General features: G+C 44.8%; 13 protein-coding genes, 1 long non-coding RNA gene and 2 pseudogenes across 36 annotated transcripts; 3 read left to right on the top strand and 13 right to left on the bottom strand.

Annotated features, from left to right (window-relative positions):
• The first annotated feature begins 47214 nt into the window (after positions 1-47214).
• Positions 47215-49150, top strand: gadd45gip1 (growth arrest and DNA-damage-inducible, gamma interacting protein 1). The gene is made up of 2 exons (XM_053444151.1): positions 47215-47604; positions 48583-49150. The coding sequence occupies exons 1-2, from the start codon at positions 47216-47218 to the stop codon at positions 48872-48874; spliced, it is 681 nt and encodes a 226-aa protein (XP_053300126.1). The 5' UTR covers position 47215; the 3' UTR covers positions 48875-49150.
• Positions 49151-49278: 128 nt separating this feature from the next.
• Positions 49279-56541, bottom strand: zgc:158403 (tetratricopeptide repeat protein 39A). Of its 3 annotated transcripts, none has more exons than XM_053444148.1 (18): positions 56192-56541; positions 55523-55627; positions 54949-55080; positions 54700-54743; positions 53865-53932; positions 53696-53760; positions 53423-53522; positions 53254-53319; positions 53037-53148; positions 52848-52915; positions 52163-52222; positions 51882-52043; positions 51674-51765; positions 51174-51294; positions 50958-51069; positions 50756-50870; positions 50518-50634; positions 49279-50031 (listed from the first exon to the last, which is right to left on the bottom strand). In XM_053444148.1, the coding sequence occupies exons 1-18, from the start codon at positions 56224-56226 to the stop codon at positions 49923-49925; spliced, it is 1683 nt and encodes a 560-aa protein (XP_053300123.1). In that variant the 5' UTR covers positions 56227-56541; the 3' UTR covers positions 49279-49922. The 3 variants fall into 3 exon arrangements, with proteins under 3 accessions (XP_053300123.1, XP_053300124.1, XP_053300125.1); XM_053444149.1 differs by having other exon boundaries at positions 53040-53148; positions 56192-56540; XM_053444150.1 differs by lacking the exons at positions 55523-55627; positions 56192-56541 and having other exon boundaries at positions 53865-53927; positions 54949-54972.
• Positions 56542-57566: 1025 nt separating this feature from the next.
• Positions 57567-62162, bottom strand: tspan34b (tetraspanin 34b). Its single transcript, XM_053443269.1, has 8 exons — positions 61926-62162; positions 59898-59975; positions 58996-59211; positions 58807-58881; positions 58611-58718; positions 58396-58533; positions 58220-58312; positions 57567-58126 (listed from the first exon to the last, which is right to left on the bottom strand). Exons 2-8 carry the CDS (start codon positions 59952-59954, stop codon positions 58067-58069), a joined length of 747 nt encoding a protein of 248 aa, XP_053299244.1. The 5' UTR covers positions 59955-59975; positions 61926-62162; the 3' UTR covers positions 57567-58066.
• A 1937-nt stretch (positions 62163-64099) lies between these two features.
• znf653 (zinc finger protein 653) lies at positions 64100-70197 on the bottom strand. The gene is made up of 10 exons (XM_053442802.1): positions 69902-70197; positions 68917-68957; positions 68369-68701; positions 67801-68270; positions 67500-67677; positions 67135-67216; positions 66881-66998; positions 66686-66800; positions 66506-66605; positions 64100-66364 (listed from the first exon to the last, which is right to left on the bottom strand). Exons 1-10 carry the CDS (start codon positions 70195-70197, stop codon positions 66187-66189), a joined length of 1911 nt encoding a protein of 636 aa, XP_053298777.1. The 3' UTR covers positions 64100-66186.
• Positions 70198-70247: 50 nt separating this feature from the next.
• On the top strand, positions 70248-72248 carry swsap1 (SWIM-type zinc finger 7 associated protein 1). Its single transcript, XM_053442801.1, has 2 exons — positions 70248-70789; positions 71264-72248. Exons 1-2 carry the CDS (start codon positions 70531-70533, stop codon positions 71842-71844), a joined length of 840 nt encoding a protein of 279 aa, XP_053298776.1. The 5' UTR covers positions 70248-70530; the 3' UTR covers positions 71845-72248.
• Positions 72149-76744, bottom strand: epor (erythropoietin receptor). Of its 2 annotated transcripts, none has more exons than XM_053442799.1 (8): positions 76548-76744; positions 76182-76317; positions 75812-75978; positions 75400-75551; positions 75166-75322; positions 74950-75061; positions 74777-74864; positions 72149-74656 (listed from the first exon to the last, which is right to left on the bottom strand). In XM_053442799.1, exons 1-8 carry the CDS (start codon positions 76648-76650, stop codon positions 73952-73954), a joined length of 1620 nt encoding a protein of 539 aa, XP_053298774.1. In that variant the 5' UTR covers positions 76651-76744; the 3' UTR covers positions 72149-73951. The 2 variants fall into 2 exon arrangements, with proteins under 2 accessions (XP_053298774.1, XP_053298775.1); XM_053442800.1 differs by having other exon boundaries at positions 74950-75037.
• A 1020-nt stretch (positions 76745-77764) lies between these two features.
• rab3db (RAB3D, member RAS oncogene family, b) lies at positions 77765-87771 on the bottom strand. Its single transcript, XM_053442797.1, has 5 exons — positions 87448-87771; positions 83913-84149; positions 80788-80906; positions 80198-80322; positions 77765-80101 (listed from the first exon to the last, which is right to left on the bottom strand). Exons 2-5 carry the CDS (start codon positions 84147-84149, stop codon positions 79914-79916), a joined length of 669 nt encoding a protein of 222 aa, XP_053298772.1. The 5' UTR covers positions 87448-87771; the 3' UTR covers positions 77765-79913.
• Positions 87772-112144: 24373 nt separating this feature from the next.
• LOC128458380 (transmembrane protein 205-like) lies at positions 112145-113598 on the bottom strand (annotated as a pseudogene).
• A 16443-nt stretch (positions 113599-130041) lies between these two features.
• LOC128458374 (NACHT, LRR and PYD domains-containing protein 12-like) lies at positions 130042-265427 on the bottom strand. 19 transcript variants are annotated; one of them, XM_053443181.1, is made up of 15 exons: positions 265314-265427; positions 264664-264866; positions 262581-264435; positions 258019-258192; positions 257310-257483; positions 255098-255271; positions 254550-254723; positions 254000-254173; positions 210578-210751; positions 206773-206946; positions 154544-154717; positions 152348-152521; positions 133876-134049; positions 133323-133496; positions 130042-131381 (listed from the first exon to the last, which is right to left on the bottom strand). In XM_053443181.1, the coding sequence occupies exons 1-15, from the start codon at positions 265367-265369 to the stop codon at positions 131369-131371; spliced, it is 4041 nt and encodes a 1346-aa protein (XP_053299156.1). In that variant the 5' UTR covers positions 265370-265427; the 3' UTR covers positions 130042-131368. The 19 variants fall into 19 exon arrangements, with proteins under 19 accessions (XP_053299156.1, XP_053299157.1, XP_053299169.1 ...); XM_053443182.1 differs by having other exon boundaries at positions 262581-264432; XM_053443194.1 differs by lacking the exons at positions 254000-254173; positions 254550-254723; positions 255098-255271; ... (3 more) ...; positions 264664-264866; positions 265314-265427 and adding exons at positions 211288-211461; positions 213749-215600; positions 215820-216034; ... (3 more) ...; positions 246169-246234; positions 246511-246613.
• Positions 142327-143881, bottom strand: LOC128458376 (transmembrane protein 205). Its single transcript, XM_053443201.1, has 3 exons — positions 143531-143881; positions 143274-143437; positions 142327-143020 (listed from the first exon to the last, which is right to left on the bottom strand). Exons 1-3 carry the CDS (start codon positions 143676-143678, stop codon positions 142718-142720), a joined length of 615 nt encoding a protein of 204 aa, XP_053299176.1. The 5' UTR covers positions 143679-143881; the 3' UTR covers positions 142327-142717.
• Positions 190276-192462, bottom strand: LOC128458378 (transmembrane protein 205). Its single transcript, XM_053443202.1, has 4 exons — positions 192360-192462; positions 191473-191579; positions 191225-191388; positions 190276-190971 (listed from the first exon to the last, which is right to left on the bottom strand). The coding sequence occupies exons 2-4, from the start codon at positions 191570-191572 to the stop codon at positions 190669-190671; spliced, it is 567 nt and encodes a 188-aa protein (XP_053299177.1). The 5' UTR covers positions 191573-191579; positions 192360-192462; the 3' UTR covers positions 190276-190668.
• On the bottom strand, positions 219780-221083 carry LOC128458379 (transmembrane protein 205). The gene is made up of 3 exons (XM_053443204.1): positions 220981-221083; positions 220725-220888; positions 219780-220471 (listed from the first exon to the last, which is right to left on the bottom strand). Exons 1-3 carry the CDS (start codon positions 221078-221080, stop codon positions 220169-220171), a joined length of 567 nt encoding a protein of 188 aa, XP_053299179.1. The 5' UTR covers positions 221081-221083; the 3' UTR covers positions 219780-220168.
• Positions 227962-230186, bottom strand: LOC128458381 (uncharacterized). The gene is made up of 2 exons (XR_008342011.1): positions 230044-230186; positions 227962-228770 (listed from the first exon to the last, which is right to left on the bottom strand). It is a non-coding gene; the product is annotated as an uncharacterized LOC128458381 (long non-coding RNA).
• Positions 265428-269048: 3621 nt separating the features above from the next.
• Positions 269049-271192, bottom strand: LOC128458377 (transmembrane protein 205-like; annotated as a pseudogene).
• Positions 271193-272462: 1270 nt separating this feature from the next.
• On the top strand, positions 272463-274676 carry elof1 (elongation factor 1). 2 transcript variants are annotated; one of them, XM_053443335.1, is made up of 4 exons: positions 272463-272579; positions 273199-273329; positions 273413-273483; positions 273827-274676. In XM_053443335.1, the coding sequence occupies exons 2-4, from the start codon at positions 273214-273216 to the stop codon at positions 273889-273891; spliced, it is 252 nt and encodes an 83-aa protein (XP_053299310.1). In that variant the 5' UTR covers positions 272463-272579; positions 273199-273213; the 3' UTR covers positions 273892-274676. The 2 variants fall into 2 exon arrangements, with proteins under 2 accessions (XP_053299310.1, XP_053299311.1); XM_053443336.1 differs by having other exon boundaries at positions 272529-272787.
• A 1460-nt stretch (positions 274677-276136) lies between these two features.
• On the bottom strand, positions 276137-278251 carry cnn1b (calponin 1, basic, smooth muscle, b). The gene is made up of 6 exons (XM_053444318.1): positions 278132-278251; positions 277977-278043; positions 277044-277181; positions 276750-276866; positions 276526-276672; positions 276137-276410 (listed from the first exon to the last, which is right to left on the bottom strand). The coding sequence occupies exons 1-6, from the start codon at positions 278179-278181 to the stop codon at positions 276168-276170; spliced, it is 762 nt and encodes a 253-aa protein (XP_053300293.1). The 5' UTR covers positions 278182-278251; the 3' UTR covers positions 276137-276167.
• Positions 278252-279937: the final 1686 nt, after the last annotated feature.

The raw sequence follows: 279937 nt of genomic DNA, 5'->3' as shown, positions 1-279937 counted from the left end.
AGGAGGCATGAGGAGCATCAGGAGCATGAGGATCATGAGGATCATGAGGAGCATGAGGAGCATCAGGAGCATCAGGAGCATGAGGATTATCAGGAGCATGAGGAGCATGAGGAGCATCAGGAGCATCAGGAGCATGAGGATTATCAGGAGCATGAGGAGCATGAGGAGCATGAGGAGCATCCGGAGCATCCGGAGCATCAGTGTGCAGCCTCACTGTTCCTCTGATAGATTGCCCCCCCTGGGCCTCCTGTAGTAGTACTGAGTAATGAGCAGGTGTGTCATGCAGGAGAAACCACAGAGTGGAACACGTTGACTTTGGGCTTGAAGTCAAACAGACTCAGGATCCGGTTTGGTTCACACCTGGTAGACGACCACGTGTTCGTGTGGAAGCTCTGAATCTGCCTCTGGTCGGAGGGCGAGTGAAAGTGAGCGAGGAGGAGAGTCTGTGCAGAGAGAGAAGCTGCAGGCGAACACACAGAGAGATCAGATTTCATCCAGATGAATCTGGAAGCTTTGTAATGAAGGGTCGACTGTATATATTTAGAGATGTAGGTCAGACAGACTAAACAACGTGCCCACACAGAGAAGACCTCGAGTGGGCCCACAGCCATCTGAAGCCAGCTGACCTGTGACACACGAGAACAATGGCTTCACCAGCTTCAGGACCCTGAGGTTCTTCTTCTGAAGGACACGACAGATCCTGGAAATTCAACGCTCCTCTACATGGAAACGTTCCGATGAAGAAGCCCAGAGAACCAGTTCCTGAGTTTGCTCCGCGGTTGGATCCTGGCGTCGGTTCAGCTCCGAGCGAGAACAAAGCACATTTCTCAGTCTATTAATAAATCGAGGCTAATGCTGATATTAATGCGCCGATCATAAATTCATGTGTCAATATGTAATAATGCACTCGAGCTTCTTCTTCTGCTGATCCCTCAGCTCCACTTGTTTTAGTCTTAACATAAAAAATGTGCATTGTTATGTAACTTGGAAGTTTGAGATTTATTGTGAAGTATTTTAGAAATAGAGCCGTTTTCAGGCTTGAGCCAAAAATGATATGAAAATGGGGTCTGGACATTTTCCATATTTTGCTATTTCCTCATATTGGTTGCACTTATTTCCAGATGTTTTACCAGTGGGGGGGGGGGGGTGGGGGGGGGTTGCAGGAAAAATAGCGGGAAAATTCCAGAATCAACAGACTCAGATATTTGCTTTCTCACATATTCAGCCTCTCCGGAAGATTTCAGGAAAATGTTCTGTGTTTAGATTTTTAGCCGCCACTTAAAATGAAATAAAACTAAATGTTGTGACTTGTAAAATGTAATTTAAAGTTTTGATAATGAGTCAAAGGGGAGTTTCTGCTTCATGAGGTCACAGGTCACAGCACGTTCATCCACCCTGAACCAAACCACTTTGCAGGTCAAAGGTCGTATCCTTAAAACCAACTCCAGTGTCAACCAGCCGTGACACAACCAGTGGAATTCAACACACTCTCACAACCTGGAGGAGGACGAGTGCGAAGAGAGAAGTGTGTGTGTGTGTGTGTGTCTGTGTGTGTGTGTTTGTGTCTGCACTCAAGGGGCCACACCCTCTCTAAAACACACACACGCCGTCACTTCTCTCCGTCTCATTGTTTCACACAAACACCACATGTGTGTGTGTGTGTGTGTGTGTCACCACAAACACCATATCCTCATCTGCCCCCTGTCACAACCAGCACTCACCACAGACACCACATACTGGTTCCAGTGGGGGAGGACCGGTCGTGACAAAGCCCTCAAACATTCACCGGAGCTGCGCTGGTCTTCTGCTCGTGGCTCGTTCTGGTTCAGACACACTTTGTCCTGGTGGTTTCCAAAATGAGGACCCCCCCCCCCCCCCCCCACCCCCACCCCCCTCCTCCCTTTGCTCTCATATTGTACAAAGTGTTTTGTGTTCCTCTGTATATTCGAGCTCAATTATGTAATTTAGCACCGGAGTGGTGTGTGCTCGGTAGCGATGGCAACAGCACAACATGTCGGCGACCACAGAGCCGCGGCGCCGGAGTCGAGCCAAACACTAATCCATGCCAGAGGTGACATGAGCGCAGGAAGAGTGAGGCGGGTGGAGACAACATGACACACACATGAAGAAATCACACGCACACTCGTAGACAGACGTGTACACACAGACACACACACAGACACACACACACCAGTGTACGACTCTCTCCTCTCACTCCTCGGCTTCCTTTTAGAACACGAGCGCACACACTGGATATCCTCCCATTCTTCTTGGCGGGAGCCTCCCATGGCACTAGCGGTAGGAATCCATTCTCCACGGCTGCCGGGACAGCTGTGCTGATACTGAGTGAGACACCGGCGGTTCGGCCCCAGATAAAAAACTACATGCTACTTAATTCAAATCTCTATCGCCGGCTGCCAAGAGGCACTCGGCTCATCTCGTCTTTGTCTCTGCCGCCACAGACAGGCTCTGGATTTCATTGCGAAAAAACTGTCGTAAATTTGCTGGTGCTGACGCACGGTGCCCCCCCGGTCACGAGCCGACAATAAACACACACAATTTATATGACTGACAAAGACGTTAATCACAGAAACCGTCATAAGCCTCTCATTTAAATGTGTAGTTAGGATGCAAATAATCCACAACATGCTGCCGGTGGTAGAGCGTCACAGACCATAGATAAAAAGCCTGAGATGTGGAACCAGGAGAAGCTCCTGGTTTCAAACTGGTGACACAAACAACGCCACCTTATTAAATGAGCTCCGGTGTCTTTTGATGGCGGCGGGTTTGGTGGAGGGCGGTGCCGTCGCTGGCACCACGCTCCAGATGAATAAGTGAAAGGAACATGGAGTCCTTGGCAGTGTCTGGCATTATGACCTCCTGGTGTCCCGCACGGCTGGTGCACCACAAAACAGCAGCCCGGCCAATCAGGGACTCCGATTTCACCCGGTGTACTCCCTTCCTCTCTCAGTTACACGAGAGCACAATAGATCAGCCCCACCTGTCAATCAAACCGACTATGAGTTCACTCCCGTGTCCGGTGGCCAAGCGGAGAGTGGTCCCCTGGCTGCCACGTCACTGCTCCGCTCACACATCCACACAAGCACCACCTCTGGGGCCGGTCTGGCACCGCCGAGCCACACCGGGGTTGTGTATTACATTTATATACATGTATGATCAAAGTCAGTCCAGGTTGGGAGCAGCTGAAACAAACTCATGATTCAATATCGGAGAAATGCAATATACAGGCAATAAGAGCCTGAGACTTTGAAGTGAAACAGCAGTGAACTGGCTGGAGAAGGGATTTCTGTTCAGAGGTCAAAGGTGAGACAGTCGCCTGGAGACTGGGATCCAGCAGCTCCAGACCAGAGAGACTCACTGCAGGCGAACTGGCATGAAGACTTCTGGCTTCTGTAGGGGCAGCTTTGCATGTGCACGTGTATGCTCGTGCACGTGTATGCTCGTGCACGTGTATGCTCGTGCACGTGTATGCTCGTGCACACACCATGGTGCGTAGGTGTGTGTCCTTATAATTCAGAAAAATCAGATTTTTGGTTCTGTTTATTCAGACTGCGGTTCCATCAGATTTTAATCCTCGGAGCAGCTGTTCCAACTCATTTTCCAGGCCTTGGGAAGAGACACGGGGGGGGGGGGAGGGGGGAGAGGGAGAGAGAGAGCGGGGGGGGGGGGTAATGGCCACCTCACCAAATATGTGTAAAACGCAAAAAAGTTCTAATGCGTCAGTCTCGTCTGCAGGAACAACTGGAGGTGACGTCAGGAAACTATAACACAACGCGTCCCGCTGCAGACAAGTGTGTGCGCCTCCTCCTCACCACGCACGGGCGAGCGAGGCCGTGTGGAGTCACGTGCACGGAGCCGCCTCCTCTCATACGTCTGAGAGCACGAGCACGAACAAGCTCTGGTGCACGAGCGAAGGGGAACGTCTGCACTGCAAGTTACAGTTTGCACGAAGGTCAAATTAATCTGAGTGAATTAATGGAAAAACGGTTCAAAAAGCTGTTTTTTAAATGTTTCTTCTGATCTTCTCTTCTCATTTCCACATCGCGCATGAAACTTATATTTCCCTATTTCCAAAGTGCGACCTACTTTCAACTTAAACACAAACAACAGTTTTATCGTCACATCGTCGACACGAGGCTTCACAACAGGAGAGAAATTCAACTTTTCATGGAGCGTGTGCGTGAAACCAAAGTTCCCTCTCCGCTGCAGCAGGAGATACACCACAAATACACATTCTCTCATGATGGAATATAGATATATATATATATAGAAACACACATACACACACACACCTGATGCTTGACAAATAGGGACTAAAGAGGACTTACCACTAAGGCATTGTTTAGAAGATGAGTAGGGTAATACTTTAGTGTTGAGAGGTGTAAAGAGGCGAGGAGAGCAGGGGTCAGCGTCCGGGGGGGCAGAGGAGGCAGAGGGAAGGAATCAGTTAACAGGTCGCGAGCTGCACAACATACTCAACACATTTCAGATTTCAGATGCAATGACATTAAATTAATAAGAAGAGGGAGAGAGAGAGAATGGGAAAGAATAGGAATGTGTGTGTGTGTGTGTGTGTGTGTTTGTGCTGCGTCATTGTGGCCTGCGATGATCTGAGAGTTCAGGTCTGAAGAAATAAATCAATGAATAAGTAAAATAAATGATGTTGATTATTTAAAATGATGTCAAAGATAATTTGAGGAGGAAAAATGCAACATTCACGTCACAGGGAATTTTTTCTAAATTGAGAAAAATAAGGAACTTTCGTCCATTTTATAAATAAAAACCTCTACAGTTCATAAAACTACACAGAGCTCGATGTGATATTTATCTTTTATTTCTAACACACTGCATCGACTCTACACACACACACACACACACACACACACACTGCTCTCCCTCTGTAATTTGCCTCCATTACGCAGCGTCACTTCCCAGCACGAGGCTTCTCTCCACTGAGGCTTTTATCACAGTTAATAATTCATTCGATTGTTTACAATTGTTTCCATATTCCAGGTCCAAGCTGGAATTTTTAATTATTAACAGCAATTAAATCAACAAAAAGAGACTTCACGTCCAAACAGGGAGCTGTGAGAGAATGCTGCGAGTGTGAGAGGGTGTGTGTGTGTTGGTGTGTGTGTGTGTGTGTGTGTGTGTTGTGCAGAGAAGAGGAAGAGAAGAAACAACTTTCCTCAACGTGCAAATAGCCACACTCCTTGGCCACACACACACACACACACACACACACAGATACAATTGATCAAATAAATAAAATACAGCAGCCTATATTTAATAAGTGTTTCCATCAATTTCCTTCCCAAGCAAAGACAAACTCCAAGTTACCATCTCGTGCACAAGCTTCTGATGCCAGCTTCTTTTAAATTAAAGTTGAATTAACGTGGCTAAATGAAATATACTTACATATGAAGGATGCATAAGAATTTACAGATGCAGTCAAATAAAAAAAGGCCTGTAAGGAGTTTGTATTCTCATCTGTGTGAAACAATCTGTTTCTAGTTTCTCTCCATCTCTCGGTGAGTTTCACCGTCTGAGGAGCCGGAAACAGTTTCTTCAATAAAACTCAGAATTAAGGAAAATAATAAAAAATCTCTTTTCCCTTTCTGGTGCCAGCGAGAGGCCGGTGGTTCGATCCCAGCTGCTAATGTCTGCAAATGGAAAGCAGAGCCGCTGGTGCCCATGCGATGAGCGAGGAACATCCTCTGAGCCTCTGGTGGAGAGCAGAGCTGTCAGAGGAGCACGGCCGGAGCAGAACTCTTTTAATAAAACCACGGCGAGAAATCAGGAGTGAATTACACATCAAACGGGAGCCTGGCAGTCGGCTGTCAGACAAAGCCAATGAGGGATAAACAAGTCTGCTTCATGGGAGCAGGACTCCCAGCAGCTGGGCAGGCCTGTGCCACTGGTTGGCTGGGACCAGGGGAAATACCTTCAGAGTCTCAAGGACCTGGAAGAAAAGAGGCTCACGCTTCTGAAGGGGAAATATTAAAAAGGTAAAAAAAAAAGTCGTCTTTAAAAATATGAGATTTGAGTTTGTTTTGCAGAACACAAGCTGGTGAGAGGAGTCAGGACAAACACCTGATCACAGAGGATGAAGATCCACAGTGAGACTCTTCAGTGCAGATGTGCTGCACAGCTGGAAGATCTGAAAGGTCTCATAACCGTGTTTTACTAACTTCACTATCAATCCCTCAGTCCAACACTAAACGTGTCTTTTTAGGACAAATATTTAACGATTTTTCTGCAACAGAAATATCAACTAAATGTGATGAAGTGTTAATAAAGAACAGAAAATTCAAATAGTTATGACTGAGGAGAAATATTAAAGTTTAAAGTAATATTCATCAGGACTCACACTGAGGAGTCTGTGATAGTTCAACGCCGGATCTGAAGCCGTGGATTCGACTCAAACAACAAAACTAGACTCAGTTAAAAACTACATTTTAAACTATAAACTCTTTATATAACTGTTATTCTACAGCAAGTATCTCAAAAGATCAGCAGGTAAAAATCTTAAAATGTGAAGTGATGACAAGAGTTTAAAATAAGAAGCAATGATTTCACATCCTTCAGAGGAAAAGAGCCGGAGTCTTTTACTTTGTATAAAAATTAACTGAGAAAAATGAGGAGACGAAAAAGGGCGACTAAAAAATATTTAAAGGAATTCAAATAGATATCATATCAGCTCAGTGTAGGCTATAGATACAAATACATAAGTTGAAAATATAAATTCAATCAGAGAGTATCGACATAAAGAAATAGATATGAAGTTATATATACATAAACTATATAATCAGCACAGAGTATAAATGTAAAGATGTGGATATTAAGTTATATACACACGTTCTAAATCAGTAGAGATAAAGATAAAAAGTTATATATGCACAAGCTATAAAGACACTGCAGAGTATGGATATAAATATTTATCTATGAAGTTATATATACACCCGTTATAAAACCAGTAGAAAAATGAATTAATATATATATATATATATATAAAGATTTAGATAAGAAGTTACATATACACACGTTATATAATCTGTATAGATATACAGTTGTATAAACGCACAAGTTATAAAAGCACTGTGGTTTAGATAAAAAGATAAAGATACAAAGTCAAACACACAAGATACAAAATTCAAAAAGATCAACTGGTGCAGCGGAGTAACAAAATGTCAGAAGATGCACGTAGAACTTTACGCACGCTTCCCCACTCACACAAGAACGTACGCGCACAGACGCACACACACTAACACACGCACACACAGACACACACACACACACACACACACACACACACGCTTCCCCGGGTCTCAACGTGCAGAGGCGGCAGCGGCGCGCGCTCCTCCAGCTCCTCTCACGGGCCAACAACTCCCCGCGAGCTCCGACACTCGCGCGCAATCACACACACACACACACACACGCACGCATCTTCCAGCAGAAATATTAAACTCCCCAGTCTGTGTCCTTGCGCGCGCTCTCACTCCCTCTCTCTCTCTCCTCCTCCACGCACGCACGCTCCCCTCCTTCTTTCCTCTCTCTTTTTTTTATATATGTAATTCATCTCGGGAGAAGCGCCATTTTCTCTCCAAAAAAAAAAGAAAAGAAAGAAGAACCCATGTGCGATGGAAATTACGCACGAGAGAAAAAAGTTCCGCGCGACGGCCCGAGCGGAGTCGAGGGGGAAGTTGGAGCCGGAGCCCGGCAGCGCAGCGGGTTCGAGCCCCGGGCAGCGAACACATGGAAACACATGGAAACACACAGAGCGGGGAGCGGAGCCCGGCAGCGGAGGGTTACCTGCGTCAGGCAGTACGGGGAGTACATGTTGACTCAGAGCGGGTTCAGGTCGGAGGGACGCTCGGTATCGTGCTGCATCGCACGCGCTCCTCGTCCTGGTTCTCTCTAGTCCATGCTGCTGCAGCGCACTGTAACCCCGCCTAGAAAGTGAAAGCTTGCACAAACTTTCAGGGAAAAAACTTTGTCTCCCTCCCCTTCTCCTCTCAGGCGCTTCCACCGCGCTCCTCTCTGCGGCGCGCGCGTTCGGGAGGATTTCACAAAAAATAAAAAGAAGCTGCACGTTCATGGAGGAGCATGAAACTCATTTGTCTTCTGCAGAGTGATAAGTCATTTATTAATATTTTTAGGGGAGGGGAAGGAGGATGAAATCTCTGCGGAGGGTTTATTTATCCGCGCTCACTGACCAGATCTAGAAAACACCAGTAACACCAGTAACACCAGTGCGCGTTTTCCCGCATTTGCAGATCTGAGGAAACAACGTAAACGCGTCACCAGCGTCATCGCCTGTTCCGAACCCGGACACGTCTCCTCTGCAGCTCGTGTTCACGTGAACAGTTTCTGATCTGACCGATTAAATACTTCATTAATAATGTGCACGTGTATTAAAAGCACCGGAGTGACGTGTGCAGCTGCAGGAGAACTTCACGTGCAGCTCCTCTCGTGCACTAAAAGCTCCAAGTGCTTCTCTTAACTCTTAGTGTGCAGGCGTTTTGAATGGCTGCACTATCTCACTCTGGAGGCTCTGGAGCTCAGTCTATTTATTTGCTGAACCGTATTTGACCCAGTCTGGAGCCCACAACTGCAGTTTAGAGAAACCAGTGAAGCGAGTCCAAGCCAAACAGTTTCTGCTGCACTCTCACTGGGAAGTAGAAAAACCAGCAAACAGTGGAGACCAACGTGTAATCACAGCCTCGGAGCCGGATCAGAACCCGGCAGCTCGGAGGGAACAGAACCTCTCTCTCTCTCTCTCTCTCGCTCGCTCACAAGCAAACAGCACAGAGCGATAAACATATCACATGAGTGTCATAAAACGAAGCTGCCTGGACCCGGGCCTGTGGTACCGGGGGAACTCGGGTGGGGAGTGGACTCATGGTGAAGAAGCTGGAGGTCCGGGGCCTGACACTGGCGTCCCACAGATTTATGGGGCCTGCTGCCTCGTGCACCACAAAGCTCTGGGCTCCGTGTGGCCAATTAGTGCACAGGGCCGGACGAGCGAGCGAGCCGGGGAGGAGAGGGAGAGAGTGTGCGGTCAGGGGGGGGTGGGGGGGGGGGGGGCACGAGCACCACAAAACCGTGAACCAGCCCTCGCCACCGCACCGGGCTCCGACGCCAGCATTCCTTCCCCTGGATGTGATACATGACTAATATGAAACACACGGGCACGCCCTCTGCATTCAGACAGGTGTCCTGACATCACCACCGGTCTCACGTTCGCCTCCGAGTCTCTAAAAACACCGCAAATGCAAAAAGGTTACCGGGGAGCGGTGAGCCGGGGAATCGAACCTCCCTCCTTTATGGAGTCGACTCGCCTGCATCACACACACACACACACACAAGCGCCCCTCTGCCGCGGCTCCTTAAACCAGCAGCCACACATTTAGTGGTCTGTGTGAGTAAATCTCTCATTAAGCAACACATGGTGGAGCCATATGCTCCGGGTTGTGGGTCTGCTGCGGCGCTGCTTTTTCACACGCTTAAAAATACACATATGTACCAGTCGCTGCAGAGACGTGTGGAGAGGACACCCGTCTCCACTGAAGACTGATGGAGAGACGGAGACGTCCTGTTTGTCTCCGGCTTAACGAGGTCTGCAGAACAGGTTGCTCAAGGATAGGAGCCACTAATGTGCCCGAGACACACACAGACACACACACATAGACACACACACATACACACACGGTATCATACCACAAGCAGGGATGACACCTGATGTTGTCTTTCACCTCCATCGACTCACTGTTGTGACCTTTTATCCATTTTATCCTCTTTACAGACTTTCTGCAGATTGAATTCTTCAGTTTGGACCAAAAACCCTGTTTGGTGAAGTCACTGTGACCTTTGACCTTTCGCCCACCAAACTCTAATCAGCTCCACTTGTGCACAAAGGGGAGAACGTTTGGACCACGTTCGATTCCCGTGAGGCGTTTCTGAGAGATCGTGATCGTGAGAAAGAGACAAAGAAAGAAAATCTGCCACCACTGAGAATATTTCATTTTTTTTTACCAATATAAATTATACAATAAAATACAGCTTGAAGTATAATTCTTCCATCAAGTTCCAACAGTCGCCTTGAATTAAATCAAGATTCACCAAATTTCACAAACTCATAGATATTAGTCCTCATTTATTTATTTTTATCAAGATCCCTGAATTATTATTTGGGAAATTCCTGAAATCATCAAACCATCATCTGCCTCACAATTAAAAAAATCCTGAATTTAAAATCACAGAAATTTGTCCGGTAGCTTTTAAATAATTTTTTAAAATACAAACACACACAAGGATGAAAACACAAACTCCTTCTCAGAGGTAAAAAATATGATCGTGATATTTCAGCCAATTTTTTTTTTATACGTATAAACAGAAACGTATCCAACTGTTATACATTTGTTTTTTTTTTATATTTGTGAACAAGATAAATAGTGAACGGAACATTTAACAGCATAAACATCAGTTTTCATTCTGCTGATGATGAACCAGTTTCTACAGGACTTCAGGTTAACATTTTACCAATTGTGATGTTTCTTATCATTTGTTATAAACCCTAATAATAATAATAATATATATATAATAATATCATCCTGACTTATTTGTATTGATAGTTTTTATGATTTCATTATAGACAGAATTGACTTGATTACATGAGAGGATCATAAATATTTGTTTTCAAGCCTCGAAAAATCCTTCAAATGAGGAAACTTCTCAAACTCGAATTCCGTCTCCGTCCATTCGACTACTTTTGTATTTTTAATCACTTCCACTCGTGCTCCTCATTCACCCGACGCCTTCACACTCGGGAGTTTTAGTTTTATTTTGGACGTAGACGCTCATAACCACTTGATTTGTTTTCCTTCCATCACGACTTATAGTCTTCAGTGATTCGTCAGGCTCCTGTCACATGACCTCCTCCCAGGAGAAAACAACCGACGTCAGCTTCGGCTTCCGGAGCAGAACATCCGCCCTGTTGTCTTTAAGTTCAATTCTATATTTTACAATTATAGTCATGAAATCTGTGTTTTCAGGCGCATGAGTCTGAACAGGGTTGAAGCTACGCAGCCAAAACGCTGGTGTGTGGTCAGAGATGGTTTTATTGGTTTTATAAAGCCGTGGTGGTGTGGACGTAGCCTCACATCCACACTCCATCACTAACTCAACAACTGCCCTGACACCACTTCACAAACACCGAGGTCCCTTCATGTTTCCATTTGCTCCCTCCTCCTCCTCCTCCGTCAGCGGAGCCCTAATGAAGACGGAGGGCGAGGGGAAGCCATGATGCGTTTGCCACAACACTAAGCCCCCCCCGGACCTCCTGGGGAGAGGCTGGAGGTGGACTACCCTCCTGTGGATGTTCTTGAACCCGCTGCCCCCGCAATCCAATCCAGCTCGGGCGACGCTCCTCCCCACCCGCGCTCTGCGAGGAGCCTCCTCCACCAGCCTCCTCCACCAGCCTCCTCCACCAGCCTCCTCCACCAGCCACGCTGCTCCATTACAGACATAATGGTTCAGTTCTGCAGCCGAGACACTCGATACGCTGCAGAGACCCAGATTCTCCCGGAGACTTGGCGAAAAGTCTCAACTCTGGGAAACAAAGAGCCTAGAAAACTGGCTCCCACCTCATTAACAATCACGTTTTCAGTCTTCCACCGACCCCCCCCCCCCCTCCCCCTCCTCCATCACCCTCCCCCCCTCCTCCCCACCTCCTGCTTTTTATTACCGTTTTATATCACGTCGATGGCTGTAAATCCACCGCGCTCGCTGGGTGGATTCTTTTACTTCTTCTAAAAAAGAAAAAGCTTCTCCCTTTCTTCAACTTTTACTTTATTCCTTTTTCATTTTCACACGACTAAGCATGCTGCACATTATCGTTATAATTTTCAGTCCCGTGAGGCCACGGCGCTTCGGCGAAGTTGCAAAGGCCCCTTCCCTCTTTCCCTCTTTCCCTCTTTCCCTCTTTCTCTCTTTCCCTCTTTTCCCTTTTTTCTTAAAATGTGCCTGTGGAAATAATGATTGTAATGGTTTGCAGCTGAGTAGAGGGAGCTGTGAATGACATTATGATTGTGGTACAATTACCAAGAGCATGAAAACAGACTGTCAGTCACAGTAATGAGTAATGACTGAAATAACACATTTAGGACCAACACATGAAGTAATAAGAAGAAAAATAATAATAATAATAGATGCGTACCCTGTATGAATCTGATACTACAAAGCATTCAGGCATCCCAGGACCTCTGGAGGGTTCTTCATTCAAGAGAAAGGTTTCGGTTGCCTGAAATGTAACACAACAGGCATGAATTCATTAGTCCACACTTTCTTTAGGGGTTCATGGAATTTAAACACAAACCAGAGATGAAGGCTGCAAAGCTGTAAAAAGCAGATTTCTCATGTTAGAATCTCTCTAATCCTGCTTCTTTACATATTGACCTATATTTAATAATCATCCTCAAGTCCCACCACCAGAGAAACAGGGTTTTCATTGACATTCTACACACACACACACACACACACACACACACACACACACACACACACACACACACACACAGTGGATGGTGTGCGCTGCCTGCCGGAGCCCATATGCTGCTCAGGCCCGAGGCCCAGCCCTGCCAGTCACCAGCACTTGAATGGGGAGCGACGCGTTTAGCTGCCGAACCCGAACACACAATACTGCTACACAATGGCGTTTCCTGTCCCTGCTGTTTCACCTGCATGGTCACTTTCTGTCGGTGTGCACTGATTCAGCACTAATCATTCACAGACGTTCACGTGCACGCCCTCGCTCATGCACAGGCCGCTCGGCGATGTATTCACTGATAGATGCGGCTAAAGTATTTATTCCAAGTGTTTGTTTCTATTCAGCGGTGGTTCATTTGTATTCTGCAGGACGCACCAGCGGAGACTTGGACTCTGAATGAGCATCCATCCCAGTTCAGCTGTCAGTGGAGGCAGCCAGGCCAACATGGACGGGGGGGGGGGGGGGGGGGGGGGGGGGGGGGAACCACAGGCTGTGGATCTGGATCAGGGGCAGACGAGCTCGCCGGTGGCTAACACCCATTTGAGTACACACTGGTGCAAATTGGTTTTTGCCAGGTCTAAATTTGAACGTGAGTTTTGGAAGACGAGTAAACGTGTTAGACGAAGGTTCAAATCTGACAGATTAATGAAAATAACTCTGAGAGTTCAGGGGAAGAAAGTTTCACTCACGAGAGGAGCAGGAGACTTCTCGACTCTGAGAAGACGAGAGCCAATAATCCTGTTTTCCAGAACTTTACGTTCTGATCTCTCAACATAACTTAAGTAGAAACAAACATGGACCCAAAACAGGAACAAACATCGCTCCTCGCCAGCAGCAACATGTAAAGTTATACTATTTAAACTGGCATGTGAGGTAAACAATTTTCTAGAGGAATTCAAACAGACGTTAAGTTACTTAAGCATTTACATATGCACACAAACACACACACGCACGCACGGGGCGACACGGGATTGTACTTGAACAAATACATGCACAGACACATGCATAAACACACGGCTCTATAATAAGGAGCAGACGAGGGCTAACCGAGTTGTGGCTGGAGACACAGGCTATTCATATCCCTCAGAATGAGAGGCTGCAGCTCGAGTTGTTCTCCTGTGACACGGGGGAGGCTCCACCGAGCGGCTCCTCTCTCTGTGGCCCCGGGGCCCCGCCGCCCGGCCGGCTCATTAACACAACATTAACATTGGGTTTGTCGAGCGCAGCCTCTCGTGCTCACTACACATTTCGCACGGGGCCACATGAAGCGCTCGCTGGGTTAAACAAAGTTAGAGCTCAAGTCATCCAAGTGACTAAGAAAACACCAGCCGTGGCACCGGGCCCCGGGTCCGACCTCGGGCCTGTCACCATTAATATGTTGGGAAACACTGGAGGGAAACCATCTCAAACCATTTGTCCCACTAAATGGTGCCCGTGTCAAGCTGCCTGGGCCTCCTGACGAGCCCGTAAACTGCCTGGTGCACATGAAGGATATATTTTTCTCCAGCTGGTAATCACAGAGCAGCTCGGGCGCTCGCTCTGGTCACCGCTCTCTGACAAGTCGCTCTGGTTCATTTACACTGGGAGATGATTTGCGTCGCTCTGACAGAGGATTTCGGGATCAGGGAAATAAAACGACAAATAAATGAGAGGATGAAAACACGAGTCAGTTATTATTATTATTATTATTATTATTATTACATGTCATTTGTCCAAAGCGACTTACAATTATGACACTCAACATTTATGAGGGGCCATTCAGGGGTTCAGTATCTTGCCAAGGACACTTCGGCATGCAGATGGGGAAGAGTGGGGATTGAACCAGCAACCTTCTTGTTGGAGAACGACCACTCTACCCCCTAGGCCACACCACTCCCAAAGTTAAAGTTTTGAAATGTTGCTCTGTCCTAGTCTTTCTACCTCTGTAGCTCTATCTCCTCCCTCTCCCCTCCTGACTGCTTTTATGGAGCATGGTATCAATTATATATAAATATATATGTATATATATGTGTGTGTGTGTGTGTGTGTGTAGTTCCAGAACCGCAAGTAATTAACACTCGGAGCGCCGTGCAGAGCGATTGAAGTCGGAGGATGTTGACTCTGCTCTGTCAGATTTTATCGACGCCGAGCGGAGAGCGTGGATTCACGACTGCAAACAATCACAACACGGACGAGAGGAAGAGAAACTTCTACAGCAGAAGAAAACATTGGTTCTGCTCGGAGCCAAGTTTCCAACACAGACATTAGAGGGAAAAGATCTAAACCCCTTCTCTCAGCCATGAGTTACGTCTTCGGTATTCAGAGGTTCTGTGAGGACAGGGAGACATCGATCAAATCACAGGGAAAGACTCTGAAGTGTCCATAATCGATTCTTTTGGACGAGTTCAAAGTTGAAAGACGACGAGGAATGTGGGAGGAGTCACAGACGATTGGTCTCTAATGCATTTCTGCAGGGAGCTAACTACACGTGCAGAGTTAGCAACGAGAGCTAACGCTGGTGAACCTGGTGGATTGACAGTAAGAAAGACATTTCCATAAGAGGTCTGTGGAAACCACAACAGGCCTCAAATCTGCTGAAAGGTTTTAATATCACCAGTAAGATGTTATAGACCAGTGTTGGTGCTAAAATCACAAACTGGAGTGTCTCTCAGTTGAGCTCATTCGTCCACCAGGGCCAATCAAATTCAGCTTCCTGTTTCAGGACCGGGACATTTCCCCTCGTTCCAGTTCTGAGGGATTGACTTTACTGACAACTCGCCCATAACCAGTAGAAGAACCTGGTGCTAGATGAGATTCCACTTCTTTTAAAGGCTTGTAAATCAAGGTTAAGAGGAAACCGAGACAATCAGTCGGTCAGTGGGTCGGATCCAATGGGGATGCTCAGATCTTTCATGGCACAGGATGAATCAGAGAAGTGTGTTTATTCCACTGAGCTTCGACTTCCCCTCATTCGTACTAACCCCCCCCCCCGAGCCCTCGAGGGACAGGTCCCTCCTCCCAATCGCTGCTAAACAACCTTCTGATCCGTCCACGTCCTCATCGCCTCCTCCAGCTCAAACACCTTCTGGAGCATCAGAGAAACATAAACCCTGGTCCAGCCCTGTCCGTCCCTCATTCAGTCCAGATCGTCTCCTCGTCCCTCATTCAGTCCAGATCGTCTCCTCGTCCCTCACCTGGTAACGAGCTAACAAACCTGCGCAGATGTGGGACGCACATCAAAGAGAGGGAGGGACAGGGGGAGCTTGTTTGTGGAGGGAAGGAAAATGTGTGTGTGAGGGAATATGAATATGAAAGGAGGGGAGGGGGGGGTGGGGGGGGATTTACGTTGTGTGAGTCCAAGCCAGAGCCACCTCAGGGAGGAACGCTGGGAAAATGTGATATTTTACACCTGCATCTCAGGAGGTGAGAATAAGAGACAGGGAGCGGGGGAGGCAGTAATTAGAGCAGCGTGTGTTTGTGCGTGTGTGTGTGTCTGTGTGTGTGTGTGTGTGTGTGTGTGTGTTATAAAGGATTGCTACATGTTTCTGGGGCTTGCCACTGGTTCTTTTTCTGCATTCAATTTGGTGCGATGCATTCGGTGCCAGATTATTAAAAATGCTAAACCTGGTTTACGAATTCTATAAAAAAACTTGAAAACTTAAACAAATATGCTAATATTGTTCCAGTGATAAATAGCAGGCGAGCTCTGTTTAATGAATAATGCTATTGGCTCTAATTCCTCATTAAGACCCTAAAGACGAGAGTGAGGAGAGAGAACACATGTATTGTTGTTGGGATTCTTTCCCCCCCCCACACCCAAATTAAACTGGGAAGGCAGAAGACGAGATACCGACACCTTCCTAAATTAAGTAGATTCAAATGACTCGGTTACACAGCGGCTGCTCTGTCTGGGGCGTCTGGTGAAACCAATTAGCGTGAGGGCTAAGTCTCGATAGAGTGACAGCGGCCGGGCTGGAGAGGAGATGTGAGAGTTAAGATCGGTCATGTGATCGGTCTGAGCTCCGGGAGAAGAGACTTCCTCTCCCCGTCCTGCAAAGCAAATTAAAGAAGTGTGTCTGTGTTGTGTTGAGGTGCTTTGTCGTTTCCACAGCAAACTAATCCGACCTGTTCCGGGGTCAGATTGTCCTCGGCTTTAATCCACCACACGGTCACTTGAAGAAACTCTGCAGCTGTGCTGGGAACCAGTGGGATGACCTCACTCCTCTGGTTTCTCTTTCACATTTTGAATTGAGAGCTCGACCCCTGCAGCTCTCACCTGCAGGAGAAGTTGTCTCCTGTCACGAGTTCATCACGGAGCGTCGGGGCTGAAGCTACTTTGAGAAGTGAAGCTGAGGAGAGTCGTTCAGGTTCGGGAGAGTTATTCTGATTCAGGCTCGAGACACGAAACATCTGACAGCGAATCAGCTTCATTATTCAAAACACACGGAGGATTGAATGAGAGATTTCTAATGAATCAAGTTATGAGGGAAGCAGAACCTGGTGTTTTCAGACTTCCACTCACAGAGGCAACTAGAAGTCAGGATATCTCCGCATCTGCTGCTTCCATTCCGACCATTCTGTCTTTTTTTTTTAAATCTCCCTCTCGTGAGTCTCCCCAGCTTTATGGACGTGGAATACTAAATCACTGTCATGCCTCTTTAACTATTGCTTTTGTGTCTTTGAAAATTCCCTTGGCCTCCTGAAAAAGACAAATTCCTCTGCAAACAATTCAAGCCAATTGTCGAAATTGAGGCTCTTTCTAAAAGTCTTTGGATCTTCTGTCACATCCCAGCAGCAGAACCCATCTCACTGGTTCTCCCTCTCGGGCCCGATAGCCTCGGTGCTCACGCTGGAACAGTTACAACAGCTTAAAAACAGATCGACCTGACAAAGCTTATATCTGAGCTCACTATCCTAATATTTACACTGTTTGATTGTGGACCAGAGTTTCCATCTTTGAAACCATACGTCCCAGTCCGGCTGCTCAGGCACCACGCGAGCCGGCCCCGCCTGCTCCGGGCCTTATTTATTTTTCCAGGGAAACGTCAAGGCCAGGACAAACATAATAGTATAATATTCTGTATACAGCGAGGGGGTGACATCACTGGCAGCTACAGCCAAGAAGGGAGATCACACACAAGACTGGAAAACCACTTGTCTGATCGTCATGTGGCAGGCGGCGCAGACACACAAAGAAACACACACAAACACTGTGGGACACACACACACACACACACACACACAGGACCTGCCTCTCCACACTGACACATGTGGTGACCATGAAGCAGTTACGCTTGTTATAGGAATTTGGGAGAAAACTTGTCGTTGGTTTTCCCCCGTTTTTCAATGACACTAAGAGAAAATCAATAAGCCCCAGTGCCACAGATATATAGATCATCTCTGGTGTTTGTGTTTCTGAGACGGAGCATAATTCAGCCTCTGGGGGGGGGGGGGGGGGGGGGGGCAGCCAGCTAAATCCTGACACTGATTGACAGATGCCTCCAGTGGATTCTGACTAAACTCACATGCAACTGAAATATTCTGGCACGAATTCACAATATATCCTTTTCCTTTAAAAATAAATTAAAAAAAAGAAGGAGGTGAGTTGCTGCTATAAGTAGGAGAATAACAAGTGGAGATAATCCCATGTGAGGCCTGTCCTGAATTCTGTATCATTTTTACTGATGAGCTTCTTGGGCAGCTGCCATGTCAGCGAGGATGCTCGTAAACAAATAATTATTCATACTAATAATCTTTCATATTCATGTGCAAATAAGTTCCCTTCCTGGTGCCGAGGCAGCTTCAAGGTTGCACGTGGGAGGTTCGCCTAACTATGCCTGACTTGACTCATTTGATGCCAGAAAAAGAAAGAGAATTTATCTAAAGGTCAAGGACGTGGGAGTTATAGATCATAATTCTGCACTGAGCTGTGCTTTTTATTGCTAATTTTAAAAGCTACAAGCTCTGCGATCAAATGCTTGTTCTCACAGGGAACACGTGCAGACACACATCCTATTAAGGGCGAATGTGGATAAAAGTGGAAACAACAGATTTTCTCAGAAGAGCTCAGCCAATTCAATTTCTAAGGAAACTAATGAAATCTCAAATGTTGATGGAATCTTAAAAAGAAAGGCTCAAAGTGACCAGAATAAAATAGAAAGTAAAATCACAGACTTGTACTTTGTGATGTCAAAGGATTTCCCACAATTTTCACAAATCAATCAACTGCGTAATGAGGGAATTGGTCGAAGCCACCGTGCGTAAATTACGCACAAATCAAACAGCCACATATTTTAATTTTGGCACAAACAGGAAGTCCAGTGCTGTTACAAGCTAAATTGTCCTAAATATAAAAAACTAAGTTTGGGTGGGAATCGTTCTCCAGGGGCTGTGACGCATCTCGGAGCTGCTTATAGGCCTGTATCGTTTCTTACGTGGCTATAAATAGTGCAGAGACGGCGCTGAAATGAGAGTCGACCTGTTCTCCATGTGGACAACACGGGAGAAGGCAGAGGGGGCACCGGGCGGTGACCTGAGAGGGCCGGACCCCGATGGGACCAGGGGGTTGGAAATAAAACCTGGCAACGCGTTAAATAGCTATTTAAAAAAAAAGAAACAAGGACTTTGTGTTGTTCCAACAGAGGCAGCGTTTTAAAATGAATATTTATAATTCAACCTTATTGACAAATATCCAGAACATGTGACAGCACAGACACTCAGGTGGGTGGAGGGACTTGGCAAACTCTCTAGTGACTGCTTCCCATTAGCTCCCAGTGGATAACTAACACACACACACACACACACACAGCTCAGCCCCACTACACGTTAAAAGTTATTTCTGTGTATCATTAAAATCTACGTTCAACTGCTCGAATGGATCTGAAAGCTGACGGCAGAAATGAGAAAATTATTGGTTTACACAGCACGTACCATTGTGGTGCGGGGAAATGTGCCAACACTCTCAGAGACCCATTTTCCACTCTGAACAAAGTTCGGCTTCCAAAAAAAAAAAAAAAGAGAGAAAGAAAAGTGAGAGTGAGAGAGAGAGCGGCTCGGTGCCTTGTTCTGGGCCTTATACCGGAAGCAGAGGAGCCCTAACACACGGCCTGGTGCCCGGGGAACATGCCTCTAGGACCGGGTAGTCTCCGCGCAGAATAATCCAACTCGTCCGCTTCTCGTGCTCCTCATGCAAAGTGTTTATGTTCGCGCTCAACTCGTGACTTTTCCATGAAAACCAGTCGGTGTCAAGGTTGTGCGCTCCTGTCAGTGCGCGTGCTCTCTCTCTCTCTTTCTCTCCCCCCCCTCTATCTCTCTCTCCACTCTGTCCCGGTACCGGAAAGTCCGCGGAGGCGCCACCGACACAGTCCCCGTGTGAGCCCGAGTGGCGGAGCAGTAAGTGGCCCTGCGCTCTCCGCTTATTACGCGCTCCCCAGATCAGCTGTTGCTCCTGCAGGAGAGGACGACCACGCGCGCTTTCCCCTCGTGCGTGCTCCGGCTCCGCTCGTGTGAAAAGACGCGGAGTTCCTCCTCGGTCCGCGAGCTGCTCCACCTGCGTAAAGTCTCAGAGAAAAGGGACGGCGCCTCAGACCAATGGCGGGGCAGAGCTGGTTGCGGGTGAGCGCGGGGGGACTTCTGTGCCACGCACGCCGGCGGGACTGCTGCAGCCTGTGCGCCTCAGACACAATAAGGAGAGGGTGGAACGCACGTCTCCCCCGCTGCGAGCCACCGAGCAGCCGAGACCAAGTCCACACGCGCTGGAGGTGAAACCGCGGCGCGCTCCAGTGAGGACGCGCGGTGTCCTGTGGCCGCGGCCGGAGAAGCGGAGCGCGGGGCTGGTGAATTATTAATAACCCGAGCGGTCCACAGTCTGTCGTGTTCAGTGAGTAACCAGGGCGGCAGCTGGGGGTTTAGAGGAATTAAATACGGGCTCAGAGTAAACCGCGGACGCAGGGGATTAATAGCTCTCACCGGCACCAGGGCAGCTCGGGGCCGGCGAGGAGGGCGGGAGGGAGGTTAGGGAGCCGCGGGGGAGGCGGTGGTGGTGGTGGTGGAGGTGGTGGAGGTAGTTTATGATAAACTCAAACAGTTTCTGAGTGTGTGGCATGGGGGGGGGGGAGCAGGCTGTAAAACCTTCATGTTCAAAACACGCAGAGACGCACGGTTGGTCAAACGTGACCTTCAGCTTCATCGCTTCAAAGCAAACTGGATTTACAGGCTCATTATATATATACATTATATTATTTTATTTAAATCAAGTCGTGTTTTCCCACCTCAATGGAAACCATCACCAAAGTGTTACTGGCCTCCTGCTGCACCCAGATGCGTAACTTCCTCTGAGGAACCGCTCAGGTTCAGATATAAATCTCTGACCAGGCTCGAGTTAACTCCAGTAAATCAGAGTGACTGCACAGACCAGTGTGTGAAGCCTGTGGTGGGAATAAAGTGTGTGTGATTCATATCTGCACCTATTCCCCCTGATTTAACGCACCGCAGCTCAACCCCCGGACCACAGGCCCAATAGTTCACATCCATAAACCACCGGGTCCGCGTCCAGGTGAACTGGTGGAGTCGTGAAGAAGCAGAACCACCTCCTGGCGGGTGGAGGCGGCTGCAGGAGAGATTCATTCTCCACAAATATCTAATGAGCTCCGGAAATTCAGATCCAGCCCCAAAAAGCAAAGAGCCTCTGACCTGCTGGTGCAGACGTCACAGCACGAGGAGGAGGATGATGCGCGTGACGACCTGGATCCACCTGCGGCCTGTTCCACGCGCACCGGCTCAACTTCCACGCGTGAGAACGAGACCTGATGAGAAGCTGCTGCAGACAGAGACACGTGGAACATCTCACAGCAGCAGGTTCATGAGTTTCTGCTCCGGAGGTTAAATCATATTTCATTCTTTCCAGGAGAGATGAGCAGAGACATTATTAAAATCCATTTTCAAAACAATGTTGAATACATTTTAGATGTACTTTGAATAGAAAAAGGAAATTATGTAGGAGTCAGGTGATATTTTTCTAATTCGAACCGATACAACCAATTCATTGAAATGTGCAAATTCTATAATTTTATTATGTTTCATATTTGATCAAACTTATCATTTTGCATGTCTTGGCTATAACAGTGAATCAGATTATCATCAAGACAGGAAGTAGATTAATTTATACCTTATTTTAGCTGTTGTGAATTTATGTGAACTTCATTTTTTATTTATCACATTTAATAACTGAACTCATATTTATTTAAGAACCGAAAATTTCTGTTTATCACCCCCCCCCCCACACACACACACACACACACACACACACACACACAGACACACACTTATCTGACAAATATAGATCTTAACAATCAATAGCAATAAATATGATAATCAATATAATACATTATATTTGTATTAACGAAAATTGGCTAATATTAAAACAATTCATAATAATGATAATTATAATAATAAAATTGAATGTGAGATCAAATACCAAAGTCTAATATGGTAAATACTATTATTAAAATATAAATTAAATAAGATCCTTAATTTTAAGGTCTGTGTGTGTGTTTTTGTGTGTGTGTGTGTGTGTGTGTGTGTGTGTGTGTGGCCTGCAGGACAAGGCCTGTGAGTCTGAGCACAATCTTTTCTTAGTGTTTGACTGTTTTTGTTTCTCATGTCATGTTCTTTCTTAATTTAGGTAGAGTGCAAACATATTATATACACACACACACACACACACACACACACACAGAGACAAACACAGACAGACACACACAGTTAACCTGATGTTTGACCTCAACACCTCTGACTCTTCATCCCTGAAACTGTTTTAATAATCAAATGTTTATTTCAGTTTTTTGAGACGAACTCTTTCACTTTATGAAAATATGAATTAAAGGACGAATCGAATTTAAAACCACTGAACGTGTTTTTTATCACGCTGCTCGTTTCCTCCTGGTCCCAGTGGAGCTTCCTCACTGGGCCGCTGCACCAGGATCAGTTCGTTTCACCACTGATCACAGAAACAGGCCTTGAGTCCGACAGCTCCTCCAGAATCTCTCCAGCCCCGTTACGCACGAACCAGTGGAACCAGTCACTGGCTGGTATCACTGCGCTGGTTGATCACTGGGATAAATTCACCTTTTCGTTTGAAAAGTCAAACAGACTCGGGCCTGTTTCCTGTGGAGTCCATACTGGGAATCCCTCTCAGGCTAAACGTGGCCAGTATTCACACCTTTACGCGCACGTGTGACCCGCATGCACGGATCCATACTGGCCCCCACAGCCGCCTGCGCTCCCAGTCCTTTCTGTGGCCTGTCTCCTCTCTATATACCGTCTCTCCCTGGAGGTTTACACAAACTGGGAAACAAAAGTTCCACTAGGCAACGGCCTGTCGAGGAATGCTGACCTTGGCACGGCCAGTGGAACCGGCCCGATTCCCTGCTTTTCTTCTTGGTGTAAATTAAGACGCATTTGACCCGAGCCAACTTCCAGGCGGTGCCAGCGGGGATGGGTGCGCGGGTTGGATCTATAGGCTCCGGCGGCGGGTCTGCACCGAGTGACCCGGGAGAGGAGAGACACTCCAGCGGGATTCAAACACACACGAGCACCGAGTCGCTTCATATGGAGAAGGACACGTGGGAAGTGATGGAAGACGTGATGTTACTCCATCACAAGTTAAAGTACTAACAGCGAAATAAAAGTGTCCTGAATGAACCATGTGTCATGAAGTTATTAATAATCAAATGTCACCCTGTGTGTGTTTGATTTGCAGACATGTTTTACTCTATAAACTGATGTTTAATCTAAAATGATGCATTATTCATATATATCTGCTTATTTCCATATTTTAAAGTCTTTGTCTTCACTTGTTAGATAAATGTAACAGAGAAAAAGAACAAGAGCACAATCTGATGTGTAAAAGAGTTAATATATAAATAATTATTCAAGTTAAGCAGTCGAGTAAATGTTCTTAATGACATTCAACAAGTGAACTCACTAAAAACCACATGACTTTAAAGTTAAGAACTGATTTAGCTGCTTTGCTTTTATTCTTGATTTCAAGAGTAGAAGCTTCAGTGAAAGACAAAAGAGAGAAAGAGTTAAAAACCGGTGAAGTCTGGTTCTGGACTGTGGACGTTACCTCTCATCACAAATCCTTTAAAACATGAAATATACATATTTATATAGAATCAAATAATAAAGAAGGAACACATCCTCAGCAGTTGATGGTAAATATTTTCTACATCGATATCAGAGGGATCGCTTGAATCTGAAAAACTGAGGAACTCAACACCGAGAACAATAACACACACACACACACACACACACACACACACACACACACACACACACACACACTTTATTACTGAGTACTATGTGTACTATTCATGTCTTTGCACCAATGTATCTGCCTTGAATCTGTGTTTATGTATATTATTGAATATATTATTTGCTGCTATTTATGTTTCCTTTTAATGCACTTCTTGAAAAGCTGTTTATTTATATTTTTTTTAGTTTTTAAACCCAACTCCATTCTATTCCATTAAACTTTGCCTAGAAGCACATTAACTATAAACTGTAATTTGTAGGAGTCATCTGGTTCTTTTGTCACAGAATTAGATTTATAATATATATCGTTATATATTTATTTCCTTCTCTTCTAAGTCTAATTTCCAGAAGGCCTCAGGGAAAGTGTTGGCCGTCGATATTAAAATTGATATTTCTATATTTTCCTTTACAGACGCGACTCTTCAAATAAGTTTTGATGTTGAACCAGAGACTGATTCATCTGTGAGTGAATCCCTGAGGGAACAACAAACACAGGTGGAGGCTTAATTCAGCCCGAGTCACAAACTGGACTTAATTACCTGGAGACTCTGGAGGAAACGCGTCGGCTCTTTGAACATCAAGGAGGAAAATCTGTGTTGAACAGGATTAGACTTGAAGTCACTAACTTCAAATATATAAATGTTTACTGAGCCGAGATCAAAGTCTTTCTCTTCTTCATTGATTAGGTTTCGATTATAGATTTGATAGATTTTATAACGTCTCCTCTGATGGACCTGAAGACTCAGATTTACTTTTTCTTTTATTGTTCACCTTCTGAACTGTGATCAATTCTTTATCACAGTGCAATTTTCATATGTACCCATGTGGCTAACACACACACACATACACACACACACACACACACACACACACACACACACACTCCACCTGCAGGCTGAGTGGTGAGATTAACAACACCTGATGGAGAAGGCTGATTGGAGGAGCCTCAGGCCCTGCGAGCTGCTGATTGGCTCAGAGGAGGATCTGGCTAACTGATGCTGAGCAGAGTGTGTGGTTGTGTGTGTGTGTGTGTGTGTCTGTGTGCGTGTGGATCTCTCAGGGTATCCCACACTCCCCTGCCTTATCAGGCGGCTCCACGGCACTGCTAGAGGAGTGCTGCTCTCAGGAGGGCAGGGCTACCAGCTCACTGCTTATCTTCTACCAGCAAGGAGGGTTTATAGGTCTGATTAACTCTGTGTGTGTCTGTGTGTGTGTGTGTGTGTGTGTGTTACGAGGAAAGAAGAGAGAGCGGCAGTGTATTATTGTGCAGTGTACACGATTGTGTTTGTGTGTGCGTGTGTGAGTGTGTGTGGTGGCTGAGTAACGGAGATGTGTGTGAAAGAAAGCTGTTCACTCAGTGCAGTGAGTGAACAACACACACACACACACACACACACACACACACACACACACACACACACACACACACACACGCACACATTGATTGAGCCTAAACTTAATCTAATCTATCCTAATTTAACATTAATCCTAATTTAAATTTTACCCTTAACCTAAAACATGTCTGTATCTTAAAATGTCATGAATGTTAAACAGATTTAGATCCAGACAAGATGAGTAATACCTGGACCACACACACACACACACACACACACACACACACACACACACACACACACACACACAGTAGTTGAGTGTGGAGCATATCAAACCAAACACAGCGTCTCTTCTAAACCACTGAGATGATATTTAAAAACTCCAAAACCTGTCAAATCTAAATAAAACTCAATAAACCGTTTGTCATCATGGCGATTGCAGCACTGGTCCCAGAGCATCACAGATCCCAGAGCAGCTCAGATCCCAGAGCAGCTCATGTCCCAGAGCAGCCCAGTGGAACCAGTCGCTCGGGTTCAGGTCGAAGCCGGCGCCACCAAAGAGTGTCATCATCTGAGGGGCTGCAGGAGTGGAGGGGGCGATTGAGGGGAGAAGGAAGAGTGTGGTCGACCCTCCCCCCCCTTCTAACACTGCCCCCCAACCACCAACCCATCGGGGGGGAGCAGGGCTCTAATCTGTTTTCCTGGCTCTCCATGAAAGAGAGAGGAAGAGCCACCAGAGCCTCGGTCCGCTTAGATCTGCTGCCCCCCCCCCCCCCCCAACCCACCCCAGCTCTCCTATCTCCTGTCTCCTCACTCCTATCTCCTCGATCCTATCTCCTCTCTTTCGTTTTCTCTGCCTCTCTTTCACTCCTGCACCTGGTCCTTTGCTTTACGTGCTCAATCCCCCGGTGGTCACCTCTACGCTAAAAACGTAGAAGTTTTCAAATGCTGCTGTTTTAGTTTGAAAACTCTGAGGCCGTGTTTTAGTCTGGACGAGTAGAACCTGAGACGTTTGGACACGATGACTCACAACCTCTTGCTCTTTGGGTCTTTTCACAACCTCCTCTGATTCGTCACTCGACCCCCTTCCGGAGGAGAACAGTGGGTTTCCCACTCGACTCCACGTGAAGGAAATCAATCACAAGTCTTATTAACTCCTCGTCTTTGCCAACAGCTGCTGTTGAATTCCATATTTTACAATAAAGTGTTTACATGTGGAGGAGACAACATGTTATTACACCGGCAGACGCATGACCTTTGTAAATGTAGAAGTATGGATGAAGCGTGTGTCACTGTGGTGATCCCCTTCTCTAGCGCCACCACCAGGTCAAAATGCTCACGTTCAAAAACTTGCTTTGCTTTTGGCTGTAGATGCATCACGAGTCTTTTATTAATAACTCCGCCTCTTTCTGTCCTCGTCACAGATCTTTGAGGCAGCATGAGATTCTTTAAAGTACAAAATGTTCCGGCCTTTATTCCAATTTTTTTTCCCATACCCCCCCCCCCCCCCCCTCCTTCACTTCCTTCTCTACTTCCTCCCACGCCCTCTTCTTACTGTGCTCCCTCTTTCACACCTCGTGGGGGAGGCAGGGGAGGGAGGGAGGGGGGGTAATCAATTTATGGATCCCTGCCATTCGGTCTGGTCGCCCTCCCCTGTCTCCGTCTGCCTCCGCTTCCCATACTCTTCCATCAATCTTCCCTAGCTCCCTATCCTTCCTCCCTGCTTCCTCTTCCCTTTCCTTTCCTCCTTTCCTCCCTCCCTCCCTCCCTCCTCACCCAGCTGACACCCCCGTTTTTAAGTGGGTGGAGCCTGTTCTGTGGTGCCATTTTCTGTTCGGTGGTACATCCAAGAGCACATGAATATTCATGACTAATCCGCTCTGCGCCCTCCACCCCACCCCCCACAAAACCGCCACCACCCTCGCTCGCCCTGCAGTCGGAGGCAACACTTGGTGGTGGCACATGGCGAGACAGCTGTTGCGAACCACGCCAGGCATCTGTGCGGTGGGAGAGTACGAGGGAACGAGAGCGAGAGAGAGCGGAGCAAGAGAGAAACAGATGAAAAAGGACAGAGAGACGTAGAGACAGAGAGGGCGAGAGAGTGAGACACATCCACAGTGCGAGGGGACAGAGGGGACAGAGGGGACGCTGAGGGATGGGCAGGGGTTCGAGGGGCATGTGGGTAAAGGAAAAGCCAGACAGACAGAAGGAACGGGGCGGCGGCAGGGTCATCTGGGTGAAAGGAAGGGGGACGAGCCAGACGGAGGGAAATGGGCACTGATGGGAGGGTCTGTCTGGGGACGGGCAGGGAGACAGATTGGAAGAAGATGGGAGAGAGGGAGGGGGGGGGGTGGAGGCGGACATATGATCATAAGAGAAAACCTGGCAGGAGACAGCGAGAGGGATGTGACACACCTTGACGAAAGGGAAACACTCATCTTCTTTTATAGAGCATCGGTTCCCAGCCGGAGGACTGGGACCCAACGTGAGGGACCCAACGTGAAGCAGAGGGGACACAACGTGAGGGACCCAACGTGAAGCAGAGGAGACACAACGTGAGGGACCCAACGTGAAGCAGAGGGGACACAACGTGAGGGACCCAACGTGAAGCAGAGGGGACACAACGTGAGGGACCCAACGTGAAGCAGAGGGGACACAACGTGAGGGACCCAACGTGAAGCAGAGGGGACACAACGTGAAGCAGAGGGGACACAACGTGAGGGACCCAACGTGAAGCAGAGGGGACACAACGTGAGGGACACAACGTGAAGCAGAGGGGACACAACGTGAGGGACCCAACGTGAAGCAGAGGGGACACAACGTGAAGCAGAGGGGACACAACGTGAGGGACCCAACGTGAAGCAGAGGGGACACAACGTGAGGGACACAACGTGAAGCAGAGGGGACACAACGTGAGGGACACAACGTGAAGCAGAGGGGACACAACGTGAGGGACACAACGTGAAGCAGAGGGGACACAACGTGAGGGACACAACGTGAAGCAGAGGGGACACAACGTGAGGGACACAACGTGAAGCAGAGGGGACACAACGTGAGGGACCCAACGTGAAGCAGAGGGGACACAACGTGAGGGACACAACCTGAAGCAGAGGGGACACGATGTAGAGCCGTAGCCAAGATGTCTCCGGAGGTCATGACCCCAAGTCACAGGACGAACCTTTCACCAGCTATCGATTCAAGTTAATAAAGTAGAAGTATCTTTAGTAGAAGTTAAACAGCCCAATATAAACACACTAAATATTATAAGCAGCATTAAAAATGTGTAAAAAGAGTCTAATCACATTAATTATTCGTCTCTTTATGTCATTAGATTAACAGAACTGTCACCAAGGACACTGTGCTGCACACTGTGGCTCATGAGATCATTAAAACAGATTTGTCTCTGTTCTTTCTCCTTCATGAAAAGTCAAACACTCGCAGCTCATCAGTTAAAATCTCTCAAATGAAACTCATTGTCTGGAAATCAGCTGATGTCTTCATCTCGAGCTGTCATCAGACAAGTGGAGCTTCATCTTTATTCCAACTACACGTTGTTTTGTGACTGTTGTTTATCTCAGTGACAGAATCTGTCCACATACACACAGACAGACAGACACCTGCCAGAGGACAGAACTGTCTCCTAGTTCCTCAAAGCTCAAACGGAAAGTGGGTCAACAACTTTCCCAGAATGTTCTTACTGCACAAGTTTACAGCTTAATATGGTAAAGAAGTACACACACACACACACACACACACACACACACACACACACACACACACACACACACACACACACATTACACAGTTCATCTGGTTGCATTATGGGAAATGTAGTATCAGTCAGGATAAAATTAACCAGTCCCCAACTTCATGAAAAACTACTTCTTATAATAAGCGATAATAATAAATCAGATCATTCTCAGGCCGATGGAAACATTAAGATCTACAGATCAATAATCTGGTTTCACTTCCAGATCAACATCATCTTAATTAAATAAACGAGTTTAATGGATAAACACTAAACTTCAGTGAGTGATGATCTGAGTGACTCCCTCCTGACGCCCGCCGGCTGTGAGTCGATGCTCGTTTCCCAGCCTGCTCCGCTCTGCCCCCTGCGCCACCCTGCAGACCCCTCAACCCGCCTCCCTGCACCATCTCCAGCATCCCTGCATGGGGCCCCAGTGCTGGCTGCCGTCCCTCCCTCGCCCCCGTCCCCCCCCCCCCGCTCCCACCCAGGCGGAGGGTCTCTCTCTGCCCTACATAGCGGCGAGCGCAGCAGGCTGGCGCAGGGAGGAACCCCCGGGTCCACAAACTGTGTCAGGCCTCGAGACGCCTCTGTGATCGACACCGGGCGCCACACGGGGGGGTGGGGGGGGGGGGGGATGGAGCGACTGCTACCCAGAGACGTGAGTGATTGATGTTGTCAATATGTGAAATCTGGGATAAACGAGCTCTCTGATCCAAACTGTGGATGTTTGTGACGCACGAAGGTCAAAAGCACAAAAGAGAGAAACTGCAGCGATGACAGAGGAAAGTTTTCACATCAGCTCCAAATGAAAACAGTCAGTGAAATATAATATAAAGATAAAAAACACTGAATCTGAACCTGCAGCAGAGAGCGGATCAGAAGAATGAGAGAAATCAGGTGCAGCTTGAAGGAGAAGTGAAACGTGCTCGTCCGTGTTTCTTCAGAAGTGAAACTCGGCCTTGATGTGATTCTGGATCTTTTCCTCTCTGGTGACACAAACAGGTTTTAATTAAAAACTCTCCTCCTCCGGGACGAGTCCTAGATTTCTTTCATGAGTCAATCACTGGAAATTATCTTTTAAATACTGTGTGATAAATAGATATGTCGCTGTCAGCACTTCACTACACAAACACAACAAGGTTTTTAGACAAACGCATCTTGATCTCAACAACTTCAGGTGTGTTGACTCCCCTTCGGCCTCAGGTATCAAACACATCCCGACACTAAAACACTTTCTCTCAGACGCACAATCGCAGACACACACAGAAACCCTCGTGTCCCGGCCAAAGACACACGTTTGTAACTCGAGAGCGAAACAGAGACGGAGGACACAAGGAGAACAGAAGCAGAGACAGACGAGGGAGGGACAGGGTCTATCCTACCATCCACCATGACCTGGCACAGACGTCATAACACAGCTGCCACCTGGGCCCGGGGTCACGCTGCCTCTCCCACGCCATTCCTCCCTCTGCCACGCCACAGTCCTCTTCTGATGGGAGCTATATAATTAAATAAACCACGGTGAGTGAGGGGAGACACTCGGATGGAGTCACCAATCAGGAGCCGCCGGTCACCAGGATGCTGCTGCGGTGTGAGTGATGGAGAGAGTGTGTGTATGTGTGGGTTTATACCATTTGTGTGCTCCGATGTGTGCATGTGTGTGTTGTGTTTGTGTGTGTGTGTGTGTGTGGAGGGGACACAGCCACAGAAATGCCACGGAGCCCTCTCCAAGCAGCTGTGCCTCTTGCCTCGCCGCTTCCAACTGCTCCGGCTGCCATGAGGCGACTCACCGAGCCACCAGCCCTGCACCAAACACACACACACACACACACACACAGGTGCACACCGACACATGTGTGCACGTGTAGGGTCACATCTTTGCAGTATGTATATTCCTAACATTTTTCACGAGTCACATTGTCGGTCAAACCCCATATTTCACGCGGGCTGTGCTCGGTGCTGATAGGAAGGTTCCAGGAGGCCTCGGGCCAAGCTCAGCTGTCAGAGCCAGAGAAGTGACGGCTTCCACCGGACGCTCTACATAGAGGGGCACCGCTGGAAACACAGTGTTTTAATACTTCATCAAATATCAGCTCTATTAGTTTGATAACAACCGGAATAAAAACACAATAAACTCCAGTGATTTAAACTGGAAACACGGCTCTGTGAAATCTGAGCTGTTCTATAAGTGGGTCAGAAACGAATCTGTAGTTTTAATAAATAATTTAGTTCCATGGTTTTGGACAAAATATACAACAAATATATTGTTGAAGATTTATTATATCATATTTATTATTTGCCATTGTGATCATTTACTGAATATAAAGAAGGAAAGCAACGAATAAAAAGGATGTTTTAAAACACAATTAATCTTTAAATTCAATGGGTTCTTCCCTGATGCAGGTTTTGCACTAATTGGCCACAGTAGTGTTTATGTGATGCTTCTAACAAACAAAGAAAACAAACAAACAAACGTGGATGAAAACGTCTCCTGAAGATCTAATTAATTAATCTTTACTCCAAACTACATGTGCTTCTTTGTGTGTTTCCTTATCACGAAATCTCCAGCTACACTCACTGTTAGTCGGCCGTCACAATGTTTCCTTCTGCCTCCAGGTTGTGTACTTTTTATTCTCTGTCTGGGTTTGTTTGTGTTTTTCTTTTCTTTGTGTGTTTTCCTTTGTTCTTGTCTCTAAAACCCCAAAATAACTGACATACGTATAAAAAGCTTTTTCAGGGCCTAGGGTCTTCACCTAAACCTTTATTTATAGTCTAGCTATTTTAATTAATTCATAATGTTTTATTTGAATAAGTTGTGTCTCTGTTCTCATCTGCTGCAGCTTCACTCTCATCTTTCTGCTGTAATGTCTCATTTCTTTTAATTGTTTCCATTGTTTGGCTTCAATCTTTCATTTGACCTTGTGAAGCATCTTGTTACTGTGTTTTGAAACGTTCTGTGTAAATAAAGTTAATATTATCATGAAGCATCCAGAAGCTGGGGGCCAGGACCCTCCTCGTGCACACGCACCGTGCACGCCCCCCCCCCCCCTCGTGGAGTGCATGTGAACCCTCAGAGAGGATCTGTTGTTGATGAACAGAATAAAAACAAGTGAAAGTCACTTTCTGCTGTGGTGTAAACAGAGCGGCCATGTTCACATGAGGACGGCATTACTGTGGATTTTATTTAGTCACGCCTGTTATAGAAAATAAAAAGACACGTCTGAGAGTAAGATCGCTTTTGACTCCTTTGTTTGAATTCTGTGCTCGATCCAATGGAACGGAGGATTTTATCTGATGCATTGTATCTGTTGGATCAACTGGCCGGGCGCTCGCCAACATGTGAGGCCGTCTTTCTGCTTTTGTCTCCGTCTCGCTGTGCACGTTGTGTCTGTGTGTGTCTGTGTGTGTGTCTGTGCACGTTGTGTGTCCTCGCTGCCTCTGTGAACCTGCCGGCCCTCGACTCTCCCTCCTTCAGCCCCGGTGCAGTGGGACCAGTGGACCTGTGTGGTTCATGCACGGTGGAGCTCGGCCTCCTACATGTGTAGGAGCGTACTGTGGGGGGGGGTGGAGGAGGAGGAGGTCAGGGATGGGACCAGTAGGAATCACTGGGCCGGTTGTGGTTTGATATCCTGCTCAATGGGCTGCTCTTGGAGTGGATCCCTGATTTAAAGGATTGTTTAAAAAGCACTAGACGTTTCTCTGGTGTCTCATCCGTCCATCACTCTCCTCCACTCAGGATCCAGGGCCGTATCAGATCTCAGCGGGGCCTGAGAGCTCCGGGGCCCCCTGGTAACGTTGAGATGAAGAGAGCCACCATCCCAGGGCCGGGTCTAGGCAGGGGCAAGAGGGGGCCTGGCCCCCTCAAATAAATGTTGTGCCCCCTCAAACTAAATAGGGTTAGGGTTAGGGTTAGGCACAATGCCCCCTCAAGATTTGTGGCTGCCCCCTCATACATGCCTGTCTAGACCCGGCCCTGCACCATCCTCGTCTTCTCTTCCAGGGCCGTATCAGATCTCAGCGGGGCCCGGTAACGTTGAGATGAAGAGAGCCACCCTCCTCTTCTTCTCTTCCACACTGAGTCACTGAGTCGCTCACTTTACTACATGACAACTTTCCAGCAGAGCAGTTTCACTTCAGGACATTTCTGCCAGCAGAGCGGGGCTCTCCCTCCCTCCCCCCCTTCACCTCTGCAGATAGGCCCCTGTTATGTAACTGCACCAGGACCCCCCCCCCCCCTCCCTCTGCTCACACCACAGGTCAAGAGCTCAAACACTGAATAGCAGAGGATCATTTCCAGTGAAGTGCACTAGAGAAGTGTCAGAGTGGATAAACATGCACCACACGCCTGAATCTGCCGTTTATACATTAACATATAAATTCTCATATGGATGTTTTTTGTACCGACTCTGTGCAAAGTTCTCCTCTGATGAAATCCTCCCACAGTCTGAGTCTGAGTCGGGTTTCTCATCGTCCAGCTTCATTTTTCCACTCATGGCTAAATTTATGCTTCAGAGACAGGATACACTAAAACTCCAGAGTTTACTCCCCCCCCCCCCCCCCCGCGCTCCCGGCGTAATTTGTCTGCCCACTGGTTTCACTTATTAAGTTTCAAAAGGTTTCTGGGCAACGTGGTTTGAGAGGGGGGGTTGGGGGGGGGGGGGAGCCGTGGCATTTCTTTGGCACACCGCTCTGCCCGTCCTGCCCAGAACGAGGAGGTTACCATGGCATCAGCGGGCACCTCATAAAGCAGACCATTGTTGGTTTGGTGTGTGTGTGTGTGTGTGTGTGTGTGTGTGTGTGTGAGCTTGTGTGTGTGTGTGTGTGAGTGTGTGTGTGTTAGCAGCAGTGTTAGCTATGGCCGTGGGGTCTGAAAACTGGGACACACTATATTTGTGGGGTCCTGAAGGGGTGTGAGGACCAAAAGGATGAAACCCACAAGTGTAATGGGTTGTTTGAGGGTTAATCTTTAAATATATGGTTAGTTTGGGTTAGGTTAGATTAGGTTAGGTTAGGTTAGGTTAGGTTAGCGTTAGACATTCAGGTGTGATGGTTGTTAAGTTAAGAGACAAAATGCTCATGCACGGGGAACACAAACCTTCCTCCGTCTTGACAAACTGTGGATTTCTTCTCGACCTACAAGTTTCCCATGAGCCACACACACACACGCACACACACACCCACACACACACACACACACACACACACACACACACCCACACACACACCCACACACACACAGACACACACACACACACACACTAAACCAGTCCGTCTGTCAACACAGAAAGTGAAACTCATCTCATAACTCCCCCCCCCCCCCCCCCCCCCCCCGAAGCACAAAAGCAAAGTTGGCGAATCCGGTTTGATCTTGAGTTTTTCTTTCTGTTCAGTTGTGTGTGGCCAGACTTTCATTCGAGCTCGATCACTGCTGAGAAACCTGCAGTTTAGAGAAGAAGAGATAATTAGAAAACACAATCACAAACAACCTGGGGGGAGGGGGGGGGGGGGGGGGGGGGGGGGGACTGTTTTATATTCTGGCCTCATCAGATCCATTAGCGGAGAGCGGCTCGGCTCTAACGCAGGTTTGTGTTTGGAAGCGTTTCATTTCCAAATTGCCCAAAACACTGAGTTACTATGTGTGAAGATCTGGACACAATTTGTGGTTCTGCTGGAAAAAAGAAAAGGAACATAAAAGAGGAGAAGAAGTGAAAGGAGGGAAGGAAAAGAGCCATTTCCAGTTCGTGGAGGTTCTGGTGTTGACAACAACCTTTGACAGGTGTTTGCTCTCTCCTGCAGCTCAATGGGAGCAATGGGATAGAGCAGAGGAGACAGCCAGAGGCGACACGTTGCGCACTCTGCTGGTGAGAGGGGAGAACTACACACACACACACCAATGCAGGAGAAAAAATAATTTATGTGACGGATAGAATTTGTGATCACATCTTAAAATACGTTCTAAACTAATGTCTAATTAATTCTTGACTTAGTTAATCATGATTAATTAAAGAAGAAATGTTCCTGTTTTTAAATCGTGATATACGGTATTTTTCTATAATTTTATTAAGAAAACTTATGCAGAGTCATAATATCTATGAACAAATTCTGTGAATAAAGAGAGCAAAGTATTTTAATGGTGGATGATCTTACTCGAGTTATTGGCTGGAAACAAATATTCATTTTAAATTAGATAATTTGGTTTGTTGGAATAAAACTAAAACTTATGTGAACATTATTTCTGCATCAGATCCTAAAACATTGAAACTGTCGCTCAGTTAAAACAAGATACACAACGATAAAGAACAGATTATCTGATTCTTCTGTTTGCTAAACACAGGCACCGCAGCTCATTTGTGTAAAATGAATATTCATTCAGACCTGCACCGCCGTCTGGAAATGTTCTGGAGATCCTCCAGAGGAGCTGAACGTGAGAACACAGAACATTTTCAAGAACTTTTCCTGAAGCCGCCTTGTGAAATTTCTGCAAAAGTCACAGCGAGCAAACACACAACAGATGTGAAACTGGAAGAGAACAAAGATCTCAGGATGAAGAAGAGGAGCCGCACAAGATGAAGACCTCGACTTTGGAAGTAAACAATATTGTGAAAGTCAGTTCAAGGATTAATATAGTAAAAGTGTAAAGTAGCATGAAAAAAGTCAAGTAGAAGTACTTCTAAATTATATTTAAGTATGAATGTACTACTTTGCATTATTACTTTTTGTTAAATGTGTGTTAAAATCCTGTCCAACACACACAACACACAGCAACATCGCACAACATTGTAATTGAATGGAAAACTTACAGTGAACCTTATAAACATATTGTATCTCCTTTTTCTTTTAGGTTTCAAAAAGCTTCTTCGTTCACACGGGTTGAAAATCTCCAACCTGAGTAAACGGAATCGAACATGTGAACGCATCGGTCCGCTCCTCCAAGAGAAGGAGGTTCACACGGATTGTGACTTACACATGCAGCCACCTGGAAGACACTTTCTCACGTGCCAAATACATGCCATGTCTGGCTGTGTGTGTGTGTGTGTGTGTGTGTGTGTGTCAGTGTGTGTGTGTGTGTGTGTGTGTGAGACCCTCTGCAGCATGTGGCCCACAGATTAATGCTTTAAATGAGACTCTCCTGATCTGAATGCCTCCTCTGTTTGCTGACGAGGCGCGGGTGAGAACGAGTGGATTTAAAGGGGTTTTGTATCTCCTCCTGTGGGGGGGGGGGGGGGGGGGGGGGCACCCTATTATAAGTGAGCAGCTAGAGGGACCACTTGGTCACAAAGGGTTAAAACCGAGGAGTCGTTTTCTGGCATCATAAGCAGAATTGGCTTCTTCTTTTTTTTGACATGTGGAAAACAGCTCCAAACAGATTTTTAGTTTGAGACAGGTGCCAGCTCTGCCATCTGGTTTCAGTTCTACCTCCCTCCCTGTCTGCTCTCAGCTGATCCCCTCCTCTCTGCTCACTCCATCCATCCCTCTCTCCACCAGTCACACCAGTACGACTCCCCCCAACCACAAGAACGACTCCCTCCCCACCACCAGTCCTACTCCCTCCCCACCACCAGTACGACTCCCTTCCCACCACCAGTACGACTCCCTCCCCAGCACCAGTCCGACTGCCTCCCCACCACCAGTCTGACTCCCTCCCCACCAACGGTACGACTCCCTCCCCAGCACCGGTACGAGTCCCTCCCCACCACCAGTCCGACTCCCTCCCCAGCACAAGTCTGCCTCTCTCCCCACCACCGGTACGACTCGTTCCCCACCACCAGAACGACTCCCTCCCCAGCACCAGTATGACTCCTTCCCCACCACCAGTATGACTCCCTCCCCACCACCAGTACGACTCCCTCCCCACCACCAGTACGACTCCCTTCCAAACACCAGTCCGACTTCCTCCCCTCCACCAGTCCGCCTCCCTCCCCACCACCAGTACGACTCCCTCCCCACCACCAGTACGACTCCCTTCCAAACACCAGTCCGACTTCCTCCCCACCACCAGTCCGACTCCTCCCCACAACCGGTACGACTCCCTCCCCACCACCAGTACGACTCCCTTCCAAACACCAGTCCGACTTCCTCCCCTCCACCAGTCCGACTCCCCCCAGCACCAGTCCGACTCCCCCCCCACCAGTAGCTGACACACACCTTCACTTACCTGGAGTAAATCTACAGAGAAGAGAAATCATATCGAACAGGAATTCACAAACACACTTCGTAGGAACTTTGCAAAAATTAAAAGATGATATACAAATGTAATTAGGAAAAAATTATACATTTAAATTCTGAGATATTGGAATTAGAAAAATTAAATAAAAAAAATCGTTCCAAATAAATAAAACTATTGTATTTTGTAAAGCTCCCATCGTTAAGGAGCAACTGCCAACAATAAACAAATTCATGCAGCTTCAAGTTATTATTTAATATTTATTTAAGAAGTAGAATAAAAACAATAGAGTCAGTTATTAATAATTTGGTCCTGTTTATTTTTGCATTATATTAAATTGATGGGTTTAAATATTTAGATGGTTTTCTTTGTGTTTTAAATAATATATATGTGTGTGTGTGTGTGTGTGTGTGTGTGTTTGTGTGTGTGTATGTGTGTGTGTGTGTGTGTGTGTGTGTGTGTTTGTGTGTGTGTGTCAATGCCCATCAGCCATATGAGGATGGTTGAGGGAATAATAAAGGAATTAAATCAATTAAAATAAAAACCCTGAAACAATATGATATTTTATCTTTCTTTTATTTCTGTACCTATTAATTATTTACACTCTCTTGTGTCTTTTTCTTGATTGTTAAAATAATCAAGGAAATAAAACACAAACTGCTTCACTGGGTTTAAATATAAGACAGAATTAAAGTTGTGTTATGTTTTTCACGAACTGGACAAATATCTAACTCTGTGAAACAGTTCCACGAACACAAGCTTTTATTAATTCACCAAAAGACACAAAATGAAAAGTGTGGAGCCGGTGCAGAGTGTTGAGGTTGTTAAGATCCTGACACACACACAACACACAACACACAACACACAACACACAACACACAACACACAACAACGTGCAGAGTGTTGAGAGGAATCGTCCCAGAGGGCGAGCGGGCTGCAGCTGAACTGTACGTCCACTGATGCCACGGTAAGCTTCTCCTTCTGGAGCGTTCAGATGTCATGATGCACACAGGCCAGCTGTCCCTGCACACACACACACACACACAGACACACACAAACACACACACACACACACAGACACACACACGACCTCTGCACCGCTGATCCTCGTCCCTTCACCTTTTTAAGGGTCTGTCAGGAGAAGCAGAGAGTTGCCAGATGTGGAAACCTCCTGGACTGTGATGTGATGTTCCACGGTACAAACCTGCTCTTGCATTAAACCTGAAGTGTGTGTGCACGTCGTGAAGTGTGTGTGTGCACGTCGTGAAGTGTGTGTGCACGTCGTGAAGTGTGTGTGTGCACGTCGTGAACTCGTGTGTGCACGTGTGCAGCACTCGACTGAGCATTAAGCGGAGAAAGGGAATTTAATTTTAGCGCCAGCGTGTTGCTTTCTTGGACAAGATGCAGCGTCTTGAGCAAAAATATCGCCGATGGAGGCCAAGTAGATGACTTATGAAAATACATAAAAGTGAAAACACATTGTTGGCTCCTCCGTCCGCAGCTTCCCCCCCGAGACGAGGGGCCAAGCCTCATTTAGAGCGCGGCGCCTGGGCCGTCGATCCAGAAATGTGAGGCTCTAACCTGGTGGTTTTCTCTCTGGAACGAGGCCGTCAGGACGGAGGTGAGATCTGAACGAGTGGAAAGAGAAGTAAACAAACCAGGTGACTAATTACACATCAAGCGCACAATGAGGAGCCGGGACATCGATTCTGTGCACGGCTTCAGACTTGCTACACAAGGAGAAGCAGTGCGTGTCTGTGTTGTGAGGAGTTGTGGAGGCCGGAGGGTTTTGTCTCTTATAGGATGCAGGTGCTCTTTTCAAAGGCAGCTCTCCGCCAGCGGCTTGTTGGCGGCGGCTGAATGTGGAGCTCCCACGGTGTTTGTTTGGGTTCTCTTTGTCCGCTCAGTGCTGAAGCCTGCTTGATACCTCGTCCTCTTCTCCACGGTGCTTTAAGTGCACATTTAGTAGAGGACGCTTCTAAAGCTTTTACAGAACGTAAAGCTTGCTCACAGAGTTCAGGTCAGTTTGTCTTTTCACAAGAAGGAAAAGAAACAACGTAAAGAGAAGTTCACGAGCTCCATGAATTCACGTGGGGGTTCAGACATTGTAGCTCGACTTCTTCTGCTCTACAACCTCGTGGATTCAGATCGTAATTCATTCTGAGTTTCACACAACATTCACTCGATGTCTGTGGCTCTGTCGTGTGTGTGTGAACTCGTCAGTGTGTCAGCCGGGTGGTGCCAGGCAGCCCGGCAGCGGCGGCGGTGCCACTCTGTGTGGTCGGAGCACAGTGTGTCCTCTCAGCTGCTGTTTCACATTCACAACTAACTTGACAGCGGCAGCATCCTCGCTCATTCACTGCAGCAGATGGCAGCGAGTTGCTGATCGTGTGTGTGTTTGCCCATTTTCTTACTGGGAGGCAGCTGTGGGAAGCAAAGCTTTGCCCACTGCTGCGTCCGGCTCCGTGGGCCGGCAACACAGACGAGGACAATCGGGATAAAAGAATCTCTAACAATCAAAAAAAAAAGAGGATGCTCCCAGCGTGGGCTTGAGAATAATCTCACATATCACTCTGCATCACCGAGGCTGGGGCCGGTTTCATCGGAGAGTAATCCTTGAGATTATATCCCTGCATGGTGGACAATGAGCATATTGTTGTGATCTTGTTTCTGTAATCCAGCTCAGAACCATATGCAATAGACAGGAACTCTCTCCAGAGCTGCAGCTGGGAACAACAACACAGTCCCATCTTAGCACAGGACTCCATCACAACATATCTCCACTCGAACCCGAGCAGGATTCAGGGAGTTCTCCAGAAACAGGAGCAGAGATCTTCCTCAGATTCAGTGAATGTTCTCTTGTCTCTGCTTCTCCTCACTTTGACTCAGGAGGAGGCTGAAATGGAGCGGCTGCATGTTTGTGCCTGGAAGGGCCACAACATGCAGCAGCAGCTCAAACCTCCTGGAGTCTCACATGAACATGATTTCAATTTTGGTCGTAACCTCCAGTGCACGGAGCGGAGACAGATTAAAAACGAGGACGGGGTGAAGCCATCTGTTTTGCGGTAGAGCGGCAGAGACAGAGGAAGAGATCCGGAGGAGCCGAGCTCGTAAAGAGCCGGCGGACTCGGGCCAACTCGTCCGTCAGTCGGTCGATGGGATGTCATGCTAGCCCGACACGCTAGACAGCCGGGCGGCGCTGCCCGAGGAGGAATCCCACTATTTAATGTGCCTGTGCGACCCAGCTGATTCTCCACCACTCCATCCAGTCTAATGGGCTCGGTTCTGATGAATCACTCCGGGTTTCCTTAATGGAAGAGCCAAACACACGGCTCTAACATTGGGTGACAAGGGCACCTTGGGTTTGCAGATGTTCATGCAGATGACAGATGGCGCCGGCGCAGCTAAGGGAACGGCGGGAAGGATGTCTGCGCCAGGCTGGTGCCACATGTACCCCCCCCCCCCACCCCCCCTTTAAACTCGCGCTCTGTACTGCAGAACCCCCGTCCCCCAAAAACCTCCACAATGAGGAGAGTAGCTGTGTGTAGGTGTCACATGTGTGAACGAGGACGTGACCATGAACAGGCGATGACTCAGCACCCCCCCCCCCCCCCCCCCCCCCCGGCTGTCACAGCAGGTGATCAGGTTCCATCAGGTGGATGCTGGGACGTCACTCCACCTTCTCCATGACCAGGCAGACATTATTAATATCATGATTTAACTGAAAACCACGTCTGCACTTTGTTCACGTGTTCATATGAAAATAAGTTTAACAGCTTCATGATATTAGTTAGAGCTTCTTCTCCCCAGCAACAAACCAGGAGCTTCTGCAGCTGATGATTTGATTGGCTGATTAGATATTTGTTCATTTATAATTCAATCGTTGCTGTAAAACAATCTGGATATTATCTCATCAGAGGATAAACTACAACTGGCTGCCTGCGGCCAATAATAATATCTGTCCCGCCAAATCATTTAGATAATTTATATTTCTCCGTTTTGGACTCCCAATTCTCCCAAGAGCTTTTATTTTGAAAAGTTGTGAAATTGGGTCTGAAGATTGTGTTGAGTAAAATAGCCGACACGCAAAGTTTAAAAGAATAACAGTAGTTCAGTAAATAATTCAAACTTAAATATAAACCACACACGTGAACGACAAGAAAACAAACTCAGATTTATGTGATGAAAAACATCGACTACAGATTCTCCACTGCAGATAAACCAGGTGGGATGAACACAAAGTTTATAAAAATCTCTGCACACAAACAATTAAAAGTGGTTAAAGAGTTTGATGACGACTCACTAATGATGACAGAATAATTCTAAAGCATCAAAAGAGAAGAGAAACACGACATTACAAACGACACTGACTTAGTTTCAGGCAGTTTCCTAAATCACTCAAACTTTACATGAGCCGCACATGTGAGCAATAACAAAGCAAATTCACTTTTTAAGTTTGGTCCCATGTGCTAACACGGAGGAGGTGGGGCCGAGCCTGGGCTGTGATCCTGTTGTTTTTCAGACCTGCCGGCGTTTTCTGTGAATCTGGAGAATTCCTTAGCGCTGTAGTGGAAAATCTATAATAGTGGTTGTGGAAACTAAATGAAACTCCAGAGCTGAGCATGTTTTTGTCATATTGCAGCTCGCCGCCCGGTTAGTGGTCACCGCTGCTGCGATTTGGCAGCGAGGAGCCGGAGGGTTCACACAAACCAACGACATTTGACAACGATCCCAACAGTGACGGCTCTGAAGTGAAGCTCCGAGTCGGAGGAGGACGTTTAGGTCATTTTGTTTCCAGCGAGCAGAACGAGGCGACAGAGAGAGAAACTTCTACGATGTGGAATCATCTCTGACTTCAGGTCCATCGATAAAAAGATCTCATCCCAGCTTCAGCTCTTTGTGCAAACACACGAGGGCACCGGGGGAATCCCAGAGAGCCTCAGCGAAGAGGAGGGGAGATAATTACCTCCATTCATCTTCTGCTGGACCCCGGCTCGGCTTGTGCACACCCCTGTTTGATGAATCTCCCTTTAAATGAACAGCCACCGGTGGTTCGAGAGCCTCCGTCCCACCGTATGCTCCCATTCATCATCCCGTCAGGACCCTGGGCCGGGCCGGGCCCGAGGACGCCCGGAGAGCGCCGAGAAACTACGGGCTCCGTCAGAACCAAACATTTTCGGGGATGTTATCGCGGGTTGTTTACAAATCTGTCTAATTGGGCACATACACAGTTTTCATAAGCCGCAATCTGTTCAATTCCCAAGGCTGTGTGATCGTCTGTAGGAAAAAAGCCTCTGAATGTATCAGGGGCAGAGAGCGGCACAGTTGTTTACTATCGCGGGAATCCAGTGCCATTACCGAGTGGGAACAAATGCCAAGTCCTTCTGTAAACCCAGAGTGTGTGTGAGTGTGTGTGTGTGTGTGTGTGTGTGTGAGTGAGTGTGTGTGTGTGTTTTCTCTTCAGGTGTAAAGATTTGTGATGCAAGACAATTTGGTTGAAACGTTACAGCCGTTATGTGGCAGTGAAATGCGGTGGGAGTCCCGACTCACTGCTGCTCTCTGGTGACTCCACTGCCCCCCCAACCCGTCCCCGCCTCACCCCCCCAACCCGTCCCCGCCTCACCCCCCCCCCCCCCCCCCCCCCCCCCCCCCCCCCCCGCCCAGGTCAATGGATCTCCGGGAGAGGACACAGCCACCCAGGCTTTGAGACGCATCACTAGCTGCGGCCTCCATGTGCTGCATCTATTACCGTAAAATACTCTGGCTATCCTCCTCTGCCCTCACAACACATCAGCCCCACGACCACCACCACCACCACCACCCCCCACCCCCCCGCCGTAAAACCGCTTACGCTGCTAGTTCTGAATTGGGTTGAGGCCAAGTTTAACATTAGTGGGGGTTGGTGGGTGGGGTGGGGGGTGGAGTGTTTAAAAAGCTGCCTGCTGGAGAACTGCAGGAGTGATCCCAGCCCTGACTCCAGCTCCAGTGAGAGGAGCAGCCTCCTCATTACTGGTTTGATGGTCTTTTCTCCCTTCAAACCACAAACTGGGAGAGAAACCAGTAATGCAGCACAGACGCTGGGAGGAAGCTTCACTTATCTACGGGCCATTTATACATCCACGTAGCCAAGCACAGCATTAGTGACTTTATTAATTTCTATGTTCCTGTAGAAGGCAGCCGCTCTGCAGGGACTGGAGGACCCCCCCCCCCCCCCCTCTTCTTCTTCTTCAGACCCTGTCCTCTCTCACTTGGTGCAGCGCTCTTGTCATTACCAGGAAAATGGAGATATTTTTGGGGCTCAGCTCTCTTTTATTTGGATTCCGTCCTCATCCCTTGTTCTGGGGAAACGCTGACAAATCGGGTTCCCGGTGCCAGAATCACAGTAACACCCCCCCCCCCCCCCCCCCCCCCCCCCCCCGTCATTGTTCCCGGCCGACAAAAGAGTGGTTCATTTAGAACTCAATTTATTATGATTTCTGCTCTGTGTCAACAAACAGTAACACTGGCTCGGCAAATCGCTTCACAGTAAATACAAAACCCTGCGTGTGTGTCTGTGTGTGTGTGTGTGTGTGTGTGTGTGTGTGTGTTCTAATACTACAATGGAAACCCCTCGATAACTATAATCCTTTTGATATATGTTAACATGACAAACGAAGTGGAAGTCCCGTGACGCTCCGGAGCGTCCGGAGAGGGAGACGGGTGAAAGCAGATTTCCACATGGCGTCGCCTGCGTAAGAATCTGAGCCCCAGCTGCAGGAGGCCGCACTTGTAAAATCATGAAGTGTGATAACAGGATTAACTGGGTGCAGTGAAGCAAAGGTCACCGACATGAGACCGGAGCCGCGGCAATTTAGACATGAATTTTGCATGTGTTTATTAGGACGTGAAGGCCGTTAAAATGTTATTAGACGGCCCACACGGGGCGGCCAGAGGAGATGATTTCATTTAAAAGGAGAATTTTGAGTAGATTATGAGAGGAAATTAATTTAAAGGTCTTGTTTCACTCAGCTAACAGAGGGCAAAACATGATTAAAGCAAATCTTTTCTTCTTGAAAATGTATTTTAACGATTCACAATTGAAAATCAACATTTTCGGTGAATACGTTATCAACAGAGGAAACAACAATGTCCCGTTCCCACTGTCGTCCTCGATGCAGTGAAAGCAAAGAGACAAATGCAAAAAGCTTCATGTCGAATATCACATAAATCTCACAGAGTCAAACATCCAAAAATGAAAATACTAAAAATAAAAAATCCTGCCGATTGAAGCCGAGAAACTTAAAGATCCCCTCCAGATGTTTTAAGACTCTGTGACTCATCATCTGTGACTGATGTGATTTTTTTCCACGAAAAAAAAGTTGAGTTATGAAATTTGAAAAAAATAAAAAAGCACAAACTTCTTCTCCCTTATTGAAACAATAATAATAATCTGGAAATATGAAAGTGTTATTTATCTGTGTTATTGTAACTGCTGGACGCTTCACTGTGTTTCCACATGAGAATCATATTTGATCATAACTGAGATTTAACACAGAGAAACTTTCCTCCTTCAGCAGATGTTTGTTTACTTATACACATTTATAATTATACAGTGTGAATGTGTTACTTTGGTTTTGCACTTGCATCGTCTAATATATATAGTTTTGATTTTATTTGTGAGTTATTTGACTTTATTAAATGTTCCTCTCTTCTTCTTGTTTAATATTCTTTCCATCTTATTGCTGAGCTGACGTTTCCTCGTCCAACACTTTTTATTGCAACATGTTTTCATTTAAATATGAAGAACCTTTAACTTGATGAGAATAAGCAGAACATGGATGTGACTGGACGAGGACGTTAGAGCTGAACTGGTTCACACCAACACGGAGGTTATGTTTCCACCTGTGTTTCATCAGGATTAATTAAAAGCTACATGACTGATTATCACAGAACCTGGTGGAAGAATTCAGACATGGCTCAGTGAAATAATGGCGTGGCTGTGGATGGAGGTCGAATCTGGAAATCTGTATTTCATATTGTATATTCCGACGTTTATAATAATTCAGGGATCTTGATGCCACCACTGATAGATGTGTGTGAGGGCCTGTTGGGCCTCGTCGGGGGTCGGCTCTCTACCGAGGGTCATTCTGGAGATTTCAATGTGCTCAGGTAACATTTCTCCAGCTCCCGGCTGCACAAAGGAGCCGACACCATGTTTGTATTAAACCTCAATCTGTCGTCAGGAGTCCCCACGACCCTGTGGAGGAGCTCTTTGGTTCGAATCCCACTCAACCTCAAACTGCTGCATTTCAAGGTGCAGTGCATCATCGAGTGCAGCTGTGGAGCTTCACCTCTGACCCCCCCACAGGAGGCCGACGTGTCTGAACCGCTGCCTCTCACATGCAGCACCAGTGGATTTGGATTAACAGGGTTTGAACAGAGTCATAATTCAGGTGAGCATGTTCCACACGTATCAGCACAGCAGCCGTCCCTCCTACTCGCTCAGAAATAGACCTGTCACCTTGCCACCATCCCCTTATCGTCTAACCGCTAACAAGCCTATTTGCCTGTGACTGACGTTGATGCGATCCGTAAAGCCCCGGGCTTGGCACCAGATCGCTCCTAAGCCAAATTAAGCCTCTGTCATGCCCACCCCCTCCTCCAGCCCAGTGCTACCCCTGCCATGGGAACCCTAAATCTTTAATGACGATGGAGAGCTCTGCGCGCTCCCACGACACAAAAAAAAAGCGATGACATCTGTCCCTGGAAGTGCGGCACTCCAGAGCAACCCCATTTGTTCTGTGTCCCCGGCTTGAAAAGAAATTAAACATAAAAAGTTGAGGGAGGGTGGAGGCTGCTGAAGGAGGAAGGAGGAGGCGGAGCTCAGGAGGTTAAAACAAAGATCCTTTTCTTTTCAAAAGGTTTATTTCCCTGCACCAGTGGAGCCTGAGTGTTCAAAGAAGGTGTTAAAAGAGTCTCGGCTCCACCTGCTCTCAACCGCGTCCAAGTTAACGTCCAGTGAAAAACATTTAATCTGAAAAATCACTGGAGCTCTGAAAGTGATTCATTCACCAGGAGAAGTTAATTTCTTATGAAGTTACATAAAATGGAAAAATGTCTGACACCGATACGCCACAAAGAGAGAGGGCACTTTCATTTAGCCTTATTAAAATATACAGAGTACAATAAGACGACTAGTTTGAAAGAAAAATATAAAATGACATAAGTATTGCAGAATTGAATAATTAAATATACATGATTAAATGATTAAAAAACATAATATAATACAGTTTGTAATATCCTATGTTCCTCTCAACTTAAAGTGGATTCGATGATGACACGACTATAGCCAATCTGACTATAAACTAATTTAAGACTTAATTCACGTATGGACGCAGAAATGCGACAAATAATTCATAAAGGATGAGGAAGTGTATAATTAAAGGAATGAATGATTGTGGAAATACAGAAATGATTAAATAAACAAAGAAATAAATAAGCTAACTTGAAATGTTAAAATACAATAATGTATTTATTTTAAAAGAAATGAATGAATATGTGAATAAATAAATACAAAAGTAAATGTTAGTAGAATTGCCTTTTTCATCGCAAACTGATTTTTTTTTTTTTTTTTTTATTAATTTATACTTATCTCATGTTTGTCCTTCATTTCCCACCTCTAAGTATCTTTAATTAATTAAATGTTCATTAGTTTGAACCACTGTCCATCATACTGAGGATTCATGTCTTAATCAATCTTTAGTCGATGAAATGTCACAAAACGAGTGAAACAACTATTAAAACACAAGAGAAACATGTTTCAATTATTTTTCTCTTTGGAGCTAAAGTCCAAACTTTTGTCTTTTAAATATGAAAATGAGAGAAAAGTAGAAAATGGACGATGTTTAGTTTTTTTGATTAAAAAAGCAGATATGAATTGATCAGTTTATCTTTTTTAATTCACGGTGTTTCGTGTCATTTCTTTGAGACTTATCTTTTAATATTTAAAGAACCGAACTTTTAACTTCAGACGTTTCCAGTGCACGTGCAGGACCCGCTGATCTGAACAGGCAGAGCGGAAGACACCTATCACTTCCTGCCCGGGTCCTTCCTTCGGGTGATCAAAGATGGCGGCCTCCGTGTTGTGCAGGAGGACAGCGGTGTTATGTCGGACTTTCCGGGGGATTGCACCGGTTCCTGCGGGCTGTCAGTCCGGGACCGTGCAGCAGACCGCGGCCTACAACCCCAAGCCGCTGCGGCTGAACCTCCGGGACCCGCACATCCCGGACAAGCTCAGCGAGCGGACCCCGGAGTGGCAGAAGACGGCCCGGTACGACGGGAAGCTGTTCGGCCGCTACGGCTCCGTGTCGGGGGTCGACCCCGCGGCGCTGTGGCCGAGCCACGAGCAGCTGGACGGGATCATCGCGGAGGAGAAGCAGTGGCAGCCTCCGCTTGAGGAGATGCTGAGGAGCATCGAGCTGAAGGAGAAGGAGGAGACCGGGAAGCGACTGGCCAAGTAAGTCAGGTCCATGCGGCCATTATCGGACAGGCTAGTTTACCTGCTCCCTCTAATGTCTGACCTCAGGTCGGTTTGCTTCTCTCTCAGATAATAAACGATCATATCTTAATCTCCACTGTTTGTCATATTACAGCAGCAAACAGATAAATATAGACTCATCAGCCAAAGTGTCCGTGTGCAAAGAACCTGAAAGTTCTGTATGAATAAAATTTTTTATAAAATCAAACTTCAACAACTTAACTTAAACACAATGATAGATTATAATATATATAATGAAAAACAGAAAATACAGTGTAACAGATACACATCAGATTGAAATGGAGATGATTTCCCTTTAGTTCCTGCTGTATGTCAACACTGTGTTTGAAACTAAAGTCTAAGAAAACAACTCATCTACTGGGAAGTTAAACACGAGAAAAAGGATCCAATCAAAATGTCCCAACACAAACTAATGACATGCATATGTGTGTGTGAGAGGAAGACAGGTCCAGGTAGTCCATGTTTTCTTTATTCCATCACATTACACATGATTACACAAGCAGTCTGTAGGACTTGGTACATAATATTTCCATTTCTATCTTATTTTGTTATGGATTCTGGTTCTATTCATTTATTTCTTGCTACATTTTCCTTTTACTGAAACTTTCTGTGTGTTGCAGAGTCTGAATGGAATTAATAGTTTACTACTTAATGTGATGATTACATTCGTACCTGTCAAAATGTAGAACATATTCAGGATTCTCTCATGGTAAATGTTTGGTAAAAAAAGTAGCTGAAAAACTTTGTCCAAATAAACTCAAACATCTAAATGATGTTATTATATTAAAAGCTTTAGACAGATTTTGACCGTATGGTGGGACAAGTTGAAAAAGTATAAAGTTATTACTATTCTTCAATCTCTGAACTGAAACATGATCCATCCAACTTCTGCTGAATCATTTCCCTCAGAAACTAAATCTGTTGTTTCCATCTCAGAGAACGAGTCATCGCAGCCAACATGGCCAAGATGCCCAAGATGATCACAGACTGGCGCAGAGAGAAGCGTGAGACCAAGCAGCGGCTGAAGGAGGAGAAGGATCGGCGTGGGAAGCTGCTGAACCAGGCAAGGGAGCGATTCGGCTACGCTCTGGACCCCCGCAGCCCCAAGTTCGTGGAAATGGTCGCGGAGATAGAAGCGGAAGAGAAGAAGCAAAGGAAACTGATGAAGCGCCGACAGAAAGAAGAGCAGGCGGCCGCTCCGGTCTCATCACCGGCTGCCGGGTCGTAGTCTCAGGATCAACTGAGCGTGTTTGATGAGGAAAGAACAACACGGCCGAGAGGGACGTTCGTTAAAGTGAAGAACAGTTTGATCCTTGTTCGGCGTCAGATGATATCACACATCTGATCATCTGATGATATCAGACGTTTGACCTGAATCACACAGAACCTCCTCCATCTTCTTTTCCTCAGTATAAATATGTGTTTGGATTTATTTGCCCTGTTTCGATTCTTGACCGATGTATTTAACTGTCACTGAAATAAATTAATCTCTGTGAAGATTGAATTTTGGTCTAGAAAGTTATTAAGGAATACACATTACAAGATGCACAACACTGTGGATTTAGAGGGAAGTTAGAGGTCAAATGTCAAGGTCACTTTGACCTCACAAAACATTTTCGCCACAACTCAGCAATTAGTACATTAAAATATTTAATTTATTAAATTACTTCAGTCTTCCACATCTCATACAAAGTCATGGACTGTTATTTGATGATTTAAAAACAGACTGAATACATTTGAAAGTTGTTGGGACGTGCAGACGCTGATCCAGATGTTCCAGCTGCTGATGTGACTCAGAACACCGGCTGATGATATTAATCTTTTAACTAATATCTAAATTAGTTTACAGTTGTGTGAGAAATATCATGAACATAACGTATGTCGATGTGATAGAATTATCAGCAGCTTGTGCTAAACAACGTACTTATTATACAATTTATTAGGTCTTGAAATGAAAAACATTTGATATTGAAAGTGACTATCAAATCAATTGTTGATTAAGATTTTAGAGTTCTTAAATTTTCTAGTGTAAACAAAAACATTGACCGTAAAATACAAGCGTTAACTTATCAGAGAAGTTCGAGGTCCCTGGTTTTTAAATGTTGATCTCTGACGCCAGAGCGGACCGGACCGCTCCTCCCGAGGATTCAGTTTATGAAAGTGGGTAAACGTTAAATACTTCAGTATTCACTTCTTGAAAATCGAGGCTGACAGCAGTGAGGGGCGTGGACGAGCTCGTGTGGGAGGAGCCTTTGAAGTCGTGGAGTGAGGTCGTCTCAGAGGTGAGTGTCCGCGTCTTCACCCGGATCCGCCTTGAGTTTGGCCAGAGAGGCGTGGATCCTGAACTGAGTGCGGGACTCCATCGAGTAGTCTTTGTAGTTTTGTCTGCAGAGCAAAGAAGACATGATGAGAAAAGGGTCCAAGGGGATTCTGTACTGTTCATTAACAGGCAGACAGCGACCTCTAGTGGTCTGTACAGGTATGACTAACAGAGGCTCCGTTCAGACGTGGTTTTAAGATCAGTCCTGAGATCTGATCTCAAGTGGACAGCTCTAAAGGAATATACATCCTGAATGTGTCTCCTGTGATTGGCTGTCACTCCACTGCTTTATATGCAAAAGTCAATCAGTCATTTGTTATGACTATCGATGTGTCAGCGTTAGTAAACATGTTAAAACAGGAGCATTGTACATTAAACTGACTTAATGGTGAGAGTCAGACTCTGCTCTGTAACATGTAAACAGGAAGATGTTTGATTTTTTATTCTGAATGTAAACGTACTCATCACTTAATAGAGATATCTATAATATATTTAAATGACATGTCCTGCTGCTGCTCCTCTGATGCAGGACGTCTCTGGGAGAGTCTTACTTTGCCTTGTGCAGCAGCTTGATGGCCTCGTCCCTCCTGCCTTGGTCTATGTAGAGCAGACTCAGCTCCACCACAGTGTTGGGCACCAGGTAGTGGTCGAACCTGATCTTCTTCTCACTGGGCACACACACACACAGGAAGCAGGTAGATCACATGACTCACTTGTAAAGTCAGAACTTTGTACTCAGAGTTGTTGTGTTGTTTACGTCTGGGATATTGTGTGTTCGATGCAGCTCACCTGGAACACACTTTCTTGAAGCTCTCCTCAGCAGCACTCAGTTGACCCTGGTTCTTCCAACACAGACCTTTCAGCAGGTGGATCAGACAGCGGTCGTCCACTGAATACTCGTTTTCTGCAGACGAGAGGAAGCGTTGGTTAAAGGAAGCAGAGAGACGGGGGAGGGGCTTCCTGTGTTGTGGTTCAGGATGTGTTGCATTACCAGGAGACTCCTGCAGGCTGCGCTCTGCCTCCATCAAAGTCTGCAGCAGGCCCTCCGTCAGCTCCTGCCGTTTGCTGATCATACTGAAACCATTCCACATGTACATCATCTCCTGTAACGAAGCAGAAAGTGATGTCGCAAGGCTTTGTGTGTCAAACACAGGTCCCTTTGTGTGTGTGTGTCTGTGTCTGTGTGTGTGTGTGTGTGTAACTTTACCAGCACTGGCACCGGTAGCCTGACTGGGCGCGACGACTTGTAGCGTCTGGCTTTACGAATCGCAAACTTCTCCGTCGGGGGGGACTTCCCCGCGATCTTCTGCTTGAAGGTGGGAACTTGTCTGAAGACAGAGGAAAGAAATGAAGATAAATGTGGACAGACAGTATTTATTAATCAGATTAGAATGTTCCAGGAACTGATACAGATCTTCCTGTCTCTGGGGTTGTGGCCTCCTGGCATCCTCCCATGATGTATGTAAAGTTATTAGTGTCAAAATGAACATGTGACCCGGTTCTGGACCAATCAACGGACGGGAAAGGGTGTGTGATCAGAATAATAAATATGTCCTCTTTGTTCTACCAGGGGTCGGACTAATGATTGTCTCCATATATTGCTGATGATATATTTGATGTTTGTGCGTACTTTTAGATTTACTGAGAAGTTCAGATCAGTTTCCAGCTCGTGTCTCTTTCAGACACAAAGTGAAAAGTGTCATTTACCTGAAGAGTTCCACTTCGTCTTCTCCGAACGGCCTGGACTCGTCGTTGGGCAGCATGCTGAGGTACGCAGCCTTCATGTACACATACATGGCCTGACAGAGGGAAGCACAGGGACAGGGGTCACTCATTGTCTCCAGATGTTCGACAGGAGTCACTCATTGTCTCCAGATGTTGCGACAGGAGTCACAGAGGAACCTCAGCTCCACACCTTGGACCAGCGGCTCTCCTTGCTCAGCAGGTCGGCGTAGAAGTACGCGACCTTCCACGCTCGTTTGTAGGTGAAGCACCACATCAGCTCCCAGTAGCACATGTGGTGGAACTGCTTCCACGTCTGCTGGGCCTTGCAGCCATCTTCGAAGAGCACCACCGCCTGGCAGCAGCGTGAAACAACACCAGGTAGCAGAGTGACATGTGGGACTCAAGATGCTTTTACTCTTACTTTTACTTTTACTTTAAATCCATGTTAGTGACACATTTACTGAAACACACCTCATCAATGTTCCCTTTGATTTCTTCAGTCCTTCCTGCAAAGAAGAGGAATATTGCTCCCTGGACAGAAGAGAGGAAAGAGCACAATGCACACACATATTCAATGTCACTCTTCAATGTGTCACTAGCTGTGTTAAATTCTTATCTAACACAAGAGATCTGCTGCACAACAATTACACGCAAGTTGTGTTTAACCAAGACACAGTGTGCTCTCAGGGAGGGGCTGGTATGTGGGCAGAGGGCGGAGTGGAAACAGGGATCATGAATTCACGAGAGCCTGAGTCAAGCGGAGCGGCCCGGAGAGATAACACAGAGGTGTGCGGCTAAATTCTAGGAAGAAGGTTTCGAGGATTGATGGAGCAGGAGGCACCGTGTGAGTGGAAGGTGGAGCGAGTTACACATGAAGGCAATGAGGGTGCGGAGCTGAACGAGAGAAAGAACTGAGATAGAGAAAGAAAAAAGAAAGAGAAGAGGTTCAAGTGTCGGAGAAAAGAGAACAGAGGTTTGAATGAGGAACAACACAAACCCACAAAAGGAACAACATGTGGTTCTGGTTCATAACAACTTGCATCTTGTTCCTGTAGTTTGGTTTCTAGCAGTTATGATCACATTTACACTGCCTGAGGGTCGGTGTGATGAGATGAGATAGTGAGAGATGCATTTAAATGATTTGATCACGACTCACCTGAGGGTAGAGATGGAGAAACGGTTTCAGCAGCCCTTCAGCTTCGGCCACTTCTCCTTCCCCCGTCCCTGAGAGGATCAGAACATATGATGTAACACGCTACACGAGGATATATGAAGAATAGTGCGTAGAATGTGGTGAATGATGAGTGACAGTTTCTGCACAGGAGGTCTGGAGTCGGTACAGAACTACCTAGGATGAAGGTGAGGAAGGTGTGGTAGCAGAGCAGCAGCAGAGCACACAGCATGGAGCGCAGGTTCATCCCCGTGGCTCCGTCATGCAGCAGGGACAGACCATACTCCTGCAACAGCACCACACGTGTAGAGAACATGCACACGTGTGTATATCATGGACGTGACATGTTCCTTTAATGAGCACGATGAGGAAGAGGAATCTCCATCATTACCTTGTCTCCTGAGAAGCCGGCGAACTTCAGGAGCCTGAGAATCCGTGGAGGAAACAGGGAGAGTGTCTGTGGATGAGGGGGAACCGGGTGAACATCGGTGAACCAACAGGGAATCGAACGTGACGCGTGGTCGACTCGTCGTCTTTAGAGATTAAAGGAGTTTTGTTACCAGGTTGAAAGCCCCGACTCCAAACGATATCCCCCCCGCTAGGTGCAGGTGGCTGGGTCCTTTGAGGCAGTTGTTGGCTTGAATGGATTCGTTTAGTTCTCTGGATGGAGACACACAACACAGGTCAGCATCATGAACCAATACTGTGTGAGTCCTGTTGCCCCCCCCCCCCCCCCGCCCCCTCACACAGCCAGGAATCAAGCCTTTAGTTTGCTCCGTGCACTAACATGGAGGAGGCAGCAGCTTCACATGCTCAGTTCTCTTTTTACTTACTTGTAAATCAAGTAGCTGTTTCGGACTTTGATCCCTCCTTTGATGAAACTCACCATGTCCTCATCCTGCCAAAGACATGAAGTCGAACATTATGATGTTCTGATGAAAAAACAACAACACACGTCGTCATTTGAAGTGAACATCTGGACGGTGGAGTGTGGTGCTGTACCTGCAGGAAGGTGAGAGCAGCTCTTTGGAGTTGACACTCTGCGTAACACACTTCTGCGTGAAGCTGCACTGCAAACACACAAACACACACACACACACGCAGACACGCAGATAATTAACAATCATAGTCACCAAGCAATACATCCTAAACATTCAGATGTTGCAATAACCCGACTTGATCTTCTTCTCTTTTCCTTTCGTCTTCTACCCAATAGTGTCACATTTGATTCAGAAGAAAAATAATGAAGCTTTATCTTAAAACCACATCTGCAGCAGAAGTCATCCTGTCAATCATCTAACAAATAAATCTATCATCTGCTCAAACAGGCATCAAGTGAGGAAAGGGTTTTATTTGTGAATCTCAATGGAAAGAAGAACGAGAAGAAGCCACCCAGCCAATCAATCAATCAACCAATCAATCAATCAATCAACCAACCAACCAACCAACCAATCAACCAATCAATCAATCAATCAACCAACCAATCAACCAATCAATCTTCTTCATTGGCCTTCATTAGCTTTTCCCACCATCGTCCTGCTTATTATCTGCCACACTAGCGCCATCTAGGGACGGTGGTACCAGTCCGTGAACTAATGAATGGATAGTCATGACATTTTCTTCTGATGTTTCCTTTAGCTCGTGTATAAAGTTTATATCTGTGCAGAATGTTAGCGAGCAGACACCATCCAGTTATCATTGACCTTTTGACCTTTCGAGATACTGTAGATTATATTTTAAAAAACTGAAATATCCCCTCAGTCGTGTGGAGCCTACATATCATCCTCGGGTCAATCTTTCTATTGAGAGGATTTTCTGAGACGTCCGAGCCGTTTACCTTCAGTGAGCGAGTCTCCGTCCGACTTGGATTTCCGTCGGAACCTGAAACGTCAAACGATATTTCAGCATCAAACTATAACTCTCATGTCTGTGACACAGGACGAGACACCAGTGTCCAGTGTCTCTATCATCAGCTGCTGCTCACGTGACCACGCAGTCAAATGGCTCGTGTGATTAGAGACCAGCATGGAAATTCATGAGTTATAATAAAAGATGCATGTTTTGAATTCTAATTTGACCTCCTGACCTCTGACAGACCTCCTGGGCACTCTTCATGGTGAGGCCGGCGTTGGTGATGTCATCGTGCTGGAACGTCATCATGGCCTGCATCTCCAGCACCGTGGCGTAGATGAGAGCGTGGTACATGCTGTCGTTCACTCTGCACAGGAAACACACACATGATCAACACCGTGCACATCACACTGGGAGCAAACACACACAGATACTGGGATACCAACACATTTTCCTGCTGGGAGGAGATAAGAGGAAACACCTCGCTGGTTTTATCCTCCTCCACAGTCTCTCTCTCTCTCTCTCTCTCTCTCTCTCTCTCTCTCTCTCCTGAGCACACTGTTTATTCTGCAGAGCTGTCAGCACCTTGGGCGTCAGCTTCAGCAAACACTTAATATCCTGGAGGACTGAAGCTCGACTTCTACCCTCAGCTGACAGGAAGCACACCACTGAAGCACGGAAGCCAAATACTGATGACATCATGCTACAGGGACGCCACAATGACTGGGCAGAATTCAGTGACACCACAGTGTGTAGCAGGAGGGGGAGGGGGGGGGGGGGGGTCAGACCCTGGGGAGGCTCCCTGTTACCTGGGCTTCAGCATCTCCAGGCTCTCGTTGAAGTGGTTGTTGAGGAAGAGGTCCAGAGCCTCCATGCACTCGTCCAGGGACTCCTTCAGGGTCATGGGTGAGGATCTGGAGCAGAGACATGAAGAACAGACGCTTTAAACTGCTAAACACACACATGTACAACAACTATTCACACACACAAGTACGACAACTATTCACACACACTCCCTGCTGTTAAAGTTGTTACTTCATTTGCAACGAAGGTCTCACTGCACCTTGAACAGTATTTAGGTTTAGTTTTGTCTTTCTAACTTTTATTTTAATTTAACTTCCTTCCATTGAACTGGTGGACTCTTTGTTAACTTGCACGTGAGAAATTAAAACTTGAAACTGGAACTAAACTGCAGGATTAATGCGTCTCTGAGTTTTAAATGAATGTCACAGCTGTTTTAATGAAATTAGAGCAAATCCAATTAAGTGTCCTCAGTAGAGTTGTGTTCCTCCTGTGTTGTTGTTGTTGTTGTGAGGAAGACAGTCTCAACATCACTGGAAACATGCAACACAACTGAAACATCAGAGCAGCAACCACCACCAGCAGCCGCTTGAAGTCACCTGCCAGTGGCAACCAGCAGAAAACCAGTTCCCACCGTCCCCTGCTCCTCTGGAGACACAAGTTGTGTGTTTACTCACTTTCCTGCAGCATTTGCACCTTTCTCTCTGGACATGATCACTGCCCGGACACCTGTTCACAGCTCAGCGGCGCGCGGACTCGAACCAGGACTCATCCAGGAGCAACACGTCAGAGAGACACGTCAGAAAGAGACACTACACAAACAGACACTACACAACCGGCCCCGGGACACAAGAGAGGACATCCAGTCTCACGAAGTTCCGTTAAAGTGCAGAGACGCGTCAGAGACTGAAGCTGCTGCTGGAGTGTGAGCGCAATGGAGTCTGACTCCTCCTCTGGGACACCACTCACTGCAACGGACACACAAAGCACACACATCATGCACAGTACTCACACACAGCCCACACTAACACACGTTAACACAAAATACACACATTACACATATTACACTGCCTTTACTCTGAAGAATGGGATCAGGGGCGAAGTGTGATGTGCAGAAGTAGAAGCAATAATAATAATTAGTTATTTTATTAATTATTAATTCAAATTAATAAAAACTATGTAAATGAATTCAAACTAATACTACTTATAACAATAATAACCCGGAAAATGACGTCACACAGCTCTTATCTATCAGCGATACATGAATGTAATAGATGACTATTACTTTTAATATAATATAATATAGCTTTTGTCTATATCAACAGCTACTATCAATGAAAACATTTTATTTTATATATAAATATTATATTCTCTAAACTCAATATCTGTGAATCAACACGTCTCTCACTTCACGTGTGTTTGCACAACAAAGACACCAGGTGGCGCTGCTGTTGTTTTTTTTTTGTAATTTGAACTCGTTTGTCCTCCGGAAACAAATAAAGTTGTTTTGAATTTGATTATATTAAATTAATTGCCAAGACGTTATGATACAAAATCTGTTTTTTTGTTGCATATATAAAAACTTCCAATAATAATAATAATCTAATTAATAATAATAACAGTTTCTGTGCCACTGTCCATCAGGAGACTGGAACCAGCCACATCCCCTCTGCTGATGCATTATGGGTATGTACTGAATAACAAATGACTCAATGTTTATTCACAGTATTAATTATAATCTGTCACATGCATATCAGCCCCTTTCCTTGGGTAAATTTGAGGTCTTGAGTTTGAACTAAAACATCCAATGGGAGTAATAAAATAATAATAATATTAATAATAATAAAATACATATATGTATAAACAGTTCTCCAAATCAAACAAATCATTTTTTATCAAATTAAATAAACGGTAACAATCATCTTGATTCTTCTTCAGATAAACAGTTTGAGTGCTTGTTTGCTTAACACAATGTTTATTTTCACCTTCTCACTCAAACTGTGGGAAATGTCGCACATCTCTATGCAAACCGACACAAGAACTCACACCAGCTTCTACAAATGATCTGCACTTTATTCCAAAATTGTTCACAACACAACTTACATACAAATAATGTGTCACTTCTGTCGTTATCTTACAAGCTGCACTGCGACAACACCTTTCCACAGCGTCGCACACAGTGAATTATAGTTATCATTTAATTAACGGGCAGTGTGTTACCGGTTGTAGCAGCACTGTGCTTCATATAGTGTCGTGTAGAAATAGATTTGTTATATACAGCATGTGTTAGATTTATATGTGGTAAAAAAAATTGATGTTTCTTGCAGAAATGAGATGGGACTGGAACAGATGATGGACAGATGAAGGACAGATGAAGGACAGATGAAGGACAGATGAAGGACAGATGATTGATAGATGATCAACAGATGATTGACAGATGATGGACAGATGATGGACAGATGATGGATGATGTCATTCACTAATCTGATTGCACGTGATCAGACTGAACTGAGAGGTTTTTGCAGGAAAGGGGCGGAGCTCTTCCCTCCCTGTCAGGCGCACAGGGACTTGATCCTGCAGTACAGGATCATGGAGACGACCATGGCACAGATCTGAGGAGACAACACACAAGCGTTGGAGATAATGTGCACAAACAGAGAGACACGGTTTCATTTACAGTCGTTTCATTGTGTTTCTGCTCAAACCTCCAGAACCGCGATCCCCAGGGCCACTCCCACAATAACCAGTGTGTTGCTGTTAATCAGATCCCAGATCTTTTGGAAGCAGCCGGGGTTTATCTGAGGACAATGAAGCACAGAGCGAGTGAGTCTTTCACTCGGGTTTTGTGTGTGTGGTCGTTTCTCTTGTTCCTGGTTCGTACCTTTCCACTGTCGGCGTTCGTCTGGTTACAGGAGGAGGGTGTGTCGGGACAACACTGAGGCGGGAACTGCTGGTCGTGATCCACGTAATACGGAGAACCCACAAAGTCGGAGGAGTTTTGAAATCCACAACACTGCAGCTAGCGTGGAGACACAGAGAGAGTCACGGTTACACAAAGTGAGAGGAGAGTTGTGTAGCTGAAGATCTGACACGCACCCCGGTCATCGTCGTGTTCCACAGGCCGGTGATGTCCTGGTTCTTCCCATAGTCCTTCTTGATGTTCTGAACGGCTGCTGTGCTGAGCTTCTGAAGCAGCTCGTCCGCCTGAAACACAAACACACATCAACACACACATGTTCCCGAGGTCCACAGGTGTCACAACACTCCACCTAACATCCAGAAGGTCACCTACCAAGGGTCTGAACACCAAGATCACCACTGCTCCTGCCACCTCCGCGATGAAGACCAGCAGCACGATGATAAAGAACTGTGGAGAAGATCAGAGAGTCGACCAGTTTAATGGAACCAGATCAAACCCAACATCAAATCAATCAAATCAATCAAATCAAATCAGATTTACTAGGTTTCCTCAGCGACCTACCAGCAGCAGCATGCACTTGCTCTCCTTCATGGCGCCGCAGCAGCCCAGGAAGCCGATGACGAGCAGCAGCGCCCCGATGGCGATCAGCAGGTAGCCCACGTTCAGCACCTGACCGAGCTGCGAGGGCGCGTCCTCAATCTTCCCCAGGAAGCCGAGGACGGAGCCGCTGTCCACCTTCACCCAGATGCCCACGCCCAGGATGGCAGCGCCCGCCAGCTGATGGTGGAGAGGAGGAGAAGCACCGGGGTCAGTGGAGGTCGAGGGGGGTTTTACATGTGAAGGTCACGGGAGCAGGACTTGTAGAAACTCATGTGGACATGCAGGGGACGTGTTTTCATGTTTATGTCCTTTAGATACTTCACAAGGAAGTTATGTTCTCATCTGTTTGTTTGTTTGTAAACAGGATTATGGATTAACTCCTGGACAGATTATCACTAAACATGTTGGAAGGATGCAGAAGGGGTTAATTAAGAACTCATAACATTTTGGTGCAGATTCAGATTATTGGGGAGATAAGACGTTTACAAACATTCAGTAATTAGTTCTTAATTAGTGTCTCGTGAAAGAGGAGGAAGAATATATAAGATTATTCTTTCTGCTCCTTTTAATTCAAGATTTGAGATTTTGTGTTGAGATATTTAATTGTTTTGTTTGGTCAATAAATGGAATAAACTTACATATATATAAATTGTGATTGATTTGATCGATGCATATTTATGGGACTGATATTTATGAGTGTAGTTAAAATGGGGATCTAGTGAATTTAAAGCGGTTTCATGAGGACGCTTCTGAACTTTGCAGAAGTTTCCTTTCTGAATCACACTTTCTTTCCGTGTCCTCTTTTCTTAACACTTGCTTGTGACAACATTTGAAAAAATTTCTCGTCAAACACCGGAACTTACGAAGATGATGCCGTTGAACACGAACATCGTGACCTTGAGGAATTCGAAACATCCCATTTTCACGTCTCGGTCTTGAACCTGCAGCCGGAGACAAAACATGAAAAGGACACGATCAGTCAAACTCCCTGATGATCACCTGCTGCCGTCGTGAATCCTCGTGCTTCTCACTCCGTCAGTCAGGTGACAGACTAACAGTGGGGTTGTCCCTCGCTCGGTCACCGTGACGGGGGGGTGTGGAAGGGGGGTGGGGGGGTGGGGGAAACACCTGCCTCTTTCCCAGCTCCTCACCCTTTAGCCCTTTGAAAGCTTTAATAACTTATCTCCCTCAAACACTCAGCGGACACAGCAGCTTTAATATCCACGTCCACTCCACACGTGTGACCTCACAGGGGCCGAGGCTAACGGCTTTGTTTAGTTTGTCATTGACGGATTGAGTGGAGACGCAAACAACTGCGATAGAGCAGCAAACGATCAGAGGAACAGAACAGGACGGATGTGGAACTGTAGCTTCATCCAAAATTCCAGGATCCTAGAGTAGGAAACTGTCATGGTGGAAGGATTCCGGAGTCGAAGAGCAGTGTGTGAAAGCAACAAAGATACAGTGTGTGTGTATTTGCATGGAAAATTCTGTGGTCAGCCAACTTCTCCATCACAAACGATTCCCTGGTAGAGCCCTCGGGCCTCGTTCTGTTGTGCACAGGTGAACAAGTTAAAACAAAGGTTAAACTCTTATAGATAAGAAGTTACAGTATGTGGAAGATTAATGAGAATGTGTTTGAGTTGTCATTTAAACTTTGGGAGGACGTGAAGTGGCAGAAACGTGATATATGACACATTTAAATATTTAAAAACATATCTAGGACATTCCTCTTGTCTTGTTCTTTCACGTATAAAAGCAGAAGTGTAAAACAAATGGGTTACGTTAGATTATTCCAAAGAACATGTTTCCTGGCTGAGAAGAAATTGAGAACACATCTTGACAACACAACCCAGGAGCTGACGTGTGTTCACACAAATCCACGACATCTCTCTTCATCGACTTGACTCATCAAACACAGGAGCAGAAATAACAGCCTCTCCTCCCACCTCCTCCTTTTACAGCCTCACTGTTCCACTGACACTTCAAGGTTGTCACTTCCAAATGTGTGTGTGTGTGTGTGTGTGTGTGTGTGTGTGTGTGTGTGTGTGTGTGTCTGTGTGTGTGTGCGTGTTGGCCTCCCAGGAGGGGAACAGTGGTCTTTGTGTGCTCTTTGTGCCCATATTGTCATCCCCAGCCACAAAGACAGAGCAGGTTCCCATTGTCCACAGCAACAGGCTGGTCTGAAACCAATACATCCCAGCATATCTGGTTCATATTCATATTCTCCAACATCCTCCTCAAACATGTCTCATTGACCCAGAGAACAGGAAGTGAAGCTGGAAGCTGTTAATCATACATTTAGGATCCTGGAGACACGAGCGGTCGCCTTGACTCCCTCAAACTCCCTCTCTCCCTTCACTCCTCCGAGCGTCTCCCTCCTCCTCCTCCTCCTCCTCCTCCTGGTCAATGATTGCACTCGGACTCTGAGGAGAGAGGCTGGTGATGTATTAACGAGCCCGACTCACATGCAAATCTCAAAAAGCACCCAGTGATGACTGAAAGCACGAGGACTTGTCTTTTTGATCCTGTCCTGCAGCACATGTGAAGAGAAAGGAGCTGCTCTATCTGCAGAGCGACACACTCGACACTGAGCATGTGTGAGATGTGTCAGCGGATCCGTGGTTTGTATTCGTGGGTGTTAGATCGACGCTGCTCTCTCCCTGAACGTCCAGCTTCCATCTCAAAACACAGGCACAGGCAAATCTCAAAGGACGCCATTGAGGGGAATAATTGCAGGCAGGTCTCAGGAGACAAAGGATCATTGTTGGAAGGATCCTGCCTGCGTTGGTACGGCTCTTAGAAAAGAACCAGACATCTCACAGGAAGAAGAAGAAGAAGAAGAAGCAACAGAACAAGTTAAGAACCCAGTGAGATGATGTTGAGCTCACCTTCCACAGGAGAAATCTCAGGTTCCAGAGTCTGAACCTTCACGGAGGTGATGGAGGCGGCAGACGGACGGTGGGAGAACAGGAGCACAGGAGTGTGTTGTTCTTCTGTCCTCGGAGAATGACCCACAATGTGCTGTGTGTGTGTCTGTGTGACACTTCCTGTGCCTCGATCACTCCAACGAGCCTCTTGGTGACTTTCTGATCTGCTTTCTGATGTTATTTCAAGAGTCAGGTCTGGTTATAAGTACTGGGGGGTGGGGGGGGAGGAGGGAGCAGGTGGGCGTCTCTGAATCGGCTGAGTAATAACACACATCACCATGGAGTCAGGCTGCTAGCCTCCTGAGGGAGGGAGGGAGGAGAGAGAGAGAGAGAGAGAACTCACCTGTAAGCCTCCGCTTTGCTAATAGGAAATATGAAAAATTAATCAATCTGTATTTACAGCAAAATCTCAAAGCTACAGGTTATTTTTCCTCCACAGCATCATGTAGAAAGTTGTGTATAGATATGAGAAACACAACAATGGCCAAGTTGGTGAAAAAGTAGTAAACATGACTAAAGCAATAAAAGAAACAGTACATGTATAAAATAAATAAAAGCAAATGCAATATTTCTAGATGCTCTATCTCTATGGGTATTTCATTTTCTCTGGGGTTCCACAGGGATCAGTGTTAGGACCACTGATAAATGAACCCAATAAAGCATAAATTTATATTTTTTTAACATTAGTAATGGATGACATCACATTCCAGCCCTCCCTTCATCCACCCATCATCTTTACCACTTCTCCTTGGCGGGTGTAGAGGTGTGGTTCACCAGCGTATCACAGGGACGACGCACAAAGACACACAACCGTTCACACTCACGTCACCCTGATGCCACACAGAAAGACCTGGATTCAAACCAAGAACCTTCCTCTTTTATTAATTGCTATTTTCCAAAAATAATTTAAACCTGCAGGTGAATCATCAAATTCTCCTGCCGAGGGCGATAAGAAATACAGAATATACAAAAAACATAAAAGGTCAGGAGCCTCAGGATTAATTTGGACTCTGACCCGAGCTTTTAAAAAAAATATTAATGACACAACTGTGGCAGTTTCTGTCGCTTTGAAAAACAAACACATTAGTGATTCTGTCACTGAACCAAGAGGAACCAGTGGAGCTTTACTGGCACAGTGTGTTTCTCTACAGGAAACACAGCGAGACAAAGGGACGTGTTTGCCTTGCTGGTGTGTGAAGCTTCTGGTTTGCACAAACCACAGCCGAGTGTGGACTCATATCATTACCATAACAAACAAGACTCCAGCTCATTTCAATGTGTCCTTGCAGAGCTGCACACGTTACTCTGATAGTGCTTTGTTTGACCTCTTTACCTTTTCTATTCTATTCTTTTTAACCCCTTTTATTGTGTTTGGAAATGTTCTGAACTTTCTGATTATAGATTTCTTTTCATTTTGTCTCAGTTCAACACCTTGAATCTGCCAAATGAAATGTGCTTTATGAATAAATCTGTCAGACATTTACATTTACTATTTGTTTGACAGTCTTTTCTCACCAATAGTGTAAATATTGCAGTTCTGTTGATGTTCTCTGAGGTTTCTACAGTTACATTTTCCCTCTGAAGCTTCTCCTCACTCTAGTCGACCTTGTTAATCCCAACGAGGCAAATTGTGATTCATGAATATGAGTTTACTCTGAGTGTCACAACCCTGAGGGGGACGGATGGCCGACAGAGTGAGAATAGATGATTTACTGTAGAATAATCTAAAGATCACTCACTACATCACAATAGAGATGTGACATTTTGAAGAAGCTGTTAAGAACAGCTGTAGAATTAGTGTGTGTGAGGGAAATGTATAAATAATTAAAACATTAAACCTTTAAAATACCAAACTTAGCTCTTTATCATGAATTAGCTGCAAACTAAAGGATTGACACAAGCAGAAAGCAGCACTCAGCTGAGTGACCTGTTCTCTGAAGTCATTCAGTGACGAGGTGTCACGACGCTGCTTCTCAGGCCTTTTCTTACTTCCTACACCCCCCCCCCCCACACACACTTAATCACCAGCTCGCACAAACACAGAGGAGAGCATGATGTAAGAGACTTTGCATATTAAAACGCCCTCGTGTCACACAAACAGAAATCAGAGGAAAAAAAGACAGAATGCAAATGAGTCATTTTCATATATTTTAGTGATTCATCAGGGTGAGTGAGTTTAGTGAGGAGCTGACAGACGGGACACAAGAGGTGAATCTTCCTGAGAGATGATCACATGAAAGTTACAGGATTCATCTCCTGCTCCTGTGACTCAGGCCCGAGATGCAAGATGGAGAAACATGTCCCACACAACAGATGCTCACATTTGAGTGACTGAAATGAAAGAGCCGACATCTGTGTCACTACGAGCACAAGTGTGTGTGTTAAATGTATTCAACACACACACACACACACACACGGTGAGTAGTGAGATCTTCACCCACTAATAATCTGTCATCGTGTATTAAAGGTTCGAGCATTCATATTTAAATCAAGCTTTATCGCTAAAGGACCATTCTACTGGTTTTCAAGGTCTACGATTGTTTTTTCCTTAAACGGAAATAATATTCACTGTTAAACGTTAAATCATCTTGGAATCAGTGGATGATGATTTCAGACAGAGGTAGAAAAGAGACGGTTCCTCATCCAAGCTGGTGACCATCGATTCTACTGAGGTGTTCACGGTCCTGTCAAGATGTCATCAGTCCGTCCTTCTGTCTGTCAATTCAGAGTCTCAACCAAACATGTCTTCAGACTGTGGGACGAAGCTGGAGAAAAGCCACGTTAACACGGGAAGAACATACAATCAGCCAGCCAAGTCATATCAGCTCCACACGCAGCTGAAACTGTGTTTTACCAAAAGGCCACAAGAAGGGTAAAGCAGCAAGTCCCAGGCAAAAAGCCTCATGTGTAAACGTGGGAACAAATAAACTGTTTAAATAATCCTGTATCGCAGCTGAGAGCTTCTAGTGTTTAAAGTCTGATAAAGGAAATATGTCAGATTAGAATGTTGCTTTGTTCCAACGTGACTTCGCTCCACGTTAGTGTCATGGAAAGAAAATGGCTTCATAAGGAGGATTTAAACCGTTAACCATCGTGTTTAAAGAACGTAATGCCACCTCCGATAAGATCAGGCTTTGTTGTCCAGGAAGGAGCAGGGCAGAGTAGCTCATGCTGCCAAACTGATATCAGACCAGCTCCATAAAAACAGTAACTAACTTTTAAACGGTGGATGTGTCGGTAAACCCACAACAACGTAGAAATTGCCAATGCCCTTTAACTGGTTAGCCAGCCATGCTAACGTCTTTAGCTTGCGTTGTAGCATGCTAATGTCTGTAGCAAACAAACACCCGATTGAATTCTTTCCTTAAATCTTTAGATTTTTTAGTTTCGGTAAAAGGTGCAAAAAAAATTAGCCCAAACTGTTTCTAACTGGATCATCATGCGTGTGCACAGAGAAGCATTCGGTTGTTAGTGTCAGTTCACTCAAACAATACATGTGAACAGCTGTATCAGTGTAGATAAAGACCACAGGGTCAGTAACACTTGTAATTGATTCTCCACGTTGTGTTGTCCTCTGGTCTCCGGTGGTCTTTCTTTCAGAAGGGGGTCATGTGACGGGAGCCTGACGAATCAGCGAAGGCCACGTTGTGACCGTAAAGATCCAATCAGCAACCGGCTGTGAGCGTCCACGTCATCGTTTCCAAACTGGTTCTGACGTCAAGACTTTTAAAATCAAAACGGTACCAGCAGAGTTTCCTCTTCACAGAAGTGTGGACGCCGGGCGTATCCTCAGCAGAGTTAAATCCTTTTCAAAATAAAATCTGCAGCAGAGTTAACGTCTTTTCAAATTAAAATCTGCGGCTTCTGCCTCAACACAGTCGTTCCCGTCAGGATGAAGAGAAACCCAACGCTTGACCGAGCTGCCGAGCCCAGTCACGGTTGAGTAACTCAGATTGGATGATCATTATTCAGGAAAGAGCTTCAGATGGTCAGTTATCAACAGTGGATTAAGATTTTAATCTCTCTTGCTGTTTCCTGCACAGCAGTCCGAGCGGCTCGTCCACTGTCTTGTGTGTCCACGGGCGATTCCTGGACGTCCTGGACTAGAGACACAACACAACCATGAGGAACGCGTCTGTCCTCACTGGGAGTCGTCCTTCAGCTCGTGAGGGGAGAACCTGTTCCTGCTCAGCTCCTTGTCAGCGGCGCCTGCTCCAGCGCCTCAGGTGGCCTGCTTGTCAGGGTGGCTCTTCAGCTTGTGGAACTTGACACTGTCCAGCTTCTCGAACCTCTTGTCACAGAACTCACAGGTGAAGTTGTAGTGAGCCTCTGGAGTGTGTTTCTTCATGTGCCAGTTCAGGGACGCACGCTGGCGACACTGGTATCCGCAGATCTCACATCTGACAGGTGGCGAGGGTGAGGAGACGAGATGGAAGGAACAGAGAAGATCGACGTGATTATGAGCAATATATTTATAGATGTTTGACATTTGTCCAAAATCCTGGTTCTGGTCAGTGCATCAATAAAACTGTTGTACTCACTGAAGCGGCGTTTCTCCCGTGTGCGTGCGCCGGTGAACCTCCAGGTGATTCTTTCTCTTAAAGGATTTCCCACACGTCTCACAGATAAAGTCTCTCACCCCTGTTCAAAAAGATCCAGTTACACTCGGGAGGTTTGTAAAGAAGCGTTTACAGATTCTGAGATTTGAACGGCCGGCCCACCTGAGTGGATGATCATGTGGCGATGCAGGTGGTTGGACAGGTAGAACTTCTTCCCACAGCCTGGATGAGGGCAAACCTTGGTCCTCCCCTTCCTGTGCACCAGGTTCACGTGATTCTACAGCGAGTGAAACAAAAGGATGATTTGAATCTTCAGCTACACAAACTGACACAGGAAGCAGGAAGTGGAGCTGGTACCTGGAAGCTGCTGATGGCCACGTAGACCTGACTGCAGCCCTCGTACGGGCAGTGGAACATCTTGAGCATCCCGTCGGCCTCGATGACCGGGCCTCGTCTGTTCCTCTTTGACCGGACGCTGCAAAGACAAAGACACCGTGAAGCTCACTGGGACAAGAAGACAACAACTGCAGTCGTCCTCGTCCCTCACATCCTCAATCTACCAGAGTCAAGCTGCTCTGGATTCCACTGTGTAGAGTGTACACATCACAAACCTGCTCAGATTCCTCTGACGCTCTCTGTCACCACTGAGTTCCAGAGCGTCCGCCGGCTGCAGCAGCTGTTTGTCACTCAGACCTGAAGAAGAACCGTGGAAACAAATATGACATTACAATATGCAGATATCGTCTGTCTCTACAATGTCCCCTGACTTATGAACTGATGGCTTTTTACTGTAATTAACAACATCACATTAAGTCAAAGGGAGCCGGGGACAGAGTCTATGAATACAGGATTCTTACACAGTGAGGAAGTAGAAGTAGACCCGTGTACTAGACAGGTACTTTCACCTGGAGACATTACATTTAGAAGGGAGACATGACATTCACAGCCTAGCGCCCTGCCCCCAGGTGTAGCGCACCTGTCATGGAGTCCTCGTCCTCTGCTGTGGTGAGTTTTGAGTCACAGGAGCACACCTGGTTGTAAGTGACGCCCCCGATGACCGTGCAGGTGACCTCCTCCACGGTTCCTCCGCCCATGCTGAGCTGGATGCCCTCTGACGCCAGGGCCTCGTAGCTGGGCCCAGTGATTATAATTAACTGGGGGGGGGGGTTGACAAATAAAAAAAGGGAAAAACCATTTAAACTTTTTGAAGGAAGTAGAAGCACATTCCAGAGCGTTCACCTCGTCGACCTCTCTCTGCTAAACACTGAATCACAGACCTGGGAGCCGTCCAGAGCCGTCCTCTGGTCGGGGACCTCACAGCTGGTCACCAGAGGGTGGGGGGGGAACAGGTCACTCTGCTCCTGGACCTGCACGGAAGGACCTGATTGGACGGACAGCTCCACAGGGCTGCTCAAGCCCTGAGACATCACAGAGTCCTCGTCCGTCTTCTCCGGTTTATAATTATGTGGTACAGTCCTGATCTCTTCTTCTATGAGTTTCTCTCCTTCCTCTCCGTCTCTGCTTTGCCTCAGATCCTCGGCCTCCTCTTCTGAGGAGATCGAGACAAACTCTGCAGGGGGGGACCCCGGCTGTTCCTCCATCTCCATCTCCCACACAGGCTGTTCCATCAGTGGGACATCCTTGGAAGACGCCTCGAGTCTGGGCTGGTGGTTCAGAGAATCAGTCTCTTCGGTCGGGCACATGTATGTTTGTTGTTCCTCAGAAACATCCTCGTTTTCTCCCACATCTAAAGAAAACAGTGACAATAATGTGTTGATCATATAGAAACAACAACAACAACAACAACACATTAATGAGACAAAGAATAAAGTTTTCATTCTGCACCTTTGAACAGTTTGAGAGTCTCTTTTCTTCTCCTCCTGCTCACTGCGCATTTAGCCGAGGGCGACTCTGTTCTCGTCGTGTTCTCCTCCTCCTCCTCGTTCACCTCCTCCTCCTCGTTCACCTCCTCCTCGTGCTCAGAGTCACTTGCCTCCCTCGGTGGTGAGAACAGGTACTGCACAAAGGAGTGGTTGGCGTCACACTGCCAGACGGCGGCGGTGGAGAAGTTGGGCTGCAGCTCCAGAGTCTTGAGCTGTGGCTCGTGAGGGCAGGAGTGGGAGTGCTCCTGGTACCAGCACACCAGGCTCTGCAGGCTCGACACACAGTGCTTCCTGCCTGGGGAACAGGGGGAGGGCACACAGGAGTGAGGAACAGCACGAGGAACTGAACCAATCAGAAGATCCATACGTTAGATTGCAAATCCCTGGTTGATGTTTGATGGACAAACGTTAGAGGAACAGAGACGAGTCAAAGAAAAGCAAAGGACTGATTGATTGATTCAGTCAAACAACCCCCCCCACACACACACATCTATGAGTGGCTCCACTCACCTTTCTTTTGTTTCACTGAGACTTCTGGAACAATCTTCTTCCTGAAAGTCAGAATCACTGTTTAAAAAGAGTCGAGTAGAAGAAGAGAAGAAGAAGAGAAGCTGCAGCTCGATGCCACTGATAAAACAAAGAGCTGGAAACATGGTGTCACCTGCAGCAGCAGTGATTGACTCTCTCTCTCCTTCCCTCTCCCTTCTCTTTCTCTCTCCCTCCCTCTCTCTCTCTCTCCTTTTCCCTCTCTGTACATCCTCTCTCTCTCACCCTCTCTCTCTCTCCCTCTTTGTACATCCTCTCTCAGCCCCCTCTCTCTGTCTCCCTCTCTCTCTCCCTCCCTCTTTGTACATCCTCTCTCAGCCCCCTCTCTCTGTCTCCCTCTCTCTCTCCCTCCCTCTCTCTCCTTCTCCCTCTATGAACATCCTCTCTCTCTCTCCCTCTCACTCCCTCTTTGTACATCCTCTCTCTCTCATCTTCTCCCTCTCTGTACATCCTCTCTCTCTCATCTTCTCCCTCTCTGTACATCCTCTCTCTCTCTCACTCCCTCTTTGTACATCCTCTCTCACCCCCTCCCCTCCTTTCTTTCTTTCTCTCCCTTTCTCTGTCTGTCTCCCCCCTCTCTCTCTCTCTCTCTCTCTCTCTTTACATCCTCTCTCCCCCTCTCCACCTCCCTCTCTTCCTCTCTCTCCCTCCCTCCCTCCTCTCCTCTCCTCTCCCTTACCCCTCTCTCTCTTCTCTCCCTCTCTCTGTCTGTCTCCATCTCTTTACATCCTCTCTCCCCCTCTCCACCTCCCTCTCTTCCTCTCTCTCTCTCTCTCCCTCTCTCCCTCCCTCCCTCCCTCCTCTCCTCTCCCTTACCCCTCTCTCTCTTCTCTCCCTCTCTCTGTCTGTCTCCATCTCTTTACATCCTCTCTCCCCCTCTCCACCTCCCTCTCTTCCTCTCTCTCTCCCTCCCTCTCCCTGTCACGGTGTGTGTGCACGCGGCTCGTACCCGCGGTGTGTCTCCTGGTACTTGTCCCCACACGTGGAGTCGAGCAGGATCAGATACTCCGCCAGCCCCGCGTCACTGAGTCGGGTCCGCCTGCGGAGCTCGCTCCACAGCTTGTGGGACTCCCCCAGATAAACCCTCCGGACGTCGTACTTCTTCCGGGACTCGAGGCGCCTCTGGGCCCGGTCCGTGTCCGTGAGCCGGGGCCTTCCTCTGCAGCGCCGCAGGGCACATTCCCCCGGGTCCCCGGCTCGGTCGGTGTCCAGAGGAACCTCCGGCTCCGTCAGGTTGAGCGCCATCTTGGCCACAACAGCTGATGTTGTGATCTAGCCGGAAGTTGTACGAGACATCACCGGAAGTAGTGGTAATGGCGAGTTTCTTCCCACGGCACGGACCCGTCAACTTTATATACTTTATATATATTTATACATAAACTATATATATATCTAATGTATAACACTAAACTTGATATACTTTGCGGGCTGACAACCAGAAAGGAACGTTTAATAGACACCTGTTTTCCACCCGGACCCCAGCAGGCCGAACACCAACGTGCCACATGTAAACAAAGCGGGGAAGTTGAGTGAAAGCCTCGTTATCAGAGATGTGGTTATTTAACACGTGTTGTTAACATGACGGACATTTTAAACCTGGTGTTCAGGACCTTTGCTTCACCCGCGGAGCTCCGGGCGTCTCCTCCTGCACCGGTTCCCCGCAGCAGCGCCCTCCTGCTCGGGGAGAACAGCCTCAGCCGCTCGGTGCTGCTGCTCGCGGCCGTGACCGCCGCCTCCCACCCGGGGCTGAGGGTGGTGTTCTTCACCCGGACCCTGATCCGGAGCCTCCCGGCGTCTCTGCAGAAACTCGTCCCGAGTCCAGAGAGTCTGAAGGTACGAGACGAGACCACCTCCATCATAAGAGCAACAACAACAGCTCTATGAACCATGCACAATGCATAAAGATCCAGAGAACAGGAGGCTGTCATCAGTGGTGACATGTTGTGTTGAGCTGTAAATGACTCAGGTTATGAATAATGTATTTATTCATTCTTAACAAATCATTTAGCAGTGTTTAGACAGTGAAGTGCGATTGAAGAGCAGAGCTGAAACAATCTGTTGATCTATTTGGATAATCGATATTTTGATTGTTATTTTATCTGCAAAACTACAAAAATATTTAAGGTTCACAGCTTCTGAAATGTGATAATTCATTTACTTTCAATTATATGATAGCAAACTCAGAGATATTGATAATTTCTTCACCGTTTAATGACATTTAATAGAGTAACAATCATTTTATAATATAAATACACCTGCTCCAGTTTGGACAGTTTTTCTAGCTTCACAAAAATTGTTATTGTACTGTAAATTTTTTGCTTTTTAAAGAAAATCCAGTTCTGCTACCCCCGGACGATGGAGGAGCTGCTGCAGCAGGTGGCCGCGCTGCACGAGTCCCCCAGCACGGCTCCTCCCTCCCTGATCATCGTGGACGGGCTGGAGGGCTTCCTGCTCGGCTCCGGAGGTGGCAGCCACAGAGAGCTCCACCCGGGGGGGCAGTCGTGTGCGGCTCACCTGTCTGCGCTGCTGTGTGACACCGCCGCCTTTCTCTCACGTGTCCTGGAGCAGCGGTCCTCAGGCGCCGGCCCCTGTCGCGTCATCGCCTCTTTCCAGTCGGAGGTCGACGCTGGACCAGCGAGCAGGGAGCCGTCTGCTTCAGATCCCATCCTCGACATCCTCGATCGCTACTTCCAGGTGCGCTGCACTCTGGACCCGGACGGAGGATATGAAGCGGCAGCAGCTGGACTGCAGCAGGTGTGGCACGTTTACCTTTCAGGCCGAGGCATCACAGAGGCCTCGTGTTCTAAAGACTGTGGGGACGGGCCCGCTGTGGCCCGGGAGTGGAAGCTGTTGCTTTTTCCCAATGGTTTGATGGAGTTCAAGGTGGTTTGAAATATCTGTGTCAAGAACTTGAGCAGTTGGGTGATATTAGACATTTGTATTTGTTGACTCAGAGGTGGTTTCTGCTCGGAGCAAAGGCGAATTTTCAGCATTCAAGCAGCTTTCCAGTGACAGTGAGACATGTTAAAGTTTAACAGGCCTTGGTCTCGGTTCATCTTCATGTGTTTTCATTTATTTCATGAAGCATTTCTCAACATTTCTGACTGTTATTTCTCATCGGGTTCAATGTAATATAATTTCATGTCATGTATGTGCTGTTCAACCTTTGGGTTATAATTTAAATGAACCACAATGGTTTGTAGATGTAAAATGTTTAATGAGTTAAACTTTGAAATCATACACAGAGTTAAAATGTCAAAAACATACTGTAAATTCAAATAAACATATATTTTATATATAGTATCAATGTTTGTTCCCTTAATCAACGCTACTCAAGTCCAGTCTGGTTGGAAACCATTGATTTACAAATTGAACTAAACTGGGTGATGATATCACAGTTGAAGTAGTTTACACATCAGAAAAATAAACAACGTCACGGCCGAGAGGAAAAAACTTGAAATGTTTGAGGATTGAAAAGATTGAAGGAACCAGTAGTTAGTAAATACAAATTTAAGATTCTAAAATTTCAATTAAAAACGCACTGTTTTCCTTTTGAGACTGAAAAAAATAACCTCCCCCTCTAAAAATATACTGGCTGTCCCATATTAGTAAGATTTCAAATAGTAAAAAAAATAAAAAGATAATCATATTAAATAATCATGATTTTTCTGTCCAAAGACATGCAGATTAATTAAAGACTCTAAATTGACTTTATGTGTGAGTGGTTTGTTTCTCTGTCGACACGTTGATAAACTGAAGAACTGTCCAAGGTGGGAGAACGAGGAAAGATGGAGGAACTGCTGCTGTGAACAACTTAGAAGAGAGTTGGTTCAAACCTTTAGTTGTCAGTTAGTTACTTGTTCGTCACACTACTTTTATTTTTTTTACAACATTTAAGTCAGAAATGTGTAGAAATATATTCATATACTTTAAGAGCAGATACAATTTCAGCAACTAAATATTCTCCAAAGCCACAAAAGCAAAGAAGCATAAAAAAACAACACAGGAATGAATAAATCTGAAACATCACGTGAGCTTTACTCTTTAGACGGCAGTGTTGATTTTAATTAGGTTTAAATTCCATCTACAGTTTCCTGAGAAGGAATATTAAAACTTTCCTGCACAGCCTACAGTAGAAATAGTTTTTTATTTGCTCAGGAATATGTTTTTATGGGAATAACAACAACTTAAGATTTTGATCACTCTCTGATACAACTGTGATAAAATACAAAAACAAAACTTAATATTATTTACAAATACAGTTTTATCAGTTTTGGAAATGAGACTGACTCTGTAGCTGCCGGGTTCAAGTGAAAGCGATTTAGATTTGAGGCTGAAAGTTATTGTCAACAAATCACATGAATAAAGTAAAACTCAATATTTGGGCTTTCTGTATTTTGCAACTTCCCGAAGCTACGTTAAGTTTTTATTAACAGAAACGTATTAGGAACCACAGGATGGATTAGATTAACTAGTTTATATTTATTATATTTTTATGTTCATACTAATTTCTGTTTCATATTAACTTGTGTATTTAAGTGTATTATATGATAAATTGCTTCAATATTAAGTATAAATGTTATATATATTGTTTATCATGCGTAAATATATTATTAGATGAATTTTAAACTTATTTAGACAAATTGGAGGAGAGCGGAACAGGGAACTGTTGACAAAATAAAAAAATGAGAAGGGGCAGAAAACGGTTCAGCCCGTATTGTTAACAATAACCAAAAGCTTTTTGGTTATATAAGCTTAAAAAAATTATACCAAACTTATCTCAAACATGAATATTTCCTCGCAGAAGCCACAGCTGCCATTTCCATGTAATGGTGTTGTCCTCTACAGATCGGGGATGACTTGGCAAAAGTAGAAATGTACATCCAGTGGACACGGAGTCCTTCAGCTGTGAGTCCACTCCGTGTTCCAGTCCGAGACAGAACCCTGGATTCTCCTTTTAACAGTTGACGTGAGGCTATGTGGTTTGAGTCTCTTTGGTTCAGCCCTCACCGAGCACGGGCTGATGCCGCGGCAGGAACGGCCTCCTGCTCGAGGGGATCTCATTATTAAACCCGTTGGCGTAGATAACCACTTTCCCGATACTGTCCGTTCTGCTCATGGGGCTGTAATCCATGGAGACCCCGGAATCGGCCACTGCCATGTAGGTGTACCCCGGGCCCTTGGGGTTCCAGGGGTGGTTTGGGTACTCGAAGCTGGACTGGGACGAAAGAGCCCCGGAGCTCTGCTGCACTGACCCCAGGTCAGAGTGGGATTCACACAGCGCAGTGTTCCTGGAGGCAAAGAGCACCTCGAGGGGTGAGGTCTCCTCTAGAATATCATCCAGGGGCTCGGCCTCGCTGTGGTTGTGGTTACTGAGAGTGACGTATGTGTCCTGAGACTCCAGCAGAGAGGACTGGGAGACGGGCATGGGCTGCTGGTGGAGGGCACGTAGCCGCTCCATCAGCCAGTGGTCAGGTGGCGTTGCTCTCCTCTCTAACGTCTCCCTCTCATCCGGCCACTTCACGTCCACCTGCTCCTTCCGGTCTGCGGGTGGAGCTCTGGAGACTTTGGGAGGCAGAGGAGGAGAGGGCAGCGCCGGGGAGAAACTGAGCTCCGACAGCACCTCCAGGGCCGAGGGGCGTTCCTCTGAGCAGAAGAACGCTGGAGCCAACCTCAAGCCTCCGTTGCTGTGGCCTAACCACTCCTGTTCACCAACATGAGGATCGAGTTAGAGTGAGAGATCACTGAGACTCTGCAGCTTGCTCACAGTAGCACTTAGCTCGACCTCACAGATCTACTCATGTGCCTGAAGTCTGATTCTCACCTGGAAGTCTCCACCGTAAACTGTGAACAGATCCTGGAACTTGCCCTCAGGACTCGGGATAGTCGGCCAAATCTTCTTTGTAAGAAACCTGCAAAAAACACAATCCTCAGATGAAGCCATGTGTTCATGTGGTGGGAACATCTGAAAGGTGAACGTGTCTGTGTTTGACCGACCTGCGGTGGGACCGGAGGACGGTGAGGGACAGCACAACGAGGATGAAGGAGATGATGAGAGTCAGGGACATGATGAGCGGGTCGAATTCTGCAGGAGCCACAGAATTAAACACTGAACAAAGTAAGAAAAACAAACTAAACCAACGTGACCGAGATGTTTCAGAAGTCACCTCCACAGCAGAGACCATGTGACACATCCTTGTTTTGAGTTCTCACCTCCCGGCAGTGTTTCTATGAACACCGGCTCACTCCAGGAACTCCAGTAGCCGTTGTAGCTGAGCTCATCCAGCTTCACGCGGACTCGCACCTCGTACTTTGTCCCCGGCTGCAGGTTCCTCAGGATCAGCTCGGAACTCGCTTTCACCTCCTCCACCTGCAAGAGAGTCCTCAACTCATCAGGGGAGTCCAGGATTCAACCTCTAACGCATCAGGGGATTGGATGAACCCTACCTCCCCCGGCTGGCCGTCCGCTGGGGCGTAGCGGACCTCGTAATTCATGGCGTCGTTCATGTACTTGAAGGGAACCGGCAGCCAGGTGACCCTCAGCTGACCCGGGTTCCCCGTGTGGTTCACCGTCACGTTGGCAGGAGGGTCGAGAAGAACTGTAGAGAGACAAGAGGGAGGAAACAGAACATGATTCAATAACATGACACGTCTGTGTGTTGTTTAAATCTACAACGAGTCAACGTTTGGCCACACGAGGCAGCAGAAACCAGCTGGAGGTCTTGTTGTCAGTTGTGTGTCAGACCAGCAGCTGCTACAGTAGTCATGTGATATATTGTCAATATGGAAATATTGATTATAGCAGCTTCAGATAAAGTTTCTCTGAATGTAACATGTGAACATTCAGATCCTTTCTTACAGACGAGCTCGATGTAGAGGCTGCGGTTGTGGATCAGCTTCGTCTCCCGGTGGACTTGAATGTCCATCATCACAAAGATCTGGGTTTGATTCATGTGGCAGACGAACAGCATCTTCCCGTCGGCTGCAGGGACGGCTCTCAGCGGGCACCGGCTACTGTTTTCATTTCTGTTTTCAGGACAGACACAAACACTGGGGCTTCAAATTTGAGAAATCACCAAGAAATCGAACCTGTCACTAATCTGGGTGGATCGAGTTCTTCTGTAGCTTAAAACAATGTTTAATCCTTAAAGTAATTCTCTAACCACACTGTTCTTTTAACTTTGAATAGTGTTGTGTTGATATTGTTGTACACAACGGTTGTGACTCACTGGTACGTGTACGTGAAGGAGTACTGATCCACAGAACCGGCCCTTTCCTCGTCTTCCTCCCAGAAGCACGTGAGGTCGTTCCTGCCTTCAGCAAAGCACTTGGGGTTCACTGGCTCTTCCTTCAGCATCATATCCACTAAGAGGGGGGGGGGGGGCGACAAGTGTAAGAGCCCGTGTGAGGCGTCAGATCATCACGATCAACCAGAAGCTTTTCTAATGACACTAAATACATAAAAAACAGCTCTGACGACACAATGGAAACAACTCTTTCTTTTTCTCTTTTAAACGGTTCATCACACTCTACACAATAGATCCACTTGTTCTACTTAAAATCTACTCTAATATTTCATAAAACCGTTACTGTACCTTTCGTGTGGAAGTCCCGCGCGTCCTGGCTGAAGGAAGCGGCTCGCACCGCGCAGAGAAGCACGCAGAGCGCCAACACTCGGCTCAGGTGCTCACATGTCATCCTTTTGTCTTCTGTGTGGACATAAACACTTTGTCCCTCTGTTGTCCGCCTGCATCACTGAAGAATAACTTCCACAGACGCGTCTGTCGCAGCTCTCGCCGGGGGGGGGGGGGGGGGGGGGGCTTGTTTTTGGTTGGATAGCGCAGCGCGGTTACGCGTCTGTTCTGGAGCGATAAGACGAGTCGAGCTGAGCTGTTTACTTTCTCCCAAAGTTAGTGTGTGTTTGTGTGTGTGTGTGTGTGGGGGGGACTTACACAACTTTTCAATGTCTGGATGATGGGCGTGAATCACGTGCTCGTTGATGTTTACTACTTGTAGTGACGGAGGGATGTGAGCCAAGCCGACCTGTGCCGTGCGTAAAAGCGCAGGAATGATAATATAGATCACGTAAATCGTGGCGTTTATGGATCGAAGGAAGTAAAAAGAACATTGTTATCTATTCGTTTGAAAGGAAACGTCAGTGGAGCTGATGTGTTCAGATGAATCCTCAGCTCTTCGCTGGCTCCAGGCCAGTTTAATCCCTGCATGTGTGGAAGTATCTGTGGCCGCAGAGTTTCACACACCTACAGACCTAAACGGTTTCTTATCTCCTCGCTGCACCACCATGTTTTCTTCGTTCAGCAGCATTATCAGAGCTGCAGACGACCCTGTGTCTTCACCCATGATAAGTCGCATGAGGGGGTGTAGCCGCCCATCCCCTGAGCCCTGAAGCTTCTACTTGAAGGAGCGAGAAGACGCTGTGGTCCCAGTGAAGAGATGCAAAGAGAAGATGTTCTGCATTCACGTGATGACAATGACTTCTCAGAAGCAGCTTTGTGACGTTCACCCCTTCAGACGCAAGTGAACAACACATCTTCAGAGGGCTTGTGCAGAGGCCCAGAGCCGGAGAGGTAGCTGTGTGGTAACAGGAAGAAGAGGATGAGGAAATCTGCATTGTTGTGGGGGACAATGGCAGAGTGTGGTTTCTCTGGTTCTTCAGATAAAAGCTGGAAAGTGCCCCGGCCTGATGTTTTGGGGTTGGAGGTTGATTTCAAGGTCATAAATTACACTTCAGAGGCTGAAGGACCAACACAGCCTCACACCGCAGAGAAGAAGCATCTGAAAACAGTTCCTCTCCCTTTTGTAATGAATATACTCTTTATTTTCATACACACATTTACACATGTTCCATTTCATTTAGTTTATTTTTCACAAGGCTTCCATCTGACGCTTTCAGAACTCAGATACAGGAGTCAAAGATATTATCTCCCGTCGTTTAGAAAGTTACCATTCACATGAAAATACCATACACTTCAGACAGAGGGAGAGGAAACACACTGAGCAGCTCTGATGCTACAGACCTGTCTGTACAACAGCAGAGTCGTATGTTGTGAAACTGTCCCAGACACTGTTCACCCTCTGATTCTATCGGAACACATATGACAGCACAGTGCTTCTGCAGAGATGTGGTGTCAGCCGGTGGAAACGTCTCCACCTCGGTGCAGAGGAGACGATGGAAGCAGCTTTCTGAGATCTGTTAAATCTATAGAGTTCTCTCTGCAGCACACACACACACAGATGGGACAGATACAGGACCACAGGCTAACACATAGCGGGGGGGGGGGGCAACGGGGGCCAACGGGCTCTGGCACGGCCACATGAGGCTGCTATCACGGCGAGAGGCTGTGGTTGATACCAACTGACAGTTACTGGTCAGCAACGGGGCCGGTGATGGTCAAACGGCTCCAAACGTGATAATTAATGGTCAGAATTAAAACGTTATGCAGGTTTGTAGGTTTTTCTATCTTTCCTGATTTGTGTTGCAATTCAAATTTCAATTGCATGAATCTGGAGCCAGGTTTCAACAAAGTGTGAACCACTGGGGAATTCACATAAAGCCTTACTTTGGTTACTTTAATGAAAAGATGATTGATTTGACAGTAATTGGATATAAAGACATTAAAGGGAATAATTTGTGAATCCTCAAGTGATTGCGCATTGTGTGTGTTTGCCATGTCAACTTTTTTTCCGTGCAGCAGCAGCAAGGGGAACTGTGTGTTTGTGTGTGTGTGTGTTTGTGTGCGTGTGCAAGACAAAGTGGCACAAGGGGAGGACGTGCCCATCACCCCACGCCACCGATACCTCCTGTGCCGTCAGAATTAAACGACTTCCTCACACAAACTGAGTCAGGTCCCTGCGTGAGAAGAGAGGTTCTAAAAGCTTCGATAAGCTTCATGATGACTTCCTGTCGAGCTCCTTTATCACCAGGAGCTCCATCTACCATCTTTAAAATGACGGACCAGCAGATAAATACTCAGAATCTCACACCACAGGAATTATCTATAGCGGAGGAAGAGGCGACGTGAATTTACATTCTTCACTTTCATTTGAGTCAGGATTTTTGTTTTTTGCAGAGCAGGAAACACGATTGTATCTTTTACATTTAACAGAATCTGATTTCTTTTTAAAAGACGTAATTCAACCTTTAGGCGAATATTCGCTTTCTTGCAAAGAGTCAAACAGGAAGAGTGAGCGGTCGGTTAGCTTAGCTTAGCACAAAGACTGAAGACAGGTGTAAACTGTTAGCGTGGCTCTTTCCAAAGTTAGGGTGAGGGTACAATCTTTAAGTTATGTCTCAATTGTTTATCTGAACAAAGTCTTTGTGCTAAGATAAGACAAGATAAGATAAGAACGTTTACATTTAACAAGAAAAAAGTAAAACATGTTTTTTAAGAACTTAAGGTTGAGACCTCAGCTGCTTTCAGAGTAAATGTGAGAAGCTCCAGAGTTTCTGAGGACTTTCTCCATCTGGGTCGCCTCGTGTGAAGTCTGCAGAAACTTAGGAGGAGTTCACAGAGAGCGAGTGTGTGTGTGTGTGTGTGGGGGGGGAATGATGATGCAACGGACTCAAAAAACAAAAAGAAAACAAATATGTCAGGATGAGAAATCGGAGCCGAACACGTAGAAGACAAAAAGTTGTTTTTTTGTTTACTTTCACTAGTGGTTAGGGTTCAAGTATGATTCTTTATACTCGAGTGAGTGTGTGTGTGTGTGTGTGTGTGTGTGTGTGTGTGTGTGTGTGTGTGTTGTGTGGATGTTTGATTGTGTGATTAAGAGCCAACTGTCCTTTGGTCTGTGCTGTGATGTTGGGGGGGGGGGGGGGGGCAAAGCAGAGAGAAGACACAGGAAGAGGTGGGACACGTTCCACGGTTGAGGCACAGAGAAGGAGTTGATCTTCACGTAGGAGCATCAGTGTGTGTGTTTGTGTGTGTGTGTGTGTGTGTCTAGCAGGCACAGCCCCCACTGCTCTCTGAAGGCAAGTCTTTGAGGCCCTGGTTCTTGTGGTTGGACACGAGGCCGGCGTCTCCGTCCATGCTCTCGTTCATCTTCTCACAGATGACGTCCACCAGCCGCTCGAACACCTGCTTCACGTTGATGTTGTCCTTGGCGCTGGCCTCGAAGAAGTGGAAGCCTGAAGTCGAGCAGCGGAGAAGAAGTGGTTCAGTCACTAGATTCACGGGTAACAGGTGGAAACATAGCCATGGGGGGGGGGGGGGGGGGTTCTCACCCAGCTCCTCTGCTAGTCGCTGGCTGTCCTCTGTGGGAACCAGTCTGTTGTCCTCCAGGTCACACTTGTTACCAACAAGAATCACCTGAGCATTGTCCCAAGAGTAGGTTTTGATCTGTGTCGCCCTGCAGAGGTCACACACACACACACAGACACACACAGACACACACAGGTGTATGTTCTCCATTATTAAACAGCAGTAAATACATGATCTGTGAATCTGATTCGTAGAACCAACAAATAAGAGACGACCCTAGGTTTAAGGATTTCTCAGAGTTGCTTTGTGAAAACTGCAGAACATCAGATCCTTGTTGAAAACTCTCAAGAATATCACAAAGTATATTAAAGTATTTTTTACTCCAAATCACCCAAATGTGTTACTTCATACATGTGCTGCAGGTTGGGTGAGATCTGTAGAAATTAACCTTTTGCAAATTGGAAAATAAAATGTGTGGGAACAAATAAGTTAAAAATTCAATAAATGAGCAATAAATAAACGACCACACGATGGCGCAATCCAAACAAAAGAGAGATGACCCCCCCCCGGATCCTGGTGTTGATGTGAAACTGTGGAAACACGACCGACTCACCAATCCTGCACCGCGTTGAAGGAGTCCTGGTTAGAGATGTCATACATGAGCAAGAAGCCCATGGCTCCTCGGTAGTAAGCTGTGGTGATGGTGCGGTAACGCTCCTGGCCCGCTGTGTCCTGCATTCACACACACAGACACACACAGACACACACACAGGGCAGTTGTTGTGTTAGGTTCTTGTCTCCATTTGTTTGTTCGTCTGTAAATTAGCAGGATTGTGCAAAACCTACGGCCCACATGTGAAAGGATGTGATATGAAAAGGCTCAACATGTTTAGAGGACAGATATTCATGAGTGTCATTTGGTGCAGATCCTAATTGAAATCCAGATCTGTGTGTCTTCATAAGAGGAGTGTTGGGTCTTTCTAGTTTAATGTTCAGCTTTAATCCACAAGGTGGCAGCATTGTTCAAACCATGGCCTCTCGATGCAATATTGAGCTGTCATCGTTTAAATTGAAGGATTTTATATGAGTGTTAAATGTTAATACACATTTTAAAGATGAGACATTTTAAACAGTGAACCATAAAAGCATAAATAGCAAATAACACCCAGACTGAATTGAGAGAATATATCAAAACTGTACAACTCAGAGACACTAGAAAAAGAACAAGACTTTCTGTTTCCCCTTTTTCTTTTCCTTATATTCATTTTCTCTACAATTCTTTGACACATGAACTCTTTTCTTACCTACATATCATATCCTATTCTTCAATATTTGTTTATCCACTTGACTCTTTATGTAACTGCACCGTCACTTGAGGTGGATATCTTTCTGCGTTGAGCACATATTTGCACAATGTTTAAATACACACACATCTGTAAATAAAGTTGTTTAAGAGAGACATTATTTCAGTCTACTCAGACGGACGTTTCAGAGCGAACTCGTTGTGTAAGACAGGAGTGGACAGTGTGACTCCTCCATGTCCTCCTGTCCCTCGCCCCCGTCAACACCCTCCACCAGCAGATGACATTTAGATATGAGCTCCTGCCACAAATCGCTCCTCATCAGCCGGGACCTCTGGCTTCCATCAATAACCCGGCTGCGAGGAGAATCACACAGATAACAGACGGGCGAGCGTGACGCAGGCGGAGGGAAGCTGCGGCGTTGGAACCAGCAGCCTCAGCCGGTGACCTGCTTATCAGGAAGCATCTTCTAATTAAACCGAGGCTGTGTTTGATTTCACAGGGGGGGGGGGACGCTGGAAACACAAAGATCAGGGCAGTCAGGGTCCTTCATTTGCATCGTGTGTGTGTGTGTGTGTCTGTGTGTGTGTGTGTGTTTATCTGATGTTTTCCTCACAGTGAAGAGGGAGTGGGGGGGTGGGGGGGGGGGGGGGGGGGGGGTTGTCCAGGTAACCAGAGGCCATTGAAGGTTATGAATTTTCCATTACAGCCTGGACCGCTCAGGGTGATCGGCCTAAATGATCCGTCTCACTTTACAGCACAGACACAGAGTCAGGGCGGGGGGGGCTGCACACTTAATCATCCGATTCTCCCACAATGCAACAGTCACAATCTGCTTCCTGTCTCGGCTGCTATTGTTTCTGTAGAGTGTGAAATATTCCAGGTTCCGTCTTTATCTCCTCCAGGAAGAGATGATCACATATTTGACATTTAACCAGATGGAGAATTATCAGAGGCTCCTGGGATCGACCCCCCCCCTCCCCCCCCCCCCCATGTGTTTATGTATGATAATCGACAGGGTTTAATTCAGATGTGTGCACGGCCACATCTTTAAACATGCGTCCCCTGTGTTTACGTTAGCCGCCGACACGAAGCAGGAGATTCACAACAGCACAGACGAGTGGTCAGGATGAGACGTGGAGAACATCTGCTGCAGGAGTCACACGTTTCTGTTCACATCACTGAAAGATCTCCTGACATCTTCATCGGTGTCTTCTCTGTGCACGCTCCTGAGATATGATGTCTCATGTCAGAAATGTCGTGATCGGTGGAATCTCCTGTCGTTTGATCACATGAGCTCAATCTGAGATTATCCAGAATTATTACTGGGTCTCTGACAGGAGAGAGAGAGAGTGTAGAGCGTCTCACTCGGACATGTGTGTTCTCAGCTTTGCCATTCACACACATTCACACACAGCATCTATGAGCAACACGTCCTCATCACTCACAGCTGAATGTGGGGTTCAGCTTCTTGCCCAAGGACACTTCAGCAAGTTGAAGGTGGGCGGGGGATCGGACCGTCAACCTTCTGGTAAGTTGACAACCCATCAGGCAACATGTGAGTGATGGTTTAGGTTTTATTGAAGCCGTCCACAATGAATGGAAGTCAATGCAAAGTCCACAGAAGAATCGCTGTGTAAACCTGTGTGTGTGTTTGCACAAGATTAACAAAGATATTTCCATGACACAAAAGCCGGGATGTAAACAGCGAGTACACAATACGTGCACACGGGGAGAACACACAGAGTTCTGTGTGATGAGCCGGGGCCATGTGGCGTCTCATCAGGCTCGGGACAGAACCGTCCACGATCACCTCGGGAGAAAACGTGGATTCTAAAGGTTGATTATTAACGTCACGCACACCGAGACATGTCCCTCTGCTCCCACACCCAGTAAACACACTGCTCCACCAGCTCCACCAGCTCCACCAGCACCACCAGCTCCACCAGCACGTCGTCATCCCGGCTCTGTGAGATGGTGACAGGGAACTTCCTCTGCTTCCTGACCCGAGGGAAACAACACGTCTCCCGGTCATCAGCAGTCGAGTCCAGAACCAACACACACACACACGTCCAGCCGACACACAACTTACAGCCATTACACAACGAGCATGTCTTCCATCAGAGACACGTTGGCGGAGGTAGCAGAGAGAGAGAGAGAGAGAGAGTGTGTGTTTTGGTGTGTGCTGCTGTGCTGCAGCTGCTGATTCACCTCAGCCACCGTGTGTGGATCACACAGTCACTCACAGGTTGTTGGTTCAAATGACTCATCTGTTTGAACAGCCTCAACAATATCAATAGGATTTGTATCGGGGGATGTGAGGCGTGGGTGTGACGGCTTGTTTGTCCTGTGATCTGTCCGGGATGAACCCCCCTCCCCCCCCCCCGACCCTCAAACCCGGGACCCGATCCAAACCCCCTTCTCCTCCTCCACTCACCCAGATCTGGAGCTTGATCCTCTTGTCGTTGCGGAACACGGTCTTGACCTTGAAGTCGATTCCCACGGTGCTGACGAAGGCCGAGGTGAAGGAGTCGTCGGCGTAGCGGAACAGGAAGGAGGTTTTCCCCACGCTGCTGTTGCCGATGATCAGCAGCTTGAACATGTAGTCGAAGTTCTGGTCGGCCGCGTCCTTCTGAGCGGGCGGCGGCTGCGTCCGCGAGTCATTGGACGCCATCTGGAGAGAGAGAGGGAATAACATCAAGATCTAAATATCATTGATACCTGCGTTTACTCTGGTTTAGACTCTGTTCTGGTCTCATGGCTCTTAAGCTGCTAAAAACCAAAAGATGATTTTAAAAACTAAACCAGGAGATGATGGACACGTTGGAGTCGAGAGGTTCAACAGAACTTTTCTGTTTCCTGTGGATTTGTAGAAATATTGATTAATTTATAACTGTGGAGGATTTTGTTCCTCAATTTATCATTTCAGCTTCAATCAGCCAAACTCAGATTAGAAAACTACACAAGTCACAAAGTGTGGAACTGATGAATCTGCCATTGAATCAAAGAAGTTAATTAAAGTGAAAACGACGACATAAAGTTTAGAGCAGCTAACGAGGCAATTCAATTAAAGGAGGCGACACCAGCTGCTTCACTGGGACCAGTCAGGGAAATCTCTCCTGAGGGCAGGTAGGAGATTACCTGTCATTAAACCTTTTAGTGTCACTCGTCCACACAGTGGGAGGAGAGAGGGTGAATGGTAGAGTCTATACGTCTAAACGTGAACACACACAGACACACAGACACACACACATGCACACACACACGATCCACTGTCCTCGGGGGGGGTACAGCTCCGCTCAGCCCTGCCTCTTTCTGGAGAATCTCAGCTGCCAGAAAGAACCATTAGTGGCCGAGGCGGTCAGTTCACTCAGCTTTTAACTGGGTAGATGGAGGATAGAGATATCAAGAGGAGAGGAGGAGGAAGAGGAGGAGGAGGAGAGGACACAGGGAGGAGAGGAGGAGAGGAGAGGACGAGAGGACACAGGGAGGAGAGGAGAGGAGATAAGAGGAGGAGGAAGAGGAGGAGAGGAGGAGGAGAGGACACAGGGAGGAGAGGAGAGGAGATAAGAGGAGGAGGAAGAGGAGGAGAGGAGGAGAGGACACAGGGAGGAGAGGAGGAGAGGACACAGAGAGGAGAGGAAAGGAGAGAAGATGAGGAGGAAGAGGGGGAGAGGAGAGGAGAGGAGGAGGAGGAGGAGGAGGAGGAGGAGACACAGGGAGGAGAGGAGAGGAGGAGGAGGAGACACAGGGAGGAGAGGAGAGGACACAGGGAGGAGAGGAGGAGGAGGAGGAGGAGAGGAGGAGAGGGGACAGAGGGAGGAGAGGAGGAGGAGAGCACACAGGGAGGAGAGGAGGAGGAGGAGGAGAGGAGGAGAGGAGAGGACACAGGGAGGAGAGGAGAGGACACAGGGAGGAGAGGAGGAGGAGGAGGAGGAGAGGAGGAGAGGAGGAGAGGGGACAGAGGGAGGAGAGGAGAGGGGGAAGAATGGAGCAAATGTCTCATGTGGACAGAGACAGTTTTCATGTCTAAACTAAACACGGTGGATTCAGCCTAGAAAAGACTTTTCACAGACATCAAGTAGATTCAGAGTCTTCACTCATGGACACAACTGATCAGAGGATTTTGTTATTTGTCTCTTTCTCTCTGTAAGAATAAAATGGAGTTGACTTCCAAAGATATTCAGTCCTTTCCATCTAATCACGTTCGGCTGCTTTCAGAAGTCAGTGAACCTCAGATGATCTCCTGATGTTCTCCAGAGGACCTGTGTGACTCAGGGGCTCCAGACCTTCTCTGGACTTCTCCCAGTAAAGTCTCTGTATAACATCTGTACGAGTCCAACATGAGAACACAGCTTAACGTCTCTCTCTCACCCCCCTATGGAAGGAAACAGGTTTTCCACATGTTGGTCGATGTTGTAATGAAACTGCTGCTTTAAGACACTTCTCTCTTATAGAACTTTACGTCACTGTTCAGTCTGTAGGTTCACAAACTATTAACACAATCTGTTCTCAGGCCGTTACACAACTTCTCTAATCTCTCCAGACATTTCCAGTGAAACCACATGATGCCCGTTCTGTGTCGGGGTCTCCCTGGTACAGTTGTGTGTATTTAAAGTGGACGCACCCCCGGTAAAGTGATATTATTCTCCCAGTCCTCAGCCTTTAATCCGGAGATAAACCCAGTCACATGCTGGTGGTGTTCACTGTGCAGCTCAGGACGTTTCAGGCCAAAGACAAAAGTCCTGAGACGTTTCTTAAACTTCCCTTTTTCTGAACGTGTGATGTCAAAGAGAAGATTTACATTGTGTTTGTTGTGTTGCTCAACTCTGTGGTGTTGAGTTCCCTCTTGAGTACAAACTGAGGTGAAATATAAAGCAACACAACAACCGCCTGCACTTTATGAACCTCTTCCCCTCACGTGCTGAAGAAGAGAGATCCTCTTCATCACCCTGAGCAGCTGTGGTGGACGTGATGTCCCTCATCAACAGCCCGAGTCATCTCAGGACGTCCTCCGTGTCCCGTGGGAGATGAGCTGAGACTGGCAGCTGCTTTATGGCACAGGGCATTTTCATCTCCAGTAAAACAAACAGGTGAGTACGGGCCTGACGACGCCCCCCCCCCCAGCTGCCACTGTTTACTGAAGCCAGGATCCTGACCCACGGCAGATAACCACTATTGATCCACCGGCAGCTGCCACATCTGTTGTCTCATTAGAGGAAGAGAAGAGACACAAACATGGACAACCAGTGGTAGCCTGGGAACAGGGGTGGATCCAGGGGGGGGGGTCATACCACATTTACAGGTTAAACCCACAAGAAAAAGGTGATAAACTATTTTTCCTTTGCTGTTTTAATGAATTACAATGTTCACCTGGATGTCACGTTTCCATCACTGCTGATTAAAACCTGTCACTTCACTGAGGAGTGAATCCTGATGGTTTCTATTCCCATTACAGACAAAAGCCAGAAGTTAGTGGGTTTAACCAAATTAGCGACAAAAAACAGGTTGTCTGGTTTTTTTAACGAAGGTCAACGGCAAATAAATAAACAGTTAACTCCTTTTCTATCGCCACTAAGGGAGAAAGCGTTAAAAACAATAAATACAACAACTTCTTAAGACACAAAGTACTCGATGAGGCAACAATCTTCAAGACATATTCAATGATGTGCTCACAACTAAAAGACACAACAGAAAACTACAGGACCGACATGTGCACCTGACTGAGTCAGAGATATGTAAATTGTGGCACCTCCCTGGCCCCCCGGGTTCAGCAAAGATCCTAGATCCGCCCCTGCTCAGACATGAGTTTTACATCACGTTCTTTACAAAACACAGACAAAGTGGAGAGAATCGAACCAAACCTCAGCTGAGAGGAGGATGAACCTGGAGCAGTCAGAGCATCAGCTCGTTGTGATCCAGAGACACGAAGGAGAAGTGAGAGGCAGAAACAAGACGAAGCTCAAACTTACAACAACTCAGCTTCAGGAGGAAGAAACAGGAACAGCTCGAATCCTCAGATTCTTCAGATCCTCCTCGATGCTTCAGATGCTTCAGATCAATCCTGGAATCTCCTGAACGATCTGAACAACCTGCAGCTCCGGCAGCAGGCGACGCTCCTTCCTCCTCGGCTAGTGCCACCTTTTTCCTTTTCCTCCCCCGGCGTGTGTGTGTGTGTGTGTGTGTGTGTGTGTTTGTGTGTGTTGGACTGGAACAGCTCCCGGATCTCTCCCGTGTGTGTATTTGTGTATGTGTGAGTGTGTGTGTGCCTCACACTGCAGAGGCTGGAGAAGGGGCGTGCACTGTGCTCTGCGTGTGCACGTGAGCGCGCGGGCACCACACTGACGCACACACCCTGAGGAAACAACACAGCTTTTTCAACAAATACTTTAAGTGTGTGTGCTATTAGGTCATTTATAATAATGAGGATTGTATACACATACTTTACAATATTTTATCATTATCTTAAGATTGGGCCAAAATTTACATCAAGATAAAATAGTTAATATCAGTTGATTTGGTTAAATATCACAATTAATGTCATACTAGTAATATTTCTAAGTTTAAAGACTAAAGTCATTGAGGAAATAAAAACACAGGAGCCAACACATTCATTAAAAATTATAGATAAACAAAGAAACGATTCTGATATCTTTATACATTTGTAAAATAAAACATTTTCACTGATCAGAAAACTTTGGAGATATTTAATAACTTCTCCCCATATTTTAAAAAGATGTTATATCGCTATTAAATCACTATTGGGACTTTAATGTAGACGTGATAACAGCAAATCGTTTTCCTTGTTTTTTTATGATGAGGATAACAAGAATATGAATATGAAGCGGTTGATAACCACTAACCAAAGTAGTGTGTGTGTGTCTGTGTGTGTGTATGTGTGTGTGTGTGTGTGTGTGTGTGTGTGTGTGTGTGTGTGTGTGTGTGTGTGTGTGTGTGTGCGTGTCTGTGTGTGTGTGTCTGTGTGTGTGTGTGTGTGTGTGTGTGGTGACTGTATGAATCACTCTGAGCAGCCTCTGTCTGTTGATGGATTGCACTTCCTGTCAGGATCTGGTGTTTTCACCCTGAATCCATCACTGAGATCAGACTCTTGCATCTTAGGTCCACATGAGACGTGATTGAGTAAAGCTGCTTGTTATCATTAATAATATATAAAGTCATATTACTGCTGGGATGCTCTGCACTATCAATGCAGATCCAACCAACTGGGCCCTGCACCAGTGGCTGCATCGACGTGTTTTCTTTCACACAAACGTGCACGCTCTTTTCTTTGTGTTGCTCAGGAATGAGGGAGGAAGCTGGAACTCAACAAATCCCAGACACTTCCTTTTCTGTCCTGACTTCCTGGTGTGCTCTTGAGGAACTTTGAAACAGCTTTTCTTTCTGCTCGTTGACTGATTTACTCGTTGCTAAATGCAGATGTTTGATATTTTTTTGACAAGCTGTGTCTTGTTTTTTAATAATTAATATGGAATAAATTTCTCATGCCGTGAGGAGATGAGTGGATAAACCTGTTCTGTGGTTAAACAAGGTTTGTTTCCCGGCTCCACTTCAACAGATGATATTATTTTTAAAGCCTGATCCCAGCTGAGGAGGCAGCATGAGTTGCATTGGGAACCAACCTCATCCCTTCTCTTCCAGTCCCTGAATTTTATATTGAAATGAGTCCATTGTGTGAGCAGCTTGAAATAAAGATTATTAGATTTGAAACAACCGCTGGGGGGCGCTAACACGTCACAGAAACAACATAAAGACAGAGAGAGAGAGAGAGAGAGAGAGAGAGAGAGAGAGAGAGAGATTAAACTTTAACCTTAATGTAACCAAACACTAAACTGAAGCTGAAACTACTGATTTCTGCTCCTTTTCATTCAGGATCAGAGGTTTTGTGTTTTGCATTCAAATGGTTTTGTTTGGTGAATGAATGAAATCAACTGAATGTTTATATTGAGACATATTGATCAGATGTAGAAATTCATTACGAGCACAAGCTTTTCCTTATAAGTATAAAGTATATTCCAATAATGTGTTTGATGGAATTCTAATGGATCCTTTGGACGACGTTTTGTTCACACTTTGTGTTTGGTCACATGACACCAGCCTGGTGCACAGATCCATGAAGAGATGATGGTCTCACTCTGCTGCAGAGGAAGTGGACCTCAGAGCTTCAACATCATAAATTATTTCCCAGCATGCTGCTGTTCCCAGAGGCTGCTACAGTCTCCCCCTGGTGGTTGTTCTGAGGTGGTGGTCGAGAACGTACAACAAGAATCTTCATCTACGTTTGTATGAAACGTCCTCGGGTCAGTTTTCTATTAAATACGGTAAAATGTCTATTAATCAGTTTCCTCAGAGACTTAAATATGCTCTGCTCTTTGTCAACTCTTCTTCATACTGTAAATGCCTCATTCACTTTTCTTCTGCTTGTCTCCATTATGTCAAACTGGTGATTTTGTTATTTTACCTGCACCAAGGACGAGATGTTTCCACCAGTTTGTTTGAAGAGGAAAGAAAAGCTGAGTCATGATTCCAGTGAAGTCGGTGGAAGGATGTTTATTGAGCATTAAAGCAGAGACAAGTAGAAACACAACTTTTCTCTCTGAGATGTTTTTCTTCTCGTTACATCTGGTTTGTCACAGAGGAAATGATCCATGTGTTTGACTCATAGACTGAATATAAAGGCTTTGACTGGGATGTGCTGCTGTTATACTGCAGCGCCACCTGTGGGTCAAAAGTAGAAAAGCCACCACCGCTCTGCACCTGATGCAGAAATGAAAACGTCCCATTTTTAAGTCCAGAGTTTTGATCTTTTGTGTCTAAGACAAAACTCTGATTTTAAACTCAAAGTGATTTCAATGTGTTTAACTTTGTGTTGAACTAAATCAATTTGTGACGTGAATCCAGGAACTTTAAGATCATAAACAAACATATACACAGAATGTGGTTCTACACACTTGGAGACACACTGAGGGACAAAGGTGGACAATAATAAAGACAAACTTAAACACACTGTATGTGACTCTTTATAGAAGGTATATATATTCTGCTTGTGTTGTGTCATTTCAATAAACACAAACTTCATGTGAATAAACACAATCGGGGCAGAAGGTTGCTGGTTTGAATCCGGTTCAGATGGGGTCTTCCTGTGTGGAGTCTGCATGTTCTCCCCGTGTTTTCTCCAGGTGCTCCGGCTTCATCTCACAAACACATGCAGATTAGGGGTTGTGTAGATTGGAGACTACACACAAGCTGCTGCTGCTTCAGCCTCTGGATCCTCAGGACACAGCTCAGCCTCCGTCCACACACACTGTCCTCTTCACACTCACCTTCAGTCAAACCACCTCCACCTGTTGAGAGAAGAAGACATCAGTGTCACAGAGACTCACTTCATCAGCTGTGAGTCAGTGATGCAGCTCATCCAGTAGAAAGAGCAGCAGGGACTTCAGTCCTGTTCAGAGGTGGAGCAGCTTCCTCTCTGCTTCATGTTCACGTGTTGGAATGAACACGCTAAGAGCTCAGTGTGTGTCCTCTGCATGTCAAAGTGCAGAGTGGACACCTGAGAGGTGGATTTACTGCTGTTACAGGTGAAGCCATGTTTCACTGTGTGTTGATGAACATCTGGTTCTGACAAACTGGGACCAGAGGAGACAGATGGACCTCAGCAGAGGTTCTGCTCTGTATAAAGAGCTCCTGGTTACCATGTGATGAGGAGAGGCCTCAGTCCCACTGATCTCAGAGCTGTGACAAAGATCCACCTGATCAGTTCTTCACTGATGAAGTGAGAGAACAAACTGTCTCAGATCAGATGAAGACGACACCGTCTCTGTCCCTCGTGTGAGGCTGTCAGCTGTGGTCCAGCTTCACTTCCTGTTCACATGAAAACAACAACAACTGTCGTCTTCACGTCAACTCAATCACATGATCCCAAGCAGCTTGGGGCTCGTCTGATTGGCCGACTGTTGTCTCTCTGTGTCTCTGTCCAATCCTGACGTCTGTCCTCATTGTCCTCTCACAGCTTCACTGAGGAAACACTGAGGCCTGAACTATGAAGACACTTCAACATGTCCAGGAGATCTTTCTGAGATCAGCTCAACTGAACCTGACAGACACAGTCAGGCTTAGTGGTCACATGACGCTGGTTATCAACTCGTTAAGTTAAATCAGGTTTTCCTCATCGAGATCTGAGCGTGCACATAAAAGGGGCGGGGTTTACTGAGTATGATCAATCACAGACATGGACAGTTTGACTGACAGCAGAGCTTCATATTTCACAACTAGGATCAAACTGTTCTATAATAAAAATCAGAGGAGAAAAAACACATGATCCAGAATAAAAGAAACTCAGTCACAGCTGCTAAATGCAGAAAGAACAGCTGGTAAAACATCTGGATCGTGTCAATGTGTAAGTTACAGCGCCCCCTGGTGGCATCTGTTAAAAATATATTACATGACCACGACATAATAACGTGTGAACGAGATAAATAACTACTAACAAGACGAGTGGAAGAGAAGAAGACACACACTGTCTCACTGTCTCTGAGGACACACACTGTCTCACTGTCTCTGAGGACACACACTAACTCTGAGGACACACACTGTCTCACTGTCACTGAGGACAAATACTGACTCTGAGGACACACACTGTCACACTGACTCTGAAGACACACACTGTCTCACTGACTCTGAGGATATACACTGTTTCACTGACTCTGAAGACACACACTGTCTCACTGTCTCTAAGGAAACACACTGACTCTCAAGACGCACACTGTCTCACTGACTTTGAGGACACAAACTGTCTTTGAGGACACACACTGTCTCAAAGTGAGTGAACTGACCTCAAAGTCTCCAGACGACACGTTGGACTCTGCTTTAGATCAAGCAGCTCTTTCACTCCTGAGTCCTGCAGGTCGTTGTCACTCAGATCCAGTTCTCTCAGATGAGAGGGGTTTGACCTCAGAGCTGAAGCCAGAGAAGAACAGCTGATCTCTGACAGAAAGCAGTTCAACAACCTGGATAAAGAATAAAACTGTAAATTAAACTTAGTTCATGTGTGAACATAACAGACACATATTCATGTCTCACTGACTCATAACATGGAAGATAAATATGAAATCAGACATGTTGGACTAAAAACGAGTCCTGATTCAGTACAAATAGATTATTTGGACCCGGTCTCTGTCCTGCAGATCAGTTTAGGAAATCCAGAACTAAACTCAGTGTTTTAACAAGTAGCTGAATATTAAAATGTCACAGATTAATTAATGAATTAAATCAAGTTATGTATGAAGAGGAATTATGTTAAATTAGAATTAAACGAGATAAATTGTGTATAAATGCTGTTTTATAGATATGAGATCTACAAAAGTCAGTCAGTGAACTGACCTCAGTTTCTCCAGTCGACAGGTTGGACTCTGTAGAAAACCACACAGCTCCTTCAATCCTGAGTCCTGAAGCCTGTTGTGTCTCAGATCCAGTTCTCTCAGATGAGAGGGGTTTGACCTCAGAGCTGAAGCCAGAAAAGAACAGCTGATGTCTGACAGACTGCACCTCCACAACCTGGATAAAGAATAAAACTGTAAATTAAATTGAGTTCATGTGTGAAAATAAAGGATTTGACTAAACATCACTGTCTCTGTTTTCAGACCTGAAGTCTGAGTCAAGTTGTTCTGGACATTTTCTGGAACTTTTCCTGCAGCCTCCTAATAAAGTTTCTGAGTGAGTCCATGTGAGAATAGAGCAGGTGAATGTCCAGAGGATTCACAGAGAGTGAGTGGACGTGTTGATGAGGTTTCTAACACGTGACGGACGTGAAACTGGAAGAACACAAACATCTCAGGATGAAGAAGAGGAGCCGTACACGTAGAAGACGAAGACGTCAACTTGGAAACACAAGGAGATTCCAGATCTTCTGGTGATGAGGGCCGACGCCGGTGTGGATGAGCTGTAAACAACAACACTGATCTTTCCACAGCAGGATTAATATGTCACGTCCGGCCTCCTGCTGCTCTACAGGCTCCGCTTCCTGCTGCTCTACCCGTTCTTCATATGTGAAAGACAAACTCTAGAAAAATGTCCAGACACTATTTTACAGAGTTCATGACTGAAAACAGCTTGAAAGTCCTAAAGTCCTCGGGGCTCAGTTGTTTGTAATATGTAACTTTATCAGTAGATGTCTCTAAATATCTTACTGGACATGTTCAGGAGTCGTACACGTGGACAAGTGGACTACGTTCACATGTACGACACCTGGAGACGTCACTAACTCCTTCACAGTGAACCTGTAACTTAACATAACTGAATGTAACCATGTTTATCATGGAGATATGTGTTTTGGCTCCGCCCCTCATCTGAATGTTCCCACATGTTCCTGTTGCTGTGAACGAGTCGGACCCAGACAATCTCCTGCTGCTGCTTCAGCTCCAGAAAATGTCCGACCCACTTGTCAGAACATGTTCCACAGTTGACGTGTGAAAGGGTGAACAGTTCTATGATCATGTTTTCTTGAAGTGGTGATGATCTGAGCAGCAGTTTGACCAGTTGAAAGTGGTGCAGGGAACCGAGGAACACGTGTGTACAGGGCGGGACAGAGATCTAGTGGTGAAGAGATAAAGGCATGGACGACCCCGTGTAAGTCCTGAAACCAGAGGAAGGGTTTCATGTTGGAAATGAACCCAAAGTTGAAGAAACAGGGCTGAAGAACTTGGTCCTAAAAATAAAAGACATCAAATATAATCAACTTGGACTCTGGACCCTGATCCCAGTCCCAGAACACCAACGCAGCACGCTGTCATGTGGTCAGTCCACAGGACCACCGGGACAAGTCCTGGTTAGCTTCCACAGAAACATTACATGTACATATTGTCCTGCATTAGATTGTTTCTCTGTCAGTGAAACTTCAGTCACATTGAGCCTGACTCGGTCCTCAGCGCTCATTCTACAAACATCTCTCAGTATCAGTGTTCAGTGTTCAGTGTTCGGAACACATGTTCTGACCTTTGACCTTAAAGCTCCAGTGTGGAAGATTCAGGTGAAAGGATCCATTGTTAGAAACTGAAGACAAAAGAATCTGAGAGATGTTTTCACTAGTTTCATTTGAATTTAACCAATTGTTGTTTTCTTTACTTTAAAATGAGACATTTAGATTTATATACTTTTTATTGACATACTTTATATTGAAATACTTCATATTGAAATACTTTAGAATTAAATACTTTATATTTAAATACTTTAGATATAAATACTTTATATTTACATCATGGCGGGTCCTCTACAGAGGCAGCCATGTTTTCTACAGTAGCCCAGACTGGCCAAACTAAACCTTTTGAGTTTCTATGACAATAGATTATTTGGACCCGGTCTCTGTCCTACAGATCAGTTTAGGAAATCCAGAACTAAACTCTGTGTTTTAACAAGTAGCTGAATATTAAAATGTCACAGATTAATTAATGAATGGAATCAAGTTATGTATGAAGAGGACTTATGTTAAATTAGAATAAAGTGAGATAAATTGTGTATAAATGCTGTTTTATAGATATGAGATCTACAAAAGTCAGTCAGTGAACTGACCACAGTTTCTCCAGTCGACAGGTTGGACTCTGTAGAAAACCACACAGCTCCTTCACTGCTGAGTCCTGCAGGATGTTGTCACTCAGATTCAGTTCTCTCAGATGAGAGGGGTTTGACCTCAGAGCTGAAGCCAGAGAAGAACAGCTGATCTCTGACAGACTGCAGTTCCACAACCTGGATAAAGAATAAAACTTTTAATTAAACTGAGTTTATGTGTGAAAATAACAGACACATATTCATGTCAGCACAGACTCATAACATGGAAGATAAATATGAAATCAGACATGTTGGACTAAAGACGAGTCCTGATTCAGTACAAATAGATTATTTGGACCCGGTCTCTGTCCTACAGATCAGTTTAGGAAATCCAGAACTAAACTCAGTGTTTTAACAAGTAGCTGAATATTTAAAATGTCACAGATTAATTAATGAATGGATTGAGTTTTTGTATGAAGAGGAATTATGTTAAATTAGAATAAAGTGAGATAAATTGTGTATAAATGCTGTTTTATAGATATGAGATCTACAAAAGTCAGTCAGCAAACTGACCACAGAGTCTCCAGTCGACAGGTTGGACTCTGTAGAAAACCACACAGCTCCTTCACTGCTGAGTCCTGCAGGAAGTTGTGACTCAGATCCAGGTCTCTCAGATGAGAGGGGTTTGACCTCAGAGCTGAAGCCAGAGAAGAACAGCTGATCTCTGACAGACTGCAGCTCTTCAACCTGGATAAAGAATAAAACTGTAAATTAAATTGAGTTCATGTGTGAAAATAAAGGACTTTGACTAAACATCACTGTCTCTGTTTTCAGACCTGAAGTCTGAGTCAAGTTGTTCTGGACATTTTCTGGAACTTTTCCTGCAGCCTCCTAATAAAGTTTCTGAGTGAGTCCATGTGAGAATAGAGCAGGTGAATGTCCAGAGGATTCACAGAGAGCGAGTGGACGTGTTGAGGACACAAACACGTGAGACGGACGTGAAACTTGAAGAACACAAATATCTCAGGATGAAGAAGAAGAGCCGTACATGTAGAAGACAAAGACGTCAACTTGGAAACACGAGGAGATTCCAGATCTTCTGGTGATGAGGGCGGACGCCGGTGTGGATGAGCTGTAAACAACAACACTGATCTTTCCACAGCAGGATTTATACGACATGTCCGGCCTCCTGCTGCTCTACAGGCTCCGCCTCCTGCTGCTCTACCCGTTCTTCATATGTGAAAGACAAACTCCAGAAAAATGTCCAGACACTATTTTACAGAGTTCATGACTGAAAACAGTTCAAAAGTCCTTGTGTCCTCGGGGTTCAGTTGTTTGTAATATGTAACTTCACCACTAGATGTCTCTAAATATCTTTCTGGACATGTTCAGGAGTCGTACACGTGAACAAATGGACTACGTTCACATGTACGACACCTGGAGACGTCACTAACTCCTTCACATTGAACCTGTAACTTAACATAACTTAACGTAACCATGGTTATCATGGAGATATATGTTTTGGCTCCGCCCCTCTTCTGAATGTTCCCACATGTTCCTGTTGCTGTGTACGAGTCAGACCCGGACAATCTCCTGCTGCTGCCTCAGCTCCAGAAAATGTCCGACTCACTTGTCAGAACATGTTCCACAGTTGACGTGTGAAAGGGTGAGCAGTTCTATGATCATGTTTTCTTGAAGTGGAGATGATCTGAGCAGCAGTTTGACCAGTTGAAAGTGGTGCAGGGAGCCTGAGGAACACGTGTGTACAGGGCGGGACAGAGATCTAGTGGTGAAGAGATAAAGGCATGGACGACCCCGTGTAAGTCCTGAAACCAGAGGAAGGGTTTCATGTTGGAAATGAACCCAAAGTGGAAGAAACAGGGCTGAAGAACTTGGTCCTAAAAATAAAAGACATCAAATATAATCAACTTGGACTCTGGACCCTGAGCCCAGTCCCAGAACACCAACGCAGCATGCTGTCATGTGGTCAGTCCACAGGACCACCGGGACAAGTCCTGGTTAGCTTCCACAGAAACATTACATGTACACATGGTCCAGCATTGGATTGTTTCTCTGTCAGTAAAACTTCAGTCACATTGAGCCTGACTCGGTCCTCAATGCTCATTCTACAAACATCTCTCAGCTCAGTGTCAGTGTTCAGTGTTAGGAACACGTGTTCTGACCTTTGACCTTAAAGCTCCAGTGTGGAAGATTCAGGTGAAAGGATCCATTGTTAGAAACTGAAGACAAAAGAATCCTAGAGATGTTTTCACTAGTTTCATTTTAATTTAACCAATTGTTGTTTTCTTTACTTTAAAATGAGACATTTAGATTTATATACTTTTTATTGACATACTTTATATTGAAATACTTCATATTGAAATACTTTAGAATTAAATACTTTATATTTAAATACTTTATATTTAAATACTTTAGATATAAATAATTTAGATATAAATACTATATATTTAAATACTTTAGATATAAATAATTTAGATATAAATACTTTATATTTACATCATGGCGGGTCCTCTACAGAGGCAGCCATGTTTTCTACAGTAGCCCAGACTGGCCAAACTAAACCTTTTGAGTTTCTTATGACAATAGATTATTTGGACCCAGTCTCTGTCCTGCAGATCAGTTTAGGAAATCCAGAACTAAACTCTGTGTTTTAACAAGTCGCTGAATATTAAAATGTCACAGATTAATTAATGAATGGAATCAAGTTATGTATGAAGAGGAATTATGTTAAATTAGAATAAAGTGAGATACATTGTGTATAAATGCTGTTTTATAGATATGAAGTCTACAAAAGTCAGTCAGTGAACTGACCTCAGAGTCTCCAGTCGACAGGTTGGACTCTGTAGAAAACCACACAGCTCCTTCACTCCTGAGTCCGGCAGGATGTTGTCTCTCAGATCCAGTTCTCTCAGATGAGAGGGGTTTGACCTCAGAGCTGAAGCCAGAGAAGACCAGCTGATCTCTGACAGACTGCAGCTCTTCAACCTGGATTAAGAATAAAACTTAACTGTAAATTAAACTGAGTTTATGTGTGAAAATAACAGACACATATTCATGTCAGCACAGATTCATAACATGGAAGATAAATATGAAATCAGACATGTTGGACTAAAGACGAGTCCTGATTCAGTACAAATAGATTATTTGGACCCGGTCTCTGTCCTAGAGATCAGTTTAGGAAATCCAGAACTAAACTTTGTGTTTTAACAAGTAGCTGAATATTAAAATGTCACAGATTAATTAATGAATGGATTGAAGTTATGTATGAAGAGGAATTATGTTAAATTAGAATAAAGTGAGATAAATTGTGTATAAATGCTGTCTTATAGATATGAGATCTACAAAAGTCAGTCAGTGAACTGACCTCAAAGTCTCCAGTCGACAGGTTGGACTCTGTAGAAAACCACACAGCTCCTTCACTGCTGAGTCCTGCAGGTTGTTGTCACTCAGATTCAGCTCTCTCAAATGAGAGGGGTTTGACCTCAGAGCTGAAGCCAGAGAAGAACAGCTGATCTCTGACAGTCTGCAGCTCCACAACCTGGATAAAGAATAAAACTGTAAATTAAACTGAGTTCATGTGTGAAAATAAAGGACTTTGACTAAACATCACTGTCTCTGTTTTCAGACCTGAAGTCTGAGTCAAGTTGTTCTGGACATTTTTTGGAACTTTTCCTGCAGCCTCTTAATAAAGTTTCTGAGTGAGTCCATGTGAGAATAGAGCAGGTGAATGTCCAGAGGATTCACAGAGAGCGAGTGGACGTGTTGAGGACACAAACACGTGAGACAGACGTGAAACTGGAAGAACACAAATATCTCAGGATGAAGAAGAGGAGCCGTACATGTAGAAGACGAAGACGTCAAGTTGGAAACACGAGGAGATTCCAGATCTTCTGGTGATGAGTCGTACAAGTGAACAAGTGGACTACGTTCACATGTACGACACCTGGAGACGTCACTAACTCCTTCACAGTGAACCTGTAAATTAACATAACTTAACGTAACCATGGTTATCATGGAGATATGTGTTTTGGCTCCGCCCCTCGTCTGAATGTTCCCACATGTTCCTGTTGCTGTGAACGAGTCGGATCCGGACAATCTCCTGCTGCTGCTTCAGCTCCAGAAAATGTCCGACCCACTTGTCAGAACATGTTCCACAGTTGACGTGTGAAAGGCTGAGCAGTTCTATGATCATGTTCTCTTGAAGTGGTGATGATCTGAGCAGCAGTTTGACCAGTTGAAAGTGGTGCAGGGAGCCTGAGGAACACTTGTGTACTGGGCGGGACAGAGATCTAGTGGTGAAGAGATAAAGGCATGGACGACCCCGTGTAAGTCCTGAAACCAGAGGAAGGGTTTCATGTTGGAAATGAACCCAAAGTGGAAGAAACAGGGCTGAAGAACTTGGTCCTAAAAATAAAAGACATCAAATATAATCAACTTGGACTCTGGACCCTGAGCCCAGTCCCAGAACACCAACGCAGCACGCTGTCATGTGGTCAGTCCACAGGACCACCGGGACAAGTCCTGGTTAGCTTCCACAGAAACATTACATGTACATATTGTCCTGCATTGGATTGTTTCTCTGTCAGTAAAACTTCAGTCACATTGAGCCTGACTCGGTCCTCAACGCTCATTCTACAAACATCTCTTAGCTCAGTATCAGTGTTCAGTGTTAGGAACACATGTTCTGACCTTTGACCTTAAAGCTCCAGTGTGGAAGATTCAGGTGAAAGGATCCATTGTTAGAAACTGAAGACAAAATAATCCTAGAGATGTCTTCACTAGTTTCATCTGAATTGAACCAATTGTTGTTTTCTTTACTTTAAAATGAGACATTTAGATTTATATACTTTTTATTGACATACTTTATATTGAAATACTTCATATATAAATACTTTAGAATTAAATACTTTTGATATAAATACTTTATATTTACATCATGGCGGGTCCTCTATCGAGGCAGCCATGTTTTCTACAGTAGCCCAGACTAGCCAAACTAAACCTTTTGAGTTTCCATGACAATAGATTATTTGGACCCGGTCTCTGTCCTGCAGATCAGTTTAGGAAATCCAGAACTAAACTCAGTGTTTTAACAAGTAGCTGAATATTAAAATGTCACAGATTAATTAATTAATGGATTGAAGTTATGTATGAAGAGGAATTATGTTAAATTAGAATAAAGTGAGATAAATTGTTTATAGATGCTGTTTTATAGATATGAGATCTACAAAAGTCAGTCAGTGAACTGACCTCAGTTTCTCCAGTCGACAGGTTGGACTCTGTAGAAAACCACACAGCTCCTTCACTGCTGAGTCCTGCAGGTTGTTGTCTCTCAGATCCAGTTCTCTCAGATGAGAGGGGTTTGACCTCAGAGCTGAAGCCAGAGAAGAACAGCTGATCTCTGACAGACTGCAGTCCTCCAAACTGGATAAAGAAATATGAATATTAGAATGTGTCCTCCTGTTGTTGTGGATCGTCATCATGTCAACACAGACTCTCAACATGCTGCTGACCTCAGTCCAGTCTGTGACCTGAAGTTAAATATCAGATCAGACATGTTGGACCATTGTTTCATTCATCAGCTTCTTCTCTGTGTGTTGGTCACTGAGCAGGTTTGTGTAATTAAACACTGTTTAAAGTAGGGATGGCTCCTGACAGTCACTTCATGTTTGTTTCTATACTTATCAACTGTCCAACGTGTTTCAATAAGAATGTGTCTTATTTTGAAAAGCTGAGGACGAGTGCTCGACCTCAGTCCACATGTTATTTACTGACACTTTCTTAGTGATCAGGAGCAGGTGAGTGCAGGTGAATGGAGTTGATGAGGTGGACGTGACTGACAGGCTGGGTGAGTGACAGATGACTGAGGGACAGTGAGCAGAGCAGAACTGAGACAATTTAAATAAATAATGAGCCAATAAGAAAGAAAGTGTGAAAAGCGAAGAAGGATTTAAGGACCTCAGAGCCTCCAGTCGACAGTTTGGACTCTCCAGTCCAGAACACAGCAGCTTCACTTCTGAATCCTGCAGCTCGTTGTTACTCAGATCCAATTCTCTCAGATGTGAGGGGTCTGACTTCAGAGCTGAGGCCACGACTTCACAGTGAGTCTCTGAGAGTTCACAACCCCAGAGTCTGTAATTAAAGAAAATTTCAAATCTTTGAGAATTAAATCAGAAAACACAACATTCATACAAAACGTGATAATGTGACCCTCACCCTGGTAAATCCCCTTTTTGTTAAAAACTCCTCAAGAGAATCCTTTCAGATTTGGTTCAAGCGTTCATTCAAACTAACAGAGGGACTCATTAGATTCAGGTGGTCAGAGGTCAAAGGTCAAGGTCACCGAACATTATCATGGCCTCTTGAACATGATATCTCAAGTCTGTCTTTAGGGGATTTCTTCACATTTTGACTCAAAGATAAACTGATTAGATTTCAGTGGTCAAAGGTCAAAGGTCAAAGTGACCTCATATTATTGTGAGGTCAACATGTCAGGAACCTGGAGGGACGGACACTGCACTGGTTGGTGGTGGAGGACAAACACAGGGTGGGAATCTAGTTTGACAAGAAAGAACAATAAACTATATTTCCTGCTTCTTCAGTTTAAAGGAACCGTCAGTGATTCTCATCCAAACACTGATTCAGTGATCGTCTCCTCACTCTGTGCTAGCTGTTTGATCATATATATACACAGCACTGTGAAAAAGTTTTAGGCAGGTGTGAAAAAATGCTGTAAACTAAGAATGCTTTCAAAAATGGAAGTGTTAACGGTTTATTTTCATCAATTAACAAAATGCAGTGAATGAACAGAAGAGAAATCTAAATCAAATCATTATTTGGTGTGACCACCCTTTGCCTTCAAAACAGCATCAATTCTTATAGGTAGACTTGCACACAGTATTTTGAAGGAACTCGGCTGGTAGGTTGCTCCAAACATCTTGGAGAACTAACCACAGATGTTCTGTGGATGTAGGCTTCCTCAAATCCTTCGGTCTCTTCATGCAATCCCAGACAGACTGGATGATGTTGAGATCAGGGCTCTGTGGGGCCATACAATCACTTCAAGGACTTCTTGTTCTTCTTTACGCTGAAGATAGTTCTTAATGACATTGGCTGTATGTTTGGGGTCGTTGTCCTGCTGCAGAATACATTTGGTGCCAATCATACGCCTCCCTGATGGTATTGCATGATGGATAAGTATCTGCCTGTATTTCTCAGCATTGAGGATACCATTAATCCTGACCAAATCTCCAACTCCATTTGTAGAAATGCAGCCCCAAACTTGCAAGGAACCTCCACCATGCTTCATTGTTGCCTGCAGACACTCATTATTATACTTATCTCCAGCCCTTAGGCGAAGAAACTGCCTTCTTCTACAGCCAAATATTTCAACTTTTGACTCATCAGTCCAGAGCACCTGCTGCCATTTGTCTGCACCCCAGTTCCTATGTTGTCGTGCATAGTTGAGTCGCTTGGCCTTGTTTCCATGTCGGAGGTTTGGCTTTTTGGCTGCAACTCTTCCATGAAGACCACTTCTGATCAGACTTCTCCGGACAGTAGACGGGTGTACATGGGTCCCACTGCTCTCTGCCAGTTCTGAGCTGATGGCACTGCTGGACATCTTCTGATTTCGAAGGGAAATAAGCTTGATGTATTTTTCATCTGCTGCACTAAGTTTCCTTGGCCGTTTCTTTGTGCTTCTTCAAAAGAGCTTGAACAGCACATCTGGAAACCCCAGTCTGCTTTGAACTCTTTGTCTGGGAGAGACCTTGCTGATGCAGTATAACGACCTTGTGTCTTGTTGCTGTGCTCAGTCTTGCCATGGTGTACGACCTGTGACATCAAACTGTCTTTCACAACCTTCACATTGGAAGCAGAGTTTGTTCCTCACCCAGTGTTAAGCCTCCTACACAGCTGTTTCTGTTTCAGTTAATGACTGAGTTTCAACCTTCATGTGAAACTGATGATCATTAGCACCAGTTTGTTTAATTGGTTGATCATACATCTGACTATAATCCTACAAAATCCCTGACTTTGTGCAAGTGTACCTATAAGAATTGATGCTGGTTTGAAGGCAAAGGGTAGTAACACCAAATATTGATTTGATTTAGATTTTTCTTTTGTTCGCTCACTTTTCATTTTGTAAATTGATAAAAATAAACAATTATTATTTATATTTTTCAAAGCATTCTTAGTCAACAGCATTTTTTCACACCTGCCTAAAACTTTTGCACAGCACTGCATATATATATATATCCAATCAACCTAACTCTGATATCCATGTCCTTGAGAATGTACATGTATACACACACACACACACACACACACACACACACACACACACACACACACACACACACACACACACACACACACACACACACACACACACACACACACACACACACACACACACACACACACACACACACAGATTGTATTTGAAGAACGACTCATCTCCACTGATTGAACATGTTATTGATCATGTCTGGACTCACACAGCCTTACTGCAGTTCCTCACAGCTGGGATCAGTCTCAGTCGACCCTGGTCTGTTGTGTTGAACTTCTCCAGGTCCAACTCATCCAGAACCTCCTCTGACATCTGCAGCATGTAGGCCAGAGCTGAGCAGTGGATCTCAGAGAGTTCCTCCTGTGATCTGTTCTCTGACGTCAGAAACTGTTTCATCTGCTGATGAACTGTGTGGTCGTTCATCTCAGTCAGACAGTGGAAGATGTTGATGCTTCTGTCAGGAGAAATGTCATCACTCTCCATCTTCTTCAGGTTGTTGATGACTCTCTGGATGATCTTTGGATTGTTCTCTGTTCGACCCAGCAGGCCTCCTAAGACTCTCTGGATGATCTTTGGATTGTTCCCTGTCCGACCCAGCAGGCCTCCTAAGACTCTCTTGTTGGACTTCAGACTGAGGCCGTGAAGGAAGCGAACAAACAGGTCCAGATGACCATTTGTACTGGTGAGGGATTTCTTCAGGGTTCTCTTCAGGAGGTCATCAAGGGAGAAGGTACTGTCTGTGTTCCCATTAGCTCCCAAGAAGTTGATGAGTTCTTCTGTGTTCCTCTCGGTGTAACAGTGGAACATGTAGACTGCAGCCAGAAACTCCTGAACGCTCAGATGAACAAAGCAGTAGACTGATTTCTGGAAGATCACACACTCTCTTCTGAAGATCTCAGTACAAACTCCTGAGTACACCGAGGCCTCTGTGACATTAAGACCACACTGCTCCAGGTCTTCTTGGTAGAACATGATGTTTCCTTCCTCCAGATGTTTAAGTGCCAGCCTCCCCAGCTTCAGGAGAACGTCCCTGTCAGCCTCCGTCAGCTGCTGTGGACTCGTCTCATGTCCCTCACCGTACTTCTCATTCTTCCTCTTTGTCTGAACCAGCAGGAAGTGTGAGTACAGGTCAGTCAGGGTCTTGGGCAGCTCTCCTCTCTGGTCTGTGGTCAACATGTGCTCCAGAACTGTAGCACTAATCCAGCAGAAGACTGGGATTTGACACATGATGTGGAGGCTCCTGGACGTCTTGATGTGTGAGATGATTCTGCTGCACAGCTCTTCATCACTGAACCTCCTCCTGAAGTACTCCTCCTTCTGGGCCTCAGTGAAGCCTCGTACTTCTGTGACCCTGTCGACACATGCAGGAGGGATCAGATTGGCCGCCGCAGGTCTGGAGGTTATCCAGACGAGAGCCGAGGGAAGCAGATTCCCCTGGATGAGGTTTGTCAGCAGCACGTTGACTGATGACCTCTGTGTGACCTCAGACACAAGCCCCCTGTGGTTGAAGTCCAGAGAAGGTCTGCTTTCATCCAGGCCGTCAAAGATGAACAAAGGTTTACAGACAGCGAGCGTCTCTGCAGTGAGCTTCTGTAACGCTGGATGGAAAACATGGAGCAGCGTGAGAAGACTGTGCTGCTGGTCCTTCACCAGGTTCAGCTCCCTGAACGAAAGCACAGCCAGCAGACCCACATCCTGGTTCTCTAAACCCTCTGCCCAGTCCAGAGTGAACTTCTGCACCAAGAAGGTTTTTCCAACGCCAGCGACGCCGTTGGTCAGGACGACTCTGATGCTGCTCTGCTGGTCAGTGGAGGCTTTAAAGATGTCCTGGACCTTGATGGGAATGTCGTGGAGGATCTTCTTCTTGGAAGCCGTCTCAAGCTGCCTCACCTCATGTTGAGTATTAACCTCATCACTCTGTCCCTCTGTGATGTAGAGCTCAGTGTAGATCCTGTTGAGGAGGGTTCTACTTCCTGTGTCATCACTTCCTTCAGTCACATGTTCACATCTCCTCCTCACACTGAGCTTATGTTCATCTGAAACCTCCTGCAGACCACGATCTGCTGAAAGACAAGAAACAATGTGAGAGACAGAGAATCTGAGAATCTGCTGATTGTTTTCATCAGATTCAGAAAAACTACAGAAAATAAAAGCTTTTTAACTTTGTGCTTTTCTAACGATGTTAAATGTTGATGCTGTATGAAGGAACAAAATAAAACCACATGTGCTGTTGTCAGAAGTGAAGACATCAGCAGACACATGTACAGTGCTGCTCTGACCGGCTCTCTGACCTCCAGCTCCTGGTTTGGATCTTTGTCCACACTGGGGACAGGAGGATTCTCCTGAAGAACCAGACTGGTCCCAGTATGAGGTGATGCACTGTCTGCAGAACAAGTGTCCACAGCTGGTGGAGACTAGATCCTTCAGGACGTCCTGACACGAAGCACAGCAGGAGGACTGCTCCTCCTCAGAAACATGACTCCTCTTCCTCTCCCTGTGAAGACATTTCCTGATAACTCCGGGCAGGCACGTGCACAGACATTTTTGGGGGCAGGTGCTCAAACCCCCAAAAAAGGGCACCCATCGCCAAAATTATTTATGAATATTAATAATAATAAATAAATAAAAAACAGAGTAGGATATTTTCAACTTATATATTTATTTTTGTTTTCACAAACTAAGTCAAATTATCAATTGAATAAATAAATGAATAACATGCAAAAACAGACAAAACAAGGCCAACTGTCCATTTGAAGCATTAGCAGCATGACACTAATAATATACCCCAATATACCTCACCAGACTGTCATGTAGCTCAACTTAAGACCTACCTTTCATTTAAATAATTACGATTTTAAATGAAACAAAACTAGTGAACTTGTCTAATTTGTAGTACAGTAAAACTGCCTTTAAATTCTCTGCCTGCCCGTATCTCTATCCCTCTCTCTCTTCATTAAACATGACGACCTTTAGTAACCAGCTGGACAAGGCTTTGAAACCCCTGATTTCGTGAATTTTTTTTGTTTGTTTATCTTTTAGGAAACGTAGGACCAATTGCGACGTTTTCAGCGGCGCTAATGTTGTGGTACATTTATCACCAAAGGATAGCACAAACACCGTCATTACCTGTTTGTCTGATGCTGCGGGTCAGAGAAGAAGCTGCCGCAGCCGTTTGGCGATCAGCTCTGCATGAGCAGAGTAATTTTTATTCAAAAATATTTATGAATATATACAAATTTTTATATATTCATAAATATTCATAAATATATCCGTGCATAAAACGTGCACAGATGGACCACCACAGACATGTTCAGAGGACTGATGTTTACCAGTGTTTGGAATTTGGTGCAGATCCAAATCAAAATGAGTCTCTAGTGGATTTCAAAGTGGTTTCATAAGGAGCGTGTTGGTTCTTGGTGGAGGTCTGAGCTCTTTGAGTGATTCTGAGAGATTAGTCACCAACTTCAATGAAGCTGTGTCCTAATGCAGGGGCCACACTAGAGGAAACTAGATCCTCTTCAGAGCAGGTCCCAGTAGAAACAGTCTCTTACTCTGTGGGTGAGGGTCCAGGTTCATTACTGAAGTCTGGAGGATATCCTTTGGACATGTCACTCTTCAGAGACAGACAGCTGGACCCTGGAGACTCTGCTCTCAGTCTGTGGTCCTGACCTCTGCAAACACAAACATGTTTTATTCAGAACACATCATTCACTGGTTCATTCTGTGAGGATTCAGTTTGGAGCTTCACATGTTTGTAGCAGGTCTCTTACTTTGTGTGTGAGGGTCCAGGTTCTTTGCTGAAGTCTGGAGGATATCCTTTGGACTGGTCACTCTTCAGAGACAGACAGCTGGACCCTGGAGACTCTGCTCTCAGTCTGTGGTCCTGACCTCTGCAAACACAAACATGTTTTTATTCAGAACACATCATTCACTGGTTCATTCTCTGAGGATTCAGTTTGGAGCTTCACATGTTTGTAGCAGGTCTCTTACTTTGTGTGTGAGGGTCCAACTTGCTCTGAAGTGTCCTCGTCCATGTTGCACCAGCTGCGGCTCAGTTGTGGTTCAGGCCACGCTGCTCTTCTAGATATTCAAGGTCTGGTCTATTTCCTTCTGGTTCTGCGCTCAGTTTACAGCAGAACACAGTGAAATGATCTTTCACACCAGTTTCAATGTTTATCTGTTGAAAACGTCACAAAAATATTTGCAACACATCCTGTAGCCTACCCATTTCCAAATAAAAGCACTTCAGCATTTCTGTCGACTGAATCAATTCATTTATTTTTTTAATGTTTTATTGTGAAATAGATGCAGGGCTTCATAGTTAGTAGGGGAGATCAGGGTAATGTGAGACAGACCAGAGAAATCAAGGGGGTAAAGTGATCCACTTACTTTTTCCACTTTAAAACTACCTTAACAACACATGTTGTAATAGTTAAAATCCCGACAGCTAGATTGACAACTACTAATATCGGACTAGTAACAGAAGCATGGGGATTGGTCAATTAAGCACATTTATGATTATTATGATTCATGTGATCTCTTGCACACCCTAGCTTGCCTGCACATTGTTTCTCTGTCCAGTTGGCAGGGACAGGGATATTGTTTTTCTCTGCGTATTCAAATGCCAGTTCACGGCACTTAACTGGAGCAAGGCCATGGAACTGGTCAGCTAGTTGTTTCAAGTGTTTGGCTCCTCCTCCATCTCATCTGTGAATATTCTCTTTGCCTCAGCTACTGCACCCCAGGCTACTGATTTTACTTTCCCTTTCTCTTTTTTCTTTATGAATCTTTTGAGGGTTGTCTTATCAATATTTCTATCCCTTCCAGCTTTTTTTAAGGACTTCTTTCCTTGCATGACCTCAGCGGCTGCACTCTCCATCTCTGTGAGGGGTGCTTGGCCCCAGGTTGTCTTCCTGTTGTAGTTTCTTGGCATGATGGCTTTTCTACAATGTTTATGACATTAAAAATAAAGCATATATAATGTCATATTACACTAAAACATGTTTAAGACTAAACTTAACTTGTGCTTCATGTCTCACTTTACCCCACAGTCACCGTTTTAGAAAAAACAACATCTCTTAGCATTTCAGGCTAATCTTCAGCTAGCATCAATCACATGGTTTTATATGATGGAAGTTCACCAACATGTATGATTTAAGTTTTTCTACCTGATTCAATTTGTTTTGACACAACAGTTGATTAAGTTCAAAGCAAGAAAATTTACTTTTACATGCAAAAAAAAACATTTTTGTGAAAAAACATACTTTCCACAGCACCAGCACCAACTTCTCCTTCATGGCAAGGGGGGAATGGGAGGGGCTTGAAAACATAATGGTCACATGACCACGAATGTGTACCGTTGCGTACAGGGGGTGTCTCACATTACCCGATGTCCCACATTAACCAAATACCAGTACTACTGGTATTTGTTTGAGTAACCAGGACTTCTTATATACAAGGAAATACAGTGATCACATCAGACATCAGAAACCTCAGGAAGGCTGTAATTACAAAGTAAAAAACTTCAGGTCTCTCTCTCTCTCTCTCTCTCTCTCTCTCTCTCTCTCTCTCTCTCTCTCTCTCTCTCCTGACAGGTGACCATAGGAAGCCTCAATCACTCACTTGATTTATAGATTTATAGGTGGACTATTGTACAAGTACAACAATAAAGGTCCCTTTCATATAATATTGGTTTATGTCATTTGTTAATCCACCAATAAACCTGCATAGCCATAACAAACTTTGAATAACACTCAAACCAATAAACTAAATTAAAATGAATCAATACAAGCTTGTAAAAGTTCATGTGACCTTCAACCCCCGGCCACTAAGAGAAGGAAACTCAACATCTAGAATCATGTTCACGTCATAGAGGCTGGAAATGAATTACAGAACTTTATAGACAGTAACACTGAGAGCACATCAGTCAGCAGCTTGAAGCAGCACTCTGTGTCTCCACTCAGTTCTATGGCTTTGTGCCCAAATGAAGGTCAAACAAACAAGCTCTTCAACTTTATATTCACTTTAAAACTCACACAAAACCAGTATCAAGTTATATGTGTGTGTGTGTGTGTGTGTGTGTACACACACCTCAGCCAGTGAGTCCAGAGCTTTACTGGGATCCACAGTGAAGACTCTCGACTGGTTGGGGACCACTGCTGTAACGTATTCACTCTGTTAATTAGTCCTTTGAAATCTCTTTGATCCAGACCTGCTGTTCACATCTGTCTCTGGGATCCAGTGAAAAACACTGACTGTAAAATAATATGAATGAATAATATAAATGTTGCTGAACACTCACCAGCCTCAGACTTCACGTCTCCTCCGTCTGCTCGTTGAAGTTAGAACAAGTCTGAACACTTTCACTTTCACTGGAGGCTCCTCCCCCTCCTCCTTCGCTCTGCAGTTACTTGAAATCACATGACTCTGAGTGTGTGTGTGTGTTTGTGTGCTGCTGTGTAACAGTATGTGTCCAGTAATCTTTCTATTGTACCTCAGCTGTCTCTGTCCCTCTCTCTCCCTTTCCAGAAATGTACTCTCCAGCTCCATCAGCCGGCCATGTGTCCAGTGGTGACACACGCACACAAACACAGACACACACGACAGACAACAGACACGTGTTTTCCTCACACCTCAGCCAGTGAGTCTAGATCTTTACTGGGATCCACAGTGAAGACTCTGGACTGGTTGGTGATGTCAGGCTTGTTGGTTAAGGTGACCAGTCGTCCTCTTTTTCCCGGACATGTCCTCTTTTCGAGACCTAAAAAATGCGTCCGGCAGGGCTTCCAAAGAAGTCCGGTATTTTGCCTCGTCGCAAAAAAAATATTAATAATTTTTTTTTTTTTTTTTGCCTCGTCGCATATTTGTGTTTCTGGGTCTTTCACATAGCCTACTAGTTATTTCGGCCTTCCAAGTTCTGGACATGGTACCACCCTTACGTTCCACCTTCTTGCGCGAGCTGACTGTAGAGAGAGTCTGTCATTGGGCGACCGATCTCAGGGTTGCCAGAGCCACGATAATTATCCTCCAAATACGACTATTTTGATCCTTTGGAACGTTACTTTGCCATTTCCAATCTGGCAACATTGAGCACCTTGCCGCTTCCACTCCGTGCGCTGTTTACAACGCACCATGGTCTGGTGCATTTTACAATGCGGCATGCTATACACTACACCTCCACCTCCACCCCCCCCCCCGCGACAAAGTGTCCACTTTTTTACAAACTCAAATCTGGTCACCCTAGTGTTGGTTTATCCTAAATATGAGAAGATGAGCCGAGCTCGGTTTGTTCAATCAAGTATTTATTTAGAAAGCATAAAAGGTAACAATCAGCAAAGCAATGGGCATCCAACAAGTCGCATCAGAACACGAGACCCATCAGAACGCATCAAACAGCCGGCGCCTGTCAATTTTATAACAGTAGATCTTGGTTCTTCCTCCTCAGGCGTAGCTCCTCCTTCTTGGCTTTGGAATAAGGAAGTGACAAGTCTCAAAATGTTCATCTCTTGACCAGCCTTGACACAGCTGATGGCATGTGGGCCAACGGTGTTGACAATTGGAGAAAATATTATTGTGTTCTTGCTATATCAAAACAATGTTCTGTTTGTACAGACATTCAAAACAATTTAACCAAAACAACGAAACAGCATTGTGACGCAGACACATTCTAATTTTCAAGATTAAACACTTGGAAGGAAAAGGTTATTATTAATCATTTGCGTGAAGGCCTTATCTGGCTCAAACTACTTCTATATTTATTCATTTAGAGTTGAGTTAGACACAGAATATAGGTAAAATATTGAAATCCTGACAGTGACCACTGCTGTAACGTATGATTGTGAAAACACGTTGTGTTATTAAACACTTGATGAACAGATGAAGATAAAAAGTGAAACTGTGAGTTAACTCTGTTAATTAGTCCTTTGAAGGCTCTTTGTTCCAGACCTGCTGTTCACATCTGTCTCTGGGATCCGATCACATGACGTCTGTCACCAGGTGTGAACTGACAAACTTAGAGTCATGTGATCAGCAGACGGATGTTAACAGCAGGTGTGAGAGTGAGACAGTGAAACTTTCAGAAAGTTGTGTTCACACTCACCTGCTCACTTTCCTTCCTTCTGCTCATCCAGGTGAAAATGGAGTCTGACCGCTCCCTGTCCTCATGCTCCTTCTCCCTGTTGAACCAGTTCACTCTTGAAATCACCCAGTTCAAAGTCCAGCTCATACCCATGAAGATGAACTAGTTCACAGTTCATGTTTTATTGTGACGTTATGATGTAGATAACAAACTTAGGATCATGTATTCAGTTAATAATGGACGGTGTCAGTTTGCAGAGACCTTCAAGACCAGTACCAGTGTAGGTGTGTGTTTGAGATGGATATTACTGGGTTTGAATGGTTTCACCGTCAAACCAAAGGACTGATTCAGCTCTGCTGTTACAAAGCAAGTTTCAGGAAATCAGTCCTTCTCTTCACGATGAGCTCACATCTGTCAGCGCAACATCTGTGATCCCTGCCTTCATCCATTAGAGCAGAGACTGAAGCTGTGCCTCGCTCACCCTGCAGCCGGCCAGCAGACACACTGCTCTCTGCATACGAGCCTGATTCTCCGGTGCATCACTGGTAATTAAATTAAAAAATGTTCCTATTCCAAATCCAGGCCCAGTGTCTGCTGGGTCTGGGTTCGCTCACCGTCCTGGTTCTGTCCAGACCAATCTGTCCGAGGGATCCAGGGTTTGGTTTCAGGGCTTTAAAGACCCAGAGGAAACCAAACAGGAAGGAGATTATCAGTGGAAGCAGAATAAAACAGAGCATGTGTTTAATCTCACAATCACAGTGACAAAATCACAAAAACAAATTTCCTCTGCAACGTCATGAAACACAGGATCTATCAAGTGAAATGAAGTTAGTAAAGTTCTTGAGTATAAACACCACCCCCTGCTGGGGATGCAAGGACACTCCACATCCTGCACTAGGTGTTGATTAGAGGTTAGATCTTGAGTCAATGAGTCAAACATTAAAAAGAAAAAGAACATCCGGTTTTATGAGACAGGATTAATTAGATAATGACAAACAAAATGAAATTGTAATTAACAAAGACCTCCTCACTCATCATGTTTGATTTATCATATAAAAAATACTGAGATGACTCCAGAAAAAAGATCATTTTCACATGCTGAAATCTGCTTCTTCCTCTAGATGGTGGATAGCTTCAGAGCTGTGTAGATCAAGTTGACGGTGGTGCAGAGGAACCCGATCAGGGCGCAGAGGCTGGACAGCCCGTGGTACCGGAGGAACGTGCTCCTGGACGCCTTTTACTTCGGGTCCTGCTCTTTGAGTTTGGCGTACGCTGCTTTCAGGCTGCCCCGGCCGATCTGGTTCCCCAGGCCGTGCTCCGTCTCCACCTGCCTCATCTGGAACATGACCTCTGTGACCTTCGGACCAAACCAGCGGGCGTTCAGACCCGCCGTGACAGTTACCACAGAGAACAGAACCATCTGCAAGACCACAAAGAATGAGGCAGTTAACTGCAAGGTAACGAAATGATGATCTGCCTTTTAATGTTTTAAATACATCATCAGATATGAACGTCCCTCACAACTTTGTCTACAAGTTGTCTTTCACTACAGCAGGAGATTCTTCACTCCAGAGCCGCTCCAGAGAACATCTAGAGTTCGGTGCCTGACTGAAAGCAGCTCTAGAGGTCTGACATTCACCGTGTGTGTGTATCATAGGTGTGACGCTCTACCTGCACGGTGTGGTGCCAGTCCAGCAGCTCTCTGGGGTGGAACACAGCGTATACAGCCAGGCTGAGGAAGCTTCTCCCCAGCAGGAAGTGGAAGTACACAGGAAACAGTTTGCTCTGCACCAGGCCGAAGGTGTGCAGCGTCACCTGCCGCACCAACGTGAACCCTGCAGGGTCGAGATCAAGAGACGGGTCAGAAACCTGATGATGAAATGACACCGGGCTCAGGGAGGGGGGGGTCATCGTACCTGCGATGAAGGTGACCCACACCTGCATGCCCCAGGAGAAGGAGAGCAGGAGGAGGTGCAGCACTTTGATCAGGTCGGTCGGCTCCCCCTCTATAGCCATCGTGTCACTGGGCACACAAAACACACAAAACACACACTTTATCAACATTCAGTCTCTACTTCCTTATGTGTCTAGCCTGACGTTGTCAGACTCACAATTCCAGTCAGAATGTGAGTCTGAGACCGCTCCATTGGGCTGTGATTATGGGGCGTGTTTTAACTGACCAGGAAATAAAATTCCTCTTCACTCAATTGGATAGACCTACAACCAATCAGAGCAACATAGTATGTGACGTATGTTAATATGTTAAGCGACTCATTAATCAGTTATTTACTAACGCCGGGTTCGGCACAAAAGACGCTTCAGTGCAGCGTCAAGCCTTAAATAACAGCTGGCTCCCATCCACTCCCATGTTAAACCTTTGTGCCGGTCACACCGGAGGCTGAAGCACCGCGCTGCACCAAGGCTGCCTCGCGCCGTGCAGAGATCGTTTCAGCGTCGAGTCTATTTTTTGCGCTTGACGCGAGCGTATCGCACCAGGAAACACACTGAAAAATGATTTTAAACTATATTGATGACATATTTTATATGATATAAATGATCAAATATGCATCCCATACTTTGAAGTCCCCTTCTGTTGTCCTGGAGTTTTTAATTTGACCAATGACATTATTAAATGTCCCCCTCTGCCCATCCACTACAGCCACACAAGCAGTGATACAGATAAAAAGAGAGGGGGGGGCTACGTATTCTCCACATAGGCTTGAGAGGAGAATACGTAATTTACCCCCGACACCCGACATTTAACGGAGCAAACAGCGAAGTTCTTCAACATGGATGACATTAAATTAATAATTGAAGTGGAGAAGTACAGTGAGTTGTATGATCCTCGGAACATGTTGTATAAAGACAACACCAAGAAAGACACATGTTGGGACGCTGTTACTTAATGTTGGAGCAACAAGTAAGTATATAATTTTAATCTACTGGATCAACGGGTGATATTATTAGCGCTGCCCGGAGGTTCAGCGTCGCTTCAGTGTCCGGTGTGAACAGCCAAGCGCCGGGGCGATAGGGATTAGCGCGGTGCTTTGGCGTCGCCTCCACGTTCTGTGTTCCTCTTTCAAAATGAATGCGCTGTCGATGTCTTCTAAAACAGACTCAATGGCAGCATCTACACATCTCAGCTCGCCAGCGGCAGGCATGTTTGTTGAAAACGAATTCAACCCAAGGGCACTTTGATGACGTGGTTGATTACGTTACCGTTGATCATCTGTCCATCATCGTATAAAGCCCGCCCTGACAATCTGATTGGCCCGGTCGGGCATAATTTCTCCTCAACGGAGCGACTCCAGACCGAACTTCCCGACCTCAAATGTTGTGGGCGGGGCTAAGTTCGTCTGGCATCCAGGCTAAAAAACACAGGAACCAACACATTCATTAAAAATTATAGATAAACAAAGAAACAATTCTGATGTCAACACTAATTTATCTTTATACGTTTGTAAAATAAAACATTTTCACGTGCTCAGAAAACTTTGTAGATATTCAATAACTTCTCCCCATATTTTAAAAAGATGTTATATAGATATTAATTCACTATTGGGACTTTAATGTAGACGTGATAACAGCTAATTGTTTTCCTTGTTTTTTATGATGATGATAACAAGAATATGAATATGAAGTTGATAACCACTAACCAAAGCAGTGTGTGTGTGTGTGTGTGTGTGTGGTTACTGTATGAATCACTCTGAGCAGCCTCTATCTTTTGATTGATTGCACTTCCTGTCAGGATCTGATGTTTTCACCCTGAATCCATCACTGAGATCAGACTCTTGCATCTTAGGTCCACATGAGACGTGATGGAGTAAAGCTGCTTGTTATCATTAATAATATATAAAGTCATCATATTACTGCTGGGCTGCTCTGCACTATCACTGCAGCTCCAAACAACTGGGCCCTGCACCAGTGGCTGCACTGAAGTGTTTTCTGACACACAAACGTGCACGCTCTTTTCTTTGTGTTGCTCAGGAATGAGGGAGGAAGCTGGAACTCAACAAATCCCAGACACTTCCTTTTCTGTCCTTACTTCCTGGTGTTGTGCTCTTGAGGAACTTTGAAACAGCTTTTCTTTCTGCTCGTTGACTGATTTACTCGTTGCTAAATGCAGATGTTTGATATTTTTTTGACAAGCTGTGTCATGGATTTTAATAATTAATATGGAATCACTTTCTCATGCCGTGAGGAGATGAGTGGATAAACCTGTTCTGTGGTTAAACAAGGTTTGTTTCCTGTCTCCACTGCAACAGATGCTATTATTTTTAAGGCCTGATCCCAGTGGAGGAGGCAGCATGAGTTGCATTGGGAACAAACTTCATCCCTTCTCTTCCAGTCCCTGAATTTTATATTGAAATGAGTTCATTGTGTGAGCATCTTGAAATAAAGATGAATAGATTTGAAACAACCGCTGGGGGGCGCTAACACGTCACAGAAACAACATGAGAGAGAGAGAGAGAGAGAGAGAGAGAGAGAGAGAGGTGTTAAATTTTAACCTTAAAGTAACCAAACACTAAACTGAAGCTGAAACTACTGATTTCTGCTCCTTTACATTCAGGATCAGAGGTTTTGTGTTTTGCATTTAAATGGTTTTGTTTGGTGAATGAATGAAATCAACTGATAAAGAATGTTTATATTGAGACATATTGATCAGATGTAGAAATTCATTACGAGCACAAGCTTTTCCTTATAAGTATAAAGTATATTCCATAAATGTGTTTGATGGAATTCTAACGGATCCTTTGGACGACGTGTTGTTCACACTTTGTGTTTGGTCACATGACACCAGCCTGGTGCACAGCTCCATGAAGAGATGATGGTCTCACTCTGCTGCAGAGGAAGTGGACCTCAGAGCTTCAACATCTGCTGGACAGATGTTAGAGCAGCGTGTTCATGAACATGGCGTCACAGTCACATGTTACACTGACACACGTGTGTTGAGGATCATCACAAAGTCACATGATGACCTCTCCACACAGTGAGAACTGGAGCCTGTCAGGAACTGACTCTGTCAAACATTTCTTATCCTGAAGTCACAAAGAACTGAGACGGGCTTGAACAGGAAGTGACATCATCATGTTGAGACAAGTGTCTCCACAAAATAACACAAACTGTTCAACAGAACAGGCCCAAAATGTCCACTGTCTTCAGGACATCATCTCTCAGACACTTTCTGTCCCTTGTCTCTACTGGGAACCTCCCATCATCAATTATTTCCCAGCATGCAGCTGTTCCCAGAGGCCTGCTACAGTCTCCCCCTGGTGGTTGTTCTGAGGTGGTGGTTGAGAACGTTTTTCTTCTGCTTGTTTCCATTATGTCAAACTGGTGATTTTGTTCTTTTACCTGCACCAAGGACGAGATGTTTCCACCAGTTGGTTTGAAGAGGAAAGAAAAGCTGAGTCATGATTCCAGTGAAGTCGGTGGAAGGATGTTTATTGAACATTAAAGCAGAGACAAGTAGAAACAGAACTTTTCTCTCTGAGATGTTTTTCTTCTCGTTACATCTGGTTTGTGTCGTCGCCAGGCTTTTAAACTTGAACTCGCCTCCGGCGATTGGACAAGCGTGTTTGTTGATCCAGGATTTGAGAAGGAATAATTAGACACTTATACATGAAGTTCTGGAAATTGAACATTTATTGTATTCACTGAAATACTTACAGAGAGTCTCTGGGGTTCTGCCGGACACGTCACCAGGTTCAGTGGATCATGTCGAGAAGAAGCCCCGTTCAATCCTAAGTCCACAGTATATATAATCAGACACAGGGTGGGCACAGAGGCGGTTCTTTTTCTTTGAGGGAATTCATCTGGCCAGTTATTGGCCAGATGTATACTGTTTCCTCAAAGTGCAGTTTTTTGCAAGCACATCACTTTCAACTGACCAGGTGTCCCACCACTGTGGCCTTGGCAAACAGGGAGCCTGCCACAGTGGAGAGACCCAGCAGATAATACTTTTCCGGAGGATTTCATATCTTTTTCTCACCATATTTCATGAAGCACCTTATTGTATTAGTTCTGGCACGTCCTCTCTCTTTTCTGAGCATCCGTGCTTTCATTATTTCAAATCTCAAGATGAATTTCCATCACACACTTTTCTCCGAATTGTATTTTGGGTCAGATTGACATCCAGGTTGACACCTGCTCTTTCTGTGGTCGTGCTCTGGGCCTGACCCTGCGTCTGAGTCAAAAAGATTATACATCATTCTAACTAAAAGTAACTGTTGTAGCATTATTGATTATATGGATTATACAGCTAATATTTGTTCACAGGATATAGGTAAAATATAATCACAAGATACAGAGAAACATAGATATCTCAACAATCCCTCTGTTGACATGTGTTAATCACATGTCACTAAAATCAGGGTAAGGCTCCCAGCATTTCATTGGGCTATTGCATGAAGTATTAAGTTTAGGGGTTCTAACGACTGTTCTACTGCTCCTGTGAGAGATATTGTGTCGGGAAAGTCAAAACCGTGTCCTGTAAGGGTCCATACATCACCATTTGGGGCTATGTGACTAATCATAATTGAGCATCAACTTATTGGGGAAGTCCGAAAGCAGGGGTCAGAACGACTGAGGGGACAGTCTGTAACGCAAGAGCAAAGGCATGGTCAATATCTGGTAAGTTGTCACCATCTGGGCAGAAATCATAAGAAACGCAGTCCCTCATCTCCTCAGAGTGAGCTAGCAGAGGCAGTTGTAATGCACGTTCAGTGTCATTCTTTTGTATCGCAGAGTCTATGACACGGATGCACAGGGCTCGAATGCAGGGAACACAACAACATCCGCAGATGGCGGACAGGGCTGTGAACACTGCGACAGATAGTATGAAGGCCGAGACCAGTTTAGACCATTTGCCAAAGAAGTTAGACATAAAATCATCCCATGGTTTCACGCCAGAGTGTTCCTTCATTTCCACAGAGAGTGAACGCAGTCCATGGAGTGCTTTAGATAAGGTACCGTCTGGGGCTGTGTTGTTAGGGATGAACGTACAACATTGTGCACCTATCATAGCACATACACCCCCTCTCTCTGCTAAAAGGAAATCAACTGCTACACGATTTTTAAATGACATCAAGGAGGTGGCAGACAGCTGTTCGTGTACCGCTGATACTGCGTCTCTGGTGAAATTTGACAAGCGTTGGATGTTATAGTGGAGATAGTTGATTCGGTCGACATTTTTGATGGGAGTAACTGGGAACATAGCACTAATGATAGGCATGCTCTCAAATCCTGCTGCAATGTTATCTGCCAGTTTATACTCATCTGGGACCCCCCGGGGAATTCCTATAGCATCCATATACACCGGACTACTGGAAAAAGCATCAACTGATCTGCGTGCCCTAGGGTGTAAGTCGGCTGCTTGGGATAACGCGGCTTGAACTTCATTGGATGCTTGAATTACAGAGATTGGTGATACAAAGGAAACCAACGCGCATGTGCCGAACCAATTCGGAGGAAGCCAGCCGAACACTTTCTTCCCTCCGCAATACCACCAGACATCAGAGCGGGCCACAGTAAGAGACAGTGCTGTGGTGTTGCTGGTGAGATTGAGCATGGTGTGACAGTGAGTAGGGTTAAGGTGTCCCATTAAACGTGCTGGGTGGCTTTCCTTGGAGCGGGTTATACAGGTGAAATTAACCCCTTTGTCTAGTCGATTACTGAAGAATGGTGGTGTGGCATTTTGTGGGGTCATGGGATACCAGTCGTCATACTGTTTGCATCTGGGTGAGGGAACATGTTTCCCCATTATGTTCAATAGACAGTGTATGTCAGGAGTGCCTTCAGATACATGTTCTGTGGTACTTATACTGGTGTATTCGAATGGTGTGGGAACCATATGCAACACAGGTCGGGGGCCGGAACACACAACACAATCAGAAAAAGGGGAAGATCTAGCAGCTTCCTGGGCTAGCAACAGCCAAGTATTGGACATGTGATACCCTGTCTCTGAACCAAGAACGTTATCATAGGTCAGATCATCTGTGACGAAGGCCAGGACACCGCTTCCTTGGGGCACGGGTTCAATGAAAGGTGAGAAAGAGGTCGTGTTAGAGGGAGTGGACGCATCTGGCCAAGTCTGTTCTATCATGAGTTCCACTGAGGGATAACCTTTGACGTAAGCCGTTAGGGACAGATAGAGGGAGGAGTACTTTTCCCCGCGACACTTCCAACTTGAGCAAGTTTGTTGTGTGATTTGGGAGATGTTTTGTTTTGTTAGATCGACTGTAAGTAACAGATATGATCCCCCCTCCTCTTGGGGTTGGATCACTCCCCGAGCTAGTCCCACCAGGTTTTTTATTTTTTTACAAAACCAGGCCGAAGGCCTTGGCTCCCAGTCTGTGCCAGAATATGCGACCGTGTAATCCCATCCTTTCATTGAGACTGGATTTACATAATATTGTGCGTATCTGTAAGTGGGACAATCGAAATGCCGTCTATTTGAAATGTGATGCGTGCATTACCTTCTACCGTAAGACATATGGGTTCATTCTTAGATGTGGTGCCGGGTCTAGAACAGGTTTTTACCGTTGGTGCGGTGGAGCCAGAGCGCTTGCTCCGAGAGTGATGTTCTGGTTTGTGATATTGCCGAGTAGGATTGGTCAGGAAAGGGGTGGTGGGGGTGATATGAGAGGCGGCAGTTGGAGTCGTGGGGGACGTGGTGGAGCTTGAGTTTAGTTTCTTTTCGAACCATAGCAGAGGAAATACAATCACTAAAGTGATAATGGTCAAAAACAGTACTGTCCCCCTAAACCCACATAACCCAGGGTGTCTGAAAGGATGCCAAGGTCTTTGTCTTGGTTCCATTTTTCCTTATATTTTATTAAAACACATGCAGAGAAAATTAAACAGAAGAAACAAAATTAAACTTAACACTATCGATTCTGTTAAATGATTTAAAATGAATAGAAAAATTTAACACAAAAGGTAAAAATAAAACTAATACTGTGGACTCTGTTAAATGATTAAAATGAATAGTAAAATAGGAAATCAAAGTTAAAACTCCGGCGTCGGTTCACAGGTCCCGCCGAGAAGATCTTTATCAGTGTATGAGAGGAGGTGTGGTGTAGCTCTGAGAGGTTACTAGCACTTCAGGCTGTATCAGTTATAGTGTGTCCCAAGGTCTGTGTGCGTACTTGGGAAACTGGAGCGCTTTATCAGTGTGTGAGAGGGGGTGTGGTGTAGCTCTGAGAGGTTACTAGCACTTCAGGCTGTATCAGTAGTGTGCCTGGGGGAAGTGGCAGAGACCCAGCAGAACGCATCAGCACATCAGAACGCATCAAACAGCCGGTGTCTGTAAGATTTTATAACAGTAGGTCTTGGTTCTTCCTCCTCGAAAGTGCGCACGCGTAGTCCATCCTCTTGGCATTTGGAATAAGGAAGTGAACAGGAGACACTCTCAAGGCCTTGACACAGCTGATGCCATGAGGGCCAAACTGTTGTTGTTGGAGAAAGGGTATTATTGTGTTCCTGCTATATCGGCTAAAATGTTCTGTTTGTACAGAAATTCGAAACAACTAAGCCAAAACAACGAAACAGAACTCTGACCCACATACATTCTAATTTCAAGATGACACAGTAGGAAGGAAAAGGTTATTTAGTTATGATTTGTATAAAGGCCTAATATCTGGCTCAAACTGCTCATGCTTCCACCCCCCCTTTAGTTGCAAATAGTTTCAGTCAGACCCCCACTATATAGAATTAATCAACCCTAACAATCCCTCTTTTCACACCATTTAATGGTGTGAACCACTTACTGGGGAGTTCATGTACCCCTCAACCGTCATCCCATCCAGTGCAAACCCGTCCTCATACATCATCATCATCGTCGCATCGTCATCTCCATCGTCCTCAGCTTCCTCAGCTTCAGCTCCACAGCATCCTTCATCAGAGCCGTGGCGATCTATTCAGCAATTTCAGAGTCTACATCCTTGTTGTGTCATGGTGCGTAGAGGTGGAGAGGGCACTGGTCACCCAGCCAACAGGGGCAGTTTGGAAAAAAAAAAAAATATTTTAAGAACTTCCTATAGCAGTGCACACACATAACCCTCTCCTGCCAGTAGCAGATCCAGGGCCATTCGTTTATATGTGACCACACAGGGTACAGGAGCAAGCTGTTCAGATATCAGCTTCTGTCAGATCTGCTCCAGGAACAAAATTGTCAAGAATTGTCAGTGAGGCTTTTTTAATTTTAAGAGTCAGTGATCTGGATCTCAGCCTTGTAAAGATCCTTTCGTGGAATTGATACTCGCCTACAGGCCAGGTGTTTAAGCTTGCACTGTACAAGCCAGGCGCAGGGCGTGGTCGGTCAGGGTGGAGGAGGTGGAGTTGACACCGGATGGGAGTGGGTTGTGGAGACATGGAGCCCAGATCCCAGAGATTGAAAGGAAAACAAACTGAAAAGTGATTAATATGCTGCAGTGCGTAACTGAGTTTACAGTAAATTATATAAGCTTATATTTGAAAAGGAAAATAAACAAATAATCAAAACGAGACATACAGGTAGACCCATCTTTTTTGGTCAACAATTTCTTTACAATTTTGAGGAGTAATAGCCAAATAAGTGGACATTAAAAAATAAAAGATTCAAAAAGTGGCAGAAAAGCGACAGAAATCTTTGGCATTTCATGAAATATTAAATGATTAACAAGCTGAATTTCAATAAGCAGCAAATTTAACAGCATTTGAGTATTTGTGTTCAAACCATTTTCCAAAAGTCATCGACTGCTTCATTACATCATAATTCAGAAGCTTTGACGTCAAACTGCCCTGTGGTAAAACAGGCATCACATACAAAGGACAAATGTGTGAGACAGCTGAAACAAAACAAAACAAAATTAATAAAAGTCATTCTGCCACACTTTCCTTTATGATAAAATAAAAACAAAAAGTAGAGCTTAACAACCTCTTTCAAATTAAGAGCATTGGATGTTAAGATTATTGGTGAAACAAAAACAACAAAAATAAATTCCCTTCTTCTGGTTCTTTAAAAGTTAAAGTGTTGCAAAGTAATTAAAATATAATTATTGATATGGTATTCAATCAAGTGTGTAAACAAGGGGGCTCGTACTATGGTTTGTGCTTTTCATTTAAGATGAAACACGCTATGAGTTAAAGTGTTTAAGACATCTGTCGCTTTAATTGGAATAAGATTTATTCTTCTTTCAATGGTGAAACATATTTATTTTTAGGTCGCAAGAGTCTAACAATAATTACATGGAGGGTGAATCAAACTCCTATTTTAAAGGCCAACTGTAAATAGCAGACATGGGAGTAAGTCACTCATGTGCAAGTCACAAGCAAGTCTCAAGTCATAACCTTCAAGTCTCAAGCAAGTCCAAGTCACTGTGGTTAGAATCAAGCAAGTCACAAGTCAAGTCATTGCTCAGGTCAAGCAAGTCACAAGTCAAGTCATACAAAAATCATATTATCTAACCCAGTTTCTACATTTAAAAATCAGTCAAGAGAGTGGTTCACAATCACAAGTTGTTTTATTTCAACATTAACAATCATAATGTCTACACATTAACAATAACTCAAACTATTGAGCAGCCTGCTTACAATTGCCCAACTTACTGAACTGCTTGCGTCCACCTTCAGGAGGGTCACGCAATTTCTCAATGGCCTGTTAAGGCATCTGTCTAAGGTGCTTCTCATTAACATTTCTGTGAACAAAAAAGTATTGTATCATCAACTAAATGGAACATAAAATTAAAATAAATATATCAAAATAAATAAATAAATATTGCCTGAAATGTAAACATTACTGAAATGAAAAAACATTACATCAAACCATGAAAACGTATTCACCATTCCTCCCAGGTGTCAGGCTCCAAATAACAGGGACAGCAGTGGTTGTGTAAGTGGCGTTGCATAAATAAGGTTATTTCATTTTTTTGCACACTTAATAATCAATATTTTAATAATAAATCTTAGGTTAAAATGTAGATAGTGTAAATATGAACAGGACGAAATAACAAGAATAGCATGTGGCATACCAAAGCCATTATGTGAATAGTTTGAAAATGTTTTTTTTGATCATTACCTCCAACCTATGAACAGAATCAATTAGAACCTCTAGGTGGCTCGCTGTATACGAGAACAGATCAAGTCATCAGTCAATCTCCCTACATGTTGTAGAATATTATTTGCAATACATCGACTTACAATGCATTGCATTTGCAAAAAATTAAATTTGAGAGTACTTTGTCACTCAGTTGTGAACGATGGGGTCGCATTATCACCCCACCATGGCTGAACACACGTTCAACAGGTGCACTTGATGCAGGGACTGCCATGACCCTTACCGCCACCTTGAACAAAGAGGGGAGGGTGCGCCTGTTCATGGCCCAAAACTGAAGGCAGCTCTGTCCATCACAAATGTCGAGGTAGTGGTTCAACTGAATTTGGGGAGTGGAATTTGAACTCATCTTCATATTTTTGCGGTATGCTGAGAACAGCCCAGTCTGACGCTCTGGCTCTGACGGTGTAATTGGCTCATCGGTGATTGGACTGGTCGTGGTCATGGTCATGCCAGCATCTCTGAGAATCAAGCCTGATAAACAAGCAAAAACAATAGTCACAAAATATTTCTATAACAATTTCAATTTTGTCCACTTCATTAACATAAATGTGGGAGGGAAAATATTAGGAACACTTTTCAATATATTATTCTCTCCAGTATACCACTATCACCCACTACAACCTCAATAATAACTATAAAGTAGAATTATCACCTTTCTGACAATGTAAACAAAAACTGAAGTGCTCAGTGTGTATATATCAACATACTAAACATTCCTTTTACAGACTATTTCTTCTTAGGTCTGACATTTAAATTGGATTAATACGGAAAAAATAACATACTTTTTATCATCACAGACACATCCTCCTTGACGTTTTCAGGGGCCAAAACATCATGGGCCAACCACATGGTGCCGAATGAAGGATCCAGCAAAGCAGCTTTTAGGTATAGAGGGTCAGAGAACGGCAAGGTTGCTCCATCACTCTGGTCATCTGCCATCCTCACATGTACAAAGATCCCTCTGAATCTTCTTTGGAGTGATTCTTGCAGGCTACGGATCAAACCACCCATGTAGTGCACTCTCTCTTTTTGATTTTCCAAGTGATGATTAAGAGAAAGGATGCAGGGTACCACAGCACTTATAGTGACAATTTTTTCTCCTTGTGTGAGATCCGTGGCTTCTCCAAAGGGTTGAAGAACATCCACCAGTTCCCTTATCTGACTCCACTCTCTAGCTGTGAATACTGTCTCTTTGTGTCCCGCATCTTCAAGAACTGCAGACAGTTTCAGTTGGTCACAGTTAAGCACTGATTTCAGTTGCCTAAGTGTGGAATTCCAGCGTGTGGTTACAGAGGCAGGGATTCCACGCTGTCCAAACTCCATCTCAAATTTGTCTTTGAAAGTGGTGCTCGTGTGGAGCAAAGAGCTCAACCTTGAAGCTTTGGAGAGAGCTGCACTGATTATTTTAGTGTCTTTAAGGCCATCACCTATAGTCAATTGAAGGGTATGTGCAAAACATTGAAGTCTTGTCTGGGACTTTGCACTCAATACATTCTCAAACCTCTCCTGCTCTTCCACTGTCAGGTTGTTCCAAATGTTGAAATCATCATGGTCGTCATCTTCATCTTCCTGTCCAGGAAAACATGTACTGAACGCCTTTTTCATGTTTGCAGCGTTGTCACAGATGATGTGGTCGACCTTTTTCTTCATTTGATATTCTTCACATATTTGCTCAAATTCTTCACAAATTCTTTCCCCTGTATGGGAACCTCTGAAGCGGTTGCATGCGAGCAACTGAGATTTTAACTGAAAACTGTCATCTTCGATGTTGATCCAATGTCCTGTGACTCCAAGAAAGCCTCTCATCCTGCGGTCTGACCATATGTCTACAGTCACTGACACATTATCTGCCTTTGCTAGTTCATTTTTTAGCTTACTTTGTCTATCTCCCACCAGACTGTCAATCTTTGAAGTAATTGTTCTTCGACTGACTGGAGAGTACTTGTTGTCCACTATTGACAAAAACTGATGAAAGCTTTGATGTTCAACGATGGACAATGGCATGTTGCAATTTATTATGAGGTCCGACAGTATTGAGTGTGTAATGGCTTTCTGCTGGGGATGGTTGCAGTTGTATAGTGGCACACTCCTTGATTCGATGAATTGGTTGATTGAAGGCTGTTTAAGATCCAAAGTATCTTTGGTATGGATGTACTCTTCATATCTGTAGACAGTAAAAAGAAAAGAGGAATATATTTAAACATTATGATTCATATATTATTCATTGCATAGTAAATCATTAGTTTAGTTCTATGAATGCAAGAATCGAATAAGATTACTTGTTATCCTGGAACTGCTGACCATATAGCTAGGACTCAATCAGTCAATTGGCTCTTTTAAAATGCACTGAAATGTTCATACATTTAAACAAAATCTGTTAATATGCAATGTGGGATGCAGTTTTTATAGGGCTTATGACAAGTCAAATTAAAATGTGAGTTAAATTTCCCGAGAGAAATATTGACTTTAGGATAAATGTATAATATTCATATATATATATATATATATATATATATATTCTCCACTCCTCTTTCTTTCTTTACACTGTAAGGTAATAATGTGTTAATAACTTCATCTGCTTGTATTACATATTAAAAAATAAATAAATGTAAGAGTGAAAAGGCTTTAAATAAGACAGAAAATAAAATAGAGCCTCAAATCTATCAAACCAAATTCCCTTAAATTCCCTGGCATACAGGATTTTCAATATCAGTGTTACACAACCATCAATCAAACACATAGAAATACACTCTCTTCACTCATAGTTTTTCTCAAACTCTCGCTCTCACACACACACGCGCACACACACACACACTCACTCACTCAGTCACTCAGTCACTCAGTCACACACTCACACACTCACACACACACACACACACACACACACACACACACACACACACACACACTCGCTCTCTCTCTCTCTCTCTCTCAAAAACTTGAAGTGACACGTTAATCTGCAGTGGCAATCCGCGAGTCGCGGCCGTTAATCAGCGTGCATAAATATGCACTGACTTGCTCGTAATGTTAGCTTAATAAACTACTGTGTTGGAATTCATGTTAGCAACCGTTACCTTTCTAGTTAACGTCTGACCCATTTGACCAGCCAATAAGTTAGCTAGACACTTTTACTGCGCATTTTATTGAGAAGACATTAGGTTATAGATAGCCTTCTAGCCACGGTCAATTTAAGATATGTAGGCCTAAGTGTTAGCAAACGTTAGCTTTGTAACAGCCGTACAGCTAGCTAAAAGACACAGTCACGTAGCTTACCTTTTTTTGTGGGTTTTGTAGTGACGGATGAAGTTGGATGTGGTGGCGATCGTGTCACTGATTATTGAGCTGCAGACCTTGCATACCGCTGTCCTCTTTTTCTTATTCTCATCGACAATGTAATCTTTGAACCCAAATTTAATTATTTTTGGTCTTGCCGCCTCCATGACTGCTGCTCCTGTGTTGACCTGCTCACGCAGCGGCAGTTTGTCCGTGCAGCGCGCGATCACCCGAGATGCGTACATTCATTGCACTGTAAAATCACCCGATCATTTTTCAAAATAAAATAATAAATATATAGGCTAAATATATAAATAAAACATAATTTCTAACTTAATCTAACTTTTAAAAAGTCGAGTCATTTCGAGTCATCTGTCTCAAGTCTAAGTCAAGTCTCAAGTCATGAAGACCAAGTCTAAGTCAAGTCGAGTCTTTTATCAGTGTAATTCAAGCAAGTCTCAAGTCCTCAAATTTGCGACTCGAGTCTGACTCGAGTCAAGTCATGTGACTCGAGTCCCCCATGTCTGGTAAATAGATTAAACATGTCTTGATTATTTAATCTTAAATGGATGATTTGAATGTAGAATTAAAGCAACTGCAGGTGAAACCAAAAAATTGCTCATACAGAAAGCACATGAATGATTTTCAGCTCTAAGAAATACAAGTAAATAGCAAAGCATTTCAACAAACAAAGAGTAGAGATAGATTTCCCCTTCTCATCAAACCTGAGCAGAGCAAAGCAAGATCAGCTCTGTCTAGCTTCACGGGGCTCATTGCATCAGAGAATCAAGTTCTCCATACTACAAAACAAAAACAATTATCATCTTCATTGTCACAAAACCATAGTTGAGGGTGACACTTTTGTAAAGATGTAAAATGGCTAAAAAATAATACAAAACAGAGAAAGAAAAATTAAAAAAAAACAAAAAACATTGCACATTAACTGTACCTAGAGATGGAGTTTTAAAGGGAACATTAATGTGATTTGGTTAATCACTCATCCTTGAAGTTATATTCCGAATCAAATAATAAATTGTATTAAACTGGTGTATCCTATTATCCCTGCTGTGTCAGTTAAAAAATGAGAATAAGCTATTTAATTATTGGATTTTGTGTAATAATTTGGAGGCCAAAAGCTTTTCTCCGTTCCTCTAATGGATTGGATATATTGGAAAAATCCAAAATAACAAATTGGTACCAAAAGTGTAAATTTAACAATGTCTTTTGGAGTTTTTTACTTCTGAATGAAGCAATAGTAAAAACAAACAAACAGACAAACAAATATCCAAGCCTCCTTATGATCTCAACGCCAGTTGCAAGCTGTAAAGCTTGTGGCCTTTCCCAGATGGCTTTCCGACTCTCAAACACTCTTATCTCCCTCCTTTCATCCTGTGCACTTACAAAAACGTTCTATTCCCACTTCTCTTCCCCTATTTTCTTTGCCACTCAAGTTTTACATTCTATTATTCATCTCAGAGCAAGATATTACTGAATTGAAACATCTCACTCCTATAGATCTTTCTTATTCCTAAACATAGCTTTATCTTTCTCGTCCTTAGTTCATCTCTCAAACCTTCAGTCAACATTCTTTTACTTTCTTTGGCAAATCCTTTACACGTTTACCCTCACATCCATACATACAACATACATCAAATGGCAGGCGTATATCGCCTCTAGTCTAGTTTTTGTATTATTTCTGTCTTTCCTCTGTCAGTCAGTCGGTTTTCTCTCAGTCTCAGTCAGTTTTTTTCTGTGTCTCAGTCAGTCGTTTCCCTCTCTGTCTCTGTCAGCAAGCTGACCTTGACTCTTTTTCCTCTCCTCCTCTCTCGTTTTCACAGACACACTTTTTCATTCACACTAGTTCTTTCAGAAAGAACTCCCTATATTATATAATCAATATTAATTTATAATTATTATATTAGTAATTCTTTCCCTTTTAGTACCGACAGCCTATGTGTTATTGGGGGAATTGTGTGTGTTTTTTTTTTTTTAAATGACTGGGATCATCCATCCCTGTTTAATCCACCTGTGTAATTTTCTCTGTTCCTCTTTTCTGGCTTTGTCACGATCCACAGAGTGTTCTATGGCTTTTAAAATGACCGCCTCTATTTTATTACAGCAGGTCGACATTTTATTTTCTTTCAAAAGGGCCAAATGAATCACCTCCTGGAATGTTGCATTAGTAGTCGTCATTTTGTTTGTTTCTTTAACTACTTTTTTCACAATTTTTATCAAATACTGTTGGCAGAACTTAGATGTGGAGGACGCATTGCCATGTATACTTGGTCAGAACAGGAAGCTTCTACTACAGAAATAGTTTCAGTAGCGCCTGTTCTCTGGGTGTTTAACACAACCAAAATACACACTTTTCCACAATCTATTAATATTCTGCCAATATCTATTCCAACCCTCAATACCCTTTCAGAACTGTGACTCAAAACACTCTTTGTGTTCGTAATTACCTTGATGTCACAGGAAACCACCCCACACTTTTCCCCTTTAATCCCAGACTAGGAAATCCCTGATTCCCTTTTTCACTTCATATCTGACTCCGGACACAGATATGAGTGTGGCCCCTGGCCATAGGATCCCAAATCCTTTAAATTATAGTGCGTGCTCCATGCACCACTTTATCAGTGTTCCATACACTTCTCAATGTGGCTCCTGGCCATAGGATCCCAAATCCTTTAAATTATAGTGCGTGCTCCATGCACCACTTTATCAGTGTTCCGTACACTTCTCAGTGTGGCCCCTGGCCATAGGATCCCAAATCCTTTCAATAAATGTAAATGGTTTCAAACCATAGGGTCCCAGACCCTTACAATTTCCTTCACTCCACTCTTAATATACTTACATCTCGTATTTCTCTCTGCTCACAGTTAATTTAGTTATTTTTTCCAATCACAGCCGTTTTAGTTATAAAAAGGTCGCTGCTCACCTGTTTTATGTTGACCGGTCTTTCACTGTGAACAACGAGATCCTCGAGATGTCCTCTTATCGTCAATACGATCTGTCCTTTTTTCCTTCACTGGATCACGTCGGGGTCACCAATTTTGTCGTCGCCAGGCTTTTAAACTTGAACTCGCCTCCGGCGATTGGACAAGCGTGTTTGTTGATCCAGGATTTGAGAAGGAATAATTAGACACTTATACATGAAGTTCTGGAAATTGAACATTTATTGTATTCACTGAAATACTTACAGAGAGTCTCTGGGGTTCTGCCGGACACGTCACCAGGTTCACTGGATCATGTCGAGAAGAAGCCCCGTTCAATCCTAAGTCCACAGTATATATAATCAGACACAGGGTGGGCACAGAGGCGGTTCTTTTTCTTTGAGGGAATTCATCTGGCCAGTTATTGGCCAGATGTATACTGTTTCCTCAAAGTGCAGTTTTTTGCAAGCACATCACTTTCAACTGACCAGGTGTCCCACCACTGTGGCCTTGGCAAACAGGGAGCCTGCCACAGTGGAGAGACCCAGCAGATAATACTTTTCCGGAGGATTTCATATCTTTTTCTCACCATATTTCATGAAGCACCTTATTGTATTAGTTCTGGCACGTCCTCTCTCTTTTCTGAGCATCCGTGCTTTCATTATTTCAAATCTCAAGATGAATTTCCATCACACACTTTTCTCCGAATTGTATTTTGGGTCAGATTGACATTCAGGTTGACACCTGCTCTTTCTGTGGTCGTGCTCTGGGCCTGACCCTGCGTCTGAGTCAAAAAGATTATACATCATTCTAACTAAAAGTAACTGTTGTAGCATTATTGATTATATGGATTATACAGCTAATATTTGTTCACAGGATATAGGTAAAATATAATCACAAGATACAGAGAAACATAGATATCTCAACATTTGTCACAGAGGAAATGATCCATGTGTTTGACTCATAGACTGACTATAAAGGCTTTGACTGGGATGTGCTGCTGTTATACTGCAGCGCCACCTGTGGGTCAAAAGTAGAAAAGCCACCACCGCTCTGCAGCTGATGCAGAAATGAAAACGTCCAATTTTTAAGTCCAGAGTTTTGATCTTTTGTGTCAAAGACAAAACTCTGATTTTAAACTCAACGTGATTTCAAGGTGTTTAACTTTGTGTTGAAATAAATCAATTTGTGACGTGAATCCAGGAACTTTAAGATCATAAACAAACATATACACAGAATGTGGTTCTACACACATGGAGACACACTGAGGGACAAAGGTGGACAATAATAAAGACAAACTTAAACACACTGTATGTGACTCTTTATAGAGGGTTTATATATTCTGCTTGTGTTGTGTCATTTCAATAAACACAAACTTCATGTGAATAAACACAATCGGGGCAATGAGGTTGCTGGTTTGAATCCGGTTCAGATGGGGTCTTCCTGTGTGGAGTCTGCATGTTGTCCCCGTGTTTTCTCCAGGTGCTCCGGCTTCATCTCACAAACACATGCAGATTAGGGGTTGTGTAGATTGGAGACTACACACAAGCTGCTGCTGCTTCAGCCTCTGGATCCTCAGGACACAGCTCAGCCTCCGTCCACACACACTGTCCTCTTCACACTGTCCTCTTCACACTGTCCTCCACTAAGACAACCACCTGTTGAGAGAAGAAGACATCAGTGTCACAGAGACTCACTTCATCAGCTGTGAGTCAGTGATGCAGCTCATCCAGTAGAAAGAGCAGCAGGGACTTCAGTCCTGTTCAGAGGTGGAGCAGCTTTCTCTCTGCTTCATGTTCACGTGTTGGAATGAACACGCTAAGAGCTCAGTGTGTGACCTCTGCATGTCAAAGTGCAGAGTGGACACCTGAGAGGTGGATTTACTGCTGTTACAGGTGAAGCCATGTTTCACTGTGTGTTGATGAACATCTGCTTCTGACAAACTGGGACCAGAGGAGACAGATGGACCTCAGCAGAGGTTCTGCTCTGTATAAAGAGCTCCTGGTTACCATGTGATGAGGAGAGGCTTCAGTCCCACTGATCTCAGAGCTGTGATAAAGATCCACCTGATCAGTTCTTCACTGATGAAGTGAGAGGACAAACTGTCTCAGATCAGATGAAGACGACACCGTCTCTGTCCCTCGTGTGAGGCTGTCAGCTGTGGTCCAGCTTCACTTCCTGTTCACATGAAAACAACAACAACTGTCGTCTTCACGTCAACTCAATCACATGATCCCAAGCAGCTTGTGGCTCGTCTGATTGGCCGACTGTTGTCTCTCTGTGTCTCTGTCCAATCCTGACGTCTGTCCTCATTGTCCTCTCACAGCTTCACTGAGGAAACACTGAGGCCTGAACTATGAAGACACTTCAACATGTCCAGGAGATCTTTCTGAGATCAGCTCAACTGAACCTGACAGACACAGTCAGGCTAAGTGGTCACATGACGCTGGTTATCAACTCGTTAAGTTAACTCAGGTTTTCCTCATCGAGATCTGAGCGTGCACATAAAAGGGGCGGGGTTTACTGAGTATGACCAATCACAGACATGGATAGTTTGACTGACAGGAGAGCCTCATATTTCACAACTAGGATCAAACTTTTCTATAATAAAAATCAGAAGAGAACAAACACATGATCCAGAATAAAAGAAACTCAGTCACAGCTGCTAAATGCAGGAAGAACAGCTGGTAAAACATCTGGATCGTGTCAATGTGTAAGTTACAGCGCCCCCTGGTGGCATCTGGTAAAAATATATTACAGGACCACGAAATAATAATGTGTGAACGAGATAAATAACTGTTGTTTACTAACAAGACGAGTGGAAGAGAAGAAGACACACACTGTCTCACTGTCTCTAAGGACATACACTGACTCACTGTCTCTGAGGACATACACTGAGTCACTGTCCCTGAGGACACACACACTGTCTCTGAGGACACACCCTGTGTCACTGACTCTGAGGACAAACACTATCTCTGAGGACACACACTGTCTCACTGTCTCACTGTCTCTGATGACACACACTGTCCCTCTGACTGTGAGGACACACACTGACTCACTGTCGCTGAGGACACACTCACTCTCTCTGAGGACACACACTGTCTCACTGACTCTGAAGACACACAGTGTGTCACTGTCTCTGAGGACACACACTGTCTCACTGTCTCTGAGGACACACACTAACTCTGAGGACACACACTGTCTCACTGTCACTGAGGACAAACACTGTCTCTGAGGACACACACTGTCTCACTGATTCTGAGGACACACACTGTCTCACTGACTTTGAAGATACATACTGTCTCACTGACTCTGAGGACACACACTGTCTCACTGACCCTGAGGACACACACTGTCTCACTGACTCTGAAGACACACACTGTCTCACTGTCTCTTAGGACACACACTATCTCTGAAGACACACACTGTCTCACTGTCTCTGAGGATACACACTGTCTCACTGACTCTGAAGACACACACTGTTTTATTGTCTCTAAGGACACACATTGACTCTCAAGACGCACACTGTATCACTGACTCTGAGGACACTAACTGTCTTTGAGGACACACACCTTCTCAAAGTGAGTGAGTGAACTGACCTCACAGTCTCCAGTCGACAGGTTGAACTCTGCTGTAGATCAAGCAGCTCCTTCACTCCTGAGTCCTGCAGCCTGTTCCAGCTCAGATCCAGTTCTCTCAGATGAGAGGGGTTTGACCTCAGAGCTGAAGCCAGAGAAGAACAGCTGATCTCTGACAGACTGCAGAGCCTCAACCTGGATAAAGAATAAAACTTAACTGTAAATTAAACTGAGTTCATGTGTGAACATAACAGACACATATTCATGTCTCACTGACTCATAACATGGAAGATAAATATGAAATCAGACATGTTGGACTAAAAACGAGTCCTGATTCAGTACAAATAGATTATTTGGACCCGGTCTCTGTCCTGCAGATCAGTTTAGGAAATCCAGAACTAAACTCAGTGTTTTAACGAGAAGCTGAATATTAAAAATTTCACAGATTAATTAATGAATGGAATCAAGTTATGTATGAAGAGGAATTATGTAAAATTAGAATTAAACGAGATAAATTGTGTATAAATGCTGTTTTATAGATATGAGATCTACAAAAGTCAGTCAGTGAACTGACCTCAGAATCTTCAGTCGACAGGTTGGACTCTGTAGAAAACCACACAGCTCCTTCACTCCTGAGTCCTGCAGGTAGTTGTCACTCAGATCCAGTTCTCTCAGATGAGAGGGGTTTGACCTCAGAGCTGAAGCCAGAGAAGAACAGCTGATCTCTGACAGACTGCAGCTCTTCAACCTGGATAAAGAATAAAACGTAACTATAAATTAAACTGAGTTCGTGTGTGAAAATAACAGACACATATTCATGTCTCACTGACTCATAACATGGAAGATAAATATGAAATCAGACATGTTGGACTAAAAACGAGTCCTGATTCAGTACAAATAGATTATTTGGACCCGGTCTCTGTCCTGCAGATCAGTTTAGGAAATCCAGAACTAAACTCAGTGTTTTAACAAGTAGCTGAATGTTAAAATGTCACAGATTAATTAATGAATTAAATCAAGTTATGTATGAAGAGGAATTATGTTACGTTATAATGAAATTAGATAAATTGTGTATAAATGCTGTTTTATAGATATGAGATCTACAAAAGTCAGTCAGTGAACTGACCACAGAGTCTCCAGTCGACAGGTTGGACTCTGTAGAAAACCAAACAGCTTCACTGCTGAGTCCTGCAGGTAGTTGTTACTCAGATTCAGTTTTCTCAGATGAGAGGGGTTTGACCTCAGAGCTGAAGCCAGAGAAGAACAGCTGATCTCTGACAGTCTGCACCACTTCAACCTGGAAAAAGAAATATGAATATTAGAATGTGTCCTCCTGTTGTTGTGGGTCATCATCATGTCAACACAGACTCTCAACATGCTGCTGACCTCAGTCCAGTCTGTGACCTGAAGATAAATATCAGATCAGACATGTTGGACGATTGTTTCATTCATCAGCTTCTTCTCTGTGTGTTGGTCACTGAGCAGGTTTGTGTAATTAAACACTGTTTAAAGTAGGAATGGCTCCTGACAGTCACTTCCTGTTTGTTTCTATACTTATCAACTGTCCAACGTGTTTCAATAAGAATGTGTCTTATTTTGAAAACCTGAGGAGGACGAGTGCTCGGCCTCTGTCCACATGTTATTTACTGACACTTTCTTAGTGATCAGGAGCAGGTGAGTGCAGGTGAATGGAGTTGATGAGGTGGACGTGACTGACAGGCTGGGTGAGTGACAGATGACTGAGGGACAGTGAGCAGAGCAGAACTGAGACAATTTAAATAAATAATGACCCAATAAGAAAGAAAGTCTGAAAAGTGAAGAAGGATTTAAGGACCTCAGAGTCTCCAGTCGACAGTTTGGACTCTCCAGTCCAGAACACAGCAGCTTCACTCCTGAATCCTGCAGCTCGTTGTTACTCAGATCCAGTTCTCTCAGATGTGAGGGGTCTGACTTCAGAGCTGAGGCCACGACTTCACAGTGAGTCTCTGAGAGTTCACAACGACTGAGTCTGTAATTAAAGAAAATATCAAATCTGTGAGAATTAAATCAGAAAACACAACATTCATACAAAACGTGATCATGTGACCCTCACCCTGGTAAATCCCTTTTTTGTTAAAAACTCCTCAAGAGAATCCTTTCAGATTTGATTCAAGCGTTCATTCAGACTAACAGAGGAACTCATTAGATTCAGGTGGTCAGAGGTCAAAGGTCAAGGTCACAGAACATGTTCATGGCCTCTTGAACATGATATCTCAAGTCTGTCTTCAGGGGATTTCTTCACATTTTGACTCAAAGATAAACTAATTAGATTTCATTGGTCAAAGGTCAAAGGTCACAGTGACCTCATATTATTGTGAGGTCAACATGTCAGGAACCTGGAGGGACGGACACTGCACTGGTTGGTGGTGGAGGACAAACACAGGGTGGGAATTCTATTTTGACGAGAAAGAACAATAAACTATATTTCCTGCTTCTTCAGTTTAAAGGAACCGTCAGTGATTCTCATCCAAACACTGAGACAGTGATCGTCTCCTCACACTGTGCTAGCTGTTTGATTAGATATATCAAACAGATATATATATGTATCTATCTTTATATATATATATAGATAGATACAGTATATACAACAACCTCCCTTGGACCCCACATGGTCGTTTGTCGGAACCATCAAACTCCAGCACAGTGATCACATTGGATTTCACTCTCCACATCTGATCTAGTTGTTCTCATATGTACATGAGAACAATGAGAATGTTTACATGATAATAATACCTTTATTATACACACGCACACTCTCCAATCAAACTAACTCTGATCTCCATGTCCTTGAGAATGTACATGTATACAAACACACACATACACACACACACACACACACACACTGAGTGTATTTGAAGAACGACTCATCTCCACTGATTGAACATGTTATTGATCATGTCTGGACTCACCGAGCCTTCCTGCAGTTCCTCACAGCTGGGATCAGTCTCCATCGACCCTGGTCTGATGTGTTGAACGTCTTCAGGTCCAACTCATCCAGAACCTCCTCTGACATCTGCAGCATGTAGGCCAGAGCTGAGCAGTGGATCTCAGAGAGTTTCTCCTCTGATCTGTTCTCTGACATCAGGAACTGTTTCATCTGCTGATGAACTGAGTGGTCGTTCATCTCAGTCAGACAGTGGAAGATGTTGATGCTTCTGTCAGGAGAAATGTTATCACTCTTCATCTCCTTCAGGTTCTTGATGACTCTCTGAATGATCTCTGGATTGTTCTCTGTCCGATCCAGCAGCCACCTTGAGATTCTCTGGATGATCTTTGGATTGTTCTCTGTCCGACCCAGCAGGCCTCCTAAGACTCTCTGGTTGGACTCCAGACTGAGGCCGTGAAGGAAGCGAACAAACAGGTCCAGATGACCATTTGTACTGGTGAGGGATTTCTTCAGGGTTCTCTTCAGGAGGTCATCCAGGGACAAGGTATTGACTGTGTAACAATTTGTTCCCAAGAAGTTGTTGATTTCTTCTGTGTTCCTCGTGGTGTAACAGTGGAACATGTAGACTGCAGCCAGAAACTCCTGAACGCTCAGATGAACAAAGCAGTAGACTGATTTCTGGAAGATCTCACACTCTCTTCTGAAGATCTCAGTACAAACTCCTGAGTACACCGAGGCCTCTGTGACATTAAGACCACACCGCTCCAGGTCTTCTTGGTAGAACATGATGTTTCCTTCCTCCAGATGTTTAAGTGCCAGCCTCCCCAGCTTCAGGAGAACGTCCCTGTCAGCCTCCGTCAGCTGCTGTGGAGTCGTCTCATGTCCCTCACCGTACTTGTTGTTCTTCCTCTTTGTCTGAACCAGCAGGAAGTGTGAGTACAGGTCAGTCAGGGTCTTGGGCAGCTCTCCTCTCTGGTCTGTGGTCAACATGTGCTCCAGAACTGTAGCACTGATCCAGCAGAAGACTGGGATTTGACACATGATGTGGAGGCTCCTGGACGTCTTGATGTGTGAGATGATTCTGCTGCACAGCTCTTCATCACTGAACCTCCTCCTGAAGTACTCCTCCTTCTGGGCCTCAGTGAAGCCTCGTACTTCTGTGACCCTGTCAACACATGCAGGAGGGATCTGATTGGCCGCTGCAGGTCTGGAGGTTATCCAGACGAGAGCCGAGGGAAGCAGATTCCCCCGGATGAGGTTTGTCAGCAGCACGTTGACTGATGACCTCTGTGTGACCTCAGACACAAGCTCCCTGTGGTTGAAGTCCAGAGAAGGTCTGCTTTCATCCAGGCCGTCAAAGATGAACAAAGGTTTACAGACAGCGAGCGTCTCTGCCGTGAGCTTCTGTAACGCTGGATGGAAAACATGGAGCAGCGTGAGAAGACTGTGCTGCTGGTCCTTCACCAGGTTCAGCTCCCTGAACGAAAGCACAGCCAGCAGACCCACATCCTGGTTCTCTAAACCCTCTGCCCAGTCCAGAGTGAACTTCTGCACCGAGAAGGTTTTTCCAACGCCAGCGACTCCGTTGGTCAGGACGACTCTGATGCTGCTCTGCTGGTCAGTGGAGGCTTTAAAGATGTCCTGGACCTTGATGGGAGTGTCGTGGAGGATCTTCATCTTGGAAGCCGTCTCAAGCTGCCTCACCTCATGTTGAGTATTAACCTCTTCACTCTGTCCCTCTGTGATGTAGAGCTCAGTGTAGATCCTGTTGAGGAGGGTTCTACTTCCTGTTTCATCACTTCCTTCAGTCACATGTTCACATCTCCTCCTCACACTGAGCTTATGTTTATCTGAAACCTCCTGCAGACCACGATCTGCTGAAAGACAAGAAACAATGTGAGAGACAGAGAATCTGAGAATCTGCTGATTGTTTTCATCAGATACAGAAAAACTACAGAAAATAAAAGCTTTTTAACTTTGTGCTTTTCTAACGATGTTAAATGTTGATGCTGTATGAAGGAACAAAATAAAACCACATGTGCTGTTGTTAGAAGTGAAGACATCAGCAGACACATGTACAGTGCTGCTCTGACCGGCTGTCTGACCTCCAGCTCCTCTTCTGGATCTTTGTCCACACTGGGGACAGGAGGAGTCTCCTGAAGAACCAGACTGGTCCCAGTATGAGGTGATGCACTGTCTGCAGAACCAGTGTCCACAGGTGGTCGAGACTGGATCCTTCAGGACGTCCTGACACGAAGCACAGCAGGACGACTGCTCCTCCTCAGAAACATGACTCCTCTTCCTCTCCCTGTGAAGACATGTCCTGATAACTCACATGTCACAGTCACAGGTTGTCATCACTTCTGTCAAGGAGGTTTTGTTTTCACCCAGTATGTTTGTGTGTTGGTTGGTTCGTTAGTGGGATTATAAAAAACAACAGATTACCAGTAAACTTGGTGGAAGCTTGTGGTCTGTGAACCAGGTCAAGGGGGGGGGGGGGGGGGGGGCTCTTTGACAGACATGTTCAGAGGACTGATGTTTACCAGTGTGTGGAATTTGGTGCAGATCCAAATCCAAATGAGTCTCTAGTGGATTTCAAAGTGGTTTCATAAGGAGCGTGTTGGTTCTTGGTGGAGGTCTGAGCTCTTTGAGTGATTCTGAGAGATTAGTCACCAACTTCAATGAAGCTGTGTCCTAATGCAGGGGCCACACTAGAGGAAACTAGATCCTCTTCAGAGCAGGTCCCAGTAGAAACAGTCTCTTACTCTGTGTGTGAGGGTCCAGGTTCTTTACTGAAGAATGGAGGAAATCCTTTGGACATGTCACTCTTCAGAGACAGACAGCTGGACCCTGGAGACTCTGCTCTCAGTCTGTGGTCCTGACCTCTGCAAACACAAACATGTTTTTATTCAGAACACATCATTCACTGGTTCATTCTGTGAGGATTCAGTTTGGAGCTTCACATGTTTGCAGCAGGTCTCTTACTTTGTGTGTGAGGGTCCAACTTTCTCTGAAGTGTCCTCGTCCATGTTGCACCGGCTGCGGCTCAGTTGTGGTTCAGGCCACGCTGCTCTTCTAGATATTCAAGGTCTGGTCTATCTCCTTCTGGTTCTGCGCTCAGTTTACAGCAGAACACAGTGAAATGATCTTTCACACCAGTTTCAATGTTTATCTGTTGAAAACGTCACAAACATATTTGCAACACATCCTGTAGCCTACCCCTTTCCAAATAAAAGCACTCCAGCGTTTCTGTCGACTGATTCAATTCATTTATTTTTTAAATGTTTTATTGTGAAAAAGATGCAGGGCTTCATAGTTAGTAGGGGAGATCGGGGTAATGTGAGACAGACCAGAGAAATCAAGGGGGTAAAGTGGTCCACTTACTTTTTCCACTTTAAAACTACCTTAACAACACATGTTGTAATAGTTAAAATCCTGACAGCTAGATTGACAACCACTAATATCGGACTAGTAACAGAATCATGGGGATTGGTCAATTAAGCACATTTATGATTATTATGATTCATGTGATCTCTTGCACACCCTAGCTTACCGGCACATTGTTTCTCTGTCCAATTGGCAGGGACAGGTTCATTGTTTTTCTCTGTGTATTCAAATTCCAGTTCACGGCTCTTAACTGGAGCAATGCCATGGAACTGGTCAGCTAGTTGTTTCAAGTGTTTGGCTCCTCCTCCATCTCATCTGTGAATATTCTCTTTGCCTCAGCTACTGCACCCCAGGCTACTGATTTTACTTCCCCTTTCTCTTTTTTCTTTATGAATCTTTTGAGGGTTGTCTTATCAATATTTCTATCCCTTCCAGCTTTTCTTAAGGACTTCTTTCCTTGCATGACCTCAGCGGCTGCACTCTCCATCTCTGCGAGGGGTGCTTGGCCCCAGGTTGTCTTCCTGGTGTATAGTTTCTTGGCATGATGGCTTTTCTACAATGTTTATGACATTAAATATAAAACATATATAATGTAATATAACACTAGAATATGTTTAAGACTAAACTTAACTTGTGCTTCATGTCTCACTTTACCCCACAGCCACCGTTTTAGAAAAAACAACATCTCTTAGCAATTCAGGCTAATCTTCATCTAGCATCAATCACATGGTTTTATATGTTGGAAGTTCACCAACATGTATGATATAAGTTTTTCTACCTGATTCAATTTGTTTTGACACAACAGTTGATAAGTTCAAAGCAAGAAATTTTACTTTTACAAGCAAAAAACAAATTTTTGTAAAAAACCATACTTTCCACAGCACCAGCACCAACTTCTCCTTCATGGCAAGGGGGGAATGGGAGGGGCTTGAAAACATAATGGTCACATGACCACGAATGTGTACCGTTGCGTACAGGGGGTGTCTCACATTACCCGATGTCCCACATTAACCCGCTCTCCCCTACTACTGGTATTTGTTTGAGTAACCAGGACTTCTTATATACAAGGAAATACAGTGATCACATCAGAAACCTCAGGTGACTCTCTCTCTCTCTCTCTCTCTCTCTCTCTCTCTCTCTCTCTCTCTCTCTCTCTCATGTCTTTCCTGACAGGTGACCATAGGAAGCCTCAATCACTCACTAGATTTATATATTTATAGGTGGACTATTGTACAACAATAAAGGTCCCTTGTCATTTGTTAATCCACCAATAAACCTGCATAGCCATAAAAAAACTTTGAATAACACTCAAACCAATAAACTAAATTAAAATGAATCAATACAAGCTTGTAAAAGTTCATGTGACCTTCAACCCCCGGCCACTAAGAGAAGGAAACTATTCTTCATCTAGTATCATGTTCACGTCATAGAGGCTGGAAATGAATTACAGAACTTTATAGACAGTAACACTGAGAGCACATCAGTCAGCAGCTTGAAGCAGCACTCTGTATCTCCACTCAGTTCTATGGCTTTGTGCCCAAATGAAGGTCAAACACAAGCTCTTCAACTTTATATTCACTTTAAAACTCACACAAAACCAGTATCAAGTTGAGTATGTGTGTGTGTCTCTGTGTGTGTGTGTGTGTGTGTGTGTGTGTGTGTGTACTCACACCTCAGCTAATGAGTCCAAAGCTTTACTGGGATCCAGTGAAGACTCTCCACTGGTTGGTGACCACTGCTGTAACGTACGATTGTGAAAACATGTTGTGTTATTAAACACTTGAACAGATTAAGATAAAAAGTCAAGCTGTGAGTTAACTCTGTTAATTAGTCCTTTGAAGGCTCTTTGTTCCAGACCTGCTGTTCACAACTGTCTCTGGGATCCGATCACATGACGTCTGTCACCAGGTGTGAACTGACAAACTTAGTCATGTGATCAGCAGACGGATGTTAACAGCAGGTGTGAGAGTGAGACAGTGAAACTTTCAGAAAGTTGTGTTCACACTCACCTGCTCACTTTCCTTCCTTCTGCTCGTCAGGGTGAAAATGGAGTCTGACCGCTCCCTGTCCTCATGCTCCTTCTCCCCGTTGAATTAGTTCACTCTTGAAAATAACCGGTTCAAAGTCCAGTTCATACCCATAAAGATGAACTGGTTCACAGTTCATGTTTTATTGTGACGTTATGATGTAGATAATAAACTTAGGATCCTGTATTCAGTTAATAATGGACGGTGTCAGTTTGCAGAGACCTTCAAGACCAGTACCAGTGTAGGTGTGTGTTTGAGATGGATATTACTGGGTTTGAATGGTTTCACCGTCAAACCATAGGACTGATTCAGCTCTGCTGTTACAAAGCAAGTTTCAGGAAATCAGTCCTTCTCTTCACGATGAGCTCACATCTGTCAGCGTAACATCTGTGATCCCTGCCTTCATCCATTAGTGCAGAGACTGAAGCTGTGCCTCGCTCACCCTGCAGCCGGCCAGCAGACACACTGTTCTCTGCATACGAGGCTGATTCTCCGGTGCATCACTGGTAATTAAATTAAAAAATGTTCCTATTCCAAATCCAGGCCCAGTGTCTGCTGGGTCTGGGTTCGCTCACCGTCCTGGTTCTGTCCAGACCGATCTGTCCGAGGGAGCCAGGGTTTGGTTTCAGTGCATTAAAGACCCAGAGGAAACCAAACAGGAAGGAGATTATCAGTGGAGGCAGAATAAAACAGAGCATGTGTTTAATCTCACAATCAGTGACAAATTCACATAAACAAATTTCCTCTGCAACGTCATGAAACACAGGATCTATCAAGTGAAATGAAGTTAGTAAAGTTCCTGAGTGTAAACACCCCCCCCTGCTGGGGATGCAAGGACACTCCACATACTGCACTAGGTGTTGATTAGAGGTTAGAGCTTGAGTCAATGAGTCAAACATTTAAAAGAAAAAGTACATCCGGTTTTATGAGACAGGATTAATTAGATACTGACGAACAAAATGAAATTGTAATCATCAAAGGCCTCCTCACTCATCCTGTTTGATTTATCATATAAAAAATACTGAGATGACTCCAGAAAAAAGATAATTTTCACATGCTGAAATCTGCTTCTTCTTCTAGATGGTGGATAGCTTCAGAGCTGTGTAGATCAAGTTGACGCTGGTGCAGAGGAACCCGATCAGGGCGCAGAGGCTGGACAGCCCGTGGTACCGGAGGAACGTGCTCCTGGACGCTCGGTACTTCGGGTCCTGCTCTTTGAGTTTGGCGTACGCTGCTTTCAGGCTGCCGCGGCCGATCTGGTTCCCCAGGCCATGCTCCGTCTCCACCTGCCTCATCTGGAACATGACCTCTGTGACCTTCGGACCGAACCAGCGGGCGTTCAGACCCGCCGTGACAGGCACCACAGAGAACAGAACCATCTACGAGACCACAAAGGATGAGGCAGTTAACTGCAAGGTAACGAAATGATGATTTCCCTTTTAATTATGTTTAAAATACATCATCAGATATGAATGTCCACGCACAACTTTGTCTACAAGTTGTCTTTCACCACAGCAGGAGATTCTTCACTCCAGAGCTGCTCCAGAGAACATCTAGAGTTCGGTGCATGACTGAAAGCAGCTCTAGAGATCTGACATTCACTGTGTGTGTATCATAGGTGTGACGCTCTACCTGCACGGTGTGGTGCCAGTCCAGCAGCTCTCTGGGGTGGAGCACAGCGTACACAGCCAGGCTGAGGAAGCTGCTCCCCAGCAGGAAGTGGAAGTACACAGGAAACAGTTTGCTCTGCACCAGGCGGAAGGTGTGCAGCGTCACCTGCCGCACCAACGTGAACCCTGCAGGGTCGAGATCAAGAGACGGGTCAGAAACCTGATGATGAAACGACACCGGGCTCAGGGAGGGGGGGGGGGGGGGGGGGGTCATCGTACCTGCGATGAAGGTGACCCACACCTGCATGCCCCAGGAGAAGGAGAGCAGGAGGAGGTGCAGCACTTTGATCAGGTCGGTCGGCTCCCCCTCTGTAGCCATCGTGTCACTGAGCACACAAAACACACAAAACACACACTTTATCAACATTCAGTCTCTACTTCCTTATGTGTCTAGCCTGACGTTGTCAGACTCACAATTCTAGTCAGAATGTGAGTCTGAGACCGCTCCATTGGGCTGTGATTATGGGGCGTGTTTCAACTGACCAGGAAATAAAATTCCTCTTCGCTCAATTGGATAGACCTACAACCAATCAGAGCAACGTAGTATGTGACGTATGTTAAGCAACGCATTGTGAGATCTATTTCGACCTCCCTCAGACCGTCACCACGGTCTTAACACGAATGATGTCCTCATCTCCCTATCCTCGAGACCAAATATCAACAATGTCACGTGAGTGACCTTAAGGGGGCTGGGGTCACCGCCCATAAAGCTCCCCGGTGAGCGCGGCCGCCTCCTCTTTTCTTCACTCGCCTCATCCGAGACCGACAGGTAAGTGATATATTTTGGGACTCCACTTTTATCAATCCGACACTTTTGTGATGGCGCCTTGTGTCCCTGAGGATTGTTTGTGGTTTTCCCCTTCTCTAATAGCGAGGCAGAGGGTTACACTGCATGTGTTGAGCTCTGCTCTTTGCTTCAGGCAGCTTAATTGGCTGCACCTGGTACTAACTACTCTTGTTCACAGCTTTGGGTAAGTGTTGTTTATCTCGTGCTGTTTGTGTCCATACAGAGTTTGCTCTCTTACAGGAGTGAGTAGAAAAGTTGGGAAGCTTAACCAATAAATAATCTATCCCTAAAAACTGATTTAGATCGGGGGGTGCCCCCCCCCTCCTCACCCCGTAACTCGCTGTCCTCAGTGAGTGGGGTTTCTCAAACTCCCCCTCGTGCGTTCGCGCACAGTGAGTGGAGGTGAGTTTTAAGCCAACCTTTTCACGTTTATTTGCCTTTCAAAAATGAATAAATAAACCGTGTTTGAGGCCAGGTAGTTTCCCCTTTTCACCTCTGTGCGCAGCAGGTGGGATTGTTTACCTGTGTTCTCTGTATAAAATACAGTTGGGTCTTAGTTATCACCCTTTGTAGGTGCTATTTTTTGTTTCCCTTAAAGCCCTGTTCGCAGTGGCTGGGATTTTGTTCTCTCTCCACCCGCCCACCCCCCTTGTTTTCTGCCATTGCAGGCATACAGTGGGCATTTTCAGGTGAATTAGTTATTTCACCCCTTCCTTCGTTTTATGTGATATTGGCCAGCTGTGATTAGCCTGTTTATTAGATCCCCTTTATCAGCTATCCGTAGCTGCTGGGCGCTATTGTTTATCTATTTATTCTTAAAACACAAAAGTGACACAGAAATGTCCTCACATTTGTGTCGTTATTGCCGGGGTATCATGGGATGATATTGAGAACCCCTGTGTGGCAGCAGTGGAACTGCCTGTGGAGGAGCGTGTTAAAAGAGCCAGATGGGTGGAGCAGTCTGTTCGTGCTGGGGCCGTGCAGCCTCTACCAGTCAAACTAAATGAAAGGGGACACACCTCAAGGAAAGCCCCCCGAAAACGTAGGCATGAGCACACCCCTGTTTGCAGGCGGGACTCAGGAAAGACACAGGCTCCAAAACCTTCACAGAACCCAGCTGGTCAGCATGATGACACTCAGCTGCAAATCCTAGCGGCCATACGTGGTCTGTCAGAGAGGTTGGGTAGAGTTGAGGTCCAGTACCCGGCCACAACAGCTAGGGCATCGAGGCATGGGCAGTCCTCCCCGGACAGGTTACCCTCCTATCAGGAGGAGAATGTGGTTCACCCTGACATTCTCTCTCTCTATGCTCAAAGTTCCCTTTTTGAAAGGGATGGGCAGTCTGAGGGTGCTGCTGGGCTAAAACAGCCTAAATCCACACAATGTGAGGGGGCGTCCAACCTCAGCAACATGGGTGACAGTGAGCCTTCACCCATGGACGTCATCTCAAAGGTTTCAAGTGCGGCAAAAATTGTGGGGCTCAATGTTCCAACTGAGGCCCCTGCTCCAGTGGATGGGATTTGGGCCGGCATCACTCAGACCCAGCAATCAGTTACTGTACCTGTGGCTGGTGACTATTTGCACATGCTCAGGAAAGCATGGAACATTCCAAGTGGGGCACCTCAGTTCAATGCAGGTTGCCGGAGACCACGGGGTCAGATCTTAGAATCTATCGAAAGAGGAGAGTGAGGCCAATTCAGAGGTGGCTGAATGCCTTCAAGCTCGACCCGAAGCTGGACAGACACGTGAAACTTCGTGTGACACGCACATGTCTCCAAGCCTTACGCCCATGGGCAGACCGGGTGCTCCTGCTCCAAGGAGTCCCCCTCGGGAACATTCCATCGAGGAGGACAGTGGTGACGACAGATGCTTCCCTCACAGGTTGGGGAGCAGTCTGGGAAGGCAGAATGGTGCGTGGCCCGTGGATACCCCCTTGGGGTGGCGAACACATCAATGTTCTGGAGTTGAGAGCGGTTCACCTTGCTCTGAAGGCTCTCCTTTCCTCCATCCATGGCAGGCATGTCTTGATAAGAACAGACAACACTTCAACTGTGTATCATATAAATCACCAAGGAGGCACAAGGTCCCTGCGTTGCCTCCAGGTGGCACAGAAACTCCTGTTTTGGGCCTTTCAGCATCTGGCTTCACTCAAAGCAATCTTTATCCCAGGGATTGTAAATCGAGCAGCAGACCTCCTGTCCAGGACTGGTCCTCTCCCAGGAGAATGGAGGCTTCATCCAGAGGTTGTATCCCTCCTATGGAGTCGGTTTGGCACGGCTCAGGCCGATCTATTCGCATCAGCAGAGACAACCCACTGCAGGATGTGGTTCTCTCTGAAAAGCCAGGGAGGTCCCCTAGGCCTAGATGCACTATCTCAAGAATGGCCGGAAGGGTTGTTGTACGCTTTTCCTCCATTCCCTCTGATTCCCCAGGTACTCAACCGGGTTGCCTCGGGCCACTACGAGGTGCTGTTAATAGCCCCCAGGTGGCCAGGGAAGCATTGGTTCCCAACGCTCCTTCGCCTGGTTCACGGTCAACCATGGGCCCTGCCAGTCAGGGCAGACCTCCTCTCACAAGCAGAAGGTCAGATATGGCACCCCAGAGCAGACATCCTGCAGCTTTGGGCTTGGCCCCTTCTCAGTACCTCTCTCAAAGGTTAGATGAGGCTGTCCTGAGGACCATAAACAATGCCCGGGCTCCCTCCACTCGGGCTAACTATGGCCATAAATTGAGTGTGTTTTCTACATGGTGTCGCAACAGACAGGAAAATCCAGCCACTTGTCCTATTGAGCTGATTCTCTGTTTCCTTCAGTCACTTTTGGACTGTAACAGGGCGCCTAGCACCATTGAAGTATACACTGCCGCAATCTCTTTCTTCCATGAGACAGTGGGAGATGTTACAGTTGGTAGACATCCTCTAGTGTCTCAGTTCATTAAAGGAGCACACCGCCTGCGACCAAGCAGGGCTCCCAGGGCTCCATCGTGGCAACTCCCCTTGGTATTACGGTCCCTGATGCAGTCTCCCTTTGAACCCATAGGGCAATCCAGCCTTAAGTTTCTATCTTACAAAACAGCTTTCCTCCTGGCTATATGCTCTGCCAAAAGGGTGAGTGAATTGCATGCTCTGTCTATAAGTGACGATTGTCTAAGATGGAGGGCAGGTGAATCAGGTGTGTCCCTCTGGCCAAACCCCTCGTTTTTGCCTAAGGTCATAAACCATCAGACGGTAAATCAGGTGATCGAGATCAGCACTTTTCAACCTGATCCGGCTCTACTACAGGAGGAAGCCGGCCTGCCTATGTTGTGCCCAGTAAGGGCACTGATGGCTTATATTGCACGCACAAAGTCTCTGAGGGGCTCATACTCTCAGTTATTTGTCTGTTTTGGGGGTAAAAAAGTCGGCCACCCTGTGTCTAAACAGTGTTTGTCCCATTGGATCGTTAATACTATCGCTGAGGCCTATTCTGGACAGAACATACCAGTCCCAGATTCCTTGGTAGCTCATTCCACCAGGAGTATGGCCACTTCCTGGACTGCTTTAAAGGGGGTCCCTCTTTCAGAAATATGTGCAGCAGCAACATGGAGTGCTCCCTGCACATTCTCTAGATTCTACAGGGTCAACGTGGCTTCCCCCACACCATTGGCTTCCGCAGTGCTGCTCTCAGCTGCTGGGCGAGGATGTGAGGCAGTAGAGTCCTCTGTTCTTCGCGACCCTGATGATACTAGTCATCCGTGTTAAGACCGTGGTGACGGTCTGAGGGAGGTCGAAATAGATCGTAAGTTATGACCATAACTAGGGATCTATGAGACCGACCGATGACCGTCACCCTCTTTTGTCACTCAGAACGGGCTGAGGCGTTCAGACAAGGAGGAGGCGGCTGCGCTCACCGTGGAGCTTTATGGGCGGTGAGCCCAGCCCCCTTAAGGTCACTCACGTGACATTGTTGATATTTGGTCTCGAGGATAGGGAGATGAGGACATCATTCGTGTTAAGACCGTGGTGACGGTCATCGGTCGGTCTCATAGATCCATAGTTATGGTCATAACTTACGTTATTTACTAACGCCGAGTTCACACCGGACGCAGAAGCGACGCTGAAGCGATGCTTCAGCGACGGTCATCGGTCGGTCTCATTGCCTGTCTCCACTGCAACAGATGATATTATTTTTAAAGCCTGATCCCAGCGGAGGAGGCAGCATGAGTTACATTGGGAACAAACCTCATCCCTTCTCTTCCAGTCCCTGAATTTTATATTGAAATGAGTCCATTGTGTGAGCAGCTTGAAATAAAGATGATTAGATTTGAATCAACCGCTGGGGGGCGCTAACACGTCACAGAAACAACATGAGAGAGAGCGAGAGAGAGGAAGAGAGAGAGGTAGAGAGGTAGAGAGAGAGGTAGAGAGAGATTTGTTACATTTTAACCTTAATGTAACCAAACACTAAACTGAAGCTGAAACTACTGATTTCTGCTCCTTTTCATTCAGGATCAGAGGTTTTGTGTTTTGCATTCAAATGGTTTTGTTTGGTGAATGAATGAAATCAACTGATAAAGAATGTTTGTATTGAGACATATTGATCAGATGTAGAAATTCATTATGAGCACCAGCTTTTCCTTATAAGTATAAAGTATATTCCAGATGACGTGTTGTTCACACTTTGTGTTTGGTCACATGACACCAGCCTGGTGCACAGCTCCATGAAGAGATGTTGGTCTCACTCTGCTGCAGAGGAAGTGGACCTCAGAGCTTCAACATCTGCTGGACAGATGTTAGAGCAGCGTGTTCATGAACATGGCGTCACAGTCACATGTTACACTGACACACGTGTGTTGAGGATCATCACAAAGTCACATGATGACCTCTCCACACAGTGAGAACTGGAGCCTGTCAGGAACTGACTCTGTCAAACATTTCTGATCCTGAAGACACAAAGAACTGAGACGGGCTTGAACAGGAAGTGACATCATCATGTTGAGACAAGTGTCTCCACAAAATAAGACAAACTGCTCAACAAAACAGGCCCAACATGTCCATTTTTTCTCACTGTGTGGAGAGGTCATCATGTGACTTTGTGATGATCCTCAACACGTGTGTCAGTCTTCAGGACATCATCTCTCAGACACTTTCTGTCTATTGTCTCTGTTGGGAACCTCCCATCATAAATTATTTCCCAGCATGCTGCTGTTCCCAGAGGCTGCTACAGTCTCCCCCTGGTGGTTGTTCTGAGGTGGTGGTCGAGAACGAGCAACAAGAATCTTCATCTAAGTTTGTATAAAACGTCCTCAGGTCAGTTTTCTATTAAATATGGTAAAATGTTAATTAATCAGTTTCCTCAGAGACTGAAAGATGCTCTGCTCTTCATCAACTCTTCTTCATACTGTAAATGCCTCATTCACTTTTCTTCTGCTTGTCTCCATTATGTCAAACTGGTGATTTTGTTCTTTTACCTGCACCAAGGACGAGATGTTTCCACCAGTTGGTTTGAAGAGGAAAGAAAAGCTGAGTCATGATTCCAGTGAAGTCGGTGGAAGGATGTTTATTGAGCATTAAAGCAGAGACAAGTAGAAACAGAACTTTTCTCTCTGAGTTGTTTTTCTTCTCGTTACATCTGGTTGGTCACAGAGGAAATGATCCATGTGTTTGACTCATAGACTGAATATAAAGGCTTTGACTGGGATGTGCTGCTGTTATACTGCAGCGCCACATGTGGGTCAAAAGTAGAAAAGCCACCACCGCTCTGCACCTGATGCAGAAATGAAAACGTCCCATTTTTAAGTCCAGAGTTTTGATCTTTTGTGTCAAAGACAAAACTCTGATTTTAAACTCAAAGTGATTTCAATGTGTTGAACTTTGTGTTGAACTAAATCAATTTGTGACGTGAATCCAGGAACTTTAAGATCATAAACAAACATATACACAGAATGTGGTTCTACACACATGGAGACATACTGAGGGACAAAGGTGGACAATAATAAAGACAAACTTAAACACACTGTATGTGACTCTTTATAGAGGGTTTATATATTCTGCTTGTGTTGTTTCATTTCAATAAACACAAACTTCATGTGAATAAACACGATCGGGGGAAAGAAGGTTTTTGGTTTGAATCCGGTTCAGATGGGGTCTTCCTGTGTGGAGTCTGCATGTTCTCCCCGTGTTTTCTCCAGGTGCTCCGGCTTCATCTCACAAACACATGCAGATTAGGGGTTGTGTAGATTGGAGACTACACACAAGCTGCTGTTGCTTCAGCCTCTGGATCCTCAGGACACAGCTCAGCCTCCGTCCACACACACTGTCCTTTTCACACTGTCCTCTTCACACTCAGCTCCACCTGTTGAGAGAAGAAGACATCAGTGTCACAGAGACTCACTTCATCAGCTGTGAGTCAGTGATGCAGCTCATCCAGTAGAAAGAGCAGCAGGGACTTCAGTCCTGTTCAGAGGTGGAGTAGCTTCCTCTCTGCTTCATGTTCACGTGTTGGAATGAACACGCTAAGAGCTCAGTGTGTGTCCTCTGCATGTCAAAGTGCAGAGTGGACACCTGAGAGGTGGATTTACTGCTGTTACAGGTGAAGCCATGTTTCACTGTGTGTTGATGAACATCTGCTTCTGACAAACTGGGACCAGAGGAGACAGATGGACCTCAGCAGAGGTTCTGCTCTGTATAAAGAGCTCCTGGTTACCATGTGATGAGGAGAGGCTTCAGTCCCACTGATCTCAGAGCTATGACAAAGATCCACCTGATCAGTTCTTCACTGATGAAGTGAGAGGACAAACTGTCTCAGATCAGATGAAGACGACACCGTCTCTGTCCCTCGTGTGAGGCTGTCAGCTGTGGTCCAGCTTGTGTAAGTTACAGCGCCCCCTGGTGGCATCTGGTGAAAATATATTACGTGACCACGACATAATAACGTGTGAATGAGATAAATAACTCGAGGCCACAAGATCTGAATCTGTTGTTTACTAACAAGACGAGTGGAAGACAAGAAGACACACTGTCTCACTGTCTCTGAGGACACTCACTGTCTCACTGTCTCTGAGGACACACACTGTCTCACTGTCTCTGAGGACACACACTGTCTCCCTGTCTCTGAGGACACACACTGTCTCACTGTCTCTGAGGACACACACTGTCTCACTGACTCTGAGGACACACACACTGTCTCCCTGTCTCTGAGGACACACACTGTCTCACTGTCTCTGAGGACACACACTGTCTCACTGTCTCCTAGGACACACACTGTCTCACTGTCTCTGAGGACACTCACATGGACCTGTCTCCAGGAAGCTGAGGTCATCTGGTGTTTTGGGGACAGGATGAGTCTGGAGACATTGAGATGTTCTGGGTGAGTTAGAGATCAACTGAACCAACCAGACGTTGATTTAAACTTCCCTTATCCGTCCCTTTAAGGAGAGTGTGCACCACACAACAGTGGAGAGTCACTGTGGTCAGTGGGCGGAGCTTCTATACGGGTTGATCTCCAACTTAACCTGGAGCAGGTTAGCTGTCATCAGAAGTTACCATGGTGATTGACCTGGTTAAGAAGTGGACGAGCTTCGTAGAACTGAAAAAACTAAACCTGAAGTTAACCTGATAACCACAAATCCTGCTCGGTAGCACAGACCCTGGATCTGTGATACTGACTGTGTTTAGTAACATACTGATGAAAGCAGCGTGGACTGACTCCAACCATCTACTGACCTCAGAGTCTCCAGTCGACAGGTTGAACTCTGCTGTAGATCAAGCAGCTCCTTCACTCCTGAGTCCTGCAGGTCGTTGATCCTCAGATCCAGTTTTCTCAGATGAGAGGGGTTTGACCTCAGAGCTGAAGCCAGAGAAGAACAGCTGATCTCTGACAGAAAGCAGTTCAACAACCTGGATAAAGAATAAAACTGTAAATTAAACTTAGTTCATGTGTGAACATAACAGACACATATTCATGTCTCACTGACTCATAACATGGAAGATAAATATGAAATCAGACATGTTGGACTAAAAACGAGTCCTGATTCAGTACAAATAGATTATTTGGACCCGGTCTCTGTCCTGCAGATCAGTTTAGGAAATCCAGAACTAAACTCAGTGTTTTAACAAGTAGCTGAATATTAAAATGTCACAAATTAATTAATGAATTAAATCAAGTTATGTATGAAGAGGAATTATGTTAAATTAGAATTAAACGAGATAAATTGTGTATAAATGCTGTTTTATAGATATGAGATCTACAAAAGTCAGTCAGTGAACTGACCTCAGTTTCTCCAGTCGACAGGTTGGACTCTGTAGAAAACCACACAGCTCCTTCACTCCTGAGTCCTGAAGCCTGTTGTGTCTCAGATCCAGTTCTCTCAGATGAGAGGGGTTTGACCTCAGAGCTGAAGCCAGAGAAGAACAGCTGATGTCTGACAGACTGCACCTCCACAACCTGGATAAAGAATAAAACTGTAAATTAAATTGAGTTCATGTGTGAAAATAAAGGATTTGACTAAACATCACTGTCTCTGTTTTCAGACCTGAAGTCTGATTCAAGTTGTTCTGGACATTTTCTGGAACTTTTCCTGCAGCCTCCTAATAAAGTTTCTGAGTGAGTCCATGTGAGAATAGAGCAGGTGAATGTCCTGAGGATTCACAGAGAGCGAGTGGACGTGTTGAGGACACAAACACGTGAGACGGACGTGAAACTGGAAGGACACAAATATCTCAGGATGAAGAAGAGGAGCCGTACATGTAGAAGACGAAGACGTCAACTTGGAAACACGAGGAGATTCCAGATCTTCTGGTGATGAGGGCGGACGCCGGTGTGGATGAACTGTAAACAACAACACTGATCTTTCCACAGCAGGATTAATACGTCATGTCCGGCCTCCTGCTGCTCTACAGGCTCCGCCTCCTGCTGCTCTGCCCGTTCTTCATATGTGAAAGTTAAACTCCAGAAAATGTCCAGACACTATTTTACAGAGTTCATGACTGAAAACAGCTTGAAAGTCCTCGTGTCCTCGGGGTTCAGGTGTTTGTAATATGTAACTTCACCACTAGATTTCTCTAAATATCTTGCTGGACATGTTCAGGAGTCGTACAAGTGAACAAGTGGACTACGTTCACATGTACGACACCTGGAGACGTCACTAACTCCTTCACATTGAACCTGTAAATTAACATAACTTAACGTAACCATGGTTATCATGGAGATATGTGTTTTGGCTCCGCCCCTCTTCTGAATGTTCCCACATGTTCCTGTTGCTGTGAACGAGTCGGACCCGGACAATCTCCTGCTGCTGCTTCAGCTCCAGAAAATGTCCGACCCACTTGTCAGAACATGTTTCAGAGTTCATGTGTGAAAGAGCAAGCAGTTCTATGATCATGTTTTCTTGAAGTGGAGATGATCTGAGCAGCAGTTTGACCAGTTGAAAGTGGTGCAGGGAGCCTGAGGAACACGTGTGTACTGGGCGGGACAGAGATCTAGTGGTGAAAAGATAAAGACATGGACGACCCCGTGTAGGTCCTGAAACCAGAGGAAGGGTTTCATGTTGGAAATGAACCCAAAGTGGAAGAAACAGGGCTGAAGAACTTGGTCCTAAAAATAAAAGACATCAAATATAATCAACTTGGACTCTGGACCCTGAGCCCAGTCCCAGAACACCAACGCAGCACGCTGTCATGTGGTCAGTCCACAGGACCACCGGGACAAGTCCTGGTTAGCTTCCACAGAAACATCACATGTACACATTGTCCAGCATTGGATTGTTTCTCTGTCAGTAAAACTTCAGTCACATTGAGCCTGACTCGGTCTTCAGCACTCATTCTACAAACATCTCTCAGCTCAGTGTCAGTGTTCACTGTTAGGAACACATGTTCTGACCTTTGACCTTAAAGCTCCAGTGTGGAAGATTCAGGTGAAAGAATCCATTGATAGAAACTGAAGACAAAAGAATCCTAGAGATGTCTTCACTGGTTTCATCTGAATTGAACCAATTGTTGTTTTCTTTACTTTAAAATGAGACATTTAGATTTATATACTTTTTATTGACATACTTTATATTGAAATATTTCATATATAAATACTTTAGAATTAAATACTTTATATTTAAATACTTTATATATAAATACTTTAGATATAAATACTTTATATTTACATCATGGCGGGTCCTCTACAGAGGCAGCCATGTTTTCTACAGTAGCCCAGACTGGCCAAACTAAACCTTTTGAGTTTCTACGACAATAGATTATTTGGACCCAGTCTCTGTCCTGCAGATCAGCTTAGGAAATCCAGAACTAAACTTCGTGTGTTAACAAGTAGCTGAAAATTAAAATGTCACAGATTAATTAATGAATGGATTGAAGTTATGTATGAAGAGGAATTATGTTAAATTAGAATTAAATGAGATAAATTGTGTATAAATGCTGTTTTATAGATATGAGGTCTACAAAAGTCAGTCAGTGAACTGACCTCAGAGTCTTCAGTCGACAGGTTGGACTCTGTAGAAAACCACACAGCTCCTTCACTGCTGAGTCCTGCAGCTTGTTGTCACTCAGATCCAGTTCTCTCAGATGAGAGGGGTTTGACCTCAGAGCTGAAGCCAGAGAAGAACAGCTGATCTCTGACAGACTGCAGTTCTCCAACCTGGATTAAGAATAAAACGTAACTATAAATTAAACTGAGTTTATGTGTGAAAATAACAGAGACATATTCACGTGAGCACAGACTCATAACATGGAAGATAAATTTGAAATCAGACATGTTGGACTAAAAACGAGTCCTGATTCAGTACAAATAGATTATTTGGACCAGGTCTCTGTCCTGCAGATCAGTTTAGGAAATCCAGAACTAAACTCAGTGTTTTAACAAGTAGCTGAATATTTAAAATGTCACAGATTAATTAATGAATGGAATCAAGTAATGTATGAAGAGGAATTATGTTAAATTATAATGAAACAAGATACATTGTGTATAAATGCTGTTTTATAGATATGAGATCTACAAAAGTCAGTCAGTGAACTGACCTCAGTTTCTCCAGTCGACAGGTTGGACTCTGTAGAAAACCACACAGCTCCTTCACTCCTGAGTCCTGCAGGATGTTTCTACTCAGATCCAGTTCTCTCAGATGAGAGGGGTTTGACCTCAGAGCTGAAGCCAGAGAAGAACAGTTGATCTCTGACAGTGTGCAGCGAATCAACCTGGATAAAGAAATATGAATATTAGAATGTGTCCTCCTGTTGTTGTGGATCGTCATCATGTCAACACAGACTCTCAACATGCTGCTGACCTCAGTCCAGTCTGTGACCTGAAGATAAATATCAGGTCAGACATGTTGGACCATTGTTTCATTCATCAGCTTCTTATCTGTGTGTTGGTCACTGAGCAGGTTTGTGTAATTAAACACTGTTTAAAGTAGGGATGGCTCCTGACTGTCACTTCCTGTTTGTTTCTATACTTATCAACTGTCCAACGTGTTTCAATAAGAATGTGTCTTATTTTGAAAACCTGAGGAGGGCGAGTGCTCGGCCTCAGTCCACATGTTATTTACTGACACTTTCTTAGTGATCAGGAGCAGGTGAGTGCAGGTGAATGGAGTTGATGAGGTGGACGTGACTGACAGGCTGGGTGAGTGACAGATGACTGAGGGACAGTGAGCAGAGCAGAACTGAGACAATTTAAATAAATAATGACCCATTGAGAATGAAAGTCTGAAAAGTGAAGAAGGATTTAAGGACCTCAGAGTCTCCAGTCGACAGTTTGGACTCTCCAGTCCAGAACACAGCATCACTCCTGAATCCTGCAGCTCGTTGTTACTCAGATCCAGTTCTCTCAGATGTGAGGGGTCTGACTTCAGAGCTGAGGCCACGACTTCACAGTGAGTCTCTGAGAGTCGACAACCACTGAGTCTGTAATTAAAGAAAATATCAAATCTGTGAGAATTAAATCAGAAAACACAAAATTCATACAAAACGTGATCATGTGACCCTCACCCTGGTAAATCCACTTTTTGTTAAAAACTCCTCAAGAGAATCCTTTCAGATTTGGTTCAAGCGTTCATTCAAACTAACAGAGGGACTCATTAGATTCAGGTGGTCAGAGGTCAAAGGTCAAGGTCACAGAACATGTTCATGGCCTCTTGAACATGATATCTCAAGTCTGTCTATAGGGGATTTCTTCACATTTTGACTAAAAGATAAACTAATTAGATTTCAGTGGTCAAAGGTCAAAGGTCACAGTGACCTCATATTATTTTGAGGTCAACATGTCAGGAACCTGGAGGGACGGACACTGCACAGGTTGGCGGTGGAGGACAAACACAGGGTGGTAATTCTATTTTGACAAGAAAGAACAATAAACTATATTTCCTGCTTCTTCAGTTTAAAGGAACCGTCAGTGATTCTCATCCAAACACGGATTCAGTGATCGTCTCCTCACTCTGTGCTGTTTGCTCAGATATATACAGTACTTTGCAAAAGTTTTAGGCAGGTGTGAAAAAATGCTGTAAACTAAGAATGCTTTCAAAAATGGAAGTGTTAACGGTTTATTTTCATCAATTAACTAAATGCAGTGAATGAACAGAAGAGAAATCTAAATCAAATCAATATTTGTTGTGACCATCCTTTGCCTTCAAAACAGCATCAATTCTTATAGGTAGACTTGCACACAGTTTTTGAAGGAACTCGGCTGGTAGGTTGTTCCAAACATCCTGGAGAACTAACCACAGATGTTCTGTGGATGTAGGCTTCCTCAAATCCTTCTGTCTCTTCATGTAATCCCAGGCAGACTGGATGATGTTGAGATCAGGGCTCTGTGGGGCCATACAATCACTTCAAGGACTTCTTGTTCTTCTTTACGCTGAAGATAGTTCTTAATGACATTGGCTGTATGTTTGGGGTCGTTGTCCTGCTGCAGAATACATTTGGTGCCAATCATACGCCTCCCTGATGGTATTGCATGATGGATAAGTATCTGCCTGTATTTCTCAGCATTGAGGATACCATTAATCCTGACCAAATCTCCAACTCCATTTGCAGAAATGCAGCCCCAAACTTGCAAGGAACCTCCACCATGCTTCACTGTTGCCTGCAGACACTCATTATTATACTGATCTCCAGCCCTTAGGCGAAGAAACTGCCTTCTTCTACAGCCAAATACTTCAACTTTTGACTCATCAGTCCAGAGCACCTGCTGCCATTTGTCTGCACCCCAGTTCCAATGTTGTCGTGCATAGTTGAGTCGCTTGGCCTTGTTTCCATGTCGGAGGTTTGGGTTTTTGGCTGCAACTCTTCCATGAAGACCACTTCTGATCAGACTTCTCCGGACAGTAGACGGGTGTACATGGGTCCCACTGCTCTCTGCCAGTTCTGAGCTGATGGCACTGCTGGACATCTTCTGATTTCGAAGGGAAATAAGCTTGATGTATTTTTTTCATCTGCTGCACTAAGTTTCCTTGGCCGACCACAGCGTCTATGATCCTCAACGTTGCCCGTTTCTTTGTGCTTCTTCAAAAGAGCTTGAACAGCACATCTGGAAACCCCAGTCTGCTTTGAACTCTTTGTCTGGGAGAGACCTTGCTGATGCAGTAGAACGACCTTGTGTCTTGTTGCTGTGCTCAGTCTTGCCATGGTGTATGACCTGTGACATCAAACTTTCTTTCACAACCTCACATTGGAAGCAGAGTTTGTTCCTCACCCAGTGTTAAGCCTCCTACACAGCTGTTTCTGTTTCAGTTAATGACAATGTTTCAACCTACTTGTGAAACTGATGATCATTAGCACCAGTTTGTTTAATTGGTTGATCATACACCTGATTATAATCCTACAAAATCCCTGACTTTGTGCAAGTGTATCTATAAGAATTGATGCTGGTTTGAAGGCAAAGGGTAGTAACACCAAATATTGATTTGATTTAGATTTTTCTTTTGTTCGCTCACTTTGCATTTTGTAAATTGATAAAAATAAACAATTATTATTTATATTTTTCAAAGCATTCTTAGTTAACAGCATTTTTTCACACCTGCCTTAAACTTTTGCACAGCACTGCATATTTATATATATATATATATATATATATATATATATAGATATATATCCAATCAACCTAACTCTGATCTCCATGTCCTTGAGAATGTACATGTATACACACACACACACACACTGAGTGTATTTGAAGAACGACTCATCTCCACTGATTGAACATGTTATTGATCATGTCTGGACTCACTCAGCCTTCCTGCAGTTCCTCACAGCTGGGATCAGTCTCCGTCGACCCTGGTCTGATGTGTTGAACTTCTCCAGGTCCAACTCATCCAGAACCTCCTCTGACATCTGCAGCATGTAGGCCAGAGCTGAGCAGTGGATCTCAGAGAGTTTCTCCTTTGATCTGTTCTTTGACGTCAGGAACTGTTTCATCTGCTGATGAACTGAGTGGTCGTTCATCTCAGTCAGACAGTGGAAGATGTTGATGCTTCTGTCAGGAGAAATTTCATCACTCTTCATCTCCTTCAGGTTCTTGATGACTCTCTGAATGATCTCTGGATTGTTCCCTGTCCGATCCAGCAGCCACCTTGAGACTCTCTGGATGATATCTGGATTGTTCTCTGTCCGACCCAGCAGGCCTCCTAAGACTCTCTTGTTGGACTTCAGACTGAGGCCGTGAAGGAAGCGAACAAACAGGTCCAGATGACCATTTGTACTGGTGAGGGATTTCTTCAAGGTTCTCTTCAGGAGGTCATCCAGGGACAAGGTACTGTCTGTGTAACAATTTGTTCCCAAGAAGTTGTTGAGTTCTTCTCTGTTCCTCTTGGTGTAACAGTGGAACATGTAGACTGCAGCCAGAAACTCCTGAACGCTCAGATGAACAAAGCAGTAGACTGATTTCTGGAAGATCTCACACTCTCTTCTGAAGATCTCAGTACAAACTCCTGAGTACACCGAGGCCTCTGTGACATTAAGACCACACCGCTCCAGGTCTTCTTGGTAGAACATGATGTTTCCTTCCTCCAGATGTTTAAGTGCCAGCCTCCCCAGCTTCAGGAGAACGTCCCTGTCAGCCTCCGTCAGCTGCTGTGGAGTCGTCTCATGTCCCTCACCGTACTTGTTGTTCTTCCTCTTTGTCTGAACCAGCAGGAAGTGTGAGTACAGGTCAGTCAGGGTCTTGGGCAGCTCTCCTCTCTGGTCTGTGGTCAACATGTGCTCCAGAACTGTAGCACTGATCCAGCAGAAGACTGGGATTTGACACATGATGTGGAGGCTCCTGGACGTCTTGATGTGTGAGATGATTCTGCTGCACAGCTCTTCATCCCTGAATCTCCTCCTGAAGTACTCCTCCTTCTGGGCGTCAGTGAAGCCTCGTACTTCTGTGACCCTGTCAACACATGAAGAAGGGATCTGATTGGCTGCCGCAGGTCTGGAGGTTATCCAGACGAGAGCCGAGGGAAGCAGATTCCCCCGGATGAGGTTTGTCAGCAGCACGTTGACTGATGACCTCTGTGTGACCTCAGACACAAGCTCCCTGTGGTTGAAGTCCAGAGAAGGTCTGCTTTCATCCAGGCCGTCAAAGATGAACAAAGGTTTACAGACAGCGAGCGTCTCTGCAGTGAGCTTCTGTAACGCTGGATGGAAAACATGGAGCAGCGTGAGAAGACTGTGCTGCTGGTCCTTCACCAGGTTCAGCTCCCTGAACGAAAGCACAGCCAGCAGACCCACATCCTGGTTCTCTAAACCCTCTGCCCAGTCCAGAGTGAACTTCTGCACCAAGAAGGTTTTTCCAACGCCAGCGACTCCGTTGGTCAGGACGACTCTGATGCTGCTCTGCTGGTCAGTGGAGGCTTTAAAGATGTCGTGGACCTTGATGGGAGTGTCCTGGAGGATCTTCATCTTGGAAGCCGTCTCAAGCTGCCTCACCTCATGTTGAGTATTAACCTCTTCACTCTGTCCCTCTGTGATGTAGAGCTCAGTGTAGATCCTGTTGAGGAGGGTTCTACTTTTTGTTTCATCAGCTCCTTCAGTCACATGTTCACATCTCCTCCTCACACTGAGCTTATGTTCATCTGAAACCTCCTGCAGACCACGATCTGCTGAAAGACAAGAAACAATGTGAGAGACAGAGAATCTGAGAATCTGCTGATTGTTTTCATCAGATACAGAAAAACTACAGAAAATAAAAGCTTTTTAACTTTGTGCTTTTCTAACGATGTTAAATGTTGATGCTGTATGAAGGAACAAAATTAAACATGTGCTGTTGTCAGAAGTGAAGACATCAGCAGACACATGTACAGTGCTGCTCTGACCGGCTGTCTGACCTCCAGCTCCTGGTTTGGATCTTTGTCCACACTGGGGACAGGAGGAGTCTCCTGAAGAACCAGACTGGTCCCAGTATGAGGTGATGCACTGTCTGCAGAACCAGTGTCCACAGCTGGTGGAGACTGGATCCTTCAGGACGTCCTGACACGAAGCACAGCAGGACGACTGCTCCTCCTCAGAAACATGACTCCTCTTCCTCTCCCTGTGAAGACACGTCCTGATAACTCACATGTCACAGTCACAGGTTGTCATCACTTCTGTCAAGGAGGTTTTGTTTTCACCCAGTATGTTTGTGTGTTGGTTGGTTGTTAGTGGGATTATAAAAAACAACAGATTACCAGTAAACTTGGTGGAAGCTTGTGGTCTGTGAACCAGATCGGGGGGGGGGGGGGGGGGGGGGGGGTCCTCTTTGACAGACATGTTCAGAGGACTGATGTTTACCAGTGTGTGGAATTTGGTGCAGATCCAAATCAAAATGAGGCTCTAGTGGATTTCAAAGTGGTTTCATAAGGAGCGTGTTGGTTCTTGGTGGAGGTCTGAGCTCTTTGAGTGATTCTGAGAGATTAGTCACCAACTTCAATGAAGCTGTGTCCTAATGCAGGGGCCACACTAGAGGAAACTAGATCCTCTTCAGAGCAGGTCACAGTAGAAACAGGCTCTTACTCTGTGTGTGAGGGTCCAGGTTCATTACTGAAGAGTAGAGGAGGTTTCATGGACCAGTCACTCTTCAGAGACAGACAGCTGGACCCTGGAGACTCTGCTGTCAGTCTGTGGTCCTGACCTCTGGAAACACAAACATGTTTTATTCAGAACACATCATTCACTGGTTCATTCACTGGTAGCAGGTCTCTTACTCTGTGTGTGAAGGTCCAGGTTCTTTACTGAAGTTTACATCAGGATGTCCCATGGACCAGTCACTCTTCAGAGACAGACAGCTGGACCCTGGAGACTCTGCTCTGTCCTCTTCCTTCTCATAAACACTCATCTTCATTCTGAAACTAAAAATACTGTGAGCTCAAAGGAACCAGGACAAACAAGTTTGTGTCTGCTCAAGAAAACACACACACACACACTCACACACAAAAAACACACACCCTCACACACACTCATCTCTGCAAACACAAACATGTTTTTATTCAGAACACATCATTCACTGGTTCATTCTGTGAGGATTCAGTTTGGAGCTTCACATGTTTGTAGCAGGTCTCTTACTTTGTGGTTGAGGGTCCAACTTGCTCTGAAATGTCCTCGTCCATGTTGCACCGGCTGCGGCTCAGTTGTGGTTCAGGCCACGCTGCTCTTCTAGATATTCAAGGTCTGGTCTATTTCCTTCTGGTTCTGCGCTCAGTTTACAGCAGAACACAGTGAAATGATCTTTCACACCAGTTTCAATGTTTCTGTTGAAAACATCACAAAAATATTTGCAACACATCCTGTAGCCTACCCCTTTCCAAATAAAAGCACTCCAGCTTTTCTGTCGACTGAATCAATTCATTTATTTTTTAAATGTTTTATTGTGAAAAAGATGCAGGGCTTCATTGTTAGTAGGGGAGAGCGTGGTAATATGAGACAGACCAGAGAAATCAAGGGGGTAAAGTGGTCCACTTACTTTTTCCACTTTAAAACTACCTTAACAACACATGTTGTAATAGTTAAAATCCTGACAGCTAGAATGACAACCACTAATATCGGACTAGTAACAGAATCATGGGGATTGGTCAATTAAGCAAATTTATGATTATTATGATTCATGTGATCTCTTGCACACCCTAGCTTACCGGCACATTGTTTCTCTGTCCAATTGGCAGGGACAGGGATATTGTTTTTCTCTGTGTATTCAAATGCCAGTTCACGGCTCTTAACTTGAGCAAGGCCATGGAACTGGTCAGCTAGTTGTTTCAAGTGTTTGGCTCCTCCTCCATCTCATCTGTGAATATTCTCTTTACCTCAGCTACTGCACCCCAGGCTACTGATTTTACTTCCCCTTTCTCCTTTTTCTTTATGAATCTTTTGAGGGTTGTCTTATCAATATTTCTATCCCTTCCAGCTTTTCTTAAGAACTTCTTTCCTTGCATGACCTCAGCGGCTGCACTCTCCCTCTCTGTGAGGGCTGTGTGGCCCCAGGTTGTCTTCCTGGTGTATAGTTTCTTGGCATGATGGCTTTTCTACAATGTTTATGACATTAAATATAAAACATATATAATGTAATATAACACTAGAATATGTTTAAGACTAAACTTAACTTGTGCTTCATGTCTCACTTTATCCCACAGTCACCGTTTTAGAAAAAACAACATCTCTTAGCAATTCAGGCTAATCTTCAGCTAGCATCAATCACATGGTTTTATATGTTGGAAGTTCACCAACATGTATGATATAAGTTTTTCTACCTGATTCAATTTGTTTTGACACAACAGTTGATTAAGTTCAAAGCAAGAAAATTTACTTTTACATGCAAAAAACACATTTTTGTGAAAAAACATACTTTCCACAGCACCAGCACCAACTTCTCCTTCATGGCAAGGGGGGAATGGGAGGGGCTTGAAAACATAATGGTCACATGACCACGAATGTGTACAGGGGGTGTCTCACATTACCCGATGTCCCACATTAACCCACTCTCCCCTACTACTGGTATTTGTTTGAGTAACCAGGACTTCTTATATACAAGGAAATACAGTGATCACATCAGAAACCTCAGGTGACAACAGAAATATGAAGCTAAAATAAGAAGGCGATGGATGAAGGTGGATGGACGGACGATGAAGGAGTGCCTGTGTCCCCCCCCCCCCCCTTCTGTCTCTCACAGCTGATGATGAGACGCTCATTGAAATGAAACAAGCTGCCGCTGACTTTCTCTTCTTCCTATGAACTTCCTTTCCACCCAGTGATCTACTTTCACTTGCTCTCTCTCTCTCTCTCTCTCTCTCTCTCTCTCTCTCTCTCTCTCTCTCTCTCATGTCTTTCCTGACAGGTGACCATAGGAAGCCTCAATCACTCACTAGATTTATAGATTTATAGGTGGACTATTGTACAACAATAAAGGTCCCTTGTCATTTGTTAATCCACCAATAAACCTGCATAGCCATAAAAAAACTTTGAATAACACTCAAACCAATAAACTAAATTAAAATGAATCAATACCAGCTTGTAAAAGTTCATGTGACCTTCAACCCCCGGCCACTAAGAGAAGGAAACTCAACATCTAGAATCATGTTCACGTCATAGAGGCTGGAAATGAATTACAGAACTTTATAGACAGTTAACCTGAGAGCACATCAGTCAGCAGCTTGAAGCAGCACTCTGTATCTCCACTCAGTTCTATGGCTTTGTGCCCAAATGAAGGTCAAACAAACAAGCTCTTCAACTTTATATTCACTTTAAAACTCACACAAAACCAGTATGAAGTTGAGTATGTGTGTGTGTGTGTGTCTCTCTGTGTGTGTGTGTGTGTGTGTGTGTGTGTGTGTGTGTGTGTTTGTGTGTACTCACACCTCAGCCAATGAGTCCAAAGCTTTACTGGGATCCAGTGAAGACTCTCCACTGGTTGGTGACCACTGCTGTAACGTACGATTGTGAAAACACGTTGTGTTATTAAACAATTGAACAGATGAAGATATATCGTGAAACTCTGAGTTAACTCTGTTAATTAGTCCTTTGAAGTCTCTTTGATCCAGACCTGCTGTTCACATCTGTCTCTGGGAACCGATCACATGACGTCTGTCACCAGGTGTGAACTGACAAACTTAGAGTCATGTGATCAGCAGACGGATGTTAACAGCAGGTTTGAGAGTGAGACAGTGAAACTTTCAGAAAGTTGTGTTCACACTCACCTGCTCACTTTCCTTCCTTCTGCTCGTCCAGGTGAAAATGGAGTCTGACCGCTCCCTGTCCTCATGCTCCTTCTCCCCGTTGAACCAGTTCACTCTTGAAATCACCCAGTTCAAAGTCCAGTTCATACCCATGAAGATGAACTGGTTCACAGTTCATGTTTTATTGTGATGTTATGATGTAGATAACAAAGTTAGGATCATGTATTCAGTTAATAATGGACGGTGTCAGTTTGCAGAGACCTTCAAGACCAGTACCAGTGTAGGTGTGTGTTTGAGATGGATATTACTGGGTTTGAATGGTTTCACCGTCAAACCAAAGGACTGATTCAGCTCTGCTGTTACAAAGCAAGTTTCAGGAAATCAGTCCTTCTCTTCACGATGAGCTCACATCTGTCAGCGTAACATCTGTGATCCCTGCCTTCATCCATTAGTGCAGAGACTGAAGCTGTGCCTCGCTCACCCTGCAGCCGGCCAGCAGACACACTGCTCTCTGCATACGAGGCTGATTCTCCGGTGCATCACTGGTAATTAAATTAAAAATTGTTCCTATTCCAAATCCAGGCCCAGTGTCTTTTGGGTCTGGGTTCGCTCACCGTCCTGGTTCTGTCCAGACCAATCTGTCCGAGGGATCCAGGGTTTGGTTTCAGGGCTTTAAAGACCCAGAGGAAACCAAACAGGAAGGAGATAATCAGTGGAAGCAGAATAAAACAGAGCATGTGTTTAATCTCACAATCAGTGACAAATTCACAAAAACAAATTTCCTCTGCAACGTCATGAAACACAGGATATAACACGTGAAATGAAGTTAGTAAAGTTCCTGAGTGTAAACACCACCCCCTGCTGGGGATGCAAGGACACTCCACATACTGCACTAGGTGTTGATTAGAGGTTAGATCTTGAGTCAATGAGTCAAACATTAAAAAGAAGAAGAACATCCGGTTTTATGAGACAGGATTAATTAGATAATGACAAACAAAATGAAATTGTAATTAACAAAGACCTCCTCACTCATCATGTTTGATTTATCATATAAAAAATACTGAGATGACTCCAGAAAAAAGATCATTTTCACATGCTGAAATCTGCTTCTTCCTCTAGATGGTGGATAGCTTCAGAGCCGTGTAGATCAAGTTGACGGTGGTGCAGTGGAACCCGATCAGGGCGCAGAGGCTGGACAGCCCGTGGTACCGGAGGAACGTGCTCCTGGACGCTCGGTACTTCGGGTCCTGCTCTTTGAGTTTGGCGTACGCTGCTCTCAGGCTGCCCCGGCCGATCTGGTTCCCCAGGCCGTGCTCCGTCTCCACCTGCCTCATCTGGAACATGACCTCTGTGACCTTCGGACCGAACCAGCGGGCGTTCAGACCCGCCGTGACAGGCACCACAGAGAACAGAACCATCTGCAAGACCACAAAGGATGAGGTAGTTAACTGCAAGGTAACGTAAAGATGATTTCCCTTTTAATAATGTTTAAAATCCATCATCAGATATTAACGTCCATGCACAACTTTGTCTACAAGTTGTCTTTCACCACAGCAGGAGAACATCTAGAGTTCGGTGCATGACTGAAAGCAGCTCTAGAGATGTCACATTCACTGTGTGTGTGTATCATAGGTGTGACGCTCTACCTGCACGGTGTGGTGCCAGTCCAGCACCTCTCTGGGGTGGAACACAGCGTACACAGCCAGGCTGAGGAGGCTGCTCCCCAGCAGGAAGTGGAAGTACACAGGAAACAGTTTGCACCGGACGCTGAAGCGATGCCGAAGCGACACTTCAGCGCAGCGCCAAGCCTTAAATAACCATCCACTCCCATGTTAAACCTTTGTGCCGGTCACACCGGAGGCTGAAGTCCCCTTCTGTTGTCCTGGAGTTTTAATTTGACCAATGACATTATTAAATGTCCCCCTCTGCCCATCCACTAAGGCCACACAAGCAGTGATACAGATAAAAAGAGAGAGAGAGGGGGGGCTACGTATTCTCCACATAGGTTTGAGTGGAGAATACGTAATTTACCCCCGACACCCGACATTTAACGGAGCAAACAGCGAAGTTCTTCAACATGGATGACATTAAATTACTAATTGAATTGGAGAAGTACAGTGAGTTGTGTGATCCTCGGAACATGTTGTATAAAGACAACACCAAGGAGGACACATGTTGGGACGCTGTTGCTTAATGTTGGAGCAACAAGTAAGTATATGCTTTTAATCTACTGGATCAACGGGTGATATTATTAGCGCTGCCCGGCGGTTCAGCGTCGCTTCAGTGTCCGGTGTGAACAGCCAAGCTCCGGGGCGATAGGGATTAGCGCGGTGCTTTGGCGTCGCCTCCACGTTCTGTGTTCCTCTTTCAAAATGAATGCGCTGTCGATGTCTTCTAAAACAGACTCAATGGCAGCATCTACACATCTCAGCTCTCCAGCGGTGGGCATGTTTGTTGAAAACGAATTCAACCCGAGGGCACTTTGATGACGTGGTTGATTACGTTACCGTTGATCATCTGTCCATCATCGTATAAAGCCCGCCCTGACAATCTGATTGGCCCGGTCGGGCATAATTTCTCCTCAACGGAGCGACTCCAGACCGAACTTCCCGACCTCAAATGTTGTGGGCGGGGCTAAGTTCGTCTGGCATCCAGGCTAAAAAACACAGGAACCAACACATTCATTAAAAATTATAGATAAACAAATAAACAATTCTGATGTCAACACTAATTTATCTTTATACGTTTGTAAAATAAAACATTTTCACGTGCTCAGAAAACTTTGTAGATATTCAATAACTTCTCCCCATATTTTAAAAAGATGTTATATAGATATTAAATCACTATTGGGACTTTAATGTAGACGTGATAACAGCTAATTGTTTTCCTTGTTTTTTATGATGATGATAACAAGAATATGAATATGAAGCGGTTGATAACCACTAACCAAAGCAGTGTGTGTGTGTGTGTGTGTGTGTGTGTGTGTGTGTTAGTGTGTGTGTGTGTGTGGTGACTGTATGAATCACTCTGAGCAGCCTCTATCTTTTGATTGATTGCACTTCCTGTCAGGATCTGATGTTTTCACCCTGAATCCATCACTGAGATCAGACTCTTGCATCTTAGGTCCACATGAGACGTGATGGAGTAAAGCTGCTTGTTATCATTAATAATATATAAAGTCATCATATTACTGCTGGGCTGCTCTGCACTATCACTGCAGCTCCAAACAACTGGGCCCTGCACCAGTGGCTGCACTGAAGTGTTTTCTGACACACAAACGTGCACGCTCTTTTCTTTGTGTTGCTCAGGAATGAGGGAGGAAGCTGGAACTCAACAAATCCCAGGCACTTCCTTTTCTGTCCTTACTTCCTGGTGTTGTGCTCTTGAGGAACTTTGAAACAGCTTTTCTTCCTGCTCGTTGAATGATTTACTCGTTGCTAAATGCAGATGTTTGATATTTTTTTGACAAGCTGTGTCATGGATTTTAATAATTAATATGGAATCACTTTCTCATGCCGTGAGGAGATGAGTGGATAAACCTGTTCTGTGGTTAAACAAGGTTTGTTTCCTGTCTCCACTGCAACAGATGCTATTATTTTTAAGGCCTGATCCCAGTGGAGGAGGCAGCATGAGTTGCATTGGGAACAAACCTCATCCCTTCTCTTCCAGTCCCTGAATTTTATATTGAAATGAGTTCATTGTGTGAGCATCTTGAAATAAAGATGAATAGATTTGAAACAACCGCTGGGGGGCGCTAACACGTCACAGAAACAACATGAGAGAGAGAGAGAGAGAGAGAGAGAGAGAGAGAGAGAGAGAGAGAGAGAGAGAGAGAGAGAGGTGTTAAATTTTAACCTTAATGTAACCAAACACTAAACTGAATCTGAAACTACTGATTTCTGCTCCTTTACATTCAGGATCAGAGGTTTTGTGTTTTGCATTTAAATGGTTTTGTTTGGTGAATGAATGAAATCAACTGATAAAGAATGTTTGTATTGAGACATATTGATCAGATGTAGAAATTCATTACGAGCACAAGCTTTTCCTTATAAGTATAAAGTATATTCCATAAATGTGTTTGATGGAATTCTAACAGATCCTTTGGACGACGTGTTGTTCACACTTTGTGTTTGGTCACATGACACCAGCCTGGTGCACAGCTCCATGAAGAGATGATGGTCTCACTCTGCTGCAGAGGAAGTGGACCTCAGAGCTTCAACATCTGCTGGACAGATGTTAGAGCAGCGTGTTCATGAACATGGCGTCACAGTCACATGTTACACTGACACACGTGTGTTGAGGATCATCACAAAGTCACATGATGACCTCTCCACACAGTGAGAACTGGAGCCTGTCAGGAACTGACTCTGTCAAACATTTCTTATCCTGAAGTCTCAAAGAACTGAGACGGGCTTGAACAGGAAGTGACATCATCATGTTGAGACAAGTGTCTCCACAAAATAACACAAACTGTTCAACAGAACAGGCCCAAAATGTCCACTGTCTTCAGGACATCATCTCTCAGACACTTTCTGTCCCTTGTCTCTACTGGGAACCTCCCATCATCAATTATTTCCCAGCATGCAGCTGTTCCCAGAGGCCTGCTACAGTCTCCCCCTGGTGGTTGTTCTGAGGTGGTGGTTGAGAACGTTTTTCTTCTGCTTGTTTCCATTATGTCAAACTGGTGATTTTGTTCTTTTACCTGCACCAAGGACGAGATGTTTCCACCAGTTGGTTTGAAGAGGAAAGAAAAGCTGAGTCATGATTCCAGTGAAGTCGGTGGAAGGATGTTTATTGAACATTAAAGCAGAGACAAGTAGAAACAGAACTTTTCTCTCTGAGATGTTTTTCTTCTCGTTACATCTGGTTTGTGTCGTCGCCAGGCTTTTAAACTTGAACTCGCCTCCGGCGATTGGACAAGCGTGTTTGTTGATCCAGGATTTGAGAAGGAATAATTAGACACTTATACATGAAGTTCTGGAAATTGAACATTTATTGTATTCACTGAAATACTTACAGAGAGTCTCTGGGGTTCTGCCGGACACGTCACCAGGTTCAGTGGATCATGTCGAGAAGAAGCCCCGTTCAATCCTAAGTCCACAGTATATATAATCAGACACAGGGTGGGCACAGAGGCGGTTCTTTTTCTTTGAGGGAATTCATCTGGCCAGTTATTGGCCAGATGTATACTGTTTCCTCAAAGTGCAGTTTTTTGCAAGCACATCACTTTCAACTGACCAGGTGTCCCACCACTGTGGCCTTGGCAAACAGGGAGCCTGCCACAGTGGAGAGACCCAGCAAATAATACTTTTCCGGAGGATTTCATATCTTTTTCTCACCATATTTCATGAAGCACCTTATTGTATTAGTTCTGGCACGTCCTCTCTCTTTTCTGAGCATCCGTGCTTTCATTATTTCAAATCTCAAGATGAATTTCCATCACACACTTTTCTCCGAATTGTATTTTGGGTCAGATTGACATTCAGGTTGACACCTGCTCTTTCTGTGGTCGTGCTCTGGGCCTGACCCTGCGTCTGAGTCAAAAAGATTATACATCATTCTAACTAAAAGTAACTGTTGTAGCATTATTGATTATATGGATTATACAGCTAATATTTGTTCACAGGATATAGGTAAAATATAATCACAAGATACAGAGAAACATAGATATCTCAACAATCCCTCTGTTGACATGTGTTATTCACATGTCACTAAAATCAGGGTAAGGCTCCCAGCATTTCATCGGGCTATTGCATGAAGTATTAAGTTTAGGGGTTCTAACGACTGTTCTACTGCTCCTGTGAGAGATATTGTGTCGGGAAAGTCAAAACCGTGTCCTGTAAGGGTCCATACATCACCATTTGGGGCTATGTGACTAATCATAATTGAGCATCAACTTATTGGGGAAGTCCGAAAGCAGGGGTCAGAACGACTCAGGGGACAGTCTGTAACGCAAGAGCAAAGGCATGGTCAATATCTGGTAAGTTGTCACCATCTGGGCAGAAATCATAAGAAACGCAGTCCCTCATCTCCTCAGAGTGAGCTAGCAGAGGCAGTTGTAATGCACGTTCAGTGTCATTCTTTTGTATCGCAGAGTCTATGACACGGATGCACAGGGCTCGAATGCAGGGAACACAACAACATCCGCAGATGGCGAACAGGGCTGTGAACACTGCGACAGATAGTATGAAGGCCGAGACCAGTTTAGACCATTTGCCAAAGAAGTTAGACATAAAATCATCCCATGGTTTCACACCAGAGTGTTCCTTCATTTCCACAGAGAGTGAACGCAGTCCATGGAGTGCTTTAGATAAGGTACCGTCTGGGGCTGTGTTGTTAGGGATGAACGTACAACATTGTGCACCTATCATAGCACATACACCCCCTCTCTCTGCTAAAAGGAAATCAACTGCTACACGATTTTGAAATGACATCAAGGAGGTGGCAGACAGCTGTTCGTGTACCGCTGATACTGCGTCTCTGGTGAAATTTGACAAGCGTTGGATGTTATAGTGGAGATAGTTGATTCGGTCGACATTTTTGATGGGAGTAACTGGGAACATAGCACTAATGATAGGCATGCTCTCAAATCCTGCTGCAATGTTATCTGCCAGTTTATACTCATCTGGGACCCCCCGGGGAATTCCTATAGCATCCATATACACCGGACTACTGGAAAAAGCATCAACTGATCTGCGTGCCCTAGGGTGTAAGTCGGCTGCTTGGGATAACGCGGCTTGAACTTCATTGGATGCTTGAATTACAGAGATTGGTGATACAAAGGAAACCAACGCGCATGTGCCGAACCAATTCGGAGGAAGCCAGCCGAACACTTTCTTCCCTCCGCAATACCACCAGACATCAGAGCGGGCCACAGTAAGAGACAGTGCTGTGGTGTTGCTGGTGAGATTGAGCATGGTGTGACAGTGAGTAGGGTTAAGGTGTCCCATTAAACGTGCTGGGTGGCTTTCCTTAGAGCGGGTTATACAGGTGAAATTAACCCCTTTGTCTAGTCGATTACTGAAGAATGGTGGTGTGGCATTTTGTGGGGTCATGGGATACCAGTCGTCATACTGTTTGCATCTGGGTGAGGGAACATGTTTCCCCATTATGTTCAATAGACAGTGTATGTCAGGAGTGCCTTCAGATACATGTTCTGTGGTACTTATACTGGTGTATTCGAATGGTGTGGGAACCATATGCAACACAGGTCGGGGGCCGGAACACACAACACAATCAGAAAAAGAGGAAGATCTAGCAGCTTCCTGGGCTAGCAACAGCCAAGTATTGGACATGTGATACCCTGTCTCTGAACCAAGAACGTTATCATAGGTCAGATCATCTGTGACGAAGGCCAGGACACCGCTTCCTTGGGGCACGGGTTCAATGAAAGGTGAGAAAGAGGTCGTGTTAGAGGGAGTGGACGCATCTGGCCAAGTCTGTTCTATCATGAGTTCCACTGAGGGATAACCTTTGACGTAAGCCGTTAGGGACAGATAGAGGGAGGAGTACTTTTCCCCGCGACACTTCCAACTTGAGCAAGTTTGTTGTGTGATTTGGGAGATGTTTTGTTTTGTTAGATCGACTGTAAGTAACAGATATGATCCCCCCTCCTCTTGGGGTTGGATCACTCCCCGAGCTAGTCCCACCAGGTTTTTTATTTTTTTACAAAACCAGGCCGAAGGCCTTGGCTCCCAGTCTGTGCCAGAATATGCGACCGTGTAATCCCATCCTTTCATTGAGACTGGATTTACATAATATTGTGCGTATCTGTAAGTGGGACAATCGAAATGCCGTCTATTTGAAATGTGATGCGTGCATTACCTTCTACCGTAAGACATATGGGTTCATTCTTAGATGTGGTGCCGGGTCTAGAACAGGTTTTTACCTTTGGTGCGGTGGAGCCAGAGCGCTTGCTCCGAGAGTGATGTTCTGGTTTGTGATATTGCCGAGTAGGATTGGTCAGGAAAGGGGTGGTGGGGGTGATATGAGAGGCGGCAGTTGGAGTCGTGGGGGACGTGGTGGAGCTTGAGTTTAGTTTCTTTTCGAACCATAGCAGAGGAAATACAATCACTAAAGTGATAATGGTCAAAAACAGTACTGTCCCCCTAAACCCACATAACCCAGGGTGTCTGAAAGGATGCCAAGGTCTTTGTCTTGGTTCCATTTTTCCTTATATTTTATTAAAACACATGCAGAGAAAATTAAACAGAAGAAACAAAATTAAACTTAACACTATCGATTCTGTTAAATGATTTAAAATGAATAGAAAAATTTAACACAAAAGGTAAAAATAAAACTAATACTGTGGACTCTGTTAAATGATTAAAATGAATAGTAAAATAGGAAATCAAAGTTAAAACTCCGGCGTCGGTTCACAGGTCCCGCCGAGAAGATCTTTATCAGTGTATGAGAGGAGGTGTGGTGTAGCTCTGAGAGGTTACTAGCACTTCAGGCTGTATCAGTTATAGTGTGTCCCAAGGTCTGTGTGCGTACTTGGGAAACTGGAGCGCTTTATCAGTGTGTGAGAGGGGGTGTGGTGTAGCTCTGAGAGGTTACTAGCACTTCAGGCTGTATCAGTAGTGTGCCTGGGGGAAGTGGCAGAGACCCAGCAGAACGCATCAGCACATCAGAACGCATCAAACAGCCGGTGTCTGTAAGATTTTATAACAGTAGGTCTTGGTTCTTCCTCCTCGAAAGTGCGCACGCGTAGTCCATCCTCTTGGCATTTGGAATAAGGAAGTGAACAGTAGACACTCTCAAGGCCTTGACACAGCTGATGCCATGAGGGCCAAACTGTTGTTGTTGGAGAAAGGGTATTATTGTGTTCCTGCTATATCGGCTAAAATGTTCTGTTTGTACAGAAATTCGAAACAACTAAGCCAAAACAACGAAACAGAACTGTGACCCACATACATTCTAATTTCAAGATGACACAGTAGGAAGGAAAAGGTTATTTAGTTATGATTTGTATAAAGGCCTAATATCTGGCTCAAACTGCTCATGCTTCCACCCCCCCTTTAGTTGCAAATAGTTTCAGTCAGACCCCCACTATATAGAATTAATCAACCCTAACAATCCCTCTTTTCACACCATTTAATGGTGTGAACCACTTACTGGGGAGTTCATGTACCCCTCAACCGTCATCCCATCCAGTGCAAACTCGTCCTCATACATCATCATCATCGTCGCATCGTCATCTCCATCGTCCTCAGCTTCCTCAGCTTCAGCTCCACAGCATCCTTCATCAGAGCCGTGGCGATCTATTCAGCAATTTCAGAGTCTACATCCTTGTTGTGTCATGGTGCGTAGAGGTGGAGAGGGCACTGGTCACCCAGCCACCAGGGGCAGTTTGGAAAAAAAAAAAAATATTTTAAGAACTTCCTATAGCAGTGCACACACATAACCCTCTCCTGCCAGTAGCAGATCCAGGGCCATTCGTTTATATGTGACAACACAGGTTACAGGAGCAAGCTGTTCAGATATCAGCTTCTGTCAGATCTGCTCCAGGAACAAAATTGTCAAGAATTGTCAGTGAGGCTTTTTTAATTTTAAGAGTCAGTGATCTGGATCTCAGCCTTGTAAAGATCCTTTCGTGGAATTGATACTCGCCTACAGGCCAGGTGTTTAAGCTTGCACTGTACAAGCCAGGCGCAGGGCGTGGTCGGTCAGGGTGGAGGAGGTGGAGTTGACACCGGATGGGAGTGGGTTGTGGAGACATGGAGCCCAGATCCCAGAGATTGAAAGGAAAACAAACTGAAAAGTGATTAATATGCTGCAGTGCGTAACTGAGTTTACAGTAAATTATATAAGCTTATATTTGAAAAGGAAAATAAACAAATAATCAAAACGAGACATACAGGTAGACCCATCTTTTTTGGTCAACAATTTCTTTACAATTTTGAGGAGTAATAGCCAAATAAGTGGACATTAAAAAATAAAAGATTCAAAAAGTGGCAGAAAAGCGACAGAAATCTTTGGCATTTCATGAAATATTAAATGATTAACAAGCTGAATTTCAATAAGCAGCAAATTTAACAGCATTTGAGTATTTGTGTTCAAACCATTTTCCAAAAGTCATCGACTGCTTCATTACATCATAATTCAGAAGCTTTGACGTCAAACTGCCCTGTGGTAAAACAGGCATCACATACAAAGGACAAATGTGTGAGACAGCTGAAACAAAACAAAACAAAATTAATAAAAGTCATTCTGCCACACTTTCCTTTATGATAAAATAAAAACAAAAAGTAGAGCTTAACAACCTCTTTCAAATTAAGAGCATTGGATGTTAAGATTATTGGTGAAACAAAAACAACAAAAATAAATTCCCTTCTTCTGGTTCTTTAAAAGTTAAAGTGTTGCAAAGTAATTAAAATATAATTATTGATATGGTATTCAATCAAGTGTGTAAACAAGGGGGCTCGTACTATGGTTTGTGCTTTTCATTTAAGATGAAACACGCTATGAGTTAAAGTGTTTAAGACATCTGTCGCTTTAATTGGAATAAGATTTATACTTCTTTCAATGGTGAAACATATTTATTTTTAGGTCGCAAGAGTCTAACAATAATTACATGGAGGGTGAATCAAACTCCTATTTTAAAGGCCAACTGTAAATAGATTAAACATGTCTTGATTATTTAATCTTAAATGGATGATTTGAATGTAGAATTAAAGCAACTGCAGGTGAAACCAAAAAATTGCTCATACAGAAAGCACATGAATGATTTTCAGCTCTAAGAAATACAAGTAAACAGAACAGCATTTCAACAAACAAAGAGTAGAGATAGATTTCCCCTTCTCATCAAACCTGAGCAGAGCAAAGCAAGATCAGCTCTGTCTAGCTTCACGGGGCTCATTGCATCAGAGAATCAAGTTCTCCATACTACAAAACAAAAACAATTATCATCTTCATTGTCACAAAACCATAGTTGAGGGTGACACTTTTGTAAAGATGTAAAATGGCTAAAAAATAATACAAAACAGAGAAAGAAAAATTAAAAAAAAACAAAAAACATTGCACATTAACTGTACCTAGAGATGGAGTTTTAAAGGGAACATTAATGTGATTTGGTTAATCACTCATCCTTGAAGTTATATTCCGAATCAAATAATAAATTGTATTAAACTGGTGTATCCTATTATCCCTGCTGTGTCAGTTAAAAAATGAGAATAAGCTATTTAATTATTGGATTTTGTGTAATAATTTGGAGGCCAAAAGCTTTTCTCCGTTCCTCTAATGGATTGGATATATTGGAAAAATCCAAAATAACAAATTGGTACCAAAAGTGTAAATTTAACAATGTCTTTTGGAGTTTTTTACTTCTGAATGAAGCAATAGTAAAAACAAACAAACAGACAAACAAATATCCAAGCCTCCTTATGATCTCAACGCCAGTTGCAAGCTGTAAAGCTTGTGGCCTTTCCCAGATGGCTTTCCGACTCTCAAACACTCTTATCTCCCTCCTTTCATCCTGTGCACTTACAAAAACGTTCTATTCCCACTTCTCTTCCCCTATTTTCTTTGCCACTCAAGTTTTACATTCTATTATTCATCTCAGAGCAAGATATTACTGAATTGAAACATCTCACTCCTATAGATCTTTCTTATTCCTAAACATAGCTTTATCTTTCTCGTCCTTAGTTCATCTCTCAAACCTTCAGTCAACATTCTTTTACTTTCTTTGGCAAATCCTTTACACGTTTACCCTCACATCCATACATACAACATACATCAAATGGCAGGCGTATATCGCCTCTAGTCTAGTTTTTGTATTATTTCTGTCTTTCCTCTGTCAGTCAGTCGGTTTTCTCTCAGTCTCAGTCAGTTTTTTTCTGTGTCTCAGTCCGTTGTTTCCCTCTCTGTCTCAGTCAGCAAGCTGACCTTGACTCTTTTTCCTCTCCTCCTCTCTCGTTTTCACAGACACACTTTTTCATTCACACTAGTTCTTTCAGAAAGAACTCCCTATATTATATAATCAATATTAATTTATAATTATTATATTAGTAATTCTTTCCCTTTTAGTACCGACAGCCTATGTGTTATTGGGGGAATTGTGTGTTTTTTTTTTTTTAAATGACTGGGATCATCCATCCCTGTTTAATCCACCTGTGTAATTTTCTCTGTTCCTCTTTTCTGGCTTTGTCACGATCCACAGAGTGTTCTATGGCTTTTAAAATGACCGCCTCTATTTTATTACAGCAGGTCGACATTTTATTTTCTTTCAAAAGGGCCAAATGAATCACCTCCTGGAATGTTGCATTAGTAGTCGTCATTTTGTTTGTTTCTTTAACTACTTTTTTCACAATTTTTATCAAATACTGTTGGCAGAACTTAGATGTGGAGGACGCATTGCCATATGCACTTGGTCAGAACAGGAAGCTTCTACTACAGAAATAGTTTCAGTAGCGCCTGTTCTCTGGGTGTTTAACACAACCAAAATACACACTTTTCCACAATCTATTAATATTCTGCCAATATCTATTCCAACCCTCAATACCCTTTCAGAACTGTGACTCAAAACACTCTTTGTGTTCGTAATTACCTTGATGTCACAGGAAACCACCCCACACTTTTCCCCTTTAATCCCAGACTAGGAAATCCCTGATTCCCTTTTTCACTTCATATCTGACTCCGGACACAGATATGAGTGTGGCCCCTGGCCATAGGATCCCAGATCCTTTAAATTATAGTGCGTGCTCCGTGCACCACTTTATCAGTGTTCCATACACTTCTCAATGTGGCTCCTGGCCATAGGATCCCAAATCCTTTAAATTATAGTGCGTGCTCCATGCACCACTTTATCAGTGTTCCGTACACTTCTCAATGTGGCTCCTGGCCATAGGATCCCAAATCCTTTCAATAAATGTAAATGGTTTCAAACCATAGGGTCCCAGACCCTTACAATTTCCTTCACTCCACTCTTAATATACTTACATCTCGTATTTCTCTTTGCTCACAGTTAATTTAGTTATTTTTTCCAATCACAGCCGTTTTAGTTATAAAAAGGTCGCTGCTCACCTGTTTTATGTTGACCGCGGTCTTTCACTGTGAACAACGAGATCCTCGAGATGTCCTCTTATCGTCAATACGATCTGTCCTTTTTTCCTTCACTGGATCACGTCGGGGTCACCAATTTTGTCGTCGCCAGGCTTTTAAACTTGAACTCGCCTCCGGCGATTGGACAAGCGTGTTTGTTGATCCAGGATTTGAGAAGGAATAATTAGACACTTATACATGAAGTTCTGGAAATTGAACATTTATTGTATTCACTGAAATACTTACAGAGAGTCTCTGGGGTTCTGCCGGACACGTCACCAGGTTCAGTGGATCATGTCGAGAAGAAGCCCCGTTCAATCCTAAGTCCACAGTATATATAATCAGACACAGGGTGGGCACAGAGGCGGTTCTTTTTCTTTGAGGGAATTCATCTGGCCAGTTATTGGCCAGATGTATACTGTTTCCTCAAAGTGCAGTTTTTTGCAAGCACATCACTTTCAACTGACCAGGTGTCCCACCACTGTGGCCTTGGCAAACAGGGAGCCTGCCACAGTGGAGAGACCCAGCAGATAATACTTTTCCGGAGGATTTCATATCTTTTTCTCACCATATTTCATGAAGCACCTTATTGTATTAGTTCTGGCACGTCCTCTCTCTTTTCTGAGCATCCGTGCTTTCATTATTTCAAATCTCAAGATGAATTTCCATCACACACTTTTCTCCGAATTGTATTTTGGGTCAGATTGACATTCAGGTTGACACCTGCTCTTTCTGTGGTCGTGCTCTGGGCCTGACCCTGCGTCTGAGTCAAAAAGATTATACATCATTCTAACTAAAAGTAACTGTTGTAGCATTATTGATTATATGGATTATACAGCTAATATTTGTTCACAGGATATAGGTAAAATATAATCACAAGATACAGAGAAACATAGATATCTCAACATTTGTCACAGAGGAAATGATCCATGTGTTTGACTCATAGACTGAATATAAAGGCTTTGACTGGGATGTGCTGCTGTTATACTGCAGCGCCACCTGTGGGTCAAAAGTAGAAAAGCCACCACCGCTCTGCACCTGATGCAGAAATGAAAACGTCCCATTTTTAAGTCCAGAGTTTTGATCTTTTGTGTCAAAGACAAAACTCTGATTTTAAACTCAACGTGATTTCAAGGTGTTTAACTTTGTGTTGAACTAAATCAATTTGTGACGTGAATACAGGAACTTTAAGATCATAAACAAACATATACACAGAATGTGGTTCTACACACATGGAGACACACTGAGGGACAAAGGTGGACAATAATAAAGACAAACTTAAACACACTGTATGTGACTCTTTATAGAGGGTTTATATATTCTGCTTGTGTTGTGTCATTTCAATAAACACAAACTTCATGTGAATAAACATAATCGGGACAAGAAGGTTGCTGGTTTGAATCCGGTTCAGATGGGGTCTTCCTGTGTGGAGTCTGCATGTTCTCCCCGTGTTTTCTCCAGGTGCTCCGGCTTCATCTCACAAACACATGCAGATTAGGGGTTGTGTAGATTGGAGACTACACACAAGCTGCTGCTGCTTCAGCCTCTGGATCCTCAGGACACAGCTCAGCCTCCGTCCACACACACTGTCCTCTTCACACTGTCCTCTTCACACTGTCCTCCACTAAGACAACCACCTGTTGAGAGGAGAAGACATCAATGTCACAGAGACTCACTTCATCAGCTGTGAGTCAGTGATGCAGCTCATCCAGTAGAAAGAGCAGCAGGGACTTCAGTCCTGTTCAGAGGTGGAGCAGCTTCCTCTCTGCTTCATGTTCACGTGTTGGAATGAACACGCTAAGAGCTCAGTGTGTGACCTCTGCATGTCAAAGTGCAGAGTGGACACCTGAGAGGTGGATTTACTGCTGTTACAGGTGAAGCCATGTTTCACTGTGTGTTGATGAACATCTGCTTCTGACAAACTGGGACCAGAGGAGACAGATGGACCTCAGCAGAGGTTCTGCTCTGTATAAAGAGCTCCTGGTTACCATGTGATGAGGAGAGGCTTCAGTCCCACTGATCTCAGAGCTGTGATAAAGATCCACCTGATCAGTTCTTCACTGATGAAGTGAGAGGACAAACTGTCTCAGATCAGATGAAGACGACACCGTCTCTGTCCCTCGTGTGAGGCTGTCAGCTGTGGTCCAGCTTCACTTCCTGTTCACATGAAAACAACAACAACTGTCGTCTTCACGTCAACTCAATCACATGATCCCAAGCAGCGTGTGGCTCGTCTGATTGGCCGACTGTTGTCTCTCTGTGTCTCTGTCCAATCCTGACGTCTGTCCTCATTGTCCTCTCACAGCTTCACTGAGGAAACACTGAGGCCTGAACTATGAAGACACTTCAACATGTCCAGGAGATCTTTCTGAGATCAGCTCAACTGAACCTGACAGACACAGTCAGGCTAAGTGGTCACATGACGCTGGTTATCAACTCGTTAAGTTAACTCAGGTTTTCCTCATCGAGATCTGAGCGTGCACATAAAAGGGGCGGGGTTTACTGAGTATGACCAATCACAGACATGGATAGTTTGACTGACAGCAGAGCCTCATATTTCACAACTAGGATCAAACTTTTCTATAATAAAAATCAGAAGAGAACAAACACATGATCCAGAATAAAAGAAACTCAGTCACAGCTGCTAAATGCAGGAAGAACAGCTGGTAAAACATCTGGATCGTGTCAATGTGTAAGTTACAGCGCCCCCTGGTGGCATCTGGTAAAAATATATTACAGGACCACGACATAATAACGTGTGAACGAGATAAATAACTGTTGTTTACTAACAAGACGAGTGGAAGAGAAGAAGACACACACTGTCTCACTGTCTCTAAGGACATACACTGACTCACTGTCTCTGAGGACATACACTGAGTCACTGTCCCTGAGGACACACACACTGTCTCTGAGGACACACCCTGTGTCACTGACTCTGAGGACAAACACTATCTCTGAGGACACACACTGTCTCACTGTCTCTGATGACACACACTGTCCCACTGACTGTGAGGACACACACTGACTCACTGTCGCTGAGGACACACTCACTCTCTCTGAGGACACACACTGTCTCACTGACTCTGAAGACACACAGTGTGTCACTGTCTCTGAGGACACACACTGTCTCACTGTCTCTGAGGACACACACTAACTCTGAGGACACACACTGTCTCACTGTCACTGAGGACAAACACTGTCTCTGAGGACACACACTGTCTCACTGATTCTGAGGACACACACTGTCTCACTGACTTTGAAGATACATACTGTCTCACTGACTCTGAGGACACACACTGTCTCACTGACCCTGAGGACACACACTGTCTCACTGACTCTGAAGACACACACTGTCTCACTGTCTCTTAGGACACACACTATCTCTGAAGACACACACTGTCTCACTGTCTCTGAGGATACACACTGTCTCACTGACTCTGAAGACACACACTGTTTTATTGTCTCTAAGGACACACATTGACTCTCAAGACGCACACTGTATCACTGACTCTGAGGACACTAACTGTCTATGAGGACACACACCTTCTCAAAGTGAGTGAGTGAACTGACCTCACAGTCTCCAGTCGACAGGTTGAACTCTGCTGTAGATCAAGCAGCTCCTTCACTCCTGAGTCCTGCAGCCTGTTCCAGCTCAGATCCAGTTCTCTCAGATGAGAGGGGTTTGACCTCAGAGCTGAAGCCAGAGAAGAACAGCTGATCTCTGACAGACTGCAGAGCCTCAACCTGGATAAAGAATAAAACTTAACTGTAAATTAAACTGAGTTCATGTGTGAACATAACAGACACATAGTCATGTCTCACTGACTCATAACATGGAAGATAAATATGAAATCAGACATGTTGGACTAAAAACGAGTCCTGATTCAGTACAAATAGATTATTTGGACCCGGTCTCTGTCCTGCAGATCAGTTTAGGAAATCCAGAACTAAACTCAGTGTTTTAACGAGAAGCTGAATATTTAAAATTTCACAGATTAATTAATGAATGGAATCAAGTTATGTATGAAGAGGAATTATGTAAAATTAGAATTAAACGAGATAAATTGTGTATAAATGCTGTTTTATAGATATGAGATCTACAAAAGTCAGTCAGTGAACTGACCTCAGAATCTTCAGTCGACAGGTTGGACTCTGTAGAAAACCACACAGCTCCTTCACTCCTGAGTCCTGCAGGTAGTTGTCAGTCAGATCCAGTTCTCTCAGATGAGAGGGGTTTGACCTCAGAGCTGAAGCCAGAGAAGAACAGCTGATCTCTGACAGACTGCAGCTCTTCAACCTGGATAAAGAATAAAACGTAACTATAAATTAAACTGAGTTCATGTGTGAAAATAACAGACACATATTCATGTCTCACTGACTCATAACATGGAAGATAAATATGAAATCAGACATGTTGGACTAAAAACGAGTCCTGATTCAGTACAAATAGATTATTTGGACCCGGTCTCTGTCCTGCAGATCAGTTTAGGAAATCCAGAACTAAACTCAGTGTTTTAACAAGTAGCTGAATGTTAAAATGTCACAGATTAATTAATGAATTAAATCAAGTTATGTATGAAGAGGAATTATGTTACGTTATAATGAAATTAGATAAATTGTGTATAAATGCTGTTTTATAGATATGAGATCTACAAAAGTCAGTCAGTGAACTGACCACAGTTTCTCCAGTCGACAGGTTGGACTCTGTAGAAAACCAAACAGCTTCACTGCTGAGTCCTGCAGGTAGTTGTTACTCAGATTCAGTTTTCTCAGATGAGAGGGGTTTGACCTCAGAGCTGAAGCCAGAGAAGAACAGCTGATCTCTGACAGACTGCACCACTTCAACCTGGAAAAAGAAATATGAATATTAGAATGTGTCCTCCTGTTGTTGTGGGTCATCATCATGTCAACACAGACTCTCAACATGCTGCTGACCTCAGTCCAGTCTGTGACCTGAAGATAAATATCAGGTCAGACATGTTGGACGATTGTTTCATTCATCAGCTTCTTCTCTGTGTGTTGGTCACTGAGCAGGTTTGTGTAATTAAACACTGTTTAAAGTAGGAATGGCTCCTGACAGTCACTTCCTGTTTGTTTCTATACTTATCAACTGTCCAACGTGTTTCAATAAGAATGTGTCTTATTTTGAAAACCTGAGGAGGACGAGTGCTCGGCCTCTGTCCACATGTTATTTACTGACACTTTCTTAGTGATCAGGAGCAGGTGAGTGCAGGTGAATGGAGTTGATGAGGTGGACGTGACTGACAGGCTGGGTGAGTGACAGATGACTGAGGGACAGTGAGCAGAGCAGAACTGAGACAATTTAAATAAATAATGACCCAATAAGAAAGAAAGTCTGAAAAGTGAAGAAGGATTTAAGGACCTCAGAGTCTCCAGTCGACAGTTTGGACTCTCCAGTCCAGAACACAGCAGCTTCACTCCTGAATCCTGCAGCTCGTTGTTACTCAGATCCAGTTCTCTCAGATGTGAGGGGTCTGACTTCAGAGCTGAGGACACGACTTCACAGTGAGTCTCTGAGAGTTCACAACCACTGAGTCTGTAATTAAAGAAAATATCAAATCTGTGAGAATTAAATCAGAAAACACAACATTCATACAAAACGTGATCATGTGACCCTCACCCTGGTAAATCCCTTTTTTGTTAAAAACTCCTCAAGAGAATCCTTTCAGATTTGATTCAAGCGTTCATTCAGACTAACAGAGGAACTCATTAGATTCAGGTGGTCAGAGGTCAAAGGTCAAGGTCACAGAACATGTTCATGGCCTCTTGAACATGATATCTCAAGTCTGTCTTCAGGGGATTTCTTCACATTTTGACTCAAAGATAAACTAATTAGATTTCATTGGTCAAAGGTCAAAGGTCACAGTGACCTCATATTATTGTGAGGTCAACATGTCAGGAACCTGGAGGGACGGACACTGCACTGGTTGGTGGTGGAGGGCAAACGCAGGGTGGGAATTCTATTTTGACGAGAAAGAACAATAAACTATATTTCCTGCTTCTTCAGTTTAAAGGAACCGTCAGTGATTCTCATCCAAACACTGAGACAGTGATCGTCTCCTCACACTGTGCTAGCTGTTTGATTAGATATATCAAACAGATATATATATGTATCTATCTTTATATATATATATAGATAGATACAGTATTTACAACAACCTCCCTTGGACCCCACATGGTCGTATGTCTGAACCCTCAAACTCCAGCACAGTGATCACATTGGATTTCACTCTCCACATCTGATCTAGTTGTTCTCATATGTACATGAGAACAATGAGAATGTTTACATGATAATAATACCTTTATTATACACACGCACACTCTCCAATCAAACTAACTCTGATCTCCATGTCCTTGAGAATGTACATGTATACAAACACACACATACACACACACACACACACACACACTGAGTGTATTTGAAGAACGACTCATCTCCACTGATTGAACATGTTATTGATCATGTCTGGACTCACCGAGCCTTCCTGCAGTTCCTCACAGCTGGGATCAGTCTCCATCGACCCTGATCTGATGTGTTGAACGTCTTCAGGTCCAACTCATCCAGAACCTCCTCTGACATCTGCAGCATGTAGGCTAGAGCTGAGCAGTGGATCTCAGAGAGTTTCTCCTTCGATCTGTTCCCTGACGTCAGGAACTGTTTCATCTGCTGATGAACTGAGTGGTCGTTCATCTCAGTCAGACAGTGGAAGATGTTGATGCTTCTGTCAGGAGAAATGTTATCACTCTTCATCTCCTTCAGGTTCTTGATGACTCTCTGAATGATCTCTGGATTGTTCTCTGTCCGATCCAGCAGCCACCTTGAGATTCTCTGGATGATCTTTGGATTGTTCTCTGTCCGACCCAGCAGGCCTCCTAAGACTCTCTGGTTGGACTCCAGACTGAGGCCGTGAAGGAAGCGAACAAACAGGTCCAGATGACCATTTGTACTGGTGAGGGATTTCTTCAGGGTTCTCTTCAGGAGGTCATCCAGGGACAAGGTATTGACTGTGTAACAATTTGTTCCCAAGAAGTTGTTGATTTCTTCTGTGTTCCTCGTGGTGTAACAGTGGAACATGTAGACTGCAGCCAGAAACTCCTGAACGCTCAGATGAACAAAGCAGTAGACTGATCTCTGGAAGATCACACACTCTCTTCTGAAGATCTCAGTACAAACTCCTGAGTACACTGAGGCCTCTGTGACATTAAGACCACACTGCTCCAGGTCTTCTTGGTAGAACATGATGTTTCCTTCCTCCAGATGTTTAAGTGCCAGCCTCCCCAGCTTCAGGAGAACGTCCCTGTCAGTCCTCTTCATCCTCTGTGGAGTCGTCTCATGTCCCTCACCGTACTTGTTGTTCTTCCTCTTTGTCTGAACCAGCAGGAAGTGTGAGTACAGGTCAGTCAGGGTCTTGGGCAGCTCTCCTCTCTGGTCTGTGGTCAACATGTGCTCCAGAACTGTAGCACTGATCCAGCAGAAGACTGGGATTTGACACATGATGTGGAGGCTCCTGGACGTCTTGATGTGTGAGATGATTCTGCTGCACAGCTCTTCATCACTGAATCTCCTCCTGAAGTACTCCTCCTTCTGGGCGTCAGTGAAGCCTCGTACTTCTGTGACCCTGTCAACACATGCAGGAGGGATCTGATTGGCCGCCGCAGGTCTGGAGGTTATCCAGACGAGAGCCGAGGGAAGCAGATTCCCCCGGATGAGGTTTGTCAGCAGCACGTTGACTGATGACCTCTGTGTGACCTCAGACACAAGCTCCCTGTGGTTGAAGTCCAGAGAAGGTCTGCTTTCATCCAGGCCGTCAAAGATGAACAAAGGTTTACAGACAGCGAGCGTCTCTGCCGTGAGCTTCTGTAACGCTGGATGGAAAACATGGAGCAGCGTGAGAAGACTGTGCTGCTGGTCCTTCACCAGGTTCAGCTCCCTGAACGAAAGCACAGCCAGCAGACCCACATCCTGGTTCTCTAAACCCTCTGCCCAGTCCAGAGTGAACTTCTGCACCGAGAAGGTTTTTCCAACGCCAGCGACGCCGTTGGTCAGGACGACTCTGATGCTGCTCTGCTGGTCAGTGGAGGCTTTAAAGATGTCGTGGACCTTGATGGGAGTGTCCTGGAGGATCTTCTTCTTGGAAGCCGTCTCAAGCTGCCTCACCTCATGTTGAGTATTAACCTCTTCACTCTGTCCCGCTGTGATGTAGAGCTCAGTGTAGATCCTGTTGAGGAGGGTTCTACTTCCTGTTTCATCACTTCCTTCAGTCACATGTTCACATCTCCTCCTCACACTGAGCTTATGTTCATCTGAAACCTCCTGCAGACCACGATCTGCTGAAAGACAAGAAACAATGTGAGAGACAGAGAATCTGAGAATCTGCTGATTGTTTTCATCAGATACAGAAAAACTACAGAAAATAAAAGCTTTTTAACTTTGTGCTTTTCTAACGATGTTAAATGTTGATGCTGTATGAAGGAACAAAATAAAACCACATGTGCTGTTGTCAGAAGTGAAGACATCAGCAGACACATGTACAGTGCTGCTCTGACCGGCTGTCTGACCTCCAGCTCCTGTTCTGGATCTTTGTCCACACTGGGGACATGAGGATTCTCCTGAAGAACCAGACTGGTCCCAGTATGAGATGATGCACTGTCTGCAGAACCAGTGTCCACAGCTGGTGGAGACTGGATCCTTCAGGACGTCCTGACACGAAGCACAGCAGGACGACTGCTCCTCCTCAGAAACATGACTCCTCTTCCTCTCCCTGTGAAGACATGTCCTGATAACTCACATGTCACAGTCACAGGTTGTCATTACTTCTGTCAAGGAGGTTTTGTTTTCACCCAGTATGTTTGTGTGTTGGTTGGTTCGTTAGTGGGATTATAAAAAACAACAGATTACCAGTAAACTTGGTGGAAGCTTGTGGTCTGTGAACCAGATCGGGGGGGGGGGGGGGGGGGGGGGGGGGGGTCCTCTTTGACAGACATGTTCAGAGGACTGATGTTTACCAGTGTGTGGAATTTGGTGCAGATCCAAATCAAAATGAGTCTCTAGTGGATTTCAAAGTGGCTTCATAAGGAGCGTGTTGGTTCTTGGTGGAGGTCTGAGCTCTTTGAGTGATTCTGAGAGATTAGTCACCAACTTCAATGAAGCTGTGTCCTAATGCAGGGGCCACACTAGAGGAAACTAGATCCTCTTCAGAGCAGGTCCCAGTAGAAACAGTCTCTTACTTTGTGTGTGAGGGTCCAGGTTCTTTACTGAAGACTGGAGGAGGATACATGGACCAGTCACTCTTCAGAGACAGACAGCTGGACCCTGGAGACTCTGCTCTCAGTCTGTGGTCCTGACCTCTGCAAACACAAACATGTTTTTATTCAGAACACATTAATCACTGGTTCATTCACTGAGGATTCAGTTTGGATCTTTTCATGTTTGTAGCAGGTCTCTTACTTTGTGTGTGAGGGTCCAGGTTCATTACTGAAGACTGGAGGAGGATACATGGACCAGTCACTCTTCAGAGACAGACAGATGGACCCTGGAGACTCTGCTCTCAGTCTGTGGTCCTGACCTCTGCAAACACAAACATGTTTTTATTCAGAACACATCATTCACTGGTTCATTCTGTGAGGATTCAGTTTGGAGCTTCACATGTTTGTAGCAGGTCTCTTACTTTGTGTGTGAGGGTCCAGGTTCATTACTGAAGACTGGAGGAGGATACATGGACCAGTCACTCTTCAGAGACAGACAGCTGGACCCTGGAGACTCTGCTCTCAGTCTGTGGTCCTGACCTCTGCAAACACAAACATGTTTTTATTCAGAACACATCATTCACTGGTTCATTCTGTGAGGATTCAGTTTGGAGCTTCACATGTTTGTAGCAGGTCTCTTACTTTGTGTGTGAGGGTCCAACTTGCTCTGAAGTGTCCTCGTCCATGTTGCACCGGCTGCGGCTCAGTTGTGGTTCAGGCCACGCTGCTCTTCTAGATATTCAAGGTCTGGTCTATTTCCTTCTGGTTCTGCGCTCAGTTTACAGAAGAACACAGTGAAATGATCTTTCACACCAGTTTCAATGTTTATCTGTTGAAAACGTCACACAAATATTTGCAACACATCCTGTAGCCGACCCCTTTCCAAATAAAAGCACTCCAGCTTTTCTGTCGACTGAATCAATTCATTTATTTTTTTAATGTTTTATTGTGAAATAGATGCAGGGCTTCATAGTTAGTAGGGGAGATCGGGGTAATGTGAGACAGACCAGAGAAATCAAGGGGGTAAAGTGATCCACTTACTTTTTCCACTTTAAAACTACCATAACAACACGTGTTGTAATAGTTAAAATCCTGACAGCTAGAATGACAACCACTAATATCGGACTAGTAACAGATCATGGGGATTGGTCAATTAAGCACATTTATGATTATTATGATTCATGTGATCTCTTGCACACCCTAGCTTACCGGCACATTGTTTCTCTGTTCAATTGCCAGGGACAGGGATATTGTTTTTCTCTGTGTATTCAAATCCCAGTTCACGGCAGTTAACTGGAGCAAGGCCATGGAACTGGTCAGCTAGTTGTTTCAAGTGTTTGGCTCCTCCTCCATCTCATCTGTGAATATTCTCTTTGCCTCAGCTACTGCACCCCAGGCTACTGATTTTACTTCCCCTTTCTCTTTTTTCTTTATGAATCTTTTGAGGGTTGTCTTATCAATATTTCTATCCCTTCCAGCTTTTCTTAAGGACTTCTTTCCTTGCATGACCTCAGCGGCTGCACTCTCCATCTCTGCGAGGGGTGCTTGGCCCCAGGTTGTCTTCCTGGTGTATAGTTTCTTGGCATGATGGCTTTTCTACAATGTTTATGACATTAAATATAAAACATATATAATGTAATATAACACTAGAATATGTTTAAGACTAAACTTAACTTGTGCTTCATGTTTCACTTTACCCCACAGTTACCGTTTTAGAAAAAACAACATCTCTTAGCAATTCAGGCTAATCTTCAGCTAGCATCAATCACATGGTTTTATATGTTGGAAGTTCACCAACATGTATGATATAAGTTTTTTTACCTGATTCAATTTGTTTTGACACAACAGTTGATTAAGTTCAAAGCAAGAAAATTTACTTTTACATGCAAAAAACACATTTTTGTGAAAAAACATACTTTCCACAGCACCAGCACCAACTTCTCCTTCATGGCAAGGGGGGAATGGGAGGGGCTTGAAAACATAATGGTCACATGACCACGAATGTGTACCGTTGCGTACAGGGGGTGTCTCACATTACCCGATGTCCCACATTAACCCACTCTCCCCTACTACTGGTATTTGTTTGAGTAACCAGGACTTCTTATATACAAGGAAATACAGTGATCACATCAGAAACCTCAGGTGACTCTCTCTCTCTCTCTCTCTCTCTCTCTCTCTCTCTCTCTCTCTCTCTCTCTCTCTCTCTCATGTCTTTCCTGACAGGTGACCATAGGAAGCCTCAATCACTCACTAGATTTATAGATTTATAGGTGGACTATTGTACAACAATAAAGGTCCCTTGTCATTTGTTAATCCACCAATAAACCTGCATAGCCATAAAAAAACTTTGAATAACACTCAAACCAATAAACTAAATTAAAATGAATCAATACAAGCTTGTAAAAGTTCATGTGACCTTCAACCCCCGGCCACTAAGAGAAGGAAACTCAACATCTAGTATCATGTTCACGTCATAGAGGCTGGAAATGAATTACAGAACTTTATAGACAGTAACACTGATCAGTCAGCAGCTTGAAGCAGCTCTCTGTGTCTCCACTCAGTTCTATGGCTTTGTGCCCAAATGAAGGTCAAACAAACAAGCTCTTCAACTTTATATTCACTTTAAAACTCACACAAAACCAGTATGAAGTTATATGTGTGTGTGTGTGTGTCTCTGTGTGTGTGTGTGTGTGTGTGTGTGTGTGTGTGTGTGTGTGTGTGCTTGTACTCACACCTCAGCCAATGAGTCCAGAGCTTTACTGGGATCCAGTGAAGACTCTCCACTGGTTGGTGACCACTGCTGTAACGTATGATTGTGAAAACACGTTGTGTTATTAAACACTTGATGAACAGATGAAGATAAAAAGTGAAAATCTGAGTTAACTCTGTTAATTAGTCCTTTGAAGGCTCTTTGATCCAGACCTGCTGTTCACATCTGTCTCTGGGATCCGATCACATGACGTCTTTCACCAGGTGTGAACTGACAAACTTAGAGTCATGTGATCAGCAGACGGATGTTAACAGCAGGTGTGAGAGTGAGACAGTGAAACATTCAGAAAGTTGTGTTCACACTCACCTGCTGACTTTCCTTCCTTCTGCTCGTCCAGGTGAAAATGGAGTCTGACCGCTCCCTGTCCTCATGCTCCTTCTCCCTGTTGAACCAGTTCACTCTTGAAAATAACCGGTTCAAAGTCCAGTTCATACCCATAAAGATTAACTGGTTCACAGTTCATGTTTTATTGTGATGTTATGATGTAGATAACAAACTTAGGATCATGTTTTCAGTTAATAATGGACGGTGTCAGTTTGCAGAGACCTTCAATACCAGTACCAGTGTAGGTGTGTGTTTGAGATGGATATTACTGGGTTTGAATGGTTTCACCGTCAAACCAAAGGACTGATTCAGCTCTGCTGTTACAAAGCAAGTTTCAGGAAATCAGTCCTTCTCTTCACGATGAGCTCACATCTGTCAGCGTAACATCTGTGATCCCTGCCTTCATCCATTAGAGCAGAGACTGAAGCTGTGCCTCGCTCACCCTGCAGCCGGCCAGCAGACACACTGCTCTCTGCATACCAGCCTGATTCTCCGGTGCATCACTGGTAATTAAATTAAAAATGTTCCTATTCCAAATCCAGGCCCAGTGTCTGCTGGGCCTGGGTTCGCTCACCGTCCTGGTTCTGTCCAGACCGATCTGTCCGAGGGAGCCAGGGTTTGGTTTCAGGGCATTAAAGACCCAGAGGAAACCAAACAGGAAGGAGATTATCAGTGGAGGCAGAATAAAACAGAGCATGTGTTTAATCTCACAATCACAGTGACAAATTCACATAAACAAATTTCCTCTGCAAGGTCATGAAACACAGGATTGAACAAGTGAAATGAAGTTAGTAAAGTTCTTGAGTGTAAACACCACCCCCTGCTGGGGATGCAAGAACACTCCACATACTGCACTAGGTGTTGATTAGAGGTTAGATCTTGAGTCAATGAGTCAAACATTGAAAAGAAGAAGAACATCCGGTTTTATGAGACAGGATTAATTAGATAGTGACGAACAAAATTAAATTGTAATTAACAAAGGCCTCCTCACTCATCATGTTTGATTTATCATATGAAAAATACTGAGATGACTCCAGAAAAAAGATAATTTTCACATGCTGAAATCTGCTTCTTCCTCTAGATGGTGGATAGCTTCAGAGCCGTGTAGATCAAGTTGACGGTGGTGCAGAGGAACCCGATCAGGGCGCAGAGGCTGGACAGCCCGTGGTACCGGAGGAACGTGCTCCTGGACGCTCGGTACTTCGGGTCCTGCTCTTTGAGTTTGGCGTACGCTGCTTTCAGGCTGCCCCGGCCGATCTGGTTCCCCAGGCCGTGCTCCGTCTCCACCTGCCTCATCTGGAACATGACCTCTGTGACCTTCGGACCGAACCAGCGGGCGTTCAGACCCGCCGTGATAGGCACCACAGAGAACAGAACCATCTGCAAGACCACAAAGGATGAGGTAGTTAACTGCAAGGTAACGTAAAGATGATTTCCCTTTTAATAATGTTTAAAATACATCATCAGATATTAACGTCCATGCACAACTTTGTCTACAAGTTGTCTTTCACCACAGCAGGAGATTCTTCACTCCAGAGCCGCTCCAGAGAACATCTAGAGTTCGGTGCATGTCTGAAAGCAGCTCTAGAGATCTGACATTCACTGTGTGTGTATCATAGGTGTGACGCTCTACCTGCACGGTGTGGTGCCAGTCCAGCAGCTCTCTGGGGTGGAACACAGCGTACACAGCCAGGCTGAGGAAGCTGCTCCCCAGCAGGAAGTGGAAGTACACAGGAAACAGTTTGCTCTGCACCAGGCCGAAGGTGTGCAGCGTCACCTGCCGCACCAACGTGAACCCTGCAGGGTCGAGATCAAGAGACGGGTCAGAAACCTGATGATGAAACGACACCGGGCTCAGGGAGGGGGGGGGGGTCATCGTACCTGCGATGAAGGTGACCCACACCTGCATGCCCCAGGAGAAGGAGAGCAGGAGGAGGTGCAGCACTTTGATCAGGTCGGTCGGCTCCCCCTCTGTAGCCATCGTGTCACTGGGCACACAAAACACACACTTTATCAACATTCAGTCTCTACTTCCTTATGTGTCTAGCCTGACGTTGTCAGACTCACAATTCCAGTCAGAATGTGAGTCTGAGACCGCTCCATTGTGCTGTGATTATGGGGCGTGTTTCAACTGACCAGGAAATAAAGTTCCTCTTCACTCAATTGGATAGACCTACAACCAATCAGAGCAACGTAGTATGTGACGTATGTTAAGCAACGCATTGTGAGTTATTTACTAACGCCGGGTTCACACCGGAGGCTGAAGCACCGCACTGCCTCAAGGCTGCCTCGCACCGTGCAGAGATCGTTAACGGAGCAAACAGCGAAGTTCTTCAACATGGATGACATTAAATTAATAATTGAAGTGGAGAAGTACAGTGAGTTGTATGATCCTCGGAACATGTTGTATAAAGACAACACCAAGGAGGACACATGTTGGGACGCTGTTGCTTAATGTTGGAGCAACAAGTAAGTATATGCTTTTAATCTACTGGATCAACGGGTGATATTATTAGCGCTGCCCGGCGGTTCAGCGTCGCTTCAGTGTCCGGTGTGAACAGCCAAGCGCCGGGGCGATAGGGATTAGCGCGGTGCTTTGGCGTCGCCTCCACGTTCTGTGTTCCTCTTTCAAAATGAATGCGCTGTCGATGTCTTCTAAAACAGACTCAATGGCAGCATCTACACATCTCAGCTCGCCAGCGGCAGGCATGTTAGTTGAAAATGAATTCAACCCGAGGGCACTTTGATGACGTGGTTGATTACGTTACCGTTGATCATCTGTCCATCATCGTATAAAGCCCGCCCTGACAATCTGATTGGCCCGGTCGGGCATAATTTCTCCCCAACGGAGCGACTCCAGACCGAACCGCCCGACCTCAAATGTTGTGGGCGGGGCTAAGTTCGTCTGGCATCCAGGCTAAAAAACACAGGAACCAACACATTCATTAAAAATTATAGATAAACAAAGAAACAATTCTGATGTCAACACTAATTTATCTTTATAAGTTTGTAAAATAAAAAATGTTCACGTGCTCAGAAAACTTTGTAGATATTCAATAACTTCTCCCCATATTTTAAAAAGTTGTTATATAGATATTAAATCACTATTGGGACTTTAATGTAGACGTGATAACAGCTAATTGTTTTCCTTGCTCTTTATAATGATGATAACAAGAATATGAATATGAAGCGGTTGATAACCACTAACCAAAGCAGTGTGTGTGTGTGTGTGTGTGTGTGTGTGTGTGTGTGTGTGTGTGTGTGTGTGTGTGGTCACTGTATGAATCACTCTGAGCAGCCTCTGTCTTTTGATCGATTGCACTTCCTGTCAGGATCTGGTGTTTTCACCCTGAATCCATCACTGAGATCAGACTCTTGCATCTTAGGGCCACATGAGACGTGATGGAGTAAAACTGCTTGAGCCTCATTAATAATATAATAAGTCATATTACTGCTGGGCTTTTCTGCACTATCCCTGCAGCTCTAAACAACTGGGCCCTGCACCAGTGGCTGCACTGACGTGTTTTCTGACACACAAACGTGCACGCTCTTTTCTTTGTGTGGCTCAGAAATGAGAGAGGAAGCTGGAACTCAACAAATCCCAGACACTTCCTTCTCTGTCCTTACTTCCTGGTGTTGTGCTCTTGAGGAACTTTGAAACAGCTTTTCTTCCGGCTCGTTCCGATTTACTCGTTGCTAAATGCAGATCTTTGATATTTTTTTGACAAGCTGTGTCATGGATTTTAATAATTAATATGGAATCACTTTCTCATGCCGTGAGGAGATGAGTGGATAAACCTGTTCCGTGGTTAAACAAGGTTTGTTTTCCTGGCTCCACTGCAACAGATGATATTCTTTTTAAAGCCTGATCCCAGCTGAGGAGGCAGCATGAGTTGCATTGGGAACCAACCTCATCCCTTCTCTTCCAGTCCCTGAATTTTATATTTGAATCAACCGCTGGGGGGCGCTAACACGTCACAGAAACAACATGAGAGAGATTTTGATTTTTCACAAGCACTTTATTTACATTTTTCTCATTTTACAAAACACTTTCCTGCAACATTAATCAAATAAATAGACAAAAGTGCTGCTGTTAAAAAACCTTAGTCTGTTAAAAAGTGTGTAGAGGACAGCTCATTGTTGGTGACGGTGCAGAGGATGTCATTAAAACACCAAATTCTTTTAAAAGACTCGAGATCAGATATCATTGGGTAAAAACTGAACTCGAGTCTGAGTCTGGCCCGGAGGTTTACCCCCCACACCGCCGCCGCTTCCTGCCCGTCTCTGTTCTCTACCCTGTTCTTTCTACTAATGTAAATGGACATCTTGGCCTCACCTGAGAGGTGGTTCAGGAGCTGCCACTTATCTTTATCTGTTTTGTTGTAGGCAGCTCCCATGATAAAAACCTTCTCAGTAAAAGTGACGTTAAAATCACTAAAAACCGCAGTTAAAAGAGCGAAGAAACTTGTCAGTCTCTTGCACTCAGTAAAAACGTGATAAATCGTCTCACGCATGTCGCAGAATGGACACTTGTTAAGAACGGTGGGATTAAGAATATAAATAAAAGCGTTGGAAGCGACGGCGCCGTGTAAAATTCTCCACTGGAGGTCGCCTGTTCTTTTCTTGAGGGGAGGTTTGTATAAAATCCTCCACTGCGGGCAGGGTCCATGCTCCCCCCACCTCCGTGACCACACAGTGGGGGGTCTGTTGCTCAGTCCGGTCTGGTGGATGCTTTTCACACAGTTTCTGTACAGCGTCTCTTTATCCGCTCTGTGAATTGTTAGTTTGTGTGTGTTTATTTCAGTTAGTAGGGGGCCGGTCTTTTCTCCCAGGCCTGGGCTCAGGATAATTTCTGGGTAGGGGTCTGCAGCCTCTGGTGTGGTCTCCCCCCTCTGGTAGGCCCTCAGGAGGTCTTTCTCACGCATGGAGAGCCTCTGGGTCCAGAGCTCCAGGATCCTCTGGGCCATCCGGGAAGACTGCAGCCCCAGCAGGGAGCCCAGGGCCTGGGCGTTGTTGAGTGCCGGCCCCACTGCATCCACCAGCTGCTGTAAGGTCACCGTTCCAGACCGGGTCAGCGCCGCCATAAGGCCGGGTGTTGTTGTGCCGCTGACGTCCAGTCTGGCTCCATTCACGAGTGGTTCTCTCAACAACCAGTACAGAGAGGCTGCTTTTTGACACCTTGTTTTGTTAAAAAGGGCCCATGATTTAAAAACACCTTGATAAAAAGGAGGCAACCCACTTAATTTTAATAATTTAGAATCTGTTAAAAACAGAGCATCATCCAACCCCAGGTTATTGGCACGCCTAAGGATGCTGCTGGCCACATCTCTCCAGACCAGATCTGCTGGACCTGTGAGGTACTTTTTAATGAACTGGAGTCTAAAAGTTGCAGTCCGGCTGGCCAGGTGGACGAGGCCCTGTCCCCCCTCCTCCCTGGCTAAAAACAGCACCCCCTGTGGCACCCAGTGTAGACCCCCCCAGAAAAAATCCACCATTTTCTTTTGTACATTGGAAAGCAAGCCAGGGGGGGGTTCCACACACATCAGGTGGTGCCACAGTTGGGATGCCACAAGATTATTTAAAACCAGTACCCTCCCTCTAAGAGACATTTTTGGGAGCAGCCATTTCCATTTTAACAGTTTGTTTTCTATTTTTTCTGTTACGTTCTCCCAGTTCTTCTTATGTATATCATCGTTTCCTAAAAACACCCCGAGGTACTTTACGCCCTCCCTCTTCCATTTCAGGTTTTGGGGGAGAACTGGGAGACCTCCAGGCCACTCCCCGACCGCGAGGGCTTCGCTTTTTTTCCAATTGACCCTCGCGGCTGATGCCATGCTAAAATCATTTAAGATTTTGACTAAAACATCTACATCCGTCTGGTCTTTAATAAAAACAATAAGATCGTCGGCGTAAGCTGATAAAATCATGTTGCCACTAAAACCAGGATAAAACACACCTTGAATGCTAGAACGTATTCTGCGGAGGAGAGGTTCCAAGGAGAGTGCGTAGAGCATCCCCGACAGAGCACAGCCCTGCCTGACACCTCTACCCACCCTGAAAGGAGCACTCAGACTGCCGTTGATCTTTAACACGCTCTCAACGTCACGGTACAGCACCTTGATCTTAGCTATGAAGCCAGCGCTGAACCCAAACTTCCCCATTACTTTCCACAGGAAGCTGTGTTCAACGCGGTCAAAAGCTTTTTCTTGGTCTAGGGAAATCAAGCCTATATCTACATCTAATAAACTGGAGACATCCAAAAGGTCTCGAATGAGGTGGACATTGTCCACCATGGACCTGCCGGGCACGCAGTAGGTCTGGTCCCTGTGAATGACCTGCTCCATAGCCTTCCCCAGCCTGGAGGCCAGTGCTTTGGACAGAAGTTTGTAATCCACACAGAGCAATGACACAGGGCGCCAGTTCTTGATGTCCTGCAGGTTCCCCTTTTTCGGTAGCAGTGTGAGGACCGCCCTCCTGCAGATCACTTGCTCGTCAGAATTTAACACTGGTGTCTCTCGATCCTCCTCCTCTGGTGCGTCAGAATACTCAATGTATCCGCATTCGTCTTCATCATCTTCCTCTTCTTGATTTGCATTTTCTACAACTGTTTCCGGCATCCTTTTCATTCGCTTAGACTCTGCTTTTGGCTGCAAGTCCAAGGGTAAGTGATCACACGGTAGTAACAAGTTGCGATGTAAGGTTCTTGATCTTCCTCTTCCCTGCTCAGGCTTGACTTCATAGACTGGAATGTCTTCACCAACCTGGCGGATCACAACATGGATGTTCTCTTCCCAATGATTACGAAGCTTTCCAGTGCCTCCTCTAGGTGTCATATTTCTAACAAGGACACGATCACCACCATGCAACACAGAGCTTCTCACTTTTCCATCATAATGTCTCTTACTTCTCTCTGTTGACTTCTTTGCATTCTCTTGCACTATGCCATATGCCTCCTGCATTTCTCGTTTCCATTTCTCCATGTATGTTCGATGGTCTGCTTTCCCTGTCTCAGAGGTGATGCCAAACAGGAGATCAATAGGTAACCTTGGTGACCTTCCAAAGAGAAGGTAAAAAGGGGAGAAACCTGTTACCTCACATCGTGTGCAGTTATATGCATAGACCAGCTTGTTCAAAGAGTCTTTCCAGTTTGTCTTCTGTTTAGTGGTCAGTGTCTTTAGCATTTGTAGCAATGTTCGGTTGAATCGCTCGACTTGCCAATTTCCTTGAGGGTGATAAGGTGTCGTTCGTGATCCTAATACACCACAGTTCTTTTTCAGCTGGGCGAAGAGCTGGTTCTCAAATTCGCCACCTTGATCGTGGTGTATCCGTGTCGGCAGTCCAAACTTCAGGGCGTAATCATTGAAAATACGATCCGCAACTGTTTTGGCAGACTTTGAGGTGGTTGCGTAAGCCTGTGCAAAACGAGTGAAGTGATCAATGATAGTAGTAGTAGTAGATTTTATATGGACATGGACATGACAATGTCATTGGACGAACCAGATGCATTGTTTACAGTGTATTAGCATAAATGCTAGTTTACAACACCTGTCCACAGGAGGCTTTTTGAAAACAACAAAAGAAACTGAACAAGACAGAAACAAGATCAAATACTGATAAAAAACTGAAAGAGTAAAAATGCAGTATACAGTAGAGTACAGAGCAGCAATATAATGAGTTGAATATATATATATAGGCTACGTAGAGAACAAAGGCAGCATGATCAAACAATAACCAGTTGTAAATTATTTGTGTGAGCACTGTTGATTTGATTTGAGCCGTTGTTTTAGTTCTCTGTTAAAAGTGTTGCTGTTAGTCTCTAGTTTTAGACTAGTGGGCAAGAGGTTCCATAGTTTTGCCCCCTTTGCAGAGAAGACAGACTGACCGAAAGATGTCCTGTGCATGGGAACAAGACAATCACCATTGATGGAGGCTCGTGTATTTGCCCGACGAGAGCTCTGACGTCTGATGGCCAATTCAGACAACAGTGGTGACACATGGTTATTTACACACTTGAAAAACAATTGAAGATGACTAAAATTAATAAAGTTATCAAAGGTGAAAAGGTTGTGTTTTTTTAGAATGCCGCAGTGATGCCATCTCATGGGTTTCCGGTCCATGACTTTTATTGTCTGTTTGTATATTGAGAAGATAGGTTTTAATGCAGTAGAAGAAGCTTGTGACCATGATGTGATACAGTATGACAAATGAGAAAATATCATAGCGTGCATAAATAATTTGGCCGTTTGACATGACAAGTCCCTTCTTATGAAACGGAAACAGTTTAGATTTAGTTTTGCCTTTTTTGCAACATACTTAATTTGCGTAACAAATTTTAAATTCTGATCCAGGATGATGCCCAGATATTTTACTTCATTTACTGATTCAATTAATTCATTTTTGATCCGTACCTCGAAAACATCGGTGATAGGCCTATTACGGATGGAGAAGCACATAGAGACGGTTTTCTTCACATTAATGGTCAACTGAGACAGCTCAAGCCATTTTGAAATGCTGAGTAATGCTTGTGTCAGGTGCTCACCTGCTAAGCTGGGTGTTTTACTGGACACATGGATAACAGTGTCATCAGCATACATTTGACAGTTGGACCCCGGACAGCAGTTTGGTAGGTCATTGATATACATAGAAAACAACAGTGGACCAAGTACAGACCCTTGCGGTACACCCATGCTGTTGGCACGCAGATGGGACCTGACCCCATTGACCCTGACACATTGCTCTCTCCCCTCCAGGTAAGATGCAAACCACTGCAGAGCTTCTGATGACATTTTGAACGATTTTAACTTGTTCATTAGAGTACTGTGGTTTACCGTGTCAAAGGCCTTTTTTAGGTCTAGGAACACTGCCCCAACAACATTTCCTTTATCCATTGAAGCTTTTATGTTTTCAAGCAAATAACAATTAGCTGTTTCAGTTGAGTATTTCTGTCTAAACCCAAACTGCTGTGGATGAAGCAGCTGGTTATACTCTAGATGTTCCATTAGTTGCTCAGCTATAATTTTCTCCAGAACCTTTGAGACAACAGGGAGGATAGCAATAGGCCTATAATTACTCGCTATGTCCTTGTCTCCTGATTTATAAACAGGGGTAATTATTGCAGTTTTCCAGCTTTCTGGGAATATTTTGGTTTGTATAGACAGGTTAACTAAGTAAGTGATTGGCTCTAACAAGTAGCTCTGATGTTTCTTGATTAATGCAGCATGAAGATTATGAATATCTTTTGACTTGGAGTTACTCATGTTTGTGATCACCTTTTCAACTTTATCATGAGATACCAATTTAATATAAAAGGAGTCAGAATGAGCATTGTCAAATTCTTTGGTAGATGATTCCGTAGCTTTAAAATTACTCGCCAGCTCTTGTACAGACTCAATAAAAAAGCTATTAAAAACATTTGCAATGGACTCATTACTATGGATAAGAGTATCACCTACTTTCAGACTGGTTATTTTGGGGTGTTTATGCTTGCTGGAGTTGGTTAGTTTGTTTATATGTTGCCACAGTTTTGAACTATTACCATTGGCCTCTTCAATGAGTTTGGAGAAGTAATTGGTCTTGGCCTTTCGTAATTCAGACACTACTTTGTTCCTCAGGCCTGTAAAGACAAGGTGGTCAGTGTTGTGTTTTGTTATTAAAGACCTTTTAAGAGCAAGATCTCGCTTTTTAATGATCTGAAGGATAACACTGTTGACCCATGGAAGAGATAATTTCTTGGGTCTGCTTTTCCAGGTTTGTGTGAATTTATCAATTAGATCACAAAGGGTTGAGACAAAGTTGTTGGCACTGTGGTTTAGATCTTGCTCTTTAATTACCTTTTCCCAATTAATTTCACTCAAGTCATGTTCAAAGTCACCAACTTTTGACTTGGGAATTGCAGTTGTTAGAATTAGATTTTCTGTTTTGTTGTGGTGTACTAGGCGTTTTTTTGTTAGCTTTCGTACCATCAGTGTCATATTATGATCTGAAAGGCCAGTTATTAGATTATATGTTTTTGTAACCCTCTCTGGCCTGTTTGTAAAAATCATATCAATAAGGGTTTCACTTTTCCTAGTGATTTGAGTAGCTCTACTGATCAGCTGTTTGTATTTAAATTTCTCCATTGTTGATTTTAGTTTTGATTTACCACTTTTATCCAGCCAGTTGATGTTAAAATCCCCAAACAACATACATTCATGACAGTTATCGACAACAGAGAGAAGATTCTTCAGTTCATTGTAGACATTTGCATCATGTGATGGCGGATTATAAAGTACAACGATATTAAATTTCATTTTAGGGGATAGCATTACATTCAATCCCAGGCACTCTAAATTCAGGTCCAGTTTAAGCTCTACACATTTAAAATGTTCCCTAATATAAATTAAAACACCCCCTCCCCTTCCCTTGGCCCTATCTCTCCTATGGCATGTGTATCCTGATATGTCAATTAGGTCAGTAGGAACATTAGGATTTAACCAGCTCTCAGAAAGGCACAAAAAGTCCAAATTAGAGTCATTAAGTACATTCCGGATCTGGTCTATTTTAGGCAGTATGCTTCTGATATTGATATGTCCTCCCAATATACCTTTAGGTTTACCTTCAGAATTCCAGATGATTTTGGCATGATTCACAGTTTGAAAAAGTCTTAACTGCCGTTGTTTCTGGACTGCGTGATTAGTGAAGTGTTTTATGGCCCTTTCGGGCGTCCGTCTTTGTTGACATTCATCAGCTGTCACAAACAGTTCACCGAGAGAATGACAGTCTATTGCTTGAGCACCACACGAATCAACACCAGGCGCCGAACTCACCCGAATGTTAGTGCCGCTGGTGGTCCCGGGCTGGCCAAGTACCATTGCCGATGATGAAGCAGCAAAAAGTGCGGGATTATACAACTCCGCGCTTCCATCCGAGCCCGTATATTACCAATATATACTCATATCCACCTTGACACTTGTCCAAGTGAAGAAAATCTATCGAAACAAGTTCAAATGGTTGTGTTGTGACGATATTGGTAAGGGGTGCCCGTGTTTCTTTGCATGGTGTCTTTTGTTTCAGGCAAGTACAAGTCCTTGCCACATAATGCTCAATTTCTTTTTGCATGTAAGGCCAAAAGAATCTATCTCTGATCAGTGATGTTGTTCGATCAATGCCTTGATGGCCCATCTCATCATGCAACTCTTTAAGTACAGTGGTCTTATACTTCTCAGGTAATACCAGCTGGGTTTTGTTTGTTGTCTTCCTGCGGAGAATTCCTTCTTCATCAATATGAAGTCTTTCCCATCCACGCAGTAGACACTTGCTTTGTACACTGAAGCTGTTAAGTCCATGTCCTGTTGGTCTCTGATCCCTCAACTTGCACTGCATTACTGGACCAATGTTCTTGTCGTCTTGCTGTGCTTGACGAATCTCAGCCCCTGAGAATGGTTTGTGCCTCTCTTCACTCACTGCTGTACATTGGAGAGAGGTAAATACTGGACAGACCCATGGTGAACTGGAGTCTTGAGTCTCAACAGCTTGGGTTGTCGCTGCCACACAATCTGATGCCAACTCTTCAGTACACTGTCCCATTATCATCTCGATATTTACAGGCATTCTTGACAGACTGTCAGTATCCACATTTTCTTTTCCTGGCCGATATCGAATGGTAAAATGGAAATCTGCAAGCTCTGCTACCCATCTGCATCCAGTTGCGTTTAGCTTGGCACTTGACAGGACATAAGTGAGCGGATTATTATCGCTAAACACAGTGAAAGTAGGTGCATAATACAGGTAATCTCTGAATTTTTCTGTAACTGCCCATTTTAAAGCAAGAAATTCAAGTTTTCCTGAGTGGAGATGGTAATTCCGTTCAGAGGCTGTCAGTGTTCGGGAACCGTAGGCTATCACACGGAGTTTATCATCCTGTTGTTGGTATAAAACTGCCCCGAGCCCTTGGTTGGAGGCATCGGTATGGAGGATAAATGGCAGTGAAAAGTCTGGAAATCCGAGAACTGGTGGTTCAACAAAACAGTCTAAAAGTCGTTCCAATATGCGTTGATGCTCTTCAGTCCACACAATTGGTTTGTTTGATGGCACTCCTTTACTTGGTAATGGGATCGGGGAATCCTCCTCAAGGTAGGTAAGGTAAGGTGGTTTTTTCCCTCCAGGTAGCTGCGTAACTGCAAGCCTGGTGCGATTGCCCTAATCACTGCATCAACTATTTCTATTTCAGGAAAACCCTTGTTGATGCCTTGCTCGATTTGGTGTGCTAAACTAGAGAAGGTCAGTTTGTCCTTTTGCCCTGGCTCACCAACCTGACCTGATATTTTGAATTCTCTACTCCACTGTAAGGAGACACGAGGTTGTGGGGTCTGTTGAGCTGAGTCATGTTCTTGTTTAGCACTATTACCTTCCCCACTCACTGGCTTTTTGGCTCCAACGTTTTGAGTTGATCTCTCCTGTTGTGATAATGCTAATGCCAATTGTAGTTTCTCGATCTCTTTTTGCAACCGTTCTCCTTCTGAAGGCTGAACGACTTGCTCTTGTGCTATATTTATATTTTTTGCCTCTGAGGCTGCCTTTTCTAGTGCAGCATTTTGTTCAGCCTGTTGCAGCTCGATAATTTTATCTCTCAAAATCAGTAGCTCTGCCATCCCCTCATCCTCAAGTTTATCCAACTCTTCTCTATCTAAATGATTTGTTACATGTAAAATGAGAGAGGAACGATTTTTACCAGATACCTCTTCAAATACTGAACCAGCAATAGTTAGGAAATCACAAACTTCAATCAACGACTCTCTTGTCAATGTGTACAGAGCACCACCAACTTCTATCTTCAAGTTCTCTCGCTCTGAAGGATCCATCTCAGTCTCTGATCCGTGGACAATGTCGATGTGATGTGGACCTTTCTCCTTGCAGAGTAGACAACGCAGTTCTCCTGGCACCAGTGGTTGACCTCAGATTACATGCAAGTCTCTCTACGCAGTTGTTGATCCACCACACGCTTTCGTCCACCTTGGCTGAAGATGTGAGGGGTTAAATGATGATTGGGGACCTCTATCCAGGACAGCTGGCCCTCATCACATTTATCCCAGCGGTGCCTCCAAATGTTGTGCCCTGAAAAGGGGAGTTGTTAATCAAATGACTCGGACACGGTGTTTCCTCTGCGTCAGCGTGTTCAAGAATGACTTATAATTTACAGAAGCAATTTACAGTTACAACAGTTTTTTTGAATATAAAATACTAAATAGTTCCATACATTTTCTTTCCATTCACTTAAATAGACAGGTAACAATAAATTGAAATGGCTTATTAATCCTTAAACATGAACATAACTTATTGATAATAAACAAAAATATCTTAATCCTTATTATTTACACCCATAAACATAGTTAACATTAACAACACACAAACACATCAGCAACATCATACTTTCTGTTTGTGTGTCTGGCTAAAATAAACATGGTTACCATGCACACAACATCTGTTGCACTCATGCTACCCAAATGCTGCTACCTGTCTGCCACTGGAAGAGCGGAGCTACATACACGTGTTAACTAACTGAACAAACACACATTCAACAATCAAAAATAAATCCTATCTTGTAACAAAACAGCTTAATAACATATTCACAGAACATAAACACTCATTTCCTACCTGAAAAGGGGAGTTGTTAATCAAATGACTCGGACACGGTGTTTCCTCTGCGTCAGCGTGTTCAAGAATGACACCGTGCCCAGAGCTCCCCTAATCCGGCCTCTGCAGGTATATCCAATCGATCAGCAGATCGATCAATCAGGCTATACTAATCGAGTGCAGATTAACTATTCTCTATCACACACTTGACAAAACTAAAACGGCACCATCTGCATTTTAACTATCTACCACAGACACACGTGTGTTGAGGATCATCACAAAGTCACATGATGACCTCTCCACACAGTGAGAACTTGAGCCTGTCAGGAACTGACTCTGTCAAACATTTCTTATCCTGAAGTCTCAAAGAACTGAGACGGGCTTGAACAGGAAGTGACATCATCATGTTGAGACAAGTGTCTCCACAAAATAACACAAACTGATCAACACAACAGGCCCAACATGTCCACTGTCTTCAGGACATCATCTCTCAGACACTTTCTGTCCCTTGTCTCTGCTGGGAACCTCCCATCATCAATTATTTCCCAGCATGCTGCTGTTCCCAGAGGCCTGCTATTGTCTTCCCCTGGTGGTTGTTCTGAGGTGGTGGTCCAGAACATACAACAAGAATCTTCACCTACGTTTGTATAAAACGTCCTCGTGTCAGTTTTCTATTAAATATGGTAAAATGTTTATTAAACAGTTTCCTCAGAGACTTAAAGATGCTCTGCTCTTCATCGACTCTTCTTCATACTGTAAATGTCTCATTCACTTTTCTTCTGCTTGTTTCCATTATGTCAAACTGGTGATTTTGTTCTTTTACCTGCACCAAGGACGAGATGTTTCCACCAGTTTGTTTGAAGAGGAAATAAAAGCTGAGTCATGATTCCAGTGAAGTCGGTGGAAGGATGTTTATTGAGCATTAAAGCAGAGACAAGTAGAAACAGAACTTTTCTCTCTGAGATGTTTTTCTTCTCGTTCCATCTGGTTGGTCACAGAGGAAATGATCCATGTGTTTGACTCATAGACTGACTATAAAGGCTTTGACTGGGATGTAATGCTGTTATACTGCAGCGCCACCTGTGGGTCGAAAGTATAAAAGCCACCACCGCTCTGCACCTGATGCAGAAATGAAAACGTCCCACTTTTAAATCCAGAGTTTTGATCTTTTGTGTCAAAGACAAAACTCTGATTTTAAACTCAAAGTGATTTCAATGTGTTTAACTTTGTGTTGAACTAAATCAATTTGTGACGTGAATCCAGGAACTTTAAGATCATAAACAAACATATACACAGAATGTGGTTCTACACACATGGAGACACACTGAGGGACAAAGGTGGACAATAATAAAGACAAACTTAAACACACTGTATGTGACTCTTTATAGAGGGTTTATATATTCTGCTTGTGTTGTTTCATTTCAATAAACACAAACTTCATGTGAATAAACACAATCAGAGCAGGAAGGTTGCTGGTTTGAATCCGGTTCAGATGGGGTCTTCCTGTGTGGAGTCTGCATGTTCTCCCCGTGTTTTCTCCAAGTGCTCCGGCTTCATCTCACAAACACATGCAGATTAGGGGTTGTGTAGATTGGAGACTACACACAAGCTGCTGCTGCTTCAGCCTCTGGATCCTCAGGACACAGCTCAGCCTCCGTCCACACACACTGTCCTCTTCACACTGTCCTCTTCACACTGTCCTCCACACAGACTCCCCCTCCCACCTGTTGAGAGAAGAAGACATCAGTGTCACAGAGACTCACTTCATCAGCTGTGAGTCAGTGATGCAGCTCATCCAGTAGAAAGAGCAGCAGGGACTTCAGTCCTGTTCAGAGGTGGAGCAGCTTCCTCTCTGCTTCATGTTCACGTGTTGGAATGAACACGCTAAGAGCTCAGTGTGTGTCCTCTGCATGTCAAAGTGCAGAGTGGACACCTGAGAGGTGGATTTACTGCTGTTACAGGTGAAGCCATGTTTCACTGTGTGTTGATGAACATCTGCTTCTGACAAACTGGGACCAGACGAGACAGATGGACCTCAGCAGAGGTTCTGCTCTGTATAAAGAGCTCCTGGTTACCATGTGATGAGGAGAGGCTTCAGTCCCACTGATCTCAGAGCTGTGACAAAGATCCACCTGATCAGTTCTTCACTGATGAAGTGAGAGGACAAACTGTCTCAGATCAGATGAAGACGACACCGTCTCTGTCCCTCGTGTGAGGCTGTCAGCTGTGGTCCAGCTTGTGTAAGTTACAGCGCCCCCTGGTGGCATCTGGTGAAAATATATTACGTGACCACGACATAATAACGTGTGAACGAGATAAATAACTCGAGGCCACGAGATCTGAATCTGTTGTTTACTAACAAGACGAGTGGAAGACAAGAAGACACACACTGTCTCACTGTCTCTGAGGACACTCACTGTCTCTGAGGACACACACTGTCTCACTGTCTCTGAGGACACACACTGTCTCACTGTCTCTGAGGACACCCACTGTCTCACTGTCTCTGAGGACACACACTGTCTCACTGTCTCTGAGGACACACAGTGTCTCACTGTCTCCTAGGACACACACTGTCTCACTGTCTCTGAGGACACACACATGGACCTGTCTCCAGGAAGCTGATCTGGTCATCTGGTGTTTTGGGGACAGGATGAGTCTGGAGACATTGAGATGTTCTGGGTGAGTTAGAGATCAACTGAACCAACCAGACGTTGATTTAAACTTCTCTTATCCGTCCCTTTAAGGAGAGTGAGCACCACACAACAGTGTAGAGTCACTGTGGTCAGTGGGCGGAGCTTCTATACTGGTTGATCTCCAACTTAACCTGGAGCAGGTTAGCTGTCATCAGAAGTTACCATGGTGATTGACATGGTTAAGAAGTGGACGAGCTTCGTAGAACTGAAAAAACTAAACCTGAAGTTAACCTGATAACCACAAATCCTGCTTGGTAGCACAGACCCTGGATCTGTGATACTGACTGTGTTTAGTAACATACTGATGAAAGCAGCGTGGACTGACTCCAACCATCTACTGACCTCAGAGTCTCCAGCCGACAGGTTGGATCAAGCAGCTTCTTCACTCCTGAGTCCTGCAGGTTGTTGAACCTCAGATCCAGTTTTCTCAGATGAGAGGGGTTTGACCTCAGAGCTGAAGCCAGAGAAGAACAGCTGATCTCTGACAGACTGCAGTTCAACAACCTGGATGAAGAATAAAACTGTAAATTAAACTTAGTTCATGTGTGAACATAACAGACACATATTCATGTCTCACTGACTCATAACATGGAAGATAAATATGAAATCAGACATGTTGGACTAAAAACGAGTCTTGATTCAGTACAAATAGATTATTTGGACCCGGTCTCTGTCCTGCAGATCAGTTTAGGAAATCCAGAACTAAACTCAGTGTTTTAACAAGTAGCTGAATATTAAAATGTCACAGATTAATTAATGAATTAAATCAAGTTATGTATGAAGAGGAATTATGTTAAATTAGAATTAAACGAGATAAATTGTGTATAAATGCTGTTTTATAGATATGAGATCTACAAAAGTCAGTCAGTGAACTGACCTCAGAGTCTCCAGTCGACAGGTTGGACTCTGTAGAAAACCACACAGCTCCTTCACTCCTGAGTCCTGCAGGTTGTTTTTACTCAGATCCAGTTCTCTCAGATGAGAGGGGTTTGACCTCAGAGCTGAAGCCAGAGAAGAACAGCTGATCTCTGACAGACTGCACCTCCACAACCTGGATAAAGAATAAAACTGTAAATTAAATTGAGTTCATGTGTGAAAATAAAGGATTTGACTAAACATCACTGTCTCTGTTTTCAGACCTGAAGTCTGATTCAAGTTGTTCTGGACATTTTCTGGAACTCTACCTGCAGCCTCTTAATAAAGTTTCTGAGTGAGTCCATGTGAGAATAGAGCAGGTGAATGTCCAGAGGATTCACAGAGAGCGAGTGGACGTGTTGAGGACACAAACACGTGAGACGGACGTGAAACTGGAAGAACACAGGTATCTCAGGATGAAGAAGAGGAGCCGTAGAGGAGATTCCAGATCTTCTGGTGATGAGGGCGGACGCCGGTGTGGATGAGCTGTAAACAACAACACTGATCTTTCCACAGCAGGATTAATACGTCATGTCCGGCCTCCTGCTGCTCTACAGGCTTCGCCTCCTGCTGCTCTACCCGTTCTTCATATGTGAAAGTTAAACTCCAGAAAATGTCCAGACACTATTTTACAGAGTTCATGACTGAAAACAGCTTGAAAGTCCTCGTGTCCTCTGGGTTCAGTTGTTTATAATATGTTACTTCACCACTAGATGTCTCTAAATATCTTGCTGGACATGTTCAGTAGTCGTACACGTGAACAAGTGGACTACGTTCACATGTACGACACCTGGAGACGTCACTAACTCCTTCACATTGAACCTGTAACTTAACATGACTTAACGTAACCATGGTTATCATGGAGATATATGTTTTGGCTCCGCCCCTCTTCTGAATGTTCCCACATGTTCCTGTTGCTGTGAACGAGTCGGACCCGGACAATCTCCTGCTGCTGCTTCAGCTCCAGAAAATGTCCGACCCACTTGTCAGAACATGCTCCACAGTTGATGTGTGAAAGGGCGAGCAGTTCTATGATCATGTTTTCTTGAAGTGGAGATGATCTGAGCAGCAGTTGGACCAGTTGAAAGTGGTGCAGGGAGCCTGAGGAACACGTGTGTACTGGGTGGGACAGAGATCTAGTGGTGAAGAGATAAAGGCATGGACGACCCCGTGTAGGTCCTGAAACCAGAGGAAGGGTTTCATGTTGGAAATGAACCCAAAGTGGAAGAATCAGGGCTGAAGAACTTGGTCCTAAAAATAAAAGACATCAAATATAATCAACTTGGACTCTGGACCCTGAGCCCAGTCCCAGAACACCAACGCAGCACGCCGTCATGTGATCAGTCCACAGGACCACCAGGACAAGTCCTGGTGAGCTTCCACAGAAACATTACATGGACACATGGTCCAGCATTGGATTGTTTCTCTGTCAGTAAAACTTCAGTCACATTGAGCCTGACTCGGTCTTCAGCACTCATTCTACAAACATCTCTCAGCTCAGTGTCAGTGTTCACTGTTAGGAACACATGTTCTGACCTTTGACCTTAAAGCTCCAGTGTGGAAGATTCAGGTGAAAGGATCCATTGTTAGAAACTGAAGACAAAAGAATCCAAGAGATGTCTTCACTGGTTTCATCTGAATTGAACCAATTGTTGTTTTCTTTACTTTAAAATTAGACATTTAGATTTATATACTTTTTATTGACATACTTTATATTGAAATACTTCATATATAAATACTTTAGAATTAAATACTTTATATTGAAATACAGTGCCTTGCATAAGTATTCACCCCCCTTGGACTTTTTCCCATTATGTACTGTTACTAACTGGAATTCAAATAGACTTAAATAAACTTTTTCCCGTTTGATCAACAAAACATGCATAGTACTTTGGAGGTGCAAAATAAATTTTATTGTGACACAAACAATAATGAGAACAAAAAAGTTGACATCTGTTGGGTGCATAAGTATTCACCCCCCTGTGTCAATACTTGGTAGAACCCCCTTTCGCTGCAATTACAGCTGCAAGTCTTTTGGGGTATGTCTCTACCAGCTTTGCACATCTAGAGATGGAAAGGTTTGTCCATTCTTCTTGGCAAAAAAGATGAAGCTCAGTCAGATTGGATGGAGACCGTCTGTGAACCGCAATCTTCAAGTCTTGCCATAGATTCTCTATTGGATTGAGGTCTGGGCTTTGACTGGGCCATTTTAAGACATTAACATTCTTTAATCCAAACCATTCCTTTGTAGCTCTGGCTGTATGTTTAGGGTCATTGTCCTGCTGGAAGATGAACCTCCGCCCCAGTCTCAAGTCTTTTGCAGACTGCATCAGATTTTCTTCAAGGATTTCCCTGTATTTGGCTCCATCCATCTTTCCCTCTATTCTGACCAGTTTCCCTGTACCTGCTGAAGAGAAGCATCCCCACAGCATGATGCTACCACCACCATGTTTCACCGTTGGGATGGTGTGCTCAGGGTGATGGGCAGTGTTGGGTTTTCGCCACACATAGCGTTTTGCATTGAGGCCAAAAAGTTCAATTTTGGTCTCATCTGACCAGAGCACCTTCTTCCACATGTTTGCTGTGTCTCCCACATGGCTTCTGGCAAACTCCAAACGGGATTTTTTATGGATACCTTTCAACAATGGCTTTCTTCTTGCCACTCTTCCATAAAGGCCAGATTTGTGGAGTAGACGACTAATAGTTGTCCTGTGGACAGATTCTCCCACCTCAGCTGTGGATCTCTGCAACTCCTCCAGAGTAACCATGGGCCTCCTGGTTGCTTCTCTGATTCATTTTCTCCTTGTCCGACTCTTCAGTTTGGGTGGACGGCCTCCTCTTGGTAGGTTTGCGGTTGTGCCATATTCTTTCCATTTTCTTATGATGGATTTTATGGTGCTCAGAGAGATGTTCAAAGCTCTGGATATTTTTTTATAACCTAACCCTGCTTCATATTTCTCCACAACTTTATCCCTGACCTGTTTGGTGAGCTCCTTGGTCTTCATGATGCTGTTTGTTCAGTAATGATCTCCAACAAACTCTGAGTCCGTCACAGAACAGGTGTATTTATACTGAGATTAAATTGCAGACAGGTGGACCCTATTTACTAATTATGTGACTTGCAAATGTGACTTGTGAATGCAATTGGTCGCACCAGATCTTTGTTAGGGGTTTCACAGTAAAGGGGGTGAATACATATGCACTCAACACTTTTCAGATTTTTATTTGTAAATAATTGTGAAATCCATGTGATATTTCCCCCCACTTCCAAATGATGCACTATTTTGTGTTGGTCCATTACATAAACTCACGATGAAATAAATTTTAATCTGTGGTTGTACCATGACAAAATGTAGAAAAGTCCAAAGGGGGTGAATACTTATGCAAGGCACTGTACTTCATATATAAATACTTTAGAATTAAATACTTTTGATATAAATACTTTATATTTACATCATGGCGGGTCCTCTACAGAGGCAGCCATCTTTTCTACAGTAGCCCAGACTGGCCAAACTAAACCTTTTGAGTTTCCATGACAATAGATTATTTGGACCCGGTCTCTGTCCTGCAGATCAGTTTAGGAAATCCAGAACTAAACTCCGTGTTTTAACAAGTAGCTGAATATTAAAATGTCACAGATTAATTAATGAATGGATTCAAGTTATGTATGAAGAGGAATTATGTTAAATTAGAATGAAATGAGATAAATTGTGTATAAATGCTGTTTTATAGATATGAGATCTACAAAAGTCAGTCAGTGAACTGACCTCAGAGTCTTCAGTCGACAGGTTGGACTCTGTAGAAAACCACACAGCTCCTTCACTGCTGAGTCCTGCAGGTTGTTGTGACTCAGATCCAGTTCTCTCAGATGAGAGGGGTTTGACCTCAGAGCTGAAGCCAGAGAAGAACAGCTGATCTCTGACAGACTGCAGTGATCCAACCTGGATAAAGAAATATGAATATTAGAATGTGTCCTCCTGTTGTTGTGGATCGTCATCATGTCAACACAGACTCTCAACATGCTGCTGACCTCAGTCCAGTCTGTGACCTGAAGATAAATATCAGATCAGACATGTTGGACCATTGTTTCATTCATCAGCTTCTTCTCTGTGTGTTGGTCACTGAGCAGGTTTGTGTATTAAACACTGTTTAAAGTAGGGATGGCTCCTGACAGTCACTTCATGTTTGTTTCTATACTTATCAACTGTCCAACGTGTTTCAATAAGAATGTGTCTTATTTTGAAAACCTGAGGAGGACGAGTGCTCGGCCTCAGTCCACATGTTATTTACTGACACTTTCTTAGTGATCAGGAGCAGGTGAGTGCAGGTGAATGGAGTTGATGAGGTGGACGTGACTGACAGGCTGGGTGAGTGACAGGTGACTGAGGGACAGTGAGCAGAGCAGAACTGAGACAATTTAAATAAATAATGACCCAATAAGAAAGAAAGTCTGAAAAGTGAAGAAGGATTTAAGGACCTCAGAGCCTCCAGTCGACAGTTTGGACTCTCCAGTCCAGAACACAGCAGCTTCACTCCTGAATCCTGCAGGTTGTTCCTACTCAGATCCAGTTCTCTCAGATGTGAGGGGTCTGACTTCAGAGCTGAGGCCACGACTTCACAGTGAGTCTCTGAGAGTCGACAACCACCGAGTCTGTAATTAAAGAAAATATCAAATCTGTGAGAATTAAATCAGAAAACACAACATTCATACAAAACGTGATCATGTGACCCTCACCCTGGTAAATCCACTTTTTGTTAAAAACTCCTCAAGAGAATCCTTTCAGATTTGGTTCAAGCGTTCATTCAAACTAACAGAGGGACTCATTAGATTCAGGTGGTCAGAGGTCAAAGGTCAAGGTCACAGAACATGTTCATGGCCTCTTGAACATGATACCTCAAGACTGTCTATAGGGGATTTCTTCACATTTTGACTCCAAGATAAACTGATTAGATTGCAGTGGTCAAAGGTCAAAGGTCACAGTGACCTCATATTATTTTGAGGTCAACATGTCAGGAACCTGGAGGGACGGACACTGCACTGGTTGGTGGTGGAGGACAAACACAGGGTGGTAATTCTATTTTGACAAGAAAGAACAATAAACTATATTTCCTGCTTCTTCAGTGATTCTCATCCAAAACACGGATTCAGTGATCATCTCCTCACTCTGTGCTAGCTGTTTGCTCATATATATACAGCACTGTGCAAAAGTTTTAGGCAGGTGTGAAAAAATGCTGTAAACTAAGAATGCTTTCAAAAATGGAAGTGTTAATGGTTTATTTTCATCAATTAACAAAATGCAGTGAATGAACAGAAGAGAAATCTAAATCAAATCAATATTTGGTGTGACCACTCTTTGCCTTCAAAACAGCATCAATTCTTATAGGTAGACTTGCAAACAGTTTTTGAAGGAACTCGGCTGGTAGGTTGTTCCAAACATCTTGGAGAACTAACCACAGATGTTCTGTGGATGTAGGCTTCCTCAAATCCTTCGGTCTCTTCATGTAATCCCAGACTGGATGATGTTGAGATCAGGGCTCTGTGGGGCCATACCATCACTTCAAGGACTTCTTGTTCTTCTTTACGCTGAAGATAGTTCTTAATGACATTGGCTGTATGTTTTTGGTCGTTGTCCTGCTGCAGAATACATTTGGTGCCAATCATACGCCTCCCTGATGGTATTGCATGATGGATAAGTATCTGCCTGTATTTCTCAGCATTGAGGATACTATTAATCCTGACCGAATCTCCAACTCCATTTGCAGAAATGCAGCACCAAACTTGCAAGGAACCTCCACCATGCTTCACTGTTGCCTGCAGACACTCATTATTATACTACTCTCCAGCCCTTCGGTGAACAAACTGCCTTCTTCTAGAGCCAAATACTTCAACTTTTGACTCATCAGTCCAGAGCACCTGCTGCCATTTGTCTGCACCCCAGTTCCAATGTTGTCGTGCATAGTTGAGTCACTTGGCCTTGTTTCCATGTCGGAGGTTTGGCTTTTTGGCTGCAACTTGTCCATGACGACCACTTCTGATCAGACTTCTCCGGACAGTAGACGGGTGTACATGGGTCCCACTGCTCTCTGCCAGTTCTGAGCTGATGGCACTGCTGGACATCTTCTGATTTCGAAGGGAAATAAGCTTGATGTATTTTTCATCTGCTGCACTAAGTTTCCTTGCCCGTTTCTTTGTGCTTCTTCAAAAGAGCTTGAACAGCACATCTGGAAACCCCAGTCTGCTTTGAACTCTTTGTCTGGGAGATACCTTGCTGATGCAGTATAACGACCTTGTGTCTTGTTGCTGTGCTCAGTCTTGCCATGGTGTATGACCTGTGACATCAAACTTTCTTTCACAACCTCACATTGGAAGCAGAGTTTGTTCCTCACCCAGTGTTAAGCCTCCTACACAGCTGTTTCTGTTTCAGTTAATGACTGTTTCAACCTACATGTGAAACTGATGATCATTAGCACCAGTTTGTTTAATTGGTTGATCATACACCTGACTATAATCCTACAAAATCCCTGACTTTGTGCAAGTGTACCTATAAGAATTGATGCTGGTTTGAAGGCAAAGGGTAGTAACACCAAATATTGATTTGATTTAGATTTTTCTTTTGTTCGCTCACTTTGCATTTTGTAAATTGATAAAAATAAACAATTATTATTTATATTTTTCATGGCATTCTTAGTTAACAGCATTTTTTCACACCTGCCTAAAACTTTTGCACAGCACTGCATTTTTATATATATATATAGATATATATCTATCTATATATATATAGATAGATATATATCTATATATATCCAATCAACCTAACTCTGATCTCCATGTCCTTGAGAATGTACATGTATACACACACACGCACACACACTGAGTGTATTTGAAGAACGACTCATCTCCACTGATTGAACATGTTATTGATCATGTCTGGACTCACTGAGCCTTCCTGCAGTTCCTCACAGCTGGGATCAGTCTCCATCGACCCTGGTTTGATGTGTCGAACTTCTTCAGGTCCAACTCATCCAGAACCTCCTCTGACATCTGCAGCATGTAGGCCAGAGCTGAGCAGTGGATCTCAGAGAGTTTCTCCTCTGATCTGTTCTCTGACGTCAGGAACTGTTTCATCTGCTGATGAACTGTGTGGTCGTTCATCTCAGTCAGACAGTGGAAGATGTTGATGCTTCTGTCAGGAGAAATGTCATCACTCTTCATCTTCTTCAGGTTGTTGATGATTCTCTTGATGATCTTTGGATTGTTCCCTCTCCGATCCAGCAGGCCTCCTAAGACTCTCTGGATGATCTTTGGATTGTTCCCTGTCCGACCCAGCAGGCCTCCTAAGACTCTCTGGTTGGACTTCAGACTGAGGCCGTGAAGGAAGCGAACAAACAGGTCCAGATGACCATTTGTACTGGTGAGGGATTTCTCCATGGTTCTCTTCAGGAGGTCATCCAGGGACAAGGTATTGACTGTGTAACAATTTGTTCCCAAGAAGTGGTTGAGTTCTCCTGTGTTCCTCTCGGTGTAACAGTGGAACATGTAGACTGCAGCCAGAAACTCCTGAACGCTCAGATGAACAAAGCAGTAGACTGATTTCTGGAAGATCACACACTCTCTTCTGAAGATCTCAGTACAAACTCCTGAGTACACCGAGGCCTCTGTGACATTAAGACCACACCGCTCCAGGTCTTCTTGGTAGAACATGATGTTCCCTTTCCTCAGATGTTTAAGTGCCAGCCTCCCCAGCTTCAGGAGAACGTCCCTGTCAGCCTCCGTCAGCTGCTGTGGAGTCGTCTCATGTCCCTCACCGTACTTGTTGTTCTTCCTCTTTGTCTGAACCAGCAGGAAGTGTGAGTACAGGTCAGTCAGGGTCTTGGGCAGCTCTCCTCTCTGGTCTGTGGTCAACATGTGCTCCAGAACTGTAGCACTGATCCAGCAGAAGACTGGGATTTGACACATGATGTGGAGGCTCCTGGACGTCTTGATGTGTGAGATGATTCTGCTGCACAGCTCTTCATCACTGAATCTCCTCCTGAAGTACTCCTCCTTCTGGGCCTCAGTGAAGCCTCGTACTTCTGTGACCCTGTCGACACATGAAGGAGGGATCTGATTGGCCGCCGCAGGTCTGGAGGTTATCCAGACGAGAGCCGAGGGAAGCAGATTCCCCCGGATGAGGTTTGTCAGCAGCACGTTGACTGATGACCTCTGTGTGACCTCAGACACAAGCTCCCTGTGGTTGAAGTCCAGAGAAGGTCTGCTTTCATCCAGGCCGTCAAAGATGAACAAAGGTTTACAGACAGCGAGCGTCTCTGCCGTGAGCTTCTGTAACGCTGGATGGAAAACATGGAGCAGCGTGAGAAGACTGTGCTGCTGGTCCTTCACCAGGTTCAGCTCCCTGAACGAAAGCACAGCCAGCAGACCCACATCCTGGTTCTCTAAACCCTCTGCCCAGTCCAGAGTGAACTTCTGCGCCGAGAAGGTTTTTCCAACGCCAGCGACGCCGTTGGTCAGGACGACTCTGATGCTGCTCTGCTGGTCAGTGGAGGCTTTAAAGATGTCGTGGACCTTGATGGGAGTGTCGTGGAGGATCTTCTTCTTGGAAGCCGTCTCAAGCTGCCTCACCTCATGTTGAGTATTAACCTCTTCACTCTGTCCCTCTGTGATGTAGAGCTCAGTGTAGATCCTGTTGAGGAGGGTTCTACTTCCTGTTTCATCAGCTCCTTCAGTCACATGTTCACATCTCCTCCTCACACTGAGCTTATGTTCATCTGAAACCTCCTGCAGACCACGATCTGCTGAAAGACAAGAAACAATGTGAGAGACAGAGAATCTGAGAATCTGCTGATTGTTTTCATCAGATACAGAAAAACTACAGAAAATAAAAGCTTTTTAACTTTGTGCTTTTCTAACGATGTTAAATGTTGATGCTGTATGAAGGAACAAAATAAAACCACATGTGCTGATGTCAGAAGTGAAGACATCAGCAGACACATGTACAGTGCTGCTCTGACCGGCTGTCTGACCTCCAGCTCCTGTTCTGGATCTTTGTCCACACTGAGGACAGGAGGATTCTCCTGAAGAACCAGACTGGTCCCAGTATGAGGTGATGCACTGTCTGCAGAACCAGTGTCCACAGCTGGTGGAGACTGGATCCTTCAGGACGTCCTGACACGAAGCACAGCAGGACGACTGCTCCTCCTCAGAAACATGACTCCTCTTCCTCTCCCTGTGAAGACATGTCCTGATTACTCACATATCACAGTCACAGGTTGTCATCACTTCTGTCAAGGAGGTTTTGTTTTCACCCAGTATGTTTGTGTGTTGGTTGGTTCGTTAGTGGGATTATAAAAAACAACAGATTACCAGTAAACTTGGTGGAAGGTTGTGGTCTGTGAACCAGATCGGGGGGGGGGGGGGGGGGTCCTCTTTCACAGACATGTTCAGAGGACTGATGTTTACCAGTGTGTAGAATTTGGTGCAGATCCAAATCCAAATGAGTCTCTAGTGGATTTCAAATGGTTTCATAAGGAGCGTGTTGGTTCTTGGTGGAGGTCTGAGCTCTTTGAGTGATTCTGAGAGATTAGTCACCAACTTCAATGAAGCTGTGTCCTAATGCAGGGGCCACACTAGAGGAAACTAGATCCTCTTCAGAGCAGGTCACAGTAGAAACAGTCTCTTACTCTGTGTGTGAGGGTCCAGGTTCTTTACTGAAGTCTGGAGGAATTTCTTTGGACCAGTCACTCTTCAGAGACAGACAACTGGACCCTGGAGACTCTGCTCTCAGTCTGTGGTCCTGACCTCTGCAAACACAAACATGTTTTTATTCAGAACACATCATTCACTGGTTCATTCTCTGAGGATTCAGTTTGGAGCTTTTCATGTTTGTAGCAGGTCTCTTACTTTGTGTGTGAGGGTCCAGGTTCATTACTGAAGACTGGAGGATGATTCATGGACCAGTCACTCTTCAGAGACAGACAGCTGGACCCTGGAGACTCTGCTCTCAGTCTGTGGTCCTGACCTCTGCAAACACAAACATGTTTTTATTCAGAACACATCATTCACTGGTTCATTCTGTGAGGATTCAGTTTGGAGCTTCACATGTTTGTAGCAGGTCTCTTACTTTGTGTGTGAGGGTCCAACTTGCTCTGAAGTGTCCTCGTCCATGTTGCACCGGCTGCGGCTCAGTTGTGGTTCAGGCCACGCTGCTCTTCTAGATATTCAAGATCTGGTCTATTTCCTTCTGGTTCTGCGCTCAGTTTACAGCAGAACACAGTGAAATGATCTTTCACACCAGTTTCAATGTTTATCTGTTGAAAACGTCACAAAAATATTTGCAACACATCCTGTAGCCGACCCCTTTCCAAATAAAAGCACTCCAGCGTTTCTGTCGACTGAATCAATTCATTTATTTTTTAAATGTTTTATTGTGAAATAGATGCAGGGCTTCATAGTTAGTAGGGGAGATCGGGGTAATGTGAGACAGACCAGAGAAATCAAGGGGGTAAAGTGATCCACTTACTTTTTCCACTTTAAAACTACCATAACAACACATGTTGTGATAGTTAAAATCCCGACACCTAGATTGATAACCACTAATATCGGACTAGTAACAGAATCATGGGGATTGGTCAATTAAGCACATTTATGATTATTATGATTCATGTGATCTCTGTCCAATTGGCAGGGACAGGGATATTGTTTTTCTCTGCGTATTCAAATTCCAGTTCACGGCACTTAACTGGAGCAAGGCCATGGAACTGGTCAGCTAGTTGTTTCCAGTGTTTGGCTCCTCCTCCATCTCATCTGTGAATATTCTCTTTACCTCAGCTACTGCACCCCCGGCTACTGATTCTACTTCCCCTTTCTCTTTTTTCTTTATGAATCTTTTGAGGGTTGTTTTTCAATATTTCTATCCCTTCCAGCTTTTCATAAGGACTTCTTTCCTTGCATGACCTCAGCGGCTGCACTCTCCATCTCTTCAAGGGGTGTTTGGCCCCAGGTTGTCTTCCTGGTGTTTAGTTTCTTGGCATGATGGCTTTTCTACAATGTTTATGACATTAAAAATAAAACATATATAATGTAATATAACACTAAAATATGTTTAAGACTAAACTTAACTTGTGCTTCATGGTGGGGTAAAGTGAGACACTGTCCCACTTTACCCCACAGCATTTGAAGCACTTTACCCCGAAGCCACAATTTTAGAAAAAACAACATCTCTTAGCAATTCAGGCTAATCTTCAGCTAGCATCTATCACATGGTTTTATATGTTGGAAGTTCATCAACATGTATGATATAAGTTTTTCTACCTGATTCAATTTGTTTTGACACAACAGTTGATTAAGTTCAAAGCAAGAAAATTTATTTTTACATGCAAAAAACAGATTTTTGACAGGTGACCATCGGAAGCCTCAATCACTCACTTGATTTATAGATTTATAGGTGGACTATTGTTCAAGTACAACAATAAAGGTCCCTTTCATATAATATTGGTTTATGTCATTTGTTAATCCACCAATAAACCTGCATAGCCATAAACAAACTTTGAATAACACTCAAACCAATAAACTAAATTAAAATGAATCAATACAAGCTTGTAAAAGTTCATGTGACCTTCAACCCCCGGCCACTAAGAGAAGGAAACTCAACATCTAGTATCATGTTCACGTCATAAAGGCTGGAAATGAATTACAGAACTTTATAGACAGTAACACTGAGAGCACATCAGTCAGCAGCTTGAAGCAGCACTCTGTGTCTCCACTCAGTTCTATGGCTTTGTGCCCAAATGAAGGTCAAACACAAGCTCTTCAACTTTATATTCACTTTAAAACTCACACAAAACCAGTATCAAGTTATATGTTTGTGTGGGTGTGTGTGTGTGTGTGTGTGTGTGTGTACCTGGCTCTGCAGGTGGATGTTCCTCACACCTCAGCCAATGAGTCCAGAGCTTCACTGGGATCCACAGTGAAGACTCTGGACTGGTTGGTGACCACTGCTGTAAGGTATGATTGTGAAAACACGTTGTGTTATTAAACAATTGAACAGATGAAGATATATCGTGAAACTCTGAGTTAACTCTGTTAATTAGTCCTTTGAAGTCTCTTTGATCCAGACCTGCTGTTCACATCTGTCTCTGGGAACCGATCACATGACGTCTGTCACCAGGTGTGAACTGACAAACTTAGAGTCATGTGATCAGCAGACGGATGTTAACAGCAGGTTTGAGAGTGAGACAGTAAAACTTTCAGAAAGTTGTGTTCACACTCACCTGCTCACTTTCCTTCCTTCTGCTCGTCCAGGTGAAAATGGAGTCTGACCGCTCCCTGTCCTCATGCTCCTTCTCCCTGTTGAACCAGTTCACTCTTGAAATCACCCAGTTCAAAGTCCAGTTCATACCCATGAAGATGAACTGGTTCACAGTTCATGTTTATTGTGATGTTATGATGTAGATAACAAACTTAGGATCCTGTATTCAGTTAATAATGGACGGTGTCAGTTTGCAGAGACCTTCAAGACCAGTACCAGTGTAGGTGTGTGTTTGAGATGGATATTACTGGGTTTGAATGGTTTCACCGTCAAACCAAAGGACTGATTCAGCTCTGCTGTTACAAAGCAAGTTTCAGGAAATCAGTCCTTCTCTTCACGATGAGCTCACATCTGTCAGCGCAACATCTGTGATCCCTGCCTTAATCCATTAGTGCAGAGACTGAAGCTGTGCCTCGCTCACCCTGCAGCCGGCCAGCAGACACACTGCTCTCTGCATACGAGCCTGATTCTCCGGTGCATCACTGGTAATTAAATTAAAAAATGTTCCTATTCCAAATCCAGGCCCAGTGTCTGCTGGGCCTGGGTTCGCTCACCGTCCTGGTTCTGTCCAGACCGATGTGTCCGAGGGAGCCAGGGTTTGGTTTCAGGGCTTTAAAGACCCAGAGGAAACCAAACAGGAAGGAGATTATCAGTGGAGGCAGAATAAAACAGAGCATGTGTTTAATCTCACAATCAGTGACAAATTCACAAAAACAAATTTCCTCTGCAATGTCATGAAACACAGGATTGAACAAGTGAAATGAAGTTAGTAAAGTTCCTGAGTGTAAACACCACCCCCTGCTGGGGATGCAAGGACACTCCACATCCTGCACTAGGTGTTGATTAGAGGTTAGATCTTGAGTCAATGAGTCAAACATTAAAAAGAAAAAGCACATCCGGTTTTAAGAGACAGGATTAATTAGATAATGACGAACAAAATTTAATTGTAATTAACAGACCTCCTCACTCATCAGGTTTGATTTATCATATGAAAAATACTGAGATGACTCCAGAAAAAAGATAATTTTCACATGCTTAAATCTTCTTTTTCCTCTAGATGGTGGATAGCTTCAGAGCCGTGTAGATCAAGTTGACGCTGGTGCAGAGGAACCCGATCAGGGCGCAGAGGCTGGACAGCCCGTGGTACCGGAGGAACGTGCTCCTGGACGCTCGGTACTTCGGGTCCTGCTCTTTGAGTTTGGCGTACGCTGCTTTCAGGCTGCCCCGGCCGATCTGGTTCCCCAGGCCGTGCTCCGTCTCCACCTGCCTCATCTGGAACATGACCTCTGTGACCTTCGGACCGAACCAGCGGGCGTTCAGACCCGCTGTGACAGGCACCACAGAGAACAGAACCATCTGCAAGACCACAAAGGATGAGGTAGTTAACTGCAAGGTAACGTAAAGATGATTTCCCTTTTAATAATGTTTAAAATACATCATCAGATATTAACGTCCATGCACAACTTTGTCTACAAGTTGTCTTTCACCACAGCAGGAGATTCTTCACTCCAGAGCCGCTCCAGAGAACATCTAGAGTTCGCTGCATGTCTGAAAGCAGCTCTAGAGATCTGACATTCACTGTGTGTGTATCATAGGTGTGACGCTCTACCTGCACGGTGTGGTGCCAGTCCAGCAGCTCTCTGGGGTGGAACAGGGCGTACACAGCCAGGCTGAGGAAGCTGCTCCCCAGCAGGAAGTGGAAGTACACAGGAAACAGTTTGCTCTGCACCAGGCCGAAGGTGTGCAGCGTCACCTGCCGCACCAACGTGAACCCTGCAGGGTCGAGATCAAGAGACGGGTCAGAAACCTGATGATGAAATGACACCAGGCCCAGGGAGGGGGGGGGGGGGGGGGGGTCATCGTACCTGCGATGAAGGTGACCCACACCTGCATGCCCCAGGAGAAGGAGAGCAGGAGGAGGTGCAGCACTTTGATCAGGTCGGTCGGCTCCCCCTCTATAGCCATCGTATCACTGGGCACACAAAACACACAAAACACACACTTTATCAACATTCAGTCTCCACTTCCTTATGTGTCTAGCCTGACGTTGTCAGACTCACAATTCCAGTCAGAATGTGAGTCTGAGACCGCTCCATTGGGCTGTGATTATGGGGCGTGTTTTAACTGACCAGGAAATAAAATTCCTCTTCACTCAATTGGATAGACCTACAACCAGTGGCGGCTCCTGACAAATTTCTCAGGGGGGGCAATTGTTGCGATGATGGCTAAGATCCACGGTACAATCAGATTGTTTTCTGCTTACCTCATCGAACAGCTAAATGGCAACATCAGACATCGACTGCATGTTCTATATGATTTTTTTGATACAGCTAAATCAAGTTCATAGTGAATGTTAACATGCTTTTGGCTGATGAATGAACTATCCCACTGTGGTCATCTAACGGTACATTTTCATCTACCATTTTGCCTCCTTAAATACCTCGGAAAGTTAAAAGAGACTGCTTTACAATAAATCACAATACTCTTTCTCCATCTGATAACATTTATTTTAAGTGCAGCAGTTGTGTTCTGATTTAACAAAAAAATGGATGTTAGCATAGCCTAGTAATTATAATATTTACAGTTCTCATCACACAACTTGATGACAGCATATATAAAAACTAGTGGCATAGCCTACTCATTGCAATATTTACAGTATTCCTAAAACAAGAATGATCCAAGGTGATAATCAAAACATTGGGTGCTATTTAACAAGAATTTACCCATAAGACACATGTACATTACAAAGCAAACAAAAAAATTGGCTAATGATATGCAATTAATACAGCTATTTCCAATTCAACATTTGAGTAGTGCAACAACACAACAACATTAAAACAACATTTCTCACTTGTATTGAAATTTTGCTCGTCTCTCTTTCAAAGCAGCAAAGTGATCAATGACCCTCTCATTAAAATCAGGCATGTTCCTGACTAGTTCCCTCTCCATGGAAAGCATGGCCAGAGCATTGAGACGATCCTGTCCCATTGAGTTTCGCAGGAATGTCTTGAATCTCTTTAAGGTCGAGAAACACCTCTCAGCTTCAGCAGTTGTCATGGGAGTGGTTATGAGGATGTTCAACAGAGCCACAGTCTCAGATAGGGTCTCGTGGAGGTTGTTCCTCTGTAGAACCTGGTAGAGTGCCAATGCACCACTGCAGCCCTTGAAATCTGGACTCTCGTAGATAAGGGACAGTTCAGTCTTGAGCTTTGCCTTATTCAGCATGGGGTATGCCTTGGCAGTGGTGTTCAGAGCCTCATCAGGGAACACATGGCAGTACTGCTCAAACAGGTCTCCTTGTAGCAGCGTTGCACTCACAAGGTGGCTTGTGAAAGAGAACCTCTCGTTTGCATGGCCCAAGATGGTGTCACAGACCTGTCAAAATAAAGAGAGTATATCACAAATTGGAAGTACACTATGAGTTAAAAACACTGCCACCATCCATCCTTGAATGTAACTGTAAATACAGAAGGGGTGATTTTTTAACACTAGGTTCCAGAGGCCTTAAAAAGGAGGTCTGCATGACTTTAGAATACAATACAGTAAGGTATGCAATGAAGTGAAGTGAGAGAAAAATAGAACAAAAAAAGAAAATAAACAAACAAAACTACAAAATCATCTACCTCCTTAGACAGCCTCTGCTTGTCTTGCTCTCCCAAGGCCCTCCTTTCTCCTGTAGTTCCTGCTGCTACTTGCTGCTGCTCTGGAGATGAGCTCTGGTCCCTGAAACAGACAGACAAGGAGAGTGTGTGTTAGTATATGAACGTATACAGTATGTCAATGCAATTACCTACAGTTCCTGTCTTAGAAAACCAGTAATAATAGTATGTTTTGTCCTGTTTTAAGATATCCTATACGAGCCATTACAGAGCCTATATTAAAAGGCAGTTAGGAAAAAGACAAATAATATAGTTTCCCTGAATATGAAACGCTGCCATCAGGCAGAAGAATGTGTATTAAGATGCAAATCAAATCGCTTAAAATGATCATTTGTTCTGGCCTCCATTAAGCTGATGCAATAGAACGTGCAATAGAATAATGTGCAATAAATAGGTAAGTACTTAACTTTAGCACTCATACTTTAGCACCTGCACCTTATTCCCAAGTTCTAGTGCAATAGTTATAGTTAATAGTTTTTAATGAATCAATCATTCACTGTGCCCAAGACAAATTTCCCCATGGTGACAATAAAGTGTAACTTATCTTACCGTATGGCTTGAACACTGCTTGTGAAGCTCTGCAGAGCACGTTTGATGAAGACTGCATAAATGTCCTTCTTCTGCAGCTGTTGGTACATAATGTCAACGTGAGGCATGATTTGATGAAATAGATGCAGGAAAAACTTGAAGTCATCGTCCTGCAGCATCCTCAGGTAGCCAGATGCCTCCCTCACTGTGGTGCAGTCAAATGAGCCGTCTGTGCTGATGGCTTCAAAACACTCTATGAGGTCATCTAGGTTCTCATAGACTGTGTTCACGACCCTGCTGTTGAAGTTCCATCTTGTGGCCGATGCTCTTGGCAGCCTCCGTGCAACAACCTGGTCGAGGATGGTGGTGCGTTTGGGTGACCGACTAAAAAAGCTAGAAATGCCATTCAGATCCGAGAAAAAAACCCTCACTGCTGGGACCTGAGAAGTGGCTTGCTGCATGATCAAATTCAGCTGGTGTGCATAGCAATGTAAATAATGTGCATTTTTGTAATGCTCTCGCACTTTTTGCTGCACACCAGCCTTCTCTCCTCTCATCACATTGGCCCCGTCATATGCTTGCGCGATGAGTTTACCCCTCTCTTCCTCGGTGAATAGACTGTTCAGTCTCTCCATAATAGCAGTGGCAATCGAGTCAGCCGTTGAAGACGAGAGGGGGACAAACTCAAAAAAACGCTCTTGAACAGCATGGCTCCCATCAATGTATCGCAATACCATGACCATCTGAGTCTGAGTCGAGACGTCCGTTGTTTCGTCAGCTTGTATCGCAACGAAGCTGGCCGACTTCACCTCCTCCGTAATGCGTGCCCTAATGACAGCTGCCATGCAGTCGAGCAGCTCATTTTGGACGGTCTTGGATGTGCCTTTAAAGACGGTGGCCGTTTTTAAATGCTCCTCAAAAACTTCATCTAGGGATGCAATTAACTGTACCAATCCTCGAAAAATTCCGGGGTTGCTGGATCCCTCGCTCTCGTCTCGGCCTCGCAAGGCCAACTCGAATACACCGCAGAACTTAACACCGTCGATCAGGCGGCCCAGAATGTGGCGATTTTTTCCCACCTCATCATTGTGCCGACGCAGTGCTAGCCTGTAGCCATCGTCCAACTGCGTAGCAATGTTGACGCTCCCAAACGCTGACAGTTTTAAGCAGCTGTCAATGTGGATCCTCGATGTTTCATGCTTTTTTATTTTTTCGGACAGATGATGCATATCTTTGAAACCTGTTGTAGTCCAAGGTGTTTCCGTGGTGCAGCCATCAGGGTGGATGAGGACGCAGGGGTAGCAGAAGAGTCCGTTGGCTAGCTCGCATCCTGCTAGCCAGTTTTTCCTCTCGTACCAGCACCGCGAAAATCCCCTGGTGTACGACTTGCCTCCTTTCTTTGATATTTGTTTTATATTTAAATTTGGTCGGGGTGGTCCTAATTGTTTAACAGCCAATTTTTCCTGATTGCTTCGACGACTAAATGGTAATTCTCTAAATGAAATGATGGAGTTGCTCTGAGCTGTAATATTCGCCATTAAGACGATCGTGAATGTGACTGCGGCGGCAGCAAAGCACCACGTGACGTTCACTGTAGTGTACGTATGATATGACGGAATCACGTTAGTGCAAGCACTCCCGGAACCCATAGAGAATGCATTGCAGGGCTTGCAGTTTGAAAAAAAAAGCTTTTACATGAAAGTCAATGAGAGCGCTGGGGGCGATTTCCAGCCAGGCTGAAATCGCCCATAGCGCTCGGTTGGTATGAAACACAACTGCTCAGAGGAAAACAGGCTATCTTAATTTTTTACAAAATGTATTGGTTAGCATCATTATCACTAAAAAATATATACGTATGATATATTATTAAAAAAAAATATTAGGCATATTATCTTTTTTTTTTTTTTTTTTTTTTTTTTTGACTCAAGGAGGGCGGCGCCCTATCGCCCTCTATTGGCCGGCCGCCCCTGCCTACAACCAATCAGAGCAACATAGTATGTGACGTATGTTAAGCGACTCATTAATCAGTTATTTACTAACGCCGGGTTCACACCGGACGCAGAAGCGCAGCGTCAAGCCTTAAATAACAGCTGGCTCCCAACCACTCCCATGTTAAACCTTTGTGCCGGTCACATCGGAGGCTGAAGCACCGCGGTGCACCAAGGCTGCCTCGAGCCGTGCAGAGATCGTTTCGGCGTCGAGTCTATTTTTTGCGCTTGACGCGGGCGTATCGCACCAGGAAACACACTGAAAAACGATCTTAAACTATATTGATGACATATTTTATATGATATAAATGATCAAATATACATCCCATACTTTGAAGTCCCCTTCTGTTGTCCTGGAGTTTTTAATTTGACCAATGACATTATTAAATGTCCCCCTCTGCCCATCCACTACAGCCACACAAGCAGTGATACAGATAAAAAGAGAGGGGGGGGGGGCTACGTATTCTCCACATAGGCTTGAGTGGAGAATACGTAATTTACCCCCGACACCCGACATTTAACGGAACAAACAGCGAAGCTCTTCAACATGGATGACATTAAATTAATAATTTAATAAATAAAGTGGAGAAGTGCAGTGAGTTGTATGATCCTCGGAACATTTTGTATAAAGACAACACCAAGGAGGACACATGTTGGGACGCTGTTGCTTAATGTTGGAGCAACAAGTAAGTATATGCTTTTAATCTACTGGATCAACGGGTGATATTATTAGCGCGGCGTGTGTGTGTGTGTGTGTGTGCGTGGTCACTGTATGAATCACTCTGAGCAGCCTCTGTCTGTTGATCGATTGCACTTCCTGTCAGGATCTGATGTTTTCACCCTGAATCCATCACTGAGATCAGACTCTTGCATCTTAGGTCCACATGAGACGTGATTGAGTAAAACTGCTTGAGCCTCATAAATAATATAGAAAGTCATATTACTGCTGGGCTGCTCTGCACCATCACTTCAGCTCCAAACAACTGGGCCCTGCACCAGTGGCTGCACTGACGTGTTTTCTTTCACACAAACGTGCACGCTCTTTTCTTTGTGTTGCTCAGGAATGAGGGAGGAAGCTGGAACTCAACAAATCCCAGACACTTCCTTTTCTGTCCTTACTTCCTGGTGTTGTGCTCTTGAGGAACTTTGAAACAGCTTTTCTTCCTGCTCGTTGACTGATTTACTCGTTGCTAAATGCAGATGTTTGATATTTTTTTGACAAGCTGTGTCATGGATTTTAATAATTAATATGGAATCACTTTCTCATGCACGTGAGGAGATGAGTGGATAAACCTGTTCTTTGGTTAAACAAGGTTTGTTTCCTGTCTCCACTGCAACAGATGATATTATTTTTAAAGCCTGATCCCAGCGGAGGAGGCAGCATGAGTTGCATTGGGAACCAACCTCATCCCTTCTCTTCCAGTCCCTGAATTTTATATTGAAATGAGTCCATTGTGTGAGCAGCTTGAAATAAAGATTATTAGATTTGAATCAACCGCTGGGGGGCGCTAACACGTCACAGAAACAACATGAGAGAGAGAGAGAGAGAGAGAGAGAGAGAGAGAGAGAGAGAGAGAGGTAGAGAGAGAGAGAGAGAGAGAGAGAGAGAGAGAGAGAGAGAGGTTAAACTTTAGCCTTAATGTAACCAAACACTAAACTGAAGCTGAAACTACTGATTTCTGCTCCTTTTCATTCAGGATCAGAGGTTTTGTGTTTTAGATTTAAATGGTTTTGTTTGGTGAATGAATGAAATCAACTGATAAAGAATGTTTATATTGAGACATATTGATCAGATAAAGAAATTCATTACGAGCACAAGCTTTTCCTTATAAGTATAAAGTATATTCCAGATGACGTGTTGTTCACACTTTGTGTTTGGTCACATGACACCAGCCTGGTGCACAGCTCCATGAAGAGATGATGGTCTCACTCTGCTGCAGAGGAAGTGGACCTCAGAGCTTCAACATCTGCTGGACAGATGTTAGAGCAGCGTGTTCATGAACATGGCGTCACAGTCACATGTTACACTGACACACGTGTGTTGAGGATCATCACAAAGTCACATGATGACCTCTCCACACAGTGAGAACTGGAGCCTGTCAGGAACTGACTGTCAAACATTTCTTATCCTGAAGTCACAAAGAACTGAGACGGGCTTGAACAGGAAGTGAAACCATCATGTTGAGACAAGTGTCTCCACAAAATAACACAAACTGTTCAACACAACAGGCCCAAAATGTCCACTGTCTTCAGGACATCATCTCTCTGACACTTTCTGTCCCTTGTCTCTACTGGGAACCTCCCATCATAATTTATTTCCCAGCATGCTGCTTTTCCCAGAGGCCTGCTACAGTCTCCCCCTGGTGGTTGTTCTGAGGTGGTGGTCGAGAACGTACAACAAGAATCTTCATCTATGTTTGTATAAAACGTCCTCGGGTCAGTTTTCTATTAAATATGGTAAAATATTTATTAAACAGTTTCCTCAGAGACTTAAAGCTGCTCTGCTCTTCATCGACTCTTCTTCATACTGTAAATGTCTCATTCACTTTTCTTCAGCTTGTTTCCATTATGTCAAACTGGTGATTTTGTTCTTTTACCTGCACCAAGGACGAGATGTTTCCACCAGTTGGTTTGAAGAGGAAAGAAAAGCTGAGTCATGATTCCAGTGAAGTCGGTGGAAGGATGTTTATTGAGCATTAAAGCAGAGACAAGTAGAAACAGAACTTTTCTCTCTGAGATGTTTTTCTTCTCGTTACATCTGGTTTGTCACAGAGGAAATGATCCATGTGTTTGACTCATAGACTGAATATAAAGGCTTTGACTGGGATGTGCTGCTGTTATACTGCAGCGCCACCTTTCGGTCGAAAGTAGAAAAGCCACCACCGCTCTGCACCTGATGCAGAAATGAAAACGTCCCATTTTTAAGTCCAGAGTTTTGATCTTTTGTGTCAAAGACAAAACTCTGATTTTAAACTCAAAGTGATTTCAATGTGTTGAACTTTGTGTTGAACTAAATCAATTTGTGACGTGAATCCAGGAACTTTAAGATCATAAACAAACATATACACAGAATGTGGTTCTACACACATGGAGACACACTGAGGGACAAAGGTGGACAATAATAAAGACAAACTTAAACACACTATATGTGACTCTTTATAGAGGGTTTATATATACTGCTTGTGTTGTGTCATTTCAATAAACACAAACTTCATGTGAATAAACACAATCGGGGCAGGAAGGTTGCTGGTTTGAATCCGGTTCAGATGGGGTCTTCCTGTGTGGAGTCTGCATGTTCTCCCCGTGTTTTCTCCAGGTGCTCCGGCTTCATCTCACAAACACATGCAGATTAGGGGTTGTGTAGATTGGAGACTACACACAAGCTGCTGCTGCTTCAGCCTCTGGATCCTCAGGACACAGCTCAGCCTCCGTCCACACACACTGTCCTCTTCACACTGTCCTCTTCACACTCACCTCCACCTGTTGAGAGAAGAAGACATCAGTGTCACAGAGACTCACTTCATCAGCTGTGAGTCAGTGATGCAGCTCATCCAGTAGAAAGAGCAGCAGGGACTTCAGTCCTGTTCAGAGGTGGAGCAGCTTCCTCTCTGCTTCATGTTCACGTGTTGGAATGAACACGCTAAGAGCTCAGTGTGTGTCCTCTGCATGTCCAAGTGCAGAGTGGACACCTGAGAGGTGGATTTACTGCTGTTACAGGTGAAGCCATGTTTCACTGTGTGTTGATGAACATCTGGTTCTGACAAACTGGGACCAGAGGAGACAGATGGACCTCAGCAGAGGTTCTGCTCTGTATAAAGAGCTCCTGGTTACCATGTGATGAGGAGAGGCTTCAGTCCCACTGATCTCAGAGCTGTGACAAAGATCCACCTGATCAGTTCTTCACTGATGAAGTGAGAGGACAAAGTGTCTCAGATCAGATGAAGACGACACCGTCTCTGTCCCTCGTGTGAGGCTGTCAGCTGTGGTCCAGCTTGTGTAAGTTACAGCGCCCCCTGGTGGCATCTGGTGAAAATATATTACGTGACCACGACATAATAACGTGTGAACGAGATAAATAACTCGAGGCCACGAGATCTGAATCTGTTGTTTACTAACAAGACGAGTGGAAGACAAGAAGACACACACTGTCTCACTGTCTCTGAGGACACTCACTGTCTCACTGTCTCTGAGGACACACACTGTCTCACTGTCTCTGAGGACACACACACTGTCTCCCTGTCTCTGAGGACACACACTGTCTCACTGTCTCCTAGGACACACACTGTCTCACTGTCTCTGAGGACACACACATGGACCTGTCTCCAGGAAGCTGACTGAGGTCATCTGGTGTTTTGGGGACAGGATGAGTCTGGAGACATTGAGAGGTTCTGGGTGAGTTAGAGATCAACTGAACCAACCAGACGTTGATTTAAACTTCCCTTATCCGTCCCTTTAAGGAGAGTGTGCACCACACAACAGTGTAGAGTCACTGTGGTCAGTGGGCGGAGCTTCTATACTGGTTGATCTCCAACTTAACCTGGAGCAGGTTAGCTGTCATCAGAAGTTACCATGGTGATTGACCTGGTTAAGAAGTGGACGAGCTTCGTAGAACTGAAAAAACTAAACCTGAAGTTAACCTGATAACCACAAATCCTGCTTGGTAGCACAGACCCTGGATCTGTGATACTGACTGTGTTTAGTAACATACTGATGAAAGCAGCGTGGACTGACTCCAACCATCTACTGACCTCACAGACTCCAGTCGACAGGTTGGACTCTGCTGTAGATCAAGCAGCTCCTTCACTCCTGAGTCCTGCAGGTTGTTGCTCCTCAGATCCAGTTTTCTCAGATGAGAGGGGTTTGACCTCAAAGCTGAAGCCAGACAAGAACAGCTGATGTCTGTCAGTCTGCAGTTAAACAACCTGGATAAAGAATAAAACTGTAAATTAAACTTAGTTCATGTGTGAACATAACAGACACATATTCATGTCTCACTGACTCATAACATGGAAGATAAATATGAAATCAGACATGTTGGACTAAAAACGAGTCCTGATTCAGTACAAATAGATTATTTGGACCCGGTCTCTGTCCTGCAGATCAGTTTAGGAAATCCAGAACTAAACTCCGTGTTTTAACAAGTAGCTGAATATTTAAAATGTCACAGATTAATTAATGAATGGATTGTAATTATGTATGAAGAGGAATTATGTTAAATTAGAATAAAGTGAGATAAATTGTGTATAAATGCTGTTTTATAGATATGAGATCTACAAAAGTCAGTCAGCGAACTGACCTTAGAGTCTCCAGTCGACAGGTTGGACTCTGTAGAAAACCACACAGCTCCTTCACTCCTGAGTCCTGCAGGTTGTTGAAGCTCAGATTCAGTTCTCTCAGATGAGAAGGGTTTGACCTCAGAGCTGAAGCCAGAGAAGAACAGCTGATGTCTGACAGACTGCACCTCCACAACCTGGATAAAGAATAAAACTGAAATTAAATTGAGTTCATGTGTGAAAATAAAGGATTTGACTAAACATCACTGTCTCTGTTTTCAGACCTGAAGTCTGATTCAAGTTGTTCTGGACATTTTCTGGAACTTTTCCTGCAGCCTCCTAATAAAGTTTCTGAGTGAGTCCATGTGAGAATAGAGCAGGTGAATGTCCTGAGGATTCACAGAGAGTGAGTGGTTGTGTTGAGGACACAAACACGTGAAACGGACGTGAAACTGGAAGGACACTAATATCTCAGGATGAAGAAGAGGAGCCGTACATGTAGAAGACGAAGACGTCAACTTGGAAACACGAGGTGATTCCAGATCTTCTGGTGATGAGGGCGGACGCCGGTGTGGATGAGCTGTAAACAACAACACTGATCTTTCCACAGCAGGATTTACACGACATGTCCGGCCTCCTGCTGCTCTACAGGCTCCGCCTCCTGCTGCTCTACCCGTTCTTCATATGTGAAAGTTAAACTCCAGAAAATGTCCAGACACTATTTTACAGAGTTCATGACTGAAAACAGCTTGAAAGTCTTCGTGTCCTCAGGGTTCAGTTGTTTGTAATATGTAACTTCACCACTAGATGTCTCTAAATATCTTGCTGGACATGTTCAGGAGTCGTACACGTGAACAAGTGGACTACGTTCACATGTACGACACCTGGAGACGTCACTAACTCCTTCACATTGAACCTGTAAATTAACATAACTTAACGTAACCATGGTTATCATGGAGATATGTGTTTTGGCTCCGCCCCTCTTCTGAATGTTCCCACATGTTCCTGTTGCTGTGAACGAGTCGGACCCGGACAATCTCCTGCTGCTGCTTCAGCTCCAGAAAATGTCCGACCCACTTGTCAGAACATGTTTCAGAGTTCATGTGTGAAAGAGCAAGCAGTTCTATGATCATGTTCTCTTGAAGTGGAGATGATCTGAGCAGCAGTTGGACCAGTTGAAAGTGGTGCAGGGAGCCTGAGGAACACGTGTGTACTGGGCGGGACAGAGATCTAGTGGTGAAGAGATAAAGGCATGGACGACCCCGTGTGAGTCCTGAAACCAGAGGAAGGGTTTCATGTTGGAAATGAACCCAAAGTGGAAGAAACAGGCCTGAAGAACTTGGTCCTAAAAATAAAAGACATCAAATATAATCAACTTGGACTCTGGACCCTGAGCCCAGTCCCAGAACACCAACGCAGCACGCTGTCATGTGGTCAGTCCACAGGACCACCGGGACAAGTCCTGGTTAGCTTCCACAGAAACATTACATGTACACATGGTCCAGCATTGGATTGTTTCTCTGTCAGTAAAACTTCAGTCACATTGAGCCTGACTCGGTCCTCAGCGCTCATTCTCCAAACATCTCTCAGCTCAGTGTCAGTGTTCACTGTTAGGAACACATGTTCTGACCTTTGACCTTAAAGCTCCAGTGTGGAAGATTCAGGTGAAAGGATCCATTGTTAGAAACTGAAGACAAAAGAATCCTAGAGATGTTTTCACTAGTTTCATTTGAATTGAACCAATTGTTGTTTTCTTTACTTTAAAATTAGACATTTAGATTTATATACTTTTTATTGACATACTTTATATTGAAATACTTCATATATAAATAATTTAGAATTAAATACTTTATATTTAAATACTTTATATTGAAATACTTTAGATATAAATACTTTTGATATAAATACTTTATATTTACATCATGGCGGGTCCTCTATCGAGGCAGCCATCTTTTCTACAGTAGCCCAGACTGGCCAAACTAAACCTTTTGAGTTTCCATGACAATAGATTATTTGGACCCGGTCTCTGTTCTGCAGATCAGTTTAGGAAATCCAGAACTAAACTCAGTGTTTTAACAAGTAGCTGAATATTAAAATGTCACAGATTAATTAATGAATGGATTCAAGTTATTTATGAAGAGGAATTATGTTTAATTATAATTAAATGAGATAAATTGTGTATAAATGCTGTTTTATAGATATGAGATCTACAAAAGTCAGTCAGTGAACTGACCTCAGAGTCTCCAGTCGACAGGTTGGACTCTGTAGAAAACCACACAGCTCCTTCAATGCTGAGTCCTGCAGGTTGTTGAAGCTCAGATCCAGTTCTCTCAGATGAGAGGGGTTTGACCTCAGAGCTGAAGCCAGAGAAGAACAGCTGATCTCTGACAGACTGCAGTGATCCAACCTGGATAAAGAAATATGAATATTAGAATGTGTCCTCCTGTTGTTGTGGATCGTCATCATGTCAACACAGACTCTCAACATGCTGCTGACCTCAGTCCAATCTGTGACCTGAAGATAAATATCAGATCAGACATGTTGGACCATTGTTTCATTCATCAGCTTCTTATCTGTGTGTTGGTCACTGAGCAGGTTTGTGTAATTAAACACTGTTTAAAGTAGGGATGGCTCCTGACAGTCACTTCATGTTTGTTTCTATACTTATCAACTGTCCAACGTGTTTCAATAAGAATGTGTCTTATTCTGTGACTGACAGGCTGGGTGAGTGACAGATGACTGAGGGACAGTGAGCAGAGCAGAACTGAGACAATTTAAATAAATAATGACCCAATAAGAAAGAAAGTGTGAAAAGTGAAGAAGGATTTAAGGACCTCAGAGTCTCCAGTCCACAGTTTGGACTCTCCAGTCCAGAACACAGCAGCTTCACTCCTGAATCCTGCAGCTCGTTGTCACTCAGATCCAGTTCTCTCAGATGTGAGGGGTCTGACTTCAGAGCTGAGGCCACGACTTCACAGTGAGTCTCTGAGAGTCGACAACCACCGAGTCTGTAATTAAAGAAAATATCAAATCTGTGAGAATTAAATCAGAAAACACAACATTCATACAAAACGTGATCATGTGACCCTCACCCTGGTAAATCCCCTTTTTGTTAAAAACTCCTCAAGAGAATCCTTTCAGATTTGGTTCAAGCGTTCATTCAAACTAACAGAGGGACTCATTAGATTCAGGTGGTCAGAGGTCAAAGGTCAAGGTCACAGAACATGTTCATGGCCTCTTGAACATGATATCTCAAGTCTGTCTTTAGGGGATTTCTTCACATTTTGACTCCAAGATAAACTGATTAGATTGCAGTGGTCAAAGGTCAAAGGTCACAGTGACCTCATATTATTTTGAGGTCAACATGTCAGGAACCTGGAGGGACGGACACTGCACAGGTTGGCGGTGGAGGACAAATGCAGGGTGGTAATTCTATTTTGACAAGAAAGAACAATAAACTATATTTCCTGCTTCTTCAGTTTAAAGGAACCGTCAGTGATTCTCATCCAAACACTGATTCAGTGATCGTCTCCTCACTCTGTGCTGTTTGCTCAGATATATACAGTACTGTGCAAAAGATTTAGGCAGGTGTGAAAAAATGCTGTAAACTAAGAATGCTTTCAAAAATGGAAGTGTTAATGGTTTATTTTCATCAATTAACAAAATGCAGTGAATGAACAGAAGAGAAATTTAAATCAAATCAATATTTGGTGTGACCACCCTTTGCCTTCAAAACAGCATCAATTCTTATAGGCAGACTTGCACACAGTTTTTGAAGGAACTCGGCTGGTAGTTTGTTCCAAACATCTTGGAGAACTAACCACAGATGTTCTGTGGATGTAGGCTTCCTCAAATCCTTCTGTCTCTTCTTGTGATCCCAGACAGACTGGATGATGTTGAGATCAGGGCTCTGTGGGGACATACCATCACTTCAAGGACTTCTTGTTCTTCTTTACGCTGAAGATAGTTCTTAATGACATTGGCTGTATGTTTGGGGTCGTTATCCTGCTGCAGAATACATTTGGTGCCAATCATACGCCTCCCTGATGGTATTGCATGATGGATAAATATCTGCCTGTATTTCTCAGCATTGAGGATACCATTAATCCTGACCGAATCTCCAACTCCATTTGCAGAAATGCAGCCCCAAACTTGCAAGGAACCTCCACCATGCTTCACTGTTGCCTGCAGACACTCATTATTATACTGCTCTCCAGCCCTTCGGTGAACAAACTGCCTTCTTCTACAGACAAATATTTCAACTTTTGACTCTTCAGTCCAGAGCACCTGCTGCCATTTGTCTGCACCCCAGTTCCTATGTTGTCGTGCATAGTTGAGTCACTTGGCCTTGTTTCCGTATCGGAGGTTTGGAGTTTTGGTTGCAACTCTTCCATGACCACTTCTGATCAGACTTCTCTGGACAGTAGATGGGTGTACATGGGTCCCACTGCTCTCTGCCAGTTCTGAGCTGATGGCACTGCTGGACATATTCTGATTTCGAAGGGAAATAAGCTTGATGTATTTTTCATCTGCTGCACTAAGTTTCCTTGGCCAACCACAGCGTCTATGATCCTCAACGTTGCCCGTTTCTTTGTGCTTCTTCAAAAGAGCTTGAACAGCACATCTGGAAACCCCAGTCTGCTTTGAACTCTTTGTCTGGGAGAGACCTTGCTGATGCAGTATAATGACCTTGTGTCTTGTTGCTGTGCTCAGTCTTGCCATGGTGTATGACCTGTGACATCAAACTTTCTTTTCACAACCTCACATTGGTAGCAGAGTTTGTTCCTCACCCAGTTTGAAGCCTCCTACACAGCTGTTTCTGTTTCAGTTAATGACTATGTTTCAACCTACATGTGAAACTGATGATCATTAGCACCAGTTTGTTTAATTGGTTGATCATACACCTGACTATAATCCTACAAAATCCCTGACTTTGTGCAAGTGTACCTATAAGAATTGATTCTAGTTTGAAGGCAAAGGGTAGTAACACCAAATATTGATTTGATTTAGATTTTTATTTTGTTCGCTCACTTTGCATTTTGTAAATTGATAAAAATAAACAATTATTATTTATATTTTTCAAAGCTTTCTTAGTTAACAGCATTTTTTCAAACCTGCCTAAAACTTTTGAACAGCACTGCATATATGTATATATTAGGGTGCATCAAAAAACAGAGTTTCAGCATATTGATCTGTCTGGGTGCTCAAAGTGTTATCATCCATGCAAAAACAATAACTGCAAAATATTTTTGCGATACGTGGTGATCTAGAGGTGGAACGGCACATAGCCGTATCTTCGTCTCGAGTAGCCAAAAATCCGGGCGCTCGTATCTATGTATTTTGACCAAAATTTGTTACAGACATTTCATTAAGACCACAAGGAACCATATCAACTTGTGATAAAATGGGCATAATATTTTCCCTTTAAGTAGAAATTATGGGTATCGACACTTTACTGGAGTATTTATTTTTCAGACGACTTTTTACTCCTACCCCTTACATTTACTTGCAAATATCTGGACTTTCTACTCCTTACATTTTAAAAATAGCCTCATAACTCTTATTTCATTTTGGCTTGTTTTCATTCCACAAATGATTTTTGAAGAGAGAAAATCTTTGGAATACAATGAAGGGGAAGAGTTTAGAGAATACTAAGATCCTGTTTCTATCAAATCAGAGTCTGACATTGAGTTTGAAGAAGAGGATGAGATTGACCAACAGCCAGCTACGTAAAAAGTTAATCTGCAGCCATTCCCAAATCGAGGCTATCAGCAGCCAAAATGTGGATGTCAAAAAATCATGAAATTGCATGACTACCAATGTATGAGGATGCCACCAGGGCCGACACGGATAGCAGTGACTCATGTGCAGGTCATCAAACCTTCTTACGAACTTTTCATTACGTAATCATTCAACAGAATCCTTGTGAGATGCAGAAACTGGCAGAGAACTTTTACGTTAATGTTCAGGAATGTGGGAGCAGAGGTGATTTTTACAATTTATCACTTTACGTAGTCCTGGGTCCAGGGGACCCTAACACCACATATATAATATAAATGTGTAGTGGGGGTCGACAGTGTACAGTCACTGAAAATATGTTCTTTTATATGTTCATCACAGAAAATGAGTCCAGGCCAGGAGTCTCAGGTTAAAAAAAAATGTATCACATAATTTTTCTTTTAGCAAACTTTGAAAACGAGTCCCACAGTCCCGAACAACATACAAGGGTAAAACAAAAGTGTAAAACAGGCAACAGCGTAGCACAGTGGGGCGGAGCCCCAGGCTGGATTAGTAGAGTTGTAACACCACCAACACCTGCATAAGGCTCCAGCTCTCACAAGATGACGCCACCACCGTTAGGCTCCCGCCCGAGCAGCCGCAGCCTGGTCTTTGGTCTGGGTGCCAGCATCACCCATACAGATGCCATCATCACTGGCGCCAAGCTGCCAAGTGGTCGCCAGATTTTGCGGTGCATGATGTACAACTGTGACGCACAACTGCATGCCAAGCGACCAGGTTTGAACGGGGCCTTGTCACGGTTTGAGGCGGCCAAGGTCGTTTTGGAGCAGGTGCGGCCATTTTATGGGAAGGCCAATATCCCAATGGTGATCGTCGAGCATGCGACAAGATGGTGGCACTTCTCGATGCTAACAACAAGTTGCGGCACATTCCGCAGGCCAGGCGCTCCAGTGAGGCTACAGCTCGACTGGTGGATGCAATGGAGCACAGGCTGGACTCCACATTCCCGCTCTGGTCTCAAAACGCTGAGCAGCTTATCCGCAATCAGGAGGACATCGATTTCCTGGCCAGCATGAAGGGTGACAGAGTGGCCACATTTGGAACGTTTGATGCCAAAATGCAATCCAAGGTGAAGCGGCAACAGCAGTGCGAAGCAGCCCAGCAGGCATACCTAGCCAAAGAGCAGCAGGAGATGACTGCGACATACAGCATGGCGGTGTTGGAAAGCGACAGTGATGAGGATTGCAACGCCGATGAAACAGCTGCTCCACCGGCGGAGAACACACCCACCCGCAAGTGTAAGAAGACTGGCACCACAGCTTTCATTCCATCAGACATCCTCAGCCGGCCGAGTCTCGTGTCACTTGCTACACGGTTGAAGATCACACCAATGCAGCAGGCTGCCTTCACCCGCGGCCTGATCGAGGGGTCAGGTGGCAATTTGGCAAAGGTCTCCACATCCTACGCAACAGCAGACCGAGCGCGCCGCCACACTCTACAGGCCATCAGTGAGGACCAGCACGAGCAGTGGACACCACCTCCCATTTGCACCCTGCATTGGGACAGCAAGTTGACGCCGATGCTCACCAATCCGCACCAGTCGGAGGAGCGTCTGACAGTGGTGATCGGAGATGCGGAGCGGCTCAAACTGCTTGGTGTGCCAGCATACATGAAGGGAACTAACGAGCCTTGCGGAATGATCATCGCCCGGCTGACATGCAAGCTGCTGCAGGAGTGGTGCTGCACCGATCAGGTTGTCAACATGGCATTTGACACCACCGCGTCAAACACTGGCCATCTCACAGCAGCCTGCATTGCTATCCAGCTCTCACTGGGTCGACCACTGCTCTGGTCCGGGTGCTGGCACCACATAGGGGAGGTGCTCCTCAGCCACATTTTCACCGACCTCAAGGTTGAGACGTCCCGCTCGCCAGATGTTACATTGTTTACACGGCTCCGGTACAACTGGGACCTGGTGCCACATAAGGACAGCAGCCCATTGTCCCGCTACATTCCTGAAGAGGCCGAACCACCGTTCCTGGGCAAGTTGCGTGCTGAACTCATTGCATGCACTGCAGGAGTGCTTGACTACAAGCGAGGCGACTACCGCGAGTTCGTTCAGCTGTGTCTTGTGTATCTGGGTGCAGCACACACTCCAGTTACCTTCCAGCGGCCAGGAGCACTTCACAAGGCGCGGTGGATGGCCAAGCTGCTCTACATTCTCAAGCTGGCCTTGATGGAGCAGCACATTGCGTTGCTTCCTCAGGGGACCATCACAACGTGGCAGCAGGTGCGGAAGATTCAGACCTTTGCCAACTTCATTACGCACATCTACGCAAAGTGGTGGCTGACCTGTCACTCGGCCGTAGATGCCGCATGGAATGACCTCACACTTTACCACCACCTGTACGCGTACAAGTCTGTTGACGAACGCATTGCAGAATCAGCGATCAAGGCACTGGAGAGGCACCTATGGTACCTGACAGGCGAGATGCTGCCCCTGGCACTCTTCAGCACCAAGGTGCCAGTTGGCGAGCGGCGCGCACTTGCAGATGCCATCTTGGAGCACATGCCGGCTGACCTCCCCATGCGAGCCCCACAGCTTCGCTTTGGCACTGGCTTTGGCAAGCCAAAGTTCCCAACCCTCTCACCGACCACCAGCTTGGCTGACCTCGCCAACCCAGACTGCTGGTTCGGCATGCACCTGCTGCACATCGATCCAGTCTTTCTCTCACTGGATGTAGAGGATTGGGCTGCCAGTGAAGCATTCCAGATGGGTGCTGTGAATGTACGTGCCATCAATGTTGTAAATGACTGTGCCGAGCGTGGCGTAAAACTCACATCAGAAGGAGCACCTGCAGAATTTGCTGCAGGCAGTTGAGCATGACCGCTGTAAACAGCCAAATCTACACCACTGCAAGCGCAAGCTAGACCAGGACTAGTACTCAATATCAATGTTGTTCTTTTTGTTCTTAAATAAATAAATGTTGTTCTATTGAAAATAAATGTTCTCAAAAACAATTTCACGTTTTTTTAAATGCCTAGGAAAACACCCAAAACGGCCCATTTATATATTTTTCACATGCTGTGTTCTACCTCTAAATCTCAATGAATTTTCCCAAAACTTTGCATAAGTCATTTTTATCTGTGTCCGAACATGCAGCCCCAGACAGATTGATATTTTGAGATTTAATTTTAGCATTGCAATTTGATGCACCCTAGTATACAGTGCCTTGCATAAGTATTCACCCCCTTTGGACTTTTCTACATTTTGTCATGGTATAACCACAGATTAAAATTTATTTCATCGTGAGTTTATGTAATAGACCAACACAAAATAGTGCATCATTTGGAAGTGGGGGGAAATATTACATGGATTTCACAATTATTTACAAATAAAAATCTGAAAAGTGTTGAGTGCATATGTATTCACCCCCTTTACTGTGAAACCCCTAACAAAGATCTGGTGCGACCAATTGCATTCACAAGTCACATTTGCAAGTCAAATAATTAGTAAATAGGGTCCACCTGTCTGCAATTTAATCTCAGTATAAATACACCTGTTCTGTGACGGACTCAGAGTTTGTTGGAGATCATTACTGAACAAACAGCATCATGAAGACCAAGGAGCTCACCAAACAGGTCAGGGAGAAAGTTGTGGAGAAATATGAAGCAGGGTTAGGTTATAAAAAAATATCCAGAGCTTTGAACATCTCTCTGAGCACCATAAAATCCAATATAAGAAAATGGAAAGAATATGGCACAACCGCAAACCTACCAAGAGGAGGCCGTCCACCCAAACTGAAGAGTCGGACAAGGAGAAAATTAATCAGAGAAGCAACCAGGAGGCCCATGGTTACTCTGGAGGAGTTGTAGAGATCCACAGCTGAGGTGGGAGAATCTGTCCACAGGACAACTATTAGTCGTCTACTCCACAAATCTGGCCTTTATGGAAGAGTGGCAAGAAGAAAGCTATTGTTGAAAGGGATCCATAAAAAATCCCGTTTGGAGTTTGCCAGAAGCCATGTGGGAGACACAGCAAACATGTGGAAGAAGGTGCTCTGGTCAGATGAGACCAAAATTGAACTTTTTGGCCTCAATGCAAAACGCTATGTGTGGCGAAAACCCAACACTGCCCATCACCCTGAGCACACCATCCCAACAGTGAAACATGGTGGTGGTAGCATCATGCTGTGGGGATGCAACTCTTCAGCAGGTACAGGGAAACTGGTCAGAATAGAGGGAAAGATGGATGGAGCCAAATACAGGGAAATCCTTGAAGAAAATCTGATGCAGTCTGCAAAAGACTTGAGACTGGGGCGGAGGTTCATCTTCCAGCAGGACAATGACCCTAAACATACAGCCAGAGCTACAAAGGAATGGTTTGGATTAAAGAATGTTAATGTCTTAAAATGGCCCAGTCAAAGCCCAGACCTCAATCCAATAGAGAATCTCTGGCAAGACTTGAATATTGCGGTTCACAGACGGTCTCCATCCAATCTGACTGAGCTTCATCTTTTTTGCCAAGAAGAATGGACAAACCTTTCCATCTCTAGATGTGCAAAGCTGGTAGAGACATACCCCAAAAGACTTGCAGCTGTAATTGCAGCGAAAGGGGGTTCTACCAAGTATTGACACAGGGGGGTGAATACTTATGCACCCAACAGATGTCAACTTATTTGTTCTCAATATTGTTTGTGTCACAATAAAATTTATTTTGCACCTCCAAAGTACTATGCATGTTTTGTTGATCAAACGGGAAAAAGTTTATTTAAGTCTATTTGAATTCCAGTTAGTAACAGTACATAATGGGAAAAAGTCCAAGGGGGGTGAATACTTATGCAAGGCACTGTATATATATATATATACAGTTTACAAAATAATCTCCCTTGCTCCCCACATGGTCGTATGTCTGAATCCTCAAACTCCAGCACAGTGATCACATTGGATTTCACTCTCCACATCTGATCTAGTTGTTCTCATATGTACATGAGAACAATGAGAATGTTTATGTACATAATAATAATAACTTTATTATACACACGCACACTCTCCAATCAAACTAACTCTGATCTCCATGTCCTTGAGAATGTACATGTATACACACACACACATACACACATGTGAATTTCCCTCGGGATTAATAAAGTATCCATATATCTATCTATCTATCTACACACACACACACTGAGTGTATTTGAAGAACGACTCATCTCCACTGATTGAACATGTTATTGATCATGTCTGGACTCACCGAGCCTTCCTGCAGTTCCTCACAGCTGGGATCAGTCTCCATCGACCCTGGACTGATGTGTTGAACTGCTCCAGGTCCAACTCATCCAGAACTTCCTCTGACATCTGCAGCATGTAGGCCAGAGCTGAGCAGTGGATCTCAGAAAGTTTCTCCTTTGATCTGTTCTCTGACGTCAGGAACTGTTTCATCTGCTGATGAACTGAGTGGTCCTTCATCTCAGTCAGACAGTGGAAGATGTTGATGCTTCTGTCAGGAGAAATGTTATCACTCTTCATCTCCTTCAGGTTCTTGATGATTCTCTGAATGATCTCTGGATTGTTCCCTGTCCAACCCAGCAGGCCTCCTAAGATTCTCTGGATGATATCTGGATTGTTCTCTGTCCGACCCAGCAGGCCTCCTAAGACTCTCTGGTTGGACTCCAGACTGAGGCCGTGAAGGAAGCGAACAAACAGGTCCAGATGACCATTTGTACTGGTGAGGGATTTCTTCAGGGTTCTCTTCAGGAGGTCATCCAGGGACAAGGTATTGACTGTGTAACAATTTGTTCCCAAGAAGTTGTTGAGTTCTTTTCTGTTCCTCTTGGTGTAACAGTGGAACATGTAGACTGCAGCCAGAAACTCCTGAACGCTCAGATGAACAAAGCAGTAGACTGATTTCTGGAAGATCACACACTCTCTTCTGAAGATCTCAGTACAAACTCCTGAGTACACCGAGGCCTCTGTGACATTAAGACCACACTGCTCCAGGTCTTCTTGGTAGAACATGATGTTTCCTTCCTCCAGATGTTTAAGTGCCAGCCTCCCCAGCTTCAGGAGAACGTCCCTGTCAGCCTCCGTCAGCTGCTGTGGAGTCGTCTCATGTCCCTCACCGTACTTGTTGTTCTTCCTCTTTGTCTGAACCAGCAGGAAGTGTGAGTACAGGTCAGTCAGGGTCTTGGGCAGCTCTCCTCTCTGGTCTGTGGTCAACATGTGCTCCAGAACTGTAGCACTGATCCAGCAGAAGACTGGGATTTGACACATGATGTGGAGGCTCCTGGACGTCTTGATGTGTGAGATGATTCTGCTGCACAGCTCTTCATCCCTGAATCTCCTCCTGAAGTACTCCTCCTTCTGGGCCTCAGTGAAGCCTCGTACTTCTGTGACCCTGTCAACACATGAAGAAGGGATCTGATTGGCTGCCGCAGGTCTGGAGGTTATCCAGACGAGAGCCGAGGGAAGCAGATTCCCCCGGATGAGGTTTGTCAGCAGCACGTTGACTGATGACCTCTGTGTGACCTCAGACACAAGCTCCCTGTGGTTGAAGTCCAGAGAAGGTCTGCTTTCATCCAGGCCGTCAAAGATGAACAAAGGTTTACAGACAGCGAGCGTCTCTGCAGTGAGCTTCTGTAACGCTGGATGGAAAACATGGAGCAGCGTGAGAAGACTGTGCTGCTGGTCCTTCACCAGGTTCAGCTCCCTGAACGAAAGCACAGCCAGCAGACCCACATCCTGGTTCTCTAAACCCTCTGCCCAGTCCAGAGTGAACTTCTGCACCGAGAAGGTTTTTCCAACGCCAGCGACGCCGTTGGTCAGGACGACTCTGATGCTGCTCTGCTGGTCAGTGTAGGCTTTAAAGATGTCGTGGACCTTGATGGGAGTGTCCTGGAGGATCTTCATCTTGGAAGCCGTCTCAAGCTGCCTCACCTCATGTTGAGTATTAACCTCTTCACTCTGTCCCTCTGTGATGTGGAGCTCAGTGTAGATCCTGTTGAGGAGGGTTCTACTTCCTGTTTCATCACTTCCTTCAGTCACATGTTCACATCTCCTCCTCACACTGAGCCTATGTTCATCTGAAACCTCCTGCAGACCACGATCTGCTGAAAGACAAGAAACAATGTGAGAGACAGAGAATCTGAGAATCTGCTGATTGTTTTCATCAGATACAGAAAAACTACAGAAAATAAAAGCTTTTTAACTTTGTGCTTTTCTAACGATGTTAAATGTTGATGCTGTATGAAGGAACAAAATAAAACCACATGTGCTGTTGTCAGAAGTGAAGACATCAGCAGACACATGTACAGTGCTGCTCTGACCGGCTGTCTGACCTCCAGCTCCTGTTCTGGATCTTTGTCCACACTGGGGACATAAGGAGTCTCCTGAAGAACCAGACTGGTCCCAGTATGAGGTGATGCACTGTCTGCAGAACCAGTGTCCACAGCTGGTGGAGACTAGATCTTTCAGGACGTCCTGACACGAAGCACAGCAGGACGTCTGCTCCTCCTCAGAAACATGACTCCTCTTCCTCTCCCTGTGAAGACATGTCCTGATAACTCACATGTCACAGTCACAGGTTGTCATCACTTCTGTCAAGGAGGTTTTGTTTTCACCCAGTATGTTTGTGTGTTGGTTGGTTCGTTAGTGGGATTATAAAAAACAACAGATTACCAGTAAACTTGGTGGAAGCTTGTGGTCGGAGGGGGGGGGGGGGTTCAAATTGGTCTCTAGTGGATTTCAAAGTGGTTTCATAAGGAGCGTGTTAGTTCTTGGTGGAGGTCTGAGCTCTTTGAGTGATTCTGAGAGATTAGTCACCAACTTCAATGAAGCTGTATCCTAATGCAGGGGCCACACTAGAGGAAACTAGATCCTCTTCAGAGCAGGTCCCAATAGAAACAGTCTCTTACTCTGTGTGTGAGGGTCCAGGTTCTTTACTGAAGTTTGGAGGGTCTAATCTGGACTGGTCACTCTTCAGAGACAGACAGCTGGACCCTGGAGACTCTGCTCTCAGTCTCTGGTCCTGACGTCTGCAAACACAAACATGTTTTTATTCAGAACACATCATTCACTGGTTCATTCTGTGAGGATTCAGTTTGGAGGTTCACATGTTTGTAGCAGGTCTCTTACTTTGTGTGTGAGGGTCCAACTTGCTCTGAAATGTCCTCGTCCATGTTGCACCGGCTGCGGCTCAGTTGTGGTTCAGGCCACGCTGCTCTTCTAGATATTCAAGGTCTGGTCTATTTCCTTCTGGTTCTTTGCTCAGTTTACAGCAGAACACAGTGAAATGATCTTTCACACCAGTTTCAATGTTTATCTGTTTAAAACGTCAAAAAAATATTTGCAACACATCCTGTAGCCGACCCCTTTCCAAATAAAAGCACTCCAGCATTTCTGTCGACTGAATCAATTCATTTATTTTTTAAATGTTTTATCTTTAAATAGATGCAGGGCTTCATAGTTAGTAGGGGAGATCGGGGTAATGTGAGACAGACCAGAGAAATCAAGGGGGTAAAGTGATCCACTTAGTATTTCCACTTTAAAACTACCTTAACAACACATGGTGTAATAGTTAAAATCCTGACAGCTAGATTGACAATCACAAATATCGGACTAGTAACAGAATCATGGGGATTGGTCAATTAGGCACATTTATGATTATTATGATTCATGTGATCTCTTGCACACCCTAGCTTACCTGCACATTGTTTCTCTGTCCAATTGGCAGGGAAAGGGATATTGTTTTTCTCTGCGTATTCAAATTCCAGTTCACGGCACTTAACTGGATCAAGGCCATGGAACTGGTCAGCTAGTTGTTTCAAGTGTTTGGCTCCTCCTCCATCTCATCTGTGAATATTCTCTTTACCTCAGCTACTGCACCCCAGGCTACTGATTTTACACCCCCTTTCTCTTTTTTCTTTATGAATCTTTTGATGGTTGTCTTATCAATATTTCTCTCCCTTCCAGCTTTTCTTAAGAACTTCTTTCCTTGCATGACCTCAGCGGCTGCACTCTCCATCTCTGCGAGGGGTGTTTGGCTCCAGGTTGTCTTCCTGGTGTATAGTTTCTTGGCATGATGGCTTTTCTACAATGTTTATGACATTAAAAATAAAACATATGTAATGTAATATTACACTAAAATATGTTAAAGACTAAACTTAACTTGCGCGTCATGTCTCACTTTACCCCGAAGCCACCGTTTTAGAAAAAACAACATCTCTTAGCAATTCAGGCTAATCTTTAGCTAGCATCAATCACATCGTTTTATATGTTGGACGTTCATCAACATGTATGATATAAGTTTTTCTACCTGAATCAATTTGTTTTGACACAACAGTTGATTAAGTTCAAAGCAAGAAAATTTACTTTAACATGCAAAAAACACATTTTTGTGAAAAACCATACTTTCCACAGCACCAGCACCAACTTCTCCTTCATGGCAAGGGGGGAATGGGAGGGGCTTGAAAACATAATGGTCACATGACCACGAATGTGTACCGTTGCGTACAGGGGGTTCCTCACATTACCCGATGTCCCACATTAACTCGCTCTCCCCTACTACTGGTATTTGTTTGAGTAACCAGGACTTCTTATATACAAGAAGTTATGTGTGTGTGTGTGTGTGTGTGTGTGTGTTTGTGTGTGTGTGTGCGTGTGTTTGTGTGTGTGTGTGTGTGTGTGTCCTCACACCACAGCCAGTCTGAACACTTTCACTTTCACTTGAGGCTCCTCCTCCGCTCTGCAGTTACTGGAAATCACATTACTCTGAGTGTGTGTGTGTGTGTGTGTGTCTCTGTGTGTGTGTGTGTGTGTGTGTGTCTCTGTGTGTGTGCGTGTGTGTGTGTGTGTGTGTGTACTCACACCTCAGCCAATGAGTCCAGAGCTTTACTGGGATCCAGTGAAGACTCTCCACTGGTTGGTGACCACTGCTGTAACGTATGATTGTGAAAACAAGTTGTGTTATTAAACACTTGATGAACAAATGAAGATAAAAAGTGAAACTGTGAGTTAACTCTGTTAATTAGTCCTTTGAAGGCTCTTTGATCCAGACCTGCTGTTCACATCTGTCTCTGGGATCCGATCACATGACGTCTGTCACCAGGTGTGAACTGACAAACTTAGAGTCATGTGATCAGCAGACGGATGTTAACAGCAGGTGTGAGAGTGACACAGTGAAACTTTCAGAAAGTTGTGTTCACACTCACCTGCTCACTTTCCTTCCTTCTGCTCATCCAGGTGAAAATGGAGTCCGACCGCTCCCTGTCCTCGTGCTCCTTCTCCCTGTTGAACCAGTTCACTCTTGAAATCACCCAGTTCAAAGTCCAGCTCATACCCATGAAGATGAACTGGTTCACAGTTCATGTTTTATTGTGACGTTATGATGTAGATAACAAACTTAGGATCATGTATTCAGTTAATAATGGACGGTGTCAGTTTGCAGAGACCTTCAAGACCAGTACCAGTGTAGGTGTGTGTTTGAGATGGATATTACTGGGTTTGAATGGTTTCACCGTCAAACCAAAGGACTGATTCAGCTCTGCTGCTACAAAGCAAGTTTCAGGAAATCAGTCCTTCTCTTCACGATGAGCTCACATCTGTCAGAGTAACATCTGTGATCCCTGCCTTCATCCATAAGTGCAGAGACTGAAGCTGTGCCTCGCTCACCCTGCAGCCGGCCAGCAGACACACTGCTCTCTGCATGCGAGGCTGATTCTCCGGTGCATCACTGGTAATTAAATTAAAAAATGTTCCTATTCCAAATCCAGGCCCAGTGTCTGCTGGGCCTGGGTTCGCTCACCGTCCTGGTTCTGTCCAGACCGATCTGTTCGAGGGAGCCAGGGTTTGGTTTCAGGGCTTTAAAGACCCAGAGGAAACCAAACAGGAAGGAGATTATCAGTGGAAGCAGAATAAAACAGAGCATGTGTTTAATCTCACAATCACAGTTCACAGAAAAAGAACATCCGGTTTTATGAGACAGGATCAATTAGATAATGATGAACAGAATGAAATTGTAATTATCAAAGGCACAGAAAAATACTGAGATGACTCCAGAAAAAAGATAATTTTCACATGCTGAAATCTGCTTCTTCCTCTAGATGGTGGATAGCTTCAGAGCCGTGTAGATCAAGTTGACGGTGGTGCAGAGGAACCCGATCAGGGCGCAGAGGCTGGACAGCCCGTGGTACCGGAGGAACGTGCTCCTGGACGCTCGGTACTTCGGGTCCTGCTCTTTGAGTTTGGCGTACGCTGCTCTCAGGCTGCCGCGGCCGATCTGGTTCCCCAGGCCGTGCTCCGTCTCCACCTGCCTCATCTGGAACATGACCTCTGTGACCTTCGGACCGAACCAGCGGGCGTTCAGACCCGCCGTGACAGGCACCACAGAGAACAGAACCATCTGCAAGACCACAAAGGATGAGGTAGTTAACTGCAAGGTAACGTAATGATGATCTGCCTTTTAAAACTGAGATTAAAATACATCATCAGATATGAAGGTCCCTCAGAACTTTGTTTACAAGTTGTCTTTCACCACAGCAGGAGATTCTTCACTCCAGAGCCGCTCCAGAGAACATCTAGAGTTCGGTGCATGACTGAAAGCAGCTCTAGAGATCTGACATTCACCGTGTGTGTGTATCATAGGAGTGACGCTCTACCTGCACGGTGTGGTGCCAGTCCAGCAGCTCTCTGGGTGAACACTGGAAACAGTTTACTCTGCACCAGCATAAGGACACTGAAATATATTAATATAAATTAATAATAATAAATTAATAAATGTGGAAATAAGTTTAAGACATTGATTCATTTAATTCTGCATTTATTTCCACATTTATTTATTTATTTCCACATTTATTTATTTATTTCCACATTTATTCCAACTTTTATTTTTCGATTTCAGTGTCCTTATGCTAATGAGAAAGGCGGGCCTAACCTCAGTCTCGAGCAGGATTGGTCAACTGAGCTACACACACACACCCCCTGCGCTCCGCCACATACTCGCTCAGAGACACGGGCAGTGACTGAGACTTGAGCTCTTCACCGTGAAACAGACGGTCAGTGACTCTGTGGAACAGTGGAAACACAGAGCTTCTCTGGTCACATCTGCTCAGAGATCAGCTGCTTCATGATCAGAGCAGAAGCTGCAGGTGGTTTGTACCGAGCTGGAGTTTCTGTTTCCTCCTTCTCCTCTCGGCTCGCTCCTTGTGCTCAGTAGAACACGTGACGCTCACAGTCAGGACTACCGACACCTAAATCATCCCAATAAAAATAACCGTCCGCTGACTTTAACCAGCAGCCACAGGAGGACACATGAAGCTCCACACGTCCATTAGAAGCACGTTCACCAACTTAACTCATGAAAACACCGCTCGAGCTTCCGCCTTGTTGATGTGAGGGATGTTTACATGTACCTGTTGTTGGGTGTGTGCGCGTTGTAATGATCACCAGCGACAAACAAAAGCACTTCGAGTGGAGCTGGTGACGCGTGTGTGTTCTTCAATGCTCCCTGTGTCTCCTATGAAGAGGAGCGTCGGATTTGTAAAGCCTGGTATTACGTTTAAAGCGTTTATTCTGTGTTCGGACTATCACCAGATGACATGGGCGTTACCTTAAAGCACATCTGGTGATATACAGCTGACAAAGCAAAGAACGAGACATTTATCTAACGCGCGATGCAAATTTCAGCGACTCGGTGGCGTAGTGAGATCGTCATCAGGCTAGAAGCTTATAGTGTTTCAGCTTGTTGTTACGAATCCCGTTCAAGGTTTTTTTACTATTTTTTTTTTTTTTTACCATTTAAATGCTTATTGCGGTCTCAACGTGATGCTGACACGGACACATGAACTCGTGAAGGGTTTTTGTAGGATTTTTATTTCAGCAAGACCTTCAGTAGATCACCGCACTTCACACACAGGCGCTTTGTGAAAATGACGAATCTGCCACCGGCTCTGAAAAACAGCCTCAACATCTGGAATGTCGCCAGAAGCCATGCCCGCCAGTTAAACTGGAACACCGGCCCCCCGGAGGGACCGGCCAGCCCCTCGCCGGGCAGCGGGTCCCTGTCGCTCCGGTACCGGAGGAGCCTCGGGGCCCCCGCCCCAGCGCTCGTAGCCGCATCAGGACCGGGCGGAGCCGGGTCACTCCGCTTCGGACAGGCTCTCACCGTGTGTCCCTCCTCTCCGCACCCGAAACACTTCATCACCGATGAAGTGGCGAAAATCACGTAGTCATAATCATCTACTTTAACATGGAAGCGGAGGTTGAGCTCCTCGTTCCGGTTGTTAAGTATCATGTAGAGCTGTCTGCGGTGGGACACTACGTGCTTCAGTAACGGAGACTTACATCAAGACAACAACTTCCTTATCGGGGACGCTACCTTCCCATGTCTGGACAGCTCTCTGCTGAGGAACTCATCGGTGATGAACGGAGGGACATTGGACAGGACCACCTTGGTAGCGGGTTGGGACAAAGGCAGTACCTGTACAAAACAGCCGTTCACGGTGATACCTGTCTCGACCACAGAGTGCACCTTCTCCACGCGGTCCAAAAACACGACCACGGCGCTGTTCATCCGGGCCGCTGACACCACACAGCTGTGACCGACCTTCTCCCCCACAGCGAGACCGATGCTCTCCACGCTGCAGGGGAAACTCACACAAATCTTAACCCCGTGTTTACGTGTAAGTGATTTAAAATTCCCACTGGCCATGACGGCCATCGCTACACCAGCAAGACGCTGGTGAGGGGAACAACACCCAGAGAGAGACCCAAACCACCAGAAAATAAACTACTGTGACTCTAATGTGATATGTGATTCAAAAAATATAACATTGACTACAAATAAAGAGAAAATAAGAACGAAAAACGCACTCGCTCCGACACTCACTCACGCAACAAACTCCCAGCATGCACCGAGAGAGAGAGAGAGTAGTGTTAAACTTGAACCTTAATGTAACCAAACACTAAACTGAAGCTGAAACTACTGATTTCTGCTCCTTTACATTCAGGATCAGAGGTTTTGTGTTTTGCATTTAAATGGTTTTGTTTGGTGAATGAATGAAATCAACTGATAAAGAATGTTTATATTGAGACATATTGATCAGATGTAGAAACTCATTACGAGCACAAGCTTTTCCTTATAAGTATAAAGTATATTCCATAAATGTGTTTGATGGAATTCTAACGGATCCTTTGGACGACGTGTTGTTCACACATTGTGTTTGGTCACATGACACCAGCCTGGTGCACAGCTCCATGAAGAGATGATGGTCTCACTCTGCTGCAGAGGAAGTGGACCTTAGAGCTTCAACATCTGCTGGACAGATGTTAGAGCAGCATGTTCATGAACATGGCATCACAGTCACATGTTACACGGACACACGTGTGTTGAGGATCATCACAAAGTCACATGATGACCTCTCCACACAGTGAGAACTTGAGCCTGTCAGGAACTGACTCTGTCAAACATTTCTTATCCTGAAGTCACAAAGAACTGAGACGGACTTGAACAGGAAGTGAAACCATCATGTTGAGACAAGTGTCTCCACAAAATAACACAAACTGTTCAACACAACAGGTCCAACATGTCCACTGTCTTCAGGACATCATCTCTCAGACACTTTCTGTCCCTTGTCTTTGCTGGGAACCTCCTATCATCAATTATATCCCAGCATGCTGCTGTTCCAAGAGGCCTGCTACAGTCTCCCCCTGGTGGTTGTTCTGAGGTGGTGGTCGAGAACGTACAACAAGACTCTTCACTTTTCTTCTGCTTGTTTCCATTATGTCAAACTGGTGATTTTGTTCTTTTACCTGCACCAAGGACGAGATGTTTCCACCAGTTTGTTTGAAGAGGAAAGAAAAGCTGAGTCATGATTCCAGTGAAGTCGGTGGAAGGATGTTTATTGAGCATTAAAGCAGAGACAAGTAGAAACACAACTTTTCTCTCTGAGATGTTTTTCTTCTCGTTACATCTGGTTGGTCACAGAGGAAATGATCCATGTGTTTGACTCATAGACTGAATATAAAGGCTTTGACTGGGATGTGCTGCTGTTATACTGCAGCGCCACCTGTGGGTCAAAAGTAGAAAAGCCACCACCGCTCTGCACCTGATGCAGAAATGAAAACGTCCCATTTTTAAGTCCAGAGTTTTGATCTTTTGTGTCAAAGACAAAACTCTGATTTTAAACTTAAAGTGATTTCAATGTGTTGAACTTTGTGTTGAACTAAATCAATTTGTGACGTGAATCCAGGAACTTTAAGATCATAAACAAACATATACACAGAATCTGGTTCTACACACATGGAGACATACTGAGGGACAAAGGTGGACAATAATAAAGACAAACTTAAACACACTGTATGTGACTCTTTATAGAGGGTATATATATTCTGCTTGTGTTGTTTCATTTCAATAAACACAAACTTCATGTGAATAAACACAATCAGAGCAGGGAGGTTGCTGGTTTGAATCCGGTTCAGATGGGGTCTTCCTGTGTGGAGTCTGCATGTTCTCCCCGTGTTTTCTCCAGGTGCTCCGGCTTCATCTCACAAACACATGCAGATTAGGGGTTGTGTAGATTGGAGACTACACACAAGCTGCTGCTGCTTCAGCCTCTGGATCCTCAGGACACAGCTCAGCCTCCGTCCACACACACTGTCCTCTTCACACTCACCTCCAGCTGTTGAGAAAAGAAGACATCAGTGTCACAGAGACTCACTTCTTCAGCTGTGAGTCAGTGATGCAGCTCATCCAGTAGAAAGAGCAGCAGGGACTTCAGTCCTGTTCAGAGGTGGAGCAGCTTCCTCTCTGCTTCATGTTCACGTGTTGGAATGAACACGCTAAGAGCTCAGTGTGTGTCCTCTGCATGTCAAAGTGCAGAGTGCACACCTGAGAGCTGGATTTACTGCTGTTACAGGTGAAGCCATGTTTCACTGTGTGTTGATGAACATCTGCTTCTGACAAACTGGGACCAGAGGAGACAGATGGACCTCAGCAGAGGTTCTGCTCTGTATAAAGAGCTCCTGGTTACCATGTGATGAGGAGAGGCTTCAGTCCCACTGATCTCAGAGCTGTGACAAAGATCCACCTGATCAGTTCTTCACTGATGAAATGAGAGGACAAACTGTCTCAGATCAGAGGAAGACGACACCGTCTCTGTCCCTCGTGTGAGGCTGTCAGCTGTGGTCCAGCTTCACTTCCTGTTCACATGAAAACAACAACAACTGATGTCTTCACGTCAACTCAGTCACATGATCCCAAGCAGCTTGGGGCTCGTCTGATTGGCCGACTGTTGTCTCTCTGTGTCTCTGTCCAATCCTGACGTCTGTCCTCATTGTCCTCTCACAGCTTCACTGAGGAAACACTGAGGCCTGAACTACGAAGACACTTCTACATGTCCAGGAGATCTTTCTGAGATCAGCTCAACTGAACCTGACAGACACAGTCAGGCTTAGTGGTCACATGACGCTGGTTATCAACTCGTTAAGTTAACTCAGGTTTTCCTCATCGAGATCTGAGCGTGCACATAAAAGGGGCGGGGTTTACTGAGTATGATCAATCACAGACTTGGACAGTTTGACTGACAGCAGAGCTAGGATCAAACTGTTCTATAATAAAAATCAGAGGAGAAAAAACACATGATCCAGAATAAAAGAAACTCAGTCACAGCCGCTAAATGCAGGAAGAACAGCTGGTAAAACATCTGGATCGTGTCAATGTGTAAGTTACAGCGCCCCCTGGTGGCATCTGTTAAAAATATATTACATGACCACGACATAATAACGTGTGAACGAGATAAATAACTACTAACAAGACGAGTGGAAGAGAAGAAGACACACACTGTCTCACTGTCTCTGAGGACACACACTGTCTCACTGTCTCTGAGGACACACACTAACTCTGAGGACACACACTGTCTCACTGTCACTGAGGACAAATACTGACTCTGAGGACACACACTGTCACACTGACTCTGAAGACACACACTGTCTCACTGACTCTGAGGACACACACTGTTTCACTGACTCTGAAGACACACACTGTCTCACTGTCTCTAAGGAAACACACTGACTCTCAAGACGCACACTGTCTCACTGACTTTGAGGACACAAACTGTCTTTGAGGACACACACTGTCTCAAAGTGAGTGAACTGACCTCAAAGTCTCCAGACAACACGTTGGACTCTGCTTTAGATCAAGCAGCTCCTTCACTCCTGAGTCCTGCAGGTCGTTGTCACTCAGATCCAGTTCTCTCAGATGAGAGGGGTTTGACCTCAGAGCTGAAGCCAGAGAAGAACAGCTGATCTCTGACAGTCTGCAGCTCCCTAACCTGGATAAAGAATAAAACTTAACCGTAAATTAAACTTAGTTCATGTGTGAACAGACACATATTCATGTCTCACTGACTCATAACATGGAAGATAAATATGAAATCAGACATGTTGGACTAAAAACGAGTCTTGATTCAGTACAAATAGATTATTTGGACCCGGTCTCTGTCCTGCAGATCAGTTTAGGAAATCCAGAACTAAACTCAGTGTTTTAACAAGTAGCTGAATATTAAAATGTCACAGATTAATTAATGAATGAAATCAAGTTATGTATGAAGAGGAATTATGTTAAATTAGAATAAAGTGAGATAAATTGTGTATAGATGCTGTTTTATAGATATGAGATCTACAAAAGTCAGTCAGTGAACTGACCACAGAGTCTCCAGTCGACAGGTTGGACTCTGTAGAAAACCACACAGCTCCTTCACTGCTGAGTCCTTCAGCCTGTTTCCACTCAGATTCAGTAGTCTCAGATGAGAGGGGTTTGACCTCAGAGCTGAAGCCAGAGAAGAACAGCTGATCTCTGACAGACTGCAGCTCCACAACCTGGATAAAGAATAAAACTTTAAATTAAACTGAGTTTATGTGTGAAAATAACAGACACATATTCATGTGAGCACAGACTCATAACATGGAAGATAAATATGAACTCAGACATGTTGGACTAAAAACGAGTCCTGATTCAGTACAAATAGATTATTTGGACCCGGTCTCTGTCCTACAGATCAGTTTAGGAAATCCAGAACTAAACTCAGTGTTTTAACAAGTAGCTGAATATTTAAAATGTCACAGATTAATTAATGAATGGATTGAGGTTATGTATGAAGAGGAATTATGTTAAATTAGAATAAAGTGAGATAAATTGTGTATAAATGCTGTTTTATAGATATGAGATCTACAAAAGTCAGTCTAGCGAACTGACCCCAGAGTCTCCAGTCGACAGGTTGGACTCTGTAGAAAACCACACAGCTCCTTCACTGCTGAGTCCTGCAGGTAGTTTTGACTCAGATCCAGTCCTCTCAGATGAGAGGGGTTTGACCTCAGAGCTAAAGCCAGAGAAGAACAGCTGATCTCTGACAGACTGCAGCTCCACAACCTGGATAAAGAATAAAACTTTAAATTAAACTGAGTTTATGTGTGAAAATAACAGACACATATTCATGTGAGCACAGACTCATAACATGGAAGATAAATATGAAATCAGACATGTTGGACTAAAAACGAGTCCTGATTCAGTACAAATAGATTATTTGGACCCGGTCTCTGTCCTACAGATCAGTTTAGGAAATCCAGAACTAAACTCAGTGTTTTAACAAGTAGCTGAATATTAAAATGTCACAGATTAATTAATGAATGGATTGAGGTTAGGTATGAAGAGGAATTATGTTAAATTAGAATAAAGTGAGATAAATTGTGTATAAATGCTGTTTTATAGATATGAGATCTACAAAAGTCAGTCAGTGAACTGACCACAGTTTCTCCAGTCGACAGGTTGGACTCTGTAGAAAACCACACAGCTCCTTCACTCCTGAGTCCTGCAGGTTGTTGAGGCTCAGATCCAGTTCTCTCAGATGAGAGGGGTTTGACCTGAGAGCTGAAGCCAGAGAAGAACAGCTGATCTCTGACAGTCTGCAGCCCTCCAACCTGGATAAAGAATAAAACTGTAAATTAAACTGAGTTCATGTGTGAAAATAAAGGACTTTAACTAAACATCACTGTCTCTGTTTTCAGACCTGAAGTCTGATTCAAGTTGTTCTGGACATTTTCTGGAACTCTACCTGCAGCCTCTTAATAAAGTTTCTGAGTGAGTCCATGTGAGAATAGAGCAGGTGAATGTCCAGAGGATTCACAGAGAGCGAGTGGACGTGTTGAGGACACAAACACGTGAGACGGACGTGAAACTGGAAGAACACAAATATCTCAGGATGAAGAAGAAGAGCCGTACATGTAGAAGACGAAGACGTCAACTTGAAAACACGAGGAGATTCCAGATCTTCTGGTGATGAGGGCGGACGCCGGTGTGGATGAGCTGTAAACAACAACACTGATCTTTCCACAGCAGGATTAATACGTCATGTCAGGCCTCCTGCTGCTCTACAGGCTCCGCCTCCTGCTGCTCTGCCCGTTCTTCATATGTGAAAGTTAAACTCCAGAAAATGTCCAGACACTATTTTACAGAGTTCATGACTGAAAACAGCTTGAAAGTCCTCATGTCCTCAGGGTTCAGTTGTTTGTAATATGTAACTTCACCACTAGATGTCTCTAAATATCTTGCTGGACATGTTCAGGAATCGTATACATGGACAAGTGGACTACGTTCACATGTACGACACCTGGAGACGTCACTAACTCCTTCACATTGAACCTGTAAATTAACATAACTGAATGTAACCATGGTTATCATGGAGATATGTGTTTTGGCTCCGCCCCTCGTCTGAATGTTCCCACATGTTCCTGTTGCTGTGAACGAGTCGGACCCGGACAATCTCCTGCTGCTGCTTCAGCTCCAGAAAATGTCCGACCCACTTGTCAGAACATGTTCCACAGTTGATGTGTGAAAGGGTGAGCAGTTCTATGATCATGTTTTCTTGAAGTGGAGATGATCTGAGCAACAGTTTGACCAGTTGAAAGTGGTGCAGGGAGCCTGAGGAACACGTGTGTACAGGGCGGGACAGAGATCTAGTGGTGAAGAGATAAAGGCATGGACGACCCCGTGTAAGTCCTGAAACCAGAGGAAGGGTTTCAAGTTGGAAATGAACCCAAAGTGGAAGAAACAGGGCTGAAGAACTTGGTCCTAAAAATAAAAGACATCAAATATAATCAACTTGGACTCTGGACCCTGAGCCCAGTCCCAGAACACCAACGCAGCACGCTGTCATGTGGTCAGTCCACAGGACCACCGGGACAAGTCCTGGTTAGCTTCCACAGAAACATTACATGTACACATGGTCCAGCATTGGATTGTTTCTCTGTCAGTAAAACTTCAGTCACATTGAGCCTGACTCGGTCCTCAACGATCATTCTACAAACATCTCTCAGCTCAGTGTCAGTGTTCACTGTTAGGAACACATGTTCTGACCTTTGACCTTAAAGCTCCAGTGTGGAAGATTCAGGTGAAAGGATCCATTGTTAGAAACTGAAGACAAAAGAATCCAAGAGATGTCTTCACTGGTTTCATCTGAATTGAACCAATTGTTGTTTTCTTTACTTTAAAATTAGACATTTAGATTTATATACTTTTTATTGACATACTTTATATTGAAATACTTCATGTATAAATACTTTAGAATTAAATACTTTATATTTAAATACTTTATATTTAAATACTTTAGATATAAATACTTTAGATATAAATACTTTATATTTACATCATGGCGGGTGTTCTACAGAGGCAGCCATGTTTTCTACAGTAGCCCAGACTGGCCAAACTAAACCTTTTGAGTTTCCATGACAATAGATTATTTGGACCCGGTCTCTGTCCTGCAGATCAGTTTAGGAAATCCAGAACTAAACTCCGTGTTTTAACAAGTAGCTGAATATTAAAATGTCACAGATTAATTAATGAATGGATTCAAGTTATGTATGAAGAGGAATTATGTTAAATTAGAATGAAATGAGATAAATTGTGTATAAATGCTGTTTTATAGATATGAGATCTACAAAAGTCAGTCAGTGAACTGACCTCAGAGTCTCCAGTCGACAGGTGTGACTCTGTAGAAAACCACACAGCTCCTTCACTGCTGAGTCCTGCAGGTAGTTGTGACTCAGATCCAGTTCTCTCAGATGAGAGGGGTTTGACCTCAGAGCTGAAGCCAGAGAAGAACAGCTGATCTCTGACAGACTGCAGTACATCAACCTGGATAAAGAAATATGAATATTAGAATGTGTCCTCCTGTTGTTGTGGATCGTCATCATGTCAACACAGACTCTCAACATGCTGCTGACCTCAGTCCAGTCTGTGACCTGAAGATAAATATCAGATCAGACATGTTGGACCATTGTTTCATTCATCAGCTTCTTCTCTGTGTGTTGGTCACTGAGCAGGTTTGTGTATTAAACACTGTTTAAAGTAGGGATGGCTCCTGATGTCACTTCCTGTTTGTTTCTATACTTATCAACTGTCCAACGTGTTTCAATAAGAATGTGTCTTATTTTGAAAACCTGAGGAGGACGAGTGCTCGGCCTCAGTCCACATGTTATTTACTGACACTTTCTTAGTGATCAGGAGCAGGTGAGTGCAGGTGAATGGAGTTGATGAGGTGGACGTGACTGACAGGCTGGGTGAGTGACAGATGACTGAGGGACAGTGAGCAGAGCAGAACTGAGACAATTTAAATAAATAATGACCCAATAAGAAAGAAAGTCTGAAAAGTGAAGAAGGATTTAAGGACCTCAGAGTCTCCAGTCCACAGTTTGGACTCTCCAGTCCAGAACACAGCAGCTTCACTTCTGAGTCCTGCAGCCCGTTGTGACTCAGATCCAGTTCTCTCAGATGTGAGGGGTCTGACTTCAGAGCTGAGGCCACGACTTCACAGTGAGTCTCTGAGAGTCGACAACCACCGAGTCTGTAATTAAAGATAATATCAAATCTGTGAGAATTAAATCAGAAAACACAACATTCATACAAAACGTGATCATGTGACCCTCACCCTGGTAAATCCACTTTTTGTTAAAAACTCCTCAAGAGAATCCTTTCAGATTTGGTTCAAGCGTTCATTCAAACTAACAGAGGGACTCATTAGATTCAGGTGGTCAGAGGTCAAAGGTCAAGGTCACAGAACATGTTCATGGCCTCTTGAACATGATATCTCAAGTCTGTCTATAGGGGATTTCTTCAGATTTTGACTCCAAGATAAACTGATTAGATTGCAGTGGTCAAAGGTCAAAGGTCACAGTGACCTCATATTATTTTGAGGTCTACATGTCAGGAACCTGGAGGGACGGACACTGCACTGGTTGGTGGTGGAGGACAAATGCAGGGTGGGAATTCTATTTTGACGAAAAAGAACAATAAACTATATTTCCTGCTTCTTCAGTTTAAAGGAACCGTCAGTGATTCTCATCCAAACACGGATTCAGTGATCGTCTCCTCACTCTGTGCTAGCTGTTTGCTCAGATATATACAGTACTGTGCAAACGTTTTAGGCAGGTGTGAAAAAATGCTGTAAACTAAGAATGCTTTCAAAAATGGAAGTGTTAATGGTTTATTTTCATCAATTAACAAACTGCAGTGAATGAACAAATGAAAAATCTAAATCAAATCAATATTTGGTGTTACAACCCTTTGCCCTTTTTTAACAGCATTTTTTCACACCTGCCCTAAAACTTTTGCTCAGCACTGCATATTTATACATATATATATATATATATATATATATATATATATGTACAGTTTACACAATAATCTCTCTTGGACCCCACATGGTCGTATGTCTGAACCCCCAAACTCAAGCACAGTGATCACAATGGATTTCACTCTCCACATCTGATCTAGTTGTTCTCATATGTACATGAGAACAATGAGAATGTTTATGTACATGATAATAATCTCATCTCATCTCATCGTCATCCGCTTATCCGGGGTCGGGTCGCGGGGGGAGCAGCTCAAGCAGGGGGCCCCAGACTTCCCTTTCCCGGGCCACATTGACCAGCTCTGACGGGGGGATCCCGAGGCGTTCCCAGGCCAGTGTTGAGATATAATCTCTCCACCTAGTCCTGGGTCTTCCCCGAGGTCTCCTCCCCACTGGACGTGCCTGAAACACCTCCCAAGGGAGGCGCCCAGTGGGCATCCTTACCAGATGCCCGAACCACCTCAGCTGACTCCTTTCTAAGTAAAGGAGCAGCGGCTCTAATCCGAGTCCCTCACGGATGACTGAGCTTCTCACCCTATCCCTAAGGGAGACGCCAGCCACCCTTCTGAGAAAACTCATCTCTGCCGCTTGTACCCGCGATCTCGTCCTTTCGGTCATCACCCAGCCCTCATGACCATAGGTGAGGATAGGAACGAAGATCGACCGGTAGATCGAGAGCTTTGCCTTGCGGCTCAGCTCTCTTTTCGTTACAACGGTGCGGTAAAGCGAACGCAATACCGCCCCCGCTGCTCCGATTCTCCGGCCAATCTCACGCTCCATAGTACCCTCACTCGCGAACAAGACCCCGAGGTACTTGAACTCCTTCACTTGGGCTAAGGACTCATTTCCTACCCGGAGTAAGCAATCCATCGGTTTCCTGCTAAGAGTCATGGCCTCAGATTTAGCGGTGCTGATCCTCATCCCAGCCGCTTCACACTCGGCCGCCAGCCGATCCAGTGAGTGCTGAAGGTCACAAGCCGATGATCCAATGAGGACCACATCATCCGCAAAAAGCAGTGACGAGATCCTCAGACCACCGAACTGCAACCCCTCCCCACCACGACTACGCCTCGATATCCTGTCCATGTATATCACAAACAGGATTGGTGACAAGGCGCAGCCCTGGCGGAGACCAGCACCCACTGAGAACGAAACTGACTGGCTGCCGAGGACCCGAACACAGCTCTCGCTTTGGGAGTACAGAGATTGGATGGCCCTGAGGAGAGACCCCCTTACCCCATACTCCCGCAGCGCCTCCCACAGTTTCTCCCGGGGGACCCGGTCATACGCCTTCTCCAGATCCACAAAACACAAGTGGACCGGATGGGCATACTCCCAGGCCCCCTCCAGGATCCTTGCGAGAGTGAAGAGCTGGTCCGTAGTTCCACGTCCGGGGCGAAAACCGCATTGTTCCTCTTCAATCTGAGGTTCGACGATCGGCCGAACCCTCCTTTCCAGCACCTTGGAGTAGACTTTACCAGGGAGGCTGAGGAGTGTGATACCCCGATAATTGGTACACACTCTCTGGTCCCCCTTTTTGAACAGGGGAACCACCACCCCGGTTTGCCACTCCTTTGGCACTGTACCCGACTCCCACGCGATGTTGAATAGGCGTGTCAACCATGACAGCCCCTCAACACCCAGAGCCTTTAGCATTTCTGGCTGGATCTCATCAATCCCTGGGGCTTTGCCACTGCGGAGATGTTTGACTACCTCAGTGACCTCCACCAGGGAAATTGACGACGAAACACCATCAACCTCGAGCTCTGCCTCCAACATAGAGGGCGTGTTATTCGGATTCAGGAGTTCCTCAAAGTGTTCCTTCCAACGTCCGACGACCTCCTCAGTTGAGGTCAACAGAGTCCCATCCTTACTGTACACAGCTTGGATGGTTCCCCGTTTCCCCCTCCTGAGGTGCCGGATAGTCTTCCAGAAACACTTTGGTGCCGACCGAAAGTCCTTCTCCATGACCTCTCCGAACTTCTCCCACACCCGCTGCTTAGCCTCCGACACGGCAGCAGCTGCAGCCCTTCGGGCCTGTCGGTACCCTGCAACCGAGTCAGGAGTCCTCCAGGATATCATATCCCGGAAGGCCTCCTTCTTCAATCGGACGGCTTCCCTGACCACCGGTGTCCACCACGGTGTCCGAGGGTTACCGCCCCTTGAGGAACCTAAGACCCTGAGGCCACAGCTAGCCGCCGCAGCTTCAGCAATGGAGGCTTTGAACACTGCCCACTCCGGCTCAATGTCCCCAACCTCCACAGGAATGCCAGAAAAACTCCGCCGGAGGTGTGAGTTGAAGATACCTAGGACGGGGGCCTCCTCCAGACGTTCCCAGTTCACCCGCACTACTCGTTTGGGCTTACCAGGTCTATCCGGAAATTTCCCCCATTCCCTGATCCAACTCACAACCAGATGGTGGTCGGTTGACAGTTCCGCCCCTCTCTTTACCCGAGTGTCCAAAACATGCGGCCTCAGATCAGATGACACGATCACAAAATCGATCATTGATCTTCGGCCTAGGGTACTCTGGTACCAGGTACACTTATGAGCACCCTTATGTTCGAACATGGTGTTTGTTATGGATAATCCATGACTAGCACAGAAGTCCAATAACAAACGACCGCTCGGGTTCAGATCAGGGAGGCCGTTCCTCCCCACCACGCCTCTCCAGGTATCTCCATCGTTGCCCACGTGGGCGTTGAAGTCACCCAGCAGAACTACGGAGTCCCCTACTGGAGCCCCATGCAGGACTCCATTCAGGGTCTCCAAGAAGGCCGAGTACTCTGAGCTGCTCTTGGTGCATACGCACAAACAACAGTCAGAGTTTTCCCCCCTACAACCCTTAGGCGCAGGGAGGCGACCCTCTCGTCTACCGGGGTAAACTCCAACACCGCGGCGCTCAGCCGGGGATTTATGAGTATCCCCACACCCGCCCGGCGCCTCACGCCCTTGGCAACTCCGGAGAAGAATAGAGTCCAACCCTTATCCAGGAGTACGGTACCAGAGCCGAGACTGTGCGTGGAGGTAAGCCCCACCAGGTCTAACTGGTAGCGCTCCACCTCCCTCACAAGCTCCGGCTCCTTTCCCCACAGCGAGGTGACGTTCCACGTCCCCAGAGCCAGCTTCTGCCGCCCTGGTCTGGTCCGTCGAGACCCCTGACCTTCGCTGCCACCCATGTGGCTACGCACCCGACCCCAACGGGTCTTCCCACAGGTGGTGGGCCCATGAGATGAAGAGAGGGGGGGTGCCACGTAGTTTCTTCGGGCTGTGCCCGACCGGGCTCCGTGGCAAACCCGGCCACCAGGCGCTCGCCATCGAGCCCTCCGTCTGGGCCTAACTCCAGACGGGGGCCCCGGGCTTCCTCCGGGCCGGGTCACATCTCCTCTTCCGTCGATATTCATTGAGGCTTTTTGAATAATAACTTTATTATACACACGCACACTCTCCAATCAAACTAACTCTGATCTCCATGTCCTTGAGAATGTACATGTACACACACACACACACACACACACACACACACACACACACACTGAGTGTATTTGAAGAACGACTCATCTCCACTGATTGAACATGTTATTGATCATGTCTGGACTCACTCAGCCTTCCTGCAGTTCCTCACAGCTGGGATCAGTCTCCGTCGACCCTGGTCTGATGTGTTGAACTTCTTCAGGTCCAACTCATCCAGAACCTCCTCTGACATCTGCAGCATGTAGGCCAGAGCTGAGCAGTGGATCTCAGAGAGTTCCTCCTCTGATCTGTTCTCTGACATCAGGAACTGTTTCATCTGCTGATGAACTGAGTGGTCGTTCATCTCAGTCAGACAGTGGAAGATGTTGATGCTTCTGTCAGGAGAAATGTCATCACTCTTCATCTTCTTCAGGTTGTTGATGATTCTCTTGATGATCTTTGGATTGTTCCCTCTCCGATCCAGCAGGCCTCCTAAGACTCTCTGGATGATCTTTGGATTGTTCTCTGTCCGACCCAGCAGGCCTCCTAAGACTCTCTGGTTGGACTTCAGACTGAGGCCGTGAAGGAAGCGAACAAACAGGTCCAGATGACCATTTGTACTGGTGAGGGATTTCTCCATGGTTCTCTTCAGGAGGTCATCCAGGGACAAGGTATTGACTGTGTAACAATTTGTTCCCAAGAAGTGGTTGAGTTCTCCTGTGTTCCTCTCGGTGTAACAGTGGAACATGTAGACTGCAGCCAGAAACTCCTGAACGCTCAGATGAACAAAGCAGTAGACTGATTTCTGGAAGATCACACACTCTCTTCTGAAGATCTCAGTACAAACTCCTGAGTACACCGAGGCCTCTGTGACATTAAGACCACACCGCTCCAGGTCTTCTTGGTAGAACATGATGTTCCCTTTCCTCAGATGTTTAAGTGCCAGCCTCCCCAGCTTCAGGAGAACGTCCCTGTCAGCCTCCGTCAGCTGCTGTGGAGTCGTCTCATGTCCCTCACCGTACTTGTTGTTCTTCCTCTTTGTCTGAACCAGCAGGAAGTGTGAGTACAGGTCAGTCAGGGTCTTGGGCAGCTCTCCTCTCTGGTCTGTGGTCAACATGTGCTCCAGAACTGTAGCAGTGATCCAGCAGAAGACTGGGATTTGACACATGATGTGGAGGCTCCTGGACGTCTTGATGTGTGAGATGATTCTGCTGCACAGCTCTTCATCACTGAATCTCCTCCTGAAGTACTCCTCCTTCTGGGCGTCAGTGAAGCCTCGTACTTCTGTGACTCTGTCAACACATGCAGGAGGGATCTGATTGGCCGCCGCAGGTCTGGAGGTTATCCAGACGAGAGCCGAGGGAAGCAGATTCCCCCGGATGAGGTTTGTCAGCAGCACGTTGACTGATGACCTCTGTGTGACCTCAGACACAAGCTCCCTGTGGTTGAAGTCCAGAGAAGGTCTGCTTTCATCCAGGCCGTCAAAGATGAACAAAGGTTTACAGACAGCGAGCGTCTCTGCTGTGAGCTTCTGTAACGCTGGATGGAAAACATGGAGCAGCGTGAGAAGACTGTGCTGCTGGTCCTTCACCAGGTTCAGCTCCCTGAACGAAAGCACAGCCAGCAGACCCACATCCTGGTTCTCTAAACCCTCTGCCCAGTCCAGAGTGAACTTCTGCACCGAGAAGGTTTTTCCAACGCCAGCGACGCCGTTGGTCAGGACGACTCTGATGCTGCTCTGCTGGTCAGTGGAGGCTTTAAAGATGTCGTGGACCTTGATGGGAGTGTCCTGGAGGATCTTCTTCTTGGAAGCCGTCTCAAGCTGCCTCACCTCATGTTGAGTATTAACCTCTTCACTCTGTCCCTCTGTGATGTGGAGCTCAGTGTAGATCCTGTTGAGGAGGGTTCTACTTCCTGTTTCATCACTTCCTTCAGTCACATCTTCACATCTCCTCCTCACACTGAGCTTATGTTCATCTGAAACCTCCTGCAGACCACGATCTGCTGAAAGACAAGAAACAATGTGAGAGACAGAGAATCTGAGAATCTGCTGATTGTTTTCATCAGATACAGAAAAACTACAGAAAATAAAAGCTTTTTAACTTTGTGCTTTTCTAACGATGTTAAATGTTGATGCTGTATGAAGGAACAAAATAAAACCACATGTGCTGTTGTCAGAAGTGAAGACATCAGCAGACACACGTACAGTGCTGCTCTGACCGGCTGTCTGACCTCCAGCTCCTGGTTTGGATCTTTGTCCACACTGGGGACAGGAGGATTCTCCTGAAGAACCAGACTGGTCCCAGCATGAGGTGATGCACTGTCTGCAGAACCAGTGTCCACAGCTGGTGGAGACTAGATCCTTCAGGACGTCCTGACACGAAGCACAGCAGGACGACTGCTCCTTCTCAGAAACATGACTCCTCTTCCTCTCCCTGTGAAGACATGTCCTGATAACTCACATGTCACAGTCACAGGTTGTCATCACTTCTGTCAAGGAGGTTTTGTGTTCACCCAGTATGTTTGTGTGTTGGTTGGTTCGTTAGTGGGATTATAAAAAACAACAGATTACCAGTAAACTTGGTGGAAGCTTGTGGTCTGTAAACCAGATCGGGGGGGGGGTCCTCTTTGACGGACATGTTCAGAGGACTGATGTTTACCAGTGTTTGGAATTTGGTGCAGATCCAAATCAAAATGAGTCTCTAGTGGATTTCAAAGTGGTTTCATAAGGAGCGTGTTGGTTCTTGGTGGAGGTCTGAGCTCTTTGAGTGATTCTGAGAGATTAGTCACCAACTTCAATGAAGCTGTGTCCTAATGCAGGGGCCACACTAGAGGAAACTAGATCCTCTTCAGAGCAGGTCCCAGTAGAAACAGTCTCTTACTCTGTGTGTGAGGGTCCAGGTTCATTACTGAAGTCTAGAGGAAATCCTTTGGACATGTCACTCTTCAGAGACACACAGCTGGACCCTGGAGACTCTGCTCTCAGTCTGTGGTCCTGACCTCTGCAAACACAAACATGTTTTTATTCAGAACACATCATTCACTGGTTCATTCTCTGAGGATTCAGTTTGGAGCTTCACATGTTTGTAGCAGGTCTCTTACTCTGTGTGTGAGGGTCCAGGTTCTTTACTGAAGTCTAGAGGAAATCCTTTGGACATGTCACTCTTCAGAGACACACAGCTGAACCCTGGAGACTCTGCTCTCAGTCTGTGGTCCTGACCTCTGCAAACACAAACATGTTTTTATTCAGAACACATCATTCACTGGTTCATTCTCTGAGGATTCAGTTTGGAGCTTCACATGTTTGTAGCAGGTCTCTTACTTTGTGGTTGATGGTCCAACTTTCCTCTTAATGTCCTCGTCCATGTTGCACCGGCTGCGGCTCAGTTGTGGTTCAGGCCACGCTGCTCTTCTAGATATTCAAGGTCTGGTCTATTTCCTTCTGGTTCTGCGCTCAGTTTACAGCAGAACACAGTGAAATGATCTTTCACACCAGTTTCAATGTTTATCTGTTGAAAACGTCACAAAAATATTTGCAACACATCCTGTAGCCTACCCCTTTCCAAATAAAAGCACTCCAGCATTTCTGTTGACTGAATCAATTCATTTATTTTTTAAATGTTTTATTGTGAAATAGATGCAGGGCTTCATAGTTAGTAGGGGAGATCGGGGGAATGTGAGACATTTTTTACATTTGCTCCCCTCTTGACGAGCTAAACTGATATATCAGTAAAATGTACACATTTCCCATTAATTCAGGATGTTTCCTAGCAATTCAAATGATCAGAATGTCTTCAGGACAAAGGGCAGTGAAAATATGATTGTTTTTCTGTCTCACTTTACCCCTAAGCTGGGGTAATGTGAGACAGACCAGAGAAATCAAGGGGGTAAAGTGATCCACTTACTTTTTCCACTTTAAAACTACCATAACAACACATGTTGTAATAGTTAAAATCCCGACAGCTAGATTGACAACCACTAATATCGGACTAGTAACAGATCATGGGGATTGGTCAATTAAGCACATTTATGATTATTATGATTCATGTGATCTCTTGCACACCCTAGCTTACCTGCACATTGTTTCTCTGTCCAATTGGCAGGGACAGGGATATTGTTTTTCTCTGCGTATTCAAATTCCAGTTCACGGCTCTTAACTGGAGCAAGGCCATGGAACTGGTCAGCTAGTTGTTTCAAGTGTTTGGCTCCTCCTCCATCTCATCTGTGAATATTCTCTTTACCTCAGCTACTGCACCCCAGGCTACTGATTTTACTTCCCCTTTCTCTTTTTTCTTTATGAATCTTTTGAGGGTTGTCTTGTCAATATTTCTATCCCTTCCAGCTTTTCTTAAGGACTTCTTTCCTTGCACGACCTCAGCGGCTGCACTCTCCATCTCTGCGAGGGGTGTTTGGGCCCAGGTTGTCTTCCTGGTGTATAGTTTCGTGGCATGATGGCTTTTCTACAATGTTTATGACATTAAATATAAAACATATATAATGTAATGTAACACTAGAATATGTTTAAGACTAAACTTAACTTGTGCTTCATGTCTCACTTTACCCCACAGCCACCGTTTTAGAAAAAACAACATCTCTTAGCAATTCAGGCTAATCTTCAGCTAGCATCAATCACATGGTTTTATATGTTGGAAGTTCATCAACATGTATGATATAAGTTTTTCTACCTGATTCAATTTGTTTTGACACAACAGTTGATTAAGTTCAAAGCCAGAAAATTTACTTTTACATGCAAAAAACACATTTTTGTGAAAAAACATACTTTCCACAGCACCAGCACCAACTTCTCCTTCATGGCAAGGGGGGAATGGGAGGGGCTTGAAAACATAATGGTCACATGACCACGAATGTGTACCGTTGCGTACAGGGGGTGTCTCACATTACCCGATGTCCCACATTAACCCACTCTCCCCTACTACTGGTATTTGTTTGAGTAACCAGGACTTCTTATATACAAGGAAATACAGTGATCACATCAGAAACCTCAGGTGACTCTCTCTCTCTCTCTCTCTCTCTCTCATGTCTTTCCTGACAGGTGACCATAGGAAGCCTCAATCACTCACTAGATTTATAGATTTATAGGTGGACTATTGTACAACAATAAAGGTCCCTTGTCATTTGTTAATCCACCAATAAACCTGCATAGCCATAAACAAACTTTGAATAACACTCAAACCAATAAACTAAATTAAAATGAATCAATACAAGCTTGTAAAAGTTCATGTGACCTTCAACCCCCGGCCACTAAGAGAAGGAAACTCAACATCTAGTATCATGTTCACGTCATAGAGGCTGGAAATGAATTACAGAACTTTATAGACAGTAGAACTGAGAGCACATCAGTCAGCAGCTTGAAGCAGCACTCTGTATCTCCACTCAGTTCTATGGCTTTGTGCCCAAATGAAGGTCAAACACAAGCTCTTCAACTTTATATTCACTTTAAAACTCACACAAAACCAGTATGAAGTTATATGTGTGTGTGTGTGTGTGTCTCTGTGTGTGTGTGTGTGTGTGTGTGTGTGTGTGTGTGTGTGTGTGTGTGTGTGTACTCACACCTCAGCCAATGAGTCCAGAGCTTTACTGGGATCCAGTGAAGACTCTCCACTGGTTGGTGACCACTGCTGTAAGGTATGATTGTGAAAACACGTTGTGTTATTAAACACTTGATGAACAGATGAAGATAAAAAGTGAAACTCTGAGTTAACTCTGTTAATTAGTCCTTTGAAGGCTCTTTGATCCAGACCTGCTGTTCACATCTGTCTCTGGGATCCGATCACATGACGTCTGTCACCAGGTGTGAACTGACAAAGTTAGAGTCATGTGATCAGCAGACGGATGTTAACAGCAGGTGTGAGAGTGAGACAGTGAAACATTCAGAAAGTTGTGTTCACACTCACCTGCTCACTTTCCTTCCTTCTGCTTGTCCAGGTGAAAATGGAGTCTGACCGCTCCCTGTCCTCATGCTCCTCCTCCCTGTTGAACCAGTTCACTCTTGAAATCACCCAGTTCAAAGTCCAGTTCATACCCATAAAGATTAACTGGTTCACAGTTCATGTTTTATTGTGATGTTATGATGTAGATAACAAACTTAGGATCATGTATTCAGTTAATAATGGACGGTGTCAGTTTGCAGAGACCTTCAAGACCAGTACCAGTGTAGGTGTGTGTTTGAGATGGATATTACTGGGTTTGAATGGTTTCACCGTCAAACCAAAGGCCTTATTCAGCTCTGCTGTTACAAAGCAAGTTTCAGGAAATCAGTCCTTCTCTTCACGATGAGCTCACATCTGTCAGCGTAACATCTGTGATCCCTGCCTTCATCCATTAGTGCAGAGACTGAAGCTGTGCCTCGCTCACCCTGCAGCCGGCCAGCAGACACACTGCTCTCTGCATACCAGCCTGATTCTCCGGTGCATCACTGGTAATTAAATTAAAAATGTTCCTATTCCAAATCCAGGCCCAGTGTCTGCTGGGTCTGGGTTCGCTCACCGTCCTGGTTCTGTCCAGACCGATCTGTTCGAGGGAGCCAGGGTTTGGTTTCAGGGCATTAAAGACCCAGAGGAAACCAAACAGGAAGGAGATTATCAGTGGAAGCAGAATAAAACAGAGCATGTGTTTAATCTCACAATCACAGTGACAAATTCACATAAACAAATTTCCTCTGCAAGGTCATGAAACACAGGATATAACAAGTGAAATGAATTTAGTAAAGTTCCTGAGTGTAAACACCACCCCCTGCTGGGGATGCAAGGACACTTCACATACTGCACTAGGTTTTGATTAGAGGTTAGAGCTTGAGTCAATGAGTCAAACATTAAAAAGAAAAAGCACATCCGGTTTTATGAGACAGGATTAATTAGATACTGACAAACAGAATGAAATTGTAATTAACAAAGTTAATTCACTCATCATGTTTGATTTATCATATGAAAAATACTGAGATGACTCCAGAAAAAAGATAATTTTCACATGCTGAAATCTCCTTCTTCCTCTAAATGGTGGATAGCTTCAGAGCCGTGTAGATCAAGTTGACGGTGGTGCAGAGGAACCCGATCAGGGCGCAGAGGCTGGACAGCCCGTTGGTACCGGAGGAACGTGCTCCTGGACGCTCGGTACTTCGGGTCCTGCTCTTTGAGTTTGGCGTACGCTGCTCTCAGGCTGCCCCGGCCGATCTGGTTCCCCAGGCCATGCTCCGTCTCCACCTGCCTCATCTGGAACATGACCTCTGTGACCTTCGGACCGAACCAGCGGGCGTTCAGACCCGCCGTGACAGGCACCACAGAGAACAGAACCATCTGCAAGACCACAAAGGATGAGGTAGTTAACTGCAAGGTCCACGCACAACTTTGTTTACAAGTTGTCTTTCACCACAGCAGGAGATTCTTCACTCCGACGTGTGAACAACAACACAGAGATCTCCAGAGCCGCTCCAGAGAACATCTAGAGTTCGGTGCATGTCTGAAAGCAGCTCTAGAGATCTGACCTTCACCATGTGTGTGTGTATCACAGGTGTGACGCTCTACCTGCACGGTGTGGTGCCAGTCCAGCAGCTCTCTGGGGTGGAACACAGCGTACACAGCCAGGCTGAGGAAGCTGCTCCCCAGCAGGAAGTGGAAGTACACAGGAAACAGTTTACTCTGCACCAGGCCGAAGGTGTGCAGCGTCACCTGCCGCACCAACGTGAACCCTGCAGGGTCGAGATCAAGAGACGGGTCAGAAACCTGATGATGAAACGACACCGGGCTCAGGGAGGGGGGGGGGGGGGGGGGTCATCGTACCTGCGATGAAGGTGACCCACACCTGCATGCCCCAGGAGAAGGAGAGCAGGAGGAGGTGCAGCCCTTTGATCAGGTCGGTCGGCTCCCCCTCTGTAGCCATCGTGTCACTGAGCACACAAAACACACAATACACACACTTTATCAACATTCAGTCTCCACTTCCTTATGTGTCAGGATAATATTTGAAAATTAGAAGCATCCATCCAGCTGAGAAGAGAAGCAGCTGTACACAGGACTAATTTTATACAAGGAAATACTATAGTTATACTGTATATATATATATACACATGTGAGTATCGATACTAATAAAATAAGGTATAGTAAAGTTTTTCACAGCTGGGTTTGCAGATACCTTTATCTTGTCGATATACTGTGCAACACTATGTTGTTGTTGTTGTTGTTGTTGTCTAAGCTGAAACACACAAACAACATTAGTGTTATATAAGTAGGCTGTTGTGTGTCACTGGAGCCTGAAGCTGAGCTGATAAAGTGCAGCAGGAGGAGGAGATAAGGGAGCAGCAGAAAACACACACACCCACACACAGACACACCCACACACACGTACACACACGTACACAGACCCATGCACACACACACACACACACACACACACACAAACGTTTCATGTGGGGCAATTATAACAGATACGATCGTCCCTGAAGGCAACAACATATCAACATGGATCTGCAACAAAGTTTCAACACGGACACGAAACAACAACATGTGACAAAGTTTCAATACGGAGCTTGATACAACAACATGTCCACATGAACAACAGACAGTGTAAACAGCTGGAGCTCAGTAACAACTGAAGTAACATTTCGAACTTTTCCATGATGGACATATACAGGTGTGTGTCCTCCCCTGTGTCCTCGCCTGTGTCCTCCCCTGTGTCCTCCCCTGTGTCCTCACCTGTGTCCTTAAACTGAGAGTTACTGAAAAACGTTAGAAACGAACCGAAGTTCAACCACTGGGTCACTTCCTCTACCGTATGAACAAGCCCCGCCCCTGTGGAGCAGGTCGACCAATGATATTCCTCCATGAGGCTCTTCTAACTTCTAACTTTATATTCTCTCTTTTATCGCGTGTGTTTCTAACTGAAGACTTTTTATTCTAATAACCAGACGAAGCTTCCTTCTTGTTATATATTATCATTTACTCTATTGGAGAGCTGCACACAGAGTGACAGTTAACAACACACACACACAAACACACACAGACACACACACACACACACACGCACACACACACACACGCACACACACACACACACACACAAAACACACACTCTTGTTTTCCTCACAACGCTTTAATCTTGAGTTGTGACTCAGACCGTTCATCCTTTGTTGAGGCTCAGACCTCTGATCAGTGATCTTCTCAGCATGTCGCTCTCTAACTATGAGAACTCATCAGTGTGTGTCACTTATTTACAGCTGCCAAAAATAATCACATTTCTAACTTTTGGTTGGTTTCTGAATTCGTTTTAGACACAGAACATTATATAAACTGTGTGATATCTAGAATGGAATAGAATGAAATATGATACTCATTAATTAGTCTGAATTTATGAGGGAATTTGATGTTTTGAAGCAGCAAAGTGGATAATACAATTAGAAATTACAGTAAAAGTAATAAGTAAACACAATATAAACACAGAAAATAAAACAAATATAATTATTATAAACAGTGCAACATTAAACATTTGATAATGAATTATACAGATATAAAATGAATATTGCAGTTTATTAAATCAGCTCTGTTTCCCTGGAGATCAATAATCAATCTAGATATTTTAACAATAATGATCATATTTTATAGTACTCTACGTTTCAAGAACCTCTGAAACATTAGGTTTACAAGAGACTCTAAATATAAAAAGATATGAAACATTAAGACTAGTTCAATGTTCCCCTTTGGATCAATATCAATTTATTTTTGTATCATTATCTCTCAATCTATTTCTGTATCTCTCCATCTCTCTCTCTCTCTCTCTCTCTCTCGTCTCTCTCTCTCTCTCTTCTCTCTCTCTCTCTCTCTCTCTCTCTCTCTCTCTCTCTCTCTCTCTCTCTCTCTCTCTCTCTCTCCATGCATCACCCGTCCATCATTTGAAAAAACCCTCTGTATCATCACCGGAGGAGGAGGGCGTTAACCTGGAAGACGAGAGCAGCCATTGGACACACGCCGCTGTCATTCTCGGCGTCTGAGAGCCAATCACAACCCGGACAAAATCTTCAACGAACCAATCAGACGCGGTTCTGCGGAGACGCTGCATCCGGAGCCCGTGAACCCACAGAGCATCTTCATCACCCTCCTCCTCCTCCTCTTCCTCCTCTTCTACACACCATCCCTCAGGTGAGACCTCGTCCTCGCGTCGGTGTCACTCATTAAAACCACCGACATGAAACACATCGTTCTACACGTGAACTGGAAACGGGTTCGAGTCCAGATGCTAGCAGCTGTTAGCGTTAGCCTCGCTAGCATGTAGCTGTTCCTGAGTGTTTTCCTCCTGGAAGCTGAGATGATGAGATGAAGCTCACAGGAGGAGAATCCAACCAATCAGGTGATTCCTCTCATTAGATCAAAGCTTCACATGTCACTCAACCTGGTTCCAGGAGCTAGTCAGTGATTTACAGACACATGGGTCAGTTGTGCAGCTTCCTGTTGGTCAGTACAGGTAAAGTCAAGTCAGGTGTGTTGGCAATAAAAGAGCTTAACCAATCACGGCGAAGGAGGAGCAACATAAACATGGATAAAAGATGCACAATGTCAAATTTGTGGCAAAGAGAAATGCAGTGAAAGGTGATGGAGATACATTTAAAAAGATGGATGTAGGGTGAGGTACAGGAGATGTGTTTGAAATAGACACGTGCAGGAGAAGATGAGATGTTAAAGGTGTAGAAGTCAAGTTAAAACAGACAAATACAGTGAACACACAAGACAAGTTGTGTGTTGTTATGTCTTCGCTGTGTAGATACAGGCGTTGAAGATGGGGCGCAGGAAGTCCAAGAGGAAGCCGCCTCCCAAGAAGAAGATGACGGGGAACCTGGACACCCAGTTCACCTGCCCGTTCTGCAACCACGAGAAATCCTGCGACGTGAAGATGTGAGTTGATCTCGACTTTAACGTCACGACAAAGAGTTAAAACAAAAACAAAAAACATGCCTCATGAAAACCTCTCTTTCCAGGGAACGGACGCGGAACACGGGGATCATATCGTGCAGCGTCTGTTTGGAGGAGTTCCAGACGCCCATCACCTGTATCCTTCAGGCTTTGACTGATTCCAGTTACTCTCAGCTGCAGGAGACGTTTCTCTGTGCTCCTGTCTTCTTGGGAAATGAAATAATCTCGAGGGGAAACACTTACTGCAGATCTTCTGGGGTTAGGACGTTTTGTATGTGCAGCTCCAAACTGTAAAGGTGGAGGGTTGGAGGGATTGATGGAGGATCTTTCTTTTCTTGGATAATAAACAAAATAAATAAACATAAAGTTACTGACATTATGCATCTGTAAAGTCGACAGAATCACCCAATAAACTCCCCTTCAAAGCTCCTCCCCCTCCAGGTGTTTGTCCTGATTGTCCCTTAACGTCCCCTCGTCAGATCTGTCCGAGCCCGTGGACGTCTACAGCGACTGGATCGACGCGTGTGAAGCAGCCAATCAGTAGTCCCGTCTCCCTGTGACTCCTCCCTTACCTCACGCTTCACCTCTGGTTTGGCGAATCAGCTCCTGTCTGTCCCACCGTCCCTTCCCGTCAGAGACACGCTGGGAGACACGCCCCCTCTGGCTGGGCCGGAGGCCGGACAGTAACGTGTCAGCGTCACGGCTTCAGGATCATTTTCTCATTTCACTGATGAAAAGTGTTGTTTCCTTTCACAGAAGATGAAAGATGCTCTGACATTCTCCGTATTAAACCGTCATATTATTATTAAGTTTATAATATAACCTGACTTTTTTAGTATTTATATTATAAAGAATCATTCCTTTCTTTAGGTCGTATGCAGAATATACTCACGTACACAAGTGTTAGTGTGTTTCTGTTTTCATCCCTGTTACAAAATGCACTGAATCATTATGATGGTTTCTCCTTTTTTACATTATTATGTATTTGTACTGCTAGATTTTAATTTTCCTTTTGAAAACCACAAACATGTATTGTCTTTTACACTCTTGTGTATTTCACCTGTACTGTGTTAATTTGATGTAACGACAATGATGAGAAAATGAACCAGAAAAAAGTATTTTTCAAGTGTTTTATTGCACAAATGTGGCGTAAAGAAGAAAAGAGGTTAGCGCAGATGTGTAGTTTGAACAAATGTTGAAACACATGAGGACGAAGTTGTTTCTGCCATTCTGAATATCATGGTGTGATAATTATGATTCATTCTCACATTGGATCGATTTAAAAAGAAGTTTGGTCGTTTGATGGATTAAAAAAAAAATATCTGAAAATGTAAATGTATGTGTGCTTTGTTCCCCACTAGATGGCGCTCTGCTACATGTCCAGAATCATAGCTTTGGTGTTTTGCTGAAACTCAAACATCAGCAGCTCAGACGTGTTGGTTCATTTCCCCTCTGAGGTTCTGATGTGTGACAGCGTCTGAGCCGTGGTTGGTTCCAGACTCACACGTCTCTGCTCTCTGATGAGGTGAAAACACTTCTAACCTCACAACAACATTCAAGACATTCGGTGGTTTTACAGCATGATGACATTTCAAAGAGGGAGAATCTCATCTGGATCACATCCACAATCACCAGCCAGCACCAGGGTCGGTGGTAATACTGCGGTTTGCTACCAGTGGTGGACAAAGTACTCGGACACTTTGCATAAGTACACGTGAAAATACTCCTGTTGCACTTTTAAAAGTACCTAAAGTATGCAGAGGAAATTATCTTTGTTCCTTTAATTTGAAATAAAATGAGTTGTGAATGTAAAAATCAGATTTATCAAACTAACTACAACTGAGGAAGGTGGAGAATAATCGTAAAGTGGCACCAAATGGAAAAAGTGGGGCCAAGTTCAAGTACCTCAAATGTATAACTAAGTACAGAATCTGAGTAACTGTACTTAGTTACATCCGTCCACTGTGTGACTGCAAAGTGAAACCGGGTAAAGTGCAAATGAAGAAATTCACTGAGGCCGAAGGCGACTCGGGAAGTTTCCACGAGAAGACGACTTTCAGAACCAAAAACTACCGGTGACTAAATTCACCTGAACGTCACGACTCCTTCATTTACTCTTTAATTTCATAAATGCATCGTGTGACGCACCAGGCTACTTCTACTGAAAACCACAAGGACTCACACAAGCCATGGAAACCAGCCCCTGGAGAAAGGCACTATGGGTAATTTGTCAGGCTGGTGAACATGACAGTGAGTCAGGTGCGCACAACACAAAGCGATGAAGCCACGTGTCCTCCGGCCCGTCGGCTCCGACCCGGCGGTGGAGCCGGAGCGGCGGTGGCGTCCGGAGCGGTCGGGTCCTGGAGCGCCGACATTTTGTTTCCACAACTAGGTCAAAGTTTAATAGCACCAATAGCACTTGCTTCCTTTGGAGGAATCTTAAAAAAGACTAAATCTGCTTCGTCAGTGCTCAAGTTCGTAGGGAGGTGAGCGGGGGGGGGCACATACATTTAAAAATCTCTAATTACAAAACACAAAAAGCAGTAAAAAAAAAAAATCTATAAATAGAAAAGGTCATTAAATCTCATCTTTTGAGTGTTTTGGTTATTTAGCAGTGTGAACACTTTTTGTCATTTTACTTCTTAAGAGTAAAAAAATCTGTTGGTGAGGGGGGGGGGGGGGAGACGACGACAGCACAAGTCAGTGATGAATAAAAATCTGCTCGTCACAGTCGTGGTCGTTTGTCGGGAGTCCAAGCAAAATGGAGGGGGGGGGGGGGGGTGGTTCAGTGTGGCTGTCCGTGACTCATCTCTTTATCTCTTATTCATCCGAGTACTGGTTGTAGCCGTCGAACTCGGCCTCGCTGCCGTTGTTGTCCTCCGTGGGGTTGGAGCAGTACTTGTTGTCGTAGACCTGGCGGGGGAGGCCGTACGAGGTCATGCCCTGCTGGGACGCCACCTTGTTGGTGCCCATCTGCAGGGAGATGGTGGTGCTGTCGCAGTTCTCCAGGTCCAGCTTCTTGTCGAAGATGTGCCTCCTGGTTCCCGGAGCCGTCATCCCGGCCTGAAGGGACAGAGAAACAATTATTCATCTTTTATTTTGAAGGGGAAGCCTCCGATACCGAAGAATTAAAGAAGCTTTACTGTTTTAAAATGATCTCAAGGAGCTTTGTCCTCACCTGGCTGGCTCCCTTGTTGGTGCCCATCTGCAGGCTGATGGTGGATTGGTCCAGCGGGTTGTCCATGCCGCTCTTGGAATCATACAGGTGGCGTCGCGTGCCGTACGAGGTCATGCCCTTTTGGCTGGCGAGCTTGTTGGTGCCCATCTAGACAGGAAACACAAAGCAGTGAGTCAAACCAGCTGAGCACATCCGTTAGGGGACGAGGACAGTTGGACTCGGACCTGCAGGCCGATGACGTTGCGTCCCTCCCTCAGCTTCTCGGGGGTGAAGCGGCGCTGGTGCTTCTCGGCGTACTTCACTCCCATGTCGTACTTGGACTGGAAACCTTTGGACCTGGCCTGGGGGTGGGGCACAGACAGAAAGGAAACACGGCGGTGATGGAGTGTGCTTTCCATACTTGTATAGTTTGTATTATATAATCACTGTGGCAAGATGCAACACTAAACACAGGTAAATGAACGTCTGCAACTATGTGTGTGTGTCTGTGTGTGTCTGTGTGTGTGTGCTGCCCTCACCTGGCCAGCCAGGGCGAGCAGTGTGCTCTGGACCTGAGTGTAGTTGACGTTCTCGAACAGATCGTTGGCCTCAAAGAGGTCGTGAGGCTTCAGGCCGTACTCCGTGATCGCACGCACAAAGTTCCCGATGTTTTCCAGCTGAGGAGAGAAAACGGGAATAATGAGAGAAGGAAGTCTATTTGTCCTCTGACGCACACGTGAAGCCTGAAGAAGATTGATACCAGTCAAGTTAAATTCAGAGTGTGTCTTGTTTCTCCCACTATCCGGAAATTAAGACCTGGTCCTGCTGAGACACGTAATCGACCAATCAGGTGTCAATCGGGACAAATTAAGACCTAACCAATTTGACATGTACTTTTTAATTTGGTCCATGTCCCATCTGCTAACATGGAGGAGGCAGACCCACACTATAGGGCGATAGAGATGCTTTGGCTTTACTTTATGGAGATCATAACCATCGTCCATCTTTATTTACAGTCTATGGATGAGCAGTTTGCTTTTTAGTTTATGATTAAACGTGCTTTAGAGTTGTTTATGCTAAGCTAAGCTAACTGGCAGCTGGGAGTTATATATTTCTATAGATAATGAACTTGATCTTCTCAGTTTGATGTGGACACCTTAAAGTGAAAATGCTGAGACACATTAAACAGCTGGAGCTAAATATGAAAGCGTCTCGAGGCTTCTTCCCTCATAAGGTCCGACTCAGTCTGAGCACGGTCACATCACAGGGAGAGTTGTTTCTAAAGAGCCTCAAAGGAAACATTTGTTTTTAATCCAGTTAGGACCTTATAAATGTCTCTGTCTCTGTTTGATATGGCAGCGACTTTGTGGAATGTAAATAAGCTCTGTGTCGTCGGGGCCAGCGTGTCCCCGAGCTCTGGGACACGTCCACTCAGCAGGACAGACAGCGCTGTCTCTCCTCTGTCCACGTACCTGGTGCCAGTTCTGAGTGGAGCTGTTGATCTTCCTCACGGAACCCGGCTGCAGAACGTTAATGAGTCTGTGAAGATACAGAAATCAGTGAGTTAATCACAGACGTCATCAAAGTGGACGTCTCTGTGTCGTCCTCCCGGCGTCCGTCCACTCACTCGCACAGCAGCGCCCCGTCCTTCAGGCTCTCCATGAAGTTGTCCCCCATCCTCTTGCCGGTCACGTCCTCAATCCACAGCCGGAGCTCTTCCTCCTTCTGGGGTCGTACTTCCCGGCGAGCTGACGACGGGGGGGCGGGGGGGGGGGGGGGGGCACAGAGGTCAGAGGTCAAACAGAACAACTCTCTATTGATTTATATATTCGGTTGTGTGATGGTTGAATTCAGTCCAAACCAGCCGAGTGAAGAGCGGCACATGTTCTGTGGTTATGGAATGAAATGAACATGATAAACCATAACTGTTCTGTCACTGTAAAATAAAAAGTGAGTGATGAGCGAGAGAGAGAGAGAGAGAGAGAGAGAGTGATGAAAAGAAAACAAGAGGAAAAGTGAAAATAGCTTGTGGACATTCCTGCTCGGAGAAACACGCTGGCCTCTCTCTCCTCTTTCCATGTATTTCCTTATTGGCACAATCACGTTGGCCTAATACTTTGAATTCTGGTGTGGGGTTTAAGGCTGCTCCCCCCATACACACAGACAGACACACACACACACAGACACACACAGACACACACACAGCCTCGACCCCCTCTTCCTGAACAGTCCTCACAGTCTGGATGTGCAGCCAACACAAACAAGTCTTTCAAAGCAGCAGGGATCGCACAGCTTCCAGTCCATCACACCAAACTTGGGAGAAACAGCTTTTCCCAAACAACCCCCCCCCCCCCCGTCTGCACTCGTCTCCATCTCCCATTGGCCCAGCTCACATTTCTCTCTCCCTCTCTCTCTCTCTCGTCCCATCTGGGTTTTCCAGGATCTGTCCTTTTACAGCGAGTGGACGATTCAGGCGAACCAGGTCTGATGAAGACAGACCAGCAGAGACAGGTCCCGCTTGCACTCGAGGTGCTTCAGCTCGGAGCTTTGATTCGGCTGTGGTAGGTGGTGGAGCTTCAGGAACGTGGTCAGAACATTTCTTTAAATCACAGACGAGGAAGATGAAGCACGAACAGGATAACCATTAAAAACATCAGAGCATTTCTGTTATCTCCTGTAAAAACATGTCCTTTCCAGCCAGTTCTTCCATATAAACCATCACTGTGGACGTTTTGCTGAAAGGTCGTCCTGCATAAAGAAAGTGTCCACGAGCAGAGACAAGTGATAAAGTCTCTAAACTGAGCAGTGGACGGCCACCAGTCACAACAACAGTCCGCTCATACCAGACCAAGTAAGGCTGCAGTGACAAACAGGACCAGCTGACATGAGGTTCACGTTAACACTTATAAAGTATCTCAGGGAAATGTTAAATACTCTGAGGTTAGTTTGAAACATGTACCTGTGGGACAATTAAAAAATACCTCATAACAAGTTCTACATTTACTTGAATCAAAGTACATATATTTATTCAGCTAAAAGTACTGAAATTATCTAAAAAGTACTCATTCTGACAGTACCTGGTTGAGGTAACACTAGTTACACAACTATACTTAAATTTATATATATTTTATTTGCAGTGTTTCCTGCCTGTAGTGGTCACAAGATAAATCTGAGGGGTGTGAGATGATCAAAGTCCTGCTTCACACATTTCCATTCATTTTGCATCTCATACCTAATTGGACAGATAATAATTACTTTATTGAATGATTTTAATCTTTTTGTCGCATTGCAAACACGTTTTTTTTGTACCAAAAAGTACAAAAAGTTTGGGAAACCTGGTTTAATCTGTGTAAATAAATTTTATTGTATGGGTTTTTCATATTTTTTCATAGTTGTTTACATAAATATAAATTAGGCAAAGTGACGTTATTAT

Source organism: Pleuronectes platessa, chromosome 16, assembly GCF_947347685.1.
Source record: "Pleuronectes platessa chromosome 16, fPlePla1.1, whole genome shotgun sequence".
Classification (NCBI taxonomy): Eukaryota; Metazoa; Chordata; class Actinopteri; order Pleuronectiformes; family Pleuronectidae; genus Pleuronectes; species Pleuronectes platessa.
This window is presented reverse-complemented; position numbering and strand designations above follow the sequence as displayed.

Coding starts and splice junctions, on each gene's coding strand:
- rab3db (XM_053442797.1), bottom strand. CDS start 84,149: ATGGCGTCCAATGACTCGCGGACGCAGCCGCCGCCCGCTCAGAAGGAC. Junction 80,907..83,912: donor GGATCAAGCTCCAGATCTGG/GTGAGTGGAGGA, acceptor GTGTGAATGCAG/GACACAGCGGGCCAGGAGCG. Junction 80,323..80,787: donor TTCAACGCGGTGCAGGATTG/GTGAGTCGGTCG, acceptor TGACCTCTGCAG/GGCGACACAGATCAAAACCT.
- LOC128458378 (XM_053443202.1), bottom strand. CDS start 191,572: ATGGCTACAGAGGGGGAGCCGACCGACCTGATCAAAGTGCTGCACCTC. Junction 191,389..191,472: donor GTGGGTCACCTTCATCGCAG/GTACGATGACCC, acceptor TCGACCCTGCAG/GGTTCACGTTGGTGCGGCAG. Junction 190,972..191,224: donor ACTGGCACCACACCGTGCAG/GTAGAGCGTCAC, acceptor GTGGTCTTGCAG/ATGGTTCTGTTCTCTGTGGT.
- znf653 (XM_053442802.1), bottom strand. CDS start 70,197: ATGGCGCTCAACCTGACGGAGCCGGAGGTTCCTCTGGACACCGACCGA. Junction 67,678..67,800: donor CGGCTCTGGACGGCTCCCAG/GTCTGTGATTCA, acceptor CCCCCCCCCCAG/TTAATTATAATCACTGGGCC. Junction 66,999..67,134: donor CGTCAGAGGAATCTGAGCAG/GTTTGTGATGTG, acceptor TTGTCTTTGCAG/CGTCCGGTCAAAGAGGAACA.
- swsap1 (XM_053442801.1), top strand. CDS start 70,531: ATGACGGACATTTTAAACCTGGTGTTCAGGACCTTTGCTTCACCCGCG. Junction 70,790..71,263: donor TCCAGAGAGTCTGAAGGTAC/GAGACGAGACCA, acceptor TTGTACTGTAAA/TTTTTTGCTTTTTAAAGAAA.
- gadd45gip1 (XM_053444151.1), top strand. CDS start 47,216: ATGGCGGCCTCCGTGTTGTGCAGGAGGACAGCGGTGTTATGTCGGACT. Junction 47,605..48,582: donor ACCGGGAAGCGACTGGCCAA/GTAAGTCAGGTC, acceptor TTTCCATCTCAG/AGAACGAGTCATCGCAGCCA.
- LOC128458374 (XM_053443181.1), bottom strand. CDS start 265,369: ATGTCCAAAGGATTTCCTCTAGACTTCAGTAATGAACCTGGACCCTCA. Junction 257,484..258,018: donor TGTGGACTGGAGACTCTGAG/GTCCTTAAATCC, acceptor TTCTTTATCCAG/GTTGATGTACTGCAGTCTGT. Junction 133,497..133,875: donor TGTCGACTGAAGATTCTGAG/GTCAGTTCACTG, acceptor TTCTTTATCCAG/GTTGAGGCTCTGCAGTCTGT.
- LOC128458379 (XM_053443204.1), bottom strand. CDS start 221,080: ATGGCTATAGAGGGGGAGCCGACCGACCTGATCAAAGTGCTGCACCTC. Junction 220,889..220,980: donor GTGGGTCACCTTCATCGCAG/GTACGATGACCC, acceptor TCGACCCTGCAG/GGTTCACGTTGGTGCGGCAG. Junction 220,472..220,724: donor ACTGGCACCACACCGTGCAG/GTAGAGCGTCAC, acceptor GTGGTCTTGCAG/ATGGTTCTGTTCTCTGTGGT.
- LOC128458376 (XM_053443201.1), bottom strand. CDS start 143,678: ATGTTGATAAAGTGTGTGTTTTGTGTGTTTTGTGTGCTCAGTGACACG. Junction 143,438..143,530: donor GTGGGTCACCTTCATCGCAG/GTACGATGACCC, acceptor TCGACCCTGCAG/GGTTCACGTTGGTGCGGCAG. Junction 143,021..143,273: donor ACTGGCACCACACCGTGCAG/GTAGAGCGTCAC, acceptor GTGGTCTCGTAG/ATGGTTCTGTTCTCTGTGGT.
- tspan34b (XM_053443269.1), bottom strand. CDS start 59,954: ATGGGATGTTTCGAATTCCTCAAGGTCACGATGTTCGTGTTCAACGGC. Junction 58,882..58,995: donor GCAAGTGCATGCTGCTGCTG/GTAGGTCGCTGA, acceptor TCTTCTCCACAG/TTCTTTATCATCGTGCTGCT. Junction 58,719..58,806: donor TCTTGGTGTTCAGACCCTTG/GTAGGTGACCTT, acceptor TTTGTGTTTCAG/GCGGACGAGCTGCTTCAGAA.
- elof1 (XM_053443335.1), top strand. CDS start 273,214: ATGGGGCGCAGGAAGTCCAAGAGGAAGCCGCCTCCCAAGAAGAAGATG. Junction 273,330..273,412: donor AAATCCTGCGACGTGAAGAT/GTGAGTTGATCT, acceptor CTCTCTTTCCAG/GGAACGGACGCGGAACACGG. Junction 273,484..273,826: donor GTTCCAGACGCCCATCACCT/GTATCCTTCAGG, acceptor TCCCCTCGTCAG/ATCTGTCCGAGCCCGTGGAC.
- epor (XM_053442799.1), bottom strand. CDS start 76,650: ATGACATGTGAGCACCTGAGCCGAGTGTTGGCGCTCTGCGTGCTTCTC. Junction 76,318..76,547: donor GCGGGACTTCCACACGAAAG/GTACAGTAACGG, acceptor CCCCCCTCTTAG/TGGATATGATGCTGAAGGAA. Junction 74,657..74,776: donor TTTACGGTGGAGACTTCCAG/GTGAGAATCAGA, acceptor GTTGGTGAACAG/GAGTGGTTAGGCCACAGCAA.
- zgc:158403 (XM_053444148.1), bottom strand. CDS start 56,226: ATGTCCAGAGAGAAAGGTGCAAATGCTGCAGGAAA. Junction 53,523..53,695: donor AACAGCTACTTGATTTACAA/GTAAGTAAAAAG, acceptor GTCTCCATCCAG/AGAACTAAACGAATCCATTC. Junction 53,320..53,422: donor GAGTCGGGGCTTTCAACCTG/GTAACAAAACTC, acceptor CCTCATCCACAG/ACACTCTCCCTGTTTCCTCC.
- cnn1b (XM_053444318.1), bottom strand. CDS start 278,181: ATGGGGGACAACTTCATGGAGAGCCTGAAGGACGGGGCGCTGCTGTGC. Junction 277,182..277,976: donor CCACTCAGAACTGGCACCAG/GTACGTGGACAG, acceptor TTCTCTCCTCAG/CTGGAAAACATCGGGAACTT. Junction 276,867..277,043: donor TGCTCGCCCTGGCTGGCCAG/GTGAGGGCAGCA, acceptor CCCCACCCCCAG/GCCAGGTCCAAAGGTTTCCA.